The sequence below is a fragment of the Salvelinus alpinus genome, chromosome 15 (assembly GCF_045679555.1).
Source record: "Salvelinus alpinus chromosome 15, SLU_Salpinus.1, whole genome shotgun sequence".
Classification (NCBI taxonomy): domain Eukaryota; kingdom Metazoa; phylum Chordata; class Actinopteri; order Salmoniformes; family Salmonidae; genus Salvelinus; species Salvelinus alpinus.
In genome coordinates this window covers 42,870,482-43,158,839 of record NC_092100.1, presented here as the reverse complement: position 1 = coordinate 43,158,839, position 288,358 = coordinate 42,870,482, and the positions used below count along the sequence as shown (strand labels likewise).

Below are 288,358 nucleotides of genomic sequence, written 5' to 3'. Positions count from 1 at the left end.
TGTCCTTTATCGGCAGCATGTCAGCATTCTCCTCTGGAGGTTTCAGTGGTAGAACAGCACACACATAGAGAAAGACATCTATGAAAGACATTTCAGACCATCTCAATAGGCTACCCTAAAAATCTATAGGATTGTAGGAGAAACGTAAGATTACCTTGTATCAGTAGTGACCTCATAGAAATTGTATTTCTTTGACTGGCCCTAGTAGGATTGCATTTAAAAAAAAAAGTTATATCTTTATTTAACTAGACAAGTCAGTTTTCATAAAATTATCTATGTCAAAAAATGTGACTGTTTTCTTCTACCCATGGCCTACACCTTTAAAAAGTGACTATATTGGATCATACTGAGATCTTACATATGGTGAAGGACAAGTGTTCAAACAGAAGGCACCATGTACGGCTATGATTCTCAAGGACAGAATACAAGAGGAAACATGACCAGCAACCATAGGGCCTAGGTAGTCTCGAAAACCCGACCCTAGGCAAAACAGTGACTAGTCTGGACTCTTTTGGCATAGAGGAACTATGTCACTGCTGTCACGATCGTCTGAATGAATGGACCAAGGCGCACCGTACTTAGAGTTCCACATGTTTAATAAATATGAAACTCACCAAAAACAATACAGAAGAAAACGAAACGTGACGTTCTGGGCTGCTCACAGACAGCTACACAAAAACAAGATCCCACAAACAACAGGTGGGAAAAGGCTGCCTAAATATGATCCCCAATCAGAGACAACGATAGACAGCTGCCTCTGATTGGGAACCATACCAGGCCAACAAAGAAATAGAAAACACCTAGTCACACCCTGACCTAACCAAAATAGAGGGAAAAAAAGTCTCTCTAAGGTCAGGCAGTGACAGTAGCCCCCCCCCCGCAAAACCTGACTCTATGGGGGAGGGTCCGGGTGGGCATCTAGCCTCGGTGGCGGCTCCGGTTCGGGACGTAGACCCCGCTCTGCTCGCGGATTCCTCCGCTTCCGTGGAACCGGACCGTGGATCGTTGCTGGAGGAACCGGACCGTAGATCGTCGCCGGGGACTCCGGACCGTGGATCGTCGCCGGAGGAACCGGACCGTGGATCGTCGCCGGAGGCTCCGGGCCGTGGATCATCGCCGGAGGAACCGGACCGTGGATCGTCGCCGGGCACTATTTTATTCAAGCAGATAAAGTAGTGACGTAGGCAGTGACATACTTCCTCTATGCCAAAAAAGTCCATAATTGAAACAAGACTGTGTTGCCTAGGGTCTGGTTTTTGAGACTAGGGACTAGGTAGGAGTATGAGTGGTTAGATTGGTTGCTCTGGAGGGGACTGGATGGGGTTAATGTGTCAGGGTGGTGGAGAGAGTAGAGAGCAGGGGGATGTCCTGACAATAGAGAGACAACTGCTGGCTGATGAATCTTTCCATTCTATCACTGTGGCCTTGCCTCATGTCCTCCTAAATGTGTGAAGAAAACAGCTGCTGGGCTTGGGTCAAGGCTTGGGCAGAGGATGGACAGGAAGAGAGACGGATGAGGGAGAGAAAAAGACAGAGAAAAAGAGATAAATACAGAGAGGTAGAGAGACAAAGATGGATAGAGGGAAAGAGAGACAGACAGAGAATGAGAGAGGACAGAGTGTGGGGGGTCGATCCCTTCAATCAACCTTAATGGAAACAGTGACGATAAGGCATGATTTTGGAGAAGGGTAACATTTACTGGTATGAGGTTTCTCTTGTAAACTCAATGCAAGTAGACAGCTTGACAGAGGCCATCTACACACTAAATGGTCTCATGAGCCTTCAAAGGACAGTGGGAAACAATAAATGCATCCAGATAGGTAGATCAGCCTCGCTCGCTGTAGTCAGGTTCTATCAAGACAAAATCTGAGACATGAGCTTCAATTTAGGGCAGTTCCTCTGCCAGGCATCATTGATGAAATAACTAAAATTGTGTTATTTTTTTCTGTTAAGAGTTGAAGAGGAGACAGAGTGGTACAGGACCCCATCTGGTTAAAGAATCTCATGAGAGAACAATTTTCCCAGCTGCCTGATAATGATTCCAATCATAGAGCAAGGTGACCTAAAACTTTATCTTGTAAAACCGGAGGGGGAGAGGAGTGGAAAAAAGGAGAAAAGAGGTAGATAAAGAAAATAAATGAAGTGTCTGTCTTAAGTTGGATTGTTGAGCGGTGAAGTCATGTTGCGATGGAGGGTAATGGGCTTTTCGATTTTTGTTAAGGATGCTATGCACAGTGCATGGGTAAATAATGAAGTGACTCCACCTGGCTGTTTCACAAACATGTCCTTCCGAGTGTCTGTCTGTGTGTCTGTCTGTCTGTCTGTCTGTCTGTCTGTCTGTCTGTCTGTCTGTCTGTCTGTCTGTCTGTCTGTCTGTCTGTCTGTCTGTCTGTCTGTCTGTCTGTCTGTCTGTCTGTCTGTCTGTCTGTCTGTCTGTCTGTCTGTCTGTCTGTCTGTCTGTCTGTCTGTCTGTCTGTCTGTCTGTCTGTCTGTCTGTCTGTCTGTCTGTCTGTCTGTCTGTCTGTCTGTCTGTCTGTCTGTCTGTCTGTCTGTGTGTGTGTGTGTGTGTGTGTGTGTGTGTGTGTGTGTGTGTGTGTGTGTGTGTGTGTGTGTGTGTGTGTGTGTGTGTGTGTGTGTGTGTCGGTGTCGGTGTGTGTGTGTGTGCCTGAGTGCACCTTCTGAGTGCACATAATGGCGCTAGAGGGAATAGCAGCCATTTCATGGCCTCCTGACCAATTGTGCTATTTTGTGTATTTTCTTTGCTCTGATCAGAACTTTCTTTGTACATAATGTTTCCCTCATCATTTCCTATGACCGAAGCTTCTGGACATCAGAACAACCATCACAAACCTCGATTTGGATGAGGTCTTCTACTTCAATGAGTCTAAGGACATATTGATTATCCTGGACCAGGTCCAAATCCCTGACACTCTGGAAAAATGAGGTGGCGCTATAGAGACCGGCGTGCGGGATACCTGACAAGACTACGAAAATATAATTCTAGCTGTTTTTTATATACATCGGCAGGTTCTGCTCACCTGAGTTAGAATACCTCATGTTAAGCTGTAGACCACACTATTTACCAAGAGAGTAATTTCCCATCCTGTCAAGCAGCAGAAGGGCGCATTTGCCGATGTAACGTTACTGTTTGCTGATCATTTAGTTTACTTTGCAAGCTACCAGTAGATACTTTGTAAAGTTGGCTAAACATAGTGGTAAGCAGACCTAATGTACTTTTTTTTCTACAAATACATGTACATTGTTCTGATTGTACTTCTTACAATGTAACAATCTTTAACAATGTAACTAAAATGGTAATGCCTAATGTTCTCCTGCTTAGCCTATTGGCTGCAAATGTTGTTAAATTATAACTACATTGTAATTATAAAGATTATACCCTACTGGGTTTCATTTCACATTAAGTAGCTTGCCTCTGGGTAGGTACATGATAACTACAAGTATATCCTATTTGACATTGTTCTTACATTACACTTTATTTGGTATAGCCTTTGAGCCAGATCAAATAAACAAACTGAAACTATCAGTTAATGACAGAGTGTGCCTTGTTAAAATTGTTGTTACTAGGTCCTAGCTTATATATCTACCACGATATGACGTGGATTCGATGGTAGTGGCACCTTGCAGTTAAGGGCTCCCTAGTGGTGCAGCAGTCTAAGGCACTGCATTTCAGTGCAAGAGGCGTCACTACAGTCCCTGGTTCGAATCCAGGCTGTATCACATCCGGCCGTGAATGGGAGTCCCATAGGGCAGCACCAATTGGTCCAGCGTCATCCGGGTTTGGCAGTCATTATAAATAAGAATTTGTTCTTAACTGGCTTGCCTAGTTAAATAAAGGTACAAAAAGAAACATGTAACAAGGCTTAGTTATTAACATGATAATTCACAGTTGACTTTTAAACCTGTAAATACAAAACACTAGTTACATACTGGAAAAACATATGTGGAATAACCTTCAGCAATTGAATGTGTAATTACACATTTCTGGTTCCTATTGTGTAATAACTGATTCCAAAACAACCCTATTACCATGTAATTACAGAGTACAACCTATGTAACGACTATGATGTTAACAGTTATTATTGTGTTAGTAACATAGTAATAGGGGCAACTTAATGTAATGTAAAGTGTTACCCAAATCAAATGATTCATAAATAATCATTTGTTATATTCTAAATTATATATAATCTCCAGGTTCATCTGCTGTAAATAGTTGGTGTCTAGTAAAGTATTGTCCAATGAAGACATGGTAATGAAAATAGCAAACATTCCCATAAACATGTTTGGGAAAGTAATCCATCTTTCAGACATAGATTTACAGTAACATAAAACAATATTTACAACAGAACACAATATTGTTCTTTCAGGGAATAACGTGGCTCGATCCAGTGCAGCATAAGCATTCCATTTTGTGAACTAGATTTGAGGATATACATCAGATGGATTGTTGCCCCAATGATAGCGTGAGAAAATTACATTTCCTATTGAGTCACTGGACAGTGAGTCACTTGGTTATTTTAATTCAGAATCAGAGGAGAAAAAAAAGAGAGGAGGAGAGGAAAGAAACCACTAAAAAGATTGATGTCTGACACAAGTATTTTCTCTACTCTCTGACTGAGGAGGCAGTGAGCTTTATATATCAATAGCCTCTACTGGTGAAAAAAGTAAAATACAAGAACAACGTGTACAGTGGCTTGCGAATGTATTCAACCCCTTGGCATTTTTCCTCTTTTGTTGCCTTACAACCTGGAATTAAAATAGATTTTGGGGGGTTTGTATCATTTGATTTACACAACAGGCCTACCACTTTGAAGATGCTAAATATTTTCTATTGTGAAACAAACAAGAAATGAGACAAAAAAACTGAAAACTTGAGCGTGCATAACTATTCACCCCCCCAAAGTCAATACTTTGTCGAGCCACCATTTGCAGCAATTACAGCTGCAAGTCTCTTGGGGTGTGTCTCTATACGCTTGGCACATATAGCCACTGGGATTTTTGCCCATTCTTCAAGGCAAAACTGCTCCAGCTCCTTCAAGTTGGATGGGTTCCGCTGGTGTACAGCAATCTTTAAGTCATACCACCGATTCTCAATTGGATTGAGGTCTGGACTTTGACTAGGCCATTCCAAGACATGTAAATGTTTCCCCTTAAACCATTCGAATGTTGCTTTAGCAGTAAACTTAGGGTCATTGTCCTGCTGGAAGGTGAACCTTCTGGCCACTCTTCCCGTAAAGCCCAACTCTGTGGAGTGTACGGCTTAAAGTGGTCCTATGGACATATAATACAATCTCTGCTGTGGTGTTTTGCAGCTCCTTCAAGGTTATCTTTGGTCTTTTTGTTGCCTCTCTGATTAACGCCCTCCTTGCCTGGTCCGTGAGTTTTGATGGACGGCCCTCTCTTGGCAGGTTTGTGGTGGTGCCATGTTCTTTCCATTTTTTAATAATGGATTTAATGGTGGTCTGTGGGATGTTCAAAGGTTCGGATATTTTTTTATAACCCAACCCCAATCTGTACTTCTCTACAACTTTGTTCCTGACCTGTTTGGAGCGCTCCTTGGTCTTCATGGTGCTGCATGCTGTCACATTCTGACCTTAGTTTCTTTTTTATGTCTTTGTGTTAGGTTTGTCAGGGCGTGAGTTGGGGTGGGCAGTCTATGTTCTTTTTTCTATGTTGTTTGTTTTCTATGTGTTTGGCCTAGTATGGTTCTCAATCAGAGGCAGGTGTCGATCGTTGTCTCTGATTGAGAATCATACTTAGGTAGCCTGTTTTCCCACTATGGGTTGTGGGTAGTTTGTTTCCGTTTCAGTGTTTTCACCATTCGGGACTGTTTCGGTTTTCATTTTGATTCTCTTGTTCTTTTTGTATTTTGTATTCATTCTATTAACCTTTCTCGCCCCGGGGTTCCGCTAGCGGAACACCCACAACATTCCGCTGCCTTCGCAGAGTGCGAAATTCTAAAAATATTTTTTAGAAATATTTAACTTCCACACATTAACAAGTCCAATACAGCAAATGAAAGATAAACATCTTGTGAATCCAGCCAACATGTCCGATTTTTTAAATGTTTTACAGCGAAAACACAATATATATTTATGTTAGCTCACCACAATAGCCAAACACACAACGCTATTTATCCACCGCATAGGTAGCTTTCAAAAAACCGACAAAATATAGATATAATTAGTCACTAACCAAGAAAAAACTTCATCAGATGACAGTCTTATAACATGTTACACAATACATTTATGTTTTGTTCGAAAAATGTGCATATTTGAGGTATAAATCATAGTTTTATATTGTAGCTACAATCACAAATATCACCGAAGCAGCCAGAATAATTACAGAGAGCAACGTGAAATACATAAATACTCATCATAAAACATTTATGAAAAATACATGGTGTACAGCAAATGAAAGATAAACCAAAGATAAAGATAAAGCCAATATTTCCGATTTCTTAAGTGTTTTACAGCGAAAACACAATATAGAAATATATTAGCTTACCACAATAGCCAAACACACAACTGCATTTTTTCACCGCAAAGATAGCTTTAGCAAAAACCAGCAATAAATATAAAATAAATCACTAACCTTTGGACAACTTCATCAGATGACAGTCTTAAAACAGCATGTTACACAAAACATTTATGTTTTGTTCGAAAATGTGCATATTTAGAGCTGAAAACCGTGGTTATACATTGTGAAAATGTAGCAACTTTTTCCCAGAATGTCCGGATATATTTCTGACACTCACCTAATCTAATCAAAGAACTCATCATAAACTTTACATAAAAATGCTTGTTGTATGGCAAATGAAAGATACACTGGTTCTTAATGCAACCGCTGTGTTAGATTTTTAAAAATAACTTTAGTACGACATACAGCTTGCGTTATTGCGAGACAGCGCCCGCTAAAAGGGCGGAGAATAGGATTAAACATTTCACACAAAAATACGAAATAACAAATATAAATTGTTCTTACTTTTGCTGAGCTTCCATCAGAATCTTGTACAAGGAGTCCTTGGTCTAGAATAAATCGTTGTTTGGTATTAGAATGTCCTTTTCTCCTGTCGAATTAGCAACCTTAGCTAGCCAAGTGGCGCGAACATATCCATCTTCTCTTGACGCAAAGAACGGAAAACTCCAAAAGTCCCGATAAACGTTGAATAATCTGATAAAACTCAGTTGAAAAAACATACTTTACGATGATATTATCACATGTATCAAATAAAATCAGAGCCGGAGATATTAGCCGTGTATACCGAACACTTTTCAGAAGGCAATCTGGGGTTCCTTCTCGCGCCTTCGAAGACAATGACATTTCCAGACCTGTCCCTCCAAAAGCTCTTGTTCGACCTCAGATCAAGCTAGACACCCCATTTCACCTCCCACTGCCTGTTTACATCTAGTGGAAGGCGTATGAAGTGCATGTATATCGATAGATATAAGCCAGTTGAATAGGCAGGCCCTGGAACAGAGCCTCGATTTCAGATTTTTCACTTCCTGTCTGGAAGTTTGCTGCAAAATGAGTTCTGTTTTACTCACAGATATAATTCAAACAGTTTTAGAAACTTGAGAGTGTTTTCTATCCAATAGTAATAATAATATGCATATTGTACGATCTAGAATAGAGTACAAGGCCGTTTCATTTGGGCACGATTTTTTCCCAAAGTGAAAATAGCGCCTCCTACACACTAAAAGGTTAAAAGATATTATGGATACGTACCACGCTGCACATTGGTCCGATATTTCCTACTCCTCCTCAGACGAAGAGGACGAAAGCCGTTACACATGCTTGGTGGTGCCCCTTGCTTAGTGGTGTTGCTGACTCTGGGGCCTTTCAGAACAGGTGTATATATACTGAGATCATGTGACAGATCATCTGACACTTAGATTGCACACAGGTGGACTTTTTTTCACTAATTATGTAACTTCTGAACGTAATTGGTTGCACCAGATCTTATTTAGGGGCTTCATTTAGGGGCAAAGGGGGTGAATACATATGCATGCACCACTTTTCAATAAAAAAAAAATTAAACTTTTTTTTGAAACAAGTTAGTTTTTTCATTTCACTTCACCAATTTGGACTATTTTGTGTATGTCCATTACATGACATTCAATTAAAAATCTATTTAAATTACAGATTGTAATGCAACAAAATAGGAAAAACGCCAAGGGGAATGAATAGTTTTGCAAGGCACTGTATGGGAAAATGTTAAGAATTTTCCCACAGCGCGCACAAAGGGCAACGCAAGTTGGCCCAGCGCTGTCCGGGTTAGGGTTTGGCCGGGGTAGGCCGTCATTGTAAATAATAATTTGTTATTGCCTAGTTAAATAAAGATTAAAACATTTAAAAAATGAAGATAGGACATAATGTTTTGTGCTATGGACTATGGGAGATGTTAGGTTGCATTGCGTAATCATGCCAATGTTCAAGATGCCTCATATTGTATGGGTAAAACAACTGCAGGATACTAAAATGGTATGTATGTCAGACTTCTGTATTTGTGTGCATGTGTGTCTGTGAGAGAGATATAGAAATAGAGGAAGATAGAGGGAGAGAGTATTGTGAATTAATATAAATATATAGCAGTGGGTTATTATGTTAAGTTAATTGAGAACTTACAGATTACCTGCAATAACAGTTTGATGCTGTGCACTGGAAGCCTGGTAGCCTGGGGCATGACTAACTGTTCAGCACTCAGTATGACCTGAAGCAGTTAATCCACTGAGCTGTCCCAGACATTTTCAGAATAACAATACTGTACCTCACCTTTGATTTGGTTATCCACCACCTTGCAATTATTCTATTGTTTTTCTATTGTCTGTCTACACAATTTGGGTGCAATGGGCTCTGTGCTTTTTTGCTTAACAGCAATTTGTTTGTTCTGAAAGCCAGCTCTTAGGGAACGGCACCTGAATCGATCCTGATTTGTCAAGGAGGATAGATAGAGCTTTTTATAAATGGAGAGAAAGTAGAAAAAAGTGATTGGTTACAATGGCTCAATCCTTATAGCATGTGGAGTTAGGAGTAAAAAATAAAATAACAAACTTTGCAGAGTGAATGTTACATCTGCCAAAGGTTTTAAATGACCAGTTAATGCACTAAGGCTGTTTTCCTCTGATGGATCATATCTGAAAATAGTTTTAGTGAAATTGTGTTTGAAAATGACAGTAGGTAAGTGCTCTCTCCATCATTTCCCTCCAGCAATATACATTTGTTATTGTTTTTCAGACATAGGCCTATGTCCACCAGATCTGGATTCAAATACATGTGTATTAACTTCTTCAGGCTGCAAGCCCGACATCGGGATCAATATGACAACAGCCTGTCCAAGTGCAGAGCGCGAAATTCAAAATCTATTTTTGTAAAATATTTAACTTTCACACATTAACAAGTCCAATACAGCATTTGAAAGATAAACATCTTGTCAATCCAGCCAACATGTCCGATTTTTTAAATGTTTTACAGAGAAAACACCACATATATTTATGTTAGGTCACCACCAAATAAAAAAAGACAGAAAGACATTTTTCACAGCACAAGTAGGCTGCATTTAGCATGCACAAGCCAACCTAACTAACCTAGAACCAACCTAAATAACCTAGAAAAAACTACCTCAGATGACAGTCCTATAACATGTTACACAATAAATCTATGTTTTGTTCAAAAAAAATGCATATTTTAGCTATAAATCAGTTTTACATTACTGCTACCATCATAGTTACAGTAAGAAATCGCACGGGAGTAGCCAGAGAAAATACAGACACCAACGTCAACTACCTTATTACACTTCAGAAAACATTTCAGAGAAATATATGGTGGATAGCTAATGAAAGAGAAAGATCTTGTGAATACAGACAATATTTCAGATTCTTTAAATGTTTTACAGCGAAAACACCACATATATTCATGTTAGCTCACCACCAAATACAAAAAGAGAGACATATTTTTCACAGCACCGGTAGCATGCAGCTAGCATGCAGCTAGCATGCAAAGCCAACCTAACTAACCTAGAACTAACCTAAATAACCTAGAAAAAACTCCCTCAGATGACAGTCCTATAACATGTTACACAATAAATCTATGTTTTGTTCAAAAAAAATGCATATTTTAGCTATAAATCAGTTTTACATTACTGCTACCATCATAGCTACAGTAAGAAATCGCACGGCAGTAGCCAGAGAAAACAGACACCAACGTCTACTTCTAATTTCACATCAGAAAAGATTTCAGAAAAATATATGGTGGATAGCTAATGAAAGAGAAAGATCTTGTGAATACAGACAATATTTCCGATTTCTGAAGTGTTTTACAGCGAAAACACAATATATCGTTATATTAGCTTACTACAATAGCTAGCACACAGCAGCATTGATTCTAGTCAAACGCTAGCGATAGCACAGTTCGACAGATATATGAAAAAGCATCCCAAATTGGGTCCTTATCTTTGTTGATTTTCCATCAGAATGTTCTCCAAAGGGTCCTTTGTTCAGAACCGTGTTCATTTGGACCTAGAACGAACGATGTCCCTGTTGAATTAGCATGACACACTGGCCATGCCATGCTAACCTCTCCGTCTTGACAAAATTCTTGCGTCGCATCACGTCTAAAGTCCAGAATAAATTTCAATAATATAATTAAAGTATATTGAAAAAACATACTTTAGGATGATTTTGTGACATGTATCAAAGAAAATCGAAGCTGGAGGTCATATTCACCTATAACGAGTGTTTTCCAGGAGCGCGGTCCAGTTCCTACTTCGCGCCCAGAAAAAATTATAAAGTGCGCACTTATCACTCAAAGAGGTTCCTTTCAGTCCCTGACAGAGATAATCAAGTCCTTTTTTCTCTCACTTCCGCATGACAACCAGGGGAAGATGTGTGACGTGTTTGTACAGTCCCAAGTGCCAAGGCCTTTTATAGAGAGTATCTTGAAGAGAGACATAGCTTCTTGGAAAATTCACTTTTTCCAGAAAATGGGCTGTAAAAAGAGTTATGTTTCACTTAGAGAAATAATTAAACCTGTTTTAGAAACTAGAAGGTGTTTTATATCCAAAGGTAATAAATAATATGCATATTGTACGAGCAAGAATTGAGTACGAGGCCGTTTGAAATGGGCACCTTTTTTCTGGCTACTCAATAATTTCCCTTGCAGCCATAAGAGGTTAAGTACAGTGCATTCGGGAAAGTATTCAGACCCCTTCACTTTTTACCACATTTTGTTATGTTACAGCCTTATTCTAAAATGGATTACATACATGTTTTCCCTCATCGATCTACACACAATACCCCATAATGACAAAGCAAAAACAGGTTTTTAGACATTTTTGCAAATGTATTACAAATAAAAAAGGAATACCTCATTTACATAAGCATTCAGACCCTTTGCTATGAGACTCGAAATTGAGCTCAGGTGCATTGTGTTCCCATTGATCATCCTTGAGATGTTTCTACAACTTGATTGGAGTCCACCTGTGGGAAATTCAATTGATTGGACATGATTTGGAAAGGCACACAACTGTCTATATAAAGGTCCCACAGTTGACAGTGCATTACAGAGTAAAAACCAAGCCATGAGGTCGAAGGAATTGTCCGTAGACCTCCAAGACAGGATTGTGTGGAGGCAGATATTCTGGGGAAGGGTACCAAAACATTTCTGCAGCATTGAGTGTCCCCAAGAACCCAGTGGCCTCATTCATTCTTAAATATAAGAAGTTTGGAACCACCATGACTCACTCTGAAGCTGGCCGCCCAGCCAAACTGAGCAATCGGAGCAAAGGGCTTTGCTCAGGAGGGGACCAAGAACCCGATGGAGCTCCAGAGATCCGCTGTGGAGATGGGAGAACCTTCCAAAAGGACAACCACCTATCCAGCACCACCGATCAGGTCTTTATGGTAGAATGGTCCGATGGAAGCCACTCCTCATTAAAAGGCAAATGACAGCCCGCTTGGAGTTTGCCAACAGGCACCTGAAGGACTCTCTGGTCTGAAGAAACTAAGATTGAACTCTTTGGCCAGAATGCCAAAAGTCACGTCTGGAGGAAATCTTGCACCATCCTTACGGTGAAGCATGGTGGGGGCAGCATCATGCTGTGTGGATGTTTTTCAGCAGCAGGGACTGGGAGACTAGTCAGGGAATCGATAGTCAGACTAATCGAGGGAAATATGAACGGAGCAAAGCACAGAGAAATCCTTAATGTCCGTGAGTGGCCCAGCCAGAGCTTGGACTTGAAAACCAATCGAACATCTCTGGAGAGACCTGAAAACAACTGTCCAGCGGCGCTCCCAATCCAAACTTACAGAGCTGACTAAATTTGCCAACACTTGAAAAATACTTTTTTTGCTTCGTCATTATGGGGTATTGTGTGTAGATTGAAGATGGTAAAAAACAGTTTAATCCATTTTAGAATAAGGCTGTAACGTAACAAAATGTGGAAAAAGTAAATGTCAGAATAATTCTGAATGCACTGTATACTTTTGTGTCTATTTGAGTATTTTCAAATACAGAGCCCAAAACAAGTAATGTTATTTGAGTATTTAAATGGTTATTTGTAAAAAAAATAATAATAATAATTGTCTACCGAATAGTATTTGACCAGTTTAAAAAAATACTATTTTCAAATAGTGACTTATTATATTGTGACTTAAATTATTCACACTCCTTGACTTTTTCCACATTTTGTTGTGTTACAGCCTGAGTTTAAAGTTGATTAAATGTGGATTATTTTTCTTTGGCCAATACACAATACCCCATAATGTCAAAGTGGAATAATGTTTTTTATTTTTACCAATGAATAAAAAATGAATAGCTATAATATTTACTAGAAGAAGGAAACCGCTTAGGAATTTCACCATGAGGCCTATTTGACCTAGATAGTTTGTGAGTATGCGTTGATATGTAGGCTACATGTGCCTTTAACTTCTTGGAACTATAGGGGGTGCTGTTCCGCATTAGCATATTTGGGTCTCCAAATTAAACTGCCTCGTGCTAAATTCTTGATCGTACAATATGCATATTATTGTTATTATTGGATAGAAAACACTTTCTAGTTTCTATAGACGTTGGAATTTTGTCTCTGAGTGGTACAGAACTATATCTACAGCACTTTTCATGACAGGGGTCAGATTTCAGAAATTTTTACCCCTGATCTGGAGTCTGTTTTTAAGGTGACAGTGAATGCTATGAAGAAACCGACACTGCCTACGTCTTCCTCTGGGTGTCTGTACGTCATCACGTTTTGAATGGAATCGATTGCACAATCACAGCCATTATAAAGGAACAAAACGTATAGGTACCTCCCTTTCTCGTCGCGCGCCTGAAGCGTGAAGGACATCGGACTTGCCTCATTCCAAATCGTTGTCTAACCAGCAATATTTCTCCGGTCATGTTTTCAGTCGTTATAGTTGTTAAAAACATCATAATGTAGTTAATTTGAACCGTTTTATAGCAATTTATATCCGTTTAGTGCGATTCTGAGGAATTTATTTGTCGTGCACTTTCTAGCTTTGGGAACGTTTCGCGGTCTCGGTCGTTGTTAGTGGACATTTCGAAGGACAGAGGACATCTATCGACCAAAAGAAGATTACAACATAGAAAGGATACATTGCCCAAGAATCTGATGGAAGAACAGCTCAAAGTAAGCAATATTTAATATGATAAATCGTTGTTCTGTCGAAATATTTTAAACGCATATTTCGCCATTTTGTTTGTTATCGCGTCACTTGGCGAACCCTGTATTGAAAAGTAAGGATAATTTAAAAAATGTAAGTCAGCGGTTGCATTAAGAACTAATTTGTCTTTCGATTCCTGTCAACCCTGTATTTTTTAGTCAAGTATATGATTAGCTTTCAATTAAACTAGATCACTCTGATAGATGACGTCAGACATATTGAGGCTTGATTTCCTAGTATTTTTATTGTGTAACCACGGTTTTGTATGGCTAAATATGCACCTTTTCGAACAAACTGTATATGTATGTTGTAAAATGATGTTACAGGAGTGTCATCGGAAGAATTCTGAGAAGGTTAGTGAAAAAATTAATATATTTTGGCGGTGATTACGTTATAGCGCTCTTTGGCTGGAATCGATGCTCTGGTAACGTTTTCACATGTGGTATGCTAACTTATCGATTTATTGTGTTTTCGCTGTAAAACGCTTAGAAAATCTGAAATATTGTCTGGAATCACAAGATCTGGGTCTTTCCATTGCTATGCTTTGTCTATTCTTATGAAATGTTTTATTAAGAGTAAATTGGTCATACACGTTGCTCTCTATAGTAATTCTAGTCGTCTTGTGATGGTCGGTGCAATTGTAAACTGTGATTTCTACCTGAAATATGCACTTTTTTCTAACAAAACCTATCCTATACCATAAATATGTTATCAGACTGTCATCTGAAGAGGTTTTTTTATAGGTTATTGGCTATCAATATCTTAGTTTAGCCGAATTGGTGATAGCACCTGAAGTAGTAAAACTGATGGAGTTAGAAAAGTGGTGTATTTTGCTAACGTGTTTAGCTAATAGATTTACATATTTTGTCTTCCCTGTAAAACATTTAAAAAATCTGAAATGGTGGCTTTATTCACAAGATCTGTATCTTTCATCTGGTGTCTTGGACTTGTGATTTAATGATATTTAGATGCTACTATCTACTTGTGAAGCTATGCTAGCTATGCTAATCAGTGTGTGGGGGGATGGGGGGTGATCCCGGACCCGGGGTAGAGGCTCGTTAGAGGTTAAATTTGTTTTATGTAGTTTTGTTCTTGTCTATTGATGTTCTGTATTATGTTATGAAGTGTGTGGACCCCAGGAAGAGTAGCTGCTGCTTTTGCAACAGCTAATGGGTATCCTAATAAAATACCAAATACCAAACCATTTACAGAGATCAATGCCTATGTTAGGAGAACACTGAGGATGGATATAACATTATAGTTACTCCTCAATACTAACTTAAATTAATGACTGAAAAGGAAGCCTGTATAATATAAAATATTCCAAAACATGCATCCTGTTTGCAACAAGGCACTAGAGTAAAACTGCAAGAAATGTGGCAAAGAAATTAACTTTATGTCCTAAATACAAAATAAACAGAATGGAGCTAAGCACAGGCTTTCCACCAAACACTCGGCCAAATATACACTGGAGTTACCAAGAAGACAGTGAATGTTCAGCGGCCGAGTTATAGTTTTGACTTAAATCTGCTTGAAAATCTATGCCAAGACTTAAAAATGGTTGTCTAGCAATGATCAACAACCAATTTGACAGAGCTTGAAGAATTTTGAAAGAATAATGTGCAAATATTTTACAGACTTAACCAGAAATCTAAATTGACCCAGGGGTGTGAATACTTATGTAAATTAGATATTTCTGTATTGAATTTTCAATACATTTGCTAAAAGTTCTGAAAACGCTTTTTCATTATGGGATATTGTGTGTAGATAGGTAAGAGAAAAAAAACATGTTTTATCCATTTTGAAATAAGGCTGTAACACAAGAAAATGTGGAATAAGTCAAAGGGTATGAATACTTTCTGATGTCACTCTACCTGGGTTAAATGCATGGGAGTGTATTTTAGTATTTTCAAATACTTTCCAAGTGTATATCCAAATACATTAAAATATTAAACCACTTGTCCATTCAAATGAAATATATCTAAATACTTACTTTGAATGTACTGTAAGTGACTGAGATATTTGAAATAGTATTTGAATCCAGGTCTGATATCTATAACCCCTATTATTTGGAAAATCTACAACACAATAGACACTAGATGTGGGTGTTACAAGGTGCTAGATAATGCAAAATAGTTATGATCATCTTTTTGACATGTTATTGTTGAGTCACTGTAGACATTCATGTGACAGGTAGCCTGACTATTCATTGAACAATATTAAGCCCTTTTTCAAGCTGCTTTAGGCAGGGAATTATTAACCATCATCCAACTCTTACAGCTAAGAAATGTGTGGATATTTTGTCATCCCGGTAAGATACATGTAACTCTACAGTATATGCCACTTAGTCAGCGTATGCATACTTAGGGAACGCTGTATGCTTGAATAACATGGCGATAGTGGCAGTTCCCTTCCTGGTGTGGATGTAAGCAGTCTAATCTGTCACTAAGCTGTACTAAGCATTCAACAAGCTCATGCTGATCCTTACTGTGTCTTTCTACTCCCATCACTATATCACTGGGACGTTTAGATATGTACTTGAAATGAAAATATATTTTTTTGCACTTTAACCTCTAACGAGCCTCTACCCCGGGTCCGGGATCACCCCCCACCCCCCCACACACTGATTAGCATAGCTAGCATAGCTTCACAAGTAGATAGTAGCATCTAAATATCATTAAATCACAAGTCCAAGACACCAGATGAAAGATACAGATCTTGTGAATAAAGCCACCATTTCAGATTTTTAAAATGTTTTACAGGGAAGATAAAATATGTAAATCTATTAGCTAAACACGTTAGCAAAATACACCACTTTTCTAACTCCATCAGTTTCTTACTACTTCAGGTGCTATCACCAATTCGGCTAAACTAAGATATTGATAGCCACTAACCAAGAAAAAACCTCTTCAGATGACAGTCTGATAACATATTTATGGTATAGGATAGGTTTTGTTAGAAAAAAGTGCATATTTCAGGTAGAAATCACAGTTTACAATTGCACCGACCATCACAAGACGACTAGAATTACTATAGAGAGCAACGTGTATGACCAATTTACTCTTAATAAAACATTTCATAAGAATAGACAAAGCATAGCAATGGAAAGACCCAGATCTTGTGATTCCAGACAATATTTCAGATTTTCTAAGCGTTTTACAGCGAAAACACAATAAATCGATAAGTTAGCATACCACATGTGAAAACGTTACCAGAGCATCGATTCCAGCCAAAGAGCGCTATAACGTAATCACCGCCAAAATATATTAATTTTTTCACTAACCTTCTCAGAATTCTTCCGATGACACTCCTGTAACATCATTTTACAACATACATATACAGTTTGTTCGAAAATGTGCATATTTAGCCATACAAAACCGTGGTTATACAATGGAAATAGTCACAACTCAAGCATCAAAATGAGGGACGTCAGCTTTCAGAGTGATCTAGTTTAATCGAAAGCTAATCATATACTTGACTAAAAAATACAGGGTTGACAGGAATCGAAAGACAAATTAGTTCTTAATGCAACCGCTGACTTACATTTTTTAAATTATCCTTACTTTTCAATACAGGGTTCGCCAAGTGAAGCTATACCAAACAAAATGGCGAAATATGCGTTTAAAATATTTCGACAGAACAACGATTTATCATATTAAATATTGCTTACTTTGAGCTGTTCTTCCATCAGATTCTTGGGCAATGTATCCTTTCTATGTTATAAACTTCTTTTGGTCGATAGATGTCCTCTGTCCTTCGAAATGTCCACTAACAACGACCGAGACCCCGAAACGTTCCCAAAGCTAAAAAGTGCACGACAAAGAAATTCCTCAGAATCGCACTAAACGGATATAAATTGCTATAAAACGGTTCAAATTAACTACATTATGATGTTTTTAACAACTATAACGAGTAAAAACATGACCAGACAAATATTACTGGTTAAACAACGATTTGGAATGAGGCAAGTCCGATGTCCATCCTGCTTGTGACGCGCCAAGAAAAGAGAGTGTACTTCCACGTTTTCTTGTTTTATAGTGGCTGTGATTGTGCAATAGACTCCATTCAAAACGTGATGACGTACAGACACCCAGAGGAAGACGTAGGCAGTGTCGGTTTCTTCATAGCATTCACTGTCGCCTTAAAAACAGACTCCAGATCAGGGGTAAAAATTTCTGAAATCTGACCCCTGTCATGAAAAGTGCTGTAGATATTGTTCTGTACCACTCAGAGACAAAATTCCAACGGCTATAGAAACTAGAAAGTGTTTTCTATCCAATAATAACAATAATATGCATATTGTACGATCAAGAATTTAGCACGAGGCAGTTTAATTTGGAGACCCAAATATGCTAATGCGGAACAGCACCCCCTATAGTTCCAAGAAGTTTTAATGAGTTGGAAGTTGGAAGCCAAAATATTGTACAGTTGTTTATGTATGCTACACTCTTATCTAGAACTTAAAAATGTTATCTGGCTGTCCTCGTAGGAGAACCCTTTGAATGGCTATTTTTGGTTCCAGATAGAACCCTTTTGGTTCCAGGTCGAACCCTTTTCGGGTTCCATGTAGAACCCTTTCCACAGAAGGTTCTACATGGAACCCAAAATAGTTCTACCTGGAAACAAAAAGGATTATCCTATGGGGACAGTTTAAGAACCCTTTTGGAACCCTTTTATCTAAGAATGTATGTAACCAAAATATACAAGTCTTTCAGAGAACTACATACACATACTAGATCCTTCCCACCATGCATAATGGGAATCATCTGACCATAGAACATTCTTTCAAGTCTTGATGATCATCCAGGTGCTTTTTTGGAAAATTTTAGTCAACTTTTTGGACGACATGGGTCCCATTATGCCTGGTGAAAACCAAACACAGCATTCCACAGCAAGAAGCTCATACCAACCGTCAAGCATTGTGGTGGTAGAGTGAGGGATTGGGATGCTGTGCTGCCTAAATCTATAAAACTGCTAAATAGTTAGTTAAATAGTTAACCAAATAGCTCCCCGAACTATTAACATTGACCCTTTTTTCACATAATTTGTTTTACTCATCACATAAGGTGCTGCTACTGTACTATCTGTCACTTTATTCCTAGTTATATGTACATATCTACCTCAATAACCTCGTACTCATGCAGATAAACTAGGTACTGGTACTAGAGGGTCCACCGTTACTCGATTACCCAGGACCCAACTGGGTCAGGTCCGAAATTCTGTAGTTGACCCTCAGATACAGGTTGGATGAGATTTGATTGTCATGGGTCTCAGGTATGTGTAATTATGACTATAGACCCGAACACGTCTGCTGTAGTAGAGAAAAGGAGAAAACAATTGTCTCATTTATGCTGCTGCTCAGGGTTTTCTCAAAGGTGGTGCGTGTAGCTTGTTGTCGGCCAATTATTATATTTATTTTTTAAATGTAACCTTTATTTAACTTGACAAGTTAGTTAAGAACAAATTCTTATTTACAATGACGGCCTACACCGCGCCAATTGTGTGCCGCCCTATGGGACTCCCAATCACAGCTGGTTGTGATACAGCCTTTATTCGAACCAGGGTGTCTGTAGTGACACCTCAAGCACTGAAATGCAATGCCTTAGACCGCTGTGCCACTCGGGATCCCCAATTACAAGTCATCAAAGTGGAACTAGACTCTCTGGCTCTGTCTGTGCCATGGCAAGAAGTTAGGAAATCAGTGGACGATGGAAGGGTAGGCTACAACCACCAAGAGCCAACATGTAGGCTACTACGTAATACTTTGAATGGAGTTGTTGGTGTTGTTATTATGTAGGACTGGAAAAAGCACAGCTTATGCTGCTGCTTCTCTCCCTCTTCATGCTACTCAGCCACATACACACACCGCAAAGCCCCACCCCTGCCTGCTGTAAGCTCCTTTGTTCCTCTCTCCCTCAGTGCATGCACTAACAGCTTTAGTCAATGTTGGTAAAAAATATGTATTTTCTGCTGCTTCCCATCACTTGGATGAGATCAAACTGGGTCTGAATCCGACCGGGTATATACGTGGCCGGGTCTGGTTGCCCTCGGGTCCGTTTGGACCAGGTCTCCACATTTTAAAAATGTATTTTTTCGGGTAGTGTCCTGCGAATTCCCAGGTCCATTTCAGAACGGGTCCAAAAAGAGAAGACCTCTATCTGGTACATTGTGTATATATCCAAGTTATCTTTACTCACTGTGTATCTATTATTACTTTTATTATGACGTGTTTTACTTTTCCATTATTTCTCAATTTTCTTTATCACTGCATTAATGTGATTAAAATGAAAATGACTTACTCATGCATCAATCAAAGCAGGTAAAACTCCTCCCCTGGGTACTAAGGAAATGTTATCGTATTTAACCGCTTATAGTCGATTGATACACCAGTGCATCAATCTTAGTTACATAACAAAAAATCCCCATCAAAATGTGTCAATTTAAGCTAGAGAGTATCTATTTTTTTTACATTGGATGCATCTCAATATGCCGCATATGCCAGTGTCGATCTTCCGCATCTGCGGCGAAAAGTGTAAAAGCTAGAGCGGTGTTTGTCAGACCATGAGACGTTCTGAATATAGGTCTTCTAATGAAAACGTCTGTAGCGTCCAAACTATTTGTCCACTCTATAGAAAGGGGAGACTCTCACAAACATATTTTGCTCTATGACCCCCACAAGTGTCACGGGACTCATCTGAAGGTAACCAGTATCGGTTTAAAAAACAATTGGAAGTACAGCGCCTTTGGAAAGTATTCAGACCCCATGACTTTGTCCACATTTTGTTACGTTACAGCCTCATCCCTTATCCCCAGGCCCTCATCCCTGTCATTCGCAGGAGAAAGAGACAGAGATTTCATGGAAGGAGATTGGGGTGCCTTGTGAGGACCAGGCAACAAGTGGCTAATCTGCCTTTGCCATCCGTGCTATTGGCCAACGTACAATCACTGGAAAATAAATTTGAAGAACTAAAAGCACGTATATCCTACCAACCGGACATTAAATTTTTTTATATTTTATGTTTCACTGAGTCGTGGCTGAACAACGAAATTAATAACATACTGCTAGCGGGTTATACACTGCATTGGCAGGATAGAACAGCAGCCTCTGGTAAGACAAGGGGTGGCGGTCTATGTATATTTTTAAACAACAGATGGTGGACGATATTTAAGGAAGTCTCGAGATTTTGCTTGCCTGAGGTAGAGTATCCCATGATAAGCTGTAGACCACACTATTTACCTAGAGATGTTTCCTCTGTATTTTTCGTAGCTGTCTCCATACCACCACAGTCCGATGCTGACACTAAGACCACATTCAATGAGCTGTATAATGCCATAAGCAAACAGGAAACCGCTCATCCAGAGGCAGCGCTCCTAGTGGCCGGGGACTTTAATGCATGAAAACTTAAATCTGTTTTACCTAATTTCTATCAGCATGTTAAATGTGCAACCAGAAGGAAAAAACTCAAGACCACCTTCACTCCACACAAAGAGACGCGTACAAAGCTCTCCCTCGCCCTCCATTTGGCAAATCTGACCATAATTCTATCCTCCTGATTCCTGCTAACAAGCAACAATTCAAGCAGGAAGAACCGGTGACTCGGTAAATAAAAAAGTGGTCAGATGAAACAGATGCTCTGCTACGGGACTGTTTTGCTATCACAGACTGGAATTATGTTCCGGGATTCTTCCGATGGCATTGAGGAGTACACCACATCAGTTACTGGCTTCATCAATAAGTACATGATGACGTCGTCCCCACAGTGACTGTATGTACCTACCCCAACCAGAAGCCATGGATCACAGGCAACATCCGCATTGAGCTAAAGGGTAGAGCTGCCGCTTTCAAGGAGCGGGATGTATAAGCTTATAAGAAATCCCGCTATGCCCTCCGACGAATCATCAAACAGGCAAAGCGTCAATACAGGACTAAGATCGAAATGTACTGCACCGGCTCCGACGCTCGTCGGATGTGGCAGGACTTGTAAACCATTACAGACTAAAAAGGGTAGCACAGCCAAGAGCTGCCCAGTGACACGAGCCTACCAGATGAGCTAAATTACTTCTATGCTTGCTTCAAGGCAAGTAACACTGAAACATGCATGTGAGCATCAGCTGTTCCAGACGACTGTGTGATCACTCTCTCCGTACCCGATGTGTGTAAGACCGTTAAACAAGTCAACATTCACAAGGCTGCTGGGCCAGACGGATTACCAGGACGTGTACTCCGAGCATGCACTGACCAACTGGCAAGTGTCTTCACTGACATTTTCAACCTCTCCCTGTTTGAGTCTGTAACACCAACATGTTTCAAGCAGACCTCCATAATCCCTGTGCCCAAGAACACTAAAGTAACCTGCCTAAATGACTACCGACCCGTACCACTCACGTCTGTAGCCATGAAATACATTGAAAGGCTGGTCATGGCTCACATCAACACCATTTTGCCAGAAACTCTAGACACACACCAATTTGCATACCGCACCAACAGATCCACAGATGATGCAATCTCTATTGCGCTCCACACTGCCCTTTCCCACCAGGACAAAAGGAACACTTATATAAGAATGCTATTCATTAACTACAGCTCAGTGTGCATCATCATAGTGCCCTCAAATCTCATCAATAAGCCAAGGACCCTGGGACTAAACACCTCCCTCTGCAACTAGATCCTGCTTCCTGATGGGCCGCCCTCAGGTGGTAAGGGTAGGTAACAACACATCCGCCACGCGTGCTCAGTCCCCTCCTGTACTCCCTGTTCACTCATGACGGCACGGCCAGGCATGACTCCAACACCATCATTAAGTTTGCCGATGACACAACAGTGGTAGGCCGGATCATCGACAACAATGATACAGCCTATAGGGACGAGGTCAGAAACCTGACCGTGTGGTGCATTGCCAACAACCTCTCCCTCAACGTCATCAAGACAAAGAAGATGATTGTGGACTACAGGAAAAGGAGGACCGAGCACGTCCCCATTCTCATCGACGGGGCTGTAGTGGAGCCGGTTGAGAGCTTCAAGTTCCTTGGCGTCCACATCACCAACAAACTAACATGGTCCAAGCACACCAGGACAGTCGTGAAGAAGCAACAAGAAAACCTTATCCCCCGCAGGAGACTGAAAATATTTGGCATGGGTCCTCAGATCCTCAAAAGGTTCTAAAGCCTTATCATCGAGAGCATCCTGATGGGTTGCATCACTGCCTGGCATGGTTACTGCTCAGCCTCCGACCGCAAAGCACTGCAGAAGGTAGTGCGTACAACTCAGTATATCACCGGGGCCTAGCTTTCTGCCATCCAGGACGTCTATACCAGGGGGTGTCAGAGGAAGCGCCTAAAAATTGTCAAAGACTCCAGCCACCCTAGTCATAGACTGTTCTCTCTGCTACCGCACGGCAAGTGGTATCAGAGCACCAAGTCTAGGTCCAAGAGGCTTCTTAAAAGCTTCTACCCCCAAACCATAAGACCCCTGAACCTCTAATCAAATGGCTAACCAGAATTTTTGCATTGCCCCCCCGCCCTCTTCTACGCTGCTGCTACGCTCTGTTAGTATCTATGCATGGTCACTTTAATAACTCTACCTACATGTACATATTACCTCAATTACCTCGACTAACCGGTACCCCCTGTATATAGCCTCGCAATCGTTATTCTACTGCTGCTCTTTAGCTATTTGTTACTATTATTTCTTATTATTTTAGGTATTTTTCTTAACTGCATTGTTGGTTAAGGTCTTGTAAGTAAGCATTTCACTGTAAGGTCTCCTAGTGGTTAGAGCGTTGAACTAGTAACCGCAAGGTTGCAAGATTGAATCGCTGAGCTGACAAGGTGAAAATCTGTCGTTCTGCCCCTGAACAAGGCAGTTAACCCACTGTTCCTAGGCCATCATTGAAAATAAGAATTTGTTCTTAATATATATATATATATATATATATATATATATATATATATATTAAGAACAAATTATATATATATATATATATATATAAATAAAAAAATATTATTCTAAAATCGATAACATTTTTGGCTCGTAAATCTACACACAATACCCCATAATGACAAAGCAAAAACAGAATTTTTTAATTTTTTGCTTTTGCTAATTTACTAAAAATAAAAAAACTTTACCATGACATTTATGTAAGTATTCAGACCATTTACTCAGACTTTGTTGAAGCACCTTTGGCAGCAATTACAGCATCGAGTCTCCTTGAGTATGACGCTACAAGCTTGGCACACCTGTATTTGGGGAGGTTCTCCTATCCCTCTCTGCAGATCCTCTTAAGCATTGTCAGGGTGGATGGGAAGCGGAGGGGCACAGCTATTATCAGGTCTCTCAACTGATGTTCGATCGGGTTCAAGTCCAGGCTCTGGCTGGACCACTCAAAGACATACAGAGACTTGACCCGAAGCCACTCCTGAGTTGTCTTAGCTGTGTGCTTAGGGTCATTGTCCTGTTGGAAGGTAAACCTTCACCCCAGTCTGAGGTCCTGAGTGCTCAGGAGCAGGTTTTCATTAAGGATCTCTCTGTACTTTGCTCCGTTCATCTTTGCCTTGATCCTGACTAATCTCCTTGTCCCTGACACGGAAAAACATCCCCATAGCATGATGCTGCCACCACCATGCTTCAACGTAGGGATAGTGCCAGCTTTCCTCCAGATGTGGCGCTTGGCATTCAGGCCAAAGAGTTCAATCTTGGTTTCATCAGACCAGATCATCTTGTTTCTCTTGGAGAGTCTTTAGGTGCCTTTTGGCAAACTCAAAGCGGGCTGTGATGTGCTTTTTACTGAGGAGTGGCTTCGGTCTGGCCACTCTACCATAAAGGCCTGATTGGTGGAGTGCAGCAGAGATGGTTGTCCTCCACAGAGGAACTCTAGAGCTCTGTCAGAGTGACCATCGGGTTCTTGGTCACCTCCCTGACAAAGTCCCTTCTCCCCTGATTGCTCAGTTTGGCCGGGCAGCCAGCTCTAGGAATAGTCTTGGTGGTTCCAAACTTCTTCAATTTAAGAATGATGGAGGCCATTGTTTTCTTGGGGACCTTCAATGCTGCAGACTTTTTTTCATACACTTCCCCAGATCTGTGCCTTCACACAATCCTGTCTCGGAGCTCTATGGATAATTTCTTCGACCTAATGGTTTGGTTTTTGCTCTGACATGCATTGTTTTACTTTGGGACCTTATACAGACAGGTAAGTACCTTTCCAAATCATGTCCAATCAATAGAATGTCATACAGGTAGACTCCAATCAAGTTGTAGAAACATCTCAAGGTTGATCAATGGAAACAGTATGCATCTGAGCTCAATTTCGAGTTTCATAGCAAAGGGTCTGAATAGTTCTGTAAAGAAGGCATTTCAATTTTTTATATTTAATACATTTGTTTTGTCATTATGGGGTATTGCATATATATTGCTGAAAAAAAATATATACAGTATTTAATACATTTTGGAAAAAGGTTGTTACGAAATGCGGAAAAAGTCAAGGGGTCTGAATACTTTCCGAAGTGTGCCTTCGGAAAGTATTCAGACCCCCCTAGGCACAAACTACCTTCATACAGTGCGAATGAAGGTAGTTTGTGCCTACCCAAAAAAGGGGTTCAGTATGAGTAAAAACATTATTGTTTTTATTATATATTTTTTTTTATCTGCTAGATTTAGGACAGACACTTCAAACCTTCTTATGATTTATTTTTGACTGTTCTTTTTTTCCCATTATGAATGTGTTATTCAATGCTTTTCAAATGACTTAATAGTAAAGGCCAAAATTCACAACAACAAAAAATGTATACTTAATTAAAGGGGTCCTAATATTCAAAATCAAACAGCTAAATGATACATAGTATGGTCATCTTAAAACAATCCCATATGTAAGCTTAGCCCCCCCCCCCAACTTCTTAGAGTAAAGAATTTAAATGTATTTAGCCCCTAACTAAACTTGACAGGTACACCATCTTGTAGCAGCTGCACATTTTAAGGTCCGGCCTTAAGAGGTGAAATCCTTCTAACCGTGCCAATTCCTTAATCTATCGTGCAATGCAGGAACAAAATGTATTTGGATGATGAAGGTCCAGATCAAAGGCTTACGCTTCCCCAAATGCAGTAGTATAAAACCGCAGGAAGCCTCCCACCAGGTAATAGGTGGAAGATGATTCTCTGTTAAAAAAAATGCACAGTTGCTAAAAGTATTTGAAAATATTTTTGGGATTTTACTGTGGCTAACTCGCCAGGCTGATAAATTGCTGATGTCAATGTTTAGTCTTGAAAGATTAACTGCTGATTCTAGATATTAAGCAACTATTGTCAACTTCTTCTCTTCTTATTCATTTTAGGAAGTGAGGTCAAACTTTTGATTCGACTTGATTTTCCAGAAACATTAACATTCTCAGATTTGTGACAGACTCTGAATCGCAATACGATCAATATTTGTTTATTGTATTTTGGATGCAATATCCATCAGTCATCTAAGCAATCTAACATCCTGCAAATAGAGTGATTCCAGTCTATATTACGAACAGCTACTGCTGCTCTTGAATTATTTGTTACTTTTATTTCTTATTTTTCTTTAGCTATTTTTCTTAAAACTGCATTGTTGGTTATGGGCTTGTAAGTAATCATTTCACTATAAGGTGACAATTCGGCGCATGTGACAAATGTGACAAATAAAATTGGATTTGATTTGAGATACACTTAGTAGAGAAACAATTGAATGCACCCCTAGGGACTATTGACTTGTTGAATCATCTGCAACTAGCCTTACTGTATTCAAAAAGTGACCAGTCACTTGGCCTCCGAAGATATGGGGCATCTCAGTTTTGTTAGATTGATTGACTCTTTACTACACTATGTCATTATTGTCAATTGTCATATCATTATCACTTTGTTACGGTGAGATGGTAATCAGATGGAATTGTGCTATTTTATTAGGATTATCCCCATTGGCTGTTATGATTCCCGGGGGTCCACCCAAAACATGAAACATGACATAATACAGAACAATAATAGAAAAGAACAGCTCAAGGACATAACTACATACATTTCAAAAATACATTTAATATATTACATTTATATTCAGTGGTATCTAGGCTATCAGTTACACATACTTTGTATCTGTCTAGGAATGGAGAATAACAATGGTCTAATGTATTTTTCCCGCAAGTGGGACAAGAGATGTGTTGGATATGCTGTTTCCAATTTGTTTGAAGTCCCATCTAATCCCTTGAGTGCCAGCGTGGTGTCTGCTTGGGGGGGGGGGGCTTGTATTTTTCCCACTAGCAAATCAGACCGCACCTCTATTCTGCTCCCCCCTACAATACCTATAGGCAAAAATTAAAAACAGGAAGCACTCATGGTAAGGTCTGGTCAATGCTGCACTGTTTTGTACATGCGGACTGGGATAGGTTCCATGTCGCCTCTGGGAATAACATCAATAAATACATTGACTCTGTCTCTGTGTTTATCTGTGTTAAGGATGTTGTTCTTACAGTGATGATTATAACATACCTAAACCCCAAAAAATTGGATAGATGGCAGAGTTGAGCAAAATATAATCACATCATTTAACCATGGTAAGGTGACTGGAAACCTGGACAAGTACAAAAAGACCACCTATAATCTCCGCAGAACAATCAGAGGCAAAAGGGGGAGTTGCAAATCAACGGCTCAGATATGAGACGCATGTGGCAGGGACTTAAAACAATCTCAGATTATAAAGGGAAAAATAGCCATGTCACAGACAGACGCCTCACTCCCAGACAAACTAAACACCTTTTTCACCAACTTCAAGGAAAACAGCACAGAGCCACCGACATAGGTCCCTGCTGCGAAATGCGGACTGCGTAAACTAAATGTTTATGGACAATTTTAACCTCTCCTTATCCCAGTCTGTGGTCCCCCCACTTCAAGACGGCCAGCATTGTTCCTGTACCCAAGCAAGCTAAGGTGACTAAACTAAATGACTCTCGCCCGAGGCACTCACTTCTGTTATCATGAAGTGCTTTGAAAGCAGTGGAGGATCCTCAGAGGAGGAAGGGGAGGAACATTGATTAGAACACACTGTTTTGCAATTAAGGTCTACAGTAGCCTCAACAGCACTCTGTAGGGTAGCACCATAGTGTAGCCGGAGGACAGCTAGTTTCCGTGCTCCTCAGGGTACATTGACATCAATACAAAACCTAGGATACTCATGGTTCTCACCCCCCTTCCATAGACGTACACTGTAATTATGACAAATTCCGGGGGACATCTTCCAACCTATCAGAGCTCTTGCAGCATGAACCGACATGTTGTCGACCCAATCAAAGGATCAGATAATGAATCTAGTACTGAAAGCATAAGCTACAGCTAGCTAGCACCGCAGTTGAAAAAATGTGGTGAGTAGTTCACTCAAAGAGCGAGAAAGAAAACAGTTTTGAACAAACTAATTTCTTTGAAAATGAAGAAGCAAGAGAAAGAGAGAGAGATATATTTAGTATATTTAGTTGTATTTTTTTCACTTTCACTTAGCTAGCGAATGCAGCTAGCTATGTTTAGCCTACTCAAACAGGGAGGGATGCTATGTTAGCTTGCTGTCGAAGGCTATCCAACTCTTGGTGACTGTACACTGTACTGCATGATTGGAGCGGGTTTATTAATGTGTTAGTTCTAGTAGCTATGTTGACTATGACGTTATTAGCTAATATGGTGACAATGATGTAGGCTGTGTGTAGTGGTTAGCAGTTAAGATATGAAGGTTCTGCTTGGAAAGTTTTTTTTCCCTAGTCACAGACAGCTGATGTGTTGTGCACTGTAGTCCATAAGCGAAGGGAAAAGGTGAGAGGAGGAGAGCGCATCAATACGAGAACAAATTATGCAATGAGCAAAATGCTGTTTGTATGTGGAAGTGAAAGTGAACTGTGTTTGTTTGTGTTCAGGGGTGTATTCATTCCGCTGATTATGTTGAACAACGTTCTTAAATGGAAGCAACCCCTTCCTGTATTCCATGTTCAACCATGACTGCCTGATCACACACGACTCCAACTCATTCATCAAGTTTGCTGATGACATGACTCTAGTATGCCTGATTACCAACAACGACGAGACAGCCTACAGATAGGAGGTTAGAGCCCTGGTGGAGTGGTGCCAGGAAAATAACCTCTCCCTCAATGTCAACAAAATGAAGGAGCTAAACCTAGATTACAGGAGACAGAAGAGGGAAATGCCCCCATCCTCATTGTTGTTGCTTCAGTTTAAAGGGTAAAAAACGTCAAGTTCCTTGGTATGCACACCACTGAGTACCTGAAATGGTCTTAACACACCGACATTGTGGTTAAGAATGCACAGCAGCGCCTCTACAACCTCAGGCGGCTGAAGAATTTGGCATGGCCCCTAAGACCTAAGATAGCATTCTGTCAGGATGCACGACGACCTGGTTGCAACTGCACTCCCCTCAAATGCATGGCTCTCCAGATGGTGGTGAATTCAGCACAAAGCATTACTGAGGCCACGTTGCCTGCCCTACAGGACATGTACAGCACTCGGTGTCAAAGGAAGGCCTTGAAGATCTTTAAGGACCTCAGTCCCCCGAGCCACAGACTGTTGACTCGGCTACTCTCCGACTGTACAGGTGGATCCCCCAGTACAGGTGCATCCCCTATTAGACCTAGATAGTTTGTGTGTATGCATTGATATGTAGGCTACGTGTGACTTTAAAAAATGTATGTAGTTCTGTCCTTAAGCTTTTCTTGTCTATTAATGTTCTGTATTATGTCATGTTTCATGTTTTGTGTGGACCCCAGCAAGAGTAGCTGCTGCTTTTGTAACAGCTAATGGGTATCCTAATAAAATACCAAATACCATCAGAGCCAAGACCGAGAGACTAAAAAACAGCTTCTATTACCAGGCCATCAGACTGCTGTACAGCTATTACCAGGCCATCAGACTGTTGAACAGCTTCTATTACCAGGCCATCAGACTGCTGAACAGCCATCACTAGCCGTCTACCAGGTGATGCACACTCACTCACACAAAACGCACAGACAAATTATCACACATACACAAACACACCTTATACTCACAAACACACGCACGGTCTGTAGGACAGGGTAAACACAAAATGGGTAAAGAACATGGCCCACCTTGCCTAACGAGGATTCAGTCTCCTCGCTGCCCGGATGTACTCCAGGTTGCAGTGGTCAGTCCTCATGAGGAAATGGTGTTTAGCCCCCTCAAGCCAATGTCTCCATGCCTTCAACGCTTTAACCACAGTCAACAGCTCCCGATCCCCCACATCATAGCCACGCTCCGCTGGGCTGAGCTTCTTCGAGAAAAAAGCACAGGGGCGGAGTTTTGGTGGCGTACCCGAGCGCTGTGAGAGCACGGCTCCTATCCCAGCCTCGGATGCGTCCACCTCCACTATGAACGCCAGAGAGGGATCCGCCTCAGCCCTGGCCGCCTCAGCCGACCACTACAACCGAACGGGACCCCCCTTCAGTAGTGAGGTAATGGGAGCAGCCACCTGGCCAAAACCCCGGATAAATCTCTGGAAGTAATTGGCAAACCCTAAAAATCGCTGCACCTCCTTTACCGTGGTGGGAGTCGGCCAATTACACACTGCTGCAATGCGGTCACTCTCCATCTCCACCCCTGAGGTGGAAATGCGATACCCTAGGAAGGAGACGGCCTGCTGAAAGAACAGGCATTTCTCAGCCTTGACATACAGGTCATGCTCCAACAGTCGCATGTAGTGGAGTATATCAGAATGTCATCGATATAAACCACTACACCCTGCCCATGCAGGTCCCTGAAACTCTCGTCAACAAGGATTGGAAAACTGATGGAGCATTCATCAACCCATACGGCATGACTAAGTAATCATAATGCCCTGAGGTGATACTAAACGTTGTCTTCCACTCGTCTCCCTCCCGGCTACGCACCAGGTAATACGCACTCCTGAGATCCAGTTTCGTGAAGAAGCACGCCCCATGAATTGACTCAATCGCCATGGCGATAAGAGGTAGCGGGTAACTGTACCTCACCGTGATTTGATTGAGACCTCTATAGTCAATGCACGGGCGTTGACCTCCATCCTTCTTCTTCACAAAAAAGAAACTCGAGGAAGCGGGTGAAGTGGAGGACCGAATGTACACCTGACGCAGGGATTCAGAAACACATGTCTCCATAGCCACCCGTCTCCGCTTGCGACAGGGGATACACGTGACTCCTGGGAAGCACTCTCGCGACCACCCCATGAGCGCCCTCTGTTGCCAGGAAATAGTGGAGTTATGAAGAGCTAATCAGGGAAGGCCTAATACCACGGGAAACGCAGGACAGTCAATGAGAAAGAGACTGATTTTCTCCTCGTGACCCCCCTGCGTCTCCATGGTCAGGGAGATGGTGGCTTCCCTGATTATCCCGGAACCTAATGGTTGACTATCCAGAGCATGAACCGGGAAAGGTCTAACTACAGGAATAATGGGGATCCCTAAACTAAGGGCTAACGCTCTGTCGATAAAGTTCCCAGCTGCGCCTGAATCGACGAGCGCCTTATGCTGGGAATGCGGGGGGAAAAAATCAGGGAAACAAACAGACACAAACAGGTGATCAACAGAGGACTCTGGATGAGTGTGGTGCGAACTCACCTGGGTTGACGTCAGAGTGCCCTGCCTGTTGCCTCGACTCCCAGAGGAACCAACACGGCACCGACCGGCAGTGTGCCCTCTGAGGCCACAGATGGTGCACATGATGGCTCCTCCTCCAGTCTCCCTACGAGCAGCCCCTCCCAACTCTATGGGCAACGGAGCAGGGGTGCTGGAAGATGGCACCGATAAAGCCCCCTCTGGACGTCCGCGGGTGACCAGCAGGTTATCCAACCGGATGGACAAATCCACCAGTTGGTCAAAGGAGATGGTGGCATTCCTGCAGGCCAGCTCACGTCGGACGTCCTCACGCATGCTGCACCGATAGTTGTCGATGAGGGCCCTGTCCTGAACGCCGCCCGAACAAGGAGAGGAGCCGACTTCGGTAGAAGTCATGACAATTATAAGTGAAATAATCTGTCTGTAAACAATTGTTGGAAAAATGACTTGTGTCATGCACAACGTAGACGTCCTAACCGACTTGTCAAAACTATAGTTTGTTAACAAGATATTTGTGGAGTGGTTGAAAAATGAGATATGACTCCAACCTACGTGTATGTAAACATCCGACTTGAACTGTATATCCTCAATGTTATCTCTTCCCTTTTTCTTCCTCTTGATTATGAAATTCAGTTTTTCTTTGAAACCCTCTTTTGCAAACAGCATCTGCAGTTGCTCCTCGATAGAAACTTCAATAAAAGAAGATGTTGCTTCCTCTTTCAGCACATTGGCACCACAAGACTGACATGTGCTATCATTCTTCTCAACTAATACCAAACAATTCCTGTGCAAGATATAGGATACTGCAGGAAAGTAGGAGAAAAAGTCTCTGAATTTGTGTATCCTGCTCAAGCAATCTGTGTTAAGCTGCTCTGGACAAAGCAACGTAATCAGTTTCAGTAAGTCAATGAAGGCCTTTCTAGTGACTTTGTGTCAATTTATATATTTCATTATGATAAGAAGGCACTCAGCAACAGTTGTAGGGGCATTGTCATAGAGTGGTTGTTATGCATTAATCACTGAATCCTCCTTGCATATTGAGGGAGCTCCATCTCTGCCTTCAACACTTTCAAATTCCTCATCCCAGTTTTACACAATCATTAAAGGTAGACTCCTCCATGGTATCATTAAACTCCTCGTCCCAGTTTAGTCCATCATCATAGGCTGACTCTTCCATGGCATGAGACTCCTCCTCAACGACATCCCAATCTTCCTCAATGTGAATTTCTTCAATATTTTGCTCTGTATACGAGGCTTCTGGTCTTGGGTTGGAATGCTCTATATGTTGTGATGATCCTGTGAATAAGTGAAAACAATGTATATGAAAACAATAAACAAAATACAATAACTAATCTTTACATCTACAAAATGTAGAGATTATGTCCTACATATTTAGTTTTTCTATTTGTGACAGAATTAATCTTTCGACTCATCTTGTAAATGTTGCTGCAACACAATAAAGCTACAATGTATTTGTGAAAACCTGTGTGTGTGTAGCACATGTGCAACCACGCCTGTGTATGTGATACACCTGGGTGCAAATGTGTTTTCACCATAATTTACTTGGGATCAGTGGGCTGTAGGCTAGCCCTAATAATGGAGCCAAGTACCTGAACTTTGATTAGTTCTTTCCCCCAGCCTTCCTGAGTTTTGCTCCATACTCAGCTGCATATACAGAAAAATAGAAGGAGGGATCATGAAAACGTGGTTTGTTATGGTAAATATTCAGTCATGCGTTACCGAGAAACATATCATCATGGCAGTGTGCAATGGGCTCTATTACTCCTCAACTGTACATGTTCAGTCCTATGCCGTCTATGTTTTTTCATAAGAGGCTCCGACAGTTTTCTTCTCCAACGACGCAATGAGTTATGCCTTTCAGTCATTCTGGACGCTGTGTAACAAAAATGTGCAAACAGCTAAAGCAACAACAACCATTGGAAAAATTGTAGTGTTAATAAGAAAATGATATTGGCATGCTTCAGGTAGCCTATACTTACAAGATAGTTTCTTACTGTTGGATGCCTTTAGAAAGGGTCCTTTCTTCATACTAAGAACAAATGAAAAGATAAACGCCTAGGAACATTAATTTGTACCTAGATAAAAACTAGGAAGTAAACATTTCCCTCTTGTGTTTGGTATTTAGGGATTTGCTCCTTAAATGCAGCGCCATATTTTAGACTCCCCTATTGGTTAAGTAAAGGCATGTCATCTATTCAACTTCATTGATTGGGAGTTGGCGAGCAGCTTGGCACCTGAGAGGGATTTGCTAGCTAAACGGTCATGATTAAACATTTATTTTGTGACTAGCAAGGTCTGCAAATTAACGCAGGAGAAAGGAGAAGCAAGCTACACTCGTGACTCGCTCATTCCAAGCACACAAACAAAGTTAAACAAGGTGTGTATAACTGAATTGCATTTTCCTCACATCAAGTAAGCACCATAATGTAGTTTTAGCCAGACTAGCTATCAGCTAGCTAACGAGCTGTCTAAAGCTAGCTAGTAGCTAATTTATTTGGCTAATGCTACTAACGTTTTTGTTATTAGTTTGGGTAACTGGCTATGTGAGACATGTTTTTACAAAGCTAGCCAATGTTACCTAACTAGAGATTTGTGTTGAAAGCAGAAGAAAAAAGATAAAGTTACAAATGTAGGTGAGCATTACCATTAGCTATCACCTGCCACCATGGCTAACTTCAATTGAGGCCTTTCTCAAATGTTTGAAGTGCATGGTGGTTAACTAACCCCAGAAGACCAAGCAACACAACAACCTAGTATGTGTTGGAGCTAGCTAATGCATCTGAAATGGGATCATATATGTTTATGGACCTACTAGCTAATGTCCTTCAGTTGTCTTTATTAATTTTAATTCGTTTTTGCAACAATATTTTCAATATATATTTGGTATATAAAATAAATTGAATTACACCACATAGGCTGTAAAGGGGGTGGAACGTGTAAGTTAATTTTATCCTATATTCCTGTGTTCCTGGGGTAAAGGGGTTGAAAATGCAGAGAATCTATGTCATGAGTTTCTGTCTCCAATCAGCTAGTGCATTTGAAGTGGAGGGGTTGGTACCAGTCTCCCAATTAGTAGCTAATAGCATTAGCCCATCCAGACAGTCTGAGTAATTCAGCCAATTGGGAGAAAATGTACTCCCTTTTCCCACCCCGTTTCAAAGGCTTGGTCTTCCAACATGATGGTGAGTCTCTGTCATCATTGGTAACCATACATCAAACATTCTGTGACAGGTGTAGCTATTCTTGTGGGAAACACTCTTTACCATTTACCATCTTACTTATAGTTGTAGGCTCAATTTTTAGTAGATTTTGCATCAGTGTTTTGATTGCATTTGATGTCACCCACCAGCCTGAAAAGATCAAGAATGAAGAAGTCTCTGCCAGCCAGAAAGTTGCCAAAGACACAGCGCAAGCCAGCACCTAAAGTGAGGGAGATGGAGCAAGAAGATTCTTCTCATGATGCTGATGACACAGGAAGTAGGTGCTGGCCACAAAAGCTAATATGTGTCTGAAATCTTTTTACTTGCACACTTGTCTGTTTGTATTGGTTCTGAAGAGTGCGTGGTATTGTTTTTTAAATCCCACAATGGTCATTTTGACTGCTCAGTGCTTCTAGTGTTAATGTATTGGTCTTTTCAGGTCTGTTTGCCATTGTGGGGTTTGTGGATGGATACTCAGCAAAGATATTTGAAATTCAAGACACCCTTCAGGAGGATGAAACACTCATTCTGCAGTTCAAAATCTTGCTGCCTGGTGAGAAGGTTTTGGCAAAGTGGGCAGATGGCAGATTTTACAGAGCTACAGTAAAATATACAAAAGTCAATGAATAGCCAAGGAAGGCAACCAAAAAACAAAAAGAGGTGAAGAAGATTCTGCTGCCAGATTTTATGGCAAGAATTTAGTACATCCTTTTCACTCTCATCCTTCCCAGCCACACCACCTATTCCCCCCACCCCACCAGAATGGTGCACACCTCCCACCTCCCCAAGCTCCAGACTCTGACTCTCCTGGAGCTGGTCCAAGCTATTTGAACCTGGACCAGCAGGTTTAGACACCTTTGTTGAGAGATTTGATTCCCAGGGAGTCATTAACGGGCATGCTGCTGTCATCTGAAGAACCAGGTCCACTGAATGCAGAATCCAAAGCTCCAACACCTTCATCATCTTCTTCTGCTTCTGCTGACACAGTTGTTATTGACCGCAGTCCACAGAGCGGATATGGGGAGCCCATGGAAGATGAACACAGACCATGGCAGATCTGTAAACAACAAGTTTTTAAACTAATGGAGGATAAGAGGAAAATGGAAGAGGTGCTGTTGAGCTTGAGTAAGATGTAGTTTCATTCTTTCAATTTGCTTGTCTGAGAAGCAGTACATTATAGTTGTCATTGTCTCATAACACTCTCATGTAATGTTTTCTTACAGGCCCTGACCAAGTCAGGAGCTTATGTGAGGAGCTTATGTGACAGTCTTGAGAAATTCCAAGAGGCTGCATCCGACACACCTACTAGGTGTGTACATGTCATAATTTAATCTTGCCTAAATTCATCAAACATCAGAGCGTGACTGCCTCTGCCTGTTCATCTCCTGTTTGACAATTTTTTCACTGACGAGGAGTGTGTCAACGCTGTTTCCTTTGGACGGCATGGAAAGTGTCCTGAAGGAAAATCAATGCTGGACCAGGCCCGAGTGAACGCAATCCTGAGTAAGTATAACTAGAGATGCACGATATATCGGTGAACATATCGGAATAAGACGATATTAGCTAAAAATCCAAACATCGGTATCGGCCGATGTCTATTTTAACAACGATGTGCAAACCGATATCAAAGCTGACGTGCATACCTATATAACGTAGGTACATGCCGTAATGACACCACATAAAATTTTGCGCTACATATGCAACATAGAATTCATAACCTAGCCCACAATGTATGCTGTGTGGATCGAGCAGTCAACAAGTCGAACAGTCATTTGGAAGAGTAAGAACATTTCAGCTAGACAAATCAAAGGCGAAATCCATTAAAGCCAAGATAATGGAATTCATTGCCCTTGATAATCAACCATTCTCTGTCGTGGGTGATCTTGGCTTTCGCCGACTGATCGAGCACCGGTTCACACTACCAAGTGTTCTATTTTTCAGATGTTGCCCTACCGGAGTTACACAGTAATAGCGTTACTGCTACTAGCTTCAAGACATACATACTATGGAACGCCGTTTGGGTCTTTGCGTGTCAAAAAAGATTCAGTAGCACTGTCAAAGCTGTACAAAAAAAGTCTGCAAACAAGCAAGGACCGGCCACCAATGATGTGTTTACAATACCGCATTGGTAATAACGATGTGTTGGGAAGATAGCCACAATAAGGATTAGGCACAATAGTTGAATTTGCTGTTTCCCTTCAAAATAAAAGTATGTCATTGACAGTGATGCAAAGGAATATAAATAGTAGAATTATGCCATACTTTTATTTTGAAGGCTAAACACAAAGTCCACTATTGTGGCTAATCCTTATTGTTGCTAGCTTCACATAGATCATTCCGACCACCATTAATCAAATAAAAACTGTCTTATAAATTAGGGTTATTTTAGATGATGACACCTACAGTTAGACACCTATATAGTTAGCAAGCTAACTATATAGCTACAGAAACGGATGCCGTTTTGCTATGTTTTTGGGGAAGAATATTGTTTGCATCCGTGAACTATCAATTTTTTTTTAATGACCAGCACTGTAGGTGCGCAAGACAACTTTACCAGCATCGATGAATCGTTGTGACATGAAATACAAGTGATAGTGTAATCAATGTGTAATAACTATGTAAAAAATTATTATGTAATGACACGTCAAATAGTGTTTTCTACTGGTCGTTGTTTTCTTTTTTGATACGGCAAAGACCCAAACGGCGTTCCATAGCAAGGACTCAAATGGCGTTCCATAGAAATTCTGGTTGAGAATGAAACAACTAAACAAATGAACAACGAAACAGCACAGCAAGTAAGTGAAATAAATAGTTTTTGATTATGTTTTACTGGTAATGGGGACATACGTAAATGCCAACTAAATAACTTTTTGGTCATTGTGGTGTGTGTGTAACCTATATTTAAGTATTGTCTTATTGTTTGTTATTTTAGTTAATAGCTGCATTGGAGTAAGGACTACAGTAAATTTTTTATTTGTCATGATCTTAGAATTACAAGATTCTATCTGGGTTCTGAGTGATTCTGAGATATTGAGCATCAGAGTTTTCACATCTCAGCAAAACTGTTATTTAGTATATTAAACTTGTATTGATCAACAAGGTCCTCACCCTGAAGGTACTAAGAGTACCAAGTGTCCACATTCGAGGACATGTAGATATGCAAGTGATTTCGGGTTACTGGCCCAAATAGATAGAATTACAAGGTTCTAAGTTCACGTTGGTTAAGTAAATATTCTGGATTTTTTCATTTCACTTCACCAATGTGGAATATTTTGTGTATGTCCATTACATGAAATCCAAATAAAAATCTATTTAAATTACAGGTTGTAATGCAACAAAATAGTAAAAATGCCAAAGAGGATGAATACTTTTGCAAGGCACTATATACGGTGCCCTTACAAGAGGAGAGTCAATGTGACGTTTAATGGAGGGACGCTGTGATTTGTTGATAGATTAGAGAGGGAGTATGAGGGAGGGAGAGAGAGGAACAGAGAGAAAAAGGGGATAGAAAGATGCCATGTGTCTTTACTCTCACCTAACAATAGCAAAGATCAGTCTGAGATGAATCTTTCCTCTATTTAATCATTGAGATGAGATGTACAGTGTATTATCATTAGACAAATAGCCTGCATTACTTTTGGCCACACTGGCTGCACTCTGCTTCACCCATGATGCTGCCTTATCTTGGCATTGTCACCATATTATTGTTTTGTTCAACTGTTCTGTCTTTCACACTAATGATTTTAAACATAAAATGCATAAATTTTAATCTATTAGTCTCGAACCACAGAGTTAACATTAGATAGATACACATGCAATCAGTCAGCCATCTGCTCGTGTCCCCAACTCACCCAAGGCATTGCTCATACAAGCTCTACTGCAAAAAAGTGTCCCTCTTCTTTTTTTCTCTCTTTACCCATACATCTCTATCTTCTCCATTTCTTTTCTGTTGCACACCGGGCTGGTTTCACCTCACTCCTCACCCAGTCTGATTCTCCTGTGAGGGCCATGATGGGGAGGAGCAGAGGTCAGATGGCCCCTGATACCTGTACCATGTTCAGTGTCATTTCACTATTCCTGCTGCTCCTCTGCTCTGCTCCTTCTCTGGGGAGAGAGAATGGACGCCTGGGCTGTTTAGGGTTTTCTCTAGCTTTCAGGCATGTTCTCACATTCACTCTGCAGGAGAAACCTCCCTTTTAAACCTCCCTGAAAATACAATAAAGCCCTGAAGGAGAGACCTCTTCCACTGAGAGAAATATAGAGGTCTCCTCTTGTTCCACAAGTGGATTGTAGTGTTAGCTATTTAGAGGGCCTGGGAGAAAATGTAGTCTTAGCTGTTCCTATTCATCTCAAATGCAGGTCTTCATTAGGCAAATGCAAGAGCACATTTCTCCTGATATTCATTAAGCCCACGTCTCAGAGTTTTCTAGCAGTTCATGGTCATACACTAGAACTTGTGAAATGGGCCTAATTTGGAACTGCAATATACAAGTACAAAGCAAGTGCTTCCAAACAGGTGTGGTTCCTGATTTTATTAAGCAACTACCACTTCGTGGCTGAGCCTTTGTTGCTCCTAGACATTTCCACTTTACAATAACAGCACTTAAGGTCGACCGGGGAAGTTCAAGCAGGGCAGAAATTTGACGAACTGACTTGTTGGAAAGGTGGCATCCTTTGACGGTGACATGTTGAAAGTCACTGAGCTGTTCTGTAAGGCCATTCTACTGCCAATGTTTGTCTATAGAGATCACATGGCTGCATTCTCCATGTCATACCCCTGCCAGCATCGGGTGTAGCTGAAATAGCTGAATCCACTAATTTGAAGAGGTGTCTACATACTTTTGTTTGTAACAGGGTAGTGGTCTGAACATTAGGTTTCTTCAAATATATCATTTTGCATTCCCTGAGATAACATCCCAATGGATAAACATACATTTAAGCTGTAAAAGCTTACTATAGCAGGGGCAATAGCTTTGCTGACTTTGAGTGTTGTATGTTTTAACAAAACAACACTAAACTTTACTCCTGTCTCCTGCCTGGTGATATTCTCCACAACACAAATATTAAACAGCGAAATGCTTATGTTACTAGCCCCAAAAAATGCAGTGCAAAAAAGATAAATCAAGAAATGTCGAAACTAATCCAATTACAGGACAAAGTGTGAATAGCGTCTAACATATAAGAATATCGTCATCATCATCATAGCATGAATGCAGTGTTATCAGATAAGAGTGTAGTTTGTCCATCTTCAATACAGACAGGCAAGGCCTAATCATTGAGCCCATACCAGCCCCAGTAGCCTGCAAGGCTACAGGCATATTTCAAACCAAGACCTGTCTCAAGAGGCGAAAGATTTGCAGGTCTGACAGCCAAGCTTTGGCGAGTGCTCATTGTCCTTGAGATGACAAACATTGCCTTAGTCATTAAATTATACCTACATAAGAAATATCAGGAAATGTTTCCCTTGTCCTCAGTTGATCCCATCCCATAGTTACAGTCCCTGTCTTATTTTTACTTAGTTTGTGGACGCCTAATGAATTCTTCCCAGTATAGTACATCCGTGTTAATATTTACAGGTTGACTGGTCCTCTTCTGAAAACCTAACTGTAAATGACAGGCTTGGGAATCTTCTAAAGATTTTTGGTAGTGTTCAACTGGGGTCCCATGGGGACCTGCAATCCTCCAGTATCAACCTGGCCCATTCCCCTTAATCATAGCTCATGCCAGATGTCAACAGAAGCCATAGGGAAGGTGCCTACAGGTGCTGGCCCCAGTATAATGTAGTGGCCATTGAAAGACAGTACTCATGATATGAAGAGAGCTGGCTGCCATGCATAGGGGTATTCAGATAGGTCCGGATTCAGACTTGAGATAAGTAGACTTAACATGGACTTAAGTCAATAATAAATTGACTTTAAGTCAACTGAAGGTAAGTCTGAAAAGGGTGCTTACTCTACAGAAGAGCAGGGTCCAGTGTGAATACTCTATTGTACATGTATAATATACTATCTCTAGGGACAGGAGTTCTTTATGTTCAGGTTATGTGGTCAGGAAAAACTCCTGATAATTTAAAGGAAAGAAATAAGAGGAACATAGATGGAATCATGAATAGAGAAAAAAAGTAGGGGAATATTTGAAAGATGTGTGGACCTACAGTAACTCAAGACAATGCACTTATAGCGGATGTGGAGAAGAGAGAGGGACCGGCGTGCCGGGAGCCGAGACATGACTTTTTTTAGAAGAAAACTAATTAGCTGATGCATTCCATTGCATCAGGGTCTGGGGAACAATCCATAACACTCAGGAGGGACAAATAAAATACACTACTCATGTAAATTAAACCCCCAGACCGCCTCTGGCTCAGGATAGATCATTTTCCTTAATTTATTATTTTCTTCACCACTCTCTATCAGCGGTGGAATCTGCTCCTCAGATGGCATAAGGGGCAGTGCTGAGACAATGGCTCTGACTGAAGAATAGAGAGGCTTCATGGCCTTCCATTGTTTAGTATTTTGGTGATCTACATGAATATGAGTGGGTTATCATAAAACAATCCATGACATATCTCCTCTTGAAGGACATTCTTTGAAGATGTTGTGTTTCTGGAAAAAAATCTATTAAATTTGAAATGTTGGTCATTTAGCAGACACTCTGATCCAGTGACATACAGTTAGTGCATTCATCTTATGATAGCTAGGTGGGACAACCACATATCTCATTCATAATAAATACATTTTTCCTCAATAAAGTAGCTATCAACAAAGGCAGTGCTAGTAGGGGGGAGGGGGAGTCAAGTTCAAGTGTTAATTCACAAAAAATACAATTATTTTATTTGGGGGGGGGGGGTAAGGGAGTGGTGCTGTGAGATGACAAAAGATACTCTTTGAAGAGGTAGGCTTTCAGATGTTTTCGGAAGATGGGCAGAAAGATGGTCTCTACTGTCCCAGCTTCAGGGGGAAGCTGGTTCCACCAGGGCCAAGAGATCAGAGGTGGCAGAATGGAGTACTCGGGTTGGGGTGGAGGGTTTGAGCATAGCCTGAAGGTAGGGAGGGGCAGTTCCTCCTGCTGCTCCATAGGCAAGTACCATGGTCTTGTAGTGGATACGAGCTTCGACTGGAAGCCAGTGGAGTGCTTTGGCAAAGTGGGTGGGGTTATATCCTGCCTGTTTGGCCCTGTCCGGGGGTATCGTTGGATGGGGCCACAGTGTCTCCCGACCCCTCCTGTCTCAGCCTCCAGTATTTATGCTGCAATAGTTTATGTGTCGGGGGGGCTAGGGACAGTCTGTTATATCTGGAATATTTCTCCTGTCTTATCCGGTGTCCTGTGTGAATTTAAGTATGCTCTCTCTAATTCTTTCTTTCTTTCTCTCTTTCTTTCTCTCTTTCTTTCTCTCTCTCTCTCGGGGGACCTGAGCCCTAGGACCATGCCTCAGGACTACCTGGCCTGATGACTCCTTGCTGTCCCCAGTCTACCTGGCCGTGCTGCTGCTCCAGTTTCAACTGTTCTGCCTGCGGCTATGGAACCCTGACCTGTTCACCGGACGTGCTACCTGTCCCAGACCTGCTGTTTTCAACTCTCTAGAGACAGCAGGAACGGTAGAGATACTCTCAATGATCGGCTTTGAAAAGCCAAATGACACTTACTCCTGAGGTGCTGACCTGTTGCACCCTCGACATCCACTGTGATTATTATTATTTGACCATGCTGGTCATTTATGAACATTTGAACATCTTGGCCATGTTCTGTTATAATCTCCACCCGGCACCCCTCACCGCCATCCCTCATAGCCTGATTCCTCTCTAGGTGTCTTCCTAGGTTCTGGCCTTTCTAGGGAGTTTTTCCTAGCCACCGTGCTTCTACACCTGCATTGCTTACTGTTTGGGGTTTTAGGCTGGGTTTCTGTACAGCACTTTGAGATATCAGCTGATGTAAGAAGGGCTTTATAAATACATTTGATTTGATTTGAGTATGCGGAGGAGCTGGATGACATGTGAGAATTTAGGAAGGTTGAACACCAAGCAGGCTGTGGTTTATTTGCAGGGGTTTGATGGCATAAGCGGGGAGCCCAGCCAACAGCGAGTTGCAGTAGTCAAGAAGGGAGATGACAAGTGCCTGGATTAGGACCTGTGCCACTTCCTGTGTGAGGTAGGGTTGTATTCTACGGATGTTGTCACAGCTTTGATGTTTGCAGAGAATGACAGGATGTTGTCCAGGGTCTTGTCGAGGTTGAGCTTGAGGTGGTGGGCCGACATCCAAGCTGAGATATCTGCCAGGCATGCAGAGATGCGGGTCACCACCTGGGTGTCAGAATGGGGGAAGGAGAAAAGTTAGTTGAGTATCATCCTCATAGCAATGACAGTGGAGACCAAGTGAGGAAATGACGGAGCGGAGTGTGCACTGCACACTTCCCAATTCCAACTGGACAAGATAAACACCTTTGTATTGTAAGAATGTTGTTCATCGACTACAGTTCAGTGTTCAACATCATAGTGCCCTCTTAGCTCATCACTAAACTCAGGGCCCTGGGTCTGAAAACCTCCCTGTGCAACTGGGCACTGGACTTCAGGAGGCCAGGCCCTGGACTTCCTAAGGGGCCGATCCCAAGTGGTGAAGGTAGGCAACAACATCTCTGCAACACTGATGTTCAACATGGGGGCCCCACAGGGCTGCATGCTAAGCCCCCTCCTGTACTTCCATTTCACCCATGACAGCGTGGCCACACAACTTCAACTCAATCAAGTATGCTGAAGATACAACAGTGGTAGGCCTGATTTCCAGGTAAGAGCCCGGATGGAGTGGTGCCAGGAAAATACCTCAACAAAACAAAGGAGCTGATTGTGGACTACAGGAGACATCAGAGAGAGCACACCCCCATCCACATCGATGGGGCTGCAGTGGAGATTGTCAAAAGCTTCAAGTTCCATGGCGTGCACATCATTGATGACAAGAAATGGTCCCTTTACACAGACAGTGTGGTGAAGAAAGCGCAACAGACCATTACGAACTTCTACAAATCTCAATTGAGACATCCTGTCTGTATCAGTCCCTTGTATGGCAGTTGCTCCATCTGCAACCGCAGGGCTCTCCAGAGGGTGTTGCGGTCAGCACAACGCAAAATCGGGGGCACACTACCTGCCCTCCAGAACATCTACAGCACCCTGTGTCACGGGATGCCCAAGAAGATCATCAAGGACGTCAGCCACCTGAGCCATGGCCTGTTCATCTTGCTATCATCCAGAAGGCAAGGTCAGTACAGGTGCATCAAAGCTGGGACCGAGAGACTGAAAAAAAGCTTCTCTCTCAAGGCCATCAGAGTGTTAAATAGCTATCACTAGTGGGCTACCACCCGGTTACTCAACCCAGCACCTTACAGACTGCTGCCCTGCGTACTTAGACATGGAATCACTGGTCACATAAAATTGAACTAATTTCATATGTACAGTTGAAGTCGTAAGTTTACATACACTTAGGTTGGAGTCATTAAAACTCGTTTTTCAACAACTCCACAAGTTTCTTATTAACTTCTCTGCGCTACGGATCCCTTTAGCGGGATCATTTTCCTAAACAACCGCTGAATTGCAGGGCGCAAAATATTACTAAATATATTTATAATCATGCAATCACAAGTGAAATATACCAAAACACAGCTTAGCTTGTTGTTAATCCACCTATCGTGTCAGATTTTGAAAATATGCTTTACAGCGAAAGAAATCCAAGCTTTTGTGAGTGTATCAATCAATGCTAGAACAGTTAGCCCCAAATTAGCATGGTCACGAAAGTCAGAAAAGCAATAAAATGAATCGCTTACCTTTGATAATCTTCGGATGTTTGCACTCACGAGACTCCCAGTTACACAATAAATGTTATTTTTGTTAGATAAATATTACTTTTATAACAAAAAAATGCCATTTGGGTTGCGCGTTATGTTCAGAAAACTACAGCCTCGTTCAGTTCGACGAAAATTCCCAAAAGTATCCGTAATGTTCGTAGAAACATGTCAAATGTTTTTTATAATCAAACCTCAGGTTGTTTTTAACCTTTCACGAGTATCAATCCCGGATCCGGGAGCACCCCCCACCCCCCACACACTGATTAGCATAGCTAGCATAGCTTCACAAGTAGATAGTAGCATCTAAATATCATTAAATCACAAGTCCAAGACACCAGATGAAAGATACAGATCTTGTGAATAAAGCCACCATTTCAGATTTTTAAAATGTTTTACAGGGAAGACAAAATATGTAAATCTATTAGCTAAACACGTTAGCAAAATACACCACTATTCTAACTCCATCAGTTTCTTACTCCTTCAGGTGCTATCACCAATTCGGCTCAACTAAGATATTGATAGCCAATAACCTATAAAAAAAACCATCAGATGACAGTCTGATAACATATTCATGGTATAGGATAGTTTTTGTTAGAAAAAAGTGCATATTTCAGGTAGAAATCACAGTTTACAATTGCACCGACCATCACAAATCGACTAGAATTACTAGATAGAGCAACGTGTATGACCAATTTACTAATCATAAAACATTTCATAAAAATAGACAAAGCATAGCAATGGAAAGACCCAGTTCTTGTGATTTCAGACCATATTTCAGATTTTCTAAGCGTTTTACAGCGAAAACACAATAAATCGATAAGTTAGCATACCACATGTGAAAACGTTACCAGAGCATCGATTCCAGCCAAAGAGCGCTATAACGTAATCACCGCCAAAAGATATTAATTTTTTCACTAACCTTCTCAGAATTCTTCCGATGACACTCCTGTAACATCATTTTACAACATACATATACAGTTTGTTCGAAAAGGTGCATATTTAGCCATACAAAACCGTGGTTACACAATAAAAATACTAGGAAATCAAGCCTCAATATGTCTGACGTCATCTATCAGAGTGATCTAGTTTAATTGAAAGCTAATCATATACTTGACTAAAAAATACAGGGTTGACAGCAATCGAAAGACAAATTAGTTCTTAATGCAACCGCTGATTTACATTTTTAAAATTATCCTTACTTTTCAATACAGGGTTCGCCAAGTGAAGCTATACCAAACAAAATGGCGAAATATGCGTTTAAAATATTTCGACAGAAACACGATTTATCATATTAAATATTGTTTACTTTGAGCTGTTCTTCCATCAGATTCTTGGGCAATGTATCCTTTCTATGTTATAAACGTCTTTTGGTCGATAGATGTCCTCTGTCCTTCGAAATGTCCACCACCAACGACCGACACCCCAAAACGTGTCCAAACTTTCAGAGTGCACAACAAAGAAATTCCTCAAAATCGCACTAAACGGATATAAATTGCTATAAAACGGTTCAAATTAACTACATTATGATGTTTTTAACAACTATAACGACTGAAAACATGACCGGAGAAATATTGCTGGTTAGACAAGGATTTGGAATGAGGCAAGTCCGATGTCCTTCACGCTTCAGGCGCGCGACGAGAAAGGGCGGTCCCTATACATTTTGTGGTTTTATAATGGCTGGGATTGTGCAATAGACTCCATTCAAAACGTGATGACGTACAGACACCCAGAGGAAGACGTAGGCAGTGTCGGTTTCTTCATAGCATTCACTGTCGCCTTAAAAACAGACTCCAGATCAGGGGTAAAAATTTCTGAAATCTGAACCCTGTCATGAAAAGTGCTGTAGATATTGTTCTGTACCACTCAGAGACAAAATTCCAACTTCTATAGAAACTAGAAGGTGTTTTCTATCCAATAATAACAATAATATGCATATTGTACGATCAAGAATTTAGCACGAGGCAGTTTAATTTGGAGACCCAAATATGCTAATGCGGAACAGCACCCCCTATAGTTGCAAGAAGTTAACAAACATAATCGATAATATTTCAACCGGACCGTAACCTATTCAATAAAAGAGAGAAAGAAAATGGAGAGCTACCCCTCTCACGCGCAGGAACTAATCAAAGGACACCTCACTAGTTTTGAAAAATCTTTCAAAATAAAAGCCTGAAACTATATCTAAAGCCTGGTCACAGCCTGCGGAAGCCATTGGAAAAGGAATCTGGTTGATACCCCTTTAAATGGAAGAACGACGGGCAAGGAAACAAAGAAAAAAAATGTAAAAAATCACTTCCGGGTTAGATTTCCTCAGGTTTTCGCCTGCAGAATCAGTTTTGTTATACTCACAGACAATATTTTGACAGTTTTGGAAACTTTGGAGTGTTTTCTATCCTAATCTGTAAATTATATGCATATTCTACAATCTGGACCTGAGAAATAGTCCGTTTACCTTGGGAACGTTATTTAACCTCTAACGAGCCTCTACCCCGGGTCCGGGATCACCCCCCACCCCCCCACACACTGATTAGCATAGCTAGCATAGCTTCACAAGTAGATAGTAGCATCTAAATATCATTAAATCACAAGTCCAAGACACCAGATGAAAGATACAGATCTTGTGAATAAAGCCACCATTTCAGATTTTTAAAATGTTTTACAGGGAAGACAAAATATGTAAATCTATTAGCTAAACACGTTAGCAAAATACACCACTTTTCTAACTCCATCAGTTTCTTACTACATCAGGTGCTATCACCAATTCGGCTAAACTAAGATATTGATAGCCACTAACCAAGAAAAAACCTCTTCAGATGACAGTCTGATAACATATTTATGGTATAGGATAGGTTTTGTTAGAAAAAAGTGCATATTTCAGGTAGAAATCACAGTTTACAATTGCACCGACCATCACAAGACGACTAGAATTACTATAGAGAGCAACGTGTATGACCAATTTACTCTTAATAAAACATTTCATAAGAATAGACAAAGCATAGCAATGGAAAGACCCAGATCTTGTGATTCCAGACAATATTTCAGATTTTCTAAGCGTTTTACAGCGAAAACACAATAAATCGATAAGTTAGCATACCACATGTGAAAACGTTACCAGAGCATCGATTCAAGCCAAAGAGCTATAACGTAATCACCGCCAAAATATATTAATTTTTTCACTAACCTTCTCAGAATTCTTCCGATGACACTCCTGTAACATCATTTTACAACATACATATACAGTTTGTTCGAAAATGTGCATATTTAGCCATACAAAACCGTGGTTACACAATGAAAATACTAGGAAATCAAGCCTCAAAATGTCTGACGTCATCTTTCAGAGTGATCTAGTTTAATTGAAAGCTAATCATATACTTGACTAAAAAATACAGGGTTGACAGGAATCGAAAGACAAATTAGTTCTTAATGCAATCGCTGATTTACATTTTTTAAATTATCCTTACTTTTCAATACAGGTTGCGCCAAGCGAAGCTATAGCAAACAAGATGGCGACATAAACGTTTAACATTTATCGACAGAAACACGATTTATCATCATAAATTGTTCTTACTGTGAGCTGTTCTTCCATCAGAATCTTGGGCAAAGAATCCTTTCTTGGGTCTAATCTTCTTTTGGTCGATAGATGTCCTCTGTCCTTCGAAATATCCACTAACGATCGAACGGGACCCCGAAACGTGTCCAAAGTTTCAGAGTGCACGACAAAGAAATTCCTCAAAATCGCACTAAACGGATATAAATTGCTATAAAACGGTTCAAATTAACTACATTATGATGTTTTTAACAACTATAACGACTAAAAACATGACCGGAGAAATATCACTCTCTAAACAACCATTTGGAAGGAGGCAGGTCTGATGTCCATTTTGCGCATGACGCATGCAGGAAGAGAGCGGTACTTCTACGTTTTCGTGTTTTATAGTGGCTCTGATTGCGCAATCGACTCCATTCAAAACGTGATGACGTACTGACACCCAGAGGAAGACGTAGGCAGTGTCGGTTTCTCCATAGCATCTACTGGCACCTTAAAACCGATCCCAGATCAGGGGTAAAAATTTCTGAAATCTGACTCCCTGTCAGGAAAAGTGATGTAGAAGTAGTTCTGTACCACTCAGAGACAAAATTCCAACGGCTATAGAAACTAGAAAGTGTTTTCTATCCAATAATAACAATAATATGCATATTGTAAGATCAAGAATTGAGCACGAGGCAGTTTAATTTGGAGACCAAAAAATGCTAATGCGGAACAGCACCCCCTATAGTTGCAAGAAGTTAAATTTAAAAATAAAAAAAATCTGACGTTATGAGGTTAACTTCTTTATGATAGGGGGCAGCATTTTCACTTTTGGATGAATTGAATTGCGTGCCCATAGTGAACAGCCTCCTACTCTGTCCCAGATGCTAATATATGCATATTATTATTACTATTGGATATAAAACACTCTGAAGTGTCTAAAACTGTTTGAATGATGTCTGTGAATATAACAGAACTCATATGGCAGGCAAAAACCTGAGAAATATTCCAAACAGGAAGTGAGATTTCTGAGGCTGGTCGATGTTCAACTCATCGCCTTTTCAATTCCCTGTAAGATATGGATCTGTTTGCACTTCCTACGCCTTCCACTAGATGTCAACAGTCTGTAGAACGTGGAATGAAGCCTCTGCTGTGATGTTGAGCCGGATGGGAGGTGTTTAAGTCAGTGGTCTGGCAGAATGCCAGTTCCTGGTCATGCGCATTACACATGATATCGCCTTGTGTTCCATAACTTCTAGAGACACAAAGGATTTCTCCGGTTGGAACGTTATTGGATAGTTACGATAACAACATCCTGAAGATTGATTTTCTACTTAGTTTGACCAGTTTATTCGACCTGTTATATAACTTTTTGAAGTTTTCGTCCGAGTTCGCCTGCATCTGCGCGAGCGTTTGGACATGTGCAATAAACATTCTATCAAAAGTAGCTACTTAGACATAAGTAATGGACATTATCGAACAAAACAACGATTTATTGTGGAACTAGGATTCCTGGGAGTGCTTTCTGATGAAGATCATAAAAGGTAAGGGAATATTTATGATGTAATTTCGTATTTCTGTTGACTCCAACATGGCGGAGAAATGTTGCTTTTATCTGAGCGCCGTCTCAGATTATTGCATGGTGTGCTTTTTACGTAGAGTTTAATTGAAATCTGACACAGCGGTTGCATTAAGAACAAGTCTATCTTTAATTATATGTAAAACATGTGTCTTTCATCAAAGTTTATGATGAGTATTTCTGTTATTTGACGTGGCTCTGCAATTGCTTCTGATATTTTGGAGGCATTTCTGAACATGGCGCCAATGTAAACCGAGATTTGTGGATATAAATATGCACATTATCGAACAAAACATAAATGTAATGTGTAACATGATGTCCTATGAGTGTCATCTGATGAAGATCATCAAAGGTTAGTGATTAATGTTATCTCTATTTCTGCTTTTTGTGACTACTATCTTTTGCTGGGAAAATGGCTGTGTTTTTCTGTGGCTATGTACTGAGCTAACATAATTCTTTGGTGTGCTTTCCCCGTAAATCCTTTTTGAAATCAGAGATGTTGGCTGGACTCACAACATGTGTAGCTTTAATTTGGTGTCTTTCATGTGTAATTTCATGAAAGATAGATTTTTATAGTAATATATTTGAATTTGGCTCGCTACATTTTTTTCTGGCTCTTGGCCAAGTGGGACGCTACCGTCCCACAAATCCCAGAGAAGTTAACTTCTCTAGGATAGAGAATTTTCATTTTTTCATTTTCAAGTTTGGATGAAAAGCGTGCCCAGAGTAAACTGCCTCCTACTCAGTCCCATATGCTAATATATGCATATTATTATTAGTATTGGATAGAAAACACTCTGAAGTTTCTAAAACTGTTTGAATCATGTCTGTGACTATAACAGAACGTATTTGGCAGGCAAAACCCTGAGGACAAACCATTCCGAATTTTTTTTTTGAGGTCACTCTCTTTTCAATGAGATTTCATTGGGAATACAGATTTCTAAGGGACCTTGCTGAAGTTCCTATCGCTTCCACTGGATGTCAACAGTCTTTAGAAATTGGTTGAGGTTTTTCCTTTGAGAAATTAAGAAGTAGCCATGTTCAGAATGAGGCTCCAGTGAAGTGTACTGTTTGTTAGAGGCGCGTGACCAGAAAGCATGCTACACATTGTTTTCCTCGGGAATTGAACACAGATCATCCCGTCTTCAATTTTATCGATTATTTACGTTAAAAAATACCTAAAGTTCTATTACAAAAGTAGTTTGAAATGTTTGGACCAAGCTTACAGGTAACCTTTTAGATATTTTGTAGTCACGTTGTGCAAGTTGGAACCTGTGTTTTTCTGGATCAAACGCGCCAAATAAATGAACAATTTGGATATATATCGACGGAATAAATCGAACAAAAGGACCATTTGTGATGTTTATGGGACATATAGGAGTGCCAACAGAGGAAGCTCGTCAAAAGTAAGGCATGAATTATATCTTTATTTCTGCGTTTTGTGTCGCGCCGGGAGGGTTGAAATATGACGGTCTGTGATTGTTAGCAGTGGTGCTATCCTCAGATAATAGCATTGTTTGCTTTCGCCGTAAAGCATTTTTGAAATCTGACATTTTGGCTGGATTCACAACAAGTGTAGCTTTAATTTCGTATATTGAATGTGTGATTTCATGAAAGTTTAATTTTTATAGTAATTTATTTGAATTTAGCGCTCTGCATTTTCACTGGATGTTGGCCAGGTGGGACGCTACCGTCCCACATATCCCAGAGAGGTTAACTAACTATAGTTTTGGCAAGTCGGTTGGGACATCTACTTTGTGCATGACACAAGTAATTTTTCCCAACAATTGTTTACAGACAGATTATTTCACTAACTCACTGTATCACAATTCCAGTGGGTCAGAAGTTTACATACACTAAGTTGACTGTACCTTTAAAAAGCTTGGTAAATTCTAGAAAATTATGTCATGGCTTTAAAAGCTTCTGATAGGCTACTTGACATAATTTGAGTCAATTGGAGGTGTACTTGTGGATGTATTTCAAGGCCTACCTTCAAACAGCGCCTCTTTGCTTGACATCATGGGAAAATCTAAAGAAATCAGCCAAGACCTCAGAAAGAAAACTGTAGACCTGCACAAGTCTGATTCATCCTTGGGAGCAATTTCCAAACGACTGAAGGTACCACATTCATCTGTACAAACAATAGTACGCAAGCATAAACACTATGGGACCATGCAGCCGTCATTCCTGATCAGAAAGGAGAAGCGTTCTGTCTCCTAGAGATGAACGTACTTTGGTGTGAAAATTGCAAATCAATCCCACAGCAACAACAGCAAAGGACCTTGTGAAGATGCTGGAGGAAACAGGTACAAAAGTATCTTTATCCACAGACAAACGAGTCCTATATCGACATAACATGAAAGGCCACTCAACAATTCAAAACAATATATACAAATCAAAAATGAAAATAATGGTAATAAGAATTATATAAATATTAGGACAAGCGATGTCTGAGTGGCATTGATTAAAATAAAGCAGAGTACAGTATATACATTTGAAGTCGGAAGTTTACATACACCTTAGCCAAATACATTTAAACTCAGTTTTCCACAATTCCTGACATTTAATCCTAGTGAAGATTCCCTGTCTTGGGTCAGTTAAAATAAAGTGGTGATCCTAAGAATGTGAAATGTCAGAATTATAGTAAAGAGAATGATTTATTTCAGCTTTGATTTTTTTTCATCACATTCCCAGTGGGTCAGAAGTTTACATACACTCATTTAGTATTTGGTGGCATTGCCTTTAAATTGTTTCACTTGGGTCAAACGTTTCGGGTAGCCTTCCGCAAGCTCCCCACATTAAGTTGGGTGAATTTTGGCCCATTCCTCCTGACAGAGCTGCTGTAACTGAGTCAGGGTTGTAGGCCTCCTTGCTCGCACACGCTTTTTCAGTTCTGCCCACACATTGTCTATAGGATTGAGGTCAGGGCTTTGCGATGGCCACTCCAATACCTTGACTTTGTTGTCCTTAACCTGTCTAGGACTGGGGTTCCGCTAGCTAAACTGGTCAGAATTGAAGGAATGATGGATGGCGCTAAATACAGGGAAATTCTTGAGGGAAACCTGTTTCAGTCTTGCAGAGATTTGAGACTGAGACGGTTCACCTTCCAGCAGGACAATGACCCTAAGCATATTGCTAAAGCAACACTCGACTGGTTTGACCTCGACTGGAACCCCGTTCCGCTAGCAGAACCCCTCGCCAACAGCCAATGAAATTGCAGGGCGCCAAATTCAATCAACAGAAATCTCATAATTCAATTTTCTCAAACATACAAGTATTAGACACCATTTTAACGATAAAATTCTCGTTAATCCAACCACAGTGTCCGATTTCAAAAAAGCATTTCAGCGAAAGCAGAACATATCATTACGTTAGGTCAGCAACTAGTCACAGAAAGCATACAGCGATTTTCCAAACAAAGAGAGGAGTCACAAAAAGCATAAATATTGATAAAATGAATCACTAACCTTTGATATTCTTCATCAGATGACACTCCCGGGACAACATGTTACAAAATACATGTATGTTTTGTTTGATCAAGTTCATATTTATATCCAAAAACCTCAGTTTACATTTGGCTTTGCCTCCAAAACATCCCGTGAATTTGTACAGAACCGCATCAAATCACAGAAATACTCATAATAAACATTGATAAAAGATAGAAGTGTTATTCACAGATTTAAAGATATACTTCTCCTTAATGCAACCACTGTGTCAGATTTCAAAAAAACTTTACGGAAAAAGCAAACCATGCAATAATCTGAGTACGGCGCTCAGAGCAACACAACCCAAGAAGATATCCACCATGTTGGAGTCAACATAAGTCAGAAATAGCATTATAAATATTCACTTACCTTTCATGATCTTCGTCAGAATGCACTCCCAGGAATCCCAGTTACACAATAAATGTTTGATTTGTTCCATGAATTCCATCATTTATGTCCAAATTACTCCTTATTGTTCGCGCGTTCAGTACACAATCTAAACTCACGATGCACGGGCAGGTCCAGGCAAAGGTCAGGTTCAGACGAAAGTCATATTACAGTCCGTAGAAACATGTCAAACGAAGTATAGAATCAATCTTTAGGGTGTTTTTAACATAAATCTTCAATAATGTTCCAACCGGAGAATTCCTTTGTCTTCAGAAAAGCAATGGAACAGAGCTTGCTCTCACATGAACGAGCGTCACGAGCGCAAGGCATTCTGGCAGACTCATTCCCCTCTCATTCGGCCCCACTGCACAGTAGAAGCATCATACAAGGTTCTAAAGACTGTTGGCATCTAGTGGAAGCCTTAAGAAGTGCAACATGACCCATATCCCACTGTATCTTCAATAGGGAATGAGTTGAAAAACGAACAACCTCAGATTTCCCACTTCCTGGTTGATTTTTTCTCAGGTTTTTGCCTGCCATATGAGTTCTGTTATACTCACAGACATCATTCAAACAGTTTTAGAAACTTCAGAGTGTTTTCTTTCCAATACTAATAATACTATGCATATATTAGTAACTGGGACTGAGGTGCAGGCCGTTTACTCTGGGCAACTTTCATCCAAGCTACTCAATACTGCCCCTGCAGCCATAAGAAGTTAAACTCACCTTCTGCATCTGCTTCTTGACTCCCATCGCAATCATTACAATTATCAACTAATGATGTTGGAGTTATAATATATTATTAAAAACCAAAAACTACGTTAAGTGAGAAGTAGGCATTTAAGAAGAAAAATAAAGGAAATTCACGAGCACCACAACGCCCACTCCACCGATGCTCTACCAAGGTTTTTACAGCACACACCTTTGACCTACTGCAGTAGCTGTGATGGTCTATTACACTGTAAACAATGTGTATACAGGTTGTTTAGGATTCAAACCTTCTCAACGTTCTTAATGGAGGTGATCCCACAATAATGTGACTTGTATCGCTTACAATTATTGGATTCTTCACACACCAAACTATTCCTATTTCACTACCTTTTCAAGCTTTTTAAATATATGAAAGCAAGCTTTGCTTTTATACTTACTAGACAATCATGATTGATTGAACAAGCTGTTTTATCTTGTAGTACTGTGGTGCCTGCCTGTATTTCCTTAAACCTTTTATTTCAGCAATACATACTGTACATATAATAGCATATTTTTGGGGGTCAGTAGTTGTCCAACATAACAACCGTTGGTGGTGTGTTGAACACTCATATACAAAGTGCTATAGAGTCTGTCTCCATTCCTGATTTCTGTAACCGTTATCTTACCTGTTTAATATTGACATAAACTCGGAAACACTATGGTCAACATGGTCCTCTTTTATCAATTGCTGTGCTGATCAATGGGCAGTTCATAACCTCTGTCAAATAAATGGAGCTTAAAGTTGTGTGTATTTGTACAATAATGCACATGTACAATCGGCTTATATAAAAAAATACATACAACCTAATGATATTAGCTAAGTGTACAAAACATTAAGAACACCTGCTCTTTCTATGACATAGACTGACCAGGTGAAAGATATGATCCCTTATTGATGTTAAATCCACTTCAATCAGTGTAGATGGAGGGGAGGAGAGAGGATAAAGAGGGATTCTTAATCCTTGAGACAATTGAAACGTTGATCGTGTATGTGTGCCATTCAGAGGGTGAAAGGGCAAAAAAAAATATTAAAGTGCCTTTGATTGTGGTATGGTAGTAGGTGCCAAGCGCACTGGTTTTTGTCAAGAACTGCAACGCTGCTGAGTTTTTCACGCTCAACAGTTTCCCATGTGTATCATGAATGTTCTACCACCCACAGGACATCCAGCTAACTTGACAGTTTGTAACAACTGTGGGAAGCATTGCAGTCAACATGGGCCATCATTCCTGTGGAATGTTTTCGACACCTTTGTCCTGACAAATTTTTTTTGGGGATACCTAAAGGGGTCCTAAATTTCCAAATTGAATAGCTAAATGATCCTTGGTATGACCATCTTAAAACAATTCCATATGTTAGTTTAGTAGACCCCACCACCCACTGCTTAGATGCTAGCGGGTTTAAATGGACATAAACGATCAAAATGAGAGCGATAAATTATACATTTTTTTAAAACTATTGCACCTACAAACTATGTCAATCTGAGATGTTTTAAATTCAATGGTCACTTCATGGACGCTATAGTCTCGTTTTAATCTGACGTATAGAATTTGAGCTAGGTAGGCGCAGGAAATACACTCAAAACGTAATTGCTAATAACGCTGTTAAACTCCATTACGTAGTTCTCTGTAACTGTTGGATGGCTCACGACGATAGGCGCGGAGTGTATTGTGTACCTCCAAGTTGATTTGCTATCGCACCCACAATAATGACGATAATGATGTAATTACAACAATGTATGGTTTACAATCTAGATTGTAAACCATAGATCTTTTGGGGTAAATTGAATTCGAGCCTGTTCTTAAGTTTAACCTTTTCCTCTGTGAAACTGTATAGAACCCATCAGCATTAAAAACATGTAGGTGGAGGAATGTTACTTTTGCAGTAAAGAGAGGCAAAGTGAGAGTCAGATTTGTACGCAACACTGGATTTAATATATAGAGAGGAAGCAGTTTTCTTCTCTCAGACTCGTGTTCTGAAAGTTACTAGCTACTTACAGTACGGGAAGTACAGGGCAGTATTCCATTACGTACTGTAGCATGCATGTTGTGAGGATAGCTATTTATCTGATATACAAGACCACTGATACAGGCTCTATGCATGAATAAGGAAGCAGAATAGAGGGCTGCACAGTCCTACGGAAGTTGCGTAAGATAAAAAATGTCACACATTGCCGATATGTAGTTGGTCACAGGAACACCAAAATATACTTATCATGGGAATGAATAAGTCAAGCACGCAACATTTCACGAAGTTGCCCTGTGTTTAGCTCCATGTACCTGTACAGACACTGAATCATTTAGATTGACTGATGTGTGGGCATTGAATGGATTTGATATTGCACAAATTAATCATTGCTTATCTTAATAATGAAACGACACATCTGCTGATGCTGCGTGCATGGACAAAGCACTCTATCAACTCTCCTACAGGTCACTTAGCCTTTGAGGGTCTCTGTATATATTATGTATGCTATCTAAATAATGCAGATCTATGGAGCAGGAGTGGTAGAACTGAGGGAGAGCAGAACACATGAGAGAGAGCATGCTATGTCTAGAAGATGAATAGAGCTGGGACTGCACACTGAGTAGCAGAATCTAGGCTAAAGAAACAAAGGCTTATTGCCATGACATCCATGTCAACATGGGTACAACTGTTTAACTAAGTGCAGTCATGTCGATCGGGTTCTCTGAAAAGAGGTTTATCTGTGTCATTACTGTTAGAGTCATTATTTGTATGATGGGTCATAGCAATTGTCTAACATTATGCAATCTGTTTTGATAGACATTGCTCATGTATTTGTTGACATTGATTAAGACACTGCTGCTTATCTATTTGCATTCTTATTTAATACCTTGCTTACTTCCACTACCAACCACTTGTTCAATTGGTCTCAACAGTAATCAACCTGTTTGATTGTACACTGCTTTTAATCTTCCACATCCCCCAAAATGCTGATGAAGATTGTCATGCAATCCCCTAAAGGTGCTTACAAGTTGATTGTGGAATGGTTGTGCTACTTAATTAGTACATTAGCCCTCAGGCTTACATCATTTCATTTATCTAAAACTGCTTAAATATTGTTTCTCAAAACCACCTCATTAATTAAGTCTAATCCTCAAGTGTATGTTATTTACTTTGTTCTCCCCTGAGGAGCAGGAGGAGTGGTTTATACTCTCTGAAGACTCCAACTGCAGCTTGGAATGAGAAAAGTGCAGCAAATGAATAACAGATACCAAGGGACCTGATCAAAGCAGACAGTGTGCTTGGTCTAATAAAGCTAATGAATAGGTGTTATCCTCAACCTTGAGATACTGTAGTGCATGGAATTAAATACAAATGTGTACTAAAAGACTATTGCTTTAGGACACATCTATACTAACATATATTAATCAACTAGTAATTATATTGTATGTTGCATAACACATACCATTGCTTCATCTTTAACCTTAAAAATGTATAATCACACTTTGTACTTACACATTGCCCTGTTGAATCTTGAATTTACTCTTATTTCACTTTTTGAACATACATTTTCTTTGGTATTGTGGTTCTTTCTTTCTTTCTATCTTTCTACCATTGCGCTTTAAGGATGTTACAAAGGTTATACTCACAATCACCAAGCTAAGTGGTTGGTTTACCTTCTTTGTGGGAACAGATTTACAGTAAAGATGATATCTTAATTCAACAAGACAAAAAGGTGTTAAAAAACACGTGAGTTTATTTTCCACTAACATTTAAGCATCATTTGAATTGTGATTGAAATCATAGTTACACATTGATCTTGGATTTTTGCTTTAATGGCTTGAACCTGGAAATGTGTAAAATGTATTTTCCAGATAAGTAATGGACACGCTTTTACAACAATAATGCAAATCTAACGACAGCGACCACAAACGGAGTTGTAAACAAACTTAGAGTAAATAAACACTCAAATTACTAAGTGACATTATTATTGCCCATGCTTTCCATATCCCCAGTGTGGGCTTGATTATTCCTGTATTTATCTCATTTCACCCTGCCAACTGTATTGACAGACATGTTTGGGCTGGCCACGCGTCCTTTGTTCATCTCAACTAATCAACTGAAACCCTGTTGCTCAAAATGTCAATGGATGTAATCCTTTCAAAAGGTGATTAAGGTTATTCATTGATGTTTTGGCCGATTTCTGTAATCTAATACGCTTGGAGTGCTTTTTACAACAAATACACACACACACACACACACACACTGTGGAGGAGGGCTATGGGGGTGTCGACAGGATGGGAGGGGGGGGTTTGTATTGAACAAAACCGTCTGGATTCTCAGATGGGATTGCCTGCCCTCTAAATTGATGGTCTCAGCAGCGCTAGCTGGTTTCACTCATAATAGAGGTGAAGGGAGTTTAGTTTCGCTAGTGACTTTTGTGGAGCTGTGCTTGCATTTGTTCAATAGCAATGTAAGGTAGATAAAAGACAGGGCTACTCTACCCCACACTCAGGTGTACCCTGAGTGTACAAAACATTAGGAACACCTGCTCTTTCCATGACATAGACTGACCAGGTGAATCCAAGTGAAAGATATGATTGCTTATTGATGTCACCTGTTAAATCCACTTCAATCAAAGTAGATGAAGGTGTGTGCCCTTCAGAGGGTGAATGGGCAAGACAACATTTTTAAGTGCCTTTGAACGGGGAATGGTAGTAGGTGACAGGTGCACCGGTTTGAGTGTGTTAAGAACTGCAACACTTCTGGGTTTTTCACGTTCAACAGTTTCCTGTGTGTCTCAATAATGGTCCACCACCCAAAGGACATCGAGCCAACTTGAAACAACTGTGGGAAGCATTGGAGTCAACATGGGCCAGCATCCCTGTGGAATGCTTTTGACACATTGTAGAGTCCATGCCCCAACGAATTGAGGCTGTTCTGATGGCAAAAGGGTGTGCAACTCCGTATTAGGAAGGTTTTCCTACAGTTATGAACACTAATTGTATCTTTCCATGTTATCTTTCCTTTGTTTATATGTTACATGTAATGCCTCTAGAGGCGAAAGAAACACACACCTATTTAGGCGAGGTGCTGGCTAGCGGAGTAGAACACTTCAAAAATGAAAGGTGAGCCACACATTCTAGGAGCTCAGATGCAATAATTGAATAACCTACTATCCAACGTTTCGACAGTCTTCATCAGGGTATAATGACAAACACTGCAGAGTGACTAGTTTATATAGTGTCAAAGGACACACACAGGTGTCTGTAATTATGGCCAGGTGTGGCCTGATATCATTGGTTAATTCTTAGATATAAAAATTGTAATGCCTCTAGCTACCTTCATAAACATAGAAATCATAATTTAGCATTGAAAACAGTTAATTTAGTTTTACCACTGGCACTGATTTACTCAGCGCAGAACAAAACAATCAGAGCCCAGTGTGATACCTCATGTAGAAATTTCCTGACATTTAAAACACACAAAACATTTGCTGGCCCTCTGATACCAGGTTAATATGCCTGAAATTAGAAAGTGTCTGGAACTTTCCTGGCAAAATTGATATTTATGCTCTCAAACAAATTGTTCACCAATCACACACCTTTCAATGTATGGGGATAATTAGCTGTAATGCACCCGCCTTTGGCCATTAGCTTAGAGTAGAAGAGCTGCTCTTAATTATAGGAAACTAAATCCACCATTAATGTCAGTCACCACCTTGTCATTTATGCCACATAGCCTATTTCTTCATTTAACATTTTGGTGAAAATTTGCCTTAACAATTGAACTATTGTAAATTGAATTAAGATATAGACTCTCTGTCACTAAGCCGATCACCACTTACAGAGTACCATAGCTGATTTACTGCTTCAAGTGTATATCTGTCAAAACTATAGTTCACTTCTTGACATCCACATTTAGTCAATTGGAGCATTTTAGTCATGGCGGCAGCTGTTAACACCACGTGACCAATATCTGAGGTTGACATGCAATTGGCTCATCAACTAGTCTGACAGCACCACTATATGATTGCCAGCCATGAGCTCGGTGGACAGATTGAGAGTTATAGTCTTTGAGTGTGTTGTGTTTATGCGCGTGTGTGTGCGTGTGTAGTTTGGGTGTTATTAGAGTATTACTACACATTATGGAGCCTTATCATGATGAGCACGTGGCATATTATATACACGGAGGAAGGGAAAATAATTACCCCCACGTTGACAGACTGGCATTAAAATGCATGTGTAGGAGGGATGCGAAAAACATTTCTGGTGCATTTGCCATCAAAATGAAACAGAATGTCAGGTCAGGTGGGTAAGCTGTGTCTGAGTGTGTGTGTGTGTGTGAGTTGTTTGTTTGTTTGTGTGTGTGTGTGTGTGTGTGTGTGCATGTACTGTATGTGTGACCGTAACCAGGTTTCCATCCAACCTATTTATGCGAGTAAACTACGTGTTGGATATAAAAATGTCACGACAGGTCAACTAACGGTTAGAGCATTGGGCCAGTAACCGAAAGGTTGCTTGTTCGAATCCCCAAGCCGACAAGTTGAAAGATCTGTCTGTCTGCCCTTGAGCAAGGCACTTAACCATAATTGATCCAGGGTAGCTGTCAATAATGGCTGATCCCTGCCCGTGAGGGTGTCTCGGGGAGTTGGGATATGTTTTTTTCATTTTACACTTGTACAGGTTACTGACTTGTACATGCAGTGAAACAAATATAAGCACTCCTCCTAAAGAAAACAGCACATTTGATGGCAAATTTTCCAAATTTGGCAAAACTAATATGCTAGACAAGGTAGGATCTTTTTGTGTCTGTAAAATTAATAATGCGAAAAAAATTGCGTATTTTGTATATAATGCAATATTGTATATAACAAAAAAAAATGTGACAAAACCATCAGTTGCAAATGTGATGGGAACACAATTTCACATGGGAATTTGACAGCAAAAGTTATTTTTAGGTGCACTACGTCATCACGCACAGCCTTTTATCCACAACAAGTCAATTTGATGGAAACACATCTTTGGTGGGAAAATCCGCATATTGTTTTTATGCGGATTTTAGAATATTCACATTGACAATCTGTCAATAACTGGATGGAAACTTAACTTATGTGTGTGACTCTGTGGATATGTGGATATGTGTGTGACCCTGTCTGAGGGAAAGAACGAGGTACAACAAGACGAGGGAGCCGATGCAATCAACCCACTGGGCACACACTGATTGAATCAATGTTGTTTCCAAGTAATTTCAATAAAATTATGTTGAACCAACGTGGAATAGACATTGAATTGATGTCTGTGCCCAATGGGAACCCACTCCCACTCAACTTGCTCCAACAGTTTTGTGAAGTGGACGTTCTTTTGCACATGTCTGTGTCTGTCACCTATAAATATTCACAGTGGGGATAATTCAGTCACAGTTCTGCATGGAGAAATGAAGTGTGGTGATTACTCCAAATACACTACATACTAACCCGATAATTTCAAATTGATTTCAAGTGCTCAGGTGAATGAATAATCACATTTTCACACATAGCATGCACATCAGTGCAGGCAATGCAGACCCGCTGTGTGGTCAGGGAAGCCTGCCACAGGGAGGGCATGACTAGAATGGAGTGGAGGGGTTTAAGATGAGAACGGAGGTTCAGGTGTTAGAGGTATTGAGATCCCTGTGAACTTAGCCTCTGATCGAAGGCAACAGAGAATACTCTGGTATGGTCACACAACCAAGTAGTAGTACTGAGCAATCAGTGCTTTTTGAGATCAGTTCGGTAAAAAAATTATAATCATGGTTTTCGATGACTGCTGAATACAATCTATCAATCACTTAGATCATGAATTTCAGACAGGATACCTTGCGAAGTAACTGCTCTCTATCCCTCTCCATCGTGTATTCTTAAGTCTGTTCTCTCTCTGTCCCACACAGCGGCAGTCTGTGCCGTTTAACATGAGGGAGGACAGTGGCGGTCGGTGACGTTTAACATGAGGGAGGATGAGTTGTTTTGTTAACGAGCATTGCCTTATTTCTATTACAGCATATTGGAAGACTGTCGATCATATTCCATTCACCCAGTTCAATGTAACATCGATAGGCTTAAGCTCCTACATGATACTTGAATTTTCCCTATACCCATCATGAGGTTGCTACAACCCAGCCTATGAATGTAAGTTTACAACGTAGGTGCACGCTCTTGCCAGCATCTAGCTGATCTAGGGTGTAATCAATGGTCCAACAGTTTCAAACGAGAGTTTCTATTGAACAAATTCAGGTATGTTTATCCCTGTTTTTTTTCCGTTTGCTTCCGTTTAAGAAACGTTTTTAAACAGAATTGTTGGAATTAACACACCCCTGATCACTTTCATTGCAGCCATGTTGTGTTCCTTCTAGCATCTATGCACTCTCCTCCTCTCACCTTTCCCCTTTGCTTGTGGATTTCAATGCATAACACATCAGCTGTGTGACCAGACGAAAAAACCTTTCCAAGCCAAACCATATCATAACCGCTACACACAGCCTACATCGTTGTCACCATATTAGCTAAATTAACATCATAGTCAACATAGCTAATAGAACTAACACGTTAGTAAACCTGCTACAATCATCCAGCAACATTACATTGTACAGTCAGTAAGCAGTTTCCCTTGACTTGGAAGAGTTCCATTGTTGTGTTGGGTAGTTATAGTCAAAACAAATCAAATTGTATTTGTCACATGTGCCGAATACAAAAGGTGAAGACCTTAGAGTGAAATGCTTACTTACAAGCCCTTAACCAACGATGCAGTTTTAAGAAAATACCTAAAAAATGTAAGTTAAAAAAAAGTAAGAGATGAGAAAAACAAATAATTAAAGATCAGCAGTAAATAACAATAGTGGGCTATATACCTGGTACCGGTGCCGATACAGAGTCAATGTGCGGGGGCACCGGTGTCGAGGTAATTAAGATAATTATGTACAAGCAGGTAGGGTTGATAAAGTGGCTATGCATAGATACAAACAGGGAGTAGTAGTAGGGTGGGGGTGCAAATAGTCGCGGTAGCCATTTGATTAGCTGTTCAGGAGTCTCATGCCTTGGGGTAGAAGCTGTTTAGAAGCCTCTTGGACCTAGACTTGGCGCTCCGGTACCGCTTGCCATGCGGTAGCAGAGACAACAATCTATGACTAGGGTGGCTGGAGTTGTTGATGATGTTTAGGGCCTTCGTCTGACACCGACTGGTATAGAGGTCCTGGATGGCAGGAAGCTTGGCCCCAGTGATGTACCGGGCCGTATGCACTACCCTCTATAGTGCCTTGCGCTCGGAGGCGGAGCAGTTTCCATACCAGGCAGTGATGCAACCCGTCAGGATGCTCCCAATCGTGCAGCTGTAATGCCAAATATTTTCAATCTCCTGAGGGGAAATAGGTTTTGTTGTGCCCTCTTCACATCTTGGTGTGCTTGGACCCTGTTAGTTTGTTGTTGATGTGGACGCTAAGGAACTTAAAACTCTCAATCTGCTCCACCACAACCACTCGATGAGAATGGGGGTGTGCTCAGTCTTATTTTTCCTGTAGTCCACAATCAACTCCTTTGTCTTGATCACATTGAGGGAGAGGTTGTTGTCCTTGTACAACATGGCCAGGTCTCAACTTCCTACCTATTGGCTGTCTCATCATTGTCGGTGATCAGGCCTACCACTGTTGTGTCATCAGCAAACTTAATGATGGTGTTGGAGTTGTGCCTGGCCATGCAGTAATGAGTGAACATGCACCCCTGGGGAGCTCCAGTGTTGAGGATCAGCGTGGCAGATGTGTTGCTATTTACCCTCACCACCTGGGAGCGGCGCGTCAGGAAGTCCAGGATCCAGTTGCAGAGGGAGGTGTTTATTCCCAGGATCCTTAGCTTAGTGATGAGCTTTGAGGGTACTATGCTGTTGAACGCTGAGCTGTAGTCAATGAAAAGCATTCTCTCATAAGTGTTATTTTTTTCCAGGTGGGAAAGGGCAGTGTGGAGTGCAATAGAGATTGCATCATCTGTGGATCTGTTTGGGCGGTATGCAAATTGGAGTGGGTGTCACGCCCTGACCGTAGATTGCTTTGTATGTTTCTATTTTTTGTTTGGTCAGGGTGTGATGTGGGTGGGCATTCTATGTTTGTATGTCTAGGTTTTGTATTTCTATGTTTTGGCCTGGTATGGTTCCCAATCAGAGGCAGCTGTCTATCGTTGTCTCTGATTGAGAACCATACTTAGGTAGCCTGTTTTCCCACTGTTAGTTGTGGGTGGTTATTTTCTGTTTAGTGTTTGTATCACCTGTCAGAACTGTTTCGGTTATTCCTTTTGTTATTTTGTATTTAGTGTTCAGTTTCGAACAAATAATATGAACACGTATTACGCTGCACCTTGGTCCTCACCTTCTTCTTCTGAATGCCGTTACAGTGGGTCTAGGATTTCTGGGATAATGGTGTTGATGTGAGCCATTACCAACCTTTCAAAGCACTTCATGGCTACGGACGTGAGTGCTACGGGTCTGTAGTCATTTAGGCAGGTTGTCTTTGTGTTCTTGGGCACAGGGACGACGGTGGTCTGCTTGAAACATGTTGGTATTACAGACTCAATTAGGGACATGTTGAAAATGTCAGTGAAGACACCTCCCAGTTGGTCAGCACATGCCCGGAGCACACGTCCTGGTAATCCGTCTGGCCCCGCAGCCTTGTGTATGTTGACCTGTTTAAAACTTCTTGTCAATACGGGGGGCGCTGTTTTCACTTTGGAAAAAATTGTGCCCAAATGAAATGGCCTTGTACTCTGTTCTAGATCATACAATATGCATATTATTATTACTATTGGATAGAAAACACCCTCAAGTTTCTAAAACTGTTTGAATTATATCTGTGAGTAAAACAGAACTCATTTTGCAGCAAACTTCCATACAGGAAGTGAAAAATCTGAAATGATGAGTATTTATGTATTTCACGTTGCTCTCTGTAATTATTCTGTCTGCTTTGGTGCTATTTTTGATGGTGGCTGCAATGTAAAACTATGATTTATACCTCAAATATGCACATTTTCGAACAAAACATAAATGTATTGTATAACATGTTATAAGACTGTCATCTGATGAAGTTGTTTCTTGGTTAGTGACTAATTTTATCTCTATTTTGTCGGTTTTGTGAAAGCTACCTATGAGGTGGAAACATGGTGAAAATATGCGGTTGTGTGTTTGGCTATTGTGGTTAGCTAATAGAAATAGATATTGTGTTTTCGCTGTAAAACATTTTAAAAATCGGAAATGATGGCTGGATTCACAAGATGTTTATCTTTCATTTGCTGTATTGGACTTGTGATTTCATGAAAATTATATTATATGATATCCCTGTCCCGTTAGGCTAGGCTATGCTAGTCAGCTTTTTTGATGAGGAGGATCCCGGATCCGGGAGGGTGATGAAGTAGAGGTTAAAGGTCTTACTCACGTCGGCTACAGATAAAGCAAAGCAGTGTGACATGAAGTATGAATGCCCTGACTTCTACAGAGGCCTTATCACAGTAAATGCTGCACAGCCAATGCAGATGTCGGATTGACCATGCAGAGCATTTTAAGTCACCTTGATTTTGCACCTGTGTGTTTTATCAGCTCAGCTGCTCTCACATGCTCTGCTCTATGTGCAATAAAATAGTGTTTATTAACATGGTTTTGAAATAACTACCTCATCTCTAAACCCACACATCTGTAAGGTCCATCAGTCGAGCGGTGAATTTCAAACATAGATACCACAAAGACCTGGGTGGTTTTCCAATGCCTCGCAAAGGACACCTATTGGTAGATGAAAAAAATCAGACATTGAATAACCCTTTGAGCATGGTGAAGGTATTAATTACACTCTGAATGGTGTATCAATACACCCATTCACTACAAAGACACAGGTATTCTTCCTAACTCAGTTGCAGGAGAGGAAAGAAACAACTCAGGGATTTCACCATAAGGCCAATGGGGACTTCAAAACAGATAGTTTTGAAGTGGAATGGCTTTGGTTATAGAAAAAACACATTTTAGTTACTCCACAATGGTAAGCTAAATGACAGAGTGAAAAGAAGGAAGCCAAAACAGAAAAAAAAGATTCCAAAACATGCATCCTGTTCACAATAAGTCACTAAAGTAAAATTCCTCAAAAATGTGGCAAAGAAATTCACTTTATGTTCTGAATACAAAGCATTATGTTTGCGGCAAATCCAACACAACAAATCACTGAGTACCATTCATCATATTGTCAAGCATGGTGGTAACTGCATCATGTTATAAATATGCTTGTCATTGGCAAGGACTAGGAGTTTTTAGGATAAAAAGATACTGAATAGAGCCAAGCAAAGGAAAAATTATTTTGGAAATCTGATTTCCAAAAGACACTGTAAGACAAATTCACCGTTCAACAGGAAAATAACCTAAAATACAAGGCCAAATATACACTGAGTGTACAAAATAAATTGATACACACAGGGAACTGATGAGTGTGAAAAACCTAGCAGCGTTGCAGTTCTTGACACAAACTGTTGTGCCTGGCATCTACTACCATACCCAGTTCAAAGGCACTTCAATATTTTGTCTTTCCCATTCACCCATTGAATGGTACACATTCACAATCCATGTACACTGCTCAAAAAATAAAGGGAACACTAAAATAACACATCCTAGATCTGAATGAATGAAATATTCTTATTAAATACTTTTTTCTTTACATAGTTGAATGTGCTGACAACAAAATCACACACAAATTATCAATGGAAATCAAATTTATCAACCCATGGAGGTCTGGATTTGGAGTCACACTCAAAATTAAAGTGGAAAACCACACTACAGGCTGATCCAACTTTGATGTAATGTCCTTAAAACAAGTCAAAATGAGGCTCAGTAGTGTGTGTGGCCTCCACGTGCCTGTATGACCTCCCTACAACGCCTGTGCATGCTCCTGATGAGGTGGCGGATGATCTCCTGAGGGATCTCCTCCCAGACGTGGACTAAAGCATCCGCCAACTCCTGGACAGTCTGTGGTGTAACGTGGTGTTGGTGGATGGAGCGAGACATGATGTCCCAGATGTGCTCAATTGGATTCAGGTCTGGGGAACGGGCGTGCCAGTCCATAGCATCAATGCCTTCCTCTTGCAGGAACTGCTGACACACTCCAGCCACATGAGGTCTAGCATTGTCTTGCATTAGGAGGAACCCAGGGCAAACCGCACCAGCATATGGTCTCACAAGGGGTCTGAGGATCTCATCTCGGTACCTAATGGCAGTCAGGCTACCTCTGGCGAGCACATGGAGGGCTGTGCGGCCCCCCAAAGAAATGCCACCCCACACCATGACTGACCCACCGCCAAACCGGTCATGCTGGAGGATGTTGCAGGCAGCAGAACGTTCTCCACGGCGTCTCCAGACTCTGTCACGTCTGTCACGTGCTCAGTGTGAACCTGCTTTCATCTGTGAAGAGCACAGGGCGCCAGTGGCGAATTTGCCAATCTTGGTGTTCTCTGGCAAATGCCAAATGTCCTGCACGGTGTTGGGCTGTAAGCACAACCCCCACCTGTGGACGTCGGGCCCTCATACCACCCTCATGGAGTCTGTTTCTGACCGTTTGAGCAGACACATGCACATTTGTGGCCTGCTGGAGGTCATTTTGTAGGGCTCTGACAGTGCTCCTCCTTGCACAAAGGCGGAGGTAGCGGTCCTGCTGCTGGGTTGTTGCCCTCCTACGGCCTCCTGCACGTCTCCTGATGTACTGGCCTGTCTCCTGGTAGCGCCTCCATGCTCTGGACACTACGCTGACAGACACAGCAAACCTTCTTGCCACAGCTCGCATTGATGTGCCATCCTGGATGAGCTGCACTACCTGAGCCACTTGTGTGGGTTGTAGACTCCGTCTCATGCTACCACTAGAGTGAAAGCACCGCCAGCATTCAAAAGTGACCAAAACATCAGCCAGGAAGCATAGGAACTGAGAAGTGGTCTGTGGTCACCACCTGCAGAACCACTCCTTTATTGGGGGTGTCTTGCTAATTGCCTATAATTTCCACCTGTTGTCTATTCCATTTGCACAACAGCATGTGAAATTTATTGTCAATCAGTGTTGCTTCCTAAGTGGACAGTTTGATTTCACAGAAGTGTGATTGACTTGGAGTTACATTGTGTTGTTTAAGTGTTCCCTTTATTTTTTTGAGCAGTGTATACGTTGTCTCAAGGCTTAAAAATCCTTCTTTAACCTGTCTCCTTCTCTTTATCTACACTGATTGAAATGGATTTAAAAAGTGACATCAATAAGGGATCATAGGTTTCAACTGGATTCACCTGGTCAATCTATCTCATGGATGAGCAGGTGTTCATAATGTTATTACACTCAATAAGCATCTGTAGTCGCTGGAGTTTCTTACCAAAAAGGCATAATCTCCCTAAGTGGCCTAGATACAGTTTTGATTTAAATCGGCTTGAAACTCTATGGCAAGACTTGAAAATGGCTACATACTAATGATCAACAACCAACTTGACAGAACTTTAAAAAATAATAATTTGCAAATATTGTTCAATCCAGGTGTACAATTGCTGCCAAAGATGATTCTAAAATCATTGTCTTTGGTTTGAATATTTATGTAAATTACATTTTTGTATTTCATTTATAATTTGCCATCAATTTATAAAACATGTTTTCATTTTGTCATTATGGGGTATTGTGTGTAGTGTTTCCTTCCCAGGCATAATGCAAGGCATTATGGTTCGGAAATGAGGTAGCAACAGGGTCTGGTCTATGTTAAAGGTGTTTGTTTTTTTTTGTACAAAATGTTTGTTTGGTGTTATGTTCAGATATTCACAGAAGTAGCAACAGCATAACACAATTCTCATCAAAATCGGAAAAGATAGGCTACATTAGTCCTAGCGCTAACTGAGTAAGGTGAGAATTAACACAAGGGGTCATATTTAGCCAACTCTCTGCTTATAGAAACCACATGAATTAGCTAATAGCAATTACTGTTTACATTTATCACATCACTTGTGAGCTCACCAGTGATCAAAATAATTGCGTAAAACACTTTCTAAAAATCAAAAGTAATCCCACGGTGGGTAGAGTTTGTGTGCGCCACCATGTTTGTTTTTCTGCATCAACCAAGGATGAGAAGAAGTGACAAGATGAGTTGGGTCTGTTTGCAGTATGCATGTTGAAGGCAAAGAGGTTATGTCTTCTACCATCATTCAGCACCCACCCGTAGCACGCGCTCCAGCAGGTGTATTTCACTGGTCACCCCCAGGGCCAATTCCTCTATGGCCGCCTCTCCTTCCAGTTGTCTGCTGCCAATGACTGGAACGGACTACAAAAATATCTGAAACTGGAAACACTTACAGTGAGGGAAAAAAGTATTTGATCCCCTGCTGATTTTGTACGTTTGCCCACTGACAAAGAAATGATCAGTCTATAATTTTAATGGTAGGTTTATTTGAACAGTGAGAGACAGAATAACAACAAAAATATCCAGAAAAACGCATGTCAAAAATGTTATAAATTGATTTGCATTTTAATGAGGGAAATAAGTATTTGACCCCCTCTCAATCAGAAAGATTTCTGGCTCCCAGGTGTCTTTCATACAGGTAACGAGCTGAGATTAGGAGCACACTCTTAAAGGGAGTGCTCCTAATCTCAGTTTCTTACCTGTATAAAAGACACCTATCCACAGAAGCAATCAATCAATCAGATTCCAAACTCTCCACCATGGCCAAGACCAAAGAGCTCTCCAAGGATGTCAGGGACAAGATTGTAGATCTACACAAGGCTGGAATGGGCTACAAGACCATTGCCAAGCAGTTTGGTGAGTAGGTGACAACAGTTGGTGCGATTATTTGCAATTGGAAGAAACACAAAAGAACTGTCAAACTCCCTTGGCCTGGGGCTCCATGTAAGATCTCACCTCGTGGAGTTGCAATGATCATGAGAATGGTGAGGAATCAGCCCAGAACTACACAGGAGGATCTTGTCAATGATCTCAAGGCAGCTGGGACCATAGTCACCAAGAAAACAATTGGTAACACACTACGCCGTGAAGGACTGAAATCCTGCAGCGCCCGCAAGGTCCCCCTGCTCAAGAAAGCACATATACATGCCCGTCTGAAGTTTGCCAATGAACATCTGAATGATTCAGAGGATAACTGGGTGAACGTGTTGTGGTCAGATGAGACCAAAATGGAGTTCTTTGGCATCAAATCAACTTGCCGTGTTTGGAGGAGGAGGAATGCTGCCTATGACCCCAAGAAACCATCCCCACCGTCAAACATGGAGGTGGAAACATTATGCTTTGGGGGTGTTTTTCTGCTAAGGGGACAGGACAACTTCACAGCATCAAAGGGACGATGGACGGGGCCATGTACCGTCAAATCTTGGGTGAAAACCTCCTTCCCTCAGCCAGGGTATTGAAAATGGGTCGTGGATGGGTATTCCAGCATGACAATGACCCAAAACACACGGCCAAGGCAACAAAGGAGTGGCTCAAGAAAAAGCACATTAAGGTCCTGGAGTGGCCTAGCCAGTCTCCAGACCTTAATCCCATAGAAAATCTGTGGAGGGAGCTGAAGGTTCGAGTTGCCAAACGTCAGCCTCGAAACCTTAATGACTTGAAGAAGATCTGCAAAGAGGAGTGGGACAAAATCCCTCCTGAGATGTGTGCAAACCTGGTGGCCAACTACAAGAAACATCTGACCTCTGTGATTGCCAACAAGGGTTTTGCCACCAAGTACTAAGTCATGTTTTGCAGAGGGGTCAAATACTTATTTCCCTCATTAAAATGCAAATCAATTTATAACATTTTTAACATGCGTTTTTCTGGATTTTTTTGTTGATATTCTGTCTCTCACTGTTCAAATAAACCTACCATTAAAATTACAGACTGATCATTTCATTGTCAGTGGGCAAACGAACAAAATCAGCAGGGGATCAAATACTTTTTTCCCTCACTGTATCTCCCTCACCAGCTTTAAGCACCAGCTGTCAGAGCAGCTCACAGATCACTGCACCTGTACATAGCCCATCTATAAATAGCCCAAACAATTACCTCATCCCCTACTGTATTTATTTATTTATTTATTTTGCTCCCTTGCACCCCAGTATTTCTACTTTGCACATTCACCTACTGCAAATCTACAATTCCAGTGTTTTGAATTGCTATATTGTATTTACTTCGCCACCGTGGCCTTGTTATTGCCTTTACCTCCCTTATCGCACCTCATTTGCTCACATTGTATATAGACTTGTTTTTGTACTGTATTATTGACTGTATGTTTGTTTTACTCCATGTGTAACTCTGTGTTGTTGTATGTGTCGAGCTGCTTTGCTTTATCTTGGCCAGGTCGCAGTTGTAAATGAGAACTTGTTCTCAACTTGCCTACCTGGTTAAACAAAGGTAAAATATATATTTTTTTAATAAATCAACTTCCCATCATTCACTTCCAGAAGTTTCCTTGAAAGACGAGTGAACCATCCCTTCACCTGCTATTACATCTTTGGTCGGATAAACATTTACTTGACACCCAGAATGCATTGAATGATGTACACAAACATGGCTCCCCACAGAGCCAGCAAGTAGTTTAGCACTAGCTCATCATAATCAGTGCAACCTTCAAAAATGTGTTTTACACAGATGAACAGTAAATAAATAAATTATTACCACACAAATTATTTTCTGACTGCGATTTACTGATAGAAGTGAAACATGAATAAAATATATACAGAATCAGTCAAAAGATTGGACACCTACTCATTCCAGGGTTTCTTTATTTTTTATATTTTCTGCATTGTAGAAAAATAGTGAAGACATCAAAACTATGAAATAACACATTGAATCATGTAGTAACCAAAAAAGTGTTCAACAAATCTAAATATATGTTATATTTGAGATTCTTCAGTATCCACTCTTTGCCTTGATGACAGCTTACACATTCTTGGCATTCTCTCAACCAGCTTCATGAGGTAGTCACCTGGAATGCATTTCAAGTAACAGGTGTGCCTTGTTAAATGTTCATTTGTGGAATTTCTTTGCTTCTTGATGCGTTTGAGCCAATCAGTTGTGTTGTGACAAGGTAAGGGTGGTATACAGAAGATAACCCTATTTGGTAAAAGACCAAGTCCATATTATGGCAGGAACAGCTCAAATAAGCAAAGAGAAACGACAGTCCATCATTACTTTAAGACATGAAGGTCAGTCAATCCGGAAAATATCAAAAACTTTGGAAGTTTCTTCAAGTGCAGTCGCAAAAACCGCCAAGCGCTAAGATGAAACTGGCTCTCATGAGGACCGTCACAGGAAAGGAACACACAGAGTTACCTCTGCTGCAGAGGATAAGTTCATTAGAGTTACCAGCCTCAGAAGTTGCAGCCCAAGTAAATACTTCACAGAGTTTAAACACATCTCAACATCAACTGTTCAGAGGAGACTGTGTGAATCAGTTCTTCATGGTCTAATTGCCACAAAGAAACCACTACTAAAGGACACCAATAACAAGAAGATGCTTGCTTCGTACAAGAAACACGAGTAATGGACATTAGACCAGTGGAAATCTGTCCTTTGGTCTGATGAGTCTAAATGTGAGATTTTTGGTTACAACCGCTGTGTCTTTGTAAGAGGAAGAGTCGGTGAATGGATGATCTCCACATGTGTGGTTCCCACCGTGAAGCATGGAGAAGGAGGTGTGATGTTGTGGGGGTGCTTTGCTGGTGACACTATTTGTGATTTATTTAGAATTCAAGGCACACTTAATCAGCATGGCTACCACAGAATTCTGCAGCGATACGCCATCCCATCTGGTTTGCGCCTAGTGGGACTATCATTTGGTTTTCAACAGGACAATGACCCAACACACCTGGCTGTGTAAGGGCTATTTGACCAAGGAGAGTGATGGAGTGCAGCATCAGATGACCTGGCCCCCACAATCACTCGACCTCAACCCAATTGAGATGGTTTGGGATGAGTTGGACGGCAGAGTGAAGGAAAAGCAGCCAACAAGTGCTCAGCATATGTGGGAACTCCTTCAAGTTTTGAAAAAGAATTCCAGGTGAATCTGTTTGAGAGAATGCCAAGAGTGAGCAAAGCTGTCATCAAGGCAAATGGTGGCTAGTTTGAAGAATATTTCTTGGTACTACAAGATTCCATGTGTGTGTTTAATAGTTGTGATGTCTTCACTATTATTCTACAATGTAGAAAATAGTACAAATAATGGAAAACCCTTGAATGAGTAGGTGTGTCCAAACATTTTCAAAAATGGTGAAATGGTTCACCCATTATGGATGAAAATAACCTCAAATTAAAGCTGACAGTCTGCACTTTAACCTCATAGTTATTGTATCATTTCAGCCAAAACAACAAAACATGTGTCACTGTCCCAATGCTTTTGGAGCTCACTGTAGACAGGAGATTATTTGTTCTGCCAGATATCATCTAACTTTCAGCTATGGCTGTATGATATTTCAGCCCAGCTGTTATTGGTTTGTACAAGCAGATGCTGTATATCTTTCTATTCATTGCATATTTACTTAGTCTGCTTAAGACTTTTAGTGATGGCAGCAAACTATGCTATAAAAATATCTAATATGTTAGTGACTTTTCTTGGTCTTATTTATCTACTTCATAAATAGATTGAAATTAGTGAGTGCATGCTTTTTACTGAAATGCCATGCGTAATGAAATTGGGTAAAATTGAATTAGAGTAAATGTTGTCCTCTTCACAAGGGGAATTTTTGATTGATTGGCAGATTGCTCTATGAGGTCAGAGGAAGTACATGGACAATATTAAACAGTGAAAGAGGAAGTACTTTTGTGTCACTTACGCCAATGGCAGTAAAATAAAGAGCAATCTGGAGGCGAAAGAAAGACACCCCTTTTTAGGCGAGATGCTGGCTAGCGGACTAGAATACTGGAAAAATTAAAGGAGAGCCGCACACTCTAGGAGCTCAGATGCAATAATTTAATAACCTAATATCCAACTTTTCGACAGACAAGCTGTCTTCATCAGGGTAATGATACCCTGATGAAGACATCTTGATACCATAATATCCAACGTTGGATATTAGGTTATTAAATGATTGCATCTGAGCTCCTAGTGTGTGCGGCTCTCCTTTAATTTTTCCAGTGTTCTAGTCCGCTAGCCAGCATCTCGCCTAAACAGGGGTGTCTTTCTTTCGCCTCCAGATTGCTCTTTATTTTACTGCCATTGGCGTAAGTGACACAAAAGTACTTCCTCTTTCACTGTTTAATATTGTCCATACTTCCTTTAATTTTTCAAGTAAAATAAAGAGAAGCATACAGCTTCTCTATCATACCCTCCAGAATTGTTTGGGTCAATATAAACAATATTCAACCCCGATGTGAGCTAACATTACTTTAAGATCAGAGTGATATATGCTAATGATACAACTTACTCATAGATTATTTCACTATTTTGTAAAACCTATTATTTACTCGCATTATATAATAAATGGCAGTAAATACAGGTTAACATGTTTATTTATTATGTTGTAATGGATACAGATAAGAACATCATAATGTCACGCCCTGACCTTAGAGAGCCTTTTTATGTCTCTATTTGGTTTGGTCAGGGTGTGATTTGGGGTGGGCATTCTATGTTTTGTTTTCTATGATTTTGTGTTTCTATGTTTTGGCCGGGTATGGTTCTCAATTTAGGGACAGCTGTCTATCGTCTCTGATTGGGATCCATACTTAGGTAGCCCTTTTTCCCTCCTTTCGTTGTGGGTAGTTGACTTGTGTTTGTGGCACTATGCCCTCGTAAGCTTCACGGTTGTTTATTTTGTTTATTGTTTTGTTGGCGTCATTCCAAAATAAAGGATAATGTAAGCTCACCACGCTGCACTTTGGTCCACTTCCTTTGACGGCCGTGACACATAAACTGTGTGTGAGTAATGGAGGAGCATTGTCCTCACTTGGTCTTCCCTACAGGGTTGGTAACCTCTCTGAGGAGACATACTGCTGGTGAACGCTGCTTCTCCTCTTCCATCTCCGCCAGTGTCTCGCTGTCTTAAAACAATTACTCTGCTCGCCCCAAGAGGATCAACCAAACGCTGCGAAGTGGAGGGAGAGAACATATGGATGAAATAGCGTTGGTCGGACACGTCTTCAGGCCTTTCCAGCTAAAGCACTGATCTCATCTCTAAGAAGTTAATCTGTTTTGGGCTCAATTGCCATGTATCTTCATGTCCTTTTTTCCCTCATTGGGCCCAGAAGTTGCTTCTGCCTTTATCACTATGCAATGATAAACTCTGACCCTCTTATATTATATTATATTAGATTATATTATATTATATACAATGAATCATTTCAAAGGATTTGAATGTCCTTGAGAATGTAATGACATGCTAATATGCTACATCTACATTCATGCAGGCACAGTTTCCTATTGATGAAGGATGGGCATATAGTGGGATTGGTCAGTAAATCATGGGGGAGATACTGTACAGTATGTGTCACGTTCGTTGACGGAAGAATCAGACTAAGGTGCAGCGTGGTAAGCGTACATCATTTTATTTGATGAACACGAAAAAACAATAAACTACAACCGAACGTGAAGCTACATGCAGTGCAGAACGCAACTACACACAAACAAGATCCCACAAACTAAAGGTGGAAAAGGCTGCCTAAGTATGATCCCCAATTAGAGACAACGATAGACAGCTGCCTCTGATTGGGAACCATATCCGGCCAACAAAGAAATAGAAAAACTAGAATGCCCAACCTAATCACACACCGACCTAACCAAATAGAGAAATAAAAAGGCTCTCTAAGATCAGGGCGTGACAGTATGTGTATAGTTTCTTACATAAAAGACTAACATTTACTGGAAATAAAAGACAATGACAGAACCATTATCAATCTCACTTTATAATGACTCTCAACCACTCTTCAATTAATGCAATTGGTGCCTATTGAAGCACACTAAAAATAAACAATTAGGATAAAATTCAAATCAAATCAAATCAAATGTATTCATGTAGCCCTTCTTACATCAGCTGATATCTCAAAGTTCTGTACAGAAACCCAGCCTAAAACCCCAAACAGCAAGCAATGCAGGTGTAGAAGCACGGTGGCTAGGAAAAATTCCCTAGGAAGGCCAAAACCTAGGAAGAAACCTAGAGAGGAACCAGGCTTTGAGGTGTGGCCAGTCCTCATCTGGCTGTGCCGGGTGGAGATTATAACAGAACATGGCCAAGATGTTTAAATGTTCATAAATGACCAGCATGGTCAAATAATAATAATCACAGTAGTTGTCGAGGGTGCAACAAGTCAGCACCTCAGGAGTAAGTGTCATTTGGCTTTTCAAAGCCGATCATTGAGAGTATCTCTAACGCTCCTGCTGTCTCTAGAGAGTTGAAAACAGCAGGTCTGGGCCAGGTAGCACTTCCAGTGATCAGGTCAGGGTTCCATAGCCGCAGGCAGAACAGTTAAAACTGGAGCAGCAGCACGGCCAGGTGGCCTGGGGACAGCAAGGAGTCATCATGCCAGGTAGTCCTGAGGCATGGTTCTAGGGCTCAGGTCCTCCGAGAGAGAGAGAGAGAAGGAAAGAAAGAGAGAATTAGAGAGAGCATACTTAAATTCACACAGGACACCGGATAAGACAGGAGAAATACTCCAGATATAACAGACTGACCCTAGCCCCCCGACACATAAACTATTGCAGAACAAATACTGGAGGCTGAGACAGGAGGGGTCAGGAGACACTGTGGCCCCATCTGATGATATCCCCGGACAGGGCCAAACAGGCAGGATATAACCCCACCCACTTTGCCAAAGCACAGCCCCCACACCACTAGAGGGATAGTTTCAACCACCAACTTACCATCCTGAGACAAGGCCGAATATAGCCCACAAAGACATCCGCCACGGTACAACCCAAGGGGATGCGCCAATCCAGACAGGAAGACCACGTCAGTGACTCAACCCACTCAAGTGATGCAACCCTCCTAGGGACGGCATGGAAGACCACCAGTAAGCCAGTGACTCGGCCCTGTAATAGGGTTAGAGACAGAGAATCCCAGTGGAGAGAGGGGAACTGGCCAGGCAGAGACAGCAAGGGCGGTTCGTTGCTCCAGAGCCTTTCCGTTCACCTTCACACTCCTGGGCCAGACTACACTCAATCACAGGACCCACTGAAGAGATGAGTCTTCAGTAAAGACTTAAAAGTTGAGCCAGAGTCTGCGTCTCTCACATGGGTAGGCAGACCATTCCATAAAAATTGAGCTCTATAGGAGAAAGCCCTGCCTCCTGCTGTTTGCTTAGAAATTCTAGGGACAATTAGGAGGCCTGCGTCTTGTGACCATAGCGTATATGTAGGTATGTACGGCAAGACCAAATCGGAAAGATAGATAGGAGCAGGCCCATGTAATGCTTTGTAGGTTAGCAGTAAAACCTTGAAATCAGCCCTTGCCTTAACAGGAAGCCAGTGTAGGGAGGCTAGCACTGGAGTAATATGACAGCTGTGGGTCTGCACCAGAAATTCAACTATGACAAGAAATTGTAATCGATATTAACACTTTTACATGGCGCCACAATGATAAAATGGTTAAGACGCCATGGTTCTCTTCTGCCATAAAGCCAGTGCCAGCTACCTCAGCAGTGCCCGCGGGAAGAGAGATCCATCCAAGTAGTGGCATTAATCTAACAGCAGGTTTCTGGTGCAGACCCACAGCTGTCTGACTGTCTGTGATGACTAAACGTCTCTGTTTCTACCAGTGGGGGGGGGGGGCAAAAACCCTCCAACACCCACACACAAGCTCTGGAGGACTCACCTTGAGACGGGACAAAGACAGGGTTCTTCAAAGTCACCCACCTTCTGTTTTCAATTAGAATTACATAAACTTCTTACTTTTCACTCTCTCTCTATGTACACAATCTCTCTCTCCAGACAAAAATAGATGGATAAATATGTGCCCCAATGTAATCTAGCATGGTGACAAAGTGTCAACAATCAGGACAGGTTTAACACTTAAAAGCATTATGCACTGTGTGCATAGCACATGAGGATGTGTGAAACTTACTCCTCAGCCTGAGTGTGTCCCCGCTTGCGCCACCGAATGCTAGCTTTTCGGGTACCACCGACTATAGTCACATGTGGGGATGTGTGAAACACTCATGAGGAAGAGGTGGTACTCGATAAGCAAGCAGCGTGATTTCCTTTACATATGCACATAAAAAAGGAACGTTTCTATTAAGTTGATATGAACACATTTGACCAGTTTCTGACAGCAGGAATATTATCCTGCAGCAACAGGAAATGGGTTTGATACATTTTTAGTTTGAGAAAATCAAGTCTGACATTTTTAAGTGGGAATTACAAACTTTAGAAGCCTTTTTAAGAAGTAATACTTTTTTCTCAGAATATCTCAAAATTATTGTTTTCAATACCTTACCACGCGAGGAAATCGGCACTGAGTCTTTTTCATTTTTTTTTTATTAGAATGGAGAACACATTGGGAGGGATCTTAGACCATTCCTCCAAACATAATAATTCCAGATCCTTGGTTGGCACCCCAGATCAGTGCCATTTTCCTTGCAAGGTGAGGTATTAAAAGGTACTGAAAACAAGGTTGCCAATCATTTTGACACCTATTATTTGATACAGTCTGTTTTGCTCATCTTTATCTTTACCTTTGAGCCATGGAGAATGCAGAACTTACTGTGAACTGGAAAACTTGCTCCAAATTTAGATAAATACTTTTGTTAGGATGAAGCAGTTTTAAGAAAAGAGCAACATAAGAGGTATATTTTGGGTTTGCAAAATGAGCACATCGATCAATGTCATCAACTTTCTGCCAGTTTAATTTCACCACAACTTAATATGGATTACTTTGCAAAATGTTCACTTGCTGACATAGACAATTCATCAAAACAGCCATATTGTGTTTTTGTAGACAGTCAGACGGCACTGTCTCGAGAAAAAGCATGAAAAACATTTCAATAAGATGGATATACACTGGGTGTGCAAAACATTAAGAACACATGCTCTTTCCATGACATAGACTGACCAGGTGAAAGCAATGATCACTTATTATTACAATCCCTTATTGATTGGTAGTTGGAATACTTTGTTATAGGTTTAGATTACATAATATATACACATTATATATATATATATATATACAGTGGGGAGAACAAGTATTTGATACACTGCCGATTTTGCAGGTTTTCCTACTTACAAAGCATGTAGAGGTCTGTAATATTTATCATAGGTACACTTCAACTGTGAGAGACGGAAGCTAAAACAAAAATCCAGAAAATCACATTGTATGATTTTTAAGTAATTCATTTGCATGAGGATGGAACATTTTGTGGATATATTGAAGCAACATCTCAAGACATCAGTCAGGAAGTTAAAGCTTGGTCGCAAATGGATCTTCCAAATGGACAGTGACCCCAAGCATACTTCCAAAGTTGTGGCAAAATGGCTTAAGGACAACAAAGTCAAGGTATTGGATTGGCCATCACAAAGCCCTGACCTCGATCCCATAGAACATTTGTGGGCAGAACTGGAAAAGCGTATGCGAGCAAGGAGGCCCTCAAACCTGACTCAGTTACACCCGCTATGTCAGGAGGAATGGGCCAAAATTCACCCAACTTATTGTGGGAAGCTTGTGGAAGGCTACCCGAAAGATTTGACCAACGTTGAACAATTTAAAGGCAATGCTACCAAATACTAATTGAGTCTATGCAAACCTCTTACCCACTGGGAATGTGATGAAAGGAATAAAATCTGAAATAAATAATTCTCTCTACTATTATTCTGACATTTCACATTCTTCAAATAAAGTGGGGATCCTAACTGACCTAAAACAGGGAATTTTTTACTTGGATTAAATGTCAGGAATTGTGAAAAGCTGAGTTTAAATGTATTTGGCTAAGGTGTATGTAAACGTCCGACTTCAACTGTAGTTTTAGAGTTTAAGTCGGGAGATAGTAAGTTGGTAAAAAACGTTTCCCGTGGTGCGCCAAATTCCTTATGACTTAATTATTACATGATTAATTAATTTATAATAATTTATAATTACAATTCAATCAAATGTATTCGTATTTATAAAGACCTTTTTACATCAGCTGATGTCACAAAGTGCTGTACAGAAACCCAGCCTAAAACCCCAAACAGCAAGCAATGCAGGTGTAGAAGCACGGTGGCTAGGAAAAACTCCCTAGAAAGGCCGGAACCTACAGAAGAACCAGGTTATGAGGGGTGGCCAGTCCTCTTCTGGCTGTGCCGGGTGGAGATTATAACAGAGCATGGCCAAGATGTTCAAATGTTCATAGATGACCAGCAGGGTCAAATAATAATAATCACAGTGGTTGTCGAGGGTGCTTCAGGTCAGCACCTCAGGAGTAAATGTCAGTTGGCTTTTCATAGCCGATCATTCAGAGTATCTCTACCGCTCCTGCTGTCTCTAGAGAGTTGAAAACAGCAGGTCTGGGACAAGTTAGCACATCCGGTGAACAGGTCAGGGTTCCATCGCCACAGGCAGAACAGTTGAAACTGGAGCAGCAGCATGACCAGGTGGACTGGAGACAGCAAGGAGTCATCAGGCCAGGTCGTCCTGAGTCGACAGACAGACAGACAGACAGACAGACAGACAGACAGACAGACAGACAGACAGACAGACAGACAGACAGACAGACAGACTACTTAAATTCACACAGGACACCAGATAAGACAGGAGAAATACTCCAGATATAACAGACTGACTCAAGCCCCCCCCCGACACATAAACCATAAATGCAGCATAAATACTGGAGGTTGAGACAGGAGGGGTCGGGAGACACAGTGGCCCCCTTCGACGATACCCCTGGACAGGGCCAAACAGGCAGGATATAGCTCCACCCACTTTACCAAAGCACATCCCCCACACCACTAGATGGATATCTTCAACCACCAATTTCCAAGGCAGTAGTATAGCCCACGAACATCTCCCCCACGGCATGTAGGTAATTATTAGCTAAATAACAGTCATTACATTAATGATAGTCACGTCACGACATATTGGAGCCCTGTGTGAGGAATATAAGATAGAATGAGTCCTTCATGTTGAATTCAGCCTATATGAAATTGGGCATCAGATTACGTTATACACCCAGATTACGTTATACACTATTAGAGCTGTAGGAAGGATTTGTTGAGGTGTGTGGGTTTCCATTTGAACGAGATACGTAGAGATTGCCTCCGCTATTGTTTCTCTGACAAAGTCAGTGTAGGTTCAATTACTGAATGCTACGAGCTTGGACATAATGTATGGGCCGGCCGACATATAGGTATTCTGAGAAAGAGAAATAGAATCGTTGGGCCAAACGTAGTACATTTTCTGTCTCTCATTACACAGGCCACAATCAACAGCCTGATCAACTGTATGCAAAGGAGATGTGTCGGACTGCATGAGGCAAATGATGGTCAACAGATGCACATCTGTGACCAAAAGATGCATTTCTATATTCCCAGTCATGTGAAATCCATAAATTAGGGCTTATGCATTTATTTCAATTGACTGATTTCCTTAAATTAACTGTAACTCAGTAAAATCTTTGAAATTGTTGCATGTTGCATTTATATTTTTGTTCAGTGTATTACAATTGACTGATGTAAAGTCGTTGAAATTGTTGCATGTTACGTTTATATATTTTTTCAGTATATAATGCTTATTGCATTCAGTGACGCATTCGTCACTTCCTGTTGAATCTGCAGACGTGTTGCTGTGCGTTTTGTTGCTGTGCGTTTTGCTGCCAACTTTACTTTACTTTGCTAGCTGACAACTTTACGTTTTTTGTTTTGTTTTTGTTTTTAATTACCGTTTATATTTTTAGTTTTTCCATCGCAACTTTTTTCCCTCATTCAACTTTTTCACTCCGGACGCTTTATCTGGACATGGTTCGTCAACACCTTCAACAGCCGAAGCTAAGTAGTAACATTAACATGATGTCTTCTAATTGCAGTCGCTGTACTCATAATATACAGGAGAACGATCGCCTTACGGCGAGAATAGCTGTGCTACAAGCCCAGCTTCAGACGCAATCGTTAGGCAGGGGTAATTTCAGTGTAGGAAAGGAAGAAACAGCGTCTGTGCCACCAGTAAGTACAGATAGTAACGTTAGTATAAATCCCCCCGCACAGTCCCCGCAGCCGGACAACTTTCTCATGGCTTCTGGAGGGAAATGCTGTTGGAATGCTCAACCGGTGTCGCTCATTCAGCCGACAGAAACTTTCAACCGGTTCTCCCCATTATGTAGCGAGTCGGAGTCTGAGTCTGAGTCTTCTCTTGTCTCTACTCCTCCCGTTACGGGGTCTGAGACGCCGAAGGCTCCCACCATTAGCTCTGACAAATTGAAAACCCTAGTCATTGGCGACTCCATTACCCGCAGTATTAGACTTAAAGCGAATCACCCAGTGATCATACACTGTTTACCAGGGGGCAGGGCTACCGACGTTAAGGCTAATCTAAAGATGGTGCTGGCTAAAGCTAAATCTGGCGAGTGTAGAGAGTATAGAGATATTGTTATCCACGTCGGCACCAACGATGTTAGGATGAAACAGTCAGAGGTCACCAAGTGCAACATAGCTTCAGCGTGTAAATCAGCTAGAAAGATGTGTCGGCATCGAGTAATTGTCTCTGGCCCCCTCCCAGTTAGGGGGAGTGACGAGCTCTACAGCAGAGTCTCAGCACTCAATCGCTGGTTGAAAACTGTTTTCTGCCCCTCCCAAAAGATAGAATTTGTAGATAATTGGCCCTCTTTCTGGGACTCACCCACAAACAGGACCAAGCCTGACCTGCTGAGGAGTGACGGACTCCATCCTAGCTGGAGGGGTGCTCTCATCTTATCTACCAACATAGATAGGGCTCTAACTCCTCTAGCCCCACAATGAAATAGGGTGCAGGCCAGGCAGCAGGCTGTTAGCCAACCTGCCAGCTTAGTGGAGTCTGCCAATAGCACAGTCAGTGTAGTCAGCTCAGCCATACCCATTGAGACTGTGTCTGTGCCTCGACCTAGGTTGGGCAAAACTAAACATGGCGGTGTTCGCCTTAGCAATCTTATTAGGATAAAGACCTCCTCCATTCCTGCCATTATTGAAAGAGATCGTGATACCTCACATCTCAAAATAGGGTTACTTAATGTTAGATCCCTCACTTCAAAGGCAGTCATAGTCAATGAACTAATCACTGATCATAATCTTGATGTGATTGGCCTGACTGAAACATGGCTTAAGCCTGATGAATTTACTGTGTTAAATGAGGCCTCACCTCCTGGTTACACTAGTGACCATATCCCCCGTGCATCCCGCAAAGGCGGAGGTGTTGCTAACATTTACGATAGCAAATTTCAATTTACAAAAAAAAAAATGGCGTTTTCGTCTTTTGAGCTTCTAGTCATGAAATCTATGCAGCCTACTCAATCACTTTTTATAGCTACTGTTTACAGGCCTCCTGGGCCATAAACAGCGTTCCTCTCTGAGTTTCCTGAATTCCTATCAGACCTTGTAGTCATAGCAGATCATATTCTAATTTTTGGTGATTTTAATATTCACATGGAGAAGTCCACAGACCCACTCCAAAAGTCTTTCGGAGCCATCATCGACTCAGTGGGTTTTGTCCAACATGTCTCTGGACCTACTCACTGCCACAGTCATACTCTGGACCTAGTTTTGTCCCATGGAATAAATGTTGTAGATCTTAATGTTTTTCCACATAATCCTGGACTATCGGACTACCATTTTATTACGTTTGCAATCGCAACAAATAATCTGCTCAGACCCCAACCAAGGAGCATCAAAAGTCGTGCTATAAATTCTCAGACAACACAAAAATTCCTTGATGCCCTTCCAGACTCCTTCTGCCTACCCAAGGACGTCAGAGGACAAAAATCAGTTAACCACTTAACTGAGGAACTCAATTTAACCTTGCGCAATACCCTAGATGCAGTTGCACCCCTAAAAACGAAAAACATTTGTCATAAGAAACTAGCTCCCTGGTATACAGAAAATACCCGAGCTTTGAAGCAAGCTTCCAGGAAATTGGAACGGAAATGGCGCCACACCAAACTGGAAGTCTTCCGACTAGCTTGGAAAGACAGTACCGTGCAGTACCGAAGAGCCCTCACTGCTGCTCGATCATCCTACTTTTCCAACTTAATCGAGGAAAATAAGAACAATCCAAAATTTATTTTTGATACTGTTGCGAAACTAACTAAAAAGCAGCATTCCCCAAGAGAGGATGGCTTTCACTTCAGCAGTAATAAATTCATGAACTTCTTTGAGGAAAAGATCATGACCATTAGAAAGCAAATTACGGACTCCTCTTTGAATCTGCGTATTCCTCCAGGGCTTAGCTGTCCTGGATCTGCACAGCTCTGCGAGGGCCTGGGATCGGGAGAGACACTTAAGTGTTTTAGTACTATATCTCTTGACACAATGATGAAAATAATCATGGCCTCTAAACCTTCAAGCTGCATACTGGATCCTATTCCTACTAAACTGCTGAAGGAGCTGCTTCCTGTGCTTGGCCCTCCTATGTTGAACATAATAAACAGCTCTCTATCCACCGGATGTGTACCAAACTCACTAAAAGTGGCAGTGATAAAGCCTCTCTTGAAAAAGCCAAACCTTGACCCGGAAAATATAAAAAACTATCGGCCTATATCGAATCTTCCATTCCTCTCAAAAATTTTAGAAAAAGCTGTTGCGCAGCAACTCACTGCCTTTCTGAAGACAAACAATGTATACGAAATGCTTCAGTCTGGTTTTAGACCCCATCATAGCACTGAGACTGCACTTGTGAAGGTGGTAAATGACCTTTTAATGGCATCAGACCGAGGCTCTGCATCTGTCCTCGTGCTACTAGACCTTAGTGCTGCCTTTGACACCATCGATCACCACATTCTTTTGGAGAGACTGGAAACCCAAATTGGTCTACACGGACAAGTTCTGGCCTGGTTTAGATCTTACCTGTCGGAAAGATATCAGTTTGTCTCTGTGAATGGTCTGTCCTCTGACAAATCAACTGTACATTTCGGTGTTCCTCAAGGTTCCGTTTTAGGACCACTATTGTTTTCACTATATATTTTACCTCTTGGGGATGTTATTCGAAAACATAATGTTAACTTTCACTGCTATGCGGATGACACACAGCTGTACATTTCAATGAAACATGGTGAAGCCCCAAAATTGCCCTCGCTAGAAGCCTGTGTTTCAGACATAAGGAAGTGGATGGCTGAAAACGTTCTACTTTTAAACTCGGACAAAACAGAGATGCTTGTTCTAGGTCCCAAGAAACAAAGAGATCGTCTGTTAAATCTGACAATTCATCTTGATGGTTGTAAAGTCGTCTCAAATAAAACTGTGAAGGACCTCGGCGTTACTCTTGACCCTGATCTCTCTTTTGACGAACATATCAAGACTGTTTCAAGGACAGCTTTTTTCCATCTACGTAACATTGCAAAAATCAGAAATTTTCTGTCCAAAAATGATGCAGAAAAATTAATCCATGCATTTGTTACTTCTAGGTTAGACTACTGCAATGCTCTACTTTCCGGCTACCCGGATAAAGCACTAAATAAACTTCAGTTAGTGCTAAATACGGCTGCTAGAATCCTGACTAGAACCAAGAAATTTGATCATATTACTCCAGTGCTAGCTTCCCTACACTGGCTTCCTGTTAAGGCAAGGGCTGATTTCAAGGTTTTACTGTTAACCTATAAAGCGTTACATGGGCTTGCTCCTACCTATCTTTCCGAGTTGGTCCTGCCGTACATACCAATACGTACGCTACGGTCACAAGACGCAGGCCTCCTAATTGTCCCTAGAATTTCTAAGCAAACAGCGGGAGGCAGGGCTTTCTCCTATAGATCTCCATTTTTATGGAATAGTCTGCCTACCCATGTGAGAGACGCAGACTCGGTCTCAACCTTTAAGTCTTTACTGAAGACTTATCTCTTCAGTAGGTCATATGATTGAGTGTAGTCTGGCCCAGGAGTGTGAAGGTAAACGGAAAGGCTCTTGAGCAACCAACCGCCCTTGCTGTCTCTGCCAGGCCGGTTCCCCTCTCTCCACTGGGATTCTCTGCCTCTAACCCTGTTACAGGGGCTGAGTCACTGGCTTGCTGGTGCTCTTTCATGCCGTCCCTAGGAGGGGTGCGTCACTTGAGTGGGTTGAGTTACTGACGTGATCTTCCTGTCTGGGTTGGCGCCCCCCCTTGGTTTGTGCTGTGGTGGAGACCTTTGTGGGCTATACTCGGCCTTGTCTCAGGATTGTAAGTTGGTGGTTGAGGGTATCCCTCTAGTGGTGCGGGGGCTGTGCTTTGGCAAAGTGGGTGGGGTTATATCCTCCCTGTTTGGCCCTGTCCGGGGGTTTCTTCGGATGGGGCCACAGTGTCTCCTGACCGCTCCTGTCTCAGCCTCCAGTATTTATGCTGCAGTAGTTTATGTGTCGGGGGGCTAGGGTCAGTTGGTTACCTGGAGTACTTCTCCTGTCTTATCCAGTGTCCTGTGTGAATTTAAGTATGCTCTCTCTAATTCTCTCGTTCTCTCTTTCTCTCTGAGAACCTGAGCCCTAGGACCATACGTCAGGACTACCGGGCATGATGACACCTTGCTGTCCCCAGTCCGCCTGGCCTTGCTGCTATTCCAGTTTCAACTGTTCTGCCTGCGGTTACGGAACCCCTACCTGTCCCAGACCTGCTGTTTTCAACTCTTAATGATCGGCTATGAAAAGCCAACTGAGATTTATTCCTGATTATTATTTGACCATGCTTGTCATTTATGAACATTTTGAAAATCTTGTCTCTCTCTAATTTTCTCCTTCTCTCTTTCTTTCTCTCGGAGGACCTGGGCCCTAGGACCATGCGTCGGGACTGCCGCCCGTGGTGACTCCTTGCTGTCCCCAGTCCGCCTGGCCTTGCTGCTATTCCAGTTTCAGCTGTTCTGCCTGCGGTTATGGAACCGCCACCTGTCCCAGACCTGTTGTTTTTCATCTCTTGATGATCGGCTATGAAAAGCCAACTGAAAATTATTCATGATTATTATTTGACCATGCTTGTCACTTATGAACATTTTTGAACATCTTGGCATAGTTCTGTTATAATCTCCACCCGGCACAGCCAGAAGAGGACTGGCCACCCCTCATAGCCTGGTTCCTCTCTAGGTTTCTTCCTAGGTTTTGGCCTTTCTAGGGAGTTTTTCCTAGCCACCGTGCTTCTACACCTGCATTACTAGCTGTTTGGGGTTTTAGGCTGGGTTTCTGTACAGCACTTCGAGATATTTGCTGATGTACGAAGGGCTATATAAAATAAAATTGATTGATTGATTGATTGATTGCAAGTACTCTGTTGCTATGCATCTCTGAAAAACTGAAAGTAGGTGCGTTAAGCGCCACTAATGCTGTTGCCTCTATTACGCCTACTGTCTCCCTGTATGTTACACATCACATTTACATCAGATGCTGTATGACAATGTGACTATGTACTGCAGTCCTACAGGTTAGTGTAAGGTAGACTATAAACAGCATCTTTAATAGAGGCCATTACCTTTAAAATTATATTTCACCCTTAAAACAAACTTTGTCAAACATATTCTTACCTTCTGAGTGTCCCAAAAGTTGAGTTGGGTCCATAAAATAGCATGTATTCCATATATCCATAAAAACCTGTGTTGTCTAGGGAATAGAAAAAGTGCACACCCGGAGTGTAATCATTAGTCCAAACTGTAGCAAACATTTGCAAATGGAAGACATTTTACAATGAAAGCGAGTTTCTGTTGAACAAATTCAGGGGTGTATTAATTTAGACAAAGACTGTGGCAAACAGTTGCAAAATGTTTTGCAACAGAAACCATTTACTCCAAATGGAAAATGTTTTGCAACAAAATGGACAAATTCAGGTAGGTCCCTGCCAGTTTAATTCTGTTTTCTTCCATTTGGTTCTTAGTGAATGAAACCCAGGTAATTCCAAACAATTGTTCCAAAAAAGTACTTCAAATTTGCCAAAAAATATATTTTTTTATGATATGTTGAAAAGTAAGCTCCTAAACTAGGTGTATGGTTGGTTCAATGACTGTATATGAAGGCACAAAGCCATCGATCACAACACCATTCATTCCTATGTGTAAACTCAAAAGCTCTTTGAAGCCATTTTAAGTCGGTTAAATTGGCAACTCATGGATCGTTAACATGCACAGTTAGAGCAACTCCAGTAAGTGACATTGCAGACTAGCTAAGTGCTGCCTCCTCTCATTGAGTAACTCCAGTTGAAGGCCGACCGGTGTACTGCAGGATGCCATTAGCAACTAAAAAAATCCTTTTATTTTTATTTATATTTTTCTATTTCACTTTTATTTAACCAGGTAGGCTAGGTGAGAACAAGTTCTCATTTACAACTGCGACCTGGCCAAGATAAAGCAAAGCAGTGCGACACAAACAACAACACATAGTTACACATGGAAAAAACAAACATACAGTCAATAATACAAAAGAGAAAGTTTATATACAGTGTGTGCAAATTAGGTAGAATAAGGGGGGGGTGAGGCAATAAATAGGCCATAGTGGCAACAATTATTACAGTATGGCAATTTAAACACTGGGTTGATAGATGAGTGTGCAAGTAGCGATACTGGGGTGCAAAGGAGCAAAATAAAGCAAATAAATAACAATATGGTGATGAGGTAGTTGGATGGGGTATTTAAAGATTGGCTATGTACAGGTGCAGTGATCTGTGAGCTGCTCTGACAGCTGGTGCTTAAAGCTAGTGAGGGAGATATGAGTCTCCAGCTTCAGTGATTTTTGCAGTTTGTTCCATTCATTGGCAGCATCGAATTGGAAGGGAAGGCGGCCGAAGGAGGAAATGGCTTTGGAGGTGCCCAGTGAAATATACCTGCTGGAGCGCGTGCTGCGGGTGGGTGCTGCTATGGTGACCAGTGAGCTGAGATAAGGCGGGGCTTTACCTAGCAATGACTTATAGATGACCTGGAGCCAGTGGGTCTGGCGACGGATATGAAGCGAGGGCAAGCCAACAGGTCGCAGTGGTGGGTAGTATCTGGGGCTTTGGTGACAAAACGGATGTCACTGTGATAGACTGCATCCAGTTTGCTGAGTAGAGTGTTGGAGGCTATTTTGTAAATGACATCGCTGAAGTCAAGGATCGGTAGGATAGTCAGTTTTACTAGGGTATGTTTGGCAGCATGAGTGACGGATGCTTGTTGATAAACAGGAAGCCGATTCTAGATTTAATTTGGGATTGGAGATGCTTAATGTGTGTCTGGAAGGAGAGATTACAGTCTAACCAGACACCTAGGTATTTGTAGTTGTCCACATATTCTAAGTCAGAACAGTGCAGAGTAGTGATGCTGGACGGGTGGGTAGGTGTGGGCAGCGATCGGTTGAAGAGCATGCATCGAGTTTTGCTTTCATTTAAGAGCAGTTGGAGGCCATGGAAGGAGAGTTGTATGGCATTGAATCTCGTCTGGAGGTTACTTAACACAGTGTCCAAAGAAGGGCCAGAAGTATACAGAATGGTGTCGTCTGCGTAGAGGTGGATCAGAGAATCACCAGCAGCAAGAGTGACATCATTGATGTATACAGAGAAAAGAGTCGGCCCGAGAATTGAACCATGTGGGACCCCCATAGAGACTGCCAGAGGTACACACAACAGGCCCTCCGATTTGACACAATGATCTCTGTCTGAGAAGTAGTTGGTGAACCAGGCGAGGCAGTCATTTGAGAAACCAAGGCTGTTGATTCTGGCGATAAGGTTGTGGGGATTAACAGAGTCTAAACCTTGCCCAGGTCGATAAATACAGCTGCACAGTATTGTCTCTTATCGATGGTGGTTATGATATCGTTTAGGACCTTGAGCATGGCTGAGGTGCACCCATGACCAGCTCGGAAACCAGATTGCATAGCGGAGAAGGTATGGTGGGATTCGAAAATGGTCGGTGATCTGTTTGTTAACTTGGTTTCATAGACCTTAGAAAGGCAGGTTAGGATAGATATAGGTCTGTAGCAGTTTGGGTCTAGAATGTCTCCCCCTTTGAAGAGGGGGATGACCGCGGCAGCTTTCCAATCTTTGAGGATCTCAGACGATACGAAAGAGAGGTTGAACAAGCTAGTAATAGGGGTTACAACAATTTTGGCGAACATTTTTAGGAAGAGTGTCCAGATTGTCTAGCTCTGCTGATTAGTAAGGGTCCAGATTTTGCAGCTCTTTCAGAACATCAGCTACCTGTATTTGGGTAAAGACGAAATGGGGGAGGCTTGGGCAAGTTGCAGTGAGGGGTGCAGGGCTGTTGACCAGGGTAGGGGTAGCCAGGTGGAAAGCATGGCCAGCCTTAGAAAAATGCTTATTGAAATTCTCAATTATCGCGGATTTATCGGTGGTGACAGTTGTTCCTAGCCTCAGTGCAGTGGGCAGCTGGGAAGAGATGCTCTTATTCTCCATTGACTTTACATTGTCGTACAGTGGGGAGAACAAGTATTTGATACACTGCCGATTTTGCAGGTTTTCCTACTTACAAAGCATGTAGAGGTCTGTAATTTTTATCATAGGTACACTTCAACTGTGAGAGACGGAATCTAAAACAAAAATCCAGAAAATCACATTGTATGATTTTTAAATAATTAATTTGCATTTTATTGCATGACATAAGTATTTGATCACCTACCAACCAGTAAGAATTCCGGCTCTCACAGACCTGTTAGTTTTTCTTTAAGAAGCCCTCCTGTTCTCCACTCATTACCTGTATTAACTGCACCTGTTTGAACTCGTTACCTGTATAAAAGACACCTGTCCACACACTCAATCAAACAGATTCCAACCTCTCCACAATGGCCAAGACCAGAGAGCTGTGTAAGGACATCAGGGATAAAATTGTAGACCTGCACAAGGCTGGGATGGGCTACAGGACAATAGGCAAGCAGCTTGGTGAGAAGGAAACAACTGTTGGCGCAATTATTAGAAAATGGAAGAAGTTCAAGATGACGGTCAATCACCCTCGGTCTGGGGCTCCATGCAAGATTTCACCTCGTGGGGCATCAATGATCATGAGGAAGGTGAGGGATCAGCCCAGAACTACACGGCAGGACCTGGTCAATGACCTGAAGAGAGCTGGGACCACAGTCTCAAAGAAAACCATTAGTAACACACTACGCCGTCATGGATTAAAATCCTGCAGCGCACGCAAGGTCCCCCTGCTTAAGCCAGTGCATGTCCAGGCCTGTCTGAAGTTTGCCAATGACCATCTGGATGATCCAGAGGAGGAATGGGAGAAGGTCATGTGGTCTGATGAGACAAAAATAGAGCTTTTTGGTCTAACTCCACTCGCCGTGTTTGGAGGAAGAAGAAGTATGAGTACAACCCCAAGAACACCATCCCAACCGTGAAGCATGGAGGTGGAAACATCATTCTTTGGGGATGCTTTTCTGCAAAGGGGACAGGACGACTGCACCGTATTGAGGGGAGGATGGAAGGGGCCATGTATCGCGAGATCTTGGCCAACAACCTCCTTCCCTCAGTAAGAGCATTGAAGATGGGTCGTGGCTGGGTCTTCCAGCATGACAACGACACGAAGCACACAGCCATGGCAACTAAGGAGTGGCTCCGTAAGAAGCATCTCAAGGTCCTGGAGTGGCCTAGCCAGTCTCCAGACCTGAACCCAATAGAAAATCTTTGGAGGGAGCTGAACGTCCGTATTGCCCAGCGACAGCCCCGAAACCTGAAGGATCTGGAGAAGATCTGTAGGGAGGAGTGGGCCAAAATCCCTGCTGCAGTGTGTGCAAACCTAGTCAAGAACTACAGGAAACGTATGATCTCTGTAATTGCAAACAAAGGTTTCTGTACCAAATATTAAGTTCTGCTTTTCTGATGTATCAAATACTTATGTCATGCAATAAAATGCAAATTAATTACTTAAAAATCATACAATGTGATTTTCTGGATTTTTGTTTTAGATTCCGTCTCTCATAGTTGAAGTGTACCTATGATAAAAATTACAGACCTCTACATGCTTTGTAAGTAGGAAAACCTGCAAAATCGGCAGTGTATCAAATACTTGTTCTCCCCACTGTATATCTTTTTGGAGTTAGTGCTACAGGATGCAAATTTCTGTTTGAAAAAGCTAGCCTTTGCTTTCCTAACTGCCTGTGTATATTGGTTCCTAACTTCCCTGAAAAGTTGTATATCGCGGGGGCTATTCGATGCTAATGCAGTAAGCCACAGGATGTTTTTGTGCTGGTCAAGGGCAGTCATGTCTGGAGTGAACAAAGGGGTATATCTGTTCCTGGTTCTACATTTTTTGAATGGGGCATGCTTATTTAAGATGGTGAGGAAAGCACTTTTAAAATATATTTCTAGAGACAATATCTCTTTCATCGTCACTCTATGCACAGGTTTACCCCCACTGTATTCACATCCTACAATACATTTTGTCTGTACATTTTGCCTTGAATCTATACTACCGTGCCCAGAAATATGCTCCTTTTACTCTCTGTTCTGAACGTACTAGACGACCAGTTCTTTTAGCCTTTAGCCGTACCGTTATCCTACTCCTCCTCTGTTCCTCTGGTGATGTGGAGGTTAATCCAGGCCCTGCAGTGCCTAGCTCCACTCCCATTCCCCATGCGCTCTCATTTGTTGACTTCTGTAACTGTAAAAGCCTTGGATTCATGCATGTTAACATTAGAAGCATCCTCCCTATGTTTGTTTTAATCACTGCCCTAGCACACTCTGCCAACCCGGATGTCCTAGCCGTGTCTGAATCTTGTCTTAGGAAGACCACCAAAAACCCTGAAATTTCCATCCCTAACTATAACATTTTCCGACAATATAGAACTGCCAAAGGGGGCGGAGTTGCAATCTACTGCAGAGATAGCCTGCAGAGTTCTGTCTTACTATCCAGGTCTGTGCCCAAACAATTTGAGCTTCTATTTTTTTAAATCCACCTATCCAGAAAAAAGTCCCTTACCGTTGCCGCTTGCTATAGACCACCTTCTGCCCCCAGCTGTGCCCTGGACACCATATGTGAATTGATTTCCCACCATTTATCTTCAGAGCTCGTGCTGTTAGGTGACCTAAAATGGGACATGCTTAACACCCCGGCCATCCTACAATCTAGGTTTGATGCTCTTAATCTCACACAAATTATCAATGACCCCACCAGGTACAACCCAAAATCTGTAAACACGGGCACCCTCATAGATATCATCCTAACCAACCTGCCCTCCAAATACACCTCTGCTGTCTTCAACCAGGATTTCAGTGATCACTGCCTCATTGCCTGCATCCGTAATGGGTCTGCGATCAAGCGCTCACCCATCATCACTGTCAAAAGCTCCCGAAAACACTTCAGCGAGCAGTCCTTTCTAATCGACCTTGCCCGGGTATCCTGGAAGGATATTGACCTCATTCCGTCAGTAGAGGATGCCTGGTTATTATTTAACTTCACTGCGCTACGGATACCGAATACGGGTTCACTTTCCTAAACAACCGCTGAATTGCAGGGCGCCAAATTCAAAAATATTACTATAAATATTTATAATCATGCAATCACAAGTGAAATATACCAAAACACATCTTAGCTTGTTGTTAATCCACCTATAGATTTCAATGCTACATCAGCTAGCCTGAAATTAGCATGGTCACGAAAATCAGAAAAGCAATACAATTAATCGCTTACCTTAGATAATCTTCGGACGTTTCCACTCACGAGACTCCCAGTTACAGAACAAATCTTATTTTTGTTCGATAAATATTACTTTTATCACAAAAAAACGCCATTTGGGTTGCGCGTTATGATGAGAAAACTACAGCCTCGTTCCGGTCCTGAAAGGAAGATGAAAACTTCCAAACGTATCAGATAAGAAAATATTACAAAAATATTTATAATCATGCAATCACAAGTGAAATATACAAAAACACAGTTTAGCTTGTTGTTAATCCACCTATCGTGTCAGATTTTGAAAATATATTTTACAGCGAAAGAAATCCAAGCTTTTGTGAGTGTAGCTTTCAATGCTATAACAGCTTAGCCTTATATTAGCTTGGTTAGCTTGGTCACGAAAGTAAGAAAAGCAATAAAATTAATCGCTTACCTTTGATAATCTTCGGGTGTTTCCACTCACGAGACTCCCAGTTACACAACATATCTTCTTTTTGTTCGATAAATATTACTTTTATCACAAAAAAACGTCATTTGGGTTGCGCATCATTTTGAGAAAACAAAAGCCGTGTTCCGTTCGACAAATCCCAAAAAGTATCCGAAATGGTCGTAGAAACATTTCAAATGTTTTTTATAATCAATCCTCAGGTTGTCTGTAACAAACATAATCGATAAGATTTAAACCGGAGCATAACCTATTCATTAAGAGACAAAAGGAAAATGGGGTGCCCCTCTCTCGCAGGAAATATTCAGAGGACACCTGACCTCTTTTGAAACATCTCGCTCATTTTTCTAAATAAAAGCCTGGAACTATGTCTAAAGCCTGGTCACAGCCTGAGGAAGCCATTGGAAAAGGAATCTGATTGATACCCCTTTAAATGGAGGTTAGACGGGCCAGGAAACACAGATAAAAAAAAAAAGGTATATCACTTCCGGGTTACTTTTTCTCAGGTTTTCACTTGCAGAATAAGTATTATTTTTCTCACAGACAATATTTTGACAGTTTTGGAAACTTTGGAGTGTTTTCTATCCTAATCTGTAAATGATATGCATATTCTACGATCTGGGCCAGAGAAAATGTCCGTTTACGTTGGGCACGTTATTTAAAAAAATATATATAATCTGACCCCTAGCGCTAAGAAGTTAAACTTTCTAGGACACACGTTCCGCTGGCAGAACCCATCGACAACATTCTGCTGAAAAGGCAGCGCGGGAAATTCCAAAATATTTTTCACACATTAACAAGTCGAATACAGCATATGAAAGATAAACATCTTGTTAATATACCCATCGTGTCCGATTTAAAAAATGCTTTATAGCGAAAACACAACATATGATTATGTTAGATCACCGCCAAGTCCAAAAAACACACAGCCATTTTTACAGCCAAAGATAGGAGTCACAAAATGCAGAAATAGAGATAAAATTAATCACTAACCTTTGATGATCTTCATCAGATGACACTCATAGGACATCATGTTACACAATACATGTATGTTTTGTTCGATAATGTGCATATTTATATAAAAAAATCGCAGTTTACATTGGCACCATGTTCAGAAATGCCTCTAAAATATCCGGAGAAATTGCAGAGAGCCACATCAAATAACAGAAATAATCATCATAAACTTTGATGAAAGATACATGTTTTACATAGAATTAAAGATACACTTGTTCTTAATGCAACCGCTGTGTCAGATTTCGAAAAAACTTTACGGAAAAAGCACACCATGCAATAATCTGGGACGGCGCTCAGATAGAAACAACATTTCTCCGCCATGTTGGAGTCAACAGAAATACGAAATTACATTATAAATATTCCCTTACCTTTTATGATCTTCATCAGAATGCACTCCCAGGAATCCTAGTTCCACAATAAATTGTTGTTTTGTTCGATAATGTCCATTATTTATGTCCAAGTAGCTACTTTTGTTAGCACGTATAGTACACATATCCAAACACTCGCGCAGGTCCAGGCGAACTTCGGACGAAAACTTCAAAAAGTTATATTACAGGTCGAATAAACTAGTCAAACTAAGTATCGAATCAATCTTTAGGATGTTGTTATCATAAATATTCAATAACGTTCCAACCGGAGAATTCCTTTGTGTCTATAGAAGTAATGGAACGCAAGTCGATATCATGTGGAATGCGGTGACCAGGACCTGGCTCTCTGCCAGACCACTGACTCAAACAGCTCCCATCCGGCTCAACATCACAGTAGAAGCTTCATTCAACGTTCTACAGTCTGTTGACATCTAGTGGAAGCCGTAGAAAGTGCAAACAGATCCATATCCCACTGGGATTTCAATAGGCGATGAGTTGAAAATCGACCAGCCTCAGAATTCCCACTTCCTGTTTGGATTTTTTCTCAGGTTTTTGCCTGCCATATGAGTTCTGTTATACTCACAGACATGAATCAAACAGTTTTAGAAACTTCAGAGTGTTTTCTATCCAATAGTAATAATACGCTATATATCCAAAGTGAAAATGCTGCCCCCTATCCCTAAAAAGTTAAACCAGGTGATTTCACCGCATGTGTGTGAGGTGGAACTAAAGTGTTACCTAAGGCGTATTGAGCAGGGCTAGAGGCTCTACAGTGAAAGAAGGCAATAATTACTAACCAAACAGCAATGGACAATGACGTTAGGGAGAGGCATGCGTAGCCGAGTGATCATAGGAGTCCAGTGAGTGGCTTCGGGCAGCTAGCGGGCCGGGGCTAGCAAGTTAGCAGAAGGGCCTTAGAAGAGGGACGTCACGACGGAATAAAGTCTGTTGTGGCCCCCTCGTGCTGTTACGTCGGCAGACGGATCAGCAGGGCTCCGCGTGGTAAACCAGGCCAATTGACAAGATAGGTATAGTGGCCAAAGAATTTGTCCGATGGGCCTCTTAAGCTAACAGTCCCATGTGCTCTAGACAGCTAGCGGGCCGTGGCTAGCAGGCTAGCGGATGGGCATTCAGGAGGAGGAGCCAGTTGAGAAACCCCCTCGGCGAATCCGGTAGTCGGTAGTCCAGGCGTGATGGGTCAGCGGGGGTCCAGGCCGATTGACAAAATAGGTTTTGTAGCCCAGGAGTGGCTGATGGACCTCTTCGGCTAGCCGGGAGATGGGGATAGCAGATGGGCATAGCAAGCCTAGCTCCAGGCTAATTGGTTCTTGCTTCGGGACAGAGATGTTAGCCAGGAGTGGCCACTCGGATAGCAGCTAGCTAGGTGCGATGATCCAGGTGAAAAAAGGTTCAGAGCTTGCGATAGGAATCCGGAGATATGGAGGTAGCTGATGACCCCTAGCAGTGGCTAGCTGACTACAAGCTAGTTGCCAGTTAGCTGGCTAGCTTCTGTTGTGGATTCCGGTTCAGAGGACAGATCAGCAAGGCTCTGTGTGGTAAACCAGGCCAATTGGCAAAATAGGTGTAGTGGCCAAAGAATTTGTCCGATGGGCCTCTTAAGCTAACAGTCCGATGTGCTCTAGACAGCTAGTGGGCCGCAGCTAGCAGGCTAAGGGACGTCGCGTCGGAGGAGCCAGTTGAAAAACCCCCACTGGCGGATTACGGCGGTAGTCAAGTTGTGATGTGCCGGCGGGGGTCCAGGCCAATTGTAGCCCGAGGAGTGGCCGATGGACCTCTTCGGCTAGCCGGGATATGGGCCTAGCAGATGGGCCTATCAATGGCTAACTGACTACTAGCTAGAACCGGGGTTCCGGTTCTTAAGTATAAAAATAGCAGATCCGTACCACATTGGGTGAAGCGGGTTGCAGGAGAGTATATTCAATCCGTAGATGGAAAGTGATATTAAAATATATTCGAAATATATACGAAAAAAAGCAAGGAAAAACAATATTTACACGGGACAGGACAGGACGGGACAAGACAAAACACACGTCCGACTGCTACGCCATCTTGGAATCATTTATAACTTCTTCTGTATAACTGGTTCAAGGACATACATCTGGTGTATTAGAAGCAAGTATCTGTTACCATGAGTGTCTTCTAATTGTTAGTTTTTTTACATGAAGATTGACTCCAAAAATTGCCATTTTCCCATTTACTATAATGGGGATCCTGTTTTCTGAACAGGAAGCCACTTCTGTGGCTTCAATGAGAGGTGTCAGTCGTTCTCCCCTGGGTTTCTTCTCATTACTTGAAATCATATTCATTAACATTTAGCATTGGTAACTTTCTAGGTTGCTAAACCAGGGTTGCGTTCAATACAACAGAAAGGAGTGCATTGTTGAATTCAACGGAAACAGTACTGTAGTGAACAACCAGTTGAAAAACGTGATTATGGTGGCCTAGAGTGAAATTACCATATATCATGTGCTGCATGAGTTTTACTATTTACAAACCTTACTAATATTAAAAGCAGTGGGAAATAGACACAGCTCGAATTTAGGACATTCCCAAGCAATGAAAATGCTTGATAGTTTGTTTCAAGGGTGAAATGTTATTTTATTCTCATCATAATTTATTTTTATCCATCATTATACTAGACTACTAGGGCCCAGAGTTTTCCTCATCAATAGATGTGGTTTTGAAACTCAGGACTCTATCCCAATCCATCATGAATCCTTTGAATGCCTCCAGCTTGGGAGTGACTCCAGCTTGGGAAAGATCACTGTCCAAATGCACAGCAAGCGGATGATGGCTGTCTGTCAGTCCCCTGGGAAAGAGACTGCTTCTTCTGGTGATTCTTCTTCTGATTCTCTTTCCACCTTCAACCCACCGCCCACCCAATGTTGCAGCGTATTCAATACAGAATTCCAGTTAAATATTGGTTCTCCTAATTAGAAGTAGAAATGGCTTCTAACTATATGAGTTATTCTTTACATTACATTGTGCAAATCCTCTGGGTTGTTGATGAATTGTTGAATTCTGGTGACTGCTTTGATCAATGTTAGGAACAGTAAATTGGTTTTCAAGTGTTTTTTGTCAATTTAAAGAGAATTAATGGGATTATGGGAACACAATACAATAGAGAGTACCTTGCTTTTTGGAGCTGACATCTGCCCAGCATGGTCTCAGAGGCATGTTGGGTTTTTAAGTGCAAGGCTCACTAAGCAGTCCTTCAGCTCAGAAATTAGCTGGATATGCTTGGGCAGTAGTGAACTCAGCTCCACCATGGATCAGCACTGTTACTGTATACCCACACTGGAGGAGAGAGGAAAACAAGAAGATGGAAACAGAGCTTTGGAAGACATGCTGAGCAATCACAGTAAAAAAGATCCACAGGTACTGTACACACATATGCAGATCTTTGTAAACAGTAGTTCATACTGCAGATTGTACTTAAAGACTGTACTGTTACTTTAAACTGCTTTTTTATGTCATCATATCCCCACTCTCATCAATAGCAAAGCTAACGTATTAATATCTGACGACTTACAGTAGTGTCATGCTGTTTTGAGAGCTCAAACATGAGAATAAAATGTTTGGGTACATTTAAACATTTCTAACAGCACATTAGCCTGCTGTGTTGTAAGGCAGCTGTAAGCTCTCCTTGCAGGCTCAGACAGCATCTCACGCAGTGCTTACTGATGCACTGGTCTCGCATTCAACAATGCCTACAGAATGTAGTCAAGGTGTTAGATTCCAAAATCTGGTCACAGACTGGTAGGCACCACGTGTATGGCTTCGTGTGGGTGAGCGGTTTGCTCTGAACATTGTGAACAGAGTGCCCCATGGTGGGGTTATGGTATGGGCAGGCATAAGCTATGCACAACTAACACAGTTGCATTTTATCGATGGCAATTTGAATGCACAAAAATACAATGACGAGATCCTGAGGCACATTGTGAGGCCCATTTGTTTTTAAGGTATCTGACCAACAGATGCATACTGTATCTGTATTCATATGAAATACATAGTTTAGGACCTAATGAATATTTAAATTGACTGATTTCATCATATGAACTGTAACTCAGTAAAATCAATGAAATTGTTGCATGTTGAGTTTCTATTTTTGTTCAGTATATATAGTGCATTTGGAAAGTATTCAGACCCCTTCCTTTTTTCCACATTTTGTTACATTACAGCTTTATTCTAAAATGTATTAAATAACTAAAGAATCCTCATCTATCTACACACAATACCCCATGAAGACAAAGCAAAAACAGGTTTTTAGAAATGTTTGCAAATGTATACAAATAAAATACCTTATTTACATAAGTATTCAGAATGTTTGCAGTTAGATGCAAAATTGAGCTCAGTTGCATCCTGTTTACATTTATCTTCCTTGAGATGTTTCTACCACTTAATTGGAGTCCACCTGTGGTAAATTCAACTGATTGTACATGATTTGGAAAGGCACACACCTGTCTATATAAGGTCCCAGTTGACAGTGCATGTCAGAGCAAAAACCAAGCCATGAGGTTGAAGGAATTATCCGTAGAGCTCTGAGACAGGATTGTATCGAGGCACAGATCTGGGGAAGGGTATCAAAAAATGTCTGCAGCATTGAAGGTCCCCAAGAACAGTGGCCTCCATCATTCTTAAATTGAAGAAGTTTGGAATCACCAAGACTGGCTAGAGCTGGCTGCCCAGACAAAATTAGAAATCGAGGGAGAAGGGCGTGGTCAGGGAGGTGACCAGGAACCCGATGGTCACTCTGGCAGAGCTCTAGAGGTCCTCTGTGGAGATGGGAGATCCTTCCAGAAGGACAACCATCTCTGCAGCACTCCACCAATCAGGCCTTTATTGTAGAGTGGCCAAACGGAAGCCACTCCTCAGTAAAAGGCGCATGACAGCCCGCTTGGAGTTTGCCAAAGGGCACCTAAAGACTCTCAGACCATGAGAAACAAGATTCTTTGGTCTGACGAAACCAAGATTGAACTCTTTGGCCTGAATGCCAAGCATCACATCTGGAGGAAACCTGGCACCATCCCTACGGTGAAGTATGGTTATGGCAGGGACTGGGAGACTAGTCAGGATCAAGGAAAAGATGAACGGCGCAAAGTACAGAAAGATCCTTGATGAAAACCTGCTCCAGTGTGCTCAGGACCACAGACTGAGGCGATGGTTCACCTTCCAACAGGACAACGACCCTAAGCACACATCCAAGACAACACAGGTGTGGCTTCGGGACAAGTCTATGAATGTCCTTGTTTTGCCCAGCCAGAGCCCGGCCAGACCTGAATATATCTGTACAGAGACGCTCCACATCCGACCTGACAGAGCTTGAGCGGATATGCAAAGAAAATGGGAAAAACTCCCCAAATACAGGTGTACCAAGATTGTAGCGTCATTCCCAAGAAGACCCAAGGCTGTAATCGCTGCCAAAAGTGCTTCAACAAAGTACTAAGTGAAGGATCTGCATACTTATGTAAATTAAATATTTCAACAACAACAAAAATGTTTTAACAATTAAAAAATTAAAAAAATTAAAACGTTTCCTTTTTCATAGGGTATTGTGTGTAGATTGATGAGGGGAAAAAACTATGTAATCCATTTAAGAATAAGGCTGTAACGTAACAAAATGTGTAAAAAGTTAAGGGGTCTGAATACTTTCTGAATGCCCTGTAATTCCTTCTCAAATCTACTACGCTTTCTCCTCCTCTCACCTTTTCCCTTCGCTTGTGGACTTCAATGTGCAACACATCAGCTGTCTGTGACCAGGCAAAAAAACATTCAGAGCCAAACTTTCATATCATGACCGCTATCCATTACACACAGCCTACATCGTTGTCACGTCATAGTCAACATAGCTGCTAGAACTAACGCATTAGTAAACCCGCTCCAATCATGCAGTACAGTGTACAGTTGAGCAGTTACACCAGTGGGCCCCGGTGGCAATAAATGAATTATACCAACAGCTTACCTTGACTTGGAAGAGCTCCAGTGTTGGATAGCCATAGCCAGCTAGCTAACCTAGCAACCCTCTTTGTTTGAGCTGGGTTTTTGAGTAGGCTAAACAAGCTAGCTGCATTCGATGCTAACTAAGTTAGTGAAAGTGAACAAAAATATACTACAAAATATAGCTATCTCTCTCTCTTGCTTCTCCTTAATTTTGGAATAAATTAATTTGTTCAAAACTGTTCAACTATTGTGTTTCTCTCTCTTTGAGTCAACTAATCACCACGTGTTATGCATTGCAGTGCTAGCTAGCTGTAGCGTATGCTTTCAGTACTAGATTCATTCTCTGATCCTTTGAATGGGTGGACAACATGTCAGTTCATGTTGCAAGAGCTCTTAGTATGGAGGAAGTTGTCATAATTACTGTGTAAGTCTATGGAAGGGGGTGAGAACCATGAGCCTCCTAGGTTTTGTATTGAAGTCAATGTACCCAGATGAGGACAGAAGCTAGCTGTCCTCCGGCTACACCATGGTGCTACCCTACAGAGTGCTGGTGAGGCTACTGCAGACCTTCATTGCAAAACAATGTGATTCATAAAATTATTTGGTGACAAGTGAATATATTTTGTGTAGTTGTATCTAAAAATGATAACTTTTTATGTTTCAGTATTTTTATTTTTATTAAATTCACTGAGGAGGATGGTCCTCTCCTTCTTCCTCTGAGGAGCCTCCACTGTTGTACACCCTGTTATTACAGAAACAATCACACACACACAAAAATCCATCCAAGTTGCAGAACATTTTGAAATGCATTGACTTTCATTGCTAATGCTTCTTCTCCTCCCCCGAAGCATCTGAATCTCCAGTTATGTAACAGGTGCTAACATTAGACTCGCCTAGATTATCTGGAATTACAATCAGATTTTGTGATTAATTTAATCCTAATCTCATAAACTTTGGTGTGATAAAGTCAAGAGCAGTTGGAAATCCAGATCTTCTCTCCTCCCATGAGAGTAGTGTAAGGACATGTGCTCACTAATTGCTGATGGTGTGGGGTTTTAGGGGGATGGTAACAATGTTTTTACTATTATGTATGCTAAATCAGAGTTAATTATTAAAGTAACACCACAAGCCTTTTATTTTGAGAGGCATCTTAGCACCTTGTATCCTTTTTACCTTGTTACATTTTCCTGTCCTCAGCAGATTGTACAATGATTCAACCATCATCATTCATAATTTCCAGGTCTTTAAAATGACACATCGCAAAGACAAAAGCTTGTGGTAATTTGATAATCATTCCCACTGTAGATAATCAACCATTTACAAGAACATTAGTCATTGTGGTAGCCTGCTGACAATCTCCTTAATTATAGGCTGAGACTGTGATCCTGTATGCAATGAATAGTAGGAGGAAAGGCAATTACCAGTCTGTACTCATCTGTCAGATTCCCTTCCTTATAGTGTAACATCAACGGATGACCTTCTTTGCACAGAAAACACTTCTGGGTGGTATGTGTTGTATTTTGTCACTACTTAAAAAAAAAAAAAAATTAAAAAACAACAGTACTACTATAGAGAAAAAAAACAATGTTAAAATACAAAAATACTAGAATTGAAAAAAAACGATGGAAAAAAAGGTTGTAATTAAGAACCAGACCATACATAAAAAAGAACAATAGTTTATTTGTAACGTATTTTTATGTATGAACTACAAACTCCTGGTTTATCATCGATCTTCATATATTTTTTTAAGGTCATGAAGTATGCTAACATGAAAATCAATATCTTACTATTTTACAGCATGTTTCTATTTTTCACTTTAATAAACAGGTTGTTGGCACATGTAAAATTAAAATTTAAAACGTTTTTATTTTTAATTTTTAATTTAAAAATGTTTTTTTTTAGAAATCTACCACTAGAACAGTATTCCCTCTCAGAGAAAATAATGTTGAACTAAAAGCATCTTGTCCCTCCACCCAACCAAAACATTGAGATACAATACATAAAGAATGAGATAGATTTACTAAATTGCAATAAATGCACCATAAAAATCTCCAAATGATTTACCAACCAAAGGAAAGAGAAGGGATGATGGACAAACTCTCTTACTTAAAAATTTGAGATCCAGATCCCACCATGATCACCCCAAACACATAGTCAATGACTCACACAACAGAGATGGTTTACGTCTGTGCTAAACTCCATGTAAACATCTTTAGTTATTGTATTGGCAGGGATGCCACACTGATGAACATGTTTGTTTCATGTTGACTAAAACTGTGTTGAAGAAGCTCATGTAAGATGGAGTTACCTGAATTATAATTACGCTATATATCATTATAATCTGTGACAACCTCCATACCCTGCTGTTTAATACTAAACACTGGTCAAGTGCAAGGGGATGAAATGCTACTACATCACTGTAAGCATATTGTTTCATAGTTGAGGTGCATTTCAATTAACACTATCCACGGACATACCATTTTCAATTGACTCTGAATAATATTAAAGCATCTAGCTAGCCAATGGGAGCTCTGATAGCGCATGCCTTTCTGCTTAAGGTCATGGTTTCCATGGTGACTGAATCAGCCCACTCCTGTATTTGACATCATATCATTAATAGTGCTTCCTCCCAGAAAATAACTAGATGACATCTGTGTACCCTCATTCTTCTGGAGAATTTCAAATAGAACACAATCATTTATTTCTCAGAAACAAAATGGACCCGAAAAGGAAAAAGGACTGTTGCATAACCTTTCTTAGATGTTTGACATTACGGAGGGAGTGGAGACCAAAAAGAAAAGCAGGGGGGGTGCTAAGCTGACAAATGGAATTGTTTTAAGATGGTCATACTATGGAGCATTTAGCTATTTGATTTAGAATTTTAGGACCACTTTAGGTAGCAAAAAAATATATAAAAGCACGATTTGATAAAATATTGATTTTGGCCTTTACCACTAAGCCTATAGAAACGCATTGAATAACACATTCATAAATGGCAAAAAGGACAGTCAAAAAATAAAGTGTATGTCCTAAATCTAGTCAATATTTTTTTTTAACTCAGGAAATATATGTACTGTATATATATATTTTTTTACACATATTGAACCCCTTTTTTTGGGTAGGCACAAAACTACCTTAATACTTCAATTCGTTTTTTAAACCGGTTACCTTCAGATGAGTCCCGTGACATTTGTTGGGGTATCCACTTTCCATAGAGCGGTTAAATTAGTCAAACCGTTCGGACGCTTCAGACACAAAAAACTGATATCTCTAGCTTAAACTGATGGATTTTGATGGGGATTTTTTTGTTTTGTAACTTAGATTGATGCACAATCTATAAAAAGACTCCTGGGGTATGTGGCTAAGCCTTGAATGTGGAGGGTATTTGCTTGGCCTCTTTATTTATGGCACCATTTTATACTGTGGGACATTTTGAACGTTTTTTCCAGGTAGCGGGTGCCTGTGAAGCACTGTCCACCCAAATCCCCGAGGGTATGTCGATTTAAAATAGAAATGGTGCCATGGTCGAGGCAGAGGGATGCAGGTGTGACCTGAACATCTGCTCGGAGCCACACACCTCATCCCTAAACCCTCTCTCTCTCTCTCTGCATGAACCATGGCACTCTGTCCTCTAGGCCTCGTCCTGCGCTTGGCAGGGGCACGGTGTGAATCTGGGCCTGTCGTGCCTATGTGCCCAATGTTTGAACAGACAATAGACGATAGGCAATGTTCTAGGACAGCTGTGTTCGGTGTCCTTAGCCCCCGTTCCCACTCACCAGTCTGCTCCTTGCTGCCCTGGTTGAAGTCAGGGGTCAAAGAGAGTTAATAAAGGAGAGTCATCAGTATCCTTGGTGGTGTTCCAGGGCTCTGTTTTTTAAATCAAGTCACACAAATCAGTATATCTCTTAACACCTGGAAAAGTATTTGTGTCAGGAACCACATTAATATCATATAGCAATTTTCAGAGATTTGCAATGAGATTGCAGGTAAAATTATCTGGAACAGCACCCATATCTGTGATTATATGGTAAACCATCATAACAGCTGGTGTGGGATGGGAAAAGGCGGTATGACATTCGGGGAGCTCTCATATGCCTGACAGTATTTACCAATGCGATCTCCATGACTCACAAAATTATGATGGATCAGAGCAAGTGGAATAGAGAAGGAATCACAAATGGTATGAATACACAATGTGTAAATGAGACAAACACTGTGTGAAACGGGATTTTCTGGCGTAATAAACACACTGGGACAACTATGAATCACTTGTTGCTAACAGTTGGCCATGGTATAGTTTGGAACACACTTCTCTCGTTTAACGTCCCTAATCTATTGAGTGGCAGATACATTTGAGTGGCAGATTTAATGAAATATTGTGTTATCAGATTTCATCGCTGACAGTCCCAGCATTCACCCTCAGATAACGTTTAAAATCCATCTAAATTAACAGATTGTCACAAAATATTTAATCAATTAATTTGTGGCAGGAGGAAATCTCTGATGTGATCTAGAAATTATCTAAGTATGTCGGGTAAAAGAGGTTGCCAACTTGCCATCACTTACAGATTGGGGGAAACCAGAACATGAGCTATCTTGTCTAGAGGATCTATGGTTAGCTTGAGATTCACATAGAGTTTGTAAGCATATTAGTAAACCATCCTCCCTCAAATGAAGAAAACTAAACATCTGATGAAATAAGTTCTGAAAAAATATTTGCAGAATACAGTTTTTTCTTGATTTAGCCACAATAGATTTTTTCTTAAATAAATAAGTTCTTTTTTGTAAAGACATTTTTTGAAACATTAGACACACCCTAGTTTCCAATGCCATTGAATAAACATCATCAACCACTGATTCGCTGGACACACAGTCAGTCAAGTCCTCCACTTCAAATCCATAGTCCTCATAACTAATGTCCCTTTTGTAGTTTCATCCGTTTGTCTCATTATGAAAAAAATGTTAGATCTGGGTCTCTTGTACATTGTCTTTCGAACTGGCCCGAATTAACAAAGGTTCGTGCGCCGAGCTGTGTATGGAGTTGATAGTGGAGACGTGGTTGTACGCAGACTTATAGGTGTTGTAGTGGTTCAGGTGCTCATGCTCCAGCGGGGGCAGAGTTAGGTGGCCCTCCATGGCCGGCCCGCCTGTCACACAGTCCTCGTCTACGTTGATGATCTCGATGGTGCGCTGTGGCGCATGGTGGTTCTGCTGGTGGTGCTGCTTCCTCATCTTGTAGAAGATGATTAGCATAACGGCGGCCATGAGTGTGATGGCCACGAAGCAGCCGATGATGATTTTGGTGGTCTTCATCACCTCATCCAGGCCGGTCATGGAGCTGTCGCTCAGGTCCGTGACAGGGATGGTAAAGGTCTTCTCTGTGGCCCGGGTGGAGAGGGGCGTCCGGGCCGTTGTGGTGGTGGTGGAGGTGGACGACACAGTCTCCCAGGATCCGGCTGAGGGGGTGGGGCCCACCTTCTGCCACACGGTGGAGCGCCCCTCGTCGTGCACTGGCTCGATGGTCTCCACTGTTACTGTGGTAAAGTAGCTGAGGACGTTCTCTGTGGAAGACACGTTGAGAGTGGCAGATGCTGTGGTATTGCCTGCTGAGTTGCTTACCATACAGGTGTAGGTTCCCGTGTCCTGCATGGTGACGTTGGTGAAGTTGAGCGTACCATCGGTGAGCACAGAAATGCGGATCTTGTACGCACCGTGGGTCATGATGGAGCCATTGGGCGTAATCCAACTGACTGAGGTCAGAGAGCTGGCCCTGCACTTCAGCTCTGCAGCCATACCCTCCGTCACGTTCAGGTCCGCTGGTGGCTCCACAATAACAGGTGCGTAACAGTGGAAATAGTTCTGGTCCAGCTCACCTATGTAGCGTCCCTTGTGGCTGGCTGGGGAACTGCAGCGGGCGCAGCAGCTGGTGTTGGCCGGCACCATCTCTTTGAGCCACCAGCTGAGCCACAGGATGTCACAGTTGCAGTTCCAGGGGTTGTGATGGAGATGGACTCTCTCCAGGTGGTGCAGGGGGGTGAAGAGATCGTGGGGCAGCAGGGTGAGGTTGTTGTGGGCCAGGTTGAGCTCCACCAGCGACTGCAGGTCGTCAAAGGAGTTCCTTTCAATGGTTTTGATCTGGGCATGCATCATCCACAGCTTCTGCAGGTGGATCAACCCTTTGAAGGAGCCAGGTCTGATGACCGTCAGCTGGTTCCCTGACATCTCTAGCTCGTCCAGCTTGACCAGTGGGATGAGGTTGGGGATCTCCTTCAGATTGCACATGCCCAGGTTCAGGTAGCGCAGGTTGCCGAGGCCCTCGAAAGCCCCCTCTGAGATATACGAGAGGCGTTTGAGTTCCCCTAAATCCAGCCTCCGTAGCGAGGGCACCCTGTTGAACGCATACGAGGGAATGCTCTCGATGGGGTTGTTCCTCAGCCACAGCTCCTTGAGCTTGGAGAGGTACTCAAAGGCCCCATTGGGGATTGTGGTGAGGCGGTTGTCAAACAACTCCAGGGTGTTGAGACTGGCCAGGCCGTTGAAGGCCCCAATCTCAATGTTTCGGATGTGGTTCTTGCTCAGCTGCAGGATCTCCAGGTGCCGCAGGTGCTTGAAGCTGTCCACCTTGATCACCTGGATGAGGTTCTCCTGCAGGTTCAGGTAGCGTGTGTTGGTGGAGATGCCGTCGGGGACCTCACGGAGCCCCCGCCGCGTGCAAATCACCTTGCTGAACTGGTTGCTGCAGGAGCAGACAGAGGGGCAGGTCTGAGCACGCACCAGGCCCGCCACCGCCAGGAGCTGGAGGGCTAGGAGCAGCACAAACAAAGGGTCGGACAGGGCCCGGTTCCACCTAGGACCTCTCATCGTCTGCTGCTGCCGAGAAGAGGTCATCTTGTTCAACATTCATAATTCATTGGCTGGGTCGTCCACTTTTTGGGAAGAGGCGGTGTTGGAGTTGGCTGAAATGAAAAAAAGAACAGAGAGAGGAAGGATGGGTTAGAAGGGAGGAATGTAAATACAAACCCATGTATTATAATTTGTTTACAAGAGAAACATCACATGTGTACATTGGTTTTTAAGTGATGACATATTCACTGTAGCCTGTTAATGTGTTTCTTGTGCAAGGAGACATTACAAGGGTAAACCGTACATAATCTGTCTGATAGAAAAGCTTCAGAAATCAATAGATACACACACAGACACACACACCCCTCCAACACACTCACGTATTAACACTGTATGCCACAATATGAATATGCGATGACCTTGGCAGTGTGTTTTATATCCTTTTCCTTCCTGAGTGTGTTGCCCCCTGCACACTCAATCTTAGTCACATAAAACAAAATCACAATATTGCCTCCAACTTCTGTGCTGTATCTCTCCATTGGTGTGGAGGAGTGGGGGCAAGCACAGTCATGTCTGAGGCTGTGGTGTGAATTATATTTCAGACTGGGGGGACATAAATAACAGGACGCTTGCCACCCACCAGTCCTTCAATCATGCCGCCATATCAGGTCATTTCTGATTACATCTCGGAGTGATGCTCAATTGTATGTATGTGGCTGGACTGTGAAAAGGCAGAGGCACAAAGATAGCAGGGAATGATGATCTGTCTGTATCATATGTCATGCTGTTAGGGGATGTGTGCGCTGTACGATGCTGTAGAACCATTTTTGGAATCCAGGTTGAACCTATTTGGTTCCAGGTATGATCCTTTTTTGTTCCATGAAGAAACCCTTTCAACAGAGGGTAGTACATGGAACCCAAAAGGCTTCTCATATGGGGACAGCCAAAGAACCATCCTGGAACCCTTTTTTCTAAGAGTGTACTTCAATGACACTTGACTTCAGTGGTGCAGCCTACAGCATTTATGAGCAAGCCACACTAGTGCACTTGAATAATCAAATCAAATCAAATTGTATTTGTCACATGCGCCGAATACAACAGGTGTAGACGTTACCGTGAAATTCTAACTTACAAGCCCTTAACTCTATTTATTGAACTGCATTGTTGGTTAAGAAAATATTTACTCAATAAGCCATTTTGCCACAACTTTGGAAGTATGCGTGGGGTCAATGTCCATTTGGAAGACCCATTTGCGACCAAGCTTTATTTTCCTGCCTGATGTCTTGAGATGTTGCTTCAATATATCCACATCATTTTCCTTTCCTCATGATTCCATCTATTTTGTCAAGTGCACCAGTTCCTCCTGCAGCAAAGCACCCCCACAACATGATGCTGCCACCCGCGTGTTCCATGGTTGGGATGGTGCTCTTCGGCTTGCAAGCCTCCCCCTTTTTCCTCCAAACATAATGATGGTCATTATGGCCAAACAGTTCTATTTTTGTTTCATCAGACCCAAGGACATTTCTCCAAAAAGTCCCCATGTGCAGTTGCAAACCGTAGTCTGGCTTTTTTATGGCGGTTTTGGAGCAGTGGCTTGTTCCTTGCTGAGCAGCCTTTCAGGTTATGTCGATATAGTACTTGTTTTACTGTGGATATAGATACTGTTGTACCTGTTCCCTCCAGCGTCTTCAGAAGGTCCTTTGCTGTTGTTCTGGGATTGATTTGCACTTTTTGCACCAAAGTACGTTCATCTCTTTGAGACAGAACACGTCTCCTTCCTGAGCGGTATGACGGCTGCGTGGTCCCATGGTGTTTATACTTGCATACTATTGTTTGTACAGATGAACGTAGTACCTTCCGGTGTTTGGAAATTGCTCCCAAGGATGAACCAGACTTGTGGAGGTCTATCACTTTATTTTCTGAGGTCTTGGCTGATATATTTTGATTTTCCCATGATTTCAAGCAAAGAAGCACTGTTTGAAGGTAGGCCTTGAAATACATCCACAGGTACACCTCCAATTGACTCAAATTAGGTCAATTAGCCTATCAGAATCTTCTAAAGCCATGCTATCATTTTCTGGAATTTTCCAAGCAGTTTAAAGGCACAGTCAACTTAGTGTATGTAAACTTCTGACCCACTGGAATTGTGATACAGTGAATTATAACTGAAATAATTTGTATGTAAACAATTATTGGAAAAATTACTTGTGTCATGCACAAAGTAGATGTCCTAACCGACTTGCCAAAAATATTGTTTGTTAACTTCTCCAGGATAGGGGGCAGCATTCTGAAATTTTGATGAAAAGCATACCCAAATTAAACTGCCTGCTACTCAAGCCCAGAAGCTATGATATGCATATTATTAGTATAGTTGGATAGAAAACACTCTGAAGTTTCTAAAACTGTTTGAATCATGTCTGTGAGTATAACATAACTTATTTGGCAGGCGAAACCCAGAGGACAAACCATTCAGAATTTTTTGTTTGTTTGAGGTCACTCTTTCAATGTGTTTTCAATGGGAATCCAGATTTCTAAGCAACTTTCTTGCAGTTCCTATCGCTTCCACTGGATGTCAACAGTCTTTAGAAATTGGTTGAGGTTTTTTCTTTGAGGAATGAAGAAGTAGCACTGTTCAGAACGAGGGAAGAGGGAAGTGTAATCTTTGTTAGAGGCGCTACACATTGTTTTCCTCCGGTATTGAACACAGTATATCCCGTCTTCAATTTTATTGATTATTTACGTAAAAAAATACCTAACGTTGTATTAGGAACGTATTAGTTTGAAATGTTTGGACAAAGCTTACAGGTTACTTTTGTAGTCATGTTGCGCGAGTTGGAACCAGTGTTTTTCTGGTCAAACGTGCCAAATAAATTGACATTTTGGATATATATTGACGGAATTAATCGAACAAAAGGACCATTTGTGATGTTTATGGAACATATTGGAGTGCCAACAGAAGAAGCTTGTCAAAGGTAAGGCATGAAATATATGTTTATTTCTGTGTTTTGTGACGTGCCTGGAGGCTTGAAATATGATGGTCTGTGTTTGTTTGCTGGGGTGCTATCCTCATATAATATTATTGTTTGCTTTCGCCGTAAAGCCTTTTTGAAATCTGACACGTTGGCTGGATTCACAAGTGTAGCTTAAATTTGGTGTATTGCATGTGTGATATCATGAAAGTTGAATTTCTATACTCATTTATTTGAATTTGGCACTCTGCATTTTCACTGGATGTTGGCCAGGTGGGACGCTACTGCTAGCGTCCCACATATCCCAGAGATTAACAAGACATTTGTGGGGTGGTTGAAAAACGAGTTTTAATGACTCCAATCTAAGCGTATGTAAACTTACGACTTCAACTGTAGGTGTTCCTTTTGTCCAAATCAATCAAATCAAAGTTTATTTGTCACATGCACTGAATACAACAGGTGTAGACCTTACAGTGAAATGCTTACTTACAGGCTCTAACCAATAGCGCAAAAAAGGTATTAGGTGAACAATAGGTAGGTAAAGAAATAAAACAACAGTAAAACGACAGGCTATATACAGTAGAGGCTATAAAAGTAGCGAGGCTACATACAGACACCGGTTAGTCAGGCTGATTGTGGTAGTATGTACAGAACATGTAGATATGGTAAAAGTGACTATGCATGTATGATGAGCAGAGAGTAGCAGTAGCGTAAAAGAGGGGGTTGGCGGGTGGTGGGTGGGACACAATGCAGATAGCCCGGTTAGCCAATGTGCGGGAGCACTGGTTGGTCGGCCCAATTGAGGTAGTATGTACATGAATGTATAGTTAAAGTGGCTCTGCATATATGATAAAAAAAGAGTAGCAGCAGCGTAAAAAGAGGGGTTGGGGAGGCACACAATCCAAATAGTCCGGGTAGCCATTTGATTACCTGTTCAGGAGTCTTATGGCTTGGGGGTAAAAACTGTTGAGAAGCCGTTTTGCCCTAGACTTGGCGTTACGGTACCGCTTGCCATGCGTTTGTAGAGAGAACAGTCTATGACTGGGGTGGCTGGGGTCTCTCTAGTTTGTTGTTGATGTGGACATCAAGGAACCTGAAGCTCTCAACCTAATCAACTTCAGCCCCGTTGATGAGAATGGGGGTGTGCTCAGTCCTCCTTTCCTGTAGTCCACAATCATCTCCTTAGTCTTGGTTACATTGAGGGTTAGGTTGTTATTCTGGCACCACCCAGCCAGGTCTCTGACCTCCTCCCTAAAGGCTGTCTCGTCGTTGTCGGTGATCAGGTTGTGTCGTCTACAAACTTAATGATGGTGTTGGAGTCGTGCCTGCCCATGCAGTCGTGGGTGAACAGGGAGTACAGGAGGGGACTGAGCACGCACCCCTGGGGAGCTCCAGTGTTGAAGATCAGGGTGGCAGATGTGTTGCTATTTACCCTCACCACCTGGGGGTGGCCCGTCAGGAAGTCCAGGATCCAGTTGCAGAGGGAGGTGTTTATTCCCACAGTCCTTACCTTAGTGATGAGCTTTGAGGGCACTACGGTGTTGAACGCTGAGGTTTAGTCACATTCTCACATCATTGTTTCTTTTGTCCAGGTGAGACAGGGCAGTGTGGAGTGCAATAGAGATTGCATCATCTGTGGATCTGTTGGACGGTATGCAAATTGGAGTGGGTCTAGGATTTCTGGGATAATGGTGTTGATGTGAGCCATTACCAACCTTTCAAAGCACTTCATGGCTACGGACGTGAGTGCTACGGGTCTGTAGTCATTTAGGCAGTTTGCCTTTGTGTTCTTGGGCACAGGGACTATGGTGGTCTGCTTGAACAACGTTGGTATTACAGACTCAATCAGGGACATGTGGAAAATGTCAGTGAAGACACCTACCAGTTGGTCAGCACATGCCCGGAGCACCCGTCCTGGTAATCTGTCTGGCCCCGCAGCCTTGTGTATGTTTGTCCTGTTTAAAGGTATTACTCACGTTGGCTACTGAGAGCGTGATCACACAGTCGTCCGGAACAGCTGATGCTCTCATGCATGCCTCAGTGTTGCTTGCCTCGAAGCGAACATAGAAGTGATTTAGCTCGTCAGGTAGGCTCGTGTCACTGGGCAGCTCGCGGCTGTGCTTCCCTTTGTAGTCTGTAATAGTTTGTAAGCTCTGCCACATAAGACGAGCGACAGAGCCGGTGCAGTATGATTCAATCTTAGCCCTGTCTTGACGCTTTGCCTGTTTGATGGTTCATCGGAGGGCATAGCAGGATTTCTTATAAGCTTCCGGGTTAGAATTTCACACCTTGAAAGCAGCAGCTCTACCCTTTAGCTCAGTGCGAATGTTGCCTGTAATCCATGTCTTCTGGTTGGGGTATGTACGTACTGTCACTGTAGGGATGACGTCCTCGATGCACTTTTTGATAAAGCCAGTGACAGATGTGGTGTACTCCTCAATGCCATCGGAAGAATCCCGGAACATGTTCCAGTCTGTGATAGCAAAACAGTCCTGTAGTTTAGCATCTGCTTTATCTGACCACTTGTTTATAGACCGAGTCACTGGTGCTTCCTGCTTTAATTTTTGCTTGTAAGCAGGAATCAGGAGGATAGAGTTGTGGTCGGAATTACCAAATGGAGGGCGAGGGAGAGCTTTGTACGCGTCTCTGTGTGTGGAGTACAGGAGATCTAGAATTTATTTCCCTCTGGTTGCACATTTAACATGTTGATGGAATTTTGGTAGAACTGACTTAAGTTTCCCTGCATTAAAGTCTCCGGCCACTAGGAGCGATTCCTCTGGGTGAGTGGTTTCCTGTTTTCTTATTTCCTTATACAGCTGACTGAGTGCGGTCTTAGCGCCAGCATCTATCTGTGGTGGTAAATAAACAGCCACGAAAAGTATAGCTGAAAACTCTATAGGCAAGTAGTGTGGCTTGCAATTTATCACAACATACTCTACTTCAGGCGAGCAAAATCTAGAGACTACCTTAGATTTCGTGCACCAGCTGTTGTTTACAAATATGCACAGACCGCCCCCCCTCGTCTTACCGGACTGTGCTGTTCTATCTTGCTGGTGCAGCGTCTATCCCGCTAGCTGAATATCCATGTCGTCATTCAGCCACGATTCCGTGAAACATAGGATATGACAGTTTTTGATGTCCCGTTGATAGGATATTCGTGATCGTACCTCGTCTAGTTTATTGTCCAATGATTGCATGTTGGCGAGTAGTGTTGACGGTAACGGCAGCTTTCCCAGTCGCCTTCGCCGGGTCCTGACCAGGCACCCGGCTCTTTGTCCTCTGTACCTGCGTTGCTTCCTCTTGCAAATAACGGGGATGTCGGTCCTGTGGGGTGTTTGGAGAATGTCTTGTGCGTCTTGCTTGTTGAAGAAAAAATCCTTGTCTAATCCGAGGTGAGTGATCGCTGTCCTGATATCCAGAAGCTCTTTTTTTGCCGTAAGATATGGTTGCAGAAACATTATGTACAAAATAAGTTACAAATAATGTGAAAAAAAACTAATAATAGCACAATTGATTGGGCGCCCGTAAAACTGTTTTGTTTTCTTCCGGCGCCATTTTGTCTAGGTGGGTAAGGACAGTGTGGAGTGAGATTGAGATTGCGTCATCTATGGATCTTTTGGGGCGATATGTGAATTGGAGTGGGTCAAGGGTTTCCAAGATGATGGTGTTGATGTGGGTCATGACCAGACTTTCAAAGCACTTCATGGCTACCGACGTGAGTGCTATGGGGTGGTAGACATTTAGGCAGGTTACCTTCACTTTCTTAGGCACAGGGACTATGGTGCTCTGCTTGACACATGTAGGTATTACAGACTCGGTCAGGGAGAGGTTGACAATGTCAGTGAAGACACTTGCCGGTTGGGGCTCTGAGTACACATCCTGCTCTGAGTACACGCATGCTCTGAGTACTTAGCTACAGTGCATTCTCCAATTAGTGTGTCCAGCCATAGGGCTAGCTTTGGAACAAAATACTTCCGTTTTTTTGCTGGAGGATGGGTGGGCTATTACTGTAACTACCAATTAATTGCATGATTACCAAGACCAATAATTATTTAATTACCAAACCCCAATTCTGATCAGCCCAAAGCCTGAGGGTGGACATAATGGTTTTTCTGTGCAGGGGACCAGGCAAATGTGACAGGGATTACACACAAGTCTGAAAAACACATTCCATTAAAGCTAATGGATCTAATATGTTGGAATTAATGCCATGCAGAAAGGAATTGACCATGGGTAGAATTTAGTGTGACTTTATTTTGGGTTGCTTGGTTTCTCTCTCAGAACTTATTGGTTACCATAGCCTGTGGATTGACAGTGTATTGGAGGTGAATATTTGGGGGATAATTTCAGTGCAATACATTATTCTGTAAGCTTTTTTCCATAAAATACAGTAAGACTCACTTCCTACACACAACATAAGTTAAATTAGTAACTACTTTAAAATCACCTCATAGACAGCTGTCTCCTTTAAATCCTTATGCAATGACATTCTCCACTTATTTCCTCATCCCCACCAATATAGCATTGAAATAAATGAAACAATGAAATCAGAGGTACACAATTCAATTCATGACAGGGGAGAAAATAAGATGAAGTTGATTTACGAAGCAATCCATCTCCTCTCTGACAATGCAAGCAGTGAAATTGGATTTAGAGCAGGGAGGGAATTAGATGGAGAGCATGGGAAACAGCTAAATCGTGACTCAGATCGGCACCCATATCTGTTAATTTCCTGTGTAGTTGACAATAGGGAGAACATACCAACATAAGCTTTCCGGCGATAATGAGGGCTGTTGAAAACATGCCATTTCTGTCATGAAAGGAAAAGGGCTCCATAATGTCAACAATGAGGCCATTCCAGAGGGATATGATACGAAGCAAGCTAGATCTATACAGGGTTTTCTAAATCTAACCAGTTTCAGTTGACTTCACATTCCAGCTCAGGCTTCATTGGTAATACGATGGTAGATATTGCTCTTCCACCTGCCGCTAACTCTAGCAGGCTTGTAACTTCACGTGCCCGTCGCACATTGCTAGCCGAATGCCAAACTCTTCATTGAGACAATATGAAACATTAATCCATGGGCGAGTCAGTGCCACATTTTCATGTATGCTGAAATCAAAATGAAAGAAATGTTATCTTGCAAACTATGGTGTGAAATAGACTTTTAGAAGTGCCGTCTGCGCACATAGGGCTATTCTGTGTTGAGCGGTTAACAAATAAATAGGTATTCCTATACTCTTAATTTAGAGTTATTAATGTAACTTTAGTTGTTCTACAAACATTGGGCTATATGTTTTGATTTTTAATACATTTTAAGGCTGCATGATGGGACTCTAATAATGATTTGAAAAAAGTTGCTTGAAAGGCATGAGCTCTGCTTTGTTTCTTTGTGCAGGCTGTACACACTACATCAGTCACTCATTCACAATTTGATAGTCACTTGATTATGCCTAGAATTTCACGGAGGCATCCCCTTTGTGTGGCCTTAATGCACACCAAAAAAAATCCATGCCTTTTTTGTCCGGTGTGCCCTTCTCCCTGAGTGCTGCGCGCTCCGAATCACCTCTCACTCACATGGCTCTCCATCACATGATCGGGTCTTCCTCACAGACTACATGTGAAGACAGACACATCGGGGACGCAACTGCGTGTGTCCTTATCATAATTCCAAGGTGCATATTGAAGATTTTGGATGAACTGACTAAATTTACACTACCGTTCAAAAGTTCGGGGTCACTTAGAAATGTCCTTGTTTTTGAAAGAAATGTTTTTTTTTTTGTCCATTAAAAAACATAAAATTGATCAGAAATACAGTGTAGACATTTTTTATGTTGTAAATGACCATTGTAGCTGGAAACGGCAGATTTTTTATGAAATATCTACATAGGCATACACAGGCCCATTATCAGGGCACGTTGTGTTAGCTAATCCAAGTTTATAATTTTAAAAGGCTAATTAATCATTAGAAAAGCCTTTTGCAATTATGTTAGCACAGCTGAAAACTGTCGTGCTGATTAAAGAAGCAATAAAACTGTCCTTCTTTAGACAAGTTGAGTATCTGGAGCATCAACATTTGTGGGTTCGATTACGGGCTCAAAATCACCAGAAACAAAGACCTTTCTTCTGAAACTCATCAGTCTATTCTTGTTCTGAGAAATGAAGACTATTCCATGTGAGAAACTGCTATGAAACTGAATATCTGGTACAAAGCTGTGTACTACTCCCTTCACAGAACAGCGCAAACTGCCTCTAACCAGAATAGAAAGAGGAGTGGGAGGCCCCGGTGCACAACTGAGCAAGAGGACAAGTACATTAGAGTGTCTAGTTTGAGAAACAGATGCCTCACAGGTCCTCAAATGGCAGCTTATTAAATAGTAACCGCAAAACACCAGTCTCAATGTCAACAGTGAAGAGGCGACTCCAGGATGCTGGCCTTCTAGGCCTTCTAGGCCATGCTGGCCTTCTAGAGTTCCTCTGTCCAGTGTCTAGTTATTTTGCTCATCTTAATCTTTTTTTTTCATTGGCCAGTCTGAGATATGGCTTTTTGTTTGCAAATCTGCCTAGAAGGCCAGCATCCCGGATTCGCCTCTTCACTGTTGACGTTGATCATTTGGCAATTTCTTGGCAATTTCTGGAATAGCCTTCATTTCTCAGAAGAAGAATAGACTGACGAGTTTCAGAAGAAGGTCTTTGTTTCGAGCAAGTTTGGTAGGCTATAATATGGTCACCGCAACAGCCCTAGACCTGTCTTCCATTCTGCATAATAACCAACTTCAGTAGGAAAATGCTCACCTTCGATGGTCAATGGTTCGCTGTAGAAGTTTGCTCTTCACGGATGAATCCCATTTTCAACTGTACCGGGCAGATGGCAGACAGAGTCTATGGCATTGCGAGCGGTTTGCTGATGTCAACGGTATGAACAGATTGCTCCATGGTGGCCGTGTGGTTATGGTATGGGGAGGCATAAGCTACGGACAACACACACAATTGCATTTTATCTATGGCATTCATCTGCCGCCATCACCTCATGTTTCAGCATGACAATGCACTGCCTCATGTAGCAAGGATTTATCTGTACACAACTCCTGGAAGCTGAAAATGACCTCGTTCTTCCATGGTCTGTACACTCACTAGACATGTCAACCATTAAGCATGTTTGGGATGCTCTTGATTGACGTGTATCGACAGCGTGTTCCAGTTCCTGACAATATCCAGCAACTTTGCACAGCCATTGAGGAGGAGTGGGACAATTCCACAGTCCACAATCAACAGCCTGATCACCTCTATATGTCGCGCTGCATGAGGCAAATGGTGGTCACACCAGATACTGACTGGTTTTCTGATCCACGCCCCTATCTTTGACCAACAGATGCATATCTGTATTCTCAGTCATGTGGAATCCATAGATTGGGGCCTAATTTATTTAAATTGACTATTGTCCTTATATCAACTGTAACTCAGGCAAATCTTTGAAATTGTTGCTTGTTGCATTTATATTTAGTTCCGTGTAATGTGTAAAGTGATATATTTTAACGTTACAATTTTTTTAACACAAAAAAACATTTGATTAATAAAGTATTTAATCTGTCATCTTCCTCAAATTAAGGCGATGATGAAATCTTTGAAAAAGGGAGGGAATCTGATTTCTTTGGTTCTCAACTCACGATAAAACCATCTGATTCCTAGAGCTGGACTGCAGAGGCCAATTACCTGGATAAGTACAGTGTCTCTTTGTACTGATATTATGGCCTAGGATCATGGCCTAGCTTCATGCAGTCATGCTCCTTGGGAGTCCTCTGGCCACACTGCACAGTGGGTGTGATGGCACATACAGTCTATGTGCCATCAGGCAGCAGGAGAAGAGGCCATCAATGTAGCCATGCCATGGTCATGGCTGTAGTGAACCATGATAGGCACCATGGCTGACAGAGCTATGGGATTGCTCATGCTGTTGCTCAGTCTCTTTATTTAGGGGATTTACAGTATGTGCCTATTGGAATGGCAAAACCAAATGTAGCCAAAGGCTTCATATGTTTTGACTAAATCACATGCCATCAGACAGCAGGGAAAGAGGCACAGCATGACAATGGAGAACTAGTTCAGAGCAATAATGTGCATAGTATTTTGAGGTTAGGGATCAAAAAATATACACAGCATCAGACATGAATACAAATACTAGGGTAAAAAAGGTCAACCTTTTATATAAGGAGTAACCACAGGAATACATATTTGACTGAAATAATAGCAAAAGCACAAATCACTAGATTGCACTCCTAGTTGGGTTCATGCATTGAAAATATAAATGTGACTCAAATAGACTGGGCTAGATTTAGCAGATTCCAAAGCACTGATCAATTCTACCTGTGTCCAGACAATACTATTACAAATAAAAACAGGACCACACATCATCAGCCAGTGGAACAGAACTAGCCACATTCATTGTTGTTTATTATATTTAACCTTTATTTAACGAGGCAAGTCAGTTAAGAACACATTCTTATTTACCACGATGGCCTACACCAGCCAAACCCGGACGACGCTGGGCCAATTGGGTGCCGCTCTATGGGACTCCCAATCACGGACGGATGTGATACAGCCTGTATTTGAACCAGGGACTGTAGTGATGCCTCTTGCACTGAGATGCAGTGCCTTAGACCACTGCGCAACTCGTGAGCCCAAAATTTCACATAGCTCATGTCACAGAGCAAAGACTTGAAAATGGGCACATGGGAGCTGACAACACCTGCAGATTGAAAAATAACACATTGCTAGATAAAGCTAGTATGAGGTCTAAAATACAGCTCATAGGATTAGCCTAGAGTCAAAGCATAGCATGTAAATACAGATCTTTGAGGAAATTAGCCCGCATACAGCTGCACCAGGAAGGCTGCGTTTGTTCAGCAGGGGATATACGCGATCGGAGAGGACAAGCTTTTGATCTATTTTCAGATGAGCCTGATGTTTAACATGGAAGCTGATTATGCAGTTTCAAATATCTAGTTCTAACCAAATGTTTAGGAATGTGTTATCTTCTTCATCCTGTTGTTGGAGTACCTCATAGTAATTTGTAACAGTATGTTTTTCAATGGTTGAGGCAGCAAATGAAATGCTACAAAGTAAGAAAAGTGGTGGTGAAGATATATTATCCGCTATCATTTGAACCAATGTCCATTTAACATTTGATATACTCTTTACTGAAGGAGCAGAGTAACACATAACTACTGTCCATAGGAGCATGCATACAGTGTCTGAAAACACTGTCATTTATATTACATCATACAGGACACGGCACAACTACTCACAGCATCATGTTATGAACCCGCCTCACACCCACTCCCTCTCTCTTTCTTTTTCTCCCTCTCCCTCTCTTATTCGTTTTCTCTTTCTCCCTCTCTCTCTCGTTGGGTCTCTCTCTGTGTCTGTCTCTTTTTCTCTCTCTTTCTCTCTCTGTCTCTGTCTCGGTCTCACTCTTTCCCTTTCGCTCTCTCCCCCTCTATGTCTCTCTCACTCTTTCTTTCTCCCCCTCACCTCTCTACCCATCACTGTGCTTTCTCTTTTGGACATGTTAGGAGCCAAAATGAGGACCTGTCAACCAAGCACCTGGAGGTAACCAAGAGGAAATAGACTTTGGCAGCAGCAGAAACAAAAGGCCCATCTTTTGCATGATACACCAAATCAATATCGCTCCAGTGGAGGGTCTCATACTGTGCAAACACAAAAGATATCTCAGCCCGCCCTGGCTTGTCAGATACCCTCCTCGATGAGCCTGAGAAATAAGGAAACACACACACGCACGCACATGCACACACAGACAAACGCACACAAGCACATGTGTGTGCACACACACAAGCACACTAACTCACACACATTCTCTCCAGCCCACACAACAGCAGAACATAAAAGTGTCAGGGGTGTCTGCTTCTACCCCAGGCGAAAAGCACAAAGTAGAATGGCTTTTTATTTTTTGGGCCCACAAACGTTCCCTTTCTCCCTTCGCTGCAGCCACTTTCACAGCTTCCATGGAGCAGGGAGAAAAGGAGAGAAACTGGCAAAGAAACGTTGCTGAGGCTTCTTTCACTTGGTCATCGCTTCAGTGCGCAATCATTATGAGTTTTTTGTGATGGCTGCCAGTCACATGGTGGGGCTTTGACAGAGCTTGGCATGTGATATGGATGGCATGGGGGGATGGGAGAAGGCGGACGTTGGGAACCTTCAGGCAGGGGCTGGTGGATGGTGGAAGGGAATGACATAATGCCAGTCTATGAGGGAGCTACAGAAAGACACAATAATGAGATGCAGAACTGAATCAGGTCAGCTCCTGGCACAGGCTTGAGTTTTAGACAACGCTCCAATTAAGAGGAAGAGAGAACGGGACCAAAAAGACCCAATCAATCAAATCCTCAATGCAGTATATACGCAGGAGCTGTTTTTCTCATGGTCAAAAAGTATTGCAAATCCTATTGCTAACACCAGGTAACATTGTGTAAACATTGCTGTGGTGGATTTGATTGAATTGCAACCGCAGGCAAACTAGTCGCTCAATGTCTGTTTTCTGGGTGGGATTGCCTCTGAGAAGGATTGCTACTAGAAGTGTGGTAGCTGATGTACATACTTGCACCACTCCCACTCTTCATCTCCCATAACCGTGAGCAGAAGCTGAACATGAGCAACAACAAACTGTGACCTATGCAATGGATGGGATTACCATAGATGTTATCACTGGCATCGGTTTGCTGCTGTTAATCTTAAATGTGTATGGAGAGCATCTGACTGGTGCAAAGAGAGGGCACACTTTTCCTTTGCTGCAAAGTCTACAGATTAAAAAACAACCCAGGTTATTGCTGTTGAGCAAACCCAGAGAACTTGTTTTCTGCATGACTACAGCAAGCATAGCAACGGTGCTGGAATGTGCTATTTGTTCAAGCACAGTGAATGATTTGGAGAAACCATAGCAGATGGCTAATGCTAAACAACACCAACCCATTCAAAGAAAATGTATAGTTTACTTATAGATTGTCAGATATGAGAACAAAGAGACATTGAAAACAGTATAACATCCCCAGTCCCTCATCCCTCACACCCACCCCACCAAAAAAAGTTAATTAAATCAAAATAAAATAAAAATAGACAATGATAGAAACATAAACAAAATATGGTAATGATAGTAATTAATGGTAATTGCAACATGCTGACACTAAGAATGCTGGACGAAATGTTGTACTCTAACAGTAGCACCAACAACACCAGCAGCACCAACAACATCTACTTTATATCAGTGCCCCCCAACCCTGGTCCCGGGGACCAAATTGGTCACACACCCCGACCCCAGCCTCCAGCACACCCGATTTCAATCAAGGGCTTGATAATGAGTTGGTAAGTTGAGTCGAGTGCACTAGTGCTAGGGAAAGAACAAAGACGTGCACCCTCCGGGCCCCCAGGACCAGGACCGAGATGCATAGGCCGACACGGCAGGCTACAAAAATGAGTAAGGCCGCATTGGAAGACAGGATAGAAAAATAATTATAGAGCATAACATTTAAAAAAATTAAAAAGGGATCATACATTTAGTGTAATCTTCTCAGCACAATATGGCCATTAGATCAGACATGACCACTTACTGTGTGCACAGGGACCAGGTCAAGTCAAACTTGTACCTAATATTTTCCAGGGGCAGAGATGACTTCACCTCCTTAACCCACTGAATAAAGTATGGTGGTTTTGACTACTTCCAATAAAAGTGGACAAGAGAGCAAGCTAGCAGCGAGGCAAATGCTATTGCACTCGCCTGATGCTTGGGAATATTATGATCTAGGGGGAGTACTCCAAATAGCAGTGAACGGGTTGTGGCTAATAGTTTTGTCACACGTGTGAGAATGCCTCAAAAATGGGGTGCCAAAAGTCACTCAAAGATTGGAACAACCCCCCCCCCAAAAAAAAAATCGCTGGATGATTTTTTGGGGGTTACAATCTTTTATTTTGATTTTTTACAACAGACACATACAAAAGACAATATACAGATCCACACAAACATCAACGACATCACACCTGCCAAAACCCACCTGAGTTATGAAAGTCTGCATTGGTCAGTCCAAAATTGGTTATAATTCTGTCATGGAAATAGATGTATTTCCTATTACTAAGTCATGTATGGTTCCTATACCTTTAGCTTTCCATGTGGACCAATTTATCACTCCATTCTGAAAACCTATCTAAGGATTTTTCCATTGGGTTGTATTTTTGGGTAATTATATTGGTTCTTTTAGAATCCATAACATCTTCTTCCATGTTGTTTTAGTGTTTATAACTATAAAGTTGTTAATGTTCTTAGCTTTATCCTTTGAAAATAGACACGTGGAAAGATTATGTGGGTGAACATGCACATCTTCAATGATTACCCATTGTTCCTAGTTAGTGCGTTTAACAATATGTCGCAAGTAAAAGCCTTGGGTGGCGAGTTGATATAATTCCACCCTCAGACTTAGGGAGGTATAAATGTTCCTTTTTATTCTATGAGTTTTATTTGCACATATAAAGTCTGTTATGGCCAAGTATACTTATTAAATAATGTCTTCAGTGGTGTAATTGGTATTACCAAGAATAAATATAAAAACTTTGAGAAGCATGCCATTCATTCTACCTGTAAGATTCATCGGAAGATTGTTCCATTTAAATAGAGCTGCTTTAATATAGTTGAGTAATGGGATAAAGTTATTTTTATATATGTATTTTTGTTGTCACTTATTAAGCATCCTAAGTTTTTGAAATGTTTGGTGTTCCACTTAAACTTTGTTGTCTGGTTTCTACATATAACCACAGTTTTGTCAGTACAAAACGGAGCTACTCACACCCCATGCGTCCTATCGGTATGCGCATGCCTTTTAAGCAAAATGATGAGGTGTGGATACGCTCTATACTACATTGCCATACGTCATCAGGTAGCTCGCTACTCATGTCTTGCTCCCATGCAGATTTTGTAATGTCCCAGGAACGCAGATTAATGTTCTGTATCATGTCATATAATCTGGAGATTGTGCCCTTCAGATAGGGGTTAAGATCAGTATCTCTCAGCTGGACACGTATGGGGCAGGAGTAGAAATTAAGGGAAAGGTTTTTTAGTTTGGAGGACACCTACAAAAGTGTCTATTGGGAATACAGTACTATGGTCCACCCTCAGAGTATCGAAAGAGACAATTGTATTTTTTACAACACAAAAACACCAGACCATTCCTATGCCAGAACTGGAATACTGTGTCAATATACAATGCTGGGAAAAGATGATTATACGCTAAATGGGGAGAAGCAGCTTGCTTTGTTAACTTCACTAGGGTAGGGGGCAGCATTCGAGATTTTGGATGAAATGCATGCCCAAATTAAACTGCCTGCTTCTCGGGCCCAAAAGATATGATATGCATATAACTGGTAGATTTGGATAGAAAACACTATAGTTTCCAAAACTGTTAAAATAGTGTCTGTGAGTATAACAGAACTGATTAGGCAGGCGAAAATCTGAGAAGAATCCATTCAGGAAGTAGTTTATTATTATTTTTTAATAGTTTTCTATTCAATGCCATTACAGTACCCATTGACCTAGGACTCAAATTGCAGTTTCTATGCCTTCCACTAGATGTCAACAGTCTTTAGAAATTGTTTCAGGCTTGTATTCTGAAAAATGAAGAAGTAAGAGCAGTCTGAATGAGTGGACCCTAAATTGTCACAGAGCTTTTTCATGGGCGCGACCGAGAGAGTGCGTTTCTTGTTTACCTTTTTAAATTGACGACGTTATTGTCCGGTTGAAATAAAAACAACCTGAGGTTTGAATATAAACATCGTTTGACATGTTTCTATGAACTTTACGGATACAATTTGGATTTTTTTGTCTTCCTGTTTTGACTGCGTTTGAGCTTTTGGATTACTGAAGAAAACGCGTGAACAAAACTGAGATTTTTGGATATAAAGAGACTTTATCGAACAAAAGGAACATTTATTGAGGAAATGAATGTCTGCTGAGTGCAACCATATGAAGATCATCAAAGGTAAGGGATTAATTGTATCTCTATTTCTGACATGTGTAACTGTTCTACTTGGCTGGCTACTGTTTGTAATGATTTGTCTAGTGGGCTATGTTCTCAAATAATCGTAAGGTATGCTTTCGCCGTAAAGCATTTTTTAAATCTGACACCGTGGTTGGATTCACAAGAAGTTCATCTTTAAACCTATGTAAAATATGTTTTGTTTTCTGAATTTTTATAATGAGTATTTGAATTTGGCGCCCAGCAGTTTCACTGGCTGTTGAAGAGTTGGGACGCTACCGTCTCACGTGCCCAAGAGAGGTTAAGGTTAAAGTTCTATTTTAAAGGAGTTCTTGACAACGGGATTCAAAAAATTGGTGCCGGGGTTCATAGGCAGTGGGTAGCACACTAATGAGAAAGGAGAAGTTGGAAGGCTTGACTTGAACTCCATGATAGCGAGAATCTTTGCTATATCTAATACCTCTCTATCCTGAAATAATATTTACCACTACAATAGTTTTATATATTTTGTGTTTACATTGAAGCTGTACTAGAGAATGGAAACAATAACATTGTAGAGTTTATCTGAACACATAAAGGCTCATGCTGTAAGGAACAGGCCTTCGTCCAAATTGTGTTTTTACCTATGGTGGGAAGAAACAAAAGAACAACATCATTATTTCCTAGGTAAAATAGCACGTAGGTGTGCTACAGATGTGCACACACATGATGAATCCTTCTCAGAAAAGTGGAAACTAACAATGTCAATTGATGAAGGAACTTACTATGAAACATGGGCCAAAAAAAAGGGGACACTGACAGTATCCTAAATCAAGCGCTAACTGCCTCAATCCAGGATAAGCTAATGTGCAAATCAAACACACTTCTGAAAGATCTATGAGGAAATACATGATCTACAATTCATTTAGTAGCAGCCATTGTGTCAGATTTTACCCTCTGGTGGCATTGGAGTGATGTTGCACCCTACTGATGCGTTGACAGGAAAATACACTCCACAATGATATGGTTATTGAAGGTTATGGTTGCTGGATCAAAAGCACCCTTCAAAATACAATCTTGCTTTTAGTCTCTGCTATGAAATCACATTATTTTTTTCAAAATCTGTCCAAGATTCTGAAGAGACTCACAGTCAATCACAACGCAAGCTTTTTCTGGCACGAAACTAGTTCATGAAAAAATAGAGTTTATGGAAGTATTATTTTAAAGGAAATCTGACACTCTAAGTACCAGGAAAAGCTTTACATCAAATACAGTGGGTAATACAGTGCATTCGGAAAGTATTCAGACCCCTTCACTTTTTCAACATTTTGTTACATTAGACTTTTTCTAAAATAAAATAAAAATCTGAAATACCTTATTTACATAAGTATTCAGACCCTTTGCTATGAGATGCGAAATTGTCACCAAAGCCCCATATACTACCTACCACTGCGACCTATATGTTCTCGTTGGCTGGCCCTCACTTCGTATTCATCGCCAAACCCACTGGCTCCAGGTCATCTATAAGTCGTTGCTAGGTAATGCCCCGGCTTATCTCAGCTCACTGGTCACCATAGCAACACCGACCTGTAGCACGTGCTCCAGCAGGTATATTTCACTAGTCACCCCCAAAGCCAACTCCCCATTTGGCCGCCTTTCCTTTCTGTTCTCTGCTGCCAATGACTGGAACAATTTTTTTTTAAATCACTGAAGCTGGAGACTTATCTCCCTCACTAACTTTAAGCATCAGCAGTCAGAGCAGCTTACCGATCATTGCACCTGTACACAGCCCATCTGTAAATAGCCTACGCAACTACCTCATCCCCATATTATAATTTTTTTTTTGCTCCTTTGCACCCCAGTATCTCTACTTACATCATCTTCTGCACATCTATCACTCCAGTGTTAATGCTAAATTGTAATTATTTCACCACTATGGCCTAGTCATTGCCAAACCTCCCTAATCTTACTACATTTGCACACACTGTATAAAGTTTGTTCTATTGTGTTATTGACTGTACGTTTATTTATCCCATGTGTTGTTTGTGTCACACTGCTTTGCTTTATCTTGGCCAGGTCGCAGTTGTAAATGAGAACTTGTTGTCAACTGGCATACCTGGTTAAATACAAGGTGAAATAATAAAATACAAAACAAAATCATCCTTTAGATGTTTCTACAACTTGATTGGAGTCCACCTGTGGCAAATTGATGGACATGATTTAGAAAGGCACACATCTGTCTATATAATGTCCCACTGTTGACAGTGCATGTCAGAGCAAACACCAAGCCATGAGGTCAAAGGAATTGTCCGTAGAGCTTCGAGACAGGATTGTGTCGAGGCACAGATCTGGGGAAGGTTTGCAGCATTGAAGGTCCCCAAGAACACAGTGGCTTCCATCATTCTTAAATTGAAGAAGTTTAGAACCACCAAGACCTTTTCTAGAGCTGGCCGCACGATCAAACTGAGCAATCGGTTGAGAAGGGCCTTGGTCAGGGATGTTACCAAGACCCGATTGTTACTCTGACAGACCTCGAGAGGTTATCTGGAGATGGGAGAACCTTCCAGAAGGACAAACATCTCTGCAGCACTCCACCAATCAGGCCTTTATGGTACACTACCCTGTAAAAGGCACATGACAGCCTGGTTGGTTTGCCAAAAGGCAGCTAAAGACTCTCAGACCATGGGAAACAAGATCCTATGGTCTGATGAGACCAAGAACTATTTGGCCTGAATACCAAGCGTCACATCAGGAGGAAACCTGGCACCATCCCTTCGGTGAAGCATGGTGGTGTTAGCATCATGCTGTGGGGATGTTTGTCAGTGGCAGGGACTGGGAGACTGGGCAGGATCTAGGGAAAGATGAATGGAGCAAAATACAGAGAGAACCTTGATGAAAACCTGCTCCAGAGCGCTCAGAACCTCAGACTAGGAAGAATGTTCACCTTCCAACAGGACAGTGACCCTAAGCACACAGCCAAGACATCACAGGAGTCGCTATGGAACAAGTCTCTGAATGTCCTTGAGTGTCCCAGCCAGAGCCCAGACTTTAACCCGATTGAACATCTGTGGAGAGACCTGCAATTAGTGATGCAGCGACACTCCCCACCCAACCTGACAGAGCTTGAGAGGATCTGCAGAGAAGAATGTGAGAAACTTCCCAAATACACGTGCCAAGCTTGTAGTGTCATACCCAAGAAGACTTGAGGCTGTAATCACTGCCAAAGGTGCTTTAACAAAGTACTGAGTAAAGGGTCTGAATACTTGTGATAAATGTGATTTGAGTTTTTATTTTTCATAAATTAGCAAACATTTAGAAAAAAATGTTTTTGCTTTGTCATTATGGGGTATTGTGTGTAGATTGATGAGGAAAAAAACAATTTAATGAATTTTAGAATAAGTCCAATGTAACAAAATGTGGAAAAAGTCAAGGGGCCTGAATACTTTCCGGATGCACTCTAGGTATTCACTCCCTTTGGATATTTTCCCCATTTTGATCCATTACAAATTGGGATTAAAATACAGCGCCTTCAGAAAATGTTCACACCCCTTTACTTTTTCCACATTGTGTTGTCTTACAGCCTGAATTTCAAATTGATTTAATTGTGATTCTTTGTCATTGATATACACAAAATAATCCATAATGTTAGTGAAAATGTATATATTTTTGTTAAATGTTGTTTTAGTATTAATACAAATGTACATAAAAAAATATAGTAGTTGCATAAGTATTCACCCACTTTGTTTAGGCAAGCTTAATTTAGTTCAGGACTGGCTTAACAATACATATACACTACCGTTCAAAAGTTTGGAGTCACTTAGAAATGTCCTTGTTTTTGAAAGAAAAGCAAAAAATGTTGCCAATTAAAATAACATCAAATTGATCAGAAATACAGTGTAGACATTGTTAATGTTGCAAATTACTATTGTTGCTGGAAATGGCTGATATTTAATGGAATATCTACATAAGCGTACAGAGATCCATTATCCGCAACCATCACTCCTATGTTCCAATGGCACGTTGTGTCAGCTCATCCAAGTTTATCATTTTAAAAAGGCTAATTGATCACTAGAAAACCCTTTTGCAATTATGTTAGCACAGCTGAAAACTGTTGTACTGATTAAAGAAGCAAAAACACTGGCCTTCTTTAGACTAGTTGAGTATCTGGAGCATCAGCATTTGTGGGTTCGATTACAGGCTCAAAATGGCTAGAAACAAAGTGCTTTCTTCTGAGAAATGAAGGCTATTCCTTGCAAGAAATTGCCAAGAAACTGAAGATCTCGTACAATGCTGTGTACTACTCCCTTCACATTCTAACCAGAATATAAAGAGGAGTGGGAGGCCCGATGCACAACTGAGGAAGAGGACAAGTACATTAGAGTGTCTAGTTTGAGAAACAGACGCCTCACAAGTCCTTAACTGGCAGCTTCCAGAGATTTGAGACTGGGATGGAGGTTCACCTTCCAGCAGGACAATGACCCTAAGCATATTGCTAAAGCAACACTCGGCTGGTTTAATGAGAAACATTTAAATGTCTTGGAATGGCCTAGTCAAAGCCCAGACCTCAATCCAATTGAGAATCTGTGGTATAACTTAAAGATTTCTGTACACCAGTGGAACCCATCCAACTTGAAGGAGCTGGAGCAGTTTTGCCTTGAAGAATGGGCAAAAAAAAATCGCAGTGGCTAGATGTGCCAAGCTTTTGAGACATACCCCAAGAGACTTGCAGCTGTAATTGTTGCAAAAAGTGGCTCTACAAAGTTTTGATTTTGGGGGGGGTGAGTAGTTATGCACGCTCAAGTTTTCAGTTTTCTTTTTTGTCTCATTTCCTGTTTGTTTCACAATAAAAAGATTTTGCACCTTCAAAGTGGTGGGCATGTTGTGTACATCAAATGATACAAACCCCCCAAAAATCTATTTTAATTCGTAATTAATTGTACGACAATAAAATGCCAAGGGGGTGAATACTTTCGCAAGCCACTGTACTGGCCCACCCATACGGAGGAAGGCCCAGCCAATCAGAGTACGTTTTTTCCCACAAAAGGGCTTTAATACAGACAGAAATATGTCTACATTTTATCAGCAGTCCGGGTGGCTAGTCTTAAATGATCCCGCAGGTGAAGAAGGTTGATGTGAAGGTACTGGGCTGGTGTGGTTACATCTGTGGTTGGACATACTGCCAAGTTCTCTAAAATTAAGTTGAAGGCAGCTTATGGTAGAGAAAGGAACATGCAATTATCTGGCTACAACTCTGGTGGACATTCCTGTGTTCAGCATGCCAATTGCACACTCCCTCAACTTGAGGCATTGTGTTGTGATAAAACTGCACATTTTAGTGGCCTTTTTAATCAGCTTCTTGATATGCCACACCTGTCAGGTGGATGGATCATCTTGGAAATTGAGAAATGCTCACTAACAGGGATCTAAACAAATGTGTGTACAACATTTGAGATAAATACGCTTTTTGTGCGTTTTTTAGATTGAGGATGTTTTATTTCAGTTCATGAAACATGGGACAAACACTTTACATGTTGCGTTTAGATTTTTGTTTAATAGAAGCAATGTATGATCACTGGAGACTTTTCTGCTCATCTCCGTTTCTATGTATGTATGTTGCTAGACATCTGCTGTGAAGCACCGGACACTCAAATACAACAACACAACATATTCCCAGCCTCACCACACTCTTTTCCTTGAGGCTATTTTGATATGTATGACATTTCTCAATTTCTACCACTAGGGTGGCTGACGATGGCTCACTTGTGAGTCAACACTGACCATCGGCCTACTTCCAGCCAGTGTCAGGGATGGCGATGTGGCCATCGGATAATGAAAATAACTATGTAACGTGTCTGTAGGGCAGCCGATTCACTAAACAGATGAGCCAGGATCATATCCACTGGCAATGTCTACAGCCCCGAGCCAGCCACAGAGCCGGAGCACTCGGTCGATCTCCCAAGCTACACATTTTCCTGAGAAATGAGGCGCAGTAATTCCGATTGGTCTCTTCATACATGAGTGTCGGACCGAGAGCTCATTTTGGACAGCTGGCCCTGAAACACATGCAGGGCTACAGTGACATGCACATGCACGCATACACTCATGAAATATACGAATATACAGACACACTGACACACCGACACACACACAGACAGAAGGCAAAAAGAGTTGTGTCAAGATAAGTTCACATTCTGCTCACACACAGGATGATTCAAACCCACATTACACACACATACAAACTTTCTGTCAATATTGCCCTTTCTTTCACTTGCACACATTTTCTTTGTCATTGCTATTGTGTATATCTCTCTCAATTCCCGCACAATTTCTGTTGTTGTAGTCTGATGTCCTCTCATCCCGCTGTGCACACCACGTCATTTCAACAAATGTCGGTCATTTTTGGTTGAGACATCAATCGATGAGATTTCAACCTTTATCCACCCACTCCAAAAGACATCCAGAAGTTTGTTGAATTCCCAATGTGTTATCACTGCACTTTCAACCATTTAAAAGCACAAAAAGTTAAAATGGGAATACAATGTCAGATATTTTTTATTTATATAACAACTTAATGTGTTATCACTCTGCTTCATCTAATAGCAAAGCCAGATGACCTGGATTGTAGTTGAGATTACATTCAGAAAGTATTCATACCCCTTGATTTATTCCACATTTTGTTGTGTTACGGCCTGAATTCAACATGGATTAATTATATTGTTTTTATTTCTTCACACATCTACACACAATACCCCATAATGACAAAGTGGGAAAAAATTAACATTTTTGCTAAATTATTGACAATAAATTAAATACAGAAATATCTCATTTAAATAACTATTCACACCCCTGAGTCAATACTTTGTAGAAACACTATTGGCAGTGTTTATAATTAAAGTGCAGCAGTAAAATAACAATAGCGAGACTATATAGAGGGGGGTACCGATACAGACTCAATGTGCAGGGGCACCGGATAGTTGAGGTGTATGTACATGTAGGTAGAGTTATTAAAGTGAATATGCATAGATGACAACAGAGAGTAGCAGTGGTGTAAAGAGGGGGTGATGGGGGGGCACTGCAAATAGTCTTGGTAGCCATTTGACTTGATCTTCAGGAGTCTTTTGGCGTGGGGGTAGAAGCTGTTTAGAAGCCTCTTGGATTTAGACTTGGCACTCCGGTACCGCTTGCCATGCGGTAGCAGAGAGAACATTCTATGACTAGGGTCGCTGGAGACTGACAATTTTAGGGCCTTCCTCTGACACCGCCTGGTTTAGAGGTTCTGGATGGCAGGAAGCTTGGCCACAGTGAGGTACTGTGCCTGACGCACTATCCTCTGTAGTGCCTTGCGGTCAGATGCCGAGCAGTTGCCATACCAGGCAGTGATGCAACCAGTCAGGATGCTCTCGATACTTCAGCTGTAGAACCTTTGGACGATCTGAGGACCCATGCCGAATCTTTTCAGTTTCCTGAGGGGGAACAGGTTTTGTCGTGCTCTCTTCACGACCGTCTTCGTGTGCTTGTTAGTTTGTTGGTGATGTGGACACCAAGCTCTCAACCTTCACCACTAGAATGGGGGTGTGCTCGGTTCTCTTTTTCCTGTAGTCAAGAATCATCTCCTTTGTCTTGATCATGTTGAGGGAGAGGTTGTTATCCTGGCACCACACGGCCAGGTCTCTGACCTCCTCCCTATAGGCTGTCTCGTAGTTGTCAGTGATCAGGCCTTCCACTGTTGTGTCATCGGCAAACTTAATGATGGTGTTGGAGTCGTGCCTGGTCGTGCAGTCATGAGTGAACAGGGAGTACAGGAGGGGACTGTGCACGCACCGCTGAGGGGCCCCCTTGTTGAGGATCAGCTTGGCAGACGTGTTGTTACCTACCCTTACTACCTGGGGCGGCCCGTCAGGAAATCCAGGATCCAGTTGCACAGGGAGGTGTTTAGTCCCAGGATCCATAGCTTAGTGATGAGCTTTGAGGGCACTATGGTGTTGAACGCTGAGCTGTAGTCAATGAATAGCATTCTCACATAGATGTTGCTATTGTCCAGGTGGGAAAGGGCAGTGTGGAGTGCAATAGAGATGGCATCATCTGTGGATCAAATTGGAGTGGGTCTAGGGTTTCTGGGATAATGGTGTTGATGTGAGCCATGACCAGCCTTTCAAAGTATTTCATGGCTACAGACGTGAGTGCTACAGGTCGGTAGTCATTTAGGCAGGTTACCTTAGTGTTCTTGGGCATTGGGACTATGGGGGTCTGCTTGAAACATGTTGGTATTACAGATTCAGACAGGGAGAGGTTGATCATAGTCCTGTATTGACACTTTGCCTGTTTGATGGTTCGTCGGAGGGCATAGCGGGACTTCTTATAAGCTTCCTGGTTAGAGTAGCTTCCTGTAATTAACAACTTCACCATGCACAAAATATATTCAATATCATTTTTTTTTTTTTTTTTCACCCATCACCAATAGGTGCTCTTGTTTGCAAGGCATTGTAAAACCTCCCTGGTTGTTGTGGTTGAATCTGTGTTTGAAATTCTCTGCTCGACTGAGGGACCTTACTTATAAGTGTGGGGTACAGAGATGAGGTATTCATTCAAAAATCATGTTGAACACTATTATTCCACACAGAGTGAGTCTATGCCACTTATTATGTGACTTGTTAAGCAATGCTTTACTTCTGAACCTATTTAGGCTTGTCATAACTAAGGGGTTGAATACTTATTGACTCAAGACATTTCAGCTTTTCCTTTTAAAATATTTCTAAAAACATAATTCCACTTTGACTTTATGGGGTATTGTGTGTGGGACAGTTCACACACAATACCCCAGATTATATGTATCGGTATAAATCAATCACAGTTAATTTCAGTTAATTTCACAATCAATGTCAAAAAGCTCTATCACATAGGCAAGGACAGAAGCCCCAAGAGTGTGTCCTGTTTGCATCCTTTGTGTGTGTTTGTGTGTGTGTGTGTGGATTAGCATGGTACAATAACAGGATTTCAGGACAGTTTCAGGATATAAACCAGAGGCATTTTTTTCATGGTTGTTTTCATCTTGAAGTGTCCGTTAGTGAGCTTAATGACTCATGCTGAATGAGCTACAATACAACTTCAGAGGAGTGGAGGATGACAAAAAGAGATCCAGAGAAGCAGTACAGTTAACTGAGAAATCCAGACACCAAGCCTGTGGCCTTGTGGGGATGGAGGAGTGTAATTCCCACAATAGAGTGCCTTTATTAAGTTAATAACAACTAAATGAGCTCTCTCATGCCCTGTGCCCCGTTCAGTATGCACCGGTGCTATTGTTTGTGTTCTGCCAGGTTTATCTTTCAAACGCGCTGGGGGACATTAAAGCAATGACACTGATGTTTGTTATTGCACTACAGCTGAGCTCATGGTGGTTCTGGATTTAGCCAATCAGTAACACACAAGAGGAACACACAGACACTGAAACATGCACACACTCACTCACACACTTCAACTACAAAAAAAACGAACAAAAACATGGGTGATCAGAAATTATGCAAGGCAAGTTACGATTCTGTCTGCTAGTTTCATAGCTGATCAATCAACCCAGACAAACAATCCAAATAACATGCTAATTACCTTCAATCCATCAGGATCTGGTGTACAAATGAGAATTGTCTGAGGGTGGTGCCAAAGAAGCTAAGATGAGCCTCTGATAGGATGTGTACTAAGTCTTACGTGTAACATTTAAGAAAGTGAGCATAATCAACTTGCTTGAGTCAACACCACACCACATCAAGAAGGCTAAGACAACTTCCCACCAAGCACAGATGTCAGTTCAATGTCTAGTTTTGATTTACATTTGGTTGTTGTCAACTAAACATGAATCCAATGTGAAACCAACAAAGAAAGTACACCTTGTCATTGGATTTAGGTAAAAAGTTGGGTTTTAAAAAAAAGACCTTACATTGATTACTTTTTGCAAATCCAATCAGTTTTCTATGCTGATTCAATATCATCACATATCATTTTGTTGTTTATATGACATGATTAAACCAGTTTTTGCCCAGTTTGTTGGGATGGGAGCATTCTCCATTCAATGTCGAAAATCTGTCATTTATAAAAATGACTCCCCCACGGGGTCTGGAGGAAAAGGACACATATTGCAGAGGAAAACAAACATCTATTAAACCAATTCATTATCTTTTTAATCAGCTGACCTGAGCTGTGTCCCAGGGAACTGCAGAGCTGGGGTGAGTCTAGAACTCTTGCTAGCTATTATTCATCTGTCAAACACAGCAGCACCATTACAGAGGGGACAACACAGACAATGAGGAGAAATGTATTGCTATCAAAGAGCTAAGGAGTGTTACCCATCAAGAGGCTAACTATAGACAACATTAACGTGCTTAGTAACAAAAGTAGAATACTTGAACATGATACTATTTCTTTCTGTTGCAAGACGTGTTACAGAATCATACTTTCACAATGAGTAACTAATTAGAGGACCTTTGGTGTTACTGTATGCTTTGCTAGGAAGATTTTTGGAACTAAGATATCCATTTCATTGTGATAGGATGCCACTACACTCCTAGAAAAACGTTTCCAAAAGAGTTATGCAGCTGTCCCCATAAGAGAACCCTCTTTGGTTCCAGGTAGAACTCTTTGAGGTTCAATGTAGAACCCTCTGTGGAAAGGGTTATACATGGAACCCAAAAGAGTTCTACCTGGAACCAAACGAGTTCTACCAGAAGCCAAAATGGATTCTTCAAAGGGGTCTCGTATGGGGACAGCCAAATAACCCAGATAATTTTTGGGTTCTAGATAGCACTTTTCTTTTACGAGTGTACTTGGCAAAGACCATCCCAAAACCCAGTCCTAGTTTCTAAGCCTTACCATTGAACATGCCATGGCAATGAAGGAATATCACTGTAACTCAAACTCCCCTCCTCATCAGAGAGAGCAGAATCAGGCCCTGAGGATCAGGATGATCACGCATCAGCCTGTAGCCCTGGTTGTCTCTTTCTCTCATTTTGCTCTCACCTGCCAACTCATTCGCAATCCCTCTGGTTTCTCCCCATCCTCAAGTTTGCTCGTTTTCGGCTGCTGGCTCACCCTGAAAAGAGAAGAGAGGAAAAAATTACTCAATATGAATACTTTAAAAAAAAATGTGTTTACAATGACAAGCTGCTTGGATGACACTCAGTTTCGTTGTTTCCTCACTTGGCAATGGCGGCTAGCGGAGGGCATTGATATCGAGGAGAGCGTGCCAAGGTCTTTGTTGAAGCGGGGCGAGTGTAGTACCGCCAAAGCAAGGGCTTAGCAAATGAAAATGTTCTACCAGATAGGCATGGAATCGCAGCGAATGGTATTAGTACACCCCACTCCAGCTATAGACCGACACAGAATACAGGCTAGGCCTATATCGAGTATGGCTGCAGACTATGTTGGCAGACTGAACCGGTTTTCATCAAAATCATGCTCCTGAACTTTGGGGTCAAGTAAGTATTTTTTAACCACCTGCTTTTGGGCTGGGTGTGTCAATGTGAAGTTAATACATGCATAATCTGTGAGCAGAATTAGTCTTACCTAGCCACAAAATCATTGGTATGAAAGCAACTTTTTTTCTGGATTCTATGCCGCGTCATTTTTCCTTACTTTTTCCCTCACTTGGGCCAGCCCCCTAGCAATTTGAGTTCTAGCCAATGAGCTTCAGACCCTCGCCATTTGAGTGACAGCTAGCAAGATGCACAAACAGCAGAATGAGAGAAAGAGCAATGAAGTGGTGCACATATCTGCAAAAGTGTGATTTGGTGAACACTTTGCTCGCTACTTTCAGTACAACTGGCAAAAAAGTATACAAAACTACCTGAGAATCTCTTTAACACTAGAAAAGCCAGGCCTCCCCTCCCAAGTGGCGCATTGGTCAAAGACACTGCATCGCAGTGTTGCAGCGTCACCCGGGTGTTAAGAAGCGCGGTTTGGCGGTTCATGTTTCAGAGGACGCATGACTCAACCTTTGCCTCTCCCGAGCCCGTTCCGGAATTGCAGCGATGTGACAACATCGGAATCATGAAATTGGGGAGAAAAAGGGTGGTAAAAATTACAAAAAATATATAAATAAAAGCCAGGCCTTGAGGGATCCCCTTTGAGCCAATGAGGAGTCATTTTGACTTAAACATTATAACAGTCTAATATACACTGCTCAAAAAAATAAAGGGAACACTAAAATAACACATCCTAAATCTGAATGAATGAAATATTCTTATTAAATACTTTTTTCTTTACATAGTTGAATGTGCTGACAACAAAATCACACAAAAATTATCAATGGAAATCAAATTTATCAACCCATGGAGGTCTGGATTTGGAGTCACACTCAAAATTAAAGTGGAAAACCACACTACAGGCTGATCCAACTTTGATGTAATGTCCTTAAAACAAGTCAAAATGAGGCTCAGTAGTGTGTGTGGCCTCCACGTGCCTGTATGACCTCCCTACAACGCCTGGGCATGCTCCTGATGAGGTGGCGGATGGTCTCCTGAGGCATCTCCTCCCAGACCTGGACTAAAGCATCCGCCAACTCCTGGACAGTCTGTGGTGCAACGTGGCGTTGGTGGATGGAGCGAGACATGATGTCCCAGATGTGCTCAATTGGATTCAGAGTTGGGGAACGGGCGGGCCAGTCCATAGCATCAATGCCTTCCTCTTGCAGGAACTGCTGACACACTCCAGCCACATGAGGTCTAGCATTGTCTTGCATTAGGAGGAACCCAGGGCCAACCGCACCAGCATATGGTCTCACAAGGGGTCTGAGGATCTCATCTCGGTACCTAATGGCAGTCAGGCTACCTCTGGCGAGTACATGGAGGGCTGTGCGGCCCCCCAAAGAAATGCCACCCCACACCATGACTGACCCACCACCAAACCGGTCATGCTGGAGGATGTTGCAGGCAGCAGAACGTTCTCCGTGGCGTCTCCAGACTCTGTCACGTCTGTCACGTGCTCAGTGTGAACTTGGTTTCATCTGTGAAGAACACAGGGCGCCAGTGGCGAATTTGCCAATCTTGGTGTTCTCTGGCAAATGCCAAACGTCCAGCACGGTGTTGGGCTGTAATAAGCACAACCCCCACCTGTGGACGTCGGGCCCTCATACCACCCTCATGGATTCTGTTTCTGACCGTTTGAGCAGACACATGCACATTTGTGGCCTGCTGGAGGTCATTTTGCAGGGCTCTGGCAGTGCTCCTCCTGCTCAAAGGCGGAGGTAGCGGTCCTGCTGCTGGGTTGTTGCACTCCTACGGCCTCCTCCACGTCTCCTGATGTACTGGCCTGTCTCATGGTAGCGCCTCCATGCTCTGGACACTACGCTGACAGGCACAGCAAACCTTCTTGCCACAGCTCGCATTGATGTGCCATCCTGGATGAGCTGCACTACCTGAGCCACTTGTGTGGGTTGTAGACTCCGTCTCATGCTACCACTAGAGTGAAAGCACCGCCAGCATTCAAAAGTGACCAAAACATCAGCCAGGAAGCATAGGTACTGAGAAGTGGTCTGTGGTCACCACCTGCAGAACCACTCCTTTATTGGGGGTGTCTTGCTAATTGCCTATAATTTCCACCTGTTGTCTATTCCATTTGCACAACAGCATGTGAAATTTATTGTCAATCAGTGTTGCTTCCTAAGTGGACAGTTTGATTTCACAGAAGTGTGATTGACTTGGAGTTACATTGTGTTGTTTAAGTGTTCCCTTTATTTTTTTGACCAGTGTATATATTTCACATTTTATTTAAATTTACTGATTTCCTTATATGAACTGTAACTCAGTAAAATTCTTGAAATTGTTGCATGTTGCTTTTATACAGTATGTTTATTCCGTATATATATACACATGTAACAGTTTTGCTTCCGTCCCTCTCCTCGCCCCTACCTGGGCTTGAACCAGAAACCCTCTGCACACATCAACAACAGTCACCCACGAAGCCGTGGCTTTTGCAGAGCAAGGGGAACAACTACTTCAGGTCTCAGAGCGAGTGACATCACCGATTGAAACACTATTAGCGTGCACCACCGCTAACTAGCTAGCCATTTCACATCGGTTACACACCCCCCTTTTAACCTAATTTTCCGCAGCAACCAGTGATCCGGGTCAACAGCATCAATGTAACAGTTTTGCTTCCGTCCCTATCCTCGCTAACTAGCTAGCCATTTCACATTGGTTACATACAGAAATCAAAATGTCTTACCTGCATGTGACTCTGAAGGAGGATTTGAAAAAGTAACTTTTTGGCCGTCCGGGGAAAAAACGGCATATAACAGAAATTCTGTTTCTGACATCAAAATTCTTACAACATACGTGTGTTAAATAGACTTATTTAGGAAAAGTCAAGGACGGAGTGGGGCATGAATCTTATCCACCCACCTGACAAAAATAATTAATACACTACAGAAGTATGTGGACACCCCTTGAAATTAGTGGATTCGGCTATTTCAGCCATGGCCATTGCTGACAGGTGTATAAAATCGAGGACACAGCCATGCAATCTCCATAGACAAACATTGGAAGTAGAATGGCCATACTGAAGAGCTCAGTGACTTTCAACGTGGCACCGTCATAGGAAGCCACCTTTCCAACAAGTCAGTTCATCAAATTTCTGACCTGCTAGAGCTGCCCCGGTAAACTGTAAATGTTGTTATTGTGAAGTGGAAACGTCTAGGAACATCAACGGCTCAGCCGCGAAGTGGTAGGCCACACAAGCTCACAGAACGGGACCATCGAGTGCTGAAGTACGTAACAATCGTCTTTCCTCGGTTGCAACACTCACTACCAAGTTCCAAACTGCCTCTGGAAGCAGCGTCAGCACAATAACTGTTCATTGGGACCTTCGTGAAATTAGTTTCCATGGCCGAGCTGCCACACACAAGCCTAAGATCACCTTGTGCACTGCCAAGCGTTGGCTGGAGCATTAGACTCTGGAACAGTGGAAATGCATTCTCTGGAGTGATGAATCACGCTTCACCATCTGGCAGGAGAACGCTACCTAACCCAATGCATAGTGCCAACTGTAAAGTTAGGTGGAGAACGAGAAATGGTCTGGGAATGTTTATCATGGTTCGGGCTCAGCCCGTTACTTCCAGTGAAGGGAAATCTCAACGGTACAGCATACAATGATATTCTAGACGATTCTATGCCTCCAAGTTTGTGGCAACAGTTTGGGGAAGGCCCTTTCCTGTTTCAGCGTGACAATGCCTCAGTGCACAAAGCGAGGTGCATAGAGAAATGATTTGACGAGATTGGTGTGGAAGAACTTGACTGGCCTGCACAGAGCCCTAACCTCAACCCCATCGAACACCTTTGGGATGAATAGGAATGCCTACTGCGTATCAGTCCTAATTGTCTAACATCAGTTCTTGACCTCACTAATGCTCGTGTGGCTGAATGGAAGCAGGTCCCTGCAGAAATGTCCCAACATCTAGTGGAAAGCCTTCCCAGAATAGTGGAGGCTGTTAGAGCAGCAAAGGGGGGACCAGCTATATATTAATGCCCAAGATTTTGGAATGAGATATTCGAGGAGCAGGTGTCCACATACTTTTGCTCATGTAGTGTACCTCTCCAAACCACTTCCTTCTCCCATCATTGCTCTCTACATTCCTGGTTATCCTGCCCCCTCCATCCTCCTCCTCTCCTTCTCCTCCCTGCTGAGGCAGGTTTCGTGCTTTTGAGGAACAAAGCTTTACAAAACTGCTACTCCACATACCCCAGAGACAGGGGACAGTCACAACCAACCACACACAGAGAGAGGAAAGAGGATTTGCCTGATTAATAAATTATAGAGGGGGGGGGGGGGACAGATAAATTGCTCTATCTATCCATCTCTCTATCCATTTGTGCTAAGGGGTGAGTGTAAATAAGGGAGTATTTGATCCTCTGGAACAGTGGTTCCCAAACTTTTTATATTCCCATACCCCTTCAAAATGTCAACCTCCAGCTGTGTACCCCTCTAGCACCAGGGTCAGCGCACTCTCAAATGTTGTTTTTTGCCATCATTGTAAGCCTGCCACACACACGCTATACAATAAATGTATTAAACATAAGAATGAGTGTGAGTTGTCACAACCCGACTTGTGAGAAGTGACAAAGAGCTCTTTTTGGACCAGGGCACAATAATAATCAATAATTTTGCTCTTTGTTTAGCCATCTTACATATAAAACCTTATTTGTTCATTGAAAATTGTGAATAACTCACCACAGGTTAATGAGAAGGGTATGCTTGAAAGGATGCACATAACTCTGCTATGTTGGGTTGTATTGGAGAGAGTCTCAGTTTAAATCATTTCCACACACAGTCTGTGCCTGTATTTAGTATTCATGCTAGTGAGGGACGAGAATCCACTCTCACATAGGTATGTGGTTGCAAAGGGCATCAGTGTCTTAACAGCGCAATTTGCCAAGTCAGGATCTCTGAGCGCAGCTCAATCCAGAAATCTGGCAGTGGCTTCTGATTTAAATTAATTTTTCACAGAACCGCTTGTTGCAATTTCGTTAAGGCTCTCTTGTTCAGCTATCGGTAAGTGGACTGGAGGCAGGGCATGAAAGGGATAACGAATCCAGTTTGTGTCATCCGTTTTGGGAAAGTACATGCGTAATTGTGCACCCAACTCACTCAGGTGCTTCGCTATATCACATTTGACATTGTCTGTAAGCTTGAGTTCATTTGCACACAAAAAATTATACAATGATGGAAAGACCTGTGTGTTGTCCTTGTTAATTAATGCAGACAGAGAAGAGCTCCAACTTCTTAATCATAGCCTCAATTTTGTCCAGCACATTGAATACAGTTGTGGAGAGTCCCTGTAATCCTTGATTCAGATCATTCAGGCGAGAAAAAACATCACCCAGATAGGCCAGTCGTGTGAGAAACGTCATCATCATGCAAGCGTTCAGACAAGTGAAAAATCTTTAAGCTCGTCTTTCAATTTAAAAAACGTGTCAATACTTTGCCCCTTGTTTATACTTGCGTACTATTATTTTTACAGATGAACGTGGTACCTTCAGGCGTTTGGAAATTGCTCCCAAGGATGAACCAGACTTGTGGAGGTCTACTTTTTTTTCCTGAGGTCTGGCTGATTTCTTTTGATTTTTCCATGATGTCAAACAAAGAGGCACTGAGTTTGAAGGTAGGCCTTGACATACATCCACAGGTACACCTCCAATTGACTGAAATGATGTCAATTAGCCTATCAGAAGCTTCTAAAGCCATGACATAATTTTCTGGAATTTAACAAGCTGTGTAAAGGCACAGTCAACTTAGTGTATGTAAACTTCTGACCCACTGGAATTGTGATACAGTGAATTATAAGTGAAATAATCTGTATGTAAATAATTGTTGAAAAATTACTTGTGTCATGCACAACGTAAATGTCCTAAACGACTTGCCAAAAGTACAATTTGTTAACAAGAAATGTGTGGAGTGGTTGAAAAACTAGTTTTAATGATTCCAACCTAAGTGTATGTAAACTTACGACTTCAACTCTATATTTTTTTATAAATTCCCCCGACAGCATTGGCATTGTGCATACCCCAGTTTGGGAATACCTGCTCATAAAAAACGGGGGGGTCCATAAACCCGGGCTGTATCTCAATAGTCTACAGTGCCTTCCTCTACTAGTCTTCTCACTATCATCTGCACCATTCTGTTCTGAAAACACAGAACAGATGATAGCAGTATGGTTAACCTTACCAGGCAGATGAAGGCAAGGAGACCTGGAGAGGAAGCAACTGTAGACTATTGAGATGGAGCCATGGTCAGGATTTTTTCCTCATTCTCCCTATCTCCTCCATGCTGCACAGCCCAGTGAGTTCTGCACTATATGCAGGTCCTGCCAGCTAATGGCTGTAAGACCTTGGGTAAACACATCCCAGAGCACAGTGTATCGTGTGTATATGTGTGCGAGTGTATGTGTGTCTTTGTCTGTATGAGAGAGAGAGAGAGAGAGAGAGAGAGAGAGAGAGAGAGAGAGAGAGAGAGAGAGAGAGAGAGAGAGAGAGAGAGAGAGAGAGAGAGAGAGAGAGAGAGAGAGAGAGAGAGAGAGAGAGAGAGAGAGAGAGAGAGAGAGAGAGAGAGAGAGAGAGAGAGAGAGAGAGAGAGAGAGAGAGAGAGAGAGAGAGAGAGAGAGAGAGAGAGAGAGAGAGAGAGAGAGAGAGAGAGAGAGAGAGAGAGAGAGAGAGAGAGAGAGAGAGAGAGAGAGAGAGAGAGAGAGAGAGAGAGAGAGAGAGAGAGAGAGAGAGAGAGAGAGAGAGAGAGAGAGAGAGAGAGAGAGAGAGAGAGAGAGAGAGAGAACTCAATACACTCCCTGAGGGCCCAATAATTGTATATCTCCCTCTGGAGCTAGCTGACGCTGTAAAGCTAATACTTAACTGAGAGTGACTAATTATACTAACAAAGAAGATGATGGATATGGACATTGCCACGCTAATCATCATCGCCATCATCAACAATGATATTTCTATAGCACACACACACCTCCTACTTTGAAAAAACACTGCATCACTTTGGATATTTGGTATTTTATTAGGATCCCCATTAGCTTTGCGAAAGGGGTCCACACAGAACATGAAACATGACATACTACAGAACATTAATAGACAAGAACAGCTCAGGGACAGAACTACATACATTAAAAAAATAGTAGAATACATATCAACATATACAGACAAATATTCTAAGTCAAATAGGGGAGAGGCGTTGTGCAATGAGGTGTTGCTTTATCATTTTTTAAAAACAAGGTTTACTGTTTGAGCAATTTGAGATGGAAAGGAGTTCCATGAAATAATGGCTTTACGTATATAATACTGTATGCTTTCTTGAATTTGTTCTGGATTTGGGGACTATGAAAAGACCTGGTGGCATGTCTGGTGGGGTAAGTGTGTGTCAGAGCTGTGCATGAGTTGACAATTCAAACAATTTGGAATTTTCAACATATTAATGCTTCTTATAAAACCAGAAGTGATGCAGTCAGTCTCTCCTCAACACTTAGCCTAGAGAGACTGTCATGCACAGTATTTATATTAGCCCTAATGATTACAATGAAGAGAAAGACGTGCCACTCTGTTCTGGGCCAGCTGCAGCTTAACTACGTATTTTTTAGCAGTACTTGACCACATGGCTGGACAATAATCAAAATAAGACCAAACTAGAGCCTGTAGGTCTTGAGGTGTCAAAAAAACACAACATCTCTTTATTACGGATATACACTACCAGTAAAAAGTTGGGACACACCTATTCATTCAAGGGTTTTTCTACATTGTAGAATAATAGTGAAGACATCAAAATTATGAAATAACACATATGGAATCATGTAATAACCAAAAAAGTGTTAAGAAAATCAAAATATATTTTAGATTTTAGATTCTTCAAAGTAGCCACCCTCTGCCTTGATGACAGCTTTGCACACTCTTGGCATTCTCTCAACCAGCATCACCTGGAATGGTTTTCCAACAGTTATGAAGGAGTTCCCACATATGCTGAGCACTTGTTGGCTGCTTTTCTTTCACTCTGCGGTCCAACACATCCCAAACCATCTCAATTGGGTTGAGGTCAGGTGATTGTGGAGGCCAGGTCATCTGATGCAGCACTCCATCACTCCTCTCCGTGGTCAAATAGCTCTTACACAGCCTGGAGGTGTGTTGGGTCATTATTCTGTCGAAAAACAAATGAGTGCAAACCAGATGGGATGACGTATTGCTGCAGAATGCTGTGGTAGCCATGCCGGTTAAGTGTGCCTTGAATTCTAAAAAAATGTATGACAGTGTCACCAGCAAAGCGCCCCCACACCATCACTCCTCCTCCATGCGTCACGGTCAGAACAACACATGCGGAGATGATCCGTTTACCTTCTCTGCGTCTCACAAAGCCATGGCGGTTGGAACCAAACATCTCAAATTTGGAATTCCACCAGTCTAATGTCCATTGCTCGTAAGTGTTGGCCCAAGCAAGTCTCTTCTTATTATTGGTGTCCTTTAGTTGTGGTTTCTTTGCCACAATAAAGAAAAAACCTGTAATGAGTAGATGTGTCCAAACTTTTGGAGGTTTGTCATTATTGATCAATAACAATAATTATACCACCTGTCCCACACTAACGTAAAAAAATCAAACTTACAATGCTTTTCTTTCATTATTTGCTTTGTTCTGCATCAATTCGATGGCTCACCGTTCGTTGTTGGCATTACCGGCTTAACCCTTGTTTTGGGCCAAAAATGACCCAGCACTATGTTTAACATCAGAGAAAACCCCCTAAATTATATTTTTTCAACTTGAAATTTGATGACTTTTCCTAGAGTGACTCCAACATTAGAAAAAGTTAAACATTGCCTTTGTTCATATTTCCATGAAAGCTGTACACCACCAGGGTACAAAGATTGTCTTAGGGTCATTTTTGACCTGGCAGTTATAAAATCATTTACACACCACAAAAACCAGAAAGACACACACATACAAACACACACACACACACACACACACACACACACACACACACACACACACACACACACACACACACACACACACACACACACACACACACACACACACACACACACACACACACACACACACACACACACACACACACACACACACACACACATATTATGTGTGCTACTGATTGAACTCAGCCAGCAGCTCCTAAAGAGGCAGATCACCATAGTTGGCACAGTTAGAAAGAACAAGCCTGAGCTTCCCACTGCACTCCTCGCAACAAGGGGGAGAGAGGCCTTCTCATCAAAGTTTTCCTTCACCCCCACCACCACTCGAGTTTCTTACCTCCCAAAGAGGAACAAGAATGTGGTCCTCCTGAGCACACTGCACAAAACGGCTGAGATCAGTGATTGTGAGGGCAGTAAGCCAGCCATCATCCTGGACTAAGACCACAACAATGGAGGCGCGGACAACCTGGACAAAGTGATTGGAACTTACAGCTGCAGGGGGATGACTGCCCGCTGGCCTCTGGTCATCTTCCCTAGCATCATTGATGTGTCCTCATACAATGCCTTCGTGATATGGAACAAGATCAACCCTACCTGGATACCTGATAAGCGGAACAAGAGGAGGGTGTTCCTGGAGCAGCTGGAAAAGGCACTTATAACCCCACACATTCAAAGAAGGGAGCGACTCCCCCACACAGCAGCCTCTGCAGCGCTTGTGAAAGCTGTTCAGGGGGCTGAATCTGGTCCTGATCCACATGAGGCTGCAGCTGCGGCAGACAATAGTAGGAAATGCCAATGTGGAATGTGGATGATCTTGTTCCTGTAGTGTTTGTAAACACCCTGGTACGTTGATTAATAATAGCCTGAACCAGATTACAAGCACTGGTTACAGTGAGAAGCTTCCTCTTGATGAAAACCAGTCAATATTCAGGTTCCCAAGAAAGTAGACCTCTCTCACATACACTATCTAGCATTTCAAACAAATGATTTAGATACTAACTGTTCGCACTTGGTGGCCTATAGCAACCCCCCAAAACAAAAGGCTTTAGATGAGGCAGGTGAACCTGCAGCCACAGTACCTCAATAACACTTGACATGAGATCTTCTCTAAGAATTACTGGGATATGGCTCTGAATATATATATGCTATATATATGCTATATATATATATATATATATATATATATATAGCAAAACCTCTCCGATAAGCATCCCTGTCTCTTCTATATATGTTATATCCTTGTATTGCTACTGCTGTATCATCAAATGAATTATCTAAGTGAATCTCAGAGATGGCTAATATGTGAATGTTCTCTGATGTTAGCAAGATATTGATTTCATGATCCTTATTTCTAAGGTTCCATTTATCAATATGGGCTATTTTCAGCCTTTTCCTGTGTAGCTTCTCAGAGATAGACATAATATGGAAAGAACAAACAAAGCAAGAGAAAAAAACAACATACATTTAGCAGTTCATTGATCAGTTGGTGTGTGTGTGTGTGTGTGTGTGTGTGTGTGTGTGTGTGTGTGTGTGTGTGTGTGTGTGTGTGTGTGTGTGTGTGTGTGTGTGTGTGTGTGTGTGTGTGTGTGTGTGTGTGTGTGTGTGTGTGTGTGTAGTTAAAGTACGAACTCATAGGCTTTGCTCTCTCATCCTTTCCAGGTTTTTTGGCGGGAGCGTGGACAATGAGCCTGTCACATCGGATGTAAGGAATGTCCCAATGCGCTCTGGCAGCTTTCATGGCCGGGATAAGTCATTTTCCCTTCTGGAAAATAGCTTCAGGTTAGTCATCATTGAGGAAGATGTACGTTCCTCTTAAGTTCTTGGCTCTTTCCAGAACCGCCACCTTGTCCTTGAACCTTAGGAACTTGACGACTGTCGGCCTGGGCCTGTCACCTGGGTTGGTGGTAGTTTTTCCAGTCCTGTGGGCGCGCTCCAACTCAATATTCTTGTGGTCCATCTTCAATTTCTCAGAGATAATTTCCCTCACTTTGTTCTCAGACTCTGTCCAGGTCTCATGTGGAGATTCTTCAATTCCATCTACAATAATGTTGTTCTGCCTTGATTGTCTCGCAAGATAATCTGATTTGTATTCACAAACATAACTAAATGTTCTCTCTCAATGACTCACAGATTGTCATCTTGCCGTTTTCCAGTTTAAACTCATCCAGCTGACCCTGGGAGAATCGCAAACTGTTCATTAGGTCCTGGACTTCTCTAGTCCATTATTTCATTAGCTCCACCAGTATTTGGACACAACACTTGAAGCTATTTTCTTGTTGTTTTAACAACTGCTTGTAAAACTATATATTTTTTAAAATATCCTTCACCTGTGATAGAAAGACACCGCTGTCTTCAACGGTACTCCCACCGGCTTTGGTCTTTGTCATGGTAGAAACATAGCCTATGCTGTTACTCCCCGCAATTTCAGAAAAAGGGTAGGTCGCAGGGAAGATGGAAACAGCAACAAACAGTAGGGATCTAGACAGCCACAAGCCCGGGACAATCCGCAGTCCCAGCCACAAGGGCAATATTAATTAGCTATCATGGCAACAACATTGATAAAGAAAATCTCAACCGAAAAGTACTGAAATTGCATTAAAGGCACCAATTCACTTCAATGGTTTAGTTTTTTTGCATTGTTTGTAACTAATTTTGTACATAATGTTGCTGATAATGTCTCTTATGACCGAAAAGAGCTTCTGGACACTAGAACAGTGAAAACTCACATCAAACAGGACAAAAAGGATATACTGCTTCCCCGAGACCAGGCCCAAATCCCCATCATTTGCGTGAATGTCACGTCCTGACCATAGTGCTTATGTGTTTTGCTTGTTTTAGTGTTGGTCAGGACGTGAGCTGGGTGGGCATTCTATGTTGTGAGTCTAGTTTGTCTGTTTCTGTGTTCAGCCTAATATGGTTCTCAATCAGAGGCAGCTGTCAATCGTTGTCCCTGATTGAGAATCATATATAGGTGGCTTGTTTTGTGTTGGGATTTTGTGGGTGGTTGTTTCCTGTGTCAGTGTTTGTGCCACACGGGACTGTGACGGTTAGTTTGTTTGTTATTTTGTATAGTGTCTTGTTTTCGTGTATATTAAATCATGGAAACTTACCACGCTGCACATTGGTCCTCCAATCCTTCTCGCCTCTCCTCGTCTGAGGAGGAGGAAGAGCTAGACTGCCGTTACAGTGAAGAAAAGACAATCTGTCACACCCTGACCTTAGAGAGCTTTTTATGTCTCTATTTTGGTTTGGTCAGGGTGTGATTTGGGTGGGCATTCTATGTTCATTTTTCTATGTTTTGGTATTTCTTTGTTTTGTCCGGGTATGGTTCTCAATCAGGGACAGCTGTCTATCGTTGTCTCTGATTGGGAACCATACTTAGGTAGCATTTTCCCCACCTGTGTTTTGTGGGTAGTTATTTTCTGTTTTGTGTTTTCTGCACCTGACAGGACTGTTTCGGTTTCGTTTATTCTCTTTGTTATTTTGTTCGAGTGTTCAGTTCAATAAAAGTCATGAACACTTACCACGCTGCGCTTTGGTCCGATTCTTCCTCTTCAGACGACGACACCCGTTACACAGTCAAAGCATCAATACAGGACTTGAAGATTGAATCCTACTATACCGGCTCTGATGCTCATCGGATGTGGCCTGGCTTGCAAACAATTACGGACTACAAAGGGAAACCCAGCCGTGAACTGCCCAGTGACCCAAGCTAAATGCCTTTGATGCTCGCTTCGAGGAAAGCAACACTGAAGCATGCATGAGAGAACCAGCTGTTCCGGACGACTGTGTGATCATGCTTTCCGTAGCCGATGTGAGGAAGAACTTTAAACAGGTCAATATTCACAAGGCCCCGGGGCCAGATGGATTACAAAGATATGTACTCAGAGCATGCGCGAACCTACTGACAAGTGTCTTCACTGATATTTTCAACCTCTCCCTGACCGAGTCTGTAATACCTACATGTTGCAAGCTGTCACGTAGAGTAGGCCAGAAGGCTAAACTGAAAAACCTAACCTCTATCAAATAAAAAGATGGCGGAGATGTACTTCTGTGCAACGGTGTTTATTTACAGAATGAATCCTGAAGAAAAACAACAGTACTGCCATCCAAAGTATCCATTATGGGGACAGTTTAAAAACAATGCTGCCCCATCAACAGCTCAATCCCGAAATGGCTCCCCTTTGAACTGAAAGAGAGGCTCCTTTTGTAGGGAAGCCCCTCCCATCAGAACAAAGTTGTTGGAAAAAGGGCTACCATGATTGGGTCTGGTTCTGGTCCCCCAACTGCTCCTTCAGTCAGTTGGTCTTTTATGGCTGTATCTGCTGGTTCAACCGGTAGTTCAAGCGGTTCTGGTTGTGTTTGGCCCCTTGGTCGGGCTCCTAGTTTCTCATAATTGACCTCGTCTTCACCAGACGATTCCATGGTATTCCACCCCGTTTCAACTTTAGGTACCTATTCTGACAGTTGATGATGCTGCTGAGAACGCAATCCTGTATGCATTCCTTTACCTCTCTTGTTGGAATTCACTGATTTGCGGTGTGCCATCCCACCGCTGCCACCATATGTCACGTAGAGTAGGCCACTGTGCAACAGTGTATATTAACAGAGTGAATCTGGAAGAAAAACAGTACTGCCATCCAAAGTATCCATTATGGGGACAGCTTAAAAACAATGCTGCCCCATCAACAGCTCAATCCCGAAATGGCTTCCCTTTGAACTGAAAGAGAGGCTCCTTTTGTCAGGGAAGCCCCTCCCATCAGAACATAATCAGCACTAATTAAATAAGCAATTACCTATTCAAAGCCTACATTTTCCATTCAGCTAAGCATACTAAAGTATATACATTGCAACACGTTTTTCATGACACAATATACCAATATAACATTTACAAAATCACATCACTACTGACATGGTGTCTTTCAATATGACCATTTACATTAACGAGCCATTCGGGACAGGCACTACAAAGTCAGCCCGATTGCCTTAGCTCTGGTCCTTATCCCAGCATACCCGGAAGCTACAGAGATGGAGAGTGGAACAGAACCAAACAAACAACGTGCTCATCCCTAACATTGATAAGTATAATAAATGTTGCTTAAATTAAACATGAAAACTTGTCTGTATATTCCTTATATCATAACCTGTTACTGACGGGAGGTAAGTGTGAAATGTATGTACTAAGATAGGGACGTTAACTTGTGTGTCGACCCACATTGATAATGGAGCAGGGAGGCGCGATGAATGTGTGTGTGTGTGTTAATGTACCAAATGCTGCCCGCGGCCAGTGACGGACTTCTCCGTCACACAAGCAGACCACCATAATCCCTGTGCCCAAGAAAGTAAAGGAAACCTGCCTAAATTACTTCCGACCCGAAGCACTCACGTCAGTAAACATGAAATGCTTTGAAAGGGTGGTCAGGGCTCACATTAACACCATCATCCCGGAAACCCTAGACCCACTCCAATTAGCATACCACCCCAACAGATCCACAGATGATCATATCTCAATCTCACTCCACACTGCCCTTTCCAACCTGGACAAAAGGAACACCTATGTGAGAATGCTGTTGATTGACTACAGATCAGAGTTCAACAACATAGTAACCACAAAGCTGATCACTACGCTAAGGACCCTGGGACTAAACACCTCCCTCTGCAACTGAATCCTGGACTTCCTGATGGGCCACCCCCAGGTGGTAAGGATAGGCAACAACACATCTGCCATGCTGATCCTCAACACTGGGGCCCCTCAGGGGTGCATGCTCAGTCCCCTCCTGTACTCCCTGTTCACCCACGACTGCGTGGCCAAGCACGACTCCAACACCATCATTAAGTTTGCTGGCGATACAACAGTGGTAGGCCTGATCACCGACATGATACAGCCTTTAGGGAGAAGGTCTGAGACCTGGCAGCATGATGCCAGGACAACAACATCTCCCTCAATGTGAGCAAGACAAAGGAGCTGATCGTGGACTACAGGAAAAGGAGGACCGAACAGGCCCCCATTAACATCGACAGGGCTGTAGTGGAGTGGGTCGAGAGTTTCAAGTTCCTTGGTGTCCATATCACCAATTAACTATCATGGTCCAAACACACCAAGACAGTCATGAAGAGAGCACGACAACACCTTTTCCCCTTCAGGAGACTGAAAAGATTTGGCATGGGTCACCAGATCCTCAAAAAGTTCTACAGTTGCACCATCAAGAGCATCCTGACCGGTTGCATCACTGCCTGGTATGGCAACTGCTCAGCATCTGACCGTAAGGCACTACAGAGGGTAGTGTGTACAACCCAGTACCTCACTGGGGCCAAGTTTTAAGCCATCCAGGACCTATATACTAGACAGTGTCAGAGGAAGGCCCAATCTTTTTTTAAAGACTCCAGTCACCCAAGTCATTGACTGTTCTCTCTGCTACCGCAAGACAAGCGGTACCGGAGTGCCAAGTCTAGGTCCAAAAGGCTCCTTAACTGCTACTACCCCCAAGTTATAAGACTGCTGCACAATTAATCAAATGGCCACCCAGACTGTATACATTGAACCCCCACCCCCTTTGTTTCTACACTGCTGCTACTCGCTGTTTATTATCTAATTATAGTCAATTTACCCCTACCTACATATACAAATTACCTCAACTAACCTGTACCCCCGCACATTCACTCAGTACCATTACCCCCTGTATATAGCCTCGTTATTGTTATTTTATTGTGGTACTTTTGATTAGATATTTTACTTTAGTTTATTTAGTAAATATTGTTTTAACTCTATTTCTTGAACTGCATTGATACTGCACTTGTAGCTTTTCACGGTAAGGTTGTATTCGGCGCATGTGACAAATAACTTGATTTGATTTGAATGGCACTACTGATTGTATCAAATGGTGGGTCCTATGTATGGGATAAGTACAGCAATAACTGGTGGTTTTCGTCTACTGATAACAACCTCTGAATTTACCAACCCATTAAGTAATTTTCCACACAATATTCATTGTCAATATCAGCCCAATAAACACATAAATCCCAATACCTCCTCCAAGTCTCAAGAGATGGACAGTATGCTTGTTAGCTACACAATCCCCACTACAGCAGCGATGCTAACAGATACCAGGCTCATATCTCTCCCTCTCTTTACCTCTCCTGAACTCATGGACACAAGGTGCCTATCTCCAGGAGTAGTAGTCCAACAATTCAAGAGATGTCAGCGACCTGCGCTCCTGCTACTTCCCTGGCCACCCTATCACTGTCTGACCCACAGGTCACCCTCCATCACCCTGTGGAAATTACCAGAAAGCCTCGCCAGGCCCAATCAATGGAGCACACAGCTGCTTGTTCAATTAAGGCCTGGGGTAGCCCACATGGTCAGGATCAGGAGGTCCCAGAGGGGTGGTGAGTGCTGAAATCAGATGGGCCGGGCCTCCCATTAGTCATCACCTAATGGTAAATCCATCTGTGTCTGGACCAGCGCTCTCACCAGGCCAGCACACACACTGACCTCACCACCGAGTAACAGGAGAGAAGGAGGGAGAGAGCAAGGAAGGGTAGATGGGGAGGTAAGTGAAAGAGAGACAGAGAAAGAAGGGGAAAAAACTGAAAAAGGAAGAGAGAGATCTATAGAGAAGGAGAGAAAAATAGAATAATATAGATAGATGGAAATGAGTGAGGTTGGGGTAGAGAAAATAATGAACCCAGCTAGGACATAACGTTCTGAGAACCATATTTTTCTTAGTGTTTGATGAGAGCATGATTGTTCTATGGTTCTTTTGCATACAACCTTCCCACAACTCTCTGGGAATGATGCAGGATAGTTGTTTGGCTTTGGAACATTCTCAGCACATTAAAGGAACTTTACCATTTAAAAAAAAAACTTTAACAGTGAGTTTCTTCAAAGTTCAAACGTGGTTACATTTAATGTCAATGTGGGTAATGTTTTTCTAACGTTCCCCAACTGGTTTGATATTGGGAATGTTCTCAGATTGTTCCAAGAGCAAGAAAAAAACAACGCTCTTCTGTGGGAATTTCAACACTTCAGTATAATGTTTCTTACAGGTTTCCTCGTGTTTCTATTTCAAGTAATATTCTCAAATTGTTCAGAGAACATTAAAACTTTCCATATGAAACAAGAAAACTTTAAAAGAAGGTTTTTAAAATACATACATTTCGTTCTCAGAATGTGAAGACATCTTTCCATAAAAACCACAGGAAAACATATACCGTTTTCAGTATCAACAAAACTTTCTCTATCCTTTACCTTGTTACGTGTAATTACCATTCCCACTAATTGGCCACACCTATTCTTAATGAGTACTTGTTTCCTTTGAAATGGGGTCTGTTGGAATACAATGAACAACATTGTATGCATAAAAACATTGTATGCTAGCTCCATCCTGATGGTGTAGTCGACTAACTCCATGGATAGAGAACAGAAGATTATAGGTTTTAATCTCACTGATGCTGTGTCACAATAAAAAATGTACAGTTGAAGTAGGAAGTTTACATACACTTAGACTCATTTTCAACCACTCCACAAAGTATAGTTTTGGCAAGTCAGTGTTATAGGATTTTTATGAATAATGACTAAATCGCTCTGGATAAGAGTGTCTGCTAAATGACTTAAATGTAAATGTAAATGTAAATGATGTATACATTTAATGTAGAACTATAACTAAAACTACCCTGTCATTGTATGATTGTATGAAATTTATTAGAATTATACCTCTATAAATCTGATGTGTGTAGTTTTAGTCAGAATTAGGACAAGGACTTTTTGTTCCCACCCAGGGAGGGGAGAGACCTTGGGCTTGTAGTAGATTGCATAACAGGTGGCAGACAATGTATGACAGGAAGACTTGTGAACTATATTGTCATTATTTCTGAGAGGAGGAGGGACATTTATGAAGAAATGTGAGGTATATAGACCAATGTACCGGAAATGATAGGCAGAACGTTCCCGTAAATAAACATTTGACTATTGTAGACTGGGCCTCTGTCTGTTTTTATTTCTATCAGTGTCGGTTAGGACATCTACTTTGTGCATGACACAAGTCATTTTTCCAACAATTGTTTACAGTGGGTCAGAAGTTTACATTCACTAAGTTGACTGTGCCTTTAACACAGCTTGAAAATTCCAGAAAATGATGAAAATGACGCGTTCTGTCTCCTAGAGATTAATGTACTTTGGTCCGAAAAATGCAACTCAATCCCAGAACAACAGCAAAGGACCTTGTGAAGCTGCTGGAGGAAACAGGTACAAAATAATCTATATCCACAGTAAAACAAGTACTATATTGACATAACCTGAAAGGCCGCTCAGCAAGGAAGAAGACACAGCTCCAAAACCGCCATAAAAAAGTCAGACTACGGTTTGCAACTGCACATAGGGGCAAAGATCGTACTTTTTGGAGAAATGTCCTCTGGTCTGATGAATCAAAAATAGATCTGTTGGGGAATGTGATGAAAGAAATAAAAGCTGAAATATATAATTCTCTCTACTATTATTCTGACATTTCACATTCTTAAAATAAAGTGGTGATCCTAACTGACCTAAAACAAGGAATTTTTACCGGGATTAAATGTCAGGAATTGTGAAAAACTGAGTGTAAATGTATTTGGCTGAGGTGTATGTAAACCTCCGACTTCAACTGTATGTATTTGCATGATTAATACCTAAGGAAATAAATTTTCATGTGTCCTTTCTGTGATGGGAGTTTAAAAAAGTTATCCCAAAATAAGCTAAGCTAGAAGTGTTAATAAAAGTCTTATTGAAATATTCAATGAAAGTTATTCAAAAACCTTTAAATAACCTATAATTTTAATTCTCAGATTGGCAATAAACCTCCCAGGAAAAATGCCAAGGAATCAGAGTAAAACATTCTCAGAACCTTCCTGCAACCTAAAAATAAACGTTCCCAGAACAGGCAAAATGTTCACTTCTGTTTTCAGAACTTTTATGACACTTTCATCAGTCGGGAAAAATATGGATTTGTTCCAACAATTTGTTCCAACAACCAATGTGAAACCAAAAACATACGTTCCCGCAACTTCCAAGGAACCAAATGTGCTAGCTGGGACAAGAACGGGATAAATATATGGAATAAAGAAGAAAGGGAATAACCTACTGTTTGCAATCCAGAGAATAAAGAATGTTTGCCTGGTGTGAGAACAATATCTGAAGACCAGACAACAATTGGCAAACCCCAATGGAAAATCAGTCGATGAAACATTTGAAAGACTTGTATCTGAACGGCTGTGCATCGCATGTACTTCATCTATCTCTATGAAGGCAACTTGAGGTTGGGGAGAAACAGACAGCTTTTACCAGCTGACAATTATAGTCATCACAGAGGAGTCATAACTAGGAGCTGATGGTGATCCATAGCATTTATGAGTTCTGCTTTCTTTCTATCTTGACGTGACACAAATACAGACAGGGATTCATAAGCAATGCTGGTTTATTCTAATAAATAATAAATACGACTGGGGAGATGATGGTGATGAGATGAACAAATTAGGGACTTTAAGGTTGGAATTGAGAGGGATTTCATTTTTTTCTGTAACAAATAATATGATTTGGTAAATCTCTATGTTACAGGATCAGTGACTTAATGAAATTAAACTACAGCAAAATGTCTACTTTAATGTGATTTGTAATTAATACGTTTCCCAGCCATGTACATCATTTGTTTGTAGACAATTGGAGTGCTTATAGGCTATTTAGTGACACTGGCAAAGGTTTTTATGTGTATTGTAGTGTGTGTGTGTGTGTCTGCCTGCAGTATTACAAAGTGCATGCCCTTGGGTTGCTGAATACTGCTGTGTTTATATACTAAGTCCAGGAAGAGTCCTGAGTGTGTTACATTGTAGCTTTGTGGACGGTATACATCCGTTCACCCACGGCCCTCTCTAAACCATACCCCCCACCCACACACACTCTCGCCCATCGATTGCCAAGCCTGAGCTCAAGTCCCTGGGGGCTCTACTGGGCATAAGCAGATGAGATTGAGTTATGGTGTGTGTGTGTGTGTGTGTGTGTGTGTGTGTGTGTGTGTGTGTGTGTGTGTGTGTGTGTGTGTGTGTGTGTGTGTGTGTGTGTGTGTGTGTGTGTGTGTGTGTGTGTGTGTGTGAGATATTTGCAGCTTGGTGTGTTTACATATTCCATGTCATCACTGCTACTGACAACCACCAGACACCCTGCATGTAATACAGACAAATACGACACCATCATTTTTCACACAGACAGGCAAACACAGAAACAATGACATGGCGCTTTAGCCAGATGTCCTTCTCAGTCATTGAAAATGAACACCTGCTTATTCTAATGTAATTGACAGGCCTGCTGCATCTGGTTTCTCTCAACATCTCACCAGACCTCAGAAATGTTTACCATTCCTATAAAACCAATAGCAAGAGGGATAATTACCAACAAAAATGAATGATGGACATTACCTTCCATGTTATATTAGCCATATGCTAACTGTTGCTGACTGCCCCAATGTACAACTACAGACATGGAGTCTATTTAATGGTTTAGCCAGCCAGCGCTAACACACTGTGTAATGCAGCTCCAGAAGGAGGGAGGGATCCTTATCTGCCTATCTGATATATATATTTGTTTACTCTCTGCCGAGTAGAATTAACTCAGGAGAGATATGGGATTAATATGTCTGATTAAATGGCTGACTGTCTTCAACTGTATATTTAGATAATACCCTTATGAAATACAATAATGTAAGAAGACTGAAATGCCATTTGTTTAAAAGTTCGGCAACTTCATGTAATACATTACATATGAATATTAGCAGAACATTGCAGCAATGTTTTCAGAACGACTTGCATTATTGTTTAACACTTCTTACGGCTGAAATCTCGTTAACGGGATCGATATGACAACAGCCAGTGAAAGTGCAAAGCGCCAAATTCAAACAACAGAAATCTCATAATTAACAGACTGTGGTTACTTAACACACTGTGTAATGCAGCTCCAGAAGGAGGGAGGGATCCTTATCTGCCTATCTAATATATATATTTGTTTACTCTCTGCCGAGTAGAATTAACTCAGGAGAGATATGGGATTAATATGTCTGATTAAGTGGCTGACTGAATTAGCATGGGGAGTCTTAGGGTTTTGAAGGGAGGAAGTTAAAAGGGACGGTGAGAGAGGGAGGAAGAGATAAGAAAAATAAAGATGGCGTTACAGATGGACAGCTTCCCACTGAGAAGATCATATTTTTACGGTGTCTTCTAGTTTCAGTGGGGACAGTCTCTTCTTTGATTAATTATTTTTGACAAGGAAATGTTCCTCCAGTTTATCTGACTGTGAATTGGATTCCTATTCGCCCTTTTTGTCTTAGGTTATTAATAGTACACATACCAGCTGTCAATTCTTCATGAAGGAGAAGGTAATTGGTTTGGCCCCTTCAAAACTGCATATTCAACAAATTCATTATGATCTATTTTTACTGAGAGAGACACTGGTATTAAACAAGAGAGGGCCTTATGAAGGTGCTTAGCTGGAGAGAAGAGACATCAAAGGAGGCATAAAGAGAAATCTTCTAAGAGAGAAAAAAGGAGACAATTCCAAAAACTCAAAAGGCAGAGCAAGAAAGTTTGGAAAAAGTTGTTTGTGAAAAAGCAGAAAGTCGTGAAGATGAAAGCCCTAAGTGGTAGGGGGAGAGGAGTAAATTACCAATATATGGAATCACCCACCCTTCAGAGTCTCAAATGAAAGCCTGCCAAAAGCTTCAGAGAATGTCTACCACACTGGAACATAGGAGGGTTTGGGGCTTTAAGCATGACACTTAGGGAGTCTGAAGACACATTACATGCACATTTCAAATGATTAGTTTAAAACGTTTTAACAGAGAATACCAGCTGAGTTGCATAAAACCCATATAATGTTACTTTTAACTGGTCTCAAATTACACTTTTATGACAGTTATTTCCTATGGACCTATGGGGGTGGAAAGGGGTTAGGAAAAGTGGAGAGGCGGGAGGGAGTGAGAGGACAAAATAGAAAAAGGGAAAGCAGACGAGAGAGTGTGATGAGTGAGGAGTAGAGTAAAGGAGAGAAGTGAGTGGAAGAGAAGTGAGGGCAAAGAGTAAACGGGACGAAAAAGAGATGAGGGGCATAGAGTGTGATGAGAGAGTAGTAGAGTAGAGTGATTGGCTCTTGATGATTCAGTACTCATCTGTCGCCCACTGAGGCTAGTCTGGGTGAGTCACTGGGCATGATGTCAGTCTGGCTCTCTGAGTCCGGGGGAAGTGATCACAGCGTGCGCACACACACACACACACACACACACACGCACGCACGCACGCGCACATACACACACACACATTACTCATACACACACAGTGCCATGATGACTCAGGTTCCAGGTCTGCCATCAAAGTACTGGGAGATTACAAATTAGAGGAGCACCTCTGATGTTCCCCTCTTTTACTCCTCCAGGGATTGCTGCTGTTGATTCCTCAGCTGCCTCCCAGTTTGGCTTGTGCTGTTATTCTACATATAACATAGTCACATAAAGCTGTTCTTAGAATCAATGACAATGTTTAATCTCAAAAAGTCTAAGCCGCTTGGAGGCGGGTTCTACTAAGCTAACATATGGAATTGCTTTAAGATGGACATAACATTTATCATTTAGCTATTTGATTTGGAATTTTAGGACCCCTTTAAATATATATAATTTTTTTTTTGAAAAATATAAAAATGGTTTTATAAAATAATGAAGTTAGACTTTACTACTAACTGTTATAGCCCATAGAAACACATTGAATAACATTTATAAATGGCAAAAAAGACCGTCCAAAAATGATTCATAAGGAATAAGGTCGTCCTATATCAAGGAGATATAAGAATGCTCAGGAAATATTTAAGTTTTTTTGGACACATATTTAACCCATCCCTTATTTTTATTGGCACAAAACTACCTCCATACTTCCATTCATTTGAATGGGTTACCTTCAGACGAGTCCCTTGACACTTGTGGGGGTCGTAGAGCAAAACGGAGAATACCGTTGTGTTTGTGAGAATCATATCCTGTTATGGCTGCAAGGGAAATTATTGAGTAGCCAGAAAAAAGGTGCCCATTTCAAACGGCCTCGTACTCAATTCTTGCTTGTACAATATGCATATTATTATTACTATTGGATAGAAAATATCTCTAGTTTCTAAAACCGTTTGAATTATTTCTCTGAGTGAAACAGAAGTCATTTGGCAGCACTTTCCCTGACCAGGAAGTAGAATGTCAGAAATCTATGCTCTGTTCAACATTCTGCCTATACATGGTCATGACACGTAGGAGCCTACGTACACTTCATACGCCTTCCTCTGGGTGTCAAGAGGATGTGAGAGAAGAAATGTTGTGTTTATCTTGGTCTGAGGTGGAATAAAAGCTATTTCTTTGACGTGACCGTCCACTTCCGGTACTCTGAAGCGCGCGACTTGGAAGTGAGATTGCCTTCTGTTTTGCTGCCGTTATGGACGACAACTATCTCCGGCTCGGATTTTATTTGATACATATGACCATATCATCGTAATGTATGTTTTTTCAATATAGTTTAATCAGATTATTTGAATTTTTTCGGGAGTTTTGCCGTGTTCCGTTCTCTGACTTTGTTCACGTTGGAGAGATCCGTGCCACTCGGCTAGTGCCCATGCTAAATGAAGAGGGAAAGTTGCCATTCTGAATCCAAACAACGACTCATCTGGACAAAGGACACCTTGATCAACATTCTGATGGAAGATCAGCAAAAGTAAGACCCAATTTATGATGTTATTTCATATATCTGTCGTGCATGTGAACTGGTCGTGGGCGCCCAAGTGTTTCTGGCTATTGTGGCTATGCTAATATAGCGCTACATTTTGTTTTCGCTGTAAAACATTTAATAAATCGGAAATATTGTCTGGAATCACAAGATGCCTGTCTTTCAGTTGCTGCACACTATGTATTTTTCAGAAATGTTTTATGATGAGTAATTAGGTATTTGACGTTGGTGTCTGTAAATGTTATGGCTGCTTTCGGTGCAATTTCTGATTGTAGCTGAAATGTAATTTATGATTTATTTATGATTTATACCTGAAATATGCACATTTTTCTAAAAAAACATATGCTATACAATAAATATGTTATCAGACTGTCATCTTATGAAGTTGTTTCTTGGTTAGTGGCTATATACAGCCAGCAGTACTATATCATTTTAGTCAATAAGATTTTTTGCAACGTAAGCTTAACTTTCTGAACATTCGAGACGTGTAGTCCACTTATCATTCCAATCTCCTTTGCATTAGCGTAGCCTCTTCTGTAGCCTGTCAACTATGTGTCTGTCTATCCCTGTTCTCTCCTCTCTGCACAGACCATACAAACGCTTCACACCGCGTGGCCGCTGCTACTCTAACCTGGTGGTCCCAGCGCGCACGACCCACGTGGAGTTCCAGGTCTCAGGCAGCCTCTGGAACTGCCGATCTGCGGCCAACAAGGCAGAGTTCATCTCAGCCTATGCTTCCCTCCAGTCCCTCGACTTCTTGGCACTGACGGAAACATGGATTACCACTGATAACACTGCTACTCCTACTGCTCTCTCCTCGTCTGCCCACGTGTTCTCGCACACCCCGAGAGCTTCTGGTCAGCGGGGTGGTGGCACTGGGATCCTCATCTCTCCCAAGTGGACATTCTCTCTTTCTCCCCTGACCCATCTGTCTATCGCCTCCTTTGAATTCCATGCTGTCACAGTTACCAGCCCTTTCAAGCTTAACATCCTTATCATTTATCGCCCTCCAGGTTCCCTTGGAGAGTTCATCAATGAGCTTGACGCCCTGATAAGTTCCTTTCCTGAGGATGGCTCACCTCTCACAGTTCTGGGTGACTTTAACCTCCCCACGTCTACCTTTGACTCATTCCTCTCTGCCTCCTTCTTTCCACTCCTCTCCTCTTTTGACCTCACCCTCTCACCTTCCCCCCCTACTCACAAGGCAGGCAATACGCTTGACCTCATCTTTACTAGATGCTGTTCTTCCACTAATCTCATTGCAACTCCCCTCCAAGTCTCCGACCACTACCTTGTATCCTTTTCCCTCTCGCTCTCATCCAACACTTCCCACACTGCCCCTACTCGGATGGTATCGCGCCGTCCCAACCTTCGCTCTCTCTCCCCCGCTACTCTCTCCTCTTCCATCCTATCATCTCTTCCCTCTGCTCAAACCTTCTCCAACCTATCTCCTGATTCTGCCTCCTCAACCCTCCTCTCCTCCCTTTCTGCATCCTTTGACTCTCTATGTCCCCTATCCTCCAGGCCGGCTCGGTCCTCCCCTCCTGCTCCGTGGCTCGACGACTCATTGCGAGCTCACAGAACAGGGCTCCGGGCAGCCGAGCGGAAATGGAGGAAAACTCGCCTCCCTGCGGACCTGGCATCCTTTCACTCCCTCCTCTCTACATTCTCCTCTTCTGTCTCTGCTGCTAAAGCCAATTTCTACCACTCTAAATTACAAGCATCTGCCTCTAACCCTAGGAAGCTCTTTGCCACCTTCTCCTCCCTCCTGAATCCTCCTCCCCCTCCTCCCCCCTCCTCCCTCTCTGCTGATGACTTTGTCAACCATTTTGAAAAGAAGGTCGACGACATCCGATCCTCGTTTGCTAAGTCAAACGACACCGCTGGTTCTGCTCACACTGCCCTACCCTGTGCTTTGACCTCTTTCTCCCCTCTCTCTCCAGATGAAATCTCGCGTCTTGTGACGGCCGGCCGCCCAACAACCTGCCCGCTTGACCCTATCCCCTCCTCTCTTCTCCAGACCATTTCCGGAGACCTTCTCCCTTACCTCACCTCGCTCATCAACTCATCCTTGACCGCTGGCTACGTCCCTTCCGTCTTCAAGAGAGCGAGAGTTGCACCCCTTCTGAAAAAACCTACACTCGATCCCTCCGATGTCAACAACTACAGACCAGTATCCCTTCTTTCTTTTCTCTCCAAAACTCTTGAACGTGCCGTCCTTGGCCAGCTCTCCTGCTATCTCTCTCAGAATGACCTTCTTGATCCAAATCAGTCAGGTTTCAAGACTAGTCATTCAACTGAGACTGCTCTTCTCTGTGTCACGGAGGCGCTCCGCACTGCTAAAGCTAACTCTCTCTCCTCTGCTCTCATCCTTCTAGACCTATCGGCTGCCTTTGATACTGTGAACCATCAGATCCTCCTCTCCACCCTCTCCGAGCTGGGCATCTCCGGCGCGGCCCACGCTTGGATTGCGTCCTACCTGACAGGTCGCTCCTACCAGGTGGCGTGGCGAGAATCTGTCTCCGCACCACGTGCTCTCACCACTGGTGTCCCCCAGGGCTCTGTTCTAGGCCCTCTCCTATTCTCGCTATACACCAAGTCACTTGGCTCTGTCATATCCTCACATGGTCTCTCCTATCATTGCTATGCAGACGACACACAATTAATCTTCTCCTTTCCCCCCTCTGATAACCAGGTGGTGAATCGCATCTCTGCATGTCTGGCAGACATATCAGTGTGGATGACGGATCACCACCTCAAGCTGAACCTCGGCAAGACGGAGCTGCTCTTCCTCCCGGGGAAGGACTGCCCGTTCCATGATCTCGCCATCACGGTTGACAACTCCATTGTGTCCTCCTCCCAGAGTGCTAAGAACCTTGGCGTGATCCTGGACAACACCCTGTCGTTCTCAACTAACATCAAGGCGGTGACCCGTTCCTGTAGGTTCATGCTCTACAACATTCGCAGAGTACGACCCTGCCTCACGCAGGAAGCGGCGCAGGTCCTAATCCAGGCACTTGTCATCTCCCGTCTGGATTACTGCAACTCGCTGTTGGCTGGGCTCCCTGCCTGTGCCATTAAACCCCTACAACTCATCCAGAACGCCGCAGCCCGTCTGGTGTTCAACTTTCCCAAGTTCTCTCACGTCACCCCGCTCCTCCGCTCTCTCCACTGGCTTCCAGTTGAAGCTCGCATCCGCTACAAGACCATGGTGCTTGCCTACGGAGCTGTGAGGGGAACGGCACCCCCGTACCTTCAGGCTCTGATCAGGCCCTACACCCAAACAAGGGCACTGCGTTCATCCACCTCTGGCCTGCTCGCCTCCCTACCTCTGAGGAAGTACAGTTCCCGCTCAGCCCAGTCAAAACTGTTCGCTGCTCTGGCACCCCAATGGTGGAACAAACTCCCTCACGACGCCAGGTCAGCGGAGTCAATCACCACCTTCCGGAGACACCTGAAACCCCACCTCTTTAAGGAATACCTAGGATAGGATAAAGTAATCCTTCTAACCCCCCCCCCCCTTAAAAGAGTTAGATGCACTATTGTAAAGTGGTTGTTCCACTGGATATCATAAGGTGAATGCACCAATTTGTAAGTCGCTCTGGATAAGAGCGTCTGCTAAATGACTTAAATGTAAATGTAAATGTATATATATCTTTATTTGGTCGAATTTGTGATAGCTACTGATGGAGTAAAAAACTGGTGGAGTAAAAAAAGTGGTGTCTTTTGCTAACGTGGTTAGCTAATAGATTTACATATTTTGTCTTCCCTGTAAAACATTTTAAAAATCGGACATGTTGGCTTGATTCACAAGATGTGTACCTTTCATATGCTGTATTGGACTTGTTAATGTGTGAAAGTTAAATATAAAAAAAAAATAGATTTTGAATTTCGCGCCCGCACTTGAGCTGGCTGTTGTCATAAGTATACCGACATCGGGCTTGCAGCCCAAAGAAGATATTAGCTTGTAGCCCAAACGGTTCGTACACTACAAACAGAAGTTGGCACATCAGAGTTACCGACTTCAGACGAGTCCCGTGGGGCTTGTGGGGGCCAAACCGTTCGGATACTACAGACGTTTTTGTGAGAAAACTGATTTTCGGGACGTCTCATGGTCTGACAAACACCGCTGTAGCTCGACCACCTTCGGATGAACAAGGCAGTGGATGTGGTGGATTGAGTTTAAACTGATGTATGTTGATGGGGATTTTTTTATTAAACTAACTGCGTAAAATATTTTATGGATTGGGATGTCACTGAGTGTGAACTGACATTCTGTCACCCCTAACAGAGCTTTCTTCTTCTAATTGCCTCTGCTCACAACGCATCACTCTGTCTCTCCCAACTCATACAAATGACCAACAAAAAGCAATTTCCACCCACTTCCATGGGTCACTAGCACACACACACAAACACACACACACACACACACACACACACACACACACACACACACACACACACACACACACACACACACACACACACACACACACACACACACACAAACAAACATTTAGACGCACAAGCACACACACACCCCAAGTTCCTCAAACTGCATGCTCTGTCTCGGTTGGGAGCAGCCAGTATTTGGGAGACTGAGTGTCTCAACCCACGCAATGTCTCTCAGAGCATGTAAGCCATGTGTTTCCACACGCTTACGCCCTGCTTACACCCCTCACACTACTCCTCCTCAGCCTTATCTCCAAATCCTCACGGATACGTCTCACCACAAAGTGTGACATCACGCACAAGTCTTGTCGAGCAGAGAACAAAACACGCGATGGGGAAAACTCTCACCCAGAGAAAGAGAGCTCGGTGGGGATAGGTCCTGCTGTCATTGCTGCTTCCTTAAAAGGATTTCAGATATCAGTGCTAAGCAGAGCATTCATTACAGGTAGTGGAGTTAAGAGAGTGCTGATGTGGTACTAGAGCAGTGTAATGTACCATCTATAGGCCAGATTAGAAGACTTCCTCGAATCAGCTGGGAGCAAAAATAGCACACACAAATTCTCTAGAAGTTTAATGATAACACACACCCCAGAAAACATGAGCCCATTGGCCCCATGTGGGTATTCAGTGGGCAAGGTTGGCACAGACTAGCCCACACCAGCCCAACACAGGCTAATCAACAGGAAAGGGCCTTCCCCCAACTGTTGCCACGAAGTTGGAAGCAAAGAATTGTCTACAATGTCATTGTATGCTGTAGTGTTAAGATGTCCCTGTCCTGGAACTAAAGGGCCTAGCCTGACCCATGAAAAACAGCCCCAGACCATTATTCCTCCGACACCAAACTTTACAGTTGGCACTATGCATTGGGGCAGGTAGCGTTCTCCCGGCATCCGCCACACCCAAATTTGTCCGTTGGACTGCCAGATGGTGAAGCGTGATTCATCACTCCAGATAACGTGTTTCCACTGCTCCAGAGTCCAATGGCGTCAAGCTTTACACCACTCCAGCCGACGCTTGCCATTGCTCATGGTGATCTTAGGCTTGTGTGCGGCTGCTCGGCCATGGAAACCCATTTCATGAAGCTCCCGACGAACAGTTCTTGTGCTGACGTTGCTTCCAGAGGCAGGTTGCAATATTGGCTGTGAGTGTTGCAACCGAGGACAGACGATTTTTACACGCTACACTCGTCAGCACAGGAAGGTCCCATTCTGTGAGCTTGTGTGGCCTACCACTTCACAGCTGAAATTTTGTTGCTCCTAGACATTTCCACTTCACAAAATCAGCACTTACAGTTTACCGGGGCAGCTCTAGCAGGTCAGAAATATGACGAACTGACTTGATGTAATGTGGCATCCTATGACGGTGCCACGTTTGCATTTGTATTTATTAATGATCCCCATTGCAGCTACTGTTCTTGGGTTCTTGCAACATTAAGGCAGTTATATACAATTTAAAACATTACAGGACATTAGATTTCATGACACTTTTCACAACACATGAAGTGTGTGCCCTCAGGCTACAACTCTACTATCTGTCATGCTCTGATCTGTTTCACCTGTCTTTGTGATTGTCTCCACCCACCTCCAGGTGTCACCCGTTTTCCCCATTAGTTCCTGGGTATTTATTCCGGTGTTCCCTGTTTGTCTGTTGCCAGCTCGTCTAGTTATGTCAAGTCAACCAGCATGGTTTTCCGTGCGCCTGCTTTTTATTATCTCTCTTTTGCTAGTACTCCCGATTTTGACCCTTGCCTGGCTTGACTCTGAACCTGCCTGCTTGACCATACTGCCTGCCTGCCACTCTGTACCTCCTGGACTCTGATCATGTTTATGATCTTTTGCCTGTCCATGACCATTCTCTTGCCTGCCCCTTGAATTATAATAAATATCAGAGACTCTAACCATCTGCCTCCCGTGTCTGCATCTGGGTCTCGCCCTGTGCCCTTATAATTATCACATGTCTACAATACAAAATCCATGTGTACGTGTGTGTAGAGTGCTTGTCTTATCATGTGTCTGTGCCTGTGTGTGTCTCTTCACAGTCCCTGCTGTTCCGTAAGGTTTATTTTTATCTGATTCTACTGCTTGCATCAGTTACCTGATGTGGAATAGAGTTCCATGTAGCCATGGCTCTATGTAGTACTGTGCACTTCCCATAGTCTGTTCTTGACATAGGGATTGTGAAGAGACCTTTGGTGATATGTCTTGTGGGGTATGCATGCCAGGCACCTCGGTGCATTCAGCATGTCAACACTTCTTATAAAAGAAGTGATGAAGTCAATCTCTCCTCCACTTTGAGCCATGAGAGATGTACAATAATACAGCATATTATTAATGTTAGCTCTCCGTGTAAATTTAAGGGCCAGCCGTGCTGCCCTGTTCTGAGCCAATTGTAATTTTCCGAGGTCCCTCTTTGTGGCACCTGACCAGACAACTGAACAGTAGTCCAGGTGGGACAAAACTAGGGCCTGTAGGACCTGCCTTGTTGACAGTGTTGTGGCAGAGCAGCGCTTTATTATGGACAGACGTCTCCCCATCTTAGCTACTGTTGTATCAATATGTTTTGACCTTGACAGTTTACAATCAAGGGTCACTCCAAACAGATTAGTCAGCTCAATTTCCACATTATTACAATATTTAGTTGGGGTTTAGGATTTAGTGAATGATGTGTCCCAAATACAATGCTTTTAGTTTTTGAAATATTTAGGACTAACATTACTTGCCACCCATTCTGAAACTAACTGCAGCTCTTTGTTAAGTGTTGCAGTGATTTTACTCGCTGTAGTAGCTGACGTATAAAGTGTTGAGTCATCCGCATACATAGACACACTGGCTTTTCTCAAAGCCAGTGGCATGTCATTAGTAAAGATTGAAAAAAGTAAGGGGCCTAGACAGCTGCCCTGGGGAATTCTTGATTTTACCTGGATTATGTTGGAGAGGCTTCCATTAAAGAACACCCTCCGTTTTCACGGATTCCCCCGGTACTGCTGCTCATTCTGTTCACCAGCTCCGGAGGTCTACATCACCGTGTTACTGAACTGGATCATCACCACAAACTCCGGACTGTCTTGTCTAATTACGCACACCTGGTTACCATTCCCTCTGATTAGTATGTGTACATATGTGCCCTCTGTTCCCCATTGTCCTTGTCGATCATTGTCCTATGTCCGTTGGTCTTGTGAGTACCTGTGCTCTGTTCTATTCGGTTTTTGGTGCTACATGTATTTTTGTGCACTTGTTATTATGGGTCTCATCCCATGAATTATTTTAGAAGTTTACACCTCGCTCTTTTGTTTTGCGTCAAGAATTAAAAAACCCTATTACGTATTCTTGCGCCTGTCTCCCATCTTTATGCAAGGTGACATCTGTGTTCTGTTAGACAGGTAATTCTTTATCCACAATATATCAGGAGGTGTAAAGCCATAACACATATGTTTTTCCATTAGCAGACTATGATCGATAATGTCAAAAGCTGCACTGAAGTCTAACAAAACAGCTCTGACAATCTTTTCATCATCAATTTCTCTCAGCCAATCATGCAAGTGGCGTGCTTGTTGACTGTCCTTCCCTATAAGCATGCGGAAAGTCTGTTGTCAGTTTGTTTACTGTAAAATAGCACTGTATCTGGTCAAACCCTATTTTTTACAAAGGTTTAATAAGGATTGGGAGCAGTCTGATTGGTTGGCTATTTGAGCCAGTAAAGGGGGCTTTAAAATGATTGGGTAGCGACTTTTCTTTTGCTATCCTCCAGGCCTGAGGGCACATACTTTCCAGTAGGCTTATATTGAATATATGTCAAAAAGCAGTGGCAACATCGTCCCCTATTATCCTCAATAATTTTCCACCCAAGTTGTCAGACCCTGGTGGCTTGTCATTGGTGATAGACAAAAAACAAAATGACCTCTTCCACAATCACTTCACGGAATTCAAAATTACAATGCTTGTCTTTCGTAATTTGATCAGTTATCTTTTACTGGCTCAGAAACCCGGATCCGGGAGCACCCCCCACCCCCCCCACACTGATTAGCATAGCTAGCATAGCTTCACAAGTAAATAGTAGCATCTAAATATCATTAAATCACAAGTCCAAGACACCAGATGAAAGATACAGATCTTGTGAATAAACCCATCATTTCTGTTTTTTTAAATGTTTTACAGGGAAGACACAATATGTAAATCTATTAGCTAACCACGTTAGCAAAATACACAATTTTTCTTTGTCCACCATTTTTTCTCAACACCACTAGCTATCACCAATTCGGCCAAATAAAGATATTGATAGCCACTAACCAAGAAAAAACCTCATCAGATGACAGTCTGATAACATATTTATGGTATAGGATAGGTTTTGTTAGAAAAATGTGCATATTTCAGGTAGAAATCACAGTTTACAATTGCACCCACCATCACAACTCGACTAGAATTACTACAGAGAGCAACGTGTATGACCAATTTACTCATCATAAAACATTTCATAAAAATAGACAAAGCATAGCAATGGAAAGACACAGTTCTTGTGAATTCAGACAATATTTCAGATTTTCTAAGCGTTTTACAGCGAAAACACAATAAATCGTTATATTAGCATACCACATGTGCAAACGTTACCCGAGCATTGATACAAGCCAAAGAGAGGGATAACGTAATCATCGCCAAAATGTATTAATTTTTTCACTAACCTTCTCAGAATTCTTCCGATGACACTCCTGTAACATCATTTTACAACATACATATACAGTTTGTTCGAAAATGTGCATATTTAGCCACAAAAAAACGTGGTTATAACATGACAATACTAGCAAAACTAGCCTGAAAATGTCGGGGGCCATTTTGGACAGTGATCTGGCGTAATGAATAACTAATCGTAAACTTGACTAAAAAATATAGGGTGGACAGCAATCGAAAGACAAATTAGTTCTTAATGCAATCGCTGAATAACATTTCTAAAATTATCCTTACTGTGCAATACAGGGTTCGCCAAGCGAAGCTATACCAAACAAAATGGCGGAATATGCGTATTAAATTTTTCGACAGAACAACGATTTATCATCATAAATAGTTCTTACTGTGAGCTGTTCTTCCATCAGTATCTTGGGCAATGTATCCTTTCTTGGGTCTAATCTTCTTTTGGTCGAAAGCTGTCCTCTTGTCCGTCGAAATGACCACTAACGTTCGACCGGGACCCCGAAACGTGCCCGGTGCTTCAATATGCATCACAAAGCAATGCCTCAAAATCGCACTAAACGGATATAAATTGCTATAAAACGGTTTAAATTAACTACCTTATGATGTTTTTAACACCTATAACGAGTAAAAACATGACCGGCGATATATAAGTGGCTAAACCAACGCTTGGAAAGAGAGCAAATCCGACGTCCATCGCGCGCAAGACGCAGCAGGAAAAGACAGCTCCTTCCGGTCTTTTCTGTTTTATACTGGCCCTGATTGCGCAATCGACTCCATTCAAATTGTCACCTCTTACTGACATCTAGAGGAAGGCATGGGCAGTGTTTGTATCCTCATAGGAATTACAGGGACTTTAAAACTGACCTGGGACCAGAGGCCAAAATTTCTGAAATCTGACTCCATATCAGGAAAAGTGCTGTAGAATGAGTTCTGTTTCACTCAGAGACATAATTCAAACGTCTATAGAAACTAGAGAGTGTTTTCTATCCAATAATAACAATTTTATGCATATTGTACGAGCAAGAATTGAGTACTAGGCAGTTTAATTTGGCAATGTCAAAAAAAAAAAAGTGCTAACAGCTCCCCCTATTGACAAAAGGATTTATACTTGGATGTGTAGTGTCAGCGTTTGCTGCTGGCATGTCATGCCTAAATTTGCTAATCTTGCCAAAGAAAAAATAATTAAAGTAATTGGCAATATCAGTAGGTTTTGTGATGAATGAGCCATCTGATTCAATGAATGATGGAGCATAGTTTGCCTTTTTGCCCAAAATTTAATTTAAGGTGCTCCAAAGCTTGAAGGCACTGGTTGCAGTATGACGCTTTTTTTTTTGACTGGGCAGCTTGATGAAAACCAGTCACTACTTAAATCACCCCAAAAATATACCTCTCTGTTGATATCACATACATTATAAAGCATTACACGCTGAAAGTCACTGAGCTCTTCAGTAAGGCCATTCTACTGCCAAGTGTTGTCTATGGAGATTACATGTCAGAAACGGGTGTGGCTGAAATAGCCGAATCCACTAATGTGAAGGGGTGTCCTCATACTTTGTATATATAGAGTATACTGTATGTATAATAGTAACAATTTGGTTGTCTTCCTGATACAATGTAGCATGTTCCTAAATACCTTTAAGACTTGAAAACTATGCAATTAGAGCTGCCACATTCAAAGAGCGGGACACTAATCCGGACGCTTATAAGAAATCCTGCTATGCCCTCAAACAAACTATCAAACAGGCAAAGCAGCAATACAAGACTAAGAATGAATCCTACCACTCCGGCTCTGATGCTCGTCGGATGTGGCAGGGCTTGAAAACTATTATGGACTACAAAGGAAAACCCAACACGAGCTGCCCAGTGACAGCCTACTAGATGAGCTAAATGCATTATATGCTCGCTTCGAGGCAAGCAACACTGAAGCATGCTTGAGAGCACCAGCTGTTCCGGACAGCTGTGTGATCACGCTCTCCGTAGCCGATGTGAGCAAGACTATTCACAAACCCGCGGGGCCAGACGAATTACCAGGACGTGTACTCAAAGCATGTGCAGACCAACTGGCAAGTGTCTTCACTGACATTTTCAATGTCTCCCTGACCAAGTCTGTAATACCTACATGTTTCAAATAGACCACCATAGTCTCTGTGCCCAAGAAAGTGAAGGTAACCTGCCAAAGACTCCAATCACCCAAGTCATAGACTGTTCTCTCTGCTCTATCACCCAAGCCATAAGGCTGCTGAACAATTAATCAAATGCCCGGTCTTTGTGTTTACACTGCTGCTGCTCGCTGTATATTATCTATGCATAGTCCCTTTACAAATTACCTCGACTAACCTGTATCCCCGCACATTGACTCGATACCAGTACCCCCTGTATATAGCCTCGTTATTGTTATGTAATTTTGTTGTGTTACTTTTTGATTTTATTACATTTTTTTACTTTAGTTTATTTCGTAAATATTTTCTTAACTCTATTTCTTGAACTCCATTGTTGGTTAAGGGCTTGTAAGCAAGCATTTCTGTCACATGTGATCCTTCTCCGGCCGCTAGGTCACCAGGCTGCTCGTTATGGCACACACCTGCCACCATCGTTACACGCACCTGTACGTCATCAGATTCACCTGGACTCCATCATTTCCCTGATTACCTTCCCTATATATGTCACTCCCTTTGGTTTCCTGTCTGTACGTTGTTCGTGTTTCTTGTTTTGTTCATTTGTTTATTAAATTATGCACTCCCTGAACTTGCTTCCCGACTCCCAGCACACTCGTTACAATTTCACGGTAAGATCCACACCTGCTGTATTCGGCGCATGTGACTAATAACATTTGATTTGATTTGGAGAGCAACGCTAGAGAAAGAGCACTGCAGGGAGGCATCGTTGCCTTTTCTCTGATCATCTATTGCATAACGGACCGTGGAGAGAAAGAGAGGGAGGGGGGGGTATAGGGGGAGAGCGAGAGGCAGCTGATGATGAGGAGTACAGGCCACACAGCATCAGCCATGTGTCTCTGTCTCACTCAGAACATCAGCGTTCCGGTGCTTTCCGGAACAATCACGCTTGTCTCTACACCATAGCCTCAGTGCCAGCACCAGCTGCCGTCTCCCAGCAGCCCTCCCCATCCAGGGAGTGTATACACCAAAGCATCAGAGAATTGCCAGGGCACTACAGTCAAATACTGTAGCAACACTGTCTGCCATGCAGTTTTCCTGACACCGAAACATAGCAGAGAGAGATTTACAGTGAGGAGAGTAGGATTGGATGTTGTGTATAACATTTTGATTGCAGCTTTGACAAAGGTTGGGTTAGAGATGTGAGGAGGTAAACGGGTCAGCAAGAGATATAGGTAAAAGAGAGATGTAGAGAGACAAAGTGAGTGAGAACATGTGTGTGCGAGAGAAAGTGATATAAGGGAGGGATGAAGAAAAGTAAGAAGAATAGATCTGAAGAGAAACTGAAGAAGCTACAGTACAGCGTGAATGTTCTATAGACATGGTTATCAAGACAGAATAGTTCTGCTAGTTCTGCTCATGTATGCAGGTGGGGACATCTGATGTAAGGCAATGGGCCACATCTATTTGCGTAAGAGCGGAATAATGGCAATATTTCAGTGAAACCAGCTATGCTTGCACTGGGCTTTTAGGAATGGATGGCTATACGAGGCATGCCGGTGTATATTAACAACGGAGACACCTCCGATTGGAAAAGCAGCTATAATAGAGGGACTAGAGAAACGTTTATTCGCAGCCAAGTTAGTCATCAGTATTCAGAGTGTGTGTATGTGGGTGTGTGTCAACAGGTTTGGCCAGACAGAGTCTACATGTGTCTGAGAGTAGGCATGTGGAAGGATAAAGATGAGAGGCTGGACGAAGTGAGTATGAGACAGATAGAAAGTGAGTAGCTCTCTCTATTCTCTCTCTCTCTCTGGAGAAGCAGGGTGTCTGAAGAGGCTATTTATTTTTTCATCTGGAGCTGGAAACTGAATAGCTGTGTTGGGAGCCCCAGTGGAATTATTGACTAAGGATGTACACTCTTGGGTCTCCCTCTCTTTCCCTCTCAGCTTTTTTTCTCTCTCCTCTTAAGTGCCTGCCCCTTTTTTTCAAATATTCGCCTAAAATGACATACCCAAATCTAACAGCCTGTAACTCAGGCCCTGATGCAAGCATATTCATATTCTTGGTATCCTGGTAGTGTGTGGAAATGTGAAAGGAATTTTGGAAAATATAACACAATCGATCTGGTAAAAGATAATTTTTTTGTACCATCATCTTTGAAATGCAAGAGAAAGGGCATAATGTATTATTCCAGCCCAGCTGCAATTTAGAATTTGGCCACAGCAGTGTATGTGCAAAGTTTTAGTTTTAGACTGATCCAAGGAACCACTGCATTTCTGTTCAAATTTTTGTATCAAGACTGCCCAAATGTGCCTAATTTGTTTATTAATAACTTTTGATGTTCAAACTGTGCACTCTCCTCAAACAATAGCATGGTATTATTTCACTGTAATAGCTACTGTAAATTGGACAGTGCAGTTAGATTAACAAGAAGTTAAGCTTTCTGCCAATATCAGATATGTCTACACACACTTTTATCCCAGCCCTGCTCATTAATGGCACCCCATCCCACTCCACAGTCATTAAAAAAAACGTATCCCTCCGTACCCCCTTGTGTTTTCCTTTCATCCATTTCTGGGGAAGGACGAGGTCTGCAACGTAGATGGCGGTTCTGCTGACACCTTAACTCCGTCAGGGCTGCTGTGAGTTACACCTGGGGAGTGAAACGAGGCAGCATAGAGCAGAGTAATGCTGGGTCTCCCCAGATATGCTCTGGGCATATTTGTGCCTTCGAAGATCCCAGTGATACACTGCATCTCTGCCTCATTCCTGCTAATAATTTACATTTACATTTAAGTCATTTAGCAGACGCTCTTATCCAGAGCGACTTACAAGTTGGTGCATTCACCTTATGATATCCAGTGGAACAACCACTTTACAATAGTGCATCTAACTCTTTTAAGGGGGGGTTAGAAGGATTACTTTATCCTATCCTAGGTATTCCTTAAAGAGGTGGTGTTTCAGGTGTTTCCGGAAGGTGGTGATTGACTCCGCTGACCTGGCGTCGTGGGGGAGTTTGTTCCACCATTGGGGTGCCAGAGCAGCGAACAGTTTTGACTGGGCTGAGCGGGAGCTGTACTTCCTCAGAGGTAGGGAGGCGAGCAGACCAGAGGTGGATGAACGCAGTAATAATGAGCTGAGGTGTCACTCGTAGAGAGCTACGAATGAACATGCTCTTCCCTGGTCGATGCGGGACTACCCTCATCCCCCCTCTCTTTGCAGTAATCTAGGGATGGTTCTAGGAAAGTTCGAGGGCCCTCCCCTCCGTCGCTGGAGGTTTGGTGAAGCCACATAATTAAGGTGACACTGTGGCTCTGGTAAAGTTGTCCCATGCAGCCAGCCTTCCTGAAAATTCTGACCTAACTAGAGTGTGGCGCCCTGTGAGTTTACACTGCCTGACTGTTTCCTGTTTACGCATCACTGCCTTTATCACTCTGACCACCTGACCCAGAGCACACAAACAACCCTCCTCCTTTTCCACGTGTGTTGTGAGGGACACCAGAAGAGAAAGGGAGAAGAATGTCACACTTAGCCCTATTCAGCAGTGCCGTGATTTGTCGTAGAGGGTGAAAGATCAAGAAAGGATGTAGAGAGAAGGAAAAAGATAAATGGATATATACAGTGGGGAGAACAAGTATTTGATACACTGCCGATTTTGCAGGTTTTCCTACTTACAAAGCATGTAGAGGTCTGTAATTTTTATCATAGGTACACTTCAACTGTGAGAGACGGAATCTAAAACAAAAATTCAGAAACTCACATTGTATGATTTTTAAATAATTAATTTGCATTTTATTGCATGACATAAGTATTTGATCACCTACCAACCAGTAAGAATTCCGGCTCTCACAGACCTGTTAGTTTTTCTTTAAGAAGCCCTCCTGTTCTCCACTCATTACCTGTATTAACTGCACCTGTTTGAACTCGTTACCTGTATAAAAGACACCTGTCCACACACTCAATCAAACAGATTCCAACCTCTCCACAATGGCCAAGACCAGAGAGCTGTGTAAGGACATCAGGGATAAAATTGTAGACCTGCACAAGGCTGGGATGGGCTACAGGACAATAGGCAAGCAGCTTGGTGAGAAGGAAACAACTGTTGGCGCAATTATTAGAAAATGGAAGAAGTTCAAGATGACGGTCAATCACCCTCGGTCTGGGGCTCCATGCAAGATTTCACCTCGTGGGGCATCAATGATCATGAGGAAGGTGAGGGATCAGCCCAGAACTACACGGCAGGACCTGGTCAATGACCTGAAGAGAGCTGGGACCACAGTCTCAAAGAAAACCATTAGTAACACACTACGCCGTCATGGATTAAAATCCTGCAGCGCACGCAAGGTCCCCCTGCTTAAGCCAGTGCATGTCCAGGCCTGTCTGAAGTTTGCCAATGACCATCTGGATGATCCAGAGGAGGAATGGGAGAAGGTCATGTGGTCTGATGAGACAAAAATAGAGCTTTTTGGTCTAACTCCACTCGCCGTGTTTGGAGGAAGAAGAAGGATGAGTACAACCCCAAGAACACCATCCCAACCGTGAAGCATGGAGGTGGAAACATCATTCTTTGGGGATGCTTTTCTGCAAAGGGGACAGGACGACTGCACCGTATTGAGGGGAGGATGGATGGGGCCATGTATCGCGAGATCTTGGCCAACAACCTCCTTCCCTCAGTAAGAGCATTGAAGATGGGTCGTGGCTGGGTCTTCCAGCATGACAACGACACGAAGCACACAGCCATGGCAACTAAGGAGTGGCTCCGTAAGAAGCATCTCAAGGTCCTGGAGTGGCCTAGCCAGTCTCCAGACCTGAACCCAATAGAAAATCTTTGGAGGGAGCTGAAACTCCGTATTGCCCAGCGACAGCCCCGAAACCTGAAGGATCTGGAGAAGATCTGTAGGGAGGAGTGGGCCAAAATCCCTGCTGCAGTGTGTGCAAACCTAGTCAAGAACTACAGGAAACGTATGATCTCTGTAATTGCAAACAAAGGTTTCTGTACCAAATATTCAGTTCTGCTTTTCTGATGTATCAAATACTTATGTCATGCAATAAAATGCAAATTAATTACTTAAAAATCATACAATGTGATTTTCTGGATTTTTGTTTTAGATTCCGTCTCTCATAGTTGAAGTGTACCTATGATAAAAATTACAGACCTCTACATGCTTTGTAAGTAGGAAAACCTGCAAAATCGGCAGTGTATCAAATACTTGTTCTCCCCACTGTATATATATATATATAGAGAGAGAGAGAGAGAGAGAGAGAGAGAGAGAGAGAGAGAGAGAGAGAGAGAGAGAGAGAGAGAGAGAGAGAGAGAGAGAGAGAGAGAGAGAGAGAGAGAGAGAGAGAGAGAGAGAGAGAGAGAGAGAGAGAGAGAGAGAGAGAGAGAGAGAGAGAGAGAGAGAGAGAGAGAGAGAGAGAGAGAGAGAGAGAGAGAGAGAGAGAGAGAGAGAGAGAGAGAGAGAGAGAGAGAGAGAGAGAGAGAGAGAGAGAGAGAGAGAGAGAGAGAGAGAGAGAGAGAGAGAGAGAGAGAGAGAGAGAGAGAGAGAGAGAGAGAGAGAGAGAGAGAGAGAGAGAGAGAGAGAGAGAGAGAGAGAGAGAGAGAGAGAGAGAGAGAGAGAGAGAGGTTTGTAAAGACTCTCTTCATTATTCCTCAAAATAGAAACAAGCCCAGCCTCAGCTAATCTCTCTCACAGAGCCCAGAATATGGAGCTCCGCTTTCGCTGCCTCTCAAAGCCCTGGACTAACAATGGACAGAAATCAAATTTGCACCACCCGCCTAACACCCTCTTATTTACCTCCAAGCACGCATACGCACACACACACACTGAATCACCACTCCTTCCTTCCTCCTCTTTTCCTTCCTCCATCCCTCCTGCGTCGACCCTACCTCCCCCATCGAGTTCACTTCCTTGGTGAGGGGGGAAGAATGCTGAGAGTGCAGACTCAGGAGAACCAGCATCAATTAGACTCTAAAGTGCACTTTGTTTTGGTCCTCTCCTGACAAATTAAATTACATAATAAATGAACATAAGCGCAATGGAGAAGAAATTAAGTCTACATTTAAAATAGCCCTAAACATGGGTCAGTGACTACCCTTACCCCAGTGTAATTATGTGTGATGGCACCATGCCACACAGTCTGCTATAAAATAGCCTCATATGCACAAAGACCTTGTTTATGTTTTGACAATATTCAAAACATCTTTCTATCATGACATCCCATAGGCTTGTGTCCTGGTTAGGTGTAATGTTTGGGTATTTCCAAAATCACGCTTGCCTGCAAACACGGTTGACTTCCTTCCACCTTCCACCACCCCCAAACGCAAACGCACACGCACACACATTTCAGGATCCAGGGAAGACTTCACAGTCTTTATTATTTCATAACATTCCTCGTCCCAGCAACAGCAACCTGTCCTAATTATTTATACTGAAGAATAGATGTGGGAGGAAGGTTACACCACTAATAACAATGATATATTCTAATAATCCTGAAAACAATTGAATAATGTGTGAATGGATGAGGAAATAAATAGCTGACAGCTAGAGTAGCAGTAGTGGGTCAGCCTTGTCAAGAGCCCCCATTGTTTATTTTTTTGTTCTATTTTCTCTTTTTTTTGGACTTGATTAGCATGTGCATAATATATTAGAGCAAAGGAGTAAACCACTTTGATAATTCAGTTGGAAACAAGAGATGCAGTGGGAAACAAATGAAACAAGAGAAACTCAGGCGGTAAGAGTGAGGAAGGGGTGATCATGCGTGTGCGTGTATGTGCATCCATGTAAAGCATCCATGCCATCATGTGTTTGTATTTGTAGACTGATTCACCCTCCAGAGCTTGAACAAGGTTAGAATAGACAGGTGAGAAACAGGGAAGCTATAGTGATCTGCTGAAGTAGTAAGTGGTCATTGATTATGTGAACGTCTGGAAGACTAGTCTGACATATCAGGGCCAAAGGTGCTTCATTCACTCTCCGGTGTCAGATACACATGTCATGGACGGGGCTACACTGCAGTAGAACAGGCCTCAGGTACACACAAACACAAAAACACATATTTCTGTACGCGCTCACACACACGCGCACACACCCCTCCCTCTTGATCACAGCTTTACTACTTGGGGTCATCCTGGCACACATCCAAATCAGGAATACTCAGTAACACATTTATCTAGACCTGTTATACAATTATAGAAAACAGTGGGTGGATCATTGTCTTTCATTAGTGTCTGCACTTGGCAGTTCACATAAGCAAGATTTAGTAAGAGAACAAACGCAGTAACGCTCTCCCGCTGTTCTACTCTGCTCCCGCCTGGGACGGACAGACAATAATAAGCAGGTCTGTAATACTATTTTCAGAATGAGGGAGAGAATAGTGGGAACAGTGAGAGAGAGGGCGAGGAAGGGAAAGCGATTTTATCTTATTGTGATTAAACCTGAATAAATCAAGTTTAAATGAAAAAATGTAAGGCGCGGGAGAGGGAGAGAAGAGAGAGAATGTCAAATTAACTGAAGACACACATTATTAGCGTCTTGGCCTCCTCTGTGGTTTCAGATGCCATGTTGTCTCGGGAGTTTGAAGCTTGTGCGTTTAATTTGGCATCCAAAGCTCAGATCAAAAGAACAGAGCACACGGCTTTATTTCAGATTTTCTCATGAGAAAGATCTTGTTACTGTTCAAACAGAAACAAATATCCCATTAAAGATTATATCCGTACATACAGCGCAAACAAGCACCTCTTTCTACACAGTTATGGCTGCATTGCCATATTGAAAGAAGTCCAGTAGGGTTTGATCAAGCTCAGTGTGAGTGAGTGAGTGAGTGAATGAGTGAGTGAGTGAGTGAGTGAGTGAGTGAGTGTGTGTGTGTGTCCGCCTAGCCTGAGACACCCACAAATGGTCAAAAAAACAAGCCCAGATCCAGATTGAGGAACAGCCAGAGGAGCAGGAGGAAATGTCTGAACCCCTGAGAGCAGCCAGTCTGCCATCAGAAACCTGGGCAGCTGGGTCCCCCCATGGGCACTGTTTAGAGACTCAACCAAAATATTTATAACACACTCAATACATGTAGACCCGAGGAGGGGTAGTCGTACAAAACAGATGCTGTAACTTCATGTTGTAAATGCCCTCTCAAGTGATGAGGTTAGGGTTGGGAAGAGAGAAAACCACCTTCTGAAACTGTGAGTAAGCTTTACATGGTAACACTCCTAGCAAACCAGGAACATTCCCATAACATTATCGAAGATTCCTATTATGTTCTAGTTTTGGGTTTTATCTAACGTTAGGATGATACAATTTTGTTAGGATGATAAAAAATTAAAAGAATTACCCCAAAAATATATACAAAAATATAATTGAAATGTTCTCCTAATGGTCATTCAAATATTGTGCCGAACATCTGTAACAACCACCACAGAATTCCCCAAATGTTCTCATTTTTTTCCAGGTAATGTAATAACACCAGTAGCAGTAATGTTTTTAGAAGGTGCTGCACTGTAAAAAGTAACTGCGTAACTCATTAAAGAAATTGAGTAGTGGCTACTCAAACATCTCCAATGGTCAGTAGAACTCAAATCATAAAAGTGGTACTAACTCATATTGTCAATTACAATTCTTATCACTTAATGTTTTTCTGCACTGTTAACACATATTAGGTTATTGAGTAAATATAACTTTATTGGTGTTCTGATATTCTAAAGTTATTGAACTTGTACAAGATTATTATTTAATATTTAAAAGTAAATTCATAATTTATTAAATAAGTTATTTTTACTTGATACTATTATGTTTTACATCTTTACTTAAAATAAAGTAGTAGTAGAAAACCCTTCATTCTTCTGTGTTCTGCTGATATAGAATATTTTTTTCAATTTTTGAATACTTAATGTCGCTCAGTTTTAAGAGGATTGTGGACAATTCAAAATGTTTAGACTTTATAATTTTTGAATACAGGTTTGAAGAAATACATTTTGATTTAAAAAATAATATTAAGCAGGTTGTTGTGCTATTAAGTGTAATTGATAATGACGAGCAAATTGACGCGGGGCGGTCTGCATTTTTTGTGCTGCGATTGGGAGCGGGCGGTCAGGCAGAGCACTTTGGAATGAAAATATTTTTGTTGGCCCTCAGAAAAATGTGGAAACAGCCATCTTTCTGCTTTGTATGCGTTAGCCTGCCTACTGTATTAAAAGCACATCTTTGTCGCGTTATTCACACTCTCAGAATTCGCTGCTTCAAGTTAAGATGCCTTCCTCTCCTATCCCAGTTTGGTGTGCAAGATCAAGTGTGCCTAGTATACACTGAATGTACAAAACTTTAGGAACACCTTCCTAAAATTGAATTGCACCCCTTTTGCCCTCAGAACAACCTCAATTCGTCAGGGCATGAACTTTACAATGTGTGGAAAGCATTTGACAGGGATGCTGGCCCATACTGACTCCAATGCTTTCCACAGTTGTGTCAAGTTGGCTGGATGTCCTTTGGGTGGTGGATCATTCTTGATATACAGGGGAAACTGATGAGCATGAAAAACCCATCAGCTTTGCTGTTCTTGACACACTCAAACTGGTGTGCCTGGAACCTACTACCATACCCCGTTTAAAGCCACTTGAACCTTTTGTCTTGCCATATTCACCCTCTGAATGGCATACATACACAATCCATGTGTCAATTATCTCAAGTCTTACAAATAATTATTTAACCTGTTCTCCCCTTCATCTACACTAAATTAAGTGGATTTAACAGGTGACATCAATAATGGATCCTAGCTTTCATTAGGATTCACCTGGTCATTCTATGTAATGGAAAGAGCACGTGTTCCTAATGTTTTGTACACTCAGTGTATGTGTGGTCTCAATGAAATAGAGTAGGCTTCCTATGCATGGGCGGAGAATCACATGGCAGTTATCTTTCCAAGGAAATTAAATTAAAAATGATGAAACTATAGTTTACTACAGTGTCTGTAAATAAATACTGATAATGAAAAGAAGTGGAGGGCGCTCAACCAACGTGAGTCAAGGTGGAATCCAAAAATTGCATTATCTTTAAAAAGGAAAATGCTCAAAGTGTGCATAGGCTACCATGGTGAGTGAGCATTGCGTCTTTTCATTTTCAATAAATATTGATTACCCATTTATTTGTCTCTGCCTGCAAATCATCCACCTAAAAGGAAGGCTATATCCTATCTGAAAAATGTATCTCAAGAGAAAGTGCAAGTATCCACTGTCATCATCCTTGCTGTTTCAAGTTAAGCAGCCATAAATGCAAGACCAGGTGCATGTGTGGTCTCAATTAAATAGAGTAGGCTATAGCCTGTGCATGGGCAGAGAAGCACAGGGTAGTTATCGTTTCAAGGAAATTTACTTCATAAATACTTTAAGGCTATAGTTTATTACATTGCCTAGAAAGAAATATTGATCACCCATATTTATCTCCGTCTGAAAATCCAGCCAAGTCACCCATGATACAAATCAGTATTCAACGTCCATCTATGGCTGAGAACGTCGATATATGAAAGTGAAAGTGTTCACTAGGGGCAACAGCAGGTGTTGGTTTTAGACGGGGATGGCGGATGGGTATATGCATCTCAAATCAAAATACTTTTTATTTGTCAAATGCGCCGAATACAACAATGCTTACTTACAAGCCCTTAACCAACGATGCAGTTTTAAGAAAATACTGTAAAAAAAAAAAGGTAAGAGATGAGAAAAACAAATAATTACAGAGCAGCAGTAAATAACAATAGCGGGGCTATATACAGGGGGTATCGGTACAGAGTCAATGTGTCAATGTGCGGGGGCACCGGTGTCGAGGTAATTGAGATAATTATGTACATGCAGGTAGGGTTGTTAACGTGGCTATGCATAGATAATAACAGAGAATAGTAGCTGCGTAGGGTGGTGAAATAGTATGGGTAGTCATTTGATTAGCTGTTCAGGAGTCTTATGGCTTGGGGGTAGAAGCTGTTTAGAAGCCTCTTGGACCCAGACTTGGCGCTCCGGTACTGCTTGCCGTGCGGTAGCAGAGAGAACAGTCTATGACTATGGTGGCTGGAGTCTGATGATTTTTAGGGCCTTCCTCTGACCGCCTGGTATAGAGGTCCTGGATGGCAGGAAGCTTGGCCCCGGTGATGTATTGGCCGTACGCACTACCCTCTGTAGTGCCTTGCGGTCGGAAGCCGAGCAGTTGCCATACTAGGTACTGATGTAACCCGTCAGGATGCTCTCGATGGTGCAGCTGTAAAATCTTTTGAGGATCTGAGGACCCATGCCAAATCTTTTCAGTCTCCTGAGGGGGAATAGGTTTTGTTGTGCCCTTTACACGTCTTGGTGTGCTTGGACCAGTTTGTTTGTTGTTGATTTCGACGCCAAGGAACTTGAAGCTCTCAACTTGCTCCACTACAGCCCAGTCGATGAGAATGGAGGCGTGCTCGGTCCTCTTTTTCCTGTAGTCCACAATCATCTCCTTTGTCTTGATCACGTTGAGGGAGGGGTTGTTGTTCTTGCACCACATGGTCAGGTTTCTGACCTCCTCCCAATAGCTGGTCTCATCATTGTCGGTGATCAGCAAACTGTTGTGTCATCAGCAAACTTAATGATGGTGTTGGAGTTGTGCCTGGCCATGCATTCATTAGTGAACAGGGAGTAAAGGAGGGGACTGAGCATGCACCCCTGAGGGGCCCCCGTGTTGAGGATCAGCGTGGCAGATGTGTTGTTACCTTCATTTTGTCCAGGTGGGAAAGGGCAGTGTGGAGTGCAATAGAGATTGCATCATCTGTGAATTTTTTTTATTCGATTTTTTTATTTAACCAGGTAAGCTAGTTGAGAACAAGTTCTCATTTACAACTGCGACCTGGCCAGGATAAAGCAAAGCAGTATGACACAAACAATAACACAGACTTACACATGGACAAAACAAGCGTACAGTCAATAACACAATAGAAAAAAAGAAAGTCTGTATACAGTGTGTGCAAATGGCGTGAGGAGGTAAGGCAATAAATAGGCCATAGTAGCAAAGTAATTACAATTTAGAAAATTAACACTGGAGTGATCGATGAGCTGATGGTGATGTGCAAATAGAAATACTGGTGTTCAAAAGAGCAGAAAAGTAAATAAAAACAATATGGGGATGAGGTAGGTAGACTGAATATGTTGGTGCGGTATGCAAATTGGAGTGGGTCTAGGGTTTTTGGGATAATGGTGTTGATGTGAGCTATGACCAGCCTTTCAAAGCATTTCCTAGCTACAGACGTGAGTGCTACAGGTCGGTAGTCATTTAGGCAGGTTACCTTACTGTTTGTTCTTGGGCACAGGGACTATGGTGGTCTGTTTGAAACATGTTGGTATTACAGACTCAGACAGGGAGAGGTTGAAAATGTCAGTGAAGACACTTGCCAGTTGGTCAGTGCATGCTCGGAGTACACGTCCTGGTAATCCGTCTGGCCCAGCGGCCTTGTGAATGTTGACTTGTTTAAAGGTCTTTCTCACATCGGCTGCGGAGAGCATGATCACACAGTCATCCGGTGCCAGTCATTGTGGTGCCAAAGGTTGCCTGTTCAAATCCAGTGATAGAAAGTTTATTTAAAAAAAGAATTGTGCAGCCCCTCATGATGAGTTAAACAATTTTGTGGCCTCCAAAGTTGCCCATTAAAGTTGTCCATCCCTGGTCTAGCCTATTGGCTGTTATAGCCCAATAATACAGATCAAATCTCTGGTAATTTAATGTATTTCGCAAAATTGCTGAGATCATGGCTCGCAAGTGTGCTGTCTAAAACAACATTGCGGGACTAGGATTGGGTTCAGGACCAGTTCTTGTGGTTGCGGGGGAGAGTTGGGCAGAAAGCCAGCGGGTGTGGGCGGGTGCAGTATGAAAAGGTGCAGGTGCATGCTGGAGCGGGATGAATACATCTGTCTCGTTTAGACTTCTAATATGCACCAGTCTTAATAACAGAGGCTAATGCAGCATCCTGTAATTCTTACAGCTTTACATCCAGTTACTGCTAGAGGAATGAGCACTGTGCTCAACAATGACTGCTAAAGTGGGTTCAAATGACAAAACGTTAACAACAAACCACAAACATTTCTGCGATACTACAACAACAAATGACAAACATTCCTGTGATACTCTTATAAAGTTAATCTGTAAGGTTATGCCATGATGATCCAGAATTGTTATGAATACAGACTTAACTTCTTATGGCTGGGGGTAGTATTGAGTAGCTTGGATGAATAAGGTGCCCATAGTAAATTGCCTGCTACTCAGGCCCTGAAGCTACGATATGCATATTATTAGTATATTTGGTTAGAAAACACCCTGAAGTTTCTAAAACTGTTTGAATGATGTCTGTGAGTATAACAGAACTCATATGGCAGGCAAAAACCTGAGAAAAAATCCAACCAGGAAGTGGGAAATCTGAGGTTTGTAGGTTTTCAAGTCTTTGCCTATCCAATATACAGTGTCTATGGGGTCATATTGCACTTCCTAATGCTTCCACTAGATGTCAACAGTCTTTAGAACCTTGTTTCAGGCTTCTACTTTGAAGGAGGAGAGAATAAGAGCTGATTGAGTAAGAAGCCTGGCAGAATGCCATGAGCTCAGTCAGGCGTGCGCCCGTGAGAGGTAGCTGCGTTCCTTTTCCTTCCTAAAGACAAAGGAATTCTCCAGTTGAAACATTATTGAAGATTTATGTTAAAAACATCCTAAATATTGATTCTATACATCGTTTGACATGTTTCTACGAACTGTAATGGAACTTTTTTCGTCTGGCCTGCGCCTCGTGAATTTGGATTTGTGAACTAAATGCGCAAACAAAAAAGAGGTATTTGGACATAAATTATGGACTTTATCGAACAAAACAAACATTTATTGTGGAACTGGGATTCCTGGGAGTGCATTCTGATGAAGATCATCAAAGGTAAGTGAATATTTATAATGCTATTTCTGACTTCTGTTGACTGCACAACATGGCGGGTATCTGTATGGCTTGTTTTGGTCTCTGAGCGCTGTTCTCAGATTATTGCATGGTGTGCTTTTTCCGTAAAGCTTTTTAGAAATCTGACATAGCGGTTGCATTAACTTCTCTGGGATATGTGGGACGGTAGCGTCCCATTTGGCCAAAATCCAGAAAAAATGTAGCGCGCCAAATTCAAATATAATACTATACAAATCAATCTTTCATGAAATCACACATGAAAGACACCAAATTAAAGCTACACATGTTGTGAATCCAGCCAACATGTCTGATTTCAAAAAGGATTTACGGGGAAAGCACACCAAACAATTATGTTAGCTCAGTACATAGCCACAGAAAAACACAGCCATTTTGACAGCAAAAGATAGTAGTAACAAAAACCAGAAATAGAGATAAAATTAATCACTAACCTTTGAACATCTTCATCAGATGACACTCATATGACATCATGTTACACAATACATTTATGTTTTGTTCGATAATGTGCATATTTATATCCACAAATCTCGGTTTACATTGGCGCCATGTTCAGAAATGCCTCCAAAATATCCGGAGTAATTACAGAGAGCCACGTCAAATAACAGAAATACTCATCATAAACTTTGATGAAAGATACATGTTTTACATATAATTAAAGATACACTTGTTCTTAATGCAACCGCTGTGTCAGATTTAAAAAAAACTTTACGTAAAAAGCACACCATGCAATAATCTGAGACAGCGCTCAGATTTAACAGCATTTCTCCGCCATGTTGGAGTCAACAGAAATACGAAATTACATCATAAATATTCCCTTACCTTTGATTATCTTCATCAGAATTCAGTGCCAGGAATCCTAGTTCCACAATAAATAGTTGTTTTGTTCGATAATGTCCATTACTTATGTCCAATTAGCTAATTTTGCTAGCATGTGTAGTGCACATGTCCAAACGCTCGCGCAAATGCAGGCGAACTCGGACAAAAAATTCAAAAGGTTATATAACAGGTCGATTAAACTGGTCAAACTAAGTAGAGAATCAATCTTCAGGATGTTGTTATCATTATATATCCAATAACGTTCCAACCGGAGCATTCCTTCATGTCTGTAGAAGTTATGGAACGCAAGGCGATATCATGAGGAAAAGGGCGTGACCAGGAACAGGCAATCTGCCAGACCACTGACTCATTCCCCTCCCATCCGGCCCCACAACACAGCATAAGCTTCATTCCACGTTCTACAGACTGTTGACATCTAGTGGTAGGCGTAGGAAGTGCAAACAGATCCATATCGTACAGGGAATTGAATCGGCGATGAGTTGAACATTGACCAGTCTCAGAATTCTCACTTCCTGTTTGGATTTTTTCTCAGGTTTTTGCCTGCCATATGAGTTCTGTTGTACTCACAGACATCATTCAAACAGTTTTAGAAACGGCAGAGTGTTTTATATCCAATAGTAATAATAATATGCATATATTAGCATCTGGGACAGAGTAGGAGGCAGTTCACTATGGGCACGCAATTCATCCAAAAGTGAAAATGCTGCCCCCTATCATAAAGAAGTTAAGGAGAAGTTTATATAAAGTTCCATGCATAACACTTGTATCTTTTATCAATGTTTATTATGAGTATTTCTGTAAATTGATGTGGCTCTCTGCAAAATTCACCGGATGTTTAGGAAGTAAAACATTACTGAACATAACACTCCAACGTAAACTGAGATTTTTGGATATAAAAATGAACTTTATCGAACAAAACATACATGTATTGTGTAACATGAAGTCCTATGAGTGTCATCTGATGAAGATCATCAAATGTTAGTGATTAATTTTATCTCTATTTCTGCTTTTTGTGACTCCTCTCTTTGGCTGGAAAAATGGCTGTGTTTTTCTGTGACTAGGTGCTGACCTAACATAATCGCATGGTATGCTTTTGTCGTAAAGCCTTTTTAAAGAGAGGAGTCACTTTTTGAAATGGGACACTGTGGTGGGATTAACAACAAGTGTATCTTTAAAATGGTGTTTAACACTTGTATTATTTGAGGAATTTTAATTATGAGATTTCTGTTGTTTGAATTTGGCGCCCTGCACTTTCACTGGCTGTTGTCATATCGATCCCGTTAACGAGATTTCAGCCGTAAGAAGTGTTAAACAATAATGCAAGTCGTTCTGAAAACATTGCTGCAATGTTCTGCTAATATTCATATGTAATGTATTACATGAAGTTGCCGAACTTTTAAACAAATGGCATTTCAGTCTTCTTACATTATTGTATTTCATAAGGGTATTATCTAAATATACAGTTGAAGACAGTCAGCCATTTAATCAGACATATTAATCCCATATCTCTCCTGAGTTAATTCTACTCGGCAGAGAGTAAACAAATATATATATCAGATAGGCAGATAAGGATCCCTCCCTCCTTCTGGAGCTGCATTACACAGTGTGTTAGCGCTGGCTGGCTAAACCATTAAATAGACTCCATGTCTGTAGTTGTACATTGGGGCAGTCAGCAACAGTTAGCATATGGCTAATATAACATGGAAGGTAATGTCCATCATTCATTTTTGTTGGTAATTATCCCTCTTGCTATTGGTTTTATAGGAATGGTAAACATTTCTGAGGTCTGGTGAGATGTTGAGAGAAACCAGATGCAGCAGGCCTGTCAATTACATTAGAATAAGCAGGTGTTCATTTTCAATGACTGAGAAGGACATCTGGCTAAAGCGCCATGTCATTGTTTCTGTGTTTGCCTGTCTGTGTGAAAAATGATGGTGTCGTATTTGTCTGTATTACATGCAGGGTGTCTGGTGGTTGTCAGTAGCAGTGATGACATGGAATATGTAAACACACCAAGCTGCAAATATCTCACACACACACACACACACACACACACACACACACACACACACACACACACACACACACACACCATAACTCAATCTCATCTGCTTATGCCCAGTAGAGCCCCCAGGGACCTGAGCTCAGGCTTGGCAATCGATGGGCGAGAGTGTGTGTGGGTGGGGGGTATGGTTTAGAGAGGGCCGTGGGTGAACGGATGTATACCGTCCACAAAGCTACAATGTAACACACTCAGGACTCTTCCTGGACTTAGTATATAAACACAGCAGTATTCAGCAACCCAAGGGCATGCACTTTGTAATGCTGCAGGTAGACACACACACACACACTACAATACACAGAAAAACCTTTGCCAGTGTCACTAAATAGCCTATAAGCACTCCAATTGTCTACAAACAAATGATGTACATGGCTGGGAAACGTATTAATTACAAATCACATTAAAGTAGACATTTTGCTGTATTTTAATTTCATTAAGTCACTGATCCTGTAACATAGAGATTTACCAAATCATATTATTTGTTACAGAAAAAAATGAAATCCCTCTCAATTCCAACCTTAAAGTCCCTAATTTGTTCATCTCATCACCATCATCTCCCCAGTCGTATTTATTATTTATTAGAATAAACCAGCATTGCTTATGAATCCCTGTCTGTATTTGTGTCACGTCAAGATAGAAAGAAAGCAGAACTCATAAATGCTATGGATCACCATCAGCTCCTAGTTATGACTCCTCTGTGATGACTATAATTGTCAGCTGGTAAAAGCTGTCTGTTTCTCCCCAACCTCAAGTTGCCTTCATAGAGATAGATGAAGTACATGCGATGCACAGCCGTTCAGATACAAGTCTTTCAAATGTTTCATCGACTGATTTTCCATTGGGGTTTGCCAATTGTTGTCTGGTCTTCAGATATTGTCATCACACCGGGCAAACATTCTTTATTGGCTGGATTGCAAACAGTAGGTTATTCCCTCTCTTCTTTATTCCATATATTTATCCCATTCTTGTCCCAGCTAACATATTTACTTACTTACTGACTTTATTGTCCCCATGGGGAAATTTTGTTGCAGTGTCATGTACACATTTAAAGTGGCATTTAAATACAAAACAAAATTGACAATACAACTTTCATAACAGTTACATACCAATAAAACAAATGTTTAAATAAAAAAATTAAATAAAAATAAAGACTAGCCTGCTGGCCTTACTGAGTCGAGAGGAACATTAACCCGGCCTATTTAGGAGGGATATCACACCTGGCACAAATGATTGTCTGGTTCTGTTTTTCCTGCTGAGGGGTGCCCTATACCTGCTCCCAGAGGGGAGTATTTCAAAGTCCGGGTACAGGGGGTGGCTCGGGTCTAAAATGATTTTGTGAGCCTTGCGGAGGGCCCTGACCTTAAAGATCTCATCCAGGCCTGTCTGTTTGACTCCAAGTACCTTGCTTGCTGTGGTGATAATCATTCTCAGCATATTTCTCTGGCTGACAGTGGCATTGCCAAACCAACAAACAATACAAAAAGTTAAAATACTCTCAATGAAAGATTTGTAAAACAGAGTCAGTATAGTACAGTCTACATTAAAAGATCCCAGCTTTTTGAGAAAGTACAGTCTCTATTGGCTCTTTTTGTAGATCAGGTCTGTACATTTATTCCACTGAAGCTTATTGTCCAAGAGGACACCCAGGTATTTGTATTCCTCTACAATCTCTTTATTCTGTCCTCTGATAGATGTTGCACTGGTAGGTGTTGTACACTTCCTGAAGTCTATGCACATCTCTTTGGTCTTGTTGGTATTGAGGACCAAGTGTGATTCCTCACACCACTCTACAAAGTCATCCAGTACCGGGGCATGATGTTCCTCTTCATCATGCAACAGGCTGATCAAGGCAGTGTCATCAGTGAACTTTGTGAGCGTTGGCTCAGGAAGTCCAACAGCCACAAAACCAGCCCCCCATCTAAGGAGAAGTACCGAATGAGTCTCTGTGCCAGAATGTAGGGCTGGATTGTGTTGAAGGCAGAAGAAAAGTCAACACAAAGAACCCTAACGTGGGATTTGGCACCCTCTAGATGTCTGTAGACCATGTTAAGGAGGGTAAGAATGGCATCATCAACTCCTCTGCTAAGCTGATAGGCAAACTGAAATGGGTCGAGAAGCTTCTGGGTGATGCTGAGAATATGACTTTTCACAAGTTTCTCAAGGCATTTCATTACTAAGGATGTCAAGGCGACAGGGCGGTAGTCATTCAGCACAGAGGGATTAGATGCTTTAGGAATTGGTATAATTCTTGAGTTATTCCACAATACTGGCACGTGTTGCTGGTCGAGTGAGGATTGGAAAATGTCTGTAAAAACACCAGCCAATTGTTCAGCAGAGTGCTTCAACACATGTCCACTTATTTTGTCTGGGCCTGGGCTTTTGTATGGGTTACATTCCCTGAACAACTTTAAAACATCAGACTGTTTAACAACAACTCTCTCAAACATTTGGAATGATGCTTCCATTTGTTTTACCTCCGACACAAAGTTGTCTGATTCAAATCTAGAGAAGAAAATATTCAGTTCATTAGCCATGTTCCGGCCCTCATATCTCCCAAGGTCAACACTGGTTTTTCCCCTGCCTATGTGGGGGGCACTAGCCATGGATTTATTCCCTTGCCAGGCCACCCTTGCGTTACCTGAGGAGAGGGTCCTCTCCACCCTTTTTTTGTATGCCTCCTTGTCCACCAGTATCTGTCTTTTGATCTCACGTTGTACATCTCTTAAAGCCTGTCTATCACCCTCCGCATAAACTGCCTTCTTCCTATCAAGTAGTGATTTTAGATGTTTTGATACCCAAGGCTTATTGTTAGGGAAGATTTTACAGGTTTTAGAAGACACACCTGACTCAACACAGAAGTTTACATAGTCTGAAACACCATCTGTGAGGTCATCAAGATCAGAGCTGCTGTCCTCAAATACCTCTCACATAGTACAGTCAAAACACCCCTGGAGACAAGTGATACTGTTGTCATTCCAGATCTGGACAGTTTTAACTGTTGGTTTCTCCATCTCCAGGAGCCGACAGTAGGTTGGCCTGAGGTAGACCACATTGTGGTCTGATGTCCCCAGGGGAGGTCTGGTGGTGGCAGAGAACGCCTTTGGTATTGTCCTATAGAACAAGTCAAGAGTCCTATTTTTTCCTAGTGTGACATTTCACATACTAGTGGTATGTGTGCAGGATGTTGTGCAAGGTACAGTTGTTAAAATCCCCTAAAATAAATTTGGGTGCGTCGGGGGAGATGGATTCCAGTTTCTGTGACAGATTATAAATAATCTCTGATGCCTTTGTTATATTAGCTTTAGGTTGAATGTACACAACAGTAACAAACAATTTGGGGAACTCACGGGGCAGATAGTAGGATCGCAGTGACACAGAAAGCAGTTCAATGTCGGGGGTACAGAGTCTCTCTCTTACCAGGATCGATTTACACCACTGGTCCCTGACAAGCAGGCAGACGCCCCCGCCGTGAAGTTTCCCTGTGACTGTCAAATCACGGTCCGCTCCACTTCTCTGTCCGGGACTCTGTCATCCAGCCAAGTCTCAGTAAATGCCAGCAAACAGGCCTCCCGATATTCGTGTTGGAAGCGCAGATTCACTGACAGCTCATCCGCTTTCCTCCTCAGTGACCTGGCATTGATCAGGAAGATGGTGGGTAAGGGAAGTTTGTTCATTAATTTTTAAAGTCTTTGTCTGATTCCCCCACATTTTCCACGTTTGCATTTGGGTTTGTAATGCACTCGCAGATAATCAGGGGTTAGATGGGCCATTGGGATATCCATCGTGTTTGTGTTTGAGTTGCAATGTAGTAAGAACTCCCTGCGGTATTGGATTCCACTGCCAGCAGCGTTTCATAATTTAGTCCGTTTGTAGCGGGTATGTACACGATCAACAAGATCAGTCCAACACCCCACCACTGTGAATCCATGGTTTGGCAGATTGTTTGTAAACTAAGTGTACAAATTAAAAACATAAAACAATGCCACACCAAACGCCACGCCATACCAAACATCACACACACTGCAGGATGCAACAGAGCCGCGCCCCCTCCTTTGGTTCCTTGGAAGTTGCAGGAACGTATGATTTTGGTTTCACATTGGTTGTTGGAGTGAATCCATATGTTTCCTGACCGGTATTACTGATGAAAGTGTCTTAAAAGTTCTGAAAACAGAAGTGAACATTTTGCCTGTTCTGGGAACATTTATTTTTTGGTTGCAGCGAGGTTCTGAGAATGTTTTACTCTGGTTACTTGACATTTTTCCTGGGAGGTTTATTACCAATTTGAGAATGGAAATGATAGGTTACTTGAAGGTTTTTGAATAACTTTCATTGAATATTTCAATAAGACTTTTATTAACACTGCTAGCTTAGCTTATTTTGGGTTAACTTTTTTTAAACTCCAATCACAGAAAGGACACATGGAAATTAATATCCTTAGGTATTAATCGTCGGAAGTTTACATACACCTTAGCCAAATACATTTAAACTCAGTTTTTCACAATTCCTGACATTTAATCCCGGTAAAAGATCCATGTTTTAGGTCAGTTAGGATCACCACTTTATTTTAAGAATGTGAAATGTCAGGTAATAGTAGAGAGAATGATATATTTCAGCTTTTATTTCTTTCATCACATTCTCAGTGGGTCAGACGTTTACATACTCTCAATTAGTATTTGGTAGCATTGCCTTTAAATTGTTTAACTTGGGTCAGACGTTTCGGGTAGCCTTCCACAAGCTTCCCACAATAAGTTGGGTGAATTTTGGCCCATTCCTCCTGACAGAGCTGGTGTAACTGAGTCAGGTTTGTAGGCCTCCTTGCTCACACACGCTTTTTCAGTTCTGCCCACACATTTTCTATAGGATTGAGTTTAGGGCTTTGTGATGGCCACTCCAATACCTTGACTTTGTTGTCCTTAAGCCATTTTGCCACAACTTTAGAAGTATGCTTGGGGTCATTGTCCATTTGGAAGTCCCATTTGTGATCAAGCTTTAACTTCCTGACTGATGTCTTGAGATGTTGCTTCAATATATCCACATAATTTTCCTTTCCTCATGATGCCATCTATTTTGTGAAGTGTACCAGTCCCTCCTGCAGCAAAGCACCCTCACAACATGATGCTGCCACCCCCGTGCTTCACGGTTGGGATGGTGTCCTTCAGCTTGCAAGTCTCCCCCTTTTTCCTCCAAACATAACAATGGTCATTATGGCCAAACAGTTCTATTTTTGTTTCATCAGACCGGATGACATTTCTCAAAAAAATACGATCTTTGTCCCCATGTGCAGTTGCAAACCATACTCTGGCTTTTATATGGCGATTTTGGAGCAGTGGCTTCTTCCTTGCTGAACGGCCTTTCAGGTTATGTCGATATAGGACTCATTTTACTCTGGATATAAAAACTTTTGTACCTGTTTCCTCCTGCATCTTCACAAGGTCCTTTGCTGTTGTACGTTCATCTCTAGAAGATAGAACGCGTCTCCTTCCTGAGCGGTATGATGGCTACGTGGTCCCATGGTGTTTATACTTGCGTACTATTGTTTGTACAGATGAACGTGCTACCTTCAGGCATTTGGAAATTGCTCCAAGGATGAACCAGACTTATGAAGGTCTACAATTTTTTTCTGAGGTCTTGGCTGATTTCCCCATGATGTCAACAAAGAGGCACTGAGTTTGAAGGTAGGCCTTGAAATACATCCACAGGTACACCTCCAATTGACTCAAATTATGTCAATTAGCCTATCAGAAGCTTCTAAAGCCATGACATCATTTTCTGGAATTTCCAATCTGTTTAAAGGCACAGTCTACTTAGTGTATGTAAACTTCTGACCCACCTGAACTGTGATACAGGGAATAATAAGTGAAATAATCTGTCTGTAAACAATTGTTGGAAAATGACTTGTGTCATGCACAAAGTAGATGTCCTAACCGACTTGCCAAAACTATAGTTTGTTAATTAACAAGAAATTTGTGGAGTGGTTGACAAACAAGGTTTAATGACTCCAACCTAAGTGTATGTAAACTTCCGACTTCAACTGTAGCTATAGCTTTTTTAAAGAATGGTAATAAAGTACATTTGAACCCCTGATCTGGCATCTTCAAGCCCTGTAGGCTACTTAGTCTGCCGCGCCACCAGGATCCTAAAGTTTGTAGTGGATTCCCCTTTGTACTGAAATCCTTAAATTATGATCCAAACTATGGCTTTAAGTCTTAGTACATATGCACGTATATGTAAACCTAACCGCAATCTGCCAGGCAATAATTTAACATGATTTCTGAAATTAAGTTTGTTGGGAAAATAAAAGTAAAAACATCCCAACTTGACAGTATATAAAGAAGATTAGTAGAGATTTAGTCATCCTCTCTTTTGCAAAGACAAAGATCTCAACCTGGAAGTCAGAGCAAATGTCTAAGCAACTGTATATTTGTGTTAGTCTCGTCCCAGTGGCACAGTGGATTAATTTCAGGAATAACATTACAAAGCTCCCATATTCAATATCCGCCTGTTACTATAAACAAAATACTGTTAAACTATGTTTGTACAATATATACCTAATAAATTGTTGTGTGTTTTTATATGGATTGTTTAAATGGATTGTAAACTAGCACAAGAAAGAAACCTCCATGAACTGTTCAAAACAGAATTGTATCATTCTGGGAATATAGGAAGAACATTGAAGGAATGTTTTGTGCACCACGATACAAACAATATAAGAACGTCATAACAACTGGACAGATGTTGTGTTTTGGGAACATATATTTAGTGATTTCCCCACAATGTTCCCACCAGACTGTTCCCACAACCTAATGAAACATTCTGGGAACCTATAAAGAAGAGATGAAATGTGTCCTGAGAACGTTCTTGCAACATCAGGCGAATGTTTTATACAAACATTGAATAATCATCAGCACAACTGGACAGTTTTTGTGTTAAGAGAACATTAGCTGCAACCTAACGAATGTTGTGGGAACTTTCACATAGCCAATTTGGATTTGCTGGGCTGTGACTCCCAAATCCATTTGATCACTGGTACACAAATGATAGGGTTTCAACTGGGGACGAACGAAGCTCAACTGAGGGGACACGTTCAGCTGGCTAGGTTTCAACTAAAGCCGAGGATCCATAAAGAGAGGGAGAGAGAGAGCGAGAGAACAGATAGAGGGTAAAAGGGAGAGGAGCTTACAGTGAGAGAGAGGGACAAACAGGATCAAGTAGTTTAGTAAAACTAAAGTAAATAGTGAAAGGTGTGGGAGAAAAATTTAGCTCTCCATCTTCTCTGACTGTAGCAGTTGTTGGATTCTATAAGAAGGGGGGTGTTGGGATCTGACGGCACACAGATGTGTGTCATGAAAGTATTGCTGGGCTGCCGTCCTCTAGGAATGATTAGGCCAGAAGAGCTTAATATAGACAAGGAAGGAATGAGAGAGAGAGAGAGAGAGAGAGAGGAAAGAGAGGAGAACGAGAAAAAGGTTAGAGAGGAGGGTTTTCATCTCCACAGAGACTCTTTACCTCTTTACATCAGACCGTGAACGCAGGCATTTAGCAATCTGTCTCCTAATTAATCATGCGCTCTAATCAGTCAGAGCTGCTGCATCTGAGTGTGTGTGTGGTAGTGTGAGTGTGTGTGTGGTAGTGTGAGTGTGTGTGCACTCTTATAAAACCCTTCCATTCTTTGGGTGTCCACATAGGTCAGGAGAACCCTTTTTGGTTTCAGGTAGAACTGGAAAGGGTTCTACATTGAACCCAACAGGTTACTACCTGGAACCAAAAAGGGTTATTCAAAGGGTTATCCTATGGGGACAGCCGAAGAACCCTTTTAGGTTCTGGATATCACAATTTTTGTCTAAGAGAGTGGGTGGGTGTATGAGTATGTAAATGCGGAGTGTGTTAATGTGTCGGGGTTCACGTTTGTATGAGTGTTAATGTGTTTTCACTTGTGTGTGTTCAGGTGTGTGTTCATGTGTAGGCATTGGGGTCAACGTTTAACCTGGTTCTTTTACCTGGAAAACGTTATAAAAACACATGTTGATGAGAGAAAAAAGTGCTAATCTATTCCAATTCTAAGACCACAAGTGCTGTTTTTGCAAGGCCGGCGGCAGACTTCTTTAGCTCTCTCCCATTAGCTGTAGGAAGACAGTGCCGAAATCAGCCGAGGCATTGTTGCTCCCTGGAATGGCTGTCTGATTGAAGCCACGCAGGGGAGCGGATTTGGTGTGGCGCGAGTGGGGAAGTGTGGGGGCCGGGGATAAACACTTCTCTAAACCAATTACTGAGCATAGAAACAGCACATTAAGATTAGCCAGCCAGAAGAATACTGAGTCAGGAAGGGGTAAATAAAGATGGGAGAGAAAGAGACTCACTGTGTGTTTGTGTGTGACAGATAGGCGGAGATTGTAATAGAGAATGAGAGAGGGAGTTGTGTGTGTGGGCGCTAATGCTTGTTTCTAATGTGTGTGTGCGCATGTGTATAAGAGGAAGAGTGAGAGAAAATAAATAGTGTATGTCTGGGTATCAGAAACGCGCACACACACGCACACACACACACATGTGTGCCAGACAGAAACAGAGACATATCTATAGTACATATACCGCCACAGTCTCTCTGAGAAAGACAAACCCTACTCTCCATTCTCAGTATTTTTGTGTTCCTGGATGTATATATAAAATTCTATTCCATGCTCAGTTTGTCTCTGTATCCATGCCTGTACTCTGCAGGAGCCTCATATGGACTCAACCTGAGGTGGCAGGCTACCTGACTCTGTACACCCCTGCTACTAAGAGCCATAACCGCGGGAAATAGGGTTGCTGCATATTTAGCGGATGTCATTTCTGGTGTGGTGAAATCTGATAGGATGTATAGACATTATGACAAGCTAGACAAGCTGAACCTCGGCAAGACGGAGCTGCTCTTCCTCCCGGGGAAGGACTGCCCGTTCCATGATCTCGCCATCACGGTTGACAACTCCATTGTGTCCTCCTCCCAGAGTGCTAAGAACCTTGGCGTGATCCTGGACAACACCCTGTCGTTCTCAACTAACATCAAGGCGGTGACCCGTTCCTGTAGGTTCATGCTCTACAACATTCGCAGAGTACGACCCTGCCTCACGCAGGAAGCGGCGCAGGTCCTAATCCAGGCACTTGTCATCTCCCGTCTGGATTACTGCAACTCGCTGTTGGCTGGGCTCCCTGCCTGTGCCATTAAACCCCTACAACTCATCCAGAACGCCGCAGCCCGTCTGGTGTTCAACTTTCCCAAGTTCTCTCACGTCACCCCGCTCCTCCGCTCTCTCCACTGGCTTCCAGTTGACGCTCGCATCCGCTACAAGACCATGGTGCTTGCCTACGGAGCTGTGAGGGGAACGGCACCTCCGTACCTTCAGGCTCTGATCAGGCCCTACACCCAAACAAGGGCACTGCGTTCATCCACCTCTGGCCTGCTCGCCTCCCTACCTCTGAGGAAGTACAGTTCCCGCTCAGCCCAGTCAAAACTGTTCGCTGCTCTGGCACCCCAATGGTGGAACAAACTCCCTCACGACGCCAGGTCAGCGGAGTCAATCACCACCTTCCGGAGACACCTGAAACCCCACCTCTTTAAGGAATACCTAGGATAGGATAAAGTAATCCTTCTAACCCCCCCCCCTTAAAAGAGTTAGATGCACTATTGTAAAGTGGTTGTTCCACTGGATATCATAAGGTGAATGCACCAATTTGTAAGTCGCTCTGGATAAGAGCGTCTGCTAAATGACTTAAATGTAAATGTAAATGTAAATGTAATTATGGACAGTATGTGGATAGAATATTTAGTATAACTGTAGAATCTCTCTTATTCTTATTCTTTGAAACTGCACTGTCAGTTAAGGGCTCATAAGTAAGCATTTCACTAAGGTACACCTGTTGTATTCGGTGCATGTGACTAATAAAATTTGATTTCAATACGCAGGATAGAATAGTATATATACAGCAATAGTTAAATAGAATGGCATTGACTAAACTATAGTATAAACATATAAAATTAGTCAGCATTATTAAAGTGACCAGTGATCCATTATTAAATTGACCAATGATTCCATGTCTATGTACATATGGCACCAGCCTAAGGTGCAGGGTTGAGTAACCGGGTGGTAACCCGCTAGTGACAGTGACAAAGTTCAGGGCAGGGTACTAGGTGGAGAATGGCTAGTGATGACTTTTTAACAGTCTGATGGCCTTGAGATAAAATCTGTTTTCCGTCTTTCGGTCAAAGCTTTGATACAACTGTACTGACCTCGCCTTCTGGATGACAGCGGGACGAACAGGAAGTGGCTTGGTTGGTTGTTGTCCTTGATGATCTTTCTGGCTTTCCTGTGACATCGGGTGCTGTATGCGTCCTGGAGGGCAGGCAGTGTGCCCCCGGTGATGCGTTGGGCAGACCGCACCACCATCTGGAGAGCCTTGCGGTGAGGGGGGGGGGGGGGTGCAGTTGCCATACCAGGCAGTGATACAGCTTGACAGGATGCTCTCAATGGTGCATCTGTAAAGGTTTGTGAGGGTCTTAGAGGCCAAGCCAAATTTCTTTAGCCTCCTAAGGTTGAAGAGGCGCTATTGCGCCTTCTTCACCACACTGTCTGTGCGGGTGGACCATTTCAGATTGACAGTGATGTGTAAGCCGGGGAACTTGAAGTTTACACTTCCACTGTGGCTCCGTCAATGTGGTTAGGGGCGTGTTCCCTCTGCTGTCTCCTGAAGTCCACGATCAGCTCCTTTGTTTTGTTTGACTTTGGGGGAGAGGTTATTTTCCTGGCACCACCCCGCCAGTGCCCTCACCTCCTCCCTGTAGGCTGTCTCGTCATTGTTGGTAATCAGGCTTACTACTGTTGTGTCGTCTACAAACTTGATGATTGAGTTGGAGGCATGAGTGGTCACACAATGATGGGTGAATAGGGAGAACATAAAGGGGCTGAGCATGCACCCCTGTGTTGAGGAAGAGCATAGTGGAGATGTTGTGTCCTACCTTCACCACCTGGGGGCAGCCCATCAGGAAGTCCAGGACCCAGTTGCACAGGGCGGGGTTCAGACCCAGGGCCCCGAGCTTAATGATGAGCTTGGAGGACACTATGGTGTTGAAGGCTGAGCTGTAGTCAAAGAACAGTAGTCTTACATAGGTTTTCCTCTTGTCCAGATGGGATAGGGCAGTGTGCAGTGCGATTTCCGAATGCATCGTCTGTGGATCTTTTGGGGCGGTAAGCAAATTGAGTGAGTCTAAGGTGTCAGGTAAAGTGGAGGTGATATGATCATTAACTAGCCTCTCAAAGCACTTCATGATGAAATGAGTGCTGTGGGGCGATAGTAATTTAGTTCAGTTATCTTTGCCTTCTTTGGTACAAGAACAATGGTGGACATCTTGAAGCAAGTGGGGAGAGAAGACTCGGATAAGGAGAGATTGAATATGTCCGTAAACACTTCAGCCAGCAGGTCTGCGCATGCTCCGTAGCAGACAGCCTTGCAGGGGTTAACACACTTAATGTCTTACTCACGTCGGCCATGGAAAATAAGAGCCCACGGTCGTCGGGAGCGGCCCACGTCGGTGGCACTGTGTTATCCTCAAAGCGGGCAAAGAAGGTGTTTAGCTTGTCTGGGAGAAAGATGTCGGTGTCTGCGACATGGCTGGTTTTCCCTTTGTAATCCATGATTGTCTAGAGTCCCTGCCACATATGTCTCATAGCTGAGCCATTGAATTGTGACTCCACTTTTCTCTGTACTGACGTTTTGCCTGTTTAATAACTTCTTCGGGATCGGTGTCCCTTCCACTGGACGGTTGAGCTAACGTAGGCTAATGCGATTAGAATGAGGTTCTAAGTAACAGGAACATTTCCCAGGACATAGACATATCTGAAGCATGGATTCTGATTTGTCAGACCACTGTTGAATAGACCTTAGCACGGGTACTTCCCGTTTGATTTTCTGCCAATTAGAAGGGAGTAGCAGAATGGTCGTGATCTGATTTGCCGAAGGGAGGGCGTGGGAGGGCCTTGTAGCCATTCCGGAAGGGAAGGTAACAATGGTTGAGAGTTTTTAAAGCATAAGTATTACAGGCAATGTGTTGACAGAACTTTGGTAGTGTTTTCCTCAGATTTGCTTTGTTAAAAACCCCAGCTACAATAAATGTCGTTTCCAGTTTTCCAGTCCAGTGTAGTTCCCTGAGGGCCGTCGTGGTATCGGCTTGAGGGTGAAAATACATGGCTGTAACTATAACTATAACCGAAGATAATTCTCAGGAGGTAATACGGTCAGCATTTGATTTTGAGGTATTCTAGTAAGGGTGAACAAAAGGACTTGAGTTCGTGTACGTTATCACAATAACATCATGAGTAGTTAATCATAAAACATACACCTCTGCCTTTCTTCTTCTGGAGAGTTCTTTGTTCCTGTTTGCGCAATGTACTGAAAAACCAGCTGGCTGTATGGACAGGGACAGTATATCTGAAGAGAGCCATGATTCTGTGAAACAGAGTATGTTACAGTCCCTGATGTCTCTCTGGAAGGAGATCCTCGCCCTGACCTCGTCTACTTTATTGTCCAGGGACTGAACATTTGCGAGTAATATACATGGATGTGGTGGATGGTGTGCACGCCCCCTGAGTCAGACTAGAAGTCCACTCCAAATACCTCTTCTCCACTGGTGGTGTCTTGAAGCAGCCTCTGGGATAAATTAAATTGCCTTGGGGGGTACAAACAAAGGATATAATTCGGGGAAGTCTGATTTCTGGTCCGAATGCTGGTGAGTTACCACCACCCAGATATTCAAACGTTTTTTCTGGCTGTATGTAATAACACAAAAACGTTTCTGTGCTAATAATGTAAGTTGCTTAGGAGCTAGAAGTACATCACTTTGAGATATCAGCTGATGTAAGAAGGGCTATATAAAATTAGAAATAAATTTGATTTGATTTAGAAGCAGAGCTTCTATTTTTGAGTACTAGGGAGTTTTGAGCCGCGACTCGTGTTACCGAAACAGGTGTGTCTTTCTCATCAATATCACTGTTCACCGTTTACTCCCTTTTAACAGGGTGTAATTTGCTTAATATTGCTAGTTGAAACATACAGATAGAATCTTAGCTTTCTAATAATGTTTTCTTTTTTAGCCGTTACATACAGTGGGGAGAACAAGTATTTGATACACTGCCGATTTTGCAGGTTTTCCTACTTACAAAGCATGTAGAGGTCTGTAATTTTTATCATAGGTACACTTCAACTGTGAGAGACGGAATTTAAAACAAAAATCCAGAAAATCACATTGTATGATTTTTAAGTAATTAATTCGCATTTTATTGCATGACATAAGTATTTGATCACCTACCAACCAGTAAGAATTCCGGCTCTCACAGACCTGTTAGTTTTTCTTTAAGAAGCCCTCCTGTTCTCCACTCATTACCTGTATTAACTGCACCTGTTTGAACTCGTTACCTGTATAAAAGACACCTGTCCACCCACTCAATCAAACAGACTCCAACCTCTCCACAATGGCCAAGACCAGAGAGCTGTGTAAGGACATCAGGGATAAAATTGTAGACCTGCACAAGGCTGGGATGGGCTACAGGACAATAGGTAAGCAGCTTGGTGAGAAGGCAACAACTGTTGGTGCAATTATTAGAAAATGGAAGAAGTTCAAGATGACGGTCAATCACCCTCGGTCTAGGGCTCCATGCAAGATCTCACCTCGTGGGGCATCAATGATCATGAGGAAGGTGAGGGATCAGCCCAGAACTACACGGCAGGACCTGGTCAATGACCTGAAGAGAGCTGGGACCACAGTCTCAAAGAAAACCATTAGTAACACACTACGCCGTCATGGATTAAAATCCTGCAGCGCACACAAGGTCCCCCTGCTCAAGCCAGCGCATGTCCAGGCCCGTCTGAAGTTTGCCAATGACCATCTGGATGATCCAGAGGAGGAATTGGAGAAGGTCATGTGGTCTGATGAGACAAAAATAGAGCTTTTTGGTCTAAACTCCACTCGCCGTGTTTGGAGGAAGAAGAAGGATTAGTACAACCCCAAGAACACCATCCTAACCGTGAAGCTTGGAGGTGGAAACATCATTCTTTGGGGATGCTTTTCTGCAAAGGGGACAGGACGACTGCACCGTATTGAGGGGAGGATGGATGGGGCCATGCATCGCGAGATCTTGGCCAACAACCTCCTTCCCTCAGTAAGAGCATTGAAGATAGGTCGTGGCTGGGTCTTCCAGCATGACAACGACCCGAAACACACAGCCAGGGCAACTAAGGAGTGGCTCCGTAAGAAGCATCTCAAGGTCCTGGAGTGGCCTAGCCAGTCTCCAGACCTGAACCCAATAGAAAATCTTTGGAGGGAGCTGAAAGTCCGTATTGCCCAGCGACAGCCCCGAAACCTGAAGGATCTGGAGAAGGTCTGTATGGAGGAGTGGGCCAAAATACCTGCTGCAGTGTGTGCAAACCTGGTCAAGAACTACAGGAAACGTATGATCTCTGTAATTGCAGAAACAAAGGTTTCTGTACCAAATATTAAGTTCTGCTTTTCTGATGTATCAAATACTTATGTCATGCAATAAAATGCAAATTAATTACTTAAAAATCATACAATGTGATTTTCTGGATTTTTGTTTTAGATTCCGTCTCTCACAGTTGAAGTGTACCTGTGATAAAAATTACAGACCTCTACATGCTTTGTAAGTAGGAAAACCTGCAAAATCGGCAGTGTATCAAATACTTGTTCTCCCCACTGTACCTGCATTTTGTGGGTGTTTTGTTTTGCCGTGTTTTAGATTTGTGAGCTTAAAATTGATATGATGGCTTGATGACAAATAAATATGCTACTTACCTTCATCAAAACAATCATTTTTGTTGCATATTGTAGTCTGGAGCCTGCCTAGGTTTAGAGGGAGTTGTAACCTCTTCTAAATGGCACTCTAGCATTTGCAGCTCGTGGATGAACACATATTTCTGTTGTGATTTGGCAAGGAATGTATCGTGTCATTGTTTGTGTATCCCATCAGTTGGATATGTTTTATAGTCAGTAATGTATGTAAGCCTAATGGGATAACGTGTGTATGCGTGTACGGGAGCGGTCGGATCGAAGTTGAGTAAGAGCGAAAAGAAAATGTAGGGAAAAAAACAAAAAAACACCCCACCACCACTCAAAACATATGCTAAGAGACAGGATTTTCTGCACTAGCAGGAGGTCTTTCAAAGCAGAGCCTGTGGTCTACCTAGCATAGCACATAGTTCTTTGATAGCAACACCCTATGGAAGCCTGCCAGGGCCCTGGGGAATGCAGTGAATAAAACATGGCAAGTGACATTGGTCCTCTTCTTCACTTAAAAGAGCGCTTACCACAGAGTAGGTACTTCAGTACATGCCGACACACACACACAGTCACAAACACAGCCACACACACACACGTTTATTTTACTATCCTTGTGGGAATTAAACAATTGATTCCCATTCAAAATCCTATTTTCCCTAAACCTAACTCTAACCCTTAAACTAACCCTAACCTAAACCCTAAACCTATCCTTTAACCCTAATTTTAAACCTAACCGCAACCCTAAACATAAACCTAACCCTTAAGGCTAAAATATCAATTTTCCTTGTTTTACTATCCTTGAGGACTTATGTTCCCCAGAAGGATAGAACACACACACACACACACACACACACACACACACAAACAGACTAAGTAATCTATTCCTGGGTGTGTGTTTGTGTAGTGTTGTGTGGGTGGGTGGCTATTTGTATTTATTAGGGATCCCCATGCAGTAAATGTGTGAGATTTAGACACCGCAAACAGCAGTCTCCTGCAATCCTACATTCTGCCCACTCAATTAGACAAAGCCAGTGCAACATTACTTTATATACTTGAGTAATAAGGTAAATCCGTTGGAAATTATCTTTATCTGATGAAGTTGAAAGGCAGCCAAAGGGACAGATATTTAGTATTTAGTAGGATCCCTGTTAGCTGCTGTCAAGGCAGCAGCTACTCTTCCTGGGGTCCAAACAGGAATAAAGCAATACATCATAATAAAACAATAGTCTATGATAAATTATACAACACATTGTGCATTATACAAATTTACATTACTCCATTATTACAAATGTACAATATTACAATAATACAATATTGCAATATGTGGGTGTGTGTAGAGTGTGTTAGAGAGTGTGTGTGTGTGTGTGTGTGTGTGTGTGTGTGTGTGTGTGTGTGTGTGTGCATGTCTTCACAGTCCATGTTGTTGCATGAGGTGTTGTTTTATCTGTTTTTTTTTAAATCTGATTTTACTGCTAGCTTGAGTTAGCTGAGGTGTAAGAAATGTCCATGTATTTTTCGCTCAGAAAGCCTTCAGAAACTACATTTTGTTGTGCTACAGCCTGAAAAAAAACATTTATTAAAAACCCCATAATGAAAAACTGAAAACATGTGTTCATACATTTTTGAAAATGTATTCAAAATGAAATACAGAAAAAATCTACTATTCACACCCTTGAGTCAAAACTTTCTAGAAGCACATTTGGCAGCGATTAAAGCTGTGAGTCTTTCAGGGTAAGTCTCTAAGAGCGTTCCACACATGAATTGCAATATTTACAATATTTGCATATTAAAAAAATTATTCAAACTCTGTCCTCGCAAAGAAGGGCACCTTTTGGTAGATGGGTAAAAAAAAGCAGACATTGAATATCCCCTTTGAGCATTATTAATTGCAGTTCAGATGGTGTATCAATACACCCAGTCACTACAAAGATACAGGCGTCCTTCCTAACTCAGTTGCTGGAGAGAAAGCAAACCGCTCAGGTATTTCACCATGAGGCCAAGGGTGTCTTTAAAACATTTTACAGAGTTTAATACCTGTGAAAGAAGAAAACTGAGGATGGATATACAACATTGTGGTTACTCCACAATACTAACCTAGATGACAGAGTGAAAAGAAGGAAGCCTGTACAGAATACAAATATTCCAAGACATGCATTCTGTTTGCAATAAGGCACTAAAGTTAAACTGTAAAAAAGGAGTCAAATATATGTAATTTATGTCCTGAATTCAAAGCATTATGTTTGGGGCAAATCCAACACAACATATCACTGAGTACAGCTCTTCATATGTTCAAGCATGGTGGTGGCTGCTTCATGTTATGGGTATGCTTGGAATTGGTAAGGACTAGGGAGTTTTGAGGATGAAAATGTATGGAAAAGAGCTAAGTTCAGGCAAAATCCTAGAGGAAAACCTGGTTCAGTCTGCTATCCAACAGACACTGGGTGTCACGGTCGTCTTGAGGTGAATGAATGGACCAAGGCGCAGCGTGATATGAATACATCTTCTTTTATTTTACGACGAAGATGAACACGGAACAAAACACTTATACAAACTATACAAAACAACAAACAACCGTGAAGCTACAAACGAAAGTGCACACACAAGCTACTTACGTTCAACATAGACAATCTCCCACAATCACCTAAAGCCTATGGCTGCCTTAAATATGGCTCCCAATCAGAGACAACAATAACCAGCTGTCTCTGATTGAGAACCAAACCAGGCAACCATAGACTTTCCTAGAACTCTCTCCTGAACACAACCCCATACACTATACAACACCCCCTAAACAATACACACACCCTAAACTAGACAAAACACACAAACTTCCCATGTCACACCCTGACCTAACTAAAATAATAAAGAAAACAAAGAATACTAAGGCCAGGGCGTGACACTGGGAGACAAATTCACCTTTCAGCAGGGCAATAACCTAAAACACAAGGCCAAATATACACTGGAGTTGCTTACCAAGACAACATAAAAATGTGGTCACAGTTTTGATTTAACTACATCTGCTTGAAAATATATGGCAAGACCTGAAAATGACTGTATAGCAATGATCAACAACCAACTTGACAGAGGAAAACCTCCCTGGTCTTTGTGGTTAACTCTGTGTTTGAAATTCACTGCTCGACTGAGACCTCACAGATAATTGTATGTGTTGGGTACAGAGGTGAGGTAGTCATTCAAAAATCATGTTAAACACTGTTATGGCACACCAAGTGAGTCCATTGCAATTTCTATGTGACTTGTTAAGCACATTTTTACTCCTGGACTTATAACAAAGGGGCTGAATATGCACTGACTCAAGACATTTCACCTTTTCATGTTTTATTAATTTGTAAACATTTTTCAAGTCATAATTCAAGTTTGACGTTAGGGGGTATTGTGTGTAGGCTACTGACCAAAAATTGAAATTTAACCAATTTTAATTTCAGGCTATAACACAACAAAATGTGGAAAAAGTCAAGGGGTGTGAATACATTCTGAAGGCACTATAGTACTGTGCGTTTCCTAGCCTCTCTTCTGGACTTGGTGACTGTGCAGAGACCTCTTGTCTTGTGGGGTGTGTATGGGTGTCTGAGCTGCTTGTTAGCTGCTTGAACAGACAGTTTGGTGCTTTCAACATGTCAATACCTCTCACAAAGACCAGTAGTGATGCAGTCAATCTCTCCTCACTTTGTGCCAGGAGTGATTGAGATGCATATTCTTGATATTAGTCCTCTGTGTACATTTGAGTGCCAGCCTTGCTGCTCTGTTCTGGGCTGACTGTAATTTGCCTTTGTCCTTCTTTGCAGAACTTGACCATATAACTAACTGGGCAGTAATCCAGGTGTGATAAAACTAGGGCCTGTAGGACTTGTTTAGTTTATTGTGATGTCAAGAAAGAAGAGCAGTGTTTTATCACAGATAGACCTCTCCCCATCTTAGTAATCGTTGCATCAATATGTTTTGAACATGTCATGTTAAAATCTAGGGTAACAGGACTGTGGGAGCCAAAGGGATAGGTAGAGTACTTGAGTGTATCTGTATTTTGTAATTTTTTATTCTCTTATATTGAATATTTATATTTTGTAAAAGTATAAAATTGTAAAATGCAGGGCTCCCTTGAGAAAGAGACATTGATCTCAATGGGACTCCCTGTGGAAGTAAAAGTAAATAATAATAAATGTGGCTTGAGACAGGAGACCAGCCCTCCCAGTCAAGTCAGCATAGGTTAGTAGGTAATTGACTTTGGCTTGGAGTCTGAAATCACTACCCAGTCTTACTGGAGTCTCACTGCTACAACCAAAATACCTGGAAAGTGCTGAACCACCAATAAACTAAAGTAAGTGTGAATGACAAAGTGTCTGTTTTTATTTTTCATGTTCAAACTACTTAAATAAATCAAATCAAATCAAATCAAATGTTATTGGGTCACATACACATATTTAGCAGATGTTAATGCGGGTGTAGCGAAATGCTTGTGCTTCTAATTCCGACAGTGCAGCAATATCTAACAATTTCACAACACATACCCAATACGCACAAATCTAAGTAAAGGAATGGAATTAAGAATATCTAAATATATGGAAGAGCAATGTCAGAGCGGCATGGACTAAGATACAGTAGAATAGTATGGAATACAGTATATATATATATATATGAGATGAGTTATGCAAGATATGTAAACATTATTAAAGTGACTAGTGTTTCATTTATTAAAGTGGCCAATGATGTCAAGTCTGTGTAAATAGGTAGCAGCCTCTCTGTGCTTGTGATGGCTATTTAACAGTTTGATGGCCTTGAGATAGAAGCTGTTTTTCCGTCTCACGGTCCCACCTTTGATGCACCTGTACTGACCTCGCCTTCTGGATGATAGCGGACTGAACAGGCAGTGGCTCGGGTGGTTGTTGTCCTTGACAATCTTTTTGGCCTTCCTGTAACACCGGGTGCTGTAGGTGTCCAGGAGGGCAGGTAGTTTCTCCCTGCGCTGTTCAGATCGCACCACCCTCTGGAGAGCCATGCGGTTGTGGGCGGTGCAGTTGCTGTACCAGGCAGTGATACAGCCTGACAGGATGCTCTCAATTGTGCATCTGTAAAAATGTATACAGTATATACAGTAGTGCTAAGTAATCTATGGATCCAGAGACTAGGGACAAAAATGTGCCTTAATTTACTTACCCACAGTTTTGTATGTAAAAAACAAGGAAATGGTACATCCCTTGTTAGCGTTCTCCAAATAGCATGGCTAAATCAACCAATTAGGGTGAACTATTCCTTCAATAAGGCTCTAAAATCAGAGCCGTCCAGGTCTTTGATGTTACATGAACTAGAACCAAAATCGCTGATGCAGTATTTTAAAGATGTGTCCCTATGCTCCACCATTGATATCTGAGGATCTCTGTTCCCGGATTGGAAACTCTATTATCACTTTAACAGTCGATGAGGGAGAACTATAGCTATAGCCATCCGCCCAGTCACCCATTAAAGGCCATTTGCATTTTGACACTTATGGACAGGCTTTCCACGCTTTCGTCAGAATTGATATGATTTTTATGACTCCTTTACGGATTGATAGCTGTCATTCCAAAATGGGTATAATGAGTGTCTCATCAACACGTCTAAGTCAGTGCGCTGGATCAGACACTACAGCTAACACTCCACAGAGAAACTCTCATTCTTTATTAAATTCTCATTTGTCTTTGGGTTGGCAGCGGCTCTCAAATATTTTCCCCCACACTTTTTTATGCATCATTTCACTCTGTACAAGGAAACACCATTTTGCATTAAGGTTAATCTCCTGATTCTGAGGAGTGAAATCAAACAGACAAGGAGATGATCTTATCTCAATTAGCCAACAGTGCTTGGGAGACCTGATGGAAGAGAGCTGAGGGGAGTGCATGGGACGATAGTGGAGTGGGCAGCTCATGGTCCATATAGCAGTCAAAATATCAAGGTGAATCAAGGGAAGTAGTCTTACTAGGGATAATAATGCAGATCTCTGTGTGACAGAGGAGGAAAGGCATAAACCCTGTGTCTCTGACAGTGTGCTATGATACAATTTCCTTGAACACATCCTTTGAGCTGTCATTCAACAAAACCTACCCTCTATGACCACCTCATTGGAATGGGCCTCAGCTCCTCAAAAAGGACAGCGGCTTCTCTGAGCCCATATTGTTGAGAGTGAAACTCCCCTTTCTTAACGTGTTTACACCTCTACCCCTAAGGGACAACTCGCATTGATATGACCCTTTTAACCTGAGACTCTCTTTTCAATTCAAAAGCAAAGAAAAATAAATAGCACAGCAGATTTGTGCCTTAGAACGTAGTGCAGAGAAGGCAATGTGATAGCCAGGCTGTGATTGTGCCCTGCTGGAATAAAATGAAACACCTCAGGATGAAACTAATGGATGTAGAAGGACTCAAGAGTCTTTTTCATGCTCCCATCAGTGTTATGCTAATACACACCACACCGGTAGGGAAGGAGGTAGGAGAGAGGGGGAAGGGGGATAGCAAAGTACGCCAGCAACTGAGGCTGTTCCACCTATTCCATCAGAGGCTTAGGATCCTTATAACCTGGCAGCAACACACACTTTCCATCAGGGAGGGGTTACCCTGTTTGATCCTGCAGCCTAAAAACCAACTCCAGTTTGATTTACATTTTAAACTGATGGCTGAACATGCACAACCTGGTTTCTGTTTTTTTGTGTCTTTTTTTACATCCCTTTGTTCATACATTGTGAGACAAAGAGATGCATGTTTTTCTATAATGCATGTCCACAGGGATAAAACAAACAAACCCACCCAAAAACCTACACACATCTTTTCATTTCAGTAGAAGTGGCATAAAAAAACATGATGTAGAGACTACAAGCTTTGTAACTGCTTTTTCAGAAAGACAAAAACATAAATCAAAGCAGAGCAGTGAACAGTGCATAGGCTCCCTAGTCTAACACACACACAACCACACAGAGTCAAAGAGAAACACACGTGCACACACACACGCATATATGCACACACCACCTCTGCAGTCCCATAGCAAAGGCAAGCCTCCCAGCTCATGAATATGCCGATGTGATGCATCTGGGCCATTAATATGACACAGGCATGACATGGGAGGCCAATTAGTAGTCGACATAGTACCTGCTCTGTTCCCCTGTTACTAAACATCATCACTTTTATTATTCAATACAGCATTCTATGCGGTATGGATCAAACCAGCCAGATTTTCCCTTTTCGATACATTCCTGAAGGGCTATACCTGGCAAGAATATCAAACATGCATTCATGTAGACTCTCTAATTACTATCAACCATAAAGTATAGTGAGTGTATTGTGGTATTAATCAGGGATGTGTATGAATACAGTGAAGTCAACCATATCTTACTAGCTATCTTTACTTCATCTAACTGTTGTATGTTTTTATAGATATTAATATACATGTGTGCATGAATAAAGTACTAGGCTGTATTGCAGCATTACCAGAGGATGAAGTATTAAATGTGGCCAGACCTTGACGATTGCGTGACAGTGTTGGTCTGTTCAGACGGGTCTGCCGCAGCCAAACATTGTGTACCTCATGGTGATTGGTCTGGCAAAGGCTGCAGGAGGTGTGCCATGGGGTAACAACACACCACACACAGGTTGCGCTCCAACGCCATCCTATCATCTGCTACTTCTCTTGAACCACCTCAAACAGACACAAGCATACGCAAACACACACACACAAGCAGCGAGATTGAGAGAGGGTGCCACAAAACCCTCCTATCACCTGCTGCCACTCTAAGTGACCAATCACATCATTCTTCCTAAATCCTGTTGGGATGGTAGATCTGGGAATGGGTGACTGTGGGTGAGAGGAGAGGTGAGAGGACAGGGCAATATACAGGATAAATGACAGGATAGGCACACATAACACCACTCCATCTGTATATAAAAAGCTTCCATGTGCTGAGGTGGGAGTGGTGGCAATATTTGAGGTGTGTCCTTAAAAACAAGGGCAAAAGTGACAATTTCATGCAGCGCTAATGGGAAGTTTTAAAACCCGTCAAAAGCAGGTCTTAACAGTAACGTAGTTGATAATGGCATAGATTTTGAGAGCAGAGGTGCAGCCTATCCAGCCATGACACACAGTGCCCATGAAGAGAGATGTGTCTTCTGTGCCGGTGAATCTCATATTTAGAAACATAAAAAATATGGTTTCCCGCCCCCTCACATATGTGAATATTTTTATCCTGGACATTAGTCTAGTAGCCTATGAAAAAAAGGGTTTTGTCTACTGAGAGTGCCTTGAAAAATGATTTTTCTTTATTCACTATTCACAATTTGATTATAATTATACTCTTGTCTTTTTATGCTTTATCAATAGCCTAGTGAATTTAATCTTGCTTATTGACTACATTTGGCATGTCCAGACTGCAATTTACAATAAGCTTAGCCCCTATATCAGTGTGAATGCTCTAGCCCATGTTTAACAATCTACTTCCATATTGAAGTGCAATTAGAACAATGTGGACTACAAATATGTTACACATATTAGCAAATATGGGGCAGGATATTTATAACGGACTAACATTCTAATTGGAGTTCATGACAACGCAATACATAAAAGACCGTAAATACACAACTTGAAGCAGCCGCATATTTAGCCATGGAGCACGTTCTGATTTGTCAGTGAGGGGCCAAGACTCGGCAAACCCAGAACTTGTTTATTAATCAAAACCCATCCCGTTCGTGCCACCATCAGCTAATGTGCGCATAATTATGGTTGTGAAAATAGCAAAAATATTTCTGACACCCCCCCGTACCTATTATGCCACTGCCAGCGTTAAGATGTACCATTACATTAGGTTTGTTAAAATGTAGCTCTAATTTCTAATTACAAATACATTGGATATGTCAAATATGAATTTGCAATTCTGGTGAGGCACATGGAAGATTAACCGATACTCAGTTAGAACCGTATTAGATGGCTTTGTAATGAAACCAATAGCAAGATTCCTCAAGGTGGGATTCACTTTACACCATATCGTTCCTTCTCTGTCCTCCATTTTGTCTGGGAGTGAGTTGGCAGTCTCTGTCACAGGGCCCTGACCTTACCAGGCAGACACACTAGTACCTCAGTAGAGTCGCCAGAGACATGCAGGATTACATCAAAATCAAGTCTATTCTTGTCAGATCTAAACACCCCTCATAGGGCAAATCCAGTCCACACACAGATGGCTGAATGACTGACAGAAACATAGAGAGAGAGAGAGACAGGGAGAGAGAGAGAGAAAGCTCTGCACCAAATACACCAGTTAAAAAAGCATATCAGGATAAAAAGGGGTAGATTGAGAGATGAAGAAAGTGATGAATGGAAAAAGTGAGGTAGAGAAGACAGACACAGAGAGAAGGGGAGAAACAAGGATTGTAGAAGGTCAAAGTGATGTGTGTGTGTGTTCTTTCATGTGTGCGTACAGTCTTCACCATTCCACTCTTTTCGTCTCACATCGGTCGTCCAAGGAGAGTGCCTGGGCACTCTTCAGCCCTGAAAGGCACTAGAGTAGAGAGGAAGACATTCGCACATTGTGTACTGTGCTGTACTCTTATATTAAGTAACTGACAGGCAGGCCAGGTTCTTCCTGCTGAGCAGAGTGGTGCTAGCTGTGTGCTAGCTGCGCTAGTGTCTGAGTCCTGCCAGGCTGATTGGGTCTGGGAGTTAAAGAGAGGCTCAGGGAGACAGACGGAGCAGCTCTCCCCAGCTGTCCAGATCCCAGACGCTCATCCTACACCCCTGGGTCTACAGAAGGCCAACATACACACATCCAGGGAGGGAGGGTGGGAAGGAAATTGCAGCCATTACATGATTCACCTTAGTGTTTTTAATCTTTGATGATTGCTTTAATTAGACATGTTAGCACTGGGCTGAAGAAGAAAAAAATGTCAGGACAAGGATTGAAGAACACTGCCTCATTGAGATAGTAGGGAAACTCATCCATATTCATCATGAGACACTGCAGTGCAGGTGAGACACACCTAGGTAAACACAGGACAAAACAAACATACCACATGAACAGTCTAATCTATAACCTCAAAGATGACCCTTACGAGAGACTGATCCCAGCTGTGTTTGCATTATCACATCACATGACAGCAGGACATGAGCGTAAAAATGCTCAAAGTGGAGTCCAACTACATGATCATATCACAGAAAACAAACCTGATTACATTACATACTATGAATATGGGGTGATTATATTAGGCTCTGTAATCACGTTGGTGAGTTTTCTGCAGCCCCTGATGAATGTAAATGTGAGGTAATAGACATGTGGGAGTTTGAGTCATCAGCAAAGCAGGATTCTCTCTCTCCCTTCTTTCTGTCTCTCCCTTCTCTACTCTCTGGATTGCACTGCCATCTGCATAGTAAGATCTAATAGCAACAGAGGTTTGTCCATGATTATGCTACAGCTTCACACCACAAAGCAAAGGCTCTTGGCTCCAAGCAATGACACACTGATAAATAAAAATGTAACTTAATATGGCTATGATTTTTATTTATGAACCGTGGATCGGAGCATTTTGATTTGACCTTAGATTCTATAATGAGGCACCTTGACTTTTCCAGATGGTAGACTGAACAGGAAAGGTGCATTGTGCATACCAATCACTGGCTGACCAACAGTAAAAGAGCTTCCAGATACAGTAGATCTTAAACAATTCAAACACCTGGTTGTCAGTTACATTTTCAATGCATGTGCTTGACTCAAGCACTGTTGCCCTATTTTCTCTGCCAACGGTGATGAATAATGACGTCTCCAGACAACCCATGAAAGAAGAAATTCTCTGAGGTTAATGCATACACACAGGTGATATATTATGCCTGTCCTCATACTGAGTGTTGGATTCAACCATTACCATTCTCCCTCCAGACTGCTATACAGTATGACTTTGAAAGGGAGAGGACTGCAGAGGAGAGGACTGCAGAACCCAGAGAAATAAGCACAATCTCTCCCCAGTAATAGGTCAGGTCACCCAGCCACAGCACCACCAGGGCCCACTTCACACACAGTCCTTCCATCTCAATCTTGTTGAGAGGAGATACAGTCTGTGTACGTACGTGTGCAGTGTAGCATGTGTGTGTGTGTATGTGTGACTGTGTGTGTGCATGTGCATGCGTGCAAAAGTGTGTGAGTGTGTGTTAGAGGTATTCATGGGTCCACCCGAACCCGATTACCCAGGACCGACTTTACCCTCGGATCTGGGTCGGATCTGATTGTCACGGGTCTTGGGTATGTGTAATTGAACTGATTTACCGTTAAGGACTTGCACAGACCCAAACACAACTGCTGCGAGAGAGAGAGAGAGAGAGAGGCATGTAGCTTGTTGTTTTTGTCACCTAGTCACAAGTAATCAATGTGTCACTAGCCTCTGGCTCTGTGTGTGTTGTGGCAATCAACTTAGCAGATCAATGTAAGACGGAATTAAAATGACGGAATGAAAAGTTCATGAGAAGGAATTGTTATTGTGTAGGACGAGGGAAAGCGCAGCCTATGTAGCTATGATTAGCCAACCCAGCTAGCTACACTACCTGGCCAAAAGTAAGTGGACACCTGCTCACGAACATCTCATTCCAAAATCATGGGCATTAATATGGAGTTGGTCCCCCCTTTGCTGCTATAACAGCCTCCACTCTTCTGGGAAGGCTTTCCACTAGATGTTGGAACATTGTTGCGGGGACTTCATTCAGCCACAAGAGCATTAGTGAGGTCAGGGCACTGATGTTGTGCGATTAGGACTGGCTCGCAGTCCAATGTTCCAATTCATCCCAAAATTGTTTGATGGTTGAGGTCAGGGCTCTGTGCAGGCCAGTCAAGTTATTTTACACCGATCTCGACAAACCATTTCTGTATGGACCGCGCTTTGTGCACGGGTGCATTGTTATGCTGAAACAGGAAAGGGCCTTCCCCAAACTGTTGCCACAAAGTTGAAAGCACAGAATCGTCTAGAATGTCATTGTAGGCTGTAGCGTTACAATTTCCCTTCACTGGAACTAAGGGGCATAGCCCGAACCATGAAAAACAGCCCCAGACCATTATTCCTCCTCCACCAAACTTTACATTTGGCACTATGCATTCGGGCAGATAGCGTTCTCCTGGCATCCGCCAAACCCAGATTCGTCTGTCGGACTGCCAGATGGTGAAGCGTGATTTATCACTCCAGAGAATGCGTTTCCATTGCTCCAGAGTCCAATGGTGGCGAGCTTTACATCACTCCAGCTGATGCTTGGCATTGCGCATGGTGATCTTAGGCTTGTGTGCGGCTGCTCAGCCATAGACCCATTTAATAAAGCTCCCGAAAAACAGTTGTGCTGACGTTGCTTCCAGAGGCAGTTTGGAACTCGGTAGTGAGTGTTGAAACCGAGTACAGATGATTTTTACCCACTATGCTCTTCAGCACTCGGCAGTCCTGTTCTGTGAGCTTTTGTGGCCTACCACTTCGCAGCTGAGTCGTTGTTGCTCCTAGACGTTTCCACTTCACAATAACAGCACTTACAGTTGCCTGGGGCAGCTCTAGTATGGCAGAAGTTTGACGAGCTGACTGAGCTCTTCAGTATGGGCCATTCTACTGCCAATGCTTTATCTTTGCTGTGTTCTCGATTTTTATACACCTGTCAGCAACAGGTGTGGGTGAAATAGCCAAATTGTTATGTTATGGCTGCAGGGGGCGTATTGGAAAAACTGGAAAATATGTGCCAATTTTCAAACGGCCTCTTAATCAATTTTTGCTCTTACAATATGCATATTATTATTAATATTGGATAGAAAACAATCTCTAGTTTCTAAAACCGTTCTAATTTTTTCTCTGAGTGGTACAGAAGTCATTTGGCAGCACTTTCCCTGACCAAGAAGTAGAATGTCAGAAATCTATGCTCGCTTCAACGTTATGCCTATACATGGTCATTATACGTAAGACCCTACGTAGACTCCATACGCCTTGCTCTGGGTGTCAAGAGGGTGTGAGAGGAGAAATTTTGTGATCATCTTGTTCAGAGGTTGAATAAGAGCTATTTCTTTGACGTGACCGACCACTTCCGGAAGTCTGAAGCGCGCGACTTGGGAGTGATATTGCGTTTTGTTTTGCTGCTGTTTTGGAAGGGAACAATCTCCGGCTGGGTTTTTATTTGATAAATGAGACCATATCATCGTAATGTATGTTTTTTCAATATAGTTTAATCAGATTATTTGAATTTTTTTCGGGAGTTTTGCCGTGTTCCGTTCTCTGACTTTTTTTACGTTGTGCAAATCCGTGCCAGTCGACCACTGCCAATGCTAAGTGAGAAGGGAAAGTTGCCATTCTGACTCCAAACAACGACTCATCTGGACAAAGGACACCCTGATCAACATTCTGATGAAAGATCAGCCAAAGTAAGACCCAATTTATAATGTTATTTCATATATCTGTCGTGCATGTCAACTGGTCGCGGGCGCCCAAGTGTGTCTGGCTATTGTGGCTATGCTAACATAGCGCTACATTTTGTTTTTTTCGCTGTAAAACATTTAATAAATCGGAAATATTGTCTGGAATCACAAGAATCCTGTCTTTCAATTGCTGCACAGTATGTATTTCTCAGATATGTTTTATGATGAGTAATTAGTTATTTGACGTTGGTGTCTGTAAATGTTATGGCTGCTTTCGGTGCAATTTCTGATTGTAGCTGAAATGTAATTTATGATTTATACCATAAATATGCACATTTTTCAAAAAAAACATATGCTATACAATAAATATGTTATCAGACTGTCATCTGATGAATTTGTTTCTTGGTTAGTGGCTATTTATATCTTTATTTGGTCGAATTTGTGATAGCACCTGATGGAGTAAGAAACTGATGGAGTTGGAAAAGTGGTGTCATTTGCTAACGTGGTTAGCTAATAGATTTACATATTTTGTCTTCCCTGTAAAACATTTAAAAAATCGGACATGTTGGTTTGATTCACAAGAAGTTTATCTTTCATCTGGTGTCTTGGACTTGTTAATGTGTGAAAGTTAAATATTTTTTAAAAATAGCTTTTGAATTTCGCGCCCTGCACTTGAGCTGGATGTTGTCATAAGTGTACCGGTGTCGGGCTGCACCCCAAACAGGTTAAAAGGTTAAAGCTACACTACTTTTGGCCATGTAGTGTAGCTTTAACCATTTACTTTAGTGGGTTAAATCAGGGTCACACAGAGTTTCTTGGTATTCAAATCTACTTTGAAACAAATGTATTCACTTCACACACACAGTTATGGGCTGAAAAAGAAGCAAACACCTATACCATGTCAGATATAGAGTTGAAATGTATTCAATTTTGAGTTTGCATTCCAAATATTATACTTTATATATGTCACAGAAGACTGATATATAACAAAACCATTTGACATAGAAACCCCAGATATTCGGCGGGATTTTAATATAATGTTAATTCATTATGAAATTATGAAAAATATGAATAACATTCCAACCAATGAGACCAATAGGTCATTTGTCTGCAGGAAAGGGCTCTCTAGCTTCTCTTATTGGTTTGATGCAGTTGAAACAGGTACTATGTAATCAGATAAGATGACAAATATCCTACAGTAGCTTTGGCAGCTAGAAGTTAATAACTAGTGCCAGTTGACTTGGTTGCTTCTGGCTCTCCCGTCCTCCTCCTAGAGCCTCACACAGTGACAAACACATATGACGTCCCCTCCCCAGCCTGCTGCTAGCTCCGTTCCCCTCTCCCTCAGTGCGTGCATTAACAGCTTCAGTTAATAACGTAGCTACTATAATATATTTTCTGCTGCTTCCCTCACTCGGATCGGATCAGACTGGTTCTGGACTCGACCGGGTCTATACCACTGGTCTATAGGGGGCTGTGTCTGGTTGTCCTCGGGTCCGTTCGAACCGGGTCTCCATATTTAAAACATTAATTTATCTGGATAGGGTTCGGGGAGGAAAGCCCTGTGTACATTTCGTAACGGGTCCAAATAGTTGGACCCGATAACACCTCTAGTGTGTGTGGGTGTTTGTGAGAGTGCATGCATATGTGCATGCTATGACATTGTTTTTTCTAGAGCACATAGGCCAAGTCTCCCTGGCTGATTTTGGCATTATTTTGTCTTGAAAGGCTCTGCACAGGCTCTTTGAGAAGAAATTGCATTAATGAACTCAGATAAGAACAATCAGATAAGAACACATTTTCAAATAACCTATTAAATGCATATTCTTCCTGCTCCTATCATTAACATTTCCCTCTGTGTTTCCCCTCCTATTCTGTCTGTTTATTTTTTGTCCTTTTCTCAGGGAAGGGAACTATAGTCTCACCTTCAGTAGAAGGCTTGAGAGTTGGAGGGAAGAGGTGAGAGACAGCATGTCACACTCTCTTAGCCCATTTAACCTTTCATTTAGCAGTGGGAATTAATGTGGCGAACTGGGCCACTATCACGTTTAGCAGACGCTGCCACTCTGCCCTGGAGGCAAGAGGATTGGCTTCTCTGGACACACGTGTGTTGGTGGTGTGTTGCTTTGTGTGTGTGTGCCTGCGCGTGTGCGTGTGCATGTGCTTCCCTCACCACTGCTGTCACGTCAGCAGAACCCAGAACCTTACCTCAGATCCCATCACTCTCTCAAATCTGCACCTTGTAGATTTAATGTATGGTGTAAGGGGGGAAGGAGAAAGGAATGTCATTAAGTTGAAAAGGCCCTCTCGTTCTACCTTGGCAAGACTGGCAAGGTAGGTGACGTAAGGCCAGTGGTGACTAACAAGGCAGCTTGAATCCAGGTCACTGCTTTAACTTGAGTTTTGGGGAGGGAGAGAGGACAGGAAAAGGAGAATGGACATCGTTGAGTCACAACACAATAACAATATTTCAGCTTGTTTTTGATTAAAGCCATTAATTAAACAGAGCTGTTATGGGCTAAACTACTTGACCACAACTGCAACCCCGTCATAAATATACACACATAATAGCTGCAGTCACCCAAACCTTACTTGCCCCAAACTCCCTTCCCATCAGTAGTACAATTTGCAATAGACTAAATGGCAGTAATAGGAGCAGTGCACACCGGCTTCCAGTGTGACAGAGTGGAGCTTTTATGATGTCTCTCAGATTATTCCCTGAGATTGATGGGAAGAGCGGGAGCACCCATTGATTCATCCATCGACTGGAGGAATGTAGTGCTGCCTTCTTTTTGATGTGCTTTCCTTTCCCTGGATGGCACATTCAGAGAGAAGCTAGAGACAATGACTAATGATGAGCGAGCCCACTACAGCTACTGTGTGTGTGTGTGTGTGTGTGTGTGTGTGTGTGTGTGTGTGTGTGTGTGTGTGTGTGTGTGCATGTTGATCATGAGTGTGTGTGTTAGAGGCCTTCACAGGTCCAAAAATTTGGGAACGTTCCAAAATGGACCTGGAGATTTCCCATCCGGACCCGATATGCATAAATTATTTTGTAAAATATAGAGACCCGTTCTGAACAGTACCAAGGACAACTACCCCCGTTCTGTATAGACCTGGTCGGATCCAGACCTAATCTGATCCGAGTGAGGGAAGCAGCAGAAAAGTCGATTTTTCAAGCGACTTTATTAACCGGAGATGACAAAGCACGAGGGAGAGGAGGTACAGAGAGGCGATGCTCTAGCAGGGGCCGTGCTGTGTGTGTAGGCAACTGTGACTGTGAGCGAGTGACATGGGAAGAGGAAGGACGGAGAGAGACGAGAGAGCAACCAGCAAGCCGACTCGCACTATACAGTGCCTTGCAAAAGTATTCACCCCCTTTGGCATTTTTCCTATTTTGTTGCATTACAACCTGTAATTTAAATGGATTTTTATTTGGATTTTATGTAATGGACATACACAAAATAGTCCAAACTGAAAAGTGGTGTGTGCATATGTATTCACCCCCTTTGCTATGAAGCCCCTAAATAAGATCTGGTGCAACCAATTACCTTCAGAAGTTACATTATTAGTTAAATAAAGTCCACCTGTGTGCAATCTAAGTGTAACATGATCATTCACATAATCTCAGTATATATACACCTGTTCTGAAAAGCTCCAGAGTCTGCAACACCACTAAGCAAGGGGCGCCACCAAGCAAGCGGCACCATGAAGACCAAGGAGCTCTCCTACCAGGTCAGGGACAAAGTTGTGGAGAAGTACAGATCAGGGTTGGGTTATAAAAAAATATCTGAAACTTTGAACATTTCACGAAGAACCATCAAATCCATTAATAAAAAATGGAAAGGACAAACCTGCCAAGAGAGGGCCGCCCACCAAAACTCACTGACCAGGCAAGGAGGGCATTAACCAGAGAGGCAACAAAGAGACCAAAGATAACCCTGAAGGAGCTGCAAAGCGCCACAGAGGAGACTGGAGTATCTGTCCTTAGGATGACGTTAAGCCATACACTCCACAGAGCTGGGCTTTATGGAAGAGAAGCCAGAAAAAAAGCCATTACTCAAAGAAAAAAAGAAGCAAACAAGTTTGGTGTTCGCCAAAAGGCATGTGGGAGACTCCCCAAACATATGGAGGAAGGTACTCTGGTCAGATGAGACTAAAATTGAGTTTTTTGGCCATCAAGGAAGACGCTATGTCTGGCACAAACCCAACACCTCTCATCACCCCAAGAACAGCAATCCCATAGTGAAGCAAGGTGGTAGCAGCATCATGCTGTTGGGATGTTTTTCATTGGCAGGGACTGGGAAACTGGTCAGAATTAAAGGAACGATGGCGCTAAATACAGGGAAATTTTTGAGGGACATCTGTTTCAGTCTTCCAGAGATTTGAGACATGGATGAAGGTTCACCTTCCAGCAGGACAGTGACCCTAAGCATACTGCTAAAGCAACACTCGAGTGGTTTAAAGGGAAACATTTAAATGTCTTGGAATGGCCTAGTCAAAGCCCAGACCTCAATCCAATTGAGAATCTGTGGTATGACTAAAAGATTGCTGTACACCAGTGGAACCCATCCAACTTGAAGGAGCTGGAGAAGTTTTTCCTTGAAAAATTGGCAAATATCCCAGTGGCTAGATGTGCCAAGCTTATAGAGACATACCCCATGAGACTTGCAGCTGTAATTCTTGCATAAGGTGGATCTACAAAGTATTGACTTTGGGGGGATGAATAGTTATGCACGCTCACGTTTTATGTTTTTTGTCTTATTTCTTGTTTGTTTCACAAGAAAAAATATTTTGCATCTTCAAAGTGGTAGGCATGTTGTGTAAATCAAATGATACAAACCCCCCAAAAATACATTTTAATTCCAGGTTGTAAGGCAACAAAATAGGAAAAATGCCAAGGGGGGTGAATACTTTTGCAAGCCACTGTAGTAGACTAATAGCTGCCAAAGCTGGGTTATTTATCATCCAATGTGAATCCGTAGTACCTTTCTTGACTGCATCACACCGGGAAAAGCTAGTTAAGCTAGTTAAGCTAGCGGCTAGCAATGGCTAATTGAGATTAATTGCAATTTCTCGTCCTACATAGTTACAAACAACAACTCCATTCAGAATATAAAGAAGCAGCCTACCTGTTGGCGCTTGTTCGTTGCAGCCCATCCTTATCCCTTAATTTTTAATTTCAACATTTTAATTGGATCTTCCATTGATTAGATACAGTGGGGAGAACAAGTATTTGATACACTGCCGATTTTGCAGGTTTTCCTACTTACAAAGCATGTAGAGGTCTGTAATTTTTATCATAGGTACACTTCAACTGTGAGAGACGGAATCTAAAACAAAAATCCAGAAAATCACATTGTATGATTTTTAAGTAATTCATTTGCATTTTATTGCATGACATAAGTATTTGATCACCTACCAACCAGTAAGAATTCCGGCTCTCACAGACCTGTTAGTTTTTCTTTAAGAAGCCCTCCTGTTCTCCACTCATTACCTGTATTAACTGCACCTGTTTGAACTCGTTACCTGTATAAAAGACACCTGTCCACACACTCAATCAAACAGACTCCAACCTCTCCACAATGGCCAAGACCAGAGAGCTGTGTAAGGACATCAGGGATGAAATTGTAGACCTGCACAAGGCTGGGATGGGCTACAGGACAATAGGCAAGCAGCTTGGTGAGAAGGCAACAACTGTTGGCGCAATTATTAGAAAATAGAAGAAAATAGAAGAAGTTCAAGATGATGGTCAATCACCCTCGGTCTGGGGCTCCATGCAAGATCTCACCTCGTGGGGCATCAATGATCATGAGGAAGGTGAGGGATCAGCCCAGAACTACACGGCAGGACCTGGTCAATGACCTGAAGAGAGCTGGGACCACAGTCTCAAAGAAAACCATTAGTAACACACTACGCCGTCATGGATTAAAATCCTGCAGCGCACACAAGGTCCCCCTGCTCAAGCAGGCGCATGTCCAGGCCCGTCTGAAGTTTGCCAATGACCATCTGGATGATCCAGAGGAGGAATGGGAGAAGGTCATGTGGTCTGATGATTCAAAAATAGAGCTTTTTGGTCTAAACTCCACTCGCCGTGTTTGGAGGAAGAAGAAGGATGAGTACAACCCCAAGAATACCATCCCAACCGTGAAGCATGGAGGTGGAAACATCATTCTTTGGGGATGCTTTTCTGCAAAGGGGACAGGACGACTGCACCGTATTGAGAGGAGGATGGATGGGGCCATGTATTGCGAGATCTTAGCCAACAACCTCCTTCCCTCAGTAAGAGCATTGATGATGGGTCGTGGCTGGGTCTTCCAGCATGACAACGACCCGAAACACACAGCCAGGGCAAGTAAGGAGTGGCTCCGTAAGAAGTATCTCAAGGTCCTGGAGTGGCCTAGCCAGTCTCCAGACCTGAACCCAATAGAAAATCTTTGGAGGGAGCTGAAAGTCCGTATTGCCCAGCGACAGCCCCGAAACCTGAAGGATCTGGAGAAGGTCTGTATGGAGGAGTGGGCCAAAATCCCTGCTGCAGTGTGTGCAAACCTGGTCAAGAACTACAGGAAACGTATGATCTCTGTAATTGCAAACAAAGGATTCTGTACCAAATATTAAGTTCTGCTTTTCTGATGTATCAAATACTTATGTCATGCAATAAAATGCTAATTAATTACTTAAAAATCATACAATGTGATTTTCGGGATTTTTGTTTTAGATTCCGTCTCTCACAGTTGAAGTGTACCTATGATAAAAATTACAGACCTCTACATGCTTTGTAAGTAGGAAAATCTGCAAAATCAGCAGTGTATCAAATACTTGTTCTCCCCACTGTATCTCCTACATTTTGCCAGACATGGAGGCTCTATGACTGTAGCCTATTGCCGCTTTGATGACGTACGATTGCCCAACAACAGCAACAGCAATTTACAAGTGCCACTCTCGTGAAAAGCAAACAGCAGCAGCATAAATTCAATTAATTCATTAATTTTTCTCGCTCTACTGCAATAGTCGCGTTGGGATCTCTATGGGTCCTTCCGGACAAGTCAGTTAAAATTACACATACCTGAGACCCTTGGCAATCATATCAAATCCGACATTATTTAGAATTTTGCATCCGGACCCGCTCGGGTATTTGGATACAGGTGGATCCGTGAAGACCTCTAGTGTATGTGTGTGTGTGTGTTGATGGCTGCATCTGTGGGCTGTGTGTGTGTGTGCACACTAGCACGTGCTGCATTAGTATGTGCCTGCATGACTGCTTGTATTTCTGCGCGTGTGTGTGCAGGATGTCTGTACGTGTCTGTCGAGTTAGTATATTTTAGAAGCCAGTGCGTTAGTCCAGAGCTGGCTGAAGTCTTCAGTCTCGTCAAGATTCAAATAGTAACTCTGGTCCTTAACAGGAATCTAGATCAATGTCAGCAGTGCCTGAACTGAACTCTTTGAAGACTGCATTGATTACAATTAACTACTAAAAACATGAATGAAAGCAAATTGCTGTTCCTAATTACTCTAGTAGAAGTCTATTGCACAGGGTTGCTAATTGTGTTCAGAACTACAATTAACATCCATGCTGCTGATTTAGCATTGATGTACATTGCCCTAACAATGAGTGTAGATCATAACTAGGTCATTGTGGTGCTGTATAATTAGCGACAAAGCAATAATAAACACTAAGAAAACTGTTTTCCACAAAATGGTCCAATCTAAGCTCAGACATTCTACAACCAAAGATTGACTCAACATTTCATCCACAGATAATAATTTACCAGACACTTTTATCCAAAGCGACTTACAGTAGTGCTTGCATTTTACATATAGGTGGTCCCAGGAATCAAACCCACCACGCAGGCGTTACAAGCGCCATGCTGTACCAACTGAGCTACAAAGGACCAATATGAAAAGAAACAAACCAATACAAAGATAAATTGATCGAAAAGAATGTGCAAGAACAGCTCACAATTCCAACATCCTGTGTAGGCTTTCTGTATGTTGGTTTGAGTGTCGGCTTCTTTCAGGGGTAAAAATAAATATTTCTAAGGTCAATTTGTTCTGAGGTGACTCAACCGCTGCCTACCGCATCTAGGAGTGGGAAGTCATCGAGGGACTGACCTCATGTAACAAAGCACCAAACATCTGAGATGATACATCCAGTTTGAGCTTATACTCACAGCACTTCAGGCTCTGCCTTGACCTGAAAACTCATCTGCCTTCTCTCTCTCTCTCTCTCTCTCTCTCTCTCACACTCTCTCTCTCTCGCTCTGTCTCTCTCTCTCTCCTCTCTCCCTCACTCTGGGCTGTATGCATTCTTCTGATCTAAAGGATGTGCTGTAGAACATATGTTTTTTTACTCTGTATTCTGTTCTCATTTTAACAAAACATTTTCCACATCTGAGGTAACGTAAGATAATCAGAACCTTAACACCTCAAATAGAGGATATGGATCCTAAATAATACAATAGATTCCAAATAAGGCAACACATGGATGAAAACATCAAATACAAAGCGAAGACATACTATATGACAGGGCATTATTCTTCCTCAGGTTTCCGCTTTCACAGTCTCTACATAGCCTTATCGACAGCACCCCCTCCTCTCTTCTAACACCGCCATGGCGTCTCTATCTGCTGCTCTATCAGCCAGGGACTTGCTGTACGGCTCCGTAAAACAGCTAGACAAAAGAGTCAGAGAGTAGATAACACAGATCTGCCTGACTGTTTAATTTCCCTTTAATGCCCAATCCAATCCCGAGAGAACATTTCTACCCATAGAAGACGGAACATTTACGGGTGATTCCATTATTGATAGAAGTCCCCAGCAGTCAGAGAAATGAATTCTAATGGTGTCCTAATCCGATTTACCAAATTAACATTTATTGTATGGCACAAAGTGACGGACCTAATCTAAACTGAGTCACAGTCTGAAAAAATAAACAAAATTACAAAGGAGGTTGTGGGAAAAAGGACATGGGCACATGTTCTGTCATTTCACAAGGGGCTGACACCTCATCGCAATTATACCTTTTTCTGAATGACAAGTTAATACATTTCTGACAGAGCTGCTTGGCACCATTTTCAACGGAAAACTGAGACGGCAACGAGGGGAGAAATTGGACATGAAACAGACGTTTGCAGAGGCGACAATGTAATCAAATGAAGTCTGGGTTTATGCTGGCAGCAGCAAGATGTTTCCCTTGGTCCAGTATCAACATTGCACCTTCTCTAAGACTACTTCTCCACACTGCTGAGCATGCCTGAGACACACTGGGGACTGATGTTCTCACCAGCACATAACAAAATAATTAAAGACATATAGTACCAGTCAAAGGTTTGTAGACACCTACTCATTCAAGGGTTTTTCTTTATTTTTACTATTTTCAACATTGTAGAATAATATATTTATATATTCTTAATTCCATTCCTTTCAGGATTTGTGTTTATTGGGTATATTTTGTGAAATTGTTAGATATTACTTGTTAGATATTACTGTACCATTGGAGCTAGAAGCACAAGCATTTCGCTACACCCACAATAATATCTGCTAAACGTGTATGTGGCCAATAAAGTTTGATTTGGATTGATTTGAGAGACAGTTTCATCATAGCGCTTGATCGTTTTGCGGCTGCACTTAAAGACACTTTAAAAGTTCTTCAAATTTTCCGGATTGAATGATCTTCATGTCTCAAAGTAATGACAGACTGTTGTTTCTCTTTGTTTATTTGAGCTGTTTTTGCCATAAAATTATTTTGGTATTTTACACAACACATCTGATTGGCTCAAATGCATTAAGAAGGAAAAAAATTCCACAAATTAACTTTTAACAAGTCACACCTGTTAATTGAAATGCATTCCAGGTGACTACCTCATGAAGCTGGTTGAGAGAATGCCAAGAGTGTGCAAAGCTGTCATCAAGGCAAAGGGTGGCTACTTTGAAGAATCTCAAATATAAAATATATTTTGATTTGTTTAACACTTCTTTGGTTACTACATGATTCCATATGTGTAATTTCATAGTTTAGATGTCTTCACTATTTTCTACAATATAGAAAATAGTTAAAATAAAGAAAAGCCCTTGAATGAATAGTTGTGTCCAAACGTTTGACTGGTACTGTGGGTGCATACGCCTTTAGGAGAATATGGAAGTTGTCATTGTATCATTGACGAACCTGTTATGGCTGCAGGGGGCGTATTGGAAAAACTGGAAAATATGTGCCAATTTTCAAACGGCCTCTTAATCAATTTTTGCTCTTACAATATGCATATTAATATTAATATTGGATAGAAAACAATCTCTAGTTTCTAAAACCGTTCTAATTTTTTCTCTGAGTGGTACAGAAGTCATTTGGCAGCACTTTCCCTGACCAAGAAGTAGAATGTCAGAAATCTATGCTCGCTTCAACGTTATGCCTATACATGGTCATTATACGTAAGACCCTACGTAGACTCCGTACGCCTTGCTCTGGGTGTCAAGAGGGTATGAGAGAAGAAATTTAGTGAATATCTTGTTCAGAGGTTGAATAAGAGCTATTTCTTTGACGTGACCGACCACTTCCGGAAGTCTGAAGCGCGCGACTTGGGAGTGATATTGCGTTCTGTTTTGCTGCTGTTTTGGACGGGAACAATCTCCGGCTGGGTTTTTATTTGATAAATGAGACCATATCATCGTAATGTATGTTTTTTCAATATAGTTTAATCAGATTATTTGAATTTTTTTCGGCAGTTTTGCCGTGTTCCGTTCTCTGACTTTTTTTACGTTGGACAAATCCGTGCCAGTCGACCAGTGCCAATGCTAAGTGAGAAGGGAAAGTTGCCATCCTGACTCCAAACAACAACTCATCTGGACAAAGGACACCCTGATCAACATTCTGATGAAAGATCAGCCAAAGTAAGACCCAATTTATAATGTTATTTCATATATCTGTCGTGCATGTCAACTGGTCGCGGGCGCCCAAGTGTGTCTGGCTATTGTGGCTATGCTAACATAGCGCTACATTTTGTTTTCGCTGTAAAACATTTAATAAATCGGAAATATTGTCTGGAATCACAAGAATCCTGTCTTTCAATTGCTGCACAGTATGTATTTCTCAGATATGTTTTATGATGAGTAATTAGTTATTTGACGTTGGTGTCTGTAAATGTTATGGCTGCTTTCGGTGCAATTTCTGATTGTAGCTGAAATGTAATTTATGATTTATACCATAAAAATGCACATTTTTCAAAAAAAACATATGCTATACAATAAATATGTTATCAGACTGTCATCTTATGAATTTGTTTCTTGGTTAGTGGCTATATATATCTTTATTTGGTCGAATTAGTGATAGCTAGTGACGGAGTAAAAAACTGATGGAGTTAGAAAAGTGCTCTCTTTTGCTGACGTGGTTAGCTAATAGATTTACATATTTTGTCTTCCCTGTAAAACATTTTAAAAATCGGACATGTTGGCTTGATTCACAAGATGTCTACCTTTCATATGCTGTATTGGACTTGTTAATGTGTGAAAGTTAAATATTTTAACAAACTAGATTTTGAATTTCGCGCCCTGCACTTGAGCTGGATGTTGTCATAAGTGTACCGGTGTCGGGCTGCACCCCAAACAGGTTAACGGAGCATGGACCTATAACTATGACGAAGGCACTACATTCTGAAATGTTGTCCATTTTACTGCAATAGTAACAAACAGGAATCCAGGTGTACAACATGACTGCTCTTTTATATAAAAAGTACTTAAAAGTTTATATTTAACACGTAAAATAACTGTAATGCCTTGGCACATCAGCGTGACCGACTTGGGATGAGTCCTGTGACACTTGTGGGGGTCGTAGAGCAAAACTGAGAACACTTTCAATAGAATGATCATGATAGTTTGTAGGCCAAACTGTTAGGGTGCTACAGATGTTTGAGTGAGTGAGTGAGTGAGTGAGTGAGTGAGTGAGTGAGTGAGTGAGTGAGTGTGAGAGAGAGACTTTTTTGACTTTTTGTTCTTCTTTAATGAAACATTCTTATTTCATTAAAACCTCCCCCCCCAAAAAAAATTAAATACCAAAAGATATCCTGTACTGCATACATGTACCATACTCAACTTGCCCTCTACCACATGATAAAAAACAACACCACACATCACAATAACCTCAAAAAACTCACCACTTCTACAACCGTATATCCAAAATATATTCCCGAGCTATACAGACAGCCCCCCCCAACCCACCATATCTCCTGAAACATCTCCACACTTTTTATCATTTTATAGAACTCAAATTCGACCCTAAGCACGCAGAGACCATCCCATTAAATAATTGTTATTCCCCCACCTTTGACACTGTTCCTCCTTGTTATCCAAATAGCCAACTTTGCCTGAGCAAACAGAAAATTCAACAAAACACATTTGGCCTTTTCCTCATTTGAATACCCCATTATAAACATCCCAACAGTAACCCCCCCCCCCCTCTCGCACAGACATTCCAACAGAGACATTAATGGCATTAACCTGACGGACAAAGAAAACACATGAATCACAGTTTCTCTCATAATACAGAAAGGACACCCCTGCCCGACTCCCGGTTCATCCCGTGCCAACCAGCTGTTAGTCCCTTGACCTCTTTGGTGCTGGGGGTTTGTAGAGCCCCCTCCATCTAAAACACACCATACCCTCCTCCCCACATCCCCTGCCACTGATGTGCCTTCACTAATTTTAGGCTCCTAACGTTCCTCACCTTAATGCAGAGGTTGTAGAGGGCTTACCTCTCACCACCCCAAAGTCCCCCAGGCTCGGAGTGTTAAAATCTAACAAGTCTTCCAGACCCCCTTGCCAGTCCCCAGTCTCTGCCATCACCTGCAGTGGCAGAAACATTGGTCGCTCAAACACACCCCTTACCGGCTCAGACAGTGCCTCCTGGACCTCCTCCACGAATCTCTCCGGCAGCATAAGAGACGTTATCCCTGTATGCTGTGCCAGGACTTCCGGGGTTTTCCACCCCCCTCTCCCAGCAGTCGCAGGTCACCAAGCCTTAGTAAGCCCGCTGCCATCAGTCGCCTATGCAGGGTGGCCGACTGAACCGATCTCAAAGGGATGGCTTGGTTGTGGAAGATAGGCTCCTCCCACACCCACAGCCCAGGCTCCACACCCCCTTCTCGTGTGGGCCTTAGTAGCTGCCAGGTCCTCAGCACTGCAGAGTGAAAATCAGAGAGACCTGCTGTACTCAGCCTCTCCAGCCTATATGAGGAACAGCTGCCGGTCCAACCCTAATCTGCTAGCTCTCCTCAGCAGTGCGCATGCTGGTCCCTCCAGCCAACATCAGTGTGGTACAGCAGGCTCTGCGCCGCCTTTAGTCGGAATGCAGCCACCCTGCTCTCCAGTTCCACCAGGCCCTGTCCTCCTTCTTGGACGGTCATGTACAACACTGCCGCCCGCAGCCAGTGATGGCCCGAACAGAAAAAGTCCACCATCTTGCATTGCAGGTTTGCGAGCAGACCGGCGGGAAGGTTGAGGACAGCCAGTTTATACCACGGGGAAGATGCCACCAGATTGTTGATTATCAGCACCCTCCCTTTATATGACACTTGGGACAGGAGCCAACTCCACCTGGCCAGTCTTGACACCCCTGCCTGTGACAGCCCCTCCCAGTTCTTCCTGACCCACCTCTCCGAGCACAGGTACACCCCCAACATTTTAAGCCTTTCACAACCCCACTGCAAACCCCCTGGAAGCAGAGGAGGGGCCCTATCCCCCCATGCCCCACATAACAGAGCTTTGCTCTTGCCCCAGTTTACCTTAGCTGACAAAGCTCCCTCATACACCTTCAGACTGGTCTCTAGTGCCTGCATATCCTGCCCATCTCTGGCCATCACAGAAACGTTATCTGCATACGCTGACACTGCTATGCCTGTCACCACACCCATGCCTGTCCAGCACACTCCCTGCAGTCTCCTGCGTAGCAGGCCCAAAAAACAGCTCAATGGCTAGTGTATATAACTGCCCCGATAGAGGGCATCCTTGTCTAATGCCCCGTCTCACCCAGACTGGTCTACTGGAAAAATGGCACCGGAGGAGATGGCCTCCGTTTTACGGTCTCCTAACCAATTGTGCTATTATGTGTTTTTTTTTTGCGATATTTGTAAATTATTTTGTACATAATGTTTCTGCAACCATATCTTACGGCAAAAAAGAGCTTCTGGATATCAGGACAGCGATCACTCACCTTGGATTAGACAAAGATTTTTTCAACAACAACAACAAGCAGGACTCACACGATATTCTCCAAACACCCCGCAGGGCAGACATCCCAAATATTTGCATAAGGAAGCAACGCAGAGGAAGTAGAGCTGGATGCCTAGTCCGGATCCGCAGAAGGCGAGTAGGAAAGCTGTCGTTACCGTCAACGTGCCAACGTGCAATCATTGGACAATAAACTAGACGAGGTACGATTACGAATATCCTATCAACGGGACATCAAAAACTGTAATATCCTATGTTTCACGGAATCATGGCTAAATGACAACATGGATATTCAGCTAGCGGGATACACGCTGCACCGACAAGATAGAACAGAACACTCTGTTAAGACGGGGGGGGGGGGTGGTCTGTGCATATTTGTAAACAACAGCTGGTGCACCAAATCTAAGGAAGTCTCTAGATTTTGCTCGCCTGAAGTAGAGTATGTTGTGATAAATTGCAAGCCACACTACTTGCCTAGAGAGTTTTCAGCTATACTTTTAGTGGCTGTTTATTTTCCACCACAGACAGATGCTGGCACTAAGACCGCACTCAGTCAGCTGTATAAGGAAATAAGCAAACAGGAAACCACTCACCCAGAGGCGTCGCTCCTAGTGGCCGGAGACTTTAATGCAGGGAAACTTAAATCAGTTCTACCAAATTTCCATCAACATGTTAAATGTGCAACCAGAGGGAAAAAAATTCTAGATCACCTGTACTCCACACATAGAGACACGTACAATGCTCTCCCTCGCCCTCCATTTGGTAATTCCGACCACAACTCTATCCTCATGATTCCTGCTTACAAGCAAAAATTAAAGCAGGAAGCACCAAAGACTCGGTCTATAAAAAAGTGGCCAGATAAAGCAGACGCTAAACTACAGGACTGTTCTGCTATCACAGAGTGGAACATGTTCCGTGATTCAGGAGTACACCACATCAGTCACTGGCTTTATCAATAAGTGCATTGAGGATGTCATCCCCACAGTGACAGTACGTACATACCCCAACCAGAAGCCGTGGATTACAGGCAACATTCGCACTGAGCTAAAGGGTAGCGCTGCCGCTTCAAGGTGCGGGACTCTAACCCGGAAGCTTACAAGAAATGCCCTGCGACGAACCATCAAACAGGCAAAGCGTCAAAACAGGGCTAAGATTGAATCATACTACACCGGCTCCGACGCTCGTCGGATGTGGCAGGGCTTGCAAACTATTACAGACTACAAAGGGAAACACAGCCTCGAGCTGCCCAGTGACACGAGCCTACCAGACGAGCTAAATCACTTCTATGCTTGCTTCGAGGCAAGCAACACTGAGGCATGCATGAGAGCATCAGCTGTTCCGGACGACTGTGTGATCACGCTCTCAGTAGCCGACATGAGTAAGATGTTTAAACAGGTCAACATACACAACGCTGCGGGGCCAGACGGATTACCAGGACGTGTGTTCCGGGCATGTGCTGACCAACTGGCAGGTGTCTTCACTGACATTTTCCACATGTCCCTGATTGAGTCTGTAATACCAACATGCTTCAAGCAGACCACCATAGTCCCTGTGCCCAAGAACACAAAGGCAATCTGCCTAAATAACTACAGACCCGTAGCACTCACGTCCGTAGCCATGAAGTGCTTTGAAAGGTTGGTAATGGCTCACATCAACACCATTATCCCAGAAACCCTAGACCCACTCCAATTTGCATACCGCCCAAACAGATCCACAGATGATGCAATCTCTATTGCACTCCACACTGCCCTTTCCCACCTGGACAAAAATAACACCTATGTGAGAATGCTATTCATTGACTACAGCTCAGCATTCAACACCATAGTACCCTCAAAGCTCATCACTAAGCTAAGGAACCTGGGAATAAACACCTCCCTCTGCAACTGGATCCTGGACTTCCTGACGGGTCGCCCCCAGGTGGTGAGGGTAGGTAGCAACACATCTGCCACACTGATCCTCAACACTGGAGCTCCCCAGGGGTGTGTGCTCAGTCCCCTCCTGTACTCCCTGTTCACCCACGACTGCATGGCCAGGCACGAGTCCAAAACCATCATTAAGTTTGCAGACGACACAACAGTGGTAGGCCTGATCACAGACAATGACGAGACAGCCTATAGGGAGGAGGTCAGAGACCTGGCCCGGGTGGTGCCAGAATAACAACCTATCCCTCAACATAACCAAGACTAAGGAGATGATTGTGGACTACAGGAAAAGGAGCACCGAGCACGTCCCCATTCTCATCGACGGGGCTGTAGTGGAGCAGGTTGGGAGCTTCAAATTCCTTGGTGTCCACATCAACAACAAACTAGAATGGTCCAAACACACCAAGACAGTCGTGAAGAGGGCACGACAAAGCCTATTTCCCCTCAGCAAACTAAAAAGATTTGGCGTGGGTCTTAAGATCCTCAAAAGGTTCTACAGCTGCAACATCGAGAGCATCCTGACCGGTTGCATCACTGCCTGGTACGGCAATTGCTCAGCCTCTGACCGCAAGGCACTTCAGAGGGTAGTGCGTATGGCCCAATACATCACTGGGGCAAAGCTGCCTGCCATCCAGGACCTCTACACCATGCGGTGTCAGAGGAAGGCCCTAAAAATTGTCAAAGACCCCAGCCACCCCAGTCATAGACTGTTCTCTCTACTACCGCATGGCAAGCGGTACCGGAGTGCCAAGTCTAGGACTAAAAGGCTTCTCAACAGTTTTTACCCCCAAGCCATAATACTTCTGAACAGGTAACCAATGGTTACCCGGACTATTTACATTGTGTGCCACCCCCCAACCCCTCTTTTACGCTGCTTCTACTCTCTGTTTATCTTATATGCATAGTCACTTTAACCATACATCCATGTACATACTACCTCAATTGGCCCGACCAACCAGTGCTCCCGCACATTGGCTAACTGGGCTATCTGCATTGTGTCCCACCTCCCGCCAACCCCTCCTTTTACGCTAATGCTACTCTCTGTTCATCATATATGCATAGTCACTTTAACCATACCAACATGTACATACTACCCCAATAAGCCTGATTAACCGGTGTCTGTATATAGCCTTGCTACTCTTATTTTAAAATGTATTTTTACTGTTGTTTTATTTCTTTACTTACCTACACACACACACACACACATGCCTTTTTTTGCACTATTGGTTAGAGCCTGTAAGTAAGCATTTCACTGTAAGGTCTACACCTGTTGTATTCGGCGCACGTGACAAATAAACTTTGATTTGATTTGAGCCACCCTCCCACTTTGACCACACATGACGCCCCAGCATACAACAGCTTCACACAGGTAAAAAAAACTCTTCCCAAACCCAAACGTCACATTAAACAGATACTCATGGTCCACTCTATCAAAAGCCTTCTCCTGATCTAAAGAGACCAGTTCAAAGTTCACATTAGAACCTCTTTACAAGTCCAACATGTCCCTGATTAAGAACAAGTTGTCCGTGATTGAGTGTCCCGGAACACAATATGTTTGGTCTTTATGTACTATCGAGTCCAGATGGGTCTTCAGTCTGTTAGAGACCTTGGCAAATAGCTTGTAGTCCGCACAGAGCAATGCCACAGGCCTCCAGTTCTTAAGTTCACACAAGTCCCCTTTTTTGGGCAGAAGAGATAGAGCCGCCCTACGGCAGTTCATCGGCAACTCTCAACCTAGCTGTTACAAGTGCTCCCTTAGCTTTAACCTGGAAAAAACTGCCCAGGTCCCTACGTAATTCAGCTAAATTAGCCTGGAGGCCTACATTGCCTTGCCCCACCATCTCTACCTCCATCTCACTAATACTATGCTCTAGTTCCCCCAATACTCTCCTAGCCTCTGAGGATGAGAGAGCTGTATACTGTTGACAGAAAAGACAAATTTGGATTTTCCCCACATCCCACCATTGACTCAGAAACTCATACTCCTCTCTTCGCTGCCCCCACCTTTCCCAAAAGGTCTGCAAACCTGAGAAAAAAGTGGCATCTTGTAAGAGCTTTACATTAAACTTCCAATAGGATGCCTGCCGGGGCCCTGGTGAAATAGACAGCCAAGCCAAGGTTATGTGGTGATCCGAAAAACCCACCAGGAGAATGGTAGCATCCAACAGCCTATTGCTCCGATTCCTGGACATGTAAAAACGATCAAGTCGGGCTGCACTCACCCTAGCCCCAAAAACCTTCACCCATGTATACTGTCTTGTGTTGGGATGTTAAGTTCTCCAAACATCCACTGATTAATTATGCCCCTTAACAGTCCCACTGACACTGAATGAGGCTCTTCCCCATTTCTGTCTTTCGTAAAATCCATTGTACAGTTCCAGCAAAGAAAGAAACCAATAGCAAAGCTCAAAAAGCCCCAGTGCCAGAAAGAAACTATACATCTAAACAGTGTCTGAAGGTAGACCCTTACGCACTGTTGTGACCCACTTCCTCGACGTAAAAAGTTTCCTGGGTGAAAGGACACCATGCCCCTCATTTTCCATAGCATGTTGTATTGATCGTACAAACTTTCTCAGATCAGAAAAAAAGCCAAAGATTAACTTTTCCCCCCTTGGTCTCATTCAGGAACCTTGTCAGTTCCCTCAATGTGTACTTTGACGCCTCTGCTTGACTGGCTGTCAGCTCCGGACCCATTGAAGAGGAGTCTGAAAAAAAAACTCATCATCCTCTTCCTCAAACTTTCCTCCTCATCTCCCATCCTGACCACCTGCCCTTCCTCTCTGGTCAGGGCCTCCCCCCCAGCACCAGGCAAAGGTTCCATGGTGCCTTTGGCCACACCAGCCTCTCCCCTCCCACCTCCTTAATTCTCCCCCTTTTTCGTATTGTGCATTGTGAACAGCGTGCACATTTCTTTGTAGGCACTGCATATTTACAATTGGTGTGTGTGTGTGTGTGAGAGTGTGTGTTTAGGTGTGTGTGATTGTGCGTGTGTGTGAGAGAGTGAGTGAGCATCTGACGGCATCACTGTGCCTTCTTCAGGGTCAGAAGGTAAAGTGACGCTGAAACGTTGGTGTATTACCCAATAAATTACTAGGAGTTTATACATATGGAGTGTGTGACTCTCTTTGTTTTTATAGCTTACAGTTTATTTATCGTTAGTCAGCACCTCTACACTAAATAATTTTCTCTGGGTGTGCGCCAGCTCATGCTTTTTATGTAACTAAATTAGTAAACACAAGATTGTGGCTAATAAAACTGAGCACATAAAGAAACGATTTAAGGACCATGGACAGCTATGCGAGGCATTGCTAAGAAAAGCGCTCACCTTGATGCAGCACTGGTGGGTGGAAAGCTCTTCTCGCTGTGCCGCGCCCAGCACTGTGTTGCTTTGTAGGCTAGTACGCCTACATGTTTGACATTAGCAGGAACATGCCTGCAAGCCGAGGGTGAGAGAATGCCATGTTATTAATGTGATATTGTTCCCATTGCCCGTTCTCAAAGTTTCGATTTTTAAACTAATAAAAATTATCTTAGTCATACAGTATATACAGTATCTTAATATCCTGTGTTTTGTCTCTCCTCTACCCCCCATTTCATTGTGGGATATCATAGTTTGGAAAGCAAATGGCTGCTGTAAAGAGAAGACAATAAAAATAGTAAAATCTGTCTTTTGGTTATCAAAATTCTCAACTTGAGTGAACAGTAACTTATCTTATTGGCACCAGCGGAGAGCATCATCCATAACCCTGATGAGTGTGCTGTGCACATATGTGCCTCATTTCAGGAAACTAGGCATATGTTGCGGGTCACTACTTTTTATCAAAATGTGTTTTTTGGCAGAAATGCCTTCTGGAACATGTACACTTGCATATACCTTAATAACAAAATGTTATGCCATCTGTAGATACAAATAAAATTGTTAAATTATGAGCCTAGTTGGTTTAGCCACAGAAAAAGCAAACAACCTTCCCGCTAGCCATAATTGGCTGAGATAATGAGTGTGTTGGACATGCCGAAAGATGGGTTTCTGGAGGACCGAGTTTTGAAATCAGTGGAATTAGAGTATGATAGCTAAGGAGATGGAGAAAACCCCTGTTTCCGGATTACATCTTCATTCAAACTAAGGGCAACCATGGCATCCGTGACAGAAAGGGAGAAGCATCCATCCATGATGTGTACAGGTAAGAAAGTCTAAATAGTTACATTTTCAGATATCACACGTTTCTAATTTTGACAGAAAGTCATTTGAATTTCAAGTTAAAGTGTACAGTTAGCCAGCTGGCTTGCTAGCTAACATTACTTGTATGATCTGTGTAGTAATATTATTTGTATCTCAGAGCCATTTGCTTTGCTAGTTCTAGCCTAAAGTTAGCTAGCTAACATTAAACCTGGTTGGTTAGCTACCTGCAGATGAAGGCCATGAGTTGGAATTAGCTACATACAATAACACAAGACTCTACTATGCAAGTAAACATTTCAATAGAATGTTACTGCAACAACTGTTGATTGATGTAGCTGGTAAATTCGCTCTGGCTATCTACTCCGATTTCAGACCACTCTCGTCTTAGTGTGCCAGAGTGCAGAATAACTGACGAATTTACTAATGGTCAACACCCGTTGAATATGGCCGGTGCCAGTAAACGTTGGCCAAAAAGCGTAAATTGTTGTCAGCAGCACCGTTGCAGTCACCAACGCTCTGGATAACATAAAACAGCCTAACCATCTCTGCTAGGGCGAGTAAAATGGTCAGTGAGCTGTTTTCTCATTTGTGTCTAGAGGTAGCTAGCAAGCTAGCCAACGTTAGCCAGATCACTTGGGTGCTTGACTGCTATTGTTAGGACAGAATGCTTGGATCAACCCTTAAAGAGATAAGTGGGGCTTAAGGTTAAGAGGGTCTGAACGATGCTGAATGGGTGAAGACAAAGAGGAGCTCTCCAGTAGGTCCCAAATATTCAAAGCCATTTTCTCAAAAATTAGGTTACAAAGGCCAGGCTTAGAACTTGTGCTAATGTTATTTGGTTGTGTTTATGAAGGTCTTAGGCAACATTAGAATATCAAATGTCAATATTGGAAAGAACATAACACACTTTTCATGTGTTTAAGTTACTGTAGGCTATATGTAAAACCGAAAAAGAACTAAAAACATAATTTTTATTTGTGGAGTGCCTTTGTTACAACTATGAATTGTGCATTGAAATGAATTGTGCAATTATTATTTGACCCTCAGGTCATCTATGAAGTTTTTAACATCTTGAAGAACAATTTGGCCTTTAATGGCCATGTACTCTTAGAATATCCACTTGGCCACGGCAGTAGGTTCCTGCCTTTCCAGGGAGTTTTTCCGAGCCCTTTTTACATCTGTAGATGCCACCATGCTTCTACATCTGCATTGCTTGCTGTTTGGGGGTTTAGGCTGGGATTCTGTATAGCACTTTGTGACATCTACAGATGTAAAAAGGGCTTTATAAATACATTTGATTGATTGAATGAAGAAAATATCAGTAGCCTAAATATCAGTATAGGCGTCAAGCATGCTTGTGAATAGTGAAAATCAACAAAAAGCAATAATGGCATTACAATGAATATAAGTGTCGATATGACAGCTGTCAAAAATAGTATATTACTGTCAGTTATTGGACACATTATTTGTGGTCTCGCTCGTGCTTGCAGTATGGGGTGCGTCTTCACACAATAATTTATTTCATTATCCTGTTATCCCTTGTCCTAACAGTCACCACAAATCTTTGTCACTTTCACTTGATTTCAACACTTCCAACAAACAAGTCACTTGCAGCTGAAACAGGTGTCCAGTTTCTGTTCAGATTGCATCTGCCGACCTTGCAGCTTCTCCATCCTGGTAGCTGTGCGCAGTTTGGCTCGCGCAATAGCTCACGTGGAATCTTTGCTGCAGCCTTGACCCTCATATGTCTCTCATGTAGCCCGTGTGCCAGACTCATGATGAAGTCTCTTCTGCTCATGGGTGTTGTTCATGCACTGCTTGAAAAACACATGCGTTGATAGCAGCCAAGTCAAGCATGTTGTAGAACACAGCAACAAGCCAGCTACGAGTTCCTCATTTCACCTAGCACAGACATTATCCGACACTCGCTCACCTGCTGTCCGATATGGATCCTTTCCCAGATATGGAAAGCCGTTCAGCATGAATCAGAATAATAGAGATGTCATGATCCATTTCTTCCCCGCCATTTGAGTTGTTTTCATTCAGATCTTGTAACAACACTTACGCAGCATGTGCATCCATTCGTCTTGGTCTTGCCATTGTAAATGATGCACGCTCTCACTGTGTAGCCTACTCCATTTAGGCCTAAAGTAGACAAATACATCTGCTTAGATTCCATGGACTGATATAGGCTACACAGTTTTGAGATTATAATTAGAATAGATTAATACAATAGATGGGCCCATCCTGTTCTTCATTCACAATTGATGATTACATAATTATGCATTGTTCGCTTCCCCTCACTCATCAACTCACCCATTCTCCCCTTTTCTCCCCATCATACTATACTTCATTTATTTAATCTGGTGTTACAGTATACAGTGATCCCTCGCCACTTCGCGGTTCACTTATCGCGGATTCGCTATTTCGCGGATTTTCATAATGCATTTTTTTTTTTTTTTGGTGCATTGTGCTCTGCATTCTGATTCGCTAAAAACTCACTCCCGCTTCTTGTATCAAAACATGCTACGAATTGTGCTATCATTTTGTCGTCTCGTGCAGTTATGTGTACGTACATAAAACAGCTTGGCAAATTTACATTAAGTTGGCCAAATTATCTTGTAATTTCGAACATCTCCTAAACCCATAATGTCGACGAAACGGCCTACACGTGAGTCACTGTATTTGTATACATGTAATAGTTGCTAATTGTAAAAAAAAATTTTTTTTCTATTTCGCGGATTTCACTTATCGCGGGTCATTTTCGGAACGTAACCCCCGCGATAAACGAGGGATTACTGTATGTGTGAAATTAGTTTCAGTATAGTTTAGGTTCAGTTTCGAGGCAATTATCGGGGTGATGATCAACTGGGAATGTCACATTCAACTATGGGAGAAGGAGCGGAGCAGGCTGGGGAAAATCATTCAAGCAATTACATCCCATTCTAAAACTGGTTATAACTCCAATTCTGTTTGTGATATTTAGATTCTAACAACAACAGTGTTATATAGACTTATTTCGAAAAAGTCAAGGACGAGGGGGACATTACTTACAAAATGGCAGAGTAATTGAACATTTACATTTGTTATGAGACATAAAAGAATCCCCTTCAAAATCTGTCAGTTTAAGCTAGAGATATACTTTTTTGTGGGGGGGAGTATCACACTTCCGTATCTGCAGTGAAAGGTGGAAGAGCTAGAGCGATTTTTGTCAGATCATGAGACATCACAGAAATTGGTCTTCTCACGAAATCTGTAGCCTCAGAACAGTTTGACCTACAGACTCTGTTTTGCTCTATGACCCCCACAAGTGTCAGGAGACTCGTCTGAAGTTGGTACCGTTGATGGGCGACCGTCTGTTTGGTAGCATCGGAACCGTTTGGGCTACAAACTAATGGGACCCCACTGTGGAAAGGAGCGATTCTCAGGAACACAATGGTGTTCTCCGTTTTGCTACAACCCCCACAAGTGTCACCAGAATACCGGTTAAAAACAAAATACGGTTTAAAAAAACAAATGGAAATATGAAGGTCATTTTGTTCCTACCCCCTCCAAAAAAAGGGAGGATAAATGTGTAAAAAATTAATATATTTCTAGTTTATTTTTATTTTTATCTCCTACATTTAGGACATACACTTCAAAACCGTGTTTCTTATTAAACCGTCCTTTTTTCAATGTATGAATGTGTTATCCAATGCGTTTCTATGGGCTTTAGTAGTAAAGGCAAAAATAAATATTGTTTTTAGACCTAAATTTGTCATAAAATTCTAAGTCAAATAGCCGAATGATCCATAGTATGACCATCTACAAACAATTCAACATGTCAGTTGAGTACCCCCCCACACACACAACGTGGTCATACTATGGATCATTCGGCTATTTGACTTAGAATTTTATGACAAATTTAGGTCTAAAAACAATATTCTAAGGAATTCTAAGGAATTAATAACCTGTCTCCTCCCCTTTATCTACACTGATTGAAGTGGATTTAACAAGTGACTTCAATAAGGGATCATAACTTTCACCTGGATTCACCTGGTCAGTCTATGTCATGGAAAGAGCAGGTGTTCTTAATGTTTTGTACACAGTGTATACCACACATTATGCTACTTTCTTTCTTGCCAACAGACTGCATAGCGGCCTCAAGGATCAGACAAAGCTTGTATTTTCAGCTCTCTCAATGTCAGCACTGAGGGAACTGCAGCGCAGTCGGCAAAAGCGAGCCAACTAGTCTTTACTCGAGCATACATTAGAGCGCAGCACCTCAGCATTAAAAAAACATTACACCTCCATGGTTACGTCTAAATTAAAGTGCAAAAGCTGCAGCCCTATAGTGTTCTTGCAACATAATTCTCAAAGATATTGCGGTTCTCGTATGTTGGGCTTTTCTCCAGGGCGCATGCGGTGAGCCTTAGAAATACAACAGTTTAAAGTCCATTGCACTGCAATGTGCTCTGCACATAGCTTTGGTGGGCTTCCTACCGTAAATATTCTAATCGGCAAAAAATATGAAATATTCTGGATGTTATTAGGCCTTAGGTATAGATGCTGAAGTGCAACGGTCCGAATACAGCATGGGATGCTGCAACAGACTGCATCACCACTACTCAACACGACGGAGTCAACCAGCCGCTTCACACATCATGATCAGTAGCCTGTCAGCATCGTATCAGCATCGTATGAACAGATATTACAGTCTTTATCTTCAAGGTTAGTCAAATAATGGCTGAATCGACAAGCAGTTCTACGCGCCCTCCACGCACGCACACACACACGTCAAATCGAATGGTCCATTCATCACATCACACAAAAATTTGCTTTTTGTCCGATGACGTCAGATGAAGCTTTCAGGCTATGCCCTCGTTCAAGTGCTATTGGTTGCTTGTAGTAAGATAATAAGGCAAAGTGGGATAGAGCAGCAAAGGAACACTGATTTGAAATAGTCTATAAGGTTACCAATAGGCTTCAGCTAGAACAGTAACACACTGTGGGCAAGGTGTCGGTGCCATTTAGGAATCAATTCAATTATACAAATAAACAAATATAACTTACTTGTCACCAAAGATGCTGATGTTAGCAGATCTGATTCAAACAACGACAGTTCCCTCTTCAGCTCCTTGCCCTCGAAAACTGCATCGAAAATAGGCTACATCCGCAATTCTCAAGCAATTTGTCAGACTCCGTGGTGATACTTTCACACAGTTTATCCGGTCCCCACATTGTAAACGATGTAGCGTTTAATCCATCAATTAGTATCAATCGGTTGAGTGTTAGGACTTGCACAACGACGATAGAGTCAATTTATCCATCCCCCATTCAAATGTATCAAGATGCAAATATACGAAGGCACCCACAAGTGCCACCGTTGAAACTAATGGTTAAATGCAGAGCGATACCCGCTGTGCGGTTAACAAGGCAACAATGCTATATGTGTCACAGTCCGGTGCCATTTCGTTAATCAGTGAGGAATTTATGAGAAATCTGAACTCTTCCCAGATCCATCCTTCATGTTTTAATTTTCAATAAAACAAACAACCAACCTCTTCAGAGCCAGACTACTAACACAGTCACAGACACAGTCTCACGCAGCCGTGGACTCGCAGATTGATACCATCCTGAAACCTCGTCATAATCTACGGCTCATCCACATATTGAGCAAACATGAAGTGGCTGATGGTTGTCATTCCGGTGTCACACTTTTAGCTAGAACTTTTTTCTCCCTCTTCAGTCCCTTGCTACTCTGCAACCCCCCAGGAATCTGATTAGATTTCCACGCACAACCCAGTGCGGGTTTCAATATTCTTATTTCTCTTTGCCTCCGTATTGATTGTCGTTGGATTGGATCTCGGAGATGCTAGCATATGAATTCGTCAGGTGGATGAGTCGAAGAAAGATACAGTCGTCAGGTTTATCTTTGTCTTCTGATAGATTCCTCTATCGATTTTCATAGGCTACTGTATGTTTGATGTAGGAACTACTACTGCGCGTCAGGTGGGAAATCCAGCAGGTCTTCTTATAGAAGGAGCCTATAAAGACCACATAGATGCGTTAAAGCCTTGTTCACCACGAAAACATCCTTCCTTGATCTGTGACTCTTCAATCAAATCCAAAATTACATAGCATACGCTATAGTATTCTTATAGTTCCAAAGGTTTCGTGTCCCGACTTCTCATCGCATATCGAGAGCCGTTTGTTCCACAAGCTACACCTGTCAGTTTTCATCCACAGCAATCATCGACTCCTCTCTCTGCGCTCTGGCTCTATACACATCTCAGAGACTCCCCAGTACAGCCAATTCACTGATATCGCACAAGAGGGAACGAATATCCACCTGGTGATGATCCTCGGCGCGCTCCTCAGCAACTCAAAATGCGCGTTTAAGATGATGGGCAATAGTGACCACAAATCACAAGGCTAAGAATACGTTTACATCCACCAAATTCCAACTTCAAATACGCAATGCATTTGTGAACTCTCATATAAATCATATGCATGCTCAAGTTCGGAGCTAGACACTAGACAGTGGGCAGTGCTGGGAAGTATTTTTTTCTTAATTTGCAGCGAGATGACAGCCTCACACCCACACCGGACTGGCTTCGTCCTTAACTCAGAACAAGACCATCAGTATTCCGCCAGACAGTGCTGGTGAATTGATGCTGCTATCAGAGGCGCGGATGCTGCAGTTAATGCCAGAAATACTCCCTCTAGACTGGCTCAACATATCTTCTTAAAAGCGCATTCATGTGTGGCGTCCCCCTATTTTTTCCCCACGCACCCGTTCTTACTTTTGATGGGTGAAATACAATTATCACGTTTCCTGCCATCATCTACCCACTGATTGGTCAATTGCATTATCAGTTGATGTCATAAGGAGCGATGCGTCTGGGGGTAATATGGGTGCGTGTAAGCGCGTTTGTGCTCCAGTACATGTAAGACTTGGGAATTTGTGTGTGTGTGTGTGTTAGAGAGCGAGAGAGAGGGAAGGAGGGAGGGAGATGGGACACGACTGCCACCTACCGACTCCCCCTCCCCCTCTATGACACCATCAGAGCCACGGGCTACTTGAGCAGCCGGGTAGACTACTGGTCCATTTTTGGAAGCAAGAGTTTCGCCATCTGAAGGTCCTGCATGGTTATAGCCATATTATTGCATATTATGCACACCGACACGACTCAAGATCGAACGTATTTTAGCCAACATAATTCAGAAAAGTGGAGTCATCAAAACTAACACACTCACAATATTTGAGGCACCTGACCAGCTAGCTACACTTGAATAGACAGTCCATATTTTGGGCCTCAGTGAGTCTACAACTTCATTCACATTGGGATGTGAAACTGTTTGGAAACATTCAATGAACGGGCAACTAAGGTACCGAATGATAAGAAATCATCATTGCATTGACTGTTAACCAGCGCTTTTGTCTAGTTCACTCAATATTATGCACTTCATCATCAGGCAGTGAAAGACGCCAATGCGTGGTACAAGCTAATTGCTGTGTCAGGGTGATTTCTCAACACTAGAATGGAATTACAGTCAATACAGTGAAGAACAAACAGAAGGCCTAGATAATTGTCTAACATGTATGGCAATTATGATACAATATTTATTTAATCTAATCAACTGATAATACTGAAAGTAGTCTAGGTCCTCTGGGATTGCTTTATATGATTGTATAAAATATGCATTTGCTATGAGTCCTCAGGTCTCAGACAATTACTCATCATGTGACTGTAGCCCACCGAACTACCTCTGCTACACATAGGACTACTTAAACAAGAAACTGAATATGATAGTTTGACAGTGGCTACAATAAGCAGCATTGAGTGACATACAGTACAGTTGAAGTCGGAAGTTTGCATACACCTTAGCCAAATACATTTAAACTGAGTTTTTCACAATTCCTGACATTAAATCCTAGTAAAATGTCCCTGTCTTGGGTCAGTTAGGATCACCACTTTATTTTGAGAATGTGAAATGTCAGAATAATAGTAGAGAGAATTATTTATTTCAGCTTTTATTTATTTCATCACAATCCCAGTGGGTCAGAAGTTTACATACACTCAATTAGTATTTGGTAGCATTGCCTTTAAATTGTTTAACTTCGGTCAAACATTTTGGGTAGACTTCCACAAGCTTCCCACAATAAGTTGGGTGAATTTTGGCCCATTCCTCCTGAATATATCCACATAATTTTCCTGCCTCTTAATGCCATCTATTTTGTGAAGTGCACCATGCCCTCCTGCAGCAAAGCACCCCTACAACATGATGCTGCCACCCCCATGCTTCACGGTTGGGATGGTGTTCTTCGGCTTGCAAGCCTCCCCCTTTTTCCTCCAAACATAGCGATGGTCATTTTGGCCAAACAGTTTTATTTTTGTTTCATCAGACCAGAGGACATTTCTCCCAAAATTACAATCTTTGTCACCATGTGCAGTTGCAAACCGTAGTCTGGCTTTTTTAGTGGCGGTTTTGGAGCAGTGGCTTCTTCCTTGCTGAGCTGCCTTTCAGGTTATGTCGATACAGGACTTGTTTTACTGTGGATATAGATACTTTTGTACCTGTTTCCTCCAGCATCTTCACAAGGTCCTTTGCGGTTGTTCTGGGATTGATTTGCACTTTTCGCACCAAAGTACGTTCATCTCTAGGAGACAGAACGCGTCTTCTTCCTGAGCGGTATGACGGCTGTGTGGTCCCATGGTGTTTATACTTGCGTACTATTGTTTGTACAGATGAACGTGGTACCTTCAGGCATTTGGAAATCGCTCCCAAGGATGAACCAGACTTGCGGAGGTCTACAATTTATTTTTCTGAGGTCTTGGCTGATATCTTTTGATTTTCCCATGATGTCAAACAAAAAGGCACTGTGTTTGAAGGTAGGCCTTGAAATACATCCACAGGTACACCTCCAATTGACTCAAATGATGTCAATCAGCCTATCAGAAGCTTCTAAAGCCATGACATCATTTTATGGAATTTTCCAAGCTGTGATAAAGGTATAGTCAACTTAGTGTATGTAAACTTCTGACCCAAGGGAATTGTGATACAGTGAATTATACATGAAATAATCTGTCTGTGAACAGTTGTTGTAAAAATGACTTGTGTCATGCACAAAGCAGATGTCCTAACCAACTTTCCAAAACTATAGTTTGTTAACAAGAACATTTTGGAGTGGTTGAAAAACTAGTTTTAATGACTCCAACCTAAGTGTATGTAAACGTCCGACTTCAACTGTATATACTGACTAGAATTGTGCTAAAACTGGACATTATAATATTGATATAACTATTTGCTTATATGAGAGGGATGAGACATTTCACTTGCAGTGGTTGCAGTCCTTTTGCCTGGTCCTTTTAAAATGCCAGACCAAGGGTCTGTCCAGCTGTCTACGTCTCATCACATCTCCCTCAACGGTGAAAGTGTTGCATCATTCATCAGTCTTCAATACTGTCATCATGCCTCCAGTTGGTGACCATTCATCTCTCAAAGTGCACTGCTGCCATCCTGCATTCTTTGCCTATGATTGAGCCATTTTAATTGTTTGACATTAAAGGTTCTCTCTCTCACCCTCTTTCTCATCCCTCCACACACATATACTGCCCATTCATTCTCTCAGAATGACAGTGCAAATGTAACCTATTACAATTGCACACAGCCACAGCCAGCCACTCTCCACCGAGGCAAAGTAGTAACCTTTTCCAATAATTTCTCCCTTGCCCCCGCACAGCAGATTCATGCTGTTCACATGTATTTTGCAATTCACTTTCATTGAGCACTCTGCAATAATAACAGTCATGTAATAACAGCCATGCCTAATGGTTTGGATTTAAGGCTTTCATTTTACTGCTCTCCTGTGATTCTCTGGTGACCACTTCTAAAAGGGGTCTTGTCTTATTTCTGTGAACTATGTGTCCTTGTACTCTGAAAGGCCAAGACCCGTGCCCTTGGGATCATCATTAGAATCAAATACAATTCAAATCAAATTGTATTTATCACATACTTTGTAAACAACAGGTGTAGACTAACAGTGAAATGCTTACTTACGGGCCCTTCCCAATTATGCAGAGAGAGAAAAGAGAAAAAAAATATTATAATATTGAATAAATACACAATGAGTAACAATAACTTGGCTATATACACGTGGTACCAGTACTGAGTTGATGTGCACAGGTATGAGGTAGATACTGTATGTACATATAGGTAAGAATAAAGTTGGGGGTAGAAGCTGTTCAGGGTCCTGTTGGTTCCAGTGCATCGGTACCACTTGCCGTGCGGTGGCAGAGATAATAATCTATGACTTGGGTGGCTGGAGTCTTTGTCAATTTTAGGGCCTTCCTCTGACACTGCCTGGTATAAAAGTCTTGGATGGCAGGGAGCTCGGCCCAAGTGATGTACTGGTTCCGTACACACTACCCTCTGTAGCGCCTTGCAGTCGGATGCCAGGCAGTTGCCATACCAAGCGGCGAGGCAACCAGTCAAGATGCTCTCAGAGGTGCAGTTGTATAACTTTTTGACGATTTGAGGACCCATGCCGAATCAATTCAGTCTCCTGAGGGGGAAGAGGTGTTGTCGTGCCTTCTTCAAGACTGTGTTAGTATGTATCAGGATACTTTGTTGTGTTGGCGTGTGTTAGGATGTGTTGGTGTATGTTAGGATATTAGGATACTCAGAATGAGTGTAAAGTGTCTACAAAAGTAACATTATAGTTTCAGGTTAGGTGAAATACACAAAGCCAAGATTAACTTTAAGTAGGCTTACTGTTATGCTATTGAATCTTAGTATATGTATTATTGATCATACTGTACCATGCTAAGAAAAGGGTAAGACAGATACAGTCAGTACAGTAAACACATCAATGACATATAGGCTAATTGAATTACACTAAACATCTGCGTTGGCTGGAAATGTTTATTTTTACCACTGCCGCACATTATTTATTGTCCCTTTAGATAGTCAGCTCAGAAAATACATTGTTATGACAGGGGAGAAGATGATCGCAGTAAGACAGTATTCAGAAAGTGCTTAAGGCGCATAGCCCTCTTCCTCTCCCTGGGACTATTGCGTTGTCAGGCCTTGAATAAAACATGTGTTGGGATGTTAGAATTAGATAATGTAATAATCATGGTGGGGATATCACATATGATTCAGTCAACGATCAAAAGCAATGTGCTACACATTGCTCAGCTTTATCTGCATTGCTCAACATCCTCTTTTGGTGGAAGAAAATTAGACAAAATATGGGGGATGATATTGAGTTCCCATTAAGAGAGATCAAAGTATACAAGCTTCCAGCTGTGTGATTATTGTTACTTGATGCCAGACAGTATAAGCTTCCATTATTATTATTATTATTAGGTCTAGCTGACTCTCTTCACTTAAACATTGCTCAAATTACTGTTGTCGATGATGTCATGTCAGTTTTGACAAAATTGGTTTCATGGTCAGGCGGGCTATAATCTAAGATTAACCTGCACAATAATATGAGGCAAGCCACAGCAAACAGGAAAAGGCTTGGTACAGAAGCACGTACTGGACATGGCTCTAACAGAGTGTGTGCATCTCTTGACTTGCCCCACTTCCACATCTCCCTCCAAAACAACACCCTTGAATGGCTCAAATAATTGCTGCTGGAGTCGACGTTCTTTGCTCTCATTATTTATGGTGTTGTTTTTGGAGGTTATGCAGTAGCGCCACTTCTCTATTCCTCCTGGGACTCGGAGACAAATAGAATAATGTGGGAAATGAAGAGGCAGCTGTTGAGAGGCAAGAGCCTGAATTTGTGTCTCTCTGAGAGTGCCACTCGTCATTGGCTTCAAATTTGCTCCAGCAGGCCTGGTGGCAGCTGGGATTACAGTGGTGAGGGGCATACCTCTCTCACTCATCTCCTCTCTCTGTTTTTCTCTCTTTGATCTATCATCCTTTGTTTTCACTGCCTTGTCTAACAGTAAATCTAACAGTAAATGTTAAGCCACAGTTGTTGAGAAAGGTAGCATTTGACAGCTCCTCTTGTCTGCTACACTAATGCTTTTAGTTCCTCCAACCTAATATTAGCTAGCAGCACAACAAGGACTCTGGTGATACATATTGTATGCACTGTACTTCCCAGAGCGGGGAAAAACACGTTGCCATACAAAATAGTGGAAAACTCAATGAGTAAAATCCCCACAAACAACTCAGCGGCATCTTTGCGATTTATAGGGGTTCAGCAAATTTCAAAGCCTTTATAATTAAGCGCATCAATGTATTTGTCATCCTGTTAAATCTCCACTTTGATCCACACTTATCTCTCACTGTACTCGTTATCCAAGGATTCTTTTGGCCCAAATGATCGAAGAGGCCTCATGATCGAAGAGCAGCAGCACACTCCTAATTCTTAACTCACTGCCAGTAGCCACCCATCGCTGCCTTGATTCCTCTATTCCACCCCTTCATCTGGCCACGTTGAAATAATTTAAAGCCGGGCCCACCCTAATAGCATCCTCCACCTTGCTTCAATTTCACTATATGATAGGTAAAGGAGGGCTTACTGACTGGCAGGGTTATTGGATTTGGGCTGCAGCACAGAACATTAAGGAGAAAGGAGAAGGGCAGTATAATGTACATGGACGGATGACAGGATGTATGATGATCATGATAACCATAATCACTATCATCACATTCATCCTTATTGTTCATCCTCAGCAGCAGCAGTAGCAGCAGGCCCACAGGCGGAAGCACTACCATTAGTAACAAACAGGAGAATACACATAAAAAACACAGCAATCTCATCTTAGTACAATCACTATGTTGCCCACATAATGTAGGACTGACAACTCCTGATGATATGCAATCACTTGGTATTATCTTGAATGCATGCATGGAGCATGTAAAAGTCTCCATCAAGAATAAGTATTTCATTATAAGTGGAGTTAAAGAACGGCACTGAACTGAAACAGAGTTTGCACTTATACAATGTGCATGTATTAGGGGACTGGAGTCAACTCCATTTTTAGGGAAGTGTTCACTAATTGGAAGATTACATTTGATACTTCCAATGAGGGAAAGTGCATATCTGTACCCTCTTTTGCACTGCATGAGTGACATTATGCCATCACTAACAGAGAGGCTCTGAAGTGGACTAGGTAGTCGGGGCACACTGTGTAGTCTATTCTGTCAAGTGGTTCAAGATGCTGGGCATGTCCTAAAATGCGTAAATATTGTTATTTGGCCTTGTATAGGTATTTTGAATGAATTAAAATAGAAAACTGGGAAGCTTTCTTCTGTGAGATAAAGAGGAACTACTATGTGACACATTTTTACTATGTGACTAATTTATCAACCATTCAGGCATTTTTTTTTTTTATTTAAAATGTTCAAGCCTTATTTTTAAAGTGGGTCCACTTAAAAAATAATGATCCAGCCCATTCTTTTGATGTCCTCAAATGACAAAATATGGAACAAATAAACATATACAAACTGACCAACACAGCAGCAGTTACTCTCATTAAATCTAAACAATACAGTCTCTTATAAAAACAAATGTTCCCTCTAATTGTGAATTCGTCATTTGGCATGATGAGGGGAGGAATAGTTGTTTTGAAATTATAGTGGTACATATTATGGTTTGTCCTCATGGAACCCTGGCTCTAACACTGCCTTTTGCACAGCTCTCAGGGATATTGCTCTTCCGTCCTATTTATCACAACTTCCTCAGTCAGAAAAATCTCAATGGCACCAGGCAAGCAATTCTCAAAGGATATATCACCCTGTAATGTGCTCAGATGTTGTGAGTCAAACATAGCCAGCTCTTTCTTCTGCAGGTGAACAAAAAGGATGTTATGCATGAGAAACCACCAGCAATTTTCTACCATTTCTCCTCAGTCTTAAATGGGCACTCATTTTCATTCACCCATTCTATTGTGTGAAGTGTTTTGGTATGTCTGTTACACAAAATTATGCACAAATACTGAATGTAAATGTGTAGACTGGAATTGTTTTTCAATTACATTAGAATTAAAATATGTAGAGTGCGTATTTGCAGTATTTCAGATAACAGAGTTATATTAATACAATAGGAATTCAGTTTTAAGTGTCTACTAAATGGTGAGTTCAAATTAGGGTCATGCTACCTGAGGGCTATCCTTTAAGAGAAAAAGGGTGAAATCACTCAGACGTTATATTAAGTAAGCAGACCCTTACAAAAAACAGGTCAACTTAGCAGTTTCACATGTGAAATCAATACATTTTCACAAGTGAAACAGCTGTTATCATATGTTGAACTTACATTTCACATGTGAATTCATAATATATATTTACATGTATTAAATTTAGAGTTCACATGTTAACACCGCCTTTTCACGTGAGGAGAATAACATGTTTTCACCCTCCTATGTGAATTGCAGTATCACATGTGAAAATTGGATATGCAGTTTAACATTTGAAAATCATTCACATGGGAAAATCTCACTTTCACATGTGTACATGTGAAATTGCATTTTCACATGAAAAAAAATCAGGTGAAAATCACATTTGTCGTTTCACATGTACCAAAAAACTCCACTTCAAAATCTCACTTTCACATGTGGAATTGCAGATTGAAATAATATTATTCTCCTCACATGTTGCAGTAGCAATGTTTCTACCGGTGGAATTAGGGTGACCACATCTAAAAAGCCCAAATGCAGGACAAGGGAACGATTTTGCAAGACATTGATGGAACCGTGGACAGAATAATATTTTTGGGAGCAGGTTAATGGATCTTGTTCAAATGGTGACATTGTTCTGCTGTATAAACGTCAATGCCTGTTAAATATCAAGGAAGTTGAGAACACAATTCTTAGTATAGCATACACAAATAATGATATTGAAAGCCAAACATAAACCCAAAGGTATTGATAGCAAAACTAAATATTGCAAGAAAATCATGTAAAACTTTTTTTGCAAATGGATGAATATTTTTAGCAAATTGATGATTTTAATTTTTTTTTTAAATTATATTTATGAATTAAATAAAATACCTCCCTCTTTCCTATAATAACCTGTCCTTTGCTTTCACTGTCTTTTTTTGCAGTTGCAAGTTTTGTCACATTCATTCCAGCAACATACCACCCGGCATCCCGCTGCTGGTCCCCGGACGGGAGACCAGATGTAGCTGGAAGTGGTGAAATTAAAATGTTATATTTTTTTTACATGAGGGGAAACATGAAACTTCACAAGTGTCCGAAAACCACGTGTTTTTTCATGTGGTTTTGGAACGATAGGGGAAACGCTAATGCTCTATACTAGCACATAAACTGAAGCTCTATATCTTGACTTAACATCATGGTACGGTTCTTTAAGCATGGAGTTAAACCTTCTAATCCCCTATCACAGTGGACTTCGAATGGCCTAAACCCAGATCTGGGCCTGTTTTCTCCCTTGGCTGCGTCTCTGACTGTGGTAAAACCAAGCAGCGCTCCAAATAATGGCGTACCTATTCAGTCGTGAGGAGTGGAGGAGCAGATTTGTGGCCTCTGTGAGATGGATGGCGATACCCTTTCTTATCCTCTGTGTAGCAGTGTCTATTCAGACGTGCTGGCAGTGGAGTGAGCAGCCTTCCATCCTCATTGACCCTGCCATGGAACACAAAGAGAGAAACTATTAAAGATACATGGTTCTGAGAAGAACACAGCCTTGCAAAAGAACAGACCTTACAGAAGAGATAATGGTTTGGAAGAGTGCATGTTTGATTCTGCATTTGGTAGGAACATTGGCATTGTCTCATGAGGACATGTGTTGTCGTTGAAGCTGAAAGCTCATGGGAGACAGCGTTCTATGCCATTTAATGAGGGACTGAGAGGTGTGTGTTAGTGTTTGTGCGATGGTTACACTTACACTTTGCAATACAGTTAGTACAATATTTACACCTTGAGAAAGTAGCGAAGTCGGGAGTTACTGCAGTATGACAGTCTGTAGAATCATCCTTTACAATACATGTTTCCGTAAAAATGCATTCAGTTTTCTACTGCTGGCATCATAAGAACCCCAAGGATATTCAAGAGTTGGCTTGAAGTGACTAGAATATAAATATCTCTCCTAATTCAATGTAGAAACAACACTAAGTCATGTGTGGGTCAAATTAGAAGAGTGGGGTTCAGAACATGACAGAGATCGAGTTCCCATTTGAAAAGGTATGGCAAACCACATAGAGACATCACACAGTCATGATTACTTGCATCCTTCCCAGAGAAAGGTAGTTTGACAGTCTAGTTAAGGAGTCAATGACTGGCAACTGATGACATTCATAACTATATATTCCCCAGGATCACAGATGATGAGCAAGGTAACATTTCTTAGAGGGATTAGACTAGAGGTGAAGAATGAAATGGGTGCCAAATGTGACTTGACATAACCATTAAACACAGTGGAATGGTCATGAAAGTAATTTAACTCGAACCTTACTACAGTAATTATGTTAACTGGGTGCATGTGCATTTTCACCATTCCAATCAAATTTGACTAATAGAAATTATGAAATTTCACAGTTTTGACCTGCTAATTAGCTATCAGGCCATGCAACAATGGAATTCTTTGGAACTGTGAAGTTAGCACCTCTTGATTGCTGAATGTTGGATTGTTTTAGGATGAGTGTACTTGAAATCATAGACTTAATGTAATAGAAAGGAACATTGTTAGGATCCAGCAAATCATTAATTTATTGTTCTAATGATGTGTTCAGCGGAGGGCCCGGGGAATCAATTGTTGGTGAACGTCCTATGGAATGACATGATGTTATTGCCTATGTCACAACAATGTTCTTCACCACCTCGATGGGAGTGCTGTGGCTGTGAGTGTGTAATGGTTATCATTGTCCCTCCTAGATCCTCTGGCCTGCCATATGAAATCATCTTCGTTGAGTCCACCTGCCCTTGACCCTGTCCTTCCTCCACACTGGAGAGAGACTGTATTCTCAGCACCGCCTGGCAACTCAAAGTCATCTGGACGCTCACGACACGGTGCAGGACACTGGTTGTTTATAAAAGAGATTGACATATAGAATATATACCTCCCTTCGTTTGTCTTCCTTTCACTGATATTACATTTCATAACTCATAATAGTCAATGAACTGCACATTCGTACGCACTATTCAAAAGCTCTGTCATTGCCAATATATTTCCAATATTTTCTTGTGAAAATACTGTATCAAAGAGACAGTGGCCGATAACGTCAACACATCCTACAAAACCCCCCTGTAGTAATAATCATCAGTCGAATAAAAAACAGATTACAGCTGTGAAGTTTGCATATGTGGGAGATATTATTGAAGTCTAGGCTGACGGCTCTAGCTCTCCCTGAAATGCCATGGACATTGTCCAGTGCATAGCATGAAATGCAGAGATAGCTTTTAGGCATTTCTCTTTTAGCATCAGTTTAAGAGCTGCATCACTAGCTAAATTGCCAGAGAAAAAAGCTGCTGGCAGAAAGACACTTGATCTCTGGCCACTCACAGTATAAATAAAAAATCTATATTAGAACCCTGCATTTCTGCTTGGGAGAGACATAGAGTAGGTCGGGTAGGCGTACATTCTTTATTATAATAAGAATGAACACTGAACAAATTAACCAAAATAACAAAACGACACGTGAAGCTATACAAAACGAGTGCTGACAGGCAACTACACATAGACAAGAACCCACAAACACCAAAGGGAAATGGCTACCTAAATATGATCCCCAATCAGAGACAACAATAAACAGCTGCCTCTGATTGGGAACCATATCAGGCCACCATAAACATACAAATACCTAGACCTACAAAACCCTAGACATACAAAACCCCTAGACAATACAAAACCCCTAGACAATACAAAACCTCTAGACAATACAAAACCCCTAGACAATACAACAACTAGCGTATCCACCCAGGTCACACCCTGACCTAACCAAAATATAAAGAAAACAGAGATATCTCAGGTCAGGGCGTGACAGTACCCCCCGCAAAAGGTGTGGACTCCCGGCCTCAAACCTGAACCTATAGGGGAGGGTCTGGGTGGGCATCTACTCTTGGTGGCGGCTCTGGTTCTGGACGCCGCCCCCCCTCTTTACGCTGATCCCTTTACGCTGATCCCTTTGTAGAACCGGACCGTGGATCATCGCCAGACGCTCTGGACTGCGGATCATCGCCGGAGGCTCCGGACTGGGGACCGTCGCTGGAGACCCCGGACTGGGGATTGTCGCTGGAGGACCCGGACTGGGGATCTTCGCTGGAGGCCCCGGACTGGGGATCTTCGTTGGAGACCCCGGACTGGGGACCGTCGCTGGAAACCCCGTCCTGGGGACCGTCTTTGGAAACTCCGGACTGGGGACCGTCGTTGGAGACCCCGTCCTGGGGACCGTCTTTGGAAACTCCGGACTGGGGATCGTCGCTGGAGGCTCCGGACTGGGGATCGTCGCTGGAGGCTCCGGACTGAGGACCGTCGCTGGAGGCTCCGGACTGGGGATCGTCGCTGGAGGCTCCGGACTGGGGATCGTCGCTGGAGGCTCCGGACTGGGGATCGTCGCTTGAGATTCCGGACTGTGGACCGTCGGTGGAGGTTCCGGACTGTGGACCGTCGGTGGAGGTTCCGGACCGTGGACCGTCGGTGGAGGTTCCGGACTGTGGACCGTCGGTGGAGGTTCCGGACTGTGGACCGTCGGTGGAGGTTCCGGACTGTAGCCCCTCGTTGGAGGTTCCGGACTGTGGCCCGTCGTCGGAGGTTCGGGACTGTGAAACATTGTCGGAAGCTCTGGACTGGGAACTGTCGCCGGAAACTCTGGACTGGGTACTGTCGCCGGAAGCTCTGGACTTGGTACTGTCGCCGGAAGCTCTGGACTGGGTACTGTCGCCGGAAGCTCTGGACTGGGTACTGTTGCCGGAAGCTCTGGACTTGGTACTGTCGCCGGTAGCTCTAGACTGAAAACTGTTGCCGGAAGCTCTGGACTGGGAACTGTCGCCGGAAGCTCTGGACTGTGGAGGCGCACTGGAAGCCTGATGCGTGGTGCCGGAACTTGTGGTACCGGGTTGATGACACGCACCTCAGGGCGAGTGCGGGGAAGAGGCACAGGCCGTACTGGACTGTGGAAGCGCACTGGAGGCCTGATGCGTGGTGCCGGAACTGGTGGTACCCGGCTGAGGACACGCACCTCAGGGCGAGTGTGGGGAAGAGGCACAGGCCGTACTGGACTGTGGAAGCACACTGGAGGTCTGATGCGTGGTGCCGGCACTGCTGGAACCGGGTTATGGACACGCACCTCAGGGCGAGTGCGAGGAGCAGAAACAGGACGTATTGGACTGTGGAGGCGCACTGGAGGTCTGATGCGTGGTGCCGGCACTGGTGGTACTGGGCTGGGGACACGCACCTCAGGGCGTGTGCGGAGAGGAGGCACAGGACGTACTGGACTGTGGAGGCGCACTGGAGATCTGGAGCATAGAGCTGGTACAATGCGTCCTGCCTGGATGCTCACTTGAGCCTGGCAAGTGCGGGGCGCTAGCACAGGACGCACTGGGCTGTGCAGACGCACCGGAGACACAGTACGCAGAGCCGACGCAGGATATCCTGGTCCAAGGAGATGTACTGGAGACCAGGAGCGCTGAGCCGGCACCATCCGTCCTGGCTGGATGCCCATTCTAGCCCAGAAAATGCGAGGAGCTGGAATAGAGCGCACCAGGCTATGAATGCCAACTGGAGACACCGTGCGCATCTCCGCATAACACGGTGCCTGACCAGTTACACGCTCCCCACGGTAAGCACGAGGAGTTGGCTCAGGTCTCCAACCTGACTCAGCCAATCTCCTCGTGTTCCCCCCCTCCCCAAAAATGATTGGGGCTGCCTCTCGGGCTTCCAGGCTAACTGTGTCCCCTCGTATCGTCGCCGTTCCTCCTGCGCTATCTCTACCTGCTTCCATGGTAGGCGATCCTCTCCTGCCAATATTTCCTCCCACGTCCAGGATCCTTTACCGTCCAAAATCTCGTCCCATGTCCATGATGTCTGCTCCTTCTGAACACGCTGCTTGGTCTTTTTATGGTGGGTTCTTCTGTCACGTTCGTCGTATGAATCGGACCAAGGCGCAGTGTGGTAGACGTACATTCTTTATTATTATAAGAATGAACACTGAACAAACTAACCAAAATAACAAAACGACACGTGAAGCTATACAAAACGAGTGTTGACAGGCAACTACACATAGACAGGAACCCACAAACACCAAAGGGAAATGGCTACCTAAATATGATCCCCAATCAGAGACAATGATAAACAGCTGCCTCTGATTGGGAACCATATCAGGCCACCATAAACATACAAATACCTAGACCTACAAAACCCTAGACATACAAAACCCCTAGACAATACAAAACCCCTAGACAATACAAAACCTCTAGACAATACAAAACCCCTAGACAATACAACAACTAGCGTATCCACCCAGGTCACACCCTGACCTAACCAAAATATAAAGAAAACAGAGATATCTCAGGTCAGGGCGTGACAGTACCCCCCGCAAAAGGTGTGGACTCCCGGCCTCAAACCTGAACCTATAGGGGAGGGTCTGGGTGGGCATCTACTCTTGGTGGCGGCTCTGGTTCTGGACGCCGCCCCCCCTCTTTACGCTGATCCCTTTACGCTGATCCCTTTGTAGAACCGGACCGTGGATCATCGCCAGACGCTCTGGACTGCGGATCATCGCCGGAGGCTCCGGACTGGGGACCGTCGCTGGAGACCCCGGACTGGGGATTGTCGCTGGAGGACCCGGACTGGGGATCTTCGCTGGAGGCCCCGGACTGGGGATCTTCGTTGGAGACCCCGGACTGGGGACCGTCGCTGGAAACCCCGTCCTGGGGACCGTCTTTGGAAACTCCGGACTGGGGACCGTCGTTGGAGACCCCGTCCTGGGGACCGTCTTTGGAAACTCCGGACTGGGGATCGTCGCTGGAGGCTCCGGACTGGGGATCGTCGCTGGAGGCTCCGGACTGAGGACCGTCGCTGGAGGCTCCGGACTGGGGATCGTCGCTGGAGGCTCCGGACTGGGGATCGTCGCTGGAGGCTCCGGACTGGGGATCGTCGCTTGAGATTCCGGACTGTGGACCGTCGGTGGAGGTTCCGGACTGTGGACCGTCGGTGGAGGTTCCGGACCGTGGACCGTCGGTGGAGGTTCCGGACTGTGGACCGTCGGTGGAGGTTCCGGACTGTGGACCGTCGGTGGAGGTTCCGGACTGTAGCCCCTCGTTGGAGGTTCCGGACTGTGGCCCGTCGTCGGAGGTTCGGGACTGTGAAACATTGTCGGAAGCTCTGGACTGGGAACTGTCGCCGGAAACTCTGGACTGGGTACTGTCGCCGGAAGCTCTGGACTTGGTACTGTCGCCGGAAGCTCTGGACTGGGTACTGTCGCCGGAAGCTCTGGACTGGGTACTGTTGCCGGAAGCTCTGGACTTGGTACTGTCGCCGGTAGCTCTAGACTGAAAACTGTTGCCGGAAGCTCTGGACTGGGAACTGTCGCCGGAAGCTCTGGACTGTGGAGGCGCACTGGAAGCCTGATGCGTGGTGCCGGAACTTGTGGTACCGGGTTGATGACACGCACCTCAGGGCGAGTGCGGGGAAGAGGCACAGGCCGTACTGGACTGTGGAAGCGCACTGGAGGCCTGATGCGTGGTGCCGGAACTGGTGGTACCCGGCTGAGGACACGCACCTCAGGGCGAGTGTGGGGAAGAGGCACAGGCCGTACTGGACTGTGGAAGCACACTGGAGGTCTGATGCGTGGTGCCGGCACTGCTGGAACCGGGTTATGGACACGCACCTCAGGGCGAGTGCGAGGAGCAGAAACAGGACGTATTGGACTGTGGAGGCGCACTGGAGGTCTGATGCGTGGTGCCGGCACTGGTGGTACTGGGCTGGGGACACGCACCTCAGGGCGTGTGCGGAGAGGAGGCACAGGACGTACTGGACTGTGGAGGCGCACTGGAGATCTGGAGCATAGAGCTGGTACAATGCGTCCTGCCTGGATGCTCACTTGAGCCTGGCAAGTGCGGGGCGCTAGCACAGGACGCACTGGGCTGTGCAGACGCACCGGAGACACAGTACGCAGAGCCGACGCAGGATATCCTGGTCCAAGGAGATGTACTGGAGACCAGGAGCGCTGAGCCGGCACCATCCGTCCTGGCTGGATGCCCATTCTAGCCCAGAAAATGCGAGGAGCTGGAATAGAGCGCACCAGGCTATGAATGCCAACTGGAGACACCGTGCGCATCTCCGCATAACACGGTGCCTGACCAGTTACACGCTCCCCACGGTAAGCACGAGGAGTTGGCTCAGGTCTCCAACCTGACTCAGCCAATCTCCTCGTGTTCCCCCCCTCCCCAAAAATGATTGGGGCTGCCTCTCGGGCTTCCAGGCTAACTGTGTCCCCTCGTATCGTCGCCGTTCCTCCTGCGCTATCTCTACCTGCTTCCATGGTAGGCGATCCTCTCCTGCCAATATTTCCTCCCACGTCCAGGATCCTTTACCGTCCAAAATCTCGTCCCATGTCCATGATGTCTGCTCCTTCTGAACACGCTGCTTGGTCTTTTTATGGTGGGTTCTTCTGTCACGTTCGTCGTATGAATCGGACCAAGGCGCAGTGTGGTAGACGTACATTCTTTATTATTATAAGAATGAACACTGAACAAACTAACCAAAATAACAAAACGACACGTGAAGCTATACAAAACGAGTGTTGACAGGCAACTACACATAGACAGGAACCCACAAACACCAAAGGGAAATGGCTACCTAAATATGATCCCCAATCAGAGACAATGATAAACAGCTGCCTCTGATTGGGAACCATATCAGGCCACCATAAACATACAAATACCTAGACCTACAAAACCCTAGACATACAAAACCCCTAGACAATACAAAACCTCTAGACAATACAAAACCCCTAGACAATACAAAACCCCTAGACAATACAAAAACTAGCGTATACACCCTAGTCACACCCTGACCTAACCAAAATATAAAGAAAACAGATATCTCAGGTCAGGGCGTGACATTTTGTTACATTACAGCCTTATTCTAAATTGTATTAAATAGTCGGTCTCCCTCATCCATCGCCACAGAATACCCCATAATGACAAAGCAAAACCAGATTTTTTAAAATTTGTGCAAATGTAAAAAATATAAGTAGTCAGACCCTTTACTCAGTACTTTGTTGAAGCACCTTTGGCAGCGATTACAGCCTTGAGACCTTTTGGGTATGACGTTACACGCTTGCCACACCTGTATTTGGGGAGTTTCTCCCATTCTTTTCTGCAGATCCTCTCAAGCTCTTTAAGGATGGATGGGGAGCGTTGCTTGTTGATGGAATTTATATGTTTAAATGAATGATTAGAATATTCCACCCTGAAACTATATAATTGTATGTAATTGATTAGAACCATCAACGAAATACATTAGAATAATCAAATTATTATTAATGATGTGTGTAGTCTTAGTCAGTAAAATTATAATAAATGATGTGTGTAGTTTTAGTCAGGATTAGGGTGAAACAATATATCTGTACAATATGTCTCTATAGTATCTTAATGTGACTGACTTAGGTTTGGAAGTACAGGAGAAAATTCTTCACCTAACAGCACCTATAACTGATGTAAGGTGGGCTCGTACCAGCAAAGGACGCATACGACAGAAACTACCAGAACGGGTGGTTAGGCACTTGCGCCCCGGGGTTATTGGTCCAACCAGTTCGAGTTAGTCATCAGATGCCAGTTATAGGAGGCTAAAGTAGCACAGGAGGAGTTTTGACCAGGAGGGGAGTAGCTTTGTCTTGATGGATGCTATTGGCATCCTCAGGGAAGTTACAGATTAATACTAAGCTATGAATCAAATAGGTGAAGACTTTACCACTACGTTCTTTTGGTGGTTGACAATAAATAAAAATGTGGATTGGATTAATGAGATCTATTATAATCAACAGAGATTCTTGAATGATACTGGGGATGCAGTAAAGGGGTCCTCTGACCAATTTTCCGCCACCTCCCTCATGACCTGGTAAAATAGACTGACTCTCGATAGGTTAATTGGCCGAAAAGTGTGGGGTATGTAGAATGATTGGGGTTCATTGCTGTACGTTTATTTTTTAATAACACAGTTCCAGACGGACCAGTGACCAAGGCCCTGGCTGGTTTAACCACATTAGCTCACGAACTAGCAGAGAACTCTGGGGTGGATAATTCTCTTACAAATTGGTTCGGCCCTTATGTTTGGGAAATGGACAAATGTCATCATCGCTGTGTTTTGGGCAGCTTTCACCTTTATGAGTGTGTCGGTTCTGTGTGGATGTTGTTTGATTCCGTGTATGAGAGGCTTGATCACCAGGACTCTGGAGAGGTCAATGCCGCAACAGATGGTGAGGTACGGACCGATTCTGAGCTCCGGCCAGTGGGATGACGAATACAGGCCTCCAGGCCTAGGAGATGGCTCCGTTTCTTTTAACCACGAGGAGCCAATGTTGGATGAGACTGTTTTTAATGTTTAAGACAGTTTTTTATGAAGATTGTAATAGAAATCCTAACAGGAAGCGTTATGATTGGATGTAGGCCTATAACAGTCATTGACGAATATCGAATGTACATACATGTATTGGTTCGAATTATTATTGTATACCATTTATGTTTCCATATAGTATTTGAGGTATCAGTGTGTATTATTTAGTCATTAAGGGTGGATTGTTGATGGAATTTATATGTTTAAATGAATGATTAGAATATTCCACCCTGAAACTATATAATTGTATGTAATTGATTAGAATCATCAATGAAATACATTAGAATTATCAAATTATTATTAATGATGTGTGTAGTCTCAGTCAGTAACATTATAATAAATTATGTCTGTAGTTTTAGTCAGGATTAGGGTGAAACAATATATCTGTACAATATGTCTCTATAGTATCTTAAACACAGACTGTCTGAGCAAGATTCGGTGCCGACCTTGGCTAGGGGCCACTGAGAGAATTGAGGGAGAACAGGGAGTGCTTCTCACGGTCCCTAATCTTTGTCGGCTGGGTATTGATACAGTATGTGCGTATGAATTCTGTTTGTGTGCAAAGTATGTGCGTAAGAAGCTAGTATAAAATGAAGGGTTTTGTACAACGAACTAAACATTTTGACTTTCATAGCTGGGCCTCCGTCTGTTTCATTCAACCAGTATCTTACAAATTCTGGGTTGCAGACTGAGTAGTTTAATTGAATTGGGTTTACGAACATTGAGAACATAATTCTTGTAACAATGGTGCACAGCTATTTTCAGATCTCTCCAAAGATGTTTGATCAGGTTCAAGTCCAGGCTCTGGCTGGGCCACTCAAGGACATTCAGAGAATTGTCCTGAAGCCACTTCTGCATTGTCTTGGCTGTGTTCTTAGGGTCATTGTCCTGTTGGAAGGTGAACCTTCGCCCCAGTCTGATGTCCTGAGCGCTCTGGAGCAGGTTTTAATCAAGGATCTCTCTGTACTTTGCTCCGTTCATCTTTCTCTTGATCCTGACTAGTCTGCCAGTCCCTGCCACTGAAAAACATCCCCACAGAATGATGCTGCCACCACCAGGCTACGCTGTAAGGATGGTGCCAGGTTTCCTCCACATATGACGCTTTGGCATTCAGGCCATAGAGTTCAATCTGGTTTTCCGTAGACCAGACAGTCTTATTTATTATTGTCTGAGAGTCTTTAGGATGCCTGTTGGCATCTCCGAGTGGGCTGTCATGTGCCTTTAACTGTGGAGCGGCTTCCGTCTGTCCACTCTACCATAAAGGCCTGATTGGTGGAGTGATGCACCGATGGTTGTCCATCTGGAAAGTTCTCCCATCTCCACAGAGGAACTCTGGAGCTCTCCCTCCCTGTCCAAGGCCCTTCTCCACCGACTGCTCAGTTTGGCTGGGCAGCCAGCTCTAGGAAGTGTCTTGGTGGTTCCAAACTTCTTCCATTTAAGAATGATGGAGGCCACTGCGTACTTGAGGACCTTCAATGATGCAGAATTTTTTTGGTACCTTTCCCCATATCTCTGCCTCGACACAATCCTATCTCTGAGCTCTACGGACAATTCCTTCGACCTCATGGCTTGGTTTTTGCTCTGATACGCATTGTCAACTGATGGACCTTATATGGACAGGAGGGTGCCTTTCCAAATCATGTCCAATCAATTGAATTTACCGCAGGTGGACTCCAATCACGTTGTAGAAACATCTTAAGTACGATCAATGGAAACAGGATGCACCTGAGCTCAATTTCGATTCTCCTAGCAAAGGGTCTGAATACTTATGTAAATAAGGTGTTTTTGTTTCACATTTTAAATACATTTGCAAACATAAAAAAAGCTGTTTTCGCTTTGTCATGATGGGGTATTGCGTGTAGATTGACGAGGACATTGTTTTATTTAATCCAGAATAAGACTGTAGCGTAACAAAATGTGGAAAAAGTTAAACGCTCTGAATACTTTTCGAATGCACTGTAAGCTTTTTCTCAGAGTCAAATTTGTAGACCTAAATACATTTTTTCAGAATCATGTCAATACTCAATTGCATTATCATTTATAAATGATCATTAGCTACAGTAAAGAGTTAATGCATGCTTTCTCCTCCTTTTATGAGTTGCATTAGTTTATCCGAGCAGATAACTTTTCCAATTCACTATTTAAAAAATTACAAGCAATTTTGTCAAATCCACTGTACTGATTTATGCTTTGAGGTAAACTTCTAATGCTGCGTTCATAAGAAGTGGGAAACCCTGGAAAATACTACTTGTAAACTGGGGTTCAAGGAGTTGTGTGCATTCATGTGCTTCGAACTCATTGAGAAAGCTGATTGGCTAATGGCAAACAAGCTGCATCAACCAAAAACAAAAATTACAGCTATCATGCTCGCAAACAAATGATAGTGTTCAGAAACCATATTAATAGATTGTTTTTCCTAAATCATGTTTTGTTGTTGTGTTGTTCCTCTGCTCAGAAGTTGCTGACACATGCCAGATCTTACAACGCCTGGATAGTTATTTTAAGTGTCAGTTAACCACATAGTATGCTACAGAAATCTAGTGCCTGACCGCACTGTTGATGACTTGGCACATAACTAGGGGAACACAACCTTTAACTGCTAAAAATGCTGTTATTTTGTTTATTTTCTTAGTGTATGATGTCAGCGTTCTGCATGTGGGAGAAGTCGGAGCACAGAGATGATAGACAAGATTCCCACTAGTAATTACCAGCTGGAGGGGCATTAAAGAGGATTTTTCCCAGTGGTGTGCTGGTATTTATTGATGTAAGTAAAATACAAATCTGAAGAGAATCATAATACTTTTTATATCGCACACAGAAGAAGTTATAAGAATAATTTAGTTGCTACCAGCAGCCTGTAGTACCCCGATCGGCTTTTAACTTGAGATCCTCAATGAGAAGGGGCAATCGTTCTTTCCTGGTTGTAGCCTGCAACACCAGGAGAGAATCCCAACATCAGACGCCATTTTAGCAGGTTGTCACTAGTTACCACATCCACAAAGTGTCCATATCGTAAAATATGCTTTTTGGTCTTAATTTAAGGTTAGGTTTAATTTTAGCAATGTGGTTAAGGTTAGGGTGAAGATATGGGTTATGTTTAAAATCAGATTTTAAGAAGATAAATTATAGAAATATGCGGGGTTTAGACATAATTGGGATTTTGTGGCTGTGGTATCTAGTGACGAGCATCATATCAAGCTAAAACCAAATTCCTGATCTTCAAATGTGAAAGCAACATATGTAGAATTGCAGGAAATTAGCATTAAAATGGCCAAATTCTCTCTCAGACTCATGGCAAAATGTTAACATGAGATGAGCATAAAACAGCACATCTTTCTCTCTGACCCATGGCAAAATATGTAGAATTTCAGGAAATTAGCTTTTAAACTGCAACATCTTCTCTTAGCCTCATGAAAAAATGTGTCGAATAGCATTATAAAACTGCATTTTCTTTTCAACACAGGATGTGTTTGAATGCAGGTAGTTAGCTGTTTTCTCCCACAACATTTTTTTGGTGCCCCCGGCCCCAAATGCGGTAGTCAGGCCCTGGTTATGTGAGTCAGATAGTGTGTCACTTTGAATATTTCGCAAAACGGTTCAAAGAGGGTCAACACACAAAGAGCACAGGTGACCATGATAGCATGATTCCTTTTTGTTGTGGGTCAGTGGTCCACTGTGGTTCTGTATAACCCTGCTCACTGAGCTATGTTTACCACCCAACCTTTATAGATGCTTTAATGTTTATGCAGCACTTACACTGGGCCTTTATTAGTCCCATAGTGAATCAATATAGCCATCTGTAACGTGGGCTAAATAATTGCAGCACCCCCAAACATGGGTTGATGGTCCATGTTAACTCCAATGCTTCCCATATTTGTGTCAAGTTGGCTGGATGCCTTTTGGGTGGTGGACCATTCTTGATACACATGGGATACTGTTGCGCGTGAAAAACCCCAGCAGTGTTGCAGTTCTTCACATAAACTACCAAAACCCCGTTCAAGGGGACTTAAATATTTTGTCTTGCCTATTCACCCCCTGAATAGACATGTACATTCCATGTCTCACTTGTCTCAAGACAAAAAAAATCCTTCTTTAAGCTGTCTCTTCCCCTTCATCTACACTGATGGAAGTGGATGTAGCAAGTGACATCAATAAGGGATCATAGCTTTTACCTTGATTCAACTGATCAGTCTCTGTCATGGAAAGAGCAGGTGTTCTTAATGTTTTGTATACTCAGTGTAGATTTTTTGTTGGAGGTGGTTAATGAGTCCATGATTACTAGCGCAGAAAATGAATATGCAACATAGCTATATAAACAAATAACTGTGGAATATTCCTGTCCGAGTAATAAAAGGTTTGTGTGTGGCAGCTTGTGTGTGAGACGTGAAAGCAGTCACAGAGAACTAATCATGTTAACCCACCCCAAGCTCTAACAGTGACCTCAAATGCACTTCACAACCAATAGGGAGGGATAAGATGTATTAGTGCTGAGATAGAACAATTATGTGTGAGAGCGACAAAAAAAAGCGAAAAAGCGACAAACAGAGAAGGGAGGCTGGACAGAAGTCAGCGAGCAGCAGCTATGCTCCCAGGTCTCATGATAATCCTATGTTTTGGGTGATAACCAGGCAATGACATACATCGGCACGCAATACCACACCGCATGCCAATTTCTGAACCCCAGCGCCACTGCCTCTTACTGGGATTGCTTAGAAAGACCCTGCATCCACGGCACAGTGCACTAACCCAGCCAACTGTCGTAATCTTTGCTCCAAAAACTCTGCCTTCCATTAAAACCTTCCTTTCCCACTCATAACTAATCCCTCCCAGTCTCACTCCTGGCTGGAGAGGAACATGCAGAGGATAGAAGATCCCCCTGAAGGATTCACTAGCCCCGCACTCTTGACTAATCTAAACTGAACAAAAATATAAACTCAACATGTAAAGTGCTGGTCTCATGTTTCATGAGTTGAAATAAAACATCCCAATGTTCCATACGCACAAAAACCGGTGGAGTGATTCTGTCTGTAATAAAACCCTTTATGGGGAAAAAGTCATTATGATTGACTGAGCCTGGCTCCCTTGTGTGTTGGCCTGGCTCCCAAGTGGGTGGACCTATGCCCTCCCAGGTCCACCTATGGCTGCGCCCCTGCCCAGTCATGTGAAATCCATAGATTAGGGCCTAATACATTTATTTCAATTGACTGATTATATTTTATATTATATTTTTGAACGGTATATATGGTCCCTACAGCAAACCAGTATTTCAATTCCAACTTATCCCTCTCTACCCCATGGCAGGTTGGCACACACACAATGTCTGTGTTATATGACAAACTCACCAATTGTCTCTCCCTCTCTCTGCCTTTCCATTTCACCTTCTCTCTATATTTCCCTCCCTCCTAAACAGACACAGTAACTGTGCACACACACACACACACACACACACACACACACACACACACACACACACACACACACACACACACACACACACACACACACACACACACACACACACACACACACACACACACACACACACACACACACACACACACACACACACACACACACACACCTTCATTAGTGTTGGCAGCACAGACGGGTCTCTTCCCAATATCATGCCCCATGTTGTTAGATGAGAAAGGTCACATATTGTAGACTAGTGGGCAAATCACAAGTGAGGAAAAGAGCAAAGATCATGTTTTAATGGCTGATACACTGTACAGATGAATTGGTGAGAGTCAGTCTGTACTGTTAGTGTCTGTATATTTTCTCCTTAACTGTGATACAAAATATCAGCCTTTTCTTCTATCTCCATCAATCACTTTTTCTGAAATCCATTTCCCTTTTTTGTGGCATATAGGCCGACTCTTTGCTTCCTCCAGTATGTGCACTTGGACATTGATACAGCCTTCAGTGAAGTACACGATCCCCAAAATTATGTGACACTTGAAACCGGCCTTTTGACTGTGTCACAACAAGTCAATCATGTCTCTTTCTTTGTCTCCAGCTGCAGATTGATGGAAATGGAGGGATGAAAAAAGCATGAAATGAATGATAAAAAAAGAACCTCTGGCTACAAGCCCCAATACCCCCGGTCTGAGAATTAGGACCAGCCAGTGGAGCTGAGATACGGACAAGATTAAAAATCCACACCAACATCTTAACATGTTACAATCAACTGTCATTTGAAAATGCAAGGAGAGCCGCACACTAGGAGCTCAGATGCAAAAATTTAATAATCTAATATCCAAAGTTTCAACAGACAACCTGTCTTCATCAGGGTATAATGACAAACACTGCAGGGTGACTAGTTTATATACTGTCAAAGGACACACACGGGTGTCTGTAATTTTGGCCGGGAGTGGCCTGATATCATTGGTTAATTCTCAGATATAAAAATAACATACCAAAAACATGAATGGATAGCATACGATCATAGATACAATTTGGCTACATAGGCCTACAAACAATAACAATAGCAAAATCACAATAATCACAAGAATGGCTTCAGATCAAAGGCTACATTGAGACCGAAGGGAGCAAGGGTCTTTAAATTAAAGATCCAGGCAGCCTCTCGTTTTAACAATAAATTGTTGATTTCACCCCTTCTCCTAGGAAGGGTGACATATCTTGCAAAAATAAGCATTCTTGCATTCTAATCAAAGTGCTCTGAACAAATTATGGGAATCGTTCACAAACATTGGCCCTTTCTAACATCCTATGACAGTATCGGTAATGTGTTTTCAGACCCTCCCTTGGTCGTATTCTCGTGGGGCAGAAATCTCAGAGATCAATTGCTAAACTTTGATTTACCTCCCCAAGATATCCCCGCACAACGTCTATTTGCACCCCTACTGGATGGAAACTACAAGTGTAATGGCTTTGCTCAACACAATGGCACTTATAAATGTACATCCTTCAAACACCCCCAAACAGGGAAACAGATCCCAATTAAAGGTGTTATCACGTGCTTCACTAAGTCAGTTATTTAACTTATAACTTGTCCTTGTGGGAAAAATGATGTGAGTAAAACAAAACGCGAATTAAAAGTACGAATCTCGGAGCATCGTAGCACCATTTGGAAGCAAACCACTCGATTTCGTCCCTACGTGACATTGGCATTGAACATGTCATCCTCCCTAGGAGAAGGGGTGACCTCGACAATGTGTTGTTAAAACGAGAGGCTACCTGGATCTTTAATTTAAAGACCCTTGCGCCCTTCGGTCTCAATGTAGCCTTTGATCTGAAGCCATTCTTGTGATTATTGTGATTTTGCTATTGTTATTGTTTGTAGGCCTATGTAGCCAAATTGTATCTATGATCGTATGCTATCCATTCATGTTTTTGGCATGTTATTTTTATATCTGAGAATTAACCAATAATATCAAGCCACACCCAGCCTTGATTACAGACACCTGTGTGTGTCCTTTGACAGTATATAAACTAGTCACCCTGTAGTGTTTGTCATTATACCCTGATGAAGACAGGTTGTCTGTCGAAACGTTGGATATTAGGTTATTAAATTAGTGCATCTGAGCTCCTAGAGTGTGCAGCTCTCCTCACATTTTTTAAGTGTTCTACTCCGCTAGCCAGCACCTCGCCTAAATAGGTGTGCATTTATTTCGCCTCTAGAACCATCAACTGCCATGACAGGTATGAATTTAAAATGAACTCACAAACTCACGTTGATTTCTACATGTGAAAAACAAAGGAGGATTTAGATTTTTTTAATCCTTTTTGATGCTCTCTTTCACAACATCAACAACTGTGCTGTTTTTTCTTCATGGTTAATAACAACATGGTTTAGATATGGGTCATTTATTGTTGGATGATGGCCATAGAGAAACACGCATCTCTGAAAAGCAATACAACTCTGATAAGTGCCATTATCTAGACACTTGCAAGTAAGAGCACAAACAGCCACACTGAGGTCATCATAGACATGAACATAACTTGTTTATATATAGTGTATCTATAGACGTCATAAGCACATTATTAAAGGCACTCAGATGTTCCTAGTAATTCAGCACAGGAAATGGATGTGAAATTCAGAGATTATAAAACAGTGTACTGCATGCCCTATGACAGACTCTAGACTCACCCCATGCAGCCTCAGCCTCAGACAGTGGGTGTTGAGAGTGGGGTGACAAACAGTGTTGCTATTTCTTTGTAAGCATCTCTCCTCCCTGAGTTTGTCATAGTGCATCGCTCAGCTCTGAGGTCTGGCGTCATGTGACATCTGGCGTCTCCCTCCGAACACAACAACACACTGACTACCCTGCTGCTGCTCTGATCCCAACACACTGACTACCGTGCCACTGCTACTGCAGCCTCAGCCTCCCATATCACTGCATTATCTGCAGCCTTTAAATCATTTATACGTGTGGTTGACAGGTGTCACTGTCGCAGTAACACCCCCAATCTGCAGGCTGCTTCTGTAGGTCAACCTGAAGTTCAACTCTGTCACACACGTCAAACTAAAGGAGGTGGGAGATTAGTGGAGGAATTAAAGTATGTGTCACTTTTGTAATTATATAAAAGTTCAGTAGTTACTGTACTCCAAATAGTTTCGTTCTTACCATTTCATGGTGACCAAAGCAGTACCTGAACAAAAGAAAAGATAACTTAAAATAAGTCTTAGTTGGTATTTGTGTACAGGAAGAAGAGTTTAAGGCCCAGTGCAGTTAAAAACTAGATTTTTATGTGTTTTATATATATTTCTACAGTACTGTGAAAAGAGCTATGTGTAAGAGCTGTTGTTGGTGAGTTGGAGTTTTGGCCTTCATTGGTGACATCACCATGTGTTATAGCCCTGCACGGGCATGAATTTTAAGCCCTAGTCCTACCCTACCCAGGCCCAATTTCTTCTACCAAATTTAGGGCTCAGCCCTGCCCGAAACCCAAAATCTGAAATAACTTCCTCTGTTAGTAAATCCATTAGCTGCTCCTCTGTCTGTCACTCGCTCCTGCGCTCTGCATGCGCTCTGCTCATGGTGGCTTTAGGTTTGTGAGTATACACAGCAACGGCCCAGCTTGGGCTGCTCTGCTCAATGACAATATTTTAGAGAGCAGTTAGCTGTTAGCTACGCGTCACTCTAAACTCCAACAAAACTGATGGTACATTATTATTTTCTGTGAAATAATCTCTCCTGTTTTATATTTGATGAGATTGAAGCAGTTCTGACACACAGTGGTGACCCGTCATTCAGGGCAGGTGGGCAGAGCCTGTTTTGCATGTTATTTTGTCATTAATATGTGTCACATATCATTTTGCAAACAATGTAAAAATATATATATAATTGAGTATATAAAGCAGCAAAATAAATATGTTTTATTTTCTTGAGTAAGGCAGCTCCAAAATGCAGGTGTTTCAGGCTAGCTCTATCTGTGGTGGTGGGGCAGCCAGCGGAAAATACAGAGCGTAGGGGTTGGTAATGTTCTCTAGTTGTGCCATGATTGGCTCAGTGTTTTGTCACTTATGGGGATACTACGTCACAAAATCTACAGGGTTAGCTCGAAAATTCAAGCCCCTTGGGTGCTGCCATAGATTTACATTATAAGTGCCCATCAAAGAAGGCTCAAGGACATTGCCAACAGATATAATGACGTCAAATCACGTTATATCTACCATAGCTTTGTTTGGACTAATCATGTCAACATCATACTTTCAGAATCTTAGCTAGCAAGCTAGACAAGCAGTCATCCTCATGAATCAAGTCACAATTTACTGGCAAATCCTTTTCAATCCTTGTCATATGAACATAAATTATAGATAAAACGTATCAGTGCTCATTGGCCATTGGACATAAACATTACACAACAAGTTGGAAATTGCAAATAAATTATGTAATATGCCAGGGAGATACATGTACGTATAATGTAGCTAAGAAAGTGATGCTAAGTCTATGTTTTGTAGTAAGCTGTTAGTAGCCCACGTGCCTCACCCTAATAATTTTGTCCCTTTCCCCCTCATAACTTAGCCTACTGTTCGGACTTGGAGGTGCACATGTAGCCTATAGCCTGCTTTAGAGAAATGTCATCATCGAATATTGTAAGAGCTTTCATTGTCTGCTTAAATTTCCCCTTTATTTATCCTACGGTTCTGACTTGGTGTACAGGGAGAATACTGTAAGAATGGCCCATGTTCTGAATTCTGTGGCTGTACTGTACATTTCTAAAGTGCTGAACAAATAGTTATATTGACTATGTCTGTTTTAGATCGCTCGTTGTCTTAATCTAAATTACGGATAGTCTCTAATCCACTCGTTTTTCCTTTATGCCAAAGTTTGTCCACATCAAGTGTCATTAGAAACCACATTTGTTTAAGCAAGTCAGCCATAAGGCAGTAAATGAGGCTGAATTAACTGTTTCGCTCCTAGACAAGGCTCTGCTGATAGCCAGGTGTAGTGGAGGTAAGGATTCACTCCATGGTGCTGAAAAGAAGTCGCTGGTGTTGGGACAACTTTATATACGCCCTAACAGTTTGTGGGCACCGTTTCTCACCGTTATAGTGCAATTAATGTGTTCTTTAGTGTTGTGCTGTGTTGTGTAGTGGCTTTGCTGGCATGCATCAACAACAAAAAAAGTGTTGAGTTTTCCCCACTAAGATTTACATGCTAAAATCGCCACTGCTGACACAGTGTTATGATCTTAGTCAGATATTAATGTACTGCACAGCAGAGCACGAGCAATTGGCTGAGCTTCAAAATGTAAATGACAATTTAGTGATACCAAGCTCTGCCCGTACCCTAGTTATTGATGAAAAAACAGGCCCTACCCGGCCCTAACCTGATGTATAATGTCAGGGCCCGTGGGGCTCAGCTCGGATAGCAGAGCTCTACCGTGCGGTAAATTAGTCAAAGCTGCAATACAGCGTATGTAACTTTATGGGCAACCCAACCAAATTCACATAGTGTCCAAAAAGATCATCAGATCTGTCATTCTCATTAAAAGCAAGTCTAAGAAGCTGTATATCGGTTCTATGTGCGGTATTTCTTTGCTTGCATTCTTACGTTTTGTTTAAGTGTCTTTTACTTCTGGTTTTGTACACCAGCTTCAAACATCTGAAAATATGATATTTGTGGTTATTGAAAAGTTATTTCACAGCTGTTTAGATGGGATAATGATTTTCTACATTATACATTGCTTGTTTTGCAGAGAGATTTCTGCATATTGCACCTTTAATAGACCAAAAGAAGCAGAGTTCCAAACCTCAGCTAATTTTCGGTTTTCCACCTCCCAACTAGACAGTCCTAGCAAAATTATTGCTTGAGAAATTGTCCTTTGCTAAGAAGTATTTTTTATTACTGTATTGAAAACAATCCAATCAAATCAAATTGTAACGGTCACATAAACATGGTTAGCAGACGTCATTATGAGTGTAGCGAAATGCTTGTGCTTTTAGTTCCGACAGTGCAGTAATATTTAACAAGTAATCTAACAATTCCACAACTACATAATACACACAAATTTAAGGAAAGGTGTCAGAGTCTATCTAAAAGATAGCGAAGGAGTCAGGCGCAGGACACAGATAAGAGTAACAATCACTGATATACTCAATCCAAAACGTAACAAAATCCCGTTCCAAACAAGGACAAAACAGGACTCAAAATACAACACACTGGAATACACGAAAGACAATCACACACAAAACAGAAAGGGAAACCAGAGGGTTAAATAAGGAACATAATTATGATATGGGAACCAGGTGTGTAAACAGACAAAACAAAAAGAAAAATGAAACATGGATCAGTGGCGGCTAGAAAGCCGGTGACGTCGACCGCCGAACGCCGCCTGAACAAGGAGAGGGAACAACTTCGGTGGAAGTTGTGACAAAAGGGATGGAATAAGACTATATACATATAAATATATGGATGAGCGATGACCGAGTGGCATAGGCAAGTTGCAATAGATGGTATAAAATACAGTATATACATATGAGATGAGTAATGCAAGATATGTAAACATTATTAAAGTGGCATTATTAAAGTGACCAATGATTTCCAGTCTGTATGTAGGCAGCAGCCTCTCTGTGTTAGTGATGGCTTTTTAATGATCTGATGGCCTTGAGATTGAAGCTGTTTTTCAGTCTCTCGGTCCCAGATTTGATGCAAGGTAAATAGAACATGGGAAGTGAAACAGTAGGCCCACTCTGGAATATGATCCCTTATGAAACCCCCAGGACAAACGAGTCAGGCATGCCCATTAGAGTTCATAGTCCTGCCAGCTTTGCTGTTTAAATCCTGATCTCTGCCCTTTCCGAGCTGTCATATTCCACCATGCTAATTACCTCAACAAACACAGGGCCTCCCAGCTACACAGGTTAGCCATTGTACTTGTTTATAGTTGGCCTAACCACATCCAGCATTTTCACTAGAGCTTTATGGGCTCAACAAAGGCAGAATATTAACTTTGAGAGGGGATGTATGACTCAGATTTACACAAGAGTATTAGGGGACACACCAAGTGCCTTTGGCCTGATTTTCAAAATAATGATGATGATTCTCTTTTTATCACTCAGCTGCCACCACTTGGCCCTAGATGTAGAGACTGTTTTGCAGTGTAATACAGTACCCAGTCATTCTCTCTTTTCTTTTTTCTTTTTTTCAGAAAGTTGTGACTTGCTTTGCCATTTATTATAATTTCTTTTTTGTGGGGGTGGGGTTTACAGGTACAATATTTACACAGTCACTTCATACAACATGTGCCCGTAGGCTGCCACTTTTTCAAAAGAATACATACAGAGAAATTATCATATTGATCACAATGGATTTAGTAATAAAAAAATTGGAGTATATAGAAAAGATAAGCAAACTCCCCATCCCATTCCCCCCCAGCCCAACATGTCTCAATCCAACCCCCTGCACAGGAGAGAGTGGGGTGGATTGCCATCTAAGAACCAACATATATTTCTTTAGCGCAGTGCCTCCTGCCAGTAGTAATCGTCTCTGATTGATTGAGAGATTCAAGGAGCTATTATTGTTAAGTAACATAGTAGATGCAACACACTGAATATTTAAATTCATGCACTTTAAAATGAATTGTGTAACTTTGTCCCAGACGTATTTAACTGCAGGGATCTCCCACATATGTATATTTGTGCCTACTTGATTTAGGGGATACAGTGAGCCAATTTCATTGTAACCAATTTCACAGGCTAAATCTCTGATGTTAAAATATCTATTTACTCTGTTTCATCTGACTGCGAAATCCACTGTCTCATCAGCCCAGCCAAGCAATATATAAACTTTATCTCCACTATAAAAATCATCTTGACATTATCTCACATTTCTTTTAGACTAACGTTTAGTTTTCAACAGCGGAGATTTGTATAAACTTTGCTGTCTGTCTCTCCGACATTTACAACATTGTTTCAAGATTCAAATTTGATCTTCAGCTGATCCATAGTAATGAATGTGTCAGGACTCGGGACGAGCCAGACAGGCAGGCAGGCAGCGTTTCTCAGCCAGTTCGAAATCATGAATCAGCTGGCATCATTTTTATGGATATATACAAAAAAATGTCAATTGAATAAAGATAAGAACGCAATGAAGTGCAGCTAGTTTGCAGTCTTTTCAGCTTCAGTTTGAAGTGATTGTGTTAGCTGTTGTAACGGCTTTCTTCTGTGGACGAAGGAGAGGACCAAAGCGCAGCCAATGTTCATCATGTTTAATGAAGACCATAAACTTGAACACTACAAAATACATAAACAACAAAAAGTGAAAACCGAAACAGTCCTATCTGGTGCAGAGACACAAAGACAGAAAACAACCACCCACAAATCCCCAACACAAAACAGGCTACCTAAATATGGTTCCCAATCAGAGACAATGACTAACACCTGCCTCTGATTGAGAACCATATCAGGCCAAACATAGAAACAGGAAAACTAGACACACAACATAGAATGCCCACTCAACTCACGTCCTGACCAACATTAAAACAAAGAAAACACAAAAGAACTATGGTCAGAACGTGACAGCTGTGTTGTTGGCTATCTTTTCTGAACAACAGTGTCCTGACTAGTGACCACATTTTATATACCAGGCGAAATCTCGCATCATTACCTAATTGTTATGTTGGTACTAAATAAATGTCAATAGAAAACAGCTTAAACAAATATAAATGCAGCTACTTTGCTGTTATTCTGGTCTTATGTCTCTCAGCCAGGGGGAAAAATAATCATGTCTATGCCTATTTTGGATGGGATGACATGCTAATTAATGTATCAAGACTGCCCAAATGTGCCTAATTTGTTTATTAAGAGAATAGACGCTACCCAGTCTGAAAAATGTGTTTGTTGATAACACTCTAACGTCGTTTACAACTTTTCAAATTCTGATATCTTCTATAATTGTGATTTATTCAGCCCAGATGCAAATTCAGTTGCATTGTATTTAATAAAACCTTTAATGGCATCCAATAAAATCTGGGGATCATCAACGGAATTGTTGTTGATCATTACGAATTAATTCAATTCAGTTTCAAATTGTTCACAGAAAATAGGATTTTGCTGTAAGGAAACATTAAAGCGCCATTTTGTGGCTCTAAACTCACCTGGCATCAATGATGTTGTAATCAGAGAGTATATGTTGAAGAACCTTGGTTGCCTGTGGATTGTAGTTGGTCTTATTAGATGTACAGTTAATTCTAACTATATGCTATTCGGAGTGTCAAAAACGTAGGATCATATGAATTTGGTGCATACACATTAATAAAGGTGGTTTTCTTTCCATTATGTTTGATCCTGCATTCTTGATCTTTGCTTTTACCAAGGATGGTGATTTTGAGTTTCTTATCCATCATTATCATTACACCCTTAGCTTTATTTGGGGCTGATGAAAAAGCAGACAGTTTGTACAAATTATTCTCTATTCTATGTACATCAATTTGGAACAGGTGTGTTTCTTGGAGCATTGCAATATCACAGTGTTTCCCAAACTCAGTCCTGGGGACCCCAAGGGGTGCACTTTTTTTTATTTCCTGGAACTACACAGCTGATTCAAATAATCAACTCATCATTAAGCTTTGATTATTGAAATCAGCTGTATAGTGCTAGGGCAAAACCCAAAATGTGCACCCCATTGGGTACCCATTACCAAGCTTGAGAAACACTGCTATATCAATATGATTTCTTGCTAGAATATCAAGACAGCTGGAACGTTTGAAAGGAATATTAAGTCCTTTCAAATTCCATGAGAGAACAGCTAGTGTTGCCATTGTTGTTCTAAAATGTAATTGTTATCTTTAGTGTTTATAAGCCCATGGATGTAAAATAAAAAGCAGGACCCACAGGGAAACCCACCCATTGGTCACTCCCCACCCTGAAGACCCTCTCTATAAACTGTTCCCCCTCCACCCTTCCCTGCCCCCATTTCTCCAATTACAGAGTTGCAGCATAATGGCGAGTGGCAGCCTTACATATGAAATCTCTGAAGCAGCATATATTTGGTCTTAAGGTATTAAACATTTTATAATAATAAAGTAAAACAAAATCAGTAACCAATTCAGACATTTACAATTAATTTGACGAGTAAGGGTGGGTAATGAAAACAAAAAAACAAACATGAAAACAAAAAAAGAAGATATGACAGACATGAAAGCCTAATGCCTAAACAGTCATCTAAGATAGATGTGGGATCCATATATTGTCCTTTGTTCATTAATTAGCATGGTGTCATCACTGTGTAAATGTCCTGGATCATAGGCAATACAATTATAACAAGTTCATTGCTCAGCAATAATAGTATGATTGTTCTTGTACCCAAACATGAGGGGTGTCCTTGTTGTCTTATGCTGAGGATAGCGTCATAGCCATAGGCTTGACTGCATATTGTGCATGGATAGAATACCTGAATAATGAGCCAGTGATAGGGTTCCATTTGTTGGCTTGTCCCCTTTTGTGTTGACTTTGATGTGCTTCTCGAAGAACAATGGAGCTTCCTTTGCAGTGGAAAATGTTTGTGTTGTGTGCTGGAAAGTCAAGATGAGTTTTGCAATGTGTATGAAGCCGTATCTCAGATTTAGCTAGCGTAGCTGAGATCTCATCTCGTTGTAGGTTTCCCTCTATTTTAGCAATTCGGCACTCAGGTCTGGGTAGATACTCATCCTATTCCCTGCATAGGTCAGACCCCTGGATTCTGCTGCAAGACAAACAATTCGCCGCTTGACTTCAAAGCTGTGGATCCGTACAATCAAATAGTGAGAGCCGTTGCGGAGTTGCCCCGTGCTGTGTGCATTGTTAATCAGTGGCATGGGACCCAGCATCTCCTGCACGGACAGTTCATAGAAAAGATTGCTCATGAAGGAAGTTGGTTTGCCCGCTTCCACATCAAGTCCTGTGACCCGCACATTGAATTTACAGGAATTATTTTCTAATGATTCCGTTTTGTCTTTTAGGAGTTTGATTATCCCTTACAATTTAGCCTGCGCTGTTTCCAGATCACTGAGTTGCACCTCTGTCTCATTGGATGTCTTCTCAAGACTTTAACAGTGAGCACTGCCAATGATTCAGTGATTCACTTGTAAGTAGAATGCTGAGGAAATCTACTCATTAACAGTCTCTCGTATAGTAGAGGCTAGCTCTCTCTGTTGTCTGCTGTTGAGAGCCACCACTCCCTCACGACGCCAGGTCAGCGGAGTCAATCACCACCTTCCGGAGACACCTGAAACCCCACCTCTTTAAGGAATACCTAGGATAGGATAAAGTAATCCTTCTAACCCCCCCCCCCCTTAAAAGAGTTAGATGCACTATTGTAAAGTGGTTGTTCCACTGGATATCATAAGGTGAATGCACCAATTTGTAAGTCGCTCTGGATAAGAGCGTCTGCTAAATGACTTAAATGTAAATGTAAATGTAAATGTAAATGTTCCCACAGTTGAATTGTGTACGGAAAATTCTAGCTGTTGGATAAGATTCTAAGCCATGTCTAAGCTGGGGGAGAGGAGGTTCTACTTAGCTATATAGAATTGTTTAAGGTCATACCAAGGATAATTTTTCTATTTGATTTAGAGTTTTAAGACCCCTTAAAGTATTTAAAATTAGCCATTCTGCTATTAGCCAATACAAATGCATTGCATAACAGATTCACTACATGGAACAACTGATAGTCCCCCCAAAAATCTGAAGGAAGTTTGTTCTGAAGTGTCTGTCCTATATCTGAGAGATATAAGACAGATCAGGAAAATAAATGATGTACATGTATTTGACCCCTTATTTTTGTCACTAAACAGACTTGATATATACTTCCGTTCATATTTTCAACTGGTACCGGGGAACAAGTCTTGTGAGGTCCTAGAGCAAAACCAACATAAATGTGTTTTTGAGAGTTTCCATAGAGCGGTCATAATAGTTTGTAGAAGACCAATTTTCAGGATGTCTCATGGTCTGACAAACACCGCTCTAGCTCTGTCACCTGTCACTGCAGATGCGGAAGTGCGACATAGAAAGATGCCGGAGATTGAGATGCATCTAAAGAAACAAAAACGAATATCTCTAGCTTAAACTGACAGATATTTATGGGGATATTTTTATTAGGCTACTTAGATTTCCGCAGGGACACGGACATCGACCTTACTGGATTTTAATAAGATGTTTATTATTGACAAGATTTAGGAAATAAGTCAGTTAATTCATAGTAATTTGCAAAAGAAAGCCACAAAAAGGCCACACATTTCAATGGATGCCACGGGAGTCATTCTCCGTGCATGATGTGCTATCCGATGAAATTTGGCTATTGCCTCTTGTCTATATTGAAATAGCCCTCATAGCCATGAATTATACCTTATATTGGAATGTGTAGGAAATAAACAATGATATCTAGAAAATGACATTTCCTGAAGTAAATGTGTGTGCTTGCTAGTCTTGAAGTATGTATGGTAGTGATAGGGTTTTCATAGGCTATGGGTTGTAGTGACCTATTTTCTCATAATGATTTAGTTTGAACACTCTGAAGGTTTTGTGGCAGTTATTTCAGTTTCGAATGTTGAAGCCTGCATTCCACCATTGAAATGAATGAGGATACACCAAGCATTATAATTCATGAAGTATGGATCAACTAAGTTGAGTTAGTCTGTACATGTCAATAATAATTTGATGTTTATAGCTTTACAGGTTCAAGAACAGTGGCAAATCCCCAAAATGTCCCTTTGTAGCCTATGGAGCGTTTATGCACATTTTAAATGTGTTTCATTCAAAAGGTATAAATGGTGTCAAAAAGCTGTATACGAGCAACATATCCCAGACCGGTATAAGGGCACAAAGCGAGACCCAAATGCAGACACAGGAGGCAGATGGTTGAGCTCCGATATTTATTATAAGAAAAGGGGTAGGCAAAAGGCAGGTCGGGGACAGGCAAGAGTTCATAAACCAGGTCAGAGTCCAAACAGTACCAGGCGAAAGGCGGGCTTGAGGTCAGGACAGGCAGGGGTTCAGTGAACAGGTCAGAGTCCAAACAGTACAAGGGGATAGGCAGGCTCGAGGTCAGAACAAGTAGAGTGGTCAAGCAGGCGGGTTCGGCATCAGGACAGGCAAAGGTCAAAACCAGCAGGGCTAGGAAAAAAACAGAGACTGGGAAAAATAGGAGCTAAGAAAAACGCTGGTTGACTTGGCAAAACAAGACGAACTGGCACAGAGAGACAGGAAACACAAGGAAAAAAACACTGGGGATAATAAGCTGCACCGGGAGGGGGGTGGAGACAAGGACCGGTGAAACAGATCAGGGCGTGACAACCGGTATACCTGTTTTAAAGTTTGAATGGCATTTCTAACTTTAGTAAATTGAAAACAACAGTAGTTAAGATAGACATTTTTATAATTCAAGTCTATAGCCATTGAAATGCATTATGATTAATGCAAATATGGCTGTAGTGTGAAAGTATAAGTAGTATCAAAAAAGCTTATTCATTCAACAGTACTAGTGCCAATCTGCATGTTTAAAAGTTGTTTTGGTGTTGGTAGCTTTTAAGGTTTTGGTGCTACAGGTGGCGCAACAAAGCAAATAAGATGTATGAATCATTTCAAGAGTCTAGAATGAGCAAGTCACACAACACTATATATAATGTTTTCAGAATGTATTCACATCCTTTAACTTTTTCCACATTTTGATGTATTACAAAGTGGGATTAAAACTGATTTAATTCAAAAATTTTGTCAACGATCAACACAAAATATTGTGTAATGTCAAAGTGGAAGATTTGATTTGTATTAATGGAAAATTAAACACTATTACATTGTGATCAGTATTCAACCCCCTGAGTCAATACATGTTAGAATTAACTTTCACAGCGATTACAGCTGTGAGTGTTTCTGGGTAAGTCTCTAAGAGCTTTGCACACCTGGATTGTACAAGATCTGCCAATTATTCTTAAAAATAAATGTGTCAAGCTCTGTCAAGTTGGTTGTTGATCATTGCTAGACTGACATTTTACAGTCTTGCCATATATTTTCAAGCCAATTTAACTCAAAACTGTAACTAGGACCATTCAATTCCAGTCTATATTTGACATTATGTTTTGAGTTATTGTCCTGCTGAAAGGTGAACTGAACCAGGTTTTCCTCTATTAATTTGCCTATGCTTAGCTCAAATCCATTTATTTTTCCCCTAGAGACTCCCTAGTCCTTGCCGATGATGGATCCACCACCATTCATGAAAATATAAAGAGTTATACTCAGTGACATGTTTTGTTAGATTTACCCCAAGCATTAAAAGTTAATTTCTTTGCCAGATTTTTTTGCAGTATTACTTTAGAGCCTTATTGCAAACAGGATGCATATTTTGGAATATTTTTATTCTGTACATGCCTCTTTCTTTTCACTTTGTCAATTAGATTAGTAACTACAATGTTGTTGATCCATCCTTAGTTATCTCCTATCACAGCCATTAAACTATGAAACTGTTTTAAAATCACCATTGGCCTCATGGTGAAATCCCTGAGCGATGTCCATACTCTCTGGCAACTGATTTAGGAAGGGCACCTGTATCTTTTTCGTGACTGGATGTATTGATACACTATCCAAAGTGTAAAAATAATAACTGCACCATGTTCAAAGAGATGTTCATTGTTTGCTTTTTTTGACCCATCTACCAATAGGTACCCTTCTTTGTGAACCGTAGGAAAATCTCCTTGTTCTTTATGGTTGAATCTGTGCTTGAAATTCACTGCTCGACTTAAGGATACAGAAAATTGCAGGTGTGGGGTACAGCGATGCTGTAGTCATTTAAAAATCATGTTAAACACAATTATTGCACACAGAGCGCAACTTATTATGTGTCTTGTTAAGCACATTTTTAGGCTTGCCATAACAAAAGGGTTTAGTACTTACTAACTCAAGACACTTCAGCTATTCATTTTTTCTTCATTTGTAAACATTTCTATAAACACAATTCCACTTTGACATTATGGAGTATCAACATAAACATTCAAATGAATCACAGCGTAAAGAATGGGCTTTTCACTGGTGGGAAGTTGATTGCTGATGGTGATTTTAACTACAGTCAGTTGTTCTATTTCTGCCTCTTTTCCCAGTTATAGAGCTGGAGGAACAAATGTGACCAGAGTTGCGTGAAAGAGCTGCAGTGGGGCGCACTGACAATCTCCTAGGCTGATAGTGGAGGGTGAGTCAGAGCAAGGCCTGTAATACACACACGTATGCACACAGACAAGAGTATACACATACACACTTACAAAAAACACAATCCACTTGCTGCAGTCCGTAAGCCGATAGCCCTTCCATCCATACAGTTGGTATGATGTGACCATACAGGGGTTGAATACTAATAGTTTCACAAATTGTCCCCTTACACTGTAGCTCTAGCCTTGTGGCCTTGCCCCGGCCTCACCCAGCATTTAATGTGACCATCAGGCTGTGCACATCTGCATAAGTTCCACAAAACTTATGCAGAACTTGCCTGATTCATGAAACATTCAACGTGAATATCATGTATGAAATGCAGGAAATCTGTTTTATTCGGATGAAACATTAATTGAAATAATTTGTTATGTACACTACCGTTCAAAAATTTGGGGTCACTTAGAATTTCCTTGTTTTTGAAAGAAAAGCACATGAAGGCTATTCCATTCCATGCAAGACACTACCAAGAAACTGAAGATCTCGTACAACACTGTACTACTCCCTTCACAGATCAGTGCAAACTGGCCCTAACCAAAATAGAAAGAGGAGTGGGAGGTCCCAGTGCACAACTGAGCAAGAGAACAAGTACGTTAGAGTGTCTAGATTGAGAAACAGACACCTCACAAGTTCCCAACTGGCAGCTTTATTAAATAGTACCTGCAAAACAGCACTCTCAACATTAACAGTGAAGAGGCAACTCCGGGATGCTGGCCTTCTAGGCAGAGTTGCAAAGAAAAAGCCATCTCTCAGACTGGCCAATAAAAATAAAAGATTAAGATGGGCAAAAGCACACAATCACTGGACATAGGAAGATTGGAAAAAAGTCTTATGGACAGACAAATCTAAGTTTGAGGTGTTCGGATCACAAAGAAGAACATTCGTGAGATTCAGAAAAAATGAAAAGATGCGGGAGGAGTGCTTGACGCCATCTGTCAAGCATGGTGGAGGCAATGTGATGGTCTAGGTGTGCTTTGGTGGTGGTAAAGTGGGAGATTTGTAAAGGGCAAAAGGGATCTTGAAGAAGGAAGGCTATCACTCCATTTTGCCATGCCATACCATACCCTGTGTACAGCGCTTAATTGGAGCCAATTTCCTCCTACAACAGCACATTGACCCAAAGCACAGCTCCAAACTATGCAAGAACTATTTAGGGAAGAAGCAGTCAGCTGATATTCTGTCTATAATGGAGTGGCCAGCACAGTCACCGTACATCAACACTGTTGAGCGTTTGTGGGAGCAGCTTGACCGTATGGTACAAAAGAAGTGCCCATCAAGCCAATCTAACTTGTGGGAGGTGCTTCAGGAGGTCTGAGGTCTGCAAGACTGTAATTGCTACAAATGGAGGATTCTTTGATAAAAGCAAATTTTGAAGGACACAATTATTATTTCTTTTAAAAATCATTATTTATAACCTTGTCAACGCCTTGACTATTTCCTATTCATTTTGCAACTAATTTCATGTATGTTTTCATGGAAAACAATGACATTTCTAAGTGACCCCAAACTTTTGAATGGTAGTGTATAAATAAATAGAGTACCAGTCAAAATTTTGGACACACCTACTCATTCAAGGATTTTTCTTAATTTGTTTTTCCTATTTTCTAAATTTTTGAATATTAGTGTAGACATCAAAACTATGAAATAACGCATATGGCATCATGTAGTTAGCAGAAAAGTGTTAAACAAATCAAAATATATTTTATAATTGAGATTCTTCAAACTACCCACTCTTTGCCCTGATGACAGCTTTGCACACTCTTGGCATTCTCTCAACCAGCTTCATGAGGTAGTCACCTGGAATGCATTTCAATTAACAGGTGTGTCTAGTTAAAAGTTAATGTGTGGAATTTCTTTCCTTCTTAATGCATTTGAGTCAATCAATTGTGTTGTGACAAGGTAGCGGTGGTACACAGAAGATAGCCCTATTTGGTAAAATACCAAGTCCAAATTATGGCAAGAACAGCTCAAATAAGCAAAGAGCAACAACAGTCAATTATTTACTTACTTTAAGACATGAAGTTCAGTCAATCCTGAAAATTTCAAGAATTTTGAAAGTTTCTTTAACTTCTTCGGGATAGGGGGCATCATTTTCACTTTTGGATAAATAGCGTGCCCAATTTCAACTTCCTTCTACTCATCCCCAGAATATAAGATATGCATATTATTAGTAGATTTGGATAGAAAACACTCTGAAGTTTTTAAAACTGTTTGAATCATGTCTGTGAGTATAACATAACTTATGTACCCAGAGGACTAACCATTCAGAATTTTTTTTTTTTAGGTCACTGTCTGTTCAATGAGGTTTCATTGGGATACTAGATTTCTAATGGACTTGTTTGCAGTTCCTACCGCTTCCACTGGATGTCACCAGTCTTTGGAAATTGGTTGAGGTTATTCCTTTGTGCAATGAAGAAGTACGGCCATCTTGAATCAGAGTAACGTTATGTCTACTGTTTGAGAGTTGCGCAAGATAAGAAAAGTAGCGTTAGTTTGTTGTCATCCTGTATTGAAAAAAGATAGACCCATCTTCAATTGATCGATTATTAACGTTTAAAAATGCCTAAAGTTGTATTACAAAAGTAGTTTGAAATGTTTTGGCAAAGTTTACCGTTAACTTTTGAGTAATTTTGCAGTGACGTTGCGCAAATTGGAAGCAGTTTTTTTCTGGATCAAACGCGCCAAATAAATTGACATTTTGGATATATATGGACGGAATTAATCGAACAAAAGGACCATTTGTGATGTTTATGGGACATATTGGAGTGCCAACAAAAGAAGCTTGTCAAAGGTAAGGCATGATTTATATTTTATATCTGCGTTTTGTGTTGCGCCTGCAGGGTTGAAATATGCTACACTCTCTTAGTTTACTGTTGTGCTATCATCAGATAATAGCATCTTATGCTTTCCCCGTAAATCCTTTTTGAAATCAGACATGTTGGCTGGATTCACAACATGTATAGCTTTAATTTGGTGTCTTTCATGTGTGATTTCATGAAAGATTGATTTTTATAGTAATATATTTGAATTTGGCGCGCAAAAATTTTTCTGGCTTTTGGCCAAGTGGGACGCTACCGTCCCAAATATCCCAGAGAAGTTATGTGCAGTCACAAAAACCATCAAGCGCTATGATGAAACTGGGCCTCATTAGGACTGCCACAGGAAAGGAAGACCCAGAGTTACCTCTGCTGCAGAGGATAAATTCATTAGAGTTACCAGCCTCAGAAATTGCAGCCCAAATAAATGCTTCACAGAGTTCAAGTAACAGACACATCTCAACATCAACTATTCAGAGGAGAGTATGTGAATCAGGCCTTCACATTAGACAGGTGGAAATCTTTCCTTTGGTCTGATGAGTCCAAATTTGAGATTTTTGGTTCCAACGGAAGTGTCTTTGTGAGACGCAGAGTAGGTGAACGGATGATCTCCGCAAGTGTGGTTCCCACCTTGAGGCATGGAGGAGGAGGTGTATTGGTGTGGGGGTGCTTTGCTGGTGACACTGTCAGTGATGTATTTACAATTCAAAGCACACTTAACCAGCATGGCTACCACAGCATTCTGCAGCGATACGCCATCCCATCTCGTTTGCTCTTAGTGGTGCTATCATTTGTTTTTTAACAGGACAATGACCCAGCCCACCTCCAGGCTCTGTATGGGCTATTTAACCAAGAAGGAGAGTGATGGAGTGCTGCATCAGATGACTTGGCCTCCACAATAACCAAACATGAACCCAATTGAGATGGTTAGGGATGAGTTGGACCACAGAGTAAAGGAAAAGCAGCCAATAACTGCTCAACATAAGTGGGAACTCATTTAAGACTGTTGGAAAAACATTCCATGTCACGTCTCCTCCCACTCCCATCGGGAGCTTGAGGGCGCCAGGCTGCCCTGCATCACGCACTCCTATCATCCATTACACACACCTGCCTTCCCTCGTCACGCGCATCAGCGATATTGGACTCACCTGGACTCACTCATCACCTGTTATTACCTCCCCTATATTTGTCAGTTCCCCAGCTCTGTTCCCCGCTTCTACATTGATTATTTGTTGTCTTTTTTTCTTGTATTCTGACGCTGTTCCTGTCTCGTTCCATGTCTGTTCCTTATTAAATGTTTGACTCCCCGTACCTGCTTCGTCTCTCCAGCATCAACTCATGTGACAGAATGCAGAAGCCTTCACACAAAGAATCGGGGAGTACTGGCGTTCCGGTTGGTATGGTGGCATCAGCTGTGGGTCGCCACCGATGGAACTGGGGGTGCCTAGCCAGCTCGTCGGCCTTCTACGCCCTAGCTGGCTCGAGAGATTTCCTTGCCCCGGTTGGTTCGGATGGCGCCCATCCTATGTCAGGCCTCAGCCGGATCGTCACTTCTTGTTTGTCCAGCCAGTCCAGGAGTTTTTATGTTTTTTTATTTTTTTTTGGTGACGTTGGGGTGGGTTCCACAGCCGATGGAACTGGGGTTGCCTAAGCCAGCCCGTCGGGCTTTCACGCCCTTGCTGGCTCAAGAGGTTTCATTGCCTCGGTTGGCTCGGCGGCTTCCCATCCCACGTCACACTCCACCGGATCTTTGGGCTCCCTCTATGCAGCGGGATCGACAGGCGTCTTGCCTTAGCCGGATCGTCGGGCTTCCATGCCTCAGCCGGCTCGCCCAGCGCCCATGTCTCGGCCGGTTCGCCCAGATGGGATGCCGGGTGGTGCCCCTCGGGGGGGGGGGGGGGGGGGGTACTGTCACGTCTGCTCCCGCTCTCCCCCCCGGCGCTTGAGGGCGCCAGGCTGCCCTGCATCACGCACTCCTATCATCCATTACGCACACCTGCCTTCCCTCGTCACGCGCATCAGCGATATTGGACTCACCTGGACTCACTCATCCCCTGTTATTACCTCCCCTATATTTGTCAGTTCCCCAGCTCTGTTCCCCGCTTCTGCATTGATTGATTGTTTTTTTGTCTTTGTTTTCTTGTATGCTCACGCTGTTCCTGTCTCGTTCCATGTACGTTCCTTATTAAGTGTTTGACTCCCCATACCTGTTTCGTCTCTCCAGCGTCAAGTCATGTGACATTCCAGGTGAAGCTGGTTGAGAGAATGACAAGAGGGTAGCTACTTTGAAGAATCTCAAATATAAAAAATATTTTGATTTCTTTAACACTTTTTTGGTTACTACAAGCTTCCATTTGTGTTATTTCATAGTTCTGAAGTCTTCACTATTATTCTACAATGTAGAAAATAGTAAAAATAAAGAAAAACCCTTGAATGAGTAGGGCTGTCCAAACTTTTGACTCGTACTGTATGTAAAGTAGTATATCGAACTCTGAGAAACCTATAGAATTATTATCACTTGTCAAATATATGTATTTGTGGTACATATCAGATGAACTTGGTGTTGGAGTTCAGAAGGAAGTGAATGATTCAGAAAAGCTTTTTTTTACAGACATGCGTGTTCCCTTTGTGTCACAGTGACTGGTCAGTGTGACTGTTGAAGTAGCTTACATTTCCCTTCCATTCTAGGGGAGCCTGTTGACAGTGCTGCTCATGTACTGCATTAAAGCTTAAAGCCTACCCAGAGACGGATATGATTACAGCATGGGATATGGGATATGATATAACATGAGACCATGGCAGTTCTTCTCTTTCTTTAGCAGCTCTTATACTCCCCCCGCCCCCTCTCTATCTCTCTCTTTGTCTCTTTCTCTGTGAAGTTCTTCGTGACCTCTGTGTCTCTTAGAGGAGTAGGATAGTCTCACTGCATAACAGGATAGATGATTTAGTCATTTGTCACTGAGACCTTCAGTGGAACTTCTCCCTTATTTCTTATCTCTGTGTACACTGTTTCTCAACCTACTGAATATGGTTGTGCTTTATCATCATTTGTCGTCTCCGCTTTTCTTATGAAGACATCTTGACATGAAGCCTCTATTAATATGTACTTGCATACCCCTATCTAGTTTCTACTTCAATTCAAATACAAGATGTGAACAGTCGCTAGAGTAACACTTCCGTTTAAGGGGTCCGTAATACAATGTAATTACATATGTAGCTAGAAACACTGT

At 42.2% G+C, this 288,358-nt stretch overlaps 3 protein-coding genes across 4 annotated transcripts; all 3 read right to left on the bottom strand.

Moving 5' to 3' along the window:
• Window positions 1-105,850: 105,850 nt before the first annotated feature.
• On the bottom strand, window positions 105,851-244,064 carry LOC139540113 (leucine-rich repeat-containing protein 4C-like). Of its 2 annotated transcripts, XM_071343690.1 has the most exons (4): window positions 242,208-244,064; window positions 236,301-236,408; window positions 136,328-136,400; window positions 105,851-108,454 (listed from the first exon to the last, which is right to left on the bottom strand). In XM_071343690.1, the coding sequence occupies exon 4, from the start codon at window positions 108,396-108,398 to the stop codon at window positions 106,461-106,463; it is 1,938 nt and encodes a 645-aa protein (XP_071199791.1). In that variant the 5' UTR covers window positions 108,399-108,454; window positions 136,328-136,400; window positions 236,301-236,408; window positions 242,208-244,064; the 3' UTR covers window positions 105,851-106,460. The 2 variants fall into 2 exon arrangements, with proteins under 2 accessions (XP_071199791.1, XP_071199790.1); XM_071343689.1 differs by lacking the exon at window positions 236,301-236,408.
• Window positions 244,065-255,229: 11,165 nt separating this feature from the next.
• Window positions 255,230-257,240, bottom strand: LOC139539333 (splicing factor, proline- and glutamine-rich-like). Its single transcript, XM_071342155.1, has 3 exons — window positions 257,111-257,240; window positions 256,333-256,709; window positions 255,230-255,580 (listed from the first exon to the last, which is right to left on the bottom strand). The coding sequence occupies exons 1-3, from the start codon at window positions 257,238-257,240 to the stop codon at window positions 255,230-255,232; spliced, it is 858 nt and encodes a 285-aa protein (XP_071198256.1).
• Window positions 257,241-257,770: 530 nt separating this feature from the next.
• LOC139539332 (splicing factor, proline- and glutamine-rich-like) lies at window positions 257,771-259,781 on the bottom strand. Its single transcript, XM_071342154.1, has 3 exons — window positions 259,652-259,781; window positions 258,874-259,250; window positions 257,771-258,121 (listed from the first exon to the last, which is right to left on the bottom strand). The coding sequence occupies exons 1-3, from the start codon at window positions 259,779-259,781 to the stop codon at window positions 257,771-257,773; spliced, it is 858 nt and encodes a 285-aa protein (XP_071198255.1).
• Window positions 259,782-288,358: the final 28,577 nt, after the last annotated feature.

What these genes read in the sequence shown, in the direction of transcription:
- LOC139540113 (XM_071343690.1), bottom strand. Translation starts at nt 108,398, where the DNA reads ATGTTGAACAAGATGACCTCTTCTCGGCAGCAGCAGACGATGAGAGGT.
- LOC139539333 (XM_071342155.1), bottom strand. Translation starts at nt 257,240, where the DNA reads ATGTACGTCTACCACACTGCGCCTTGGTCCGATTCATACGACGAACGT. An exon ending in ATGGGACGAGATTTTGGACG is followed by an intron (nt 256,710 to 257,110) that starts GTAAAGGATCCT and finishes TCCTTGGACCAG; the next exon opens with GATATCCTGCGTCGGCTCTG. An exon ending in CAGTGTGCTTCCACAGTCCA is followed by an intron (nt 255,581 to 256,332) that starts GTACGGCCTGTG and finishes GACGGTCCTCAG; the next exon opens with TCCGGAGCCTCCAGCGACGA.
- LOC139539332 (XM_071342154.1), bottom strand. Translation starts at nt 259,781, where the DNA reads ATGTACGTCTACCACACTGCGCCTTGGTCCGATTCATACGACGAACGT. An exon ending in ATGGGACGAGATTTTGGACG is followed by an intron (nt 259,251 to 259,651) that starts GTAAAGGATCCT and finishes TCCTTGGACCAG; the next exon opens with GATATCCTGCGTCGGCTCTG. An exon ending in CAGTGTGCTTCCACAGTCCA is followed by an intron (nt 258,122 to 258,873) that starts GTACGGCCTGTG and finishes GACGGTCCTCAG; the next exon opens with TCCGGAGCCTCCAGCGACGA.